The 285,841-nt window shown below is 40.3% G+C and overlaps 2 protein-coding genes and 1 long non-coding RNA gene across 25 annotated transcripts; 1 reads left to right on the top strand and 2 right to left on the bottom strand.

The window, feature by feature from the left end:
• Positions 1-8,234: 8,234 nt before the first annotated feature.
• Positions 8,235-71,616, bottom strand: MYO5C (myosin VC). Of its 2 annotated transcripts, XM_038419909.2 has the most exons (41): positions 71,476-71,597; positions 61,276-61,386; positions 59,680-59,845; positions 59,233-59,377; positions 58,591-58,747; positions 57,296-57,439; positions 55,228-55,309; positions 54,179-54,286; positions 53,517-53,623; positions 52,062-52,327; positions 51,018-51,099; positions 50,666-50,806; positions 49,457-49,582; positions 47,954-48,037; positions 46,914-47,048; positions 45,892-45,989; positions 44,184-44,270; positions 43,990-44,101; positions 42,221-42,432; positions 40,791-40,956; positions 40,265-40,411; positions 39,201-39,365; positions 38,883-38,976; positions 38,232-38,295; positions 36,044-36,224; positions 35,086-35,179; positions 33,813-33,876; positions 33,618-33,698; positions 32,378-32,558; positions 30,064-30,157; positions 29,043-29,103; positions 22,278-22,446; positions 20,442-20,529; positions 19,846-19,944; positions 17,962-18,116; positions 16,635-16,724; positions 14,953-15,103; positions 13,347-13,629; positions 12,096-12,270; positions 11,425-11,505; positions 8,235-11,187 (listed from the first exon to the last, which is right to left on the bottom strand). In XM_038419909.2, the coding sequence occupies exons 1-41, from the start codon at positions 71,500-71,502 to the stop codon at positions 11,035-11,037; spliced, it is 5,226 nt and encodes a 1,741-aa protein (XP_038275837.1). In that variant the 5' UTR covers positions 71,503-71,597; the 3' UTR covers positions 8,235-11,034. The 2 variants fall into 2 exon arrangements, with proteins under 2 accessions (XP_038275837.1, XP_043350610.1); XM_043494675.1 differs by lacking the exon at positions 8,235-11,187 and having other exon boundaries at positions 11,240-11,505; positions 71,476-71,616.
• Positions 71,617-76,449: 4,833 nt separating this feature from the next.
• Positions 76,450-280,140, bottom strand: MYO5A (myosin VA). Of its 20 annotated transcripts, none has more exons than XM_043494658.1 (43): positions 279,655-280,140; positions 199,306-199,416; positions 197,719-197,890; positions 190,603-190,747; positions 168,669-168,825; positions 162,631-162,774; positions 161,334-161,415; positions 159,370-159,477; positions 158,681-158,787; positions 155,227-155,492; positions 154,264-154,345; positions 147,302-147,442; positions 146,327-146,452; positions 143,421-143,504; positions 141,113-141,115; positions 138,253-138,414; positions 136,011-136,108; positions 135,643-135,729; positions 135,440-135,548; positions 130,586-130,797; positions 129,485-129,641; positions 126,545-126,784; positions 125,703-125,951; positions 124,589-124,682; positions 123,266-123,414; positions 122,119-122,232; positions 118,651-118,797; positions 117,653-117,709; positions 116,677-116,904; positions 114,923-114,931; positions 113,014-113,114; positions 112,309-112,389; positions 110,084-110,282; positions 108,140-108,214; positions 102,467-102,560; positions 94,151-94,297; positions 93,529-93,683; positions 91,973-92,062; positions 88,453-88,603; positions 87,398-87,680; positions 86,286-86,460; positions 84,824-84,904; positions 76,450-79,912 (listed from the first exon to the last, which is right to left on the bottom strand). In XM_043494658.1, the coding sequence occupies exons 1-43, from the start codon at positions 279,679-279,681 to the stop codon at positions 79,760-79,762; spliced, it is 5,652 nt and encodes a 1,883-aa protein (XP_043350593.1). In that variant the 5' UTR covers positions 279,682-280,140; the 3' UTR covers positions 76,450-79,759. The 20 variants fall into 20 exon arrangements, with proteins under 20 accessions (XP_043350593.1, XP_043350594.1, XP_043350597.1 ...); XM_043494659.1 differs by having other exon boundaries at positions 118,651-118,794; positions 279,655-280,139; XM_043494662.1 differs by lacking the exon at positions 114,923-114,931.
• On the top strand, positions 153,579-183,668 carry LOC122456218. 3 transcript variants are annotated; one of them, XR_006274962.1, is made up of 4 exons: positions 153,579-153,680; positions 162,524-162,660; positions 181,439-181,613; positions 183,612-183,668. It is a non-coding gene; the product is annotated as an uncharacterized LOC122456218 (long non-coding RNA). The 3 variants fall into 3 exon arrangements; XR_006274963.1 differs by lacking the exon at positions 181,439-181,613 and having other exon boundaries at positions 183,612-183,645; XR_006274961.1 differs by lacking the exon at positions 183,612-183,668 and having other exon boundaries at positions 181,439-181,669.
• Positions 280,141-285,841: the final 5,701 nt, after the last annotated feature.

The raw sequence follows: 285,841 nt of genomic DNA, 5'->3' as shown, positions 1-285,841 counted from the left end.
TAGTACTTTGGAAATAGTTTCAGGACCAACCCACTTCCTAATTTGTACCTACTCACTGGAGAATCCAGTACTTTTAAAGTGATACCAAGGGAACATAAGCATCATTACTAATAAGCAAGACAGCAACAGGAAGGTGCTGTTTTGGCATCTGACTAATTAAACCTGCTTATATGAAATTCAAGAATGTGACTATTTTTTGACCTGAGGAGCCAATAGGGGGAGGGTTGGGAGAATCAATTCCATTTAACAAAGGAATTTGCTCTATGACAGATGGCCAGGTTTTGAATGCCAAGGTACATCAAATCCTGGGCCCACTGAAGTCCCTGGAAGTTGTGGTACTGAGTTCTATAGGAACAGAGCTAAATCTGGAGTGTAAATCAGTGCTGCTGAGATATTGCTTGCATTTCAGGATAGTACAATAATGCCAAATCAGTGCCACATCCTGCCTGCCTTACTCACTGAATAAGTAGATCTTTGTGTACAGAAATTAAAGCCCATGTCCTGTAAATAACTGAGCGTCTCCTAGGAGGAGCTGAAAGTCAGCACTGAAGGTATCAAAGTCATTGGAAGCTGGAGTGCTCAGCACCGTTCAAGGTCAGTCCCAAAGTGCATATTACAGATCCCAGCTTGATTACACTTGGACTACTCATGTGAATAAAAGTTGCAGGATTGGGCCCAGAGGATGTTGGGTCCTGATGTGGATAGGAGAAAAGAGGCTATCTGCGTGGTACTCCCCAAAATGAGCAAGTGGATGGGGATGGGCAGAATTCTCTAGACCCAAGATGTAGGGGGAGCATGCTGTATCTTGTACAGGATTGATCCAGCACACACTCCCATCCAGGGGGAAAAGCGAGTTTCAGCATTATGTCTCACAGGGGTGGGAAGTGGAAACGCAGCTCAAGCTACTAAGTACAATGGTTTCAGAGTAGCAGCTGTGTTAGTCTGTATCCGCAAAAAGAAAAGGAGAACTTGTGGCACCTTAGAGACTAACAAATTTATTTGAGCGTAATCTTTCATGAGCTACAGCTCACTCACTTCTTTCATGAATTGGAACTAGAAGAGAAATTTAAGTGACCTAGCCAAACACTGCGCTATTAATACTTGGGCTGTCATTAACTAACCCTGCAAAAATAACAGGTTAGAGCAGATCTATTCTGGACATGCTCCAGATCTGGATGATAAATATAGAGGAGAACATACAGTTGAGTCACAGTTTTCAAAAATGCCACACGAATTTTCTCATTTAGTAAATAATGTCTAAATCAAGGCAGTTTGTTTCGTCCTTCCCATAAAACCCATATCTGCTAGAGGCAATATGTTTTTAACATTAACAAATAATAGATTAGTAATTAATTATTCAATAAAATAATGAATATTAAGGAAGTCATTAGCCTATGTTTGCAGAATTCATTCTGCTATAGGAGTGTTTAATCTGAAATGGGGAAAGCAGCAGTTAAAGTGCCACAGCCCCTTTAGCTTGGAATCTAAGTTCAGAATGCTTTCAGATTGATTTCAAAGCACACGGGGCATTTGCCATGAGAGCTCCTAAAGTCAAATGGAGTTTAAAAGGGACCTGGATAGTTTTATAGACAAGAACAATACCAAACCCAGTCTTTAAGCTTATCTTCAATATTACACAGTTGACCAAGTCCATTATAGGGGGAGGGTTTTATTTGCCTTCCTCAGAAGCATTAGGTAAGGATATTGAACTTGAAGGACCAACTGCCTGATTCAGTATGGTAAATTCTGTGTAGAAAGTATGCTGGCCTAGTAGTTAGAGAAGGAGACTGGGATTGTATTCCTGATTGTTCCACTGATTTTCCATGGTACTTTGAGTAACTCATTTAGCTTCTCTGTGCCTGCGTTACTTAGCTGTAAAATTTAGAGACTGATTGATCCAAAGTTCTCAAAGTACTGTATGAATCCAAGTGACTATATAAGTGCAAAGTACTATTGTTATATTGCCAGAAGAAAACCACTGGAGTTAAGGTTGTATACATATCAGTAACTTAAGGGTATAAACATTACAGGGATGTGGTAAGTATTCCCCAAACTAGCATTATAAGTCCAGGAAATTCAGAGTCAAAGTTAAAGTTAAACGCAAAAGAAATCCAAACAATGATGTCTGGAAGTGCACAGTAAAAGCATCCGAAGAAACTCAGCTTCACTCAGTAGTAATGCCATGCAATAATTATACACTTATGGTTAGTGCTAAGTAGTGTTTATAGCCAGAGAAGATTAAACTGATTTTAAAGACATTAGATTTTTTTCATTTATTTTCCCCTTCACGGTGCCACAACTATTTGGTGTTAAGGTTGTTTGGTGCCTTAACTACTCATTTCCATACTTTACCATTTTTTGCTTTCTTTAACCTTAACTCTGATCTTCCTGGGTTTGTAATGCTTAGTTTGGGGATAATTGCAACATCCTTGTAATGTTTTTACTCTTAAATTAATTATAGCTACTCTCAAACTTAATGCCACTTTAGCAGATTTTTACCTGGGAATTTCCTCATTATTTTTTATTAAATTTGCCATACGTAAACACTAAACAAGAAATGCAAATAGACTATTATCATAGAATATTTTTAATGATTTGAAAATTGTGTCAACACCCTTAAATCTTTTTTATTTTTAATGTTAAGTTTTAGGGCCAGATTCACCAGGCCACTTTGGCTGCTTTACCCCACATTGGAGCAGTGCAGACCAGGCAGAGCATAATGGCCATTTCTCCTCAGCCCTTGGCCTCTACATGTCACTGCTCAGACACATCCCATTTCCCCCGAACTTCTGCCTCCCACATGTCCCTGCTCAGACACACACCCCAGTTTCCCTCCCCCCCGATTTTGCATGCAAGCCACTTCTTATGTTTCTCCTCTTGCCCTTCCTGTTAGTAGATCTTGTAAAATGGATAGTTTTTTAAAATAATTTTTGGATTAATAGTATTTGTTGCTGCTATACTTCATAACCAGAAAGTTTCTTCTTTAGCAGGACTGACAAATCGGGTTTTTTACAGAGAGTTCCATGCCCATCTCTGAGTTAATCATCCTGCTGTCATCTCCTATTGTTCTCAGTGGAAATGAGGCTACAAAGGTACCACCTACAAGATGGCCACCCCTTCCTGCTGTTCCCAGTGAGGTTGAAGCCAAGCTGCCACAATAGAAGTTAGGCCCCATTCCTAGTGAGAACAATGGGAGATGGCAGGAAGGGTGAAAGAAGGCAGTATTTTGTATTGAATTCCCTGCAAAACCCTGCTAAACCAACTCTACCGAAAAAAGAACTATACGGGAAGCTGATGAGTCTGCATTAAAATCATTTGGTGGACTGTAGGAGGAAAAGGTCTGACAAGATGCTAAAAATCTTTAAGGGAACATTTTAAATCAAACTAATTAACTGATTTACTTGTAAATTCTCAGAAAACTCATTCTATACTCAAGGGGCAAGTCCTGTAATTTGGGGAAGGATACACTATAGTCTTCATATGTAGGCATGGTGGAATCCCTGCTTTACATGCAACACTCAACAACGGAACCGTGACTTGTACGTCTATCATGGAATAGTTTGGCCAGCTGCTCACTCTGAATAGTTGTTATGATGAACAATAAGAATGATTAGATACAGAATAATCCTACAAGAGTGAAAAAACAAAAACATGATGCACGACCCCTTTTGGGCATCTTGTGCTCACCATAAATCCCAAAACTAGGTGGGAAAAGAAAGACCTCAGAGATAAAGAGTGATCTAGCATAAAAGCCAGTTGGCCTAATGGACTGAACACATGACTGGGAACCAGGAATTCCAAAATTCTATAATCCTGCATCTACCAGTGACAACACGAGTTCAGGGTAGGAAGCAAAGAAGAATACTTTCTCCAATGAATACTACATGGGGAATTCAGATAGGCAGAATATAATTGCCCAGTATGGAACTTGGCCAGGACACCAGTGTGACAGTATCCTTTTGGTAAGAATAGGGATGTAAACTAGCTCCTTACTGGCCAGCTGTATTCATAGCCTAATTTTTGTGCTTTATCCAGAAGTCAGGACCTTCTGACTGCACAGCTCTTTACTACAATACTGGGAAATTGATTCACAATTAACTCAGAGGGAAGGAAGAGCCACCTATAAATTCTCCGACACCACACAGGTGTTCCTTGTCAGGCCTCCATCCAAGTACTGAACTCACCCACACCTGTCTAGCTTGTGAGAAATGAAATGATCCTTGTACAAAGTGGTATGACTATAGATCATGCAGAAGTTCAGGCAGATTGTGGATCACATTCAGGTTCACTGTGATAGTTTAAGAAAATCATATCTGATGGTCTCTTATGAAACAGCTACTTACAAAACCTCATGGAGTTTCATCCAGTGTTTATTTTTGAAGGCTAATGGGCAAAACTGAGGTCTGATGTAATTCTACTGACCTCAGTGGAGTTGTGCATGGTTACACCAGGGCTGAATTTGGGCCAGCACATTTTACTTGCAGAGTTAGAATGTGTGATCTTTTACCATATATGTGAAAAAGCAGATAGTCACTTACCAAAAGGTTGACTTTGCCCCACACCCTCAGAGTTCCATCAGGTGCTCCCTAACTGTAGCTGAGGACTGGGGCTTTTATTTGGAGTAGAGCAGGGACCCTACCTAGTCTCATGGTTTCATAGCCCACTGTCTAACTGAACATGTCTGAGAATACATCTGACCCCTAATTTACATTTATTTACTTTTGTGTTCTCTCTGGCAAAGGCTGTAACATACCATTTCCACACATAGCGAACAGTAGTTGAGTTGTTCTGATTTGATGTAAGTTGCCCTGAGGGGTTTCTCTTTGGAGCACTTGTCACAAGGACCAAACACAATTGCCAAAAAGGTCTGGTCACACATCTTTGCTGTGGATTGGACCTGAAAGAGACAGAGGAGAAAGGAGGAGTGCATTAAAGTCACATGACAAACCTTTCCCGTATTCTCCCAGTAGCTAATGGATCTTAGACAATATATAGACAGCTGTAGGCTGGATAAGCTCTCAGCGGCTTATCTCTAAAGCTCAAATAAACTGTCACTAGTACATGCCCTGTGGTGTGGATGATATTTTTACGAGGAAACAAACAGCAGCACCCTTTTGTTGTAGTGCATGGAATATTTTTTCTATTTGTAATGTCTTATTCTGGGTTTTGGCTTACACAATGGCAACAGAACCTTAATAATCAAATGACATGCAACAATGGATTAAGCTTCAGAAGGGCCCGGTGTTTACCAAAATTGATTGTTTTTCCACCACATATTTTAAGCAGTCTGTCCTATTCGTGACCATTTTCAAATCTGAAAAGAAGGTCCCGAATGCTCTCAGTAGCTATACAAAATATGAACAACAATGAGATGGGTTGAACAGAAATTGGCATTTCAGAATGCTGGAACATTTTGAACCCATTTTTTGTTTATGGAGCCAGAGTCATTGCTGTGACTGCAGACACTTAAAGAACTTTTCTCACCTTCAATAGAGAGTGAAAAATCACTGCTTTAAAAGGCAGGAAAATGAGACAAATGCATAGAACATTCTCATACAAAATAAGGGGCACTGATTCAATATTCTGTGAAAAAATAATTAAAAAATGTTACACAAATGTGACACAATGAGATTAGTGTTGATTACTATTACAATATTTTACCAGGGCAAAAGTGAAATATGATTAAGAAAGTGAACTCACGTTTTGCTAGTTTCATTTGCATTAAAAAAAAACCTCCTCTTATATTTAGGGCCTGATTCTGCCACTCATGCTCAGATTGAGATGCACTTTTCTCCTGAAGCAATTCCATTCATTTCAATGGGTCTACCAGAAGAGTAAGATATTAACACCCAATGGGTGAAATCCTGGCCCACAGCAGTCAATGGGAGTTTTGCCATTGACTTCACTGGGGCCAGGATTTCACCCAATGTGTGTAAAAAGGGCAGAAATCAGCCCATACATGATCTAAAATGCATGGCATGATGATCTTGCAGTTTGGTCAACTTTGAACCAAATACATGAATTCAAATGGGCTTATTTCCCCCATTTAATGAAAATGGACATCTTGGATGGCATTAAGGGAGGTTCTTAATTTAATAGTTTATGAACACTGGGGCTGATGCTGCAGCCTGTCACTCACAGACGTAGTTTCTCTCATGCAAGTATTCCATTGCCATTAGTGGGACTACTCATGTGAGTAATGGCTCGCAGAATCAACCCCATTGTGATTATATTACTCATTAGACTGGAGACCAAAGGACTGTGGCCAAAATATTCAAACATGGGTGCCTTAAGCTAGACATTTAAATCAAGGTGTCCTGTTATTCCAGGGTGCTGAGCGTTACCAGTCCCCGATGAGGGCAATGGGAGCTGCTGTTGCTAAGCATCTATGATAATTGGGCCACTTTGGGTAGGTGCTCTAACATGGATTTAGCTGCCTAAATGTAGGCACTCAGGTTTGAAAGCGTTGGTTATGTCAGGTTTTGATAGAAAAGCTTTCCCTTCAGGAGTAGTGTAATTCGAAAGTATTTTAACACTACAGTAAAAAATGCTGAACAAAATAAAACCACTGGTGTTAAAGAGACAGATATTACACGCACACAACAAAATTTAATGAAGCAAAAGTTTTGAACATAAAATGGGCAGCATTCATCCTTAGTGAAACTCTCATGAATTCAAGGGGGTTATGCATCAAGGATGAATCAGGCCCAATGCCAATGTTACTTCAATAACTACTATACAATATGCAGTATTGACAACACATGGATGAGAAAAGCTAGTAAAATTCCCAGTTAATTAAGAATTAGTATCAGATATTGGTATCAGGACCTCATCTGATATTTGACATTTTGATAAACTAATTTGCAAATACAGTGTCCTTTGTGATAGTTATTTCCCTACCGTTTAAATAGAGCTGGCTGAAAAGATCCCAACTTCAAACATCCTGCTGCACCATGGCTTGAGATATTTCAGACCTATTATGTCATCAAACACTTGTGGTAGCTGTTTAAAAAGGGTGACCTGGTGAAATACACATTACCAATGTGGTACTTGCAGAGCAGATATTGTATGCTAAATGTTGCAAATGAAGATAGAAAATTACCTACCTTTTCACAGGACAAACACTGGACACTTCAGAAGAGAAGTAAATAAGCTGCGTGTAACTGGATGTGTAGAAGGGCAACCTTAATACTAATAATCTACTTAGAGGGATATTAAAGCTCAGCTTCTAGTTTCCTATTGTACTATCTTAGTTCAGCTAATGTTGGTTTACATTCCAAGGGCTAGAGGTTTTACCCACAAATCTCTGGACAAAACTCCCACTGACATTGATGGGGATTCAGACTAAGAAACAAGGTAAGAGTAGGACCCTACCTTTTAAACACACCAGGTTTTGCCCTCTCTGCTCCATGTAGTTGCCAGTTTTTTAGTTTCCAGATGTTAAAGTTCAAAAGAACTGACTGTGTGAATGGCTGCATAGTATCTTTCCTCCACTACAGATGCCAGGTTGCCAATGTACATTCTCCATATATTTTCCTTCAAACTTGTAATGATAATTAAGGCAAGGAAAGGTGGAGGAGGAATGGGGGAGGAGACCAACTCATTGATATCGGCAGGAGCCTGAAAATTAAAAGGAGCCAGAATTCAAGAAGAATTCCAGAGGACAATGCAACTGTGTAACTACATACAGTAAGCATAAAGAAAAGGAGTACTTGTGGCACCTTAGAGACTAACAAATTTATTAGTCTCTAAGGTGCCACAAGTACTCCTTTTCTTTTTGCGAATACAGACTAACACGGCTGCTACTCTGAATACAGTAAGCATGTAAGTGCTTGAAACTGTATCCACTGAAGCCCCTGGGAGTATTGCCATTCATGCCAACAGGGATGGGGCAGTTTAAGGGCAGAGCATTATTACCCACCACAAGGCTATTATGTTTGCCTTCTCTCCCATTCTTACAAACATAGATCCTTCCTCTGAATAAATCAATCAAGATTTTCTTCTTGTTGTACATAGTGTCAGTTGTTTTTTTCACTCCAAACTCTGGGAGAAATAGTTCAACACCAAATTGCCACATTTCCTCTCTGTACAATGACTGAATACTTTTCACCTACAGATGTATGTGTCTTGAATAGCATATCTGCTATGTGAATATAAGAGTGGGCTAAGATTTTATATGGGCAGAAGTTAGTATATGATATGCATACAGCTTCAGACGCTCTTGATAAAAGTGTAAAAAAAAAGTATGTAGGTTACAGCAACCAAACTAGTTTGTTTCCAAAATAATATTTATTACAGAAATGAATTAGCAACCAGGGACACCACAAATTTCAGATATTGAAATATGCTGTGCTGCAGTCACAGTGATCAATCTAATACCTAAATAGAAACTTAATCGTTTGATACATTACCTACCATACTCACCAAGCCTGATATAATTTCAAGTGACTTCTGTCAAACATTTTAGTACTAAAAGATAAAATATCTTTATTACAAAACTTAAATGATTCCGAAGTGATTTAAAAGATAGTTAACATGTGGAAAATGTTAGCCTACCTACATGCTTAGGATACTGTGTATACTTTTTTGAATAAATGCTTTTAAAAAAAAAAAAAAATATATATATATATATATATATATACACACCATTCTTGTTCTATGTGCTTTTCATATACCACTGTTCATATTAGTAACTATCGGAGGTGGTTCCATTTTAAAATTCACATATGCAGATATGCAAAATTAACAAAGTGCAGAAATACTGTAGCAAAACATTACAAAAATATTTTGTCATTCCCTTCATATGGATAATGTTTAAATTAACTGAATTAAGTTAAAAAGTACTTAAATATATCAATGCAACTCAAACTGGTCCTTGATCAGAGTTCTATGCCTAACTTACTACAGAGTTCACTTCTAATACACGAATACATTCCAATACACTGACTAGTAAAACATCATTATCTGTCTAGGTTTTTATAAGGTCACTCATCATCATGGTGTCTGAGTGCCATTACTTCAATCATTTTTACAGGGTACACTGTTAAATAAATTATTACATATTGTTTATTGTGTGCTGGCTGTGGGTGTGATGCTGCACAGGGCAGAGGAGAGAAGGTCCCTGCCCCCAAGGAGTGTACCATCTAAATGAAATAAATATGAACAAACAGTAAGAAATCAGGTTGCATCTGTGAGCACGGACGTACCAGGTAAGCTGCATTCAGTCACTACTCTCAGAGTAGCGCACATGCACAAGGAACTGGTCAGTGGGTTAGTAGCACAGCTGCAGGCATTGTCGTCTTGCACACTTCTGGCTACCCAGCTTTTCTTCAATGCCTAACCCTTGTCTGAGTTTAGGGTTATTCCCCATCCCGCTCCTCCTCCTCACTAGTCTGGAGCTGGAGAGGAAGATCTACCCCCCCCCACAAAAAAACCCACCTATATCCTCCTTAGTGGCTTCCTCCTCACCTCAGATCCCATCACCCTCTTCCCTTGAAGAAATTTTAAAAACAAAATAACCACCCCTTCACCTCTCCTCAAATTTGTACAAATGCTTTGCAGGTCATCTTAGAGCCATTGCTGCAAACGCTTATTACTGGGTGCAGTCCCACTGACTTATCACCTGTGGTGAACACAACCCTCTGCAATTAGTGCTGGCAGGACTGGGCCCTTGTCTGGCTGTCTAGGTTCTCCTACAGCACCAATCACTGTGGCAAGTGAACATCTCCCAAAGTGATGAGCTCTACAAATAAGATATGTGGGTGTTCCCTTGGTTGAGTTTTAAAGGTGGAATGTGCAGGATGTTCTGCAGAAGCTTGAAATATTCTTTCCATGACATGCAGTCTAGTTATGCTCATATTAAACTCAATTGTTATTTTTCCTAGCTCACCTCTAGACTATTAAATGTCATTGCTCGAGACGCAACAGTCTCTACCAACCTATTTGTATTCTTAGCACCTGATCAACAAAAAACAAAAACAAAAAAAAGGGGAGGGGAGAGTGAATGGGCTCTCTAGGTGTTTTGCAATTACATGACACTAGAGATGGGTCCAAGTCCAACCCTACCTCCATCCCCCTTTGAAGGAACAGAAGTTTAAAATGCAAACCTGGATTTTGATCTCAATTTTACAGTTGGCTTTATCACTGTAATGGGCTGAACCAAAACCCCAGACTTGAATACCCCTGAATTTTGCAAAGGGGAACTGAACTCTTCCTCCAAATTAAGGGTCTCAACCCCATATCTACTTTAAATGGATGCTAATATGGTCTCCTCCGCCTGAACTATAATGTCTGAGTGAGCAAGTCAGCACACATATGAAAAAGCCAGCATGGGTCTGCAGAAGCAATTCTCTTCCTCATACTGACATCAGAGCTGTCCCTAGGGTCAGTGTAGCAATTTGCATTGCCTTTTAAACTACTATAGGAAGACCTTCCATTTTCTATTGCTCCACTCTTCTGCGGGCACAAAACAGTAATTTTATTGTTGTTTGTTGTTAGACTGCCTTCACAGATGGAATAATGCCACAGGAAATCTAACTGGGTGAAGACTGCTGCAAAATAAATACATCATATCAAGCCAGTGAGAGGAACTCCTAGGGAAAACATCTCATGTGAAAGAAAACAGCACCATGAGAGATTATAACATAGTAGTAGTTACCCCATGAGAGAGACTGAGCATGTTGTTCCCTCACTGGCGATCTGTCAAAGAACATGAAGCACCAATACAAATTTGTCTCTAACATAAACTTTCTTCAAAGGACTCCAAAACTGTAAGGTGTATAGCTGCTGGATATAGTATCGCCCTTTGTAAAAATGCAGTGGAAAATGGATAATACTTAGAAAAGAAAGAAGAGGTTTGTAGGCTGGCATATACTTTATTCCTACTGCTGATGTCCTGATTCCAAAGTAGTTTTTAAAAGTATATTTCACAGTAAGCCACTGCACTATATCCCAGTTGCGGGAAAATGAGTCATAAAAGTTTGCTCTTCATTTAGTCTTTGAGGACAGGGTGGAAAATCCTTTTGAATTTTTGTATTACACCCTTGTGAGAAAGCCAAGTTTGAAACTGCTGGGAATTTGTATAATTTCCAAGGCATGTGGAGATGGGGTGTAAGGAAATGTCACTTGAAAGAGATATTTGGTATCTAGCATCAATTGTGGAATATCCTCTCGATTATTGAGCACAGTCTGCAAATAGAACAAAGAGAGATTTCCTGTCAAGAAGATACAAAGTGTTAAAACCCTAAAAGGCTTGCTTTCCCATTATTCTAATGATTTTTTTTTTCTTGTCAGTCCCAAAGGGTACATAAGAGCCTGGTGTTCTGGTTTGAATTTAAAGCCAAGTATGAACATGTACCATTGTAAACAGTGTGCGCAAAATATTGTAACTTGAATGTGTGTGAGAAAATCATTTAAGGCTCTTACCTGGACTTTACGAACAAATGATGGGGACACTCTTTTCTCAAAATCATCTATAGGAGTGTATGAATTGAGGATCTTTACTATCTGCATAAATAATAAAAAGACTTTTAATAATTGTAACCCAGGCAAGAAAAAAGGAACAGTTTGAAAGGAAGACGCATTAAAATTATGCCACCATCCATATCTAACTGACTGTGGGCACCGTAAGCAATTGTACTGTAAGGAGGTAGATTATTAACTGGCAAACTAGTGAGTGGTTCTCTATGTGATAATTGCCTAGGCTCATCCCCAAAAGTATCAGAGAGGAGAAAGGTGATGTGGGGAGATGGTGGAAATGGCTGAACTGATTAAAGGAAACCTATTAAAAAAAAAAAAGAATTTTGTGACAGACAAAGGAAATTATACTGGGGAATAGAGAAGAGGACAAGTCTGGAGCAGGACTCAGACAGAACAAGGCAGATAGGCATCCAAGACAGAAAAGTAGAAAATACAAACAAAGGAATCCGAGAATCAAACATTATAGCTGGGGATGCCTGGGTCAGAGGAGGTGGCCAGGGAGGACCCGCTATAAAAGTGGGATGCTAATTACTCTGTCTGCAGCCAGGATTATTTCACACATGAATTATAAGATTCTGCAATTGGTGCTGCCAACATAAAATGACAGTGTTTATTACCTGCACAGCAGACAGGGATGTACAGCGTTCATATATCTCCTTGGCATCCTCATCTGTGATCTTTTTGACCTGAAGGAGCCAGGCTGCCTGAGAGAGAGGTTCCAAAGTTTCCTTGGCAGAACTGCTCTGCAGATTCTTTTCTTTAAGCCATTCTTCTAAGTAGCTGATATTACATCTGGGGTTAAATAAAAGATAATCATAGAAATGTCAGTTTCCCCTCACAAACTAGTAATAATAAAGCAATCTGCAAATGAATGTCATTAAAGAAACACTGTCAGTTTAAAATTCATGTATATTAAGCAAAAAATATCGTTAAAAACACCCACCTTGGATTATTAAAACTGATAAATTTAAAAATCTGATTCCCCTTTCATCATTTTATTCTGTTCATATTTTGTATTTCACAAACTTTGGACAATAACAGTTTCCTTGTTGTTTATACAAAGGCCCTAATCAGTTTCATACATTAGCAGGATGTGCCAGCATTACATGGGATTCTGTTAAAATATTGCTATTCCTTTAAAAATACACTTTCACAGCATCCATTCACAGGAGATGATAGCAACTTTTGCACAGTCCCAACCAGGGCCAGATTCTCATAATTGATGACCTATAGGTGAAAGCCCCCATCTCCCATTGCCACTTTCCTGGACGATTTAAGGCCTATAAGGTTATTTTATTTCAGCTCTGTCTCCAGACTGTCTAATGGGATGTAACTGAACTATATATCTTTTGCAATGATTTAGGAGCATATTCTTCTCCTGATTCACATAAGGGCAAAAGGAAGAGGAGCCCTCAGCCAAACCCCTGCTGGTCTTACACCTGATTCTTGTCTGATTCAGCACTTCCCCCTCTGCCAATATCCACTCTCCACAGTAAAAACCACTCTAAAATACTTGTGTGTGTAAATTAGCATGGCAAGATCCACAGACATGTTGCAGGCTAAAGGGGACAATAAATGCTCCAGAACTGGGCTTCTGAGTCTCTCTGCCCCTCCAGACTGTACTGTGTGTCCCTCTATTAATATGTTACCTGTAAAGTACACTTGTGATAAGCACTGTATCATGGAGTATGCTAGCACCAGCAAACTAATTCACAGAAAAGTTAAAATCTCCCATTTCAAACCAGAGGGACAAAAATAATCACCACTGAATATTCACAGTGTATCCAATGGCACAAGTGATAGAACTACAGTAAGTAAAAAAATCCCCTCTCTCAAATAACTACACGCTGAATTTTTATTGGCTTTACCTTATCTGCATTCCTTTCCTACAAGAGCACATGTCCTTGCGGAGGAAAAGACTATTAAGGGTGACAGCTCCAATCAGAAAGAAAAGCTGCTTCACTGCCTGCTTTAGAAGCTCTGTGTCCAAGCCATTCTGGCACATGGTGCTATAAAAATAGCTGAGCTGTTGCAGGATGGAGGTCATTGTGTAGGTATCGGTGTCATCTATACTAGAAGAACGTTTACGGAATCCTGTAGGTTTCATGCCAGAAATTCCTTGGAGACTTTCATATTCAAGCATACCTGGCACTGAAAAGGCAACAGGAAATAATTTGTAACAACAACAACAACAACAACAAATAGGGTCCTTTTAATGACGGTAATTTGGTTTTGGGAACCAATATTTTCAAGATGTATCGTTTAAAGTTTTTAAACTGCATTTTCTCATTACTCCCGTAATAAAGGAGGACAGGTGTTTGCATGTGAAAATGGTGTGTGCTTCCAGGCTAGATTTCATCTAGAACCTCATCTTAATGTGGCAGCTCAGTATGGTAGCCCAAAAGGGAGAAGGGAAACACTGTAGATGAAGGAAGCCACTCCTTGCGTCACATCAAACAAGATTAGTGTTGTTAGACCTTTCAGGTAGATCTACACTCATGCTTCTTCGGGTGGTGTCTAGTGTACACTCCTGCATAGCCCCCCAGCAGAAGTATAAACAGCAGTACAGCCAGTGAGGCATGACTTAGGTAAGTAGAGTAAAGACATGCTGGAAGGGTACGGGTATGTATGTGAGTACGTCTCCTACACCATCTCTACTTGTCCAAGCTGTGCCTGCCTGCCTGCACGGCTGTTTTTAGCAGTGTAGTGTCCTGCTGCCTCCCTGCTGCTGGAGCCTCTCTCTGCAGCCTCCCACGCTAAAGCCTTTCACTGATGCCTATAGTGTCCCACTGCAGTGTGGATGCAGCCCGTTTTTCACTGCAGCAAGTAGCTACATGTACTCTACATGGTGACACCAGTGGTGTGTAATATAGACATAGCCTTGGTGTGAGGTAATTTGGGAAAAACTAAAACAAAAACTACTGTCACACTATCATGAATAATTGAAAAACACAAAGGAAAAAAGCCACTGTAAAATGTCTAGTGAAAACAGCAATACAGAAATGGAATACCCTGCTGCTGAATAGCTTGCCTTCAGCTTGGCTGGTTAGAAATAGAGGGGGTGGGGAAGGGAAGGATGGAAGTAGAAGCAGAAACATGTTATGCAATATTTCCTAACTGAAGCCCCTCTTTTTAGGAAAATAAAATCAATCAGCCCCCTCCCCTTCAGACCTGTCACATGTTGCTAAACGCTCAATTTATACATTGTCCACAGCTGCCTTAGCTAGCCCTTTGTGCTCCGGGGCAGTGCCCCACACGGAGAAACACTACTGCAAGGGGGGCGGAAATGCAAACTTCTGGTGACTGTACAGTCAATGTAAACAGATGTATAGATATATACTCACATACATATATAGGTGTATGCACAACAGGGCATAGTTCACCCCTAATCTTTTGTCTCTGTATAAGATTTATTCAAATACCTTAGACGTTACTAGTGCATTTATTTTCATTGGTTATTTTCTTCCTTCTTACCTATCATTGGCTGAATGTTATTCTCCATTACAAGAATGAGTTGGTGATAGATACGAATGGCCAAGTCACTAAGAATTTGTCTGTATTCTGAAAGATCAAAATGCTTCAAACAGTTCATATTCTGACGTGGAGTATTTTGCTTCATGAATTCCTGAAAGATAGTAAATGTAAATGTATCAACATGACAATGCTGTTAATGCCATCATTATCAATAGATCTGAACAGTGCTACACATGAACTGGATTAGTGAGTTCTGTGTGTATGTACTCTCAAAATGGGTCAAACGTACTGCTGTCTTGAGACGCTGCTACTACCCATGGATTTCATCAACATCAATATACACATTTTTTCTATTTAGTGCTCATTCGGTGTCTAATAAAAAAACGCAGTGTAGCCAAAGGGAAGACTCACATTGACTTCAGTGGGCATTGAATCAGGTGCTAGATCATTTACATGAAAAGCATCAGATATTTTTTACAGGAAAATCACTCTCTTGTTTAAACTATATGAGAGAAAAATTAAAATGTGCCTCTTCAATCTTTTATGGTTTCAAGTGCTCTCATTTTTGTACTTTGTAAAAAGCCAAGTTTCTGATATGACTATTAATCTGGCAGAGTTTTCAGTCTCTCAGAAACAGGGTTATTAATAGGTTCCAACTGCTGACAGAAAACATCATCAGCTCAGGATTTTTAAAGCTGACCCAAAGTCCCACATCTGAGTTTTGTATCTCTGTAATGAGAAGAAAAATCCAGGATTGAAATGCTCCCAAGCTTGGCGTTTTGAAATGCAAACTCTCTCAAAGTTTGGAATGGTCAGACTTGCATTTGGTTCATTACAGATATGAATTAAAGCTGAAAACTTGGATCCAAACCCAGAACCATGTTTTGGGTTCAAACACGCCTCCAATTCTGCAGTTAAATTGTGAAAGAATTGCATTACATTGCCTTGACTTGAGTTCAATCAAAGGCCTTTCTGATCAAAATTTGCTATTATCACTATAACCACCAGGGAGAGTATTGCAGCTTGCAGAGGACACAGAAGTTCTTAAGTTAGGGTTGAGTGAAAGGTGTTTTCCCCTTGTAGGGATTCATGAGAATACTGTCTTTTAATTTCAGACCATATGGGTTTCTATTCCACATTCATCAAGTATCACTGAGTTTTGGGTTTAAAGAACCAAAAACAAGCAACGAAATTCAGCTTCATCTGGTTTAAGATGAAACTGACTATTTTACTACCATGTGTCTTTGATTTCATTTGGAGTTGTAACTTTACTTATTAATCAAATGGTAACAATGTCTGCCTGAAGCAGTAACAACTGAGTGAAAGAAAAGGTGAAAGTTATTTTTAAATACAACTAGTTGAGCTCCTGAGGTCCTGTTCAAATTAAACAGAAGAAGATCAAACTAAGCAGCAAATGGATTAAATGGCACCCAAAGTATGTAACCGTTTCTTCCTTCTTGCTTTAACAACTGTTTACTGTTAGCGTTTAAAACATCTTCCTAAACTCCTTTGGACAAGCTGTCTATTCCATTGGATCACCTCTAAGCCAGAAATCACTAGTGCAGAAGGATACGAATTTCATGCCCTTTTGGTGAGATGGTTCCATCTGATGATCCCTGCCCCATTTAGTTATAAAATTCAGTGAAATTATGTAAAACATGAAGTGATGAAATTATTCCTACCTCTTCCCCGCTGTATTGTTTCAAACAGTTAAGAAAATGATACGTATTGGAGAGCCAAAAGGACATCATCTCAAAATCTTCAGCGTGTTCCTAAACAATGACATATAAAACAACCTTTTTAAACAACATGATCCTTTAAAGTTTAATTTATTATTGAAACTTATGACCAACACAGAGTTAATGTAGTAGCATCAGGCTACAGTGAAAGGAGCAAATAGTATTTGTAAAGTGCTATCTATACAAAGTGTGCCCATGTCTATAATGGCCTTAAAACCTTTGTTTGTATATTATTTAAATGCAGTTGTACAATGGGTTGGCTAGACAGTGTGTATGGCGGCTCCAAAAATTACTGGAAGTCTTACTGCAAAAGGACTGAACACTGTATATACAACTGACATGAAATTATACTTAAGTATTGCTTTGAAAGTCAGCTGTTGGGCCTATCTAAGTTACAGCTGTGTTTAAACATGGTTCTTGGTAGCAAGGTGCTGACATGCTTTCTCTGCCCAGTGTAAGGGATGAATTGGGTTATAAAATTGTTTACAAACTTGAGTTGTAGGTTCTATCTATATTACGGTTAAACTGCAAAAAACATGTTTCACTTCCATCTGTGTCACAAAACAGAACTGTGCTTTTTGCTTTACTGGGTCACTAGACCACAACATAATATCCAGATACTGCCATGGTGGAATTTGTAGTGCAGATGGGACCACAGACAGAGGGTCCTAGCTTATAGTATGGTTTTGTAAGTTGGTTTACAACATGGTTTTCTAGGATTCAGATCTATTAGTGCCATGCTAGCAAGAACTGTGTTTAAACACGATTATATTGTTGGAACTGTAGTGGCAATAGCACTCTAGATTCCACACAATGTAGTCTTGTAACAAATACACTCTTCAAACCTCATTTCTGTCCTAAAAGAAGCCCAGTATCACATGTTTGGCAATACCTCATGCAACAAACTCTTACTATGGCTGAAAAAGTAAAACTTACTTATTTAGCTACTAACTTTTAGATGTACTGTATTGGATGTTATGTCTCAGTTCTGAAAGCTTCTTGGGAGAGGGCAATCTTTATGTACTGTCCTGTATGTACTGTACTAGCACAATAGGCCCTTCACCCCTGGCTGGGATTTGTAGGTGCTACTGCAGTGCAACTACCAAACCACTGTCACCATCTATGATATTCTTAACTCCGGAGGACCAGTGGATGACAAATATCAACATTTTCCCATGTATAATTGTGCAGGTTGTAAGTCTATAGATGCATGTACAATGAAACCAATAAAATAGTAGAATAAAGCAAAATATGCAAGAAATATTCCTACCTTAATAACTTGTTTGATACCATTAGTGGTTATACTCATGAAAGATTTCAGCATGTCACCATCATTCACATAATCAGCATATCTCACACACATGAACAGGATGTAAGCTGGTAGGCCCGGAATCATATTCACTACCACTCCACGTGGCTTTAGATCTGAGCAAAGCAGAGTCAAAGCGGGTGTTCATTACACATAGCAGTTACAAAGGTAATATCACCATCTAGTCTTTCTTAAATAGGTAAAAGGCACTGGATTAATTTCTAACCACGTTCTTGATTAATTGATTGCGGATGAATTCTCTTTTCCTGTACAATTACTAGAGCAGGTCAGGAAACTGCCATCAGAACGATTTCCCAGTGCCGAATTCGCCATCTGCAAAATTTAGATTTTCAGTCAGAAAATCATTCCCAGCACCATGGCTCATCCACTCTGTGGCAGTCCAGGTTTTCAGTCTCCCGGGCAACCCACCAGGTGGGCTGCCTCCAAGCTGAGCTCCCTGCCTCACCCACAGCTCTTCTGGCCAGCTCCTGGGAGCTGGTGCTCCATAAACTCCCAGCTTCCCACCGTGGGGGAGATGAGGCGCACTGGCAGTGGCCAGGTGGGCTGCAGAGGAGCCGGGTATGCCCAAGGAGCACTGGCTCCCTGGCACACAGTTAGGCAAGGGAGGCAGGGAGATGGCTGGAAAGCAGGACTTTTAGAGAAATTCCATTTCAGTTCTTCTCAAAATGTCCCCTCTCATAGAAAATTTCACAGGTCCAACTTATTGTTCTGAATCAGAATGGATTTTTTCCAGAAGCACGAAATTTTCTGCAGGACAGAAATTTTGGTTCTTGCTCAGCTCCAATAATTACAACACAATACATTTCCATTTAGCATTCCTCATAGAAATATATTAAAAAAAAAAGTTTTGCAGATAGGTAGGAAATATTGTAACAAGTTTATAAAGTACAGTACGTCTTGTTCAAGTAGAAAGGAATGGTAATACATGAAGGTGGAGTTGAGCAGAGGAAAAGAAAGCGCTTAACTGAAGTAATAGAGAGGATATAAGTTTTCTTGTACATTAATTAATGGGGGTCAGGGAGCGCATTGAAAATGAGTAGAGTTTACTGTTAATCACGAGCTAAAGCAAGAAAAAAAATGGTTTGATGATGAGATTTAGTGAGTGGAAACAACTCAGTGGAAAGAAAAGAATTCCAAATGGAAGGAGAAACATAAATGAAATTTCAACCACTAGTGAAGGAGTTGGCAAGGGGGAAAAAAAAAAGAGGAGACCATGACCCAGAGATGCTATGCCTAGATATTATGGTGACTGGTGCCAAATAAATACCCTAGATAGATAAGAAGAGCAAGTGGGTAGAAGACTGTATGAGAGTCCAAAGAGGAGACACAACCCTGAGTCATAAAGCAAGAACAGTCCAATTGAAACATTCTGTATCCCTGAAGTTTTGAGAGCAGGGGCTTGTGATTTCAGCAGAGGGGTACAGACAACTTCTAGCAAAGTTCTAGAGATAATGACTTACAGAAGAGGTAGACCAGGAAAGAGAATTAAACTCAGGTCCTGCAGTACTCAAGATTTCAGAAGTTTCAAGTTTCAAGTTTCAGAATTGAACAAATAAGAATCTAGACAGTAGAGTCAGAGATATGAGACAAATGAGTTTTCACCAGATAAAATACTTCTGTCTTTGAAACACTTTGAATCAGCAGTAATAGAAAGTAATAGTATGGTGACCCTAAGAGTAAAGTGAGAGAGAAGAGAGATAAAGAGATCAAAGTTGACAATGAGTATACAAATGAAATTATCAAATCTTGGACCTTGGATTTTGTTTAACATGCTATATCGAATATAATTAAATGTGGCTGGAATTCAAAGTGTAACTGAAGTACCAAGGATGAGATTTTTAATAATTCTTGCTTCGTCTTCCTTTACGTACTCCATCATTCCAATATACTCTTTAGGCACAGCTGGCACATGTGTTTCATTGGCTGTCAAAAGTAAATGTACTCTTACTCACAGGCTAATGTAATGTTAACATGTTAAAAATAAACTATGAGAGACATACAGATCTTACTGCCAAAAACATACTGTAGCTCCTGTTTGCAATCATCATCTCAATTTATGGCTCAAATCTTATCAGTCAATTCCTGCTCAGATTACTCATGAGTAGTCTATTCCTGTGGGACTACTTGCACTAAACAAGTGAGGCTCTGGCTACCCATCCCAATATTAGTCAGGTTTTCAACCTTTAAAACAACTTTTAGAGTGAAAACTAATTCTGTGAAAAAAAAAAGTGTACACACATATACACACATTTATAAAATGGGCTGAAAAACAGGGCAAATATTTATGAAATTGTTTCTAAAGCTTTCCCATCTTTTGTTGTTGAAAAATTGAATTTCCCACCTTCTGATCCTCTCTCTCTCACCCCCCCCACCGTATTACACATTCAAAACTATTTTAAACTTTAAAAAATAAGTCCTACCTTTTTCAATAGTCTTGGTAAGAGTCTTGATCTGATCCTGCAATTTTTTTATTACTCTGTCTTTCATGTCTAACTCTTCTTCAAGATCCTACAATAATCAAATAAAGATGGAGAGTGAATTTATAGCTACCTGCATTTTTTAAAATATTGCCTTTGATTGGTATATGCAAGTCCTACTCCATTTATGGATATCAAAAATTACTGTTACATCCTGGACAAAAATTCAGGATCATGACTGGAAGAAAAAAGTCAAGTAACAAGTCAATAGATCTCTGCTTCTACCTCCACAGAGAGCAATAAAACTGAGATCTGGAGCAATGCTGCAAAGGGGTACATCCTTACCGGCACTGCTGATGAACCAATCACTCAGACAGCATGTGCAGAAATTTGCTCAGTAGCTGGTCTCACATAGGTCAATATTTATCTGGCTCGCTAACTTCATTTCCCTTTTAGAATATTGGGTCCCAATTCTGCAAAGACTTATGTATGTACTTAATTTTCAGATTGTGAGTAGTCCCACAATCTGACTGTGAGTAGTCCCAGTGAGTAGCTGAATATAAGCTTGATCCCACAATCCCTCTGTCCTCAAAATCAATGAGAATTCCAAGCAGAGGCTTGAGAAATGGGGTAACATGGCTCTCACCTCCTAGCATAATATTTAATTGCACTATGCCTTTAAATCATTTGCTCGATTGGGCTAGACTGTAACTTTAAACTAGTACCTGCAGGTTGGACGGTTTAGGAAGTGTTGCACTTCAATGGGAGATTATGGAGGCACTATGTCTTAAGCAAACAAACTATATCTGAGAGAGCACAGAGGAAGCACACACAACAATGGCCTGTGTGCTTTCTTCCTCCTACTGGCCCCAATTTGGGGCAGCAGGGAATAAAGCCATGGAAAGGTCCCTCTCCAGCTGGGATTTCCACTGCTACTGTTAGCTCTACAGTTCCTCATTCTCTGCATGCCAGGAGCACAAGGACTGAAACTCTGCCTAGGCCAGTATAGAGATGCCAGGGAGATGGACCTTTGCACCCTCTCCTTGTGCAGCTGCACTCAGCTGGGAAATGTTTAGCGCAGGGGTGGGCAAACCACAGCCCGTGGGCCAGATCCAGCCCCTCAAAACTTTGGACCCAGTCCATGGGATTGACCCCCGTGGTGCCGCAGGCCCCGTGCTGTTCTCAGAAGCAGCCAGCACCACGACCCTGGGGCTCTGGGGATAGTGGGGGGGAAGGGCTCCATGTGTTGTCCTTGTCTCCAGGCACCACCCCCTGCAGTCCCCATTGGCCGGGAACGGGGAACCGCGGCCAATGGGAGCTTTGGGGGAGATACCTGGAGGCATGGCAAGGGCAGTGCACTGAGCCCTGTGCGCCCTCCCCCCAGGGACATGGTTCCAGCCACTTCCCAGAGTGGAGTGGCGCAGTGCGGGGCCAGGGCAGGCATGCAGGGAGCCTGCCCTGGCCCTGGTGCGCGCTGCTGGTCCGGAGCCCAAACTCCTCCTGCACCCTGCACCCCAACTCCCTGCCTGCACCATGCACCCCTCCTGCACCCCAACTCGCTGCCCTGAGCCCCCTGCTGCACCCTGCATCCCCGTCGCACCTCAACCCCCTTCCCTGAGCTCCCTCCTGCACTCTGCACCCCTACCTCCTCCCCTGCCCCCCGTCATACACCCCACACCCCTCCTCTGAGCCTGTTCCTGCACACTGCACCCCCTCCCACACCCCAACCCTCTGCCCTGGCCCTGCATACAATTTCCCCACCCAGATGTCGCTCTTGGCCCATAAAGTTTGCCCACCCCTGGTTTAGCACTTACTTTGTAATCTAATATCATTCCTCACCATGTTTTCCAGAGTAAGATGAAATGCCTCCTGCTTTATCTTGCTCTTTACTTCATTCTCAATTTCATGTTGCTCCTTTAGGCGATTGTTTGCCTCCTGAATTTCTTGGATTGTGGCAATCTGCTTCTCTTCTTCTTTTGTGTGTATTTTAGTCTGGTCTTCCAGTGTCCTAGAAATCACAAAAAGTTTGTTCCTTTCTTCTTCTTCTTTCCACAAAGCAAAATATTGCTTCAAGATGGGTTACACGTTCTGTCTTTTTGAGGCACCTCTTGAGTTGGCAGAAGCAATTTCCCACCTTATCGTTACATCACCCCAGTAATAAGTAAATACAGTGCCAGTCCCTATAAGGTTTTAAGTGCGTCTACTCAGCCTGTGGCATTAAATCCACATTTCTCAAAGAGATGTAACATAGGGCTGTCAATTAACTGCCGTTAAGGGGTGCGATGAACACACAGCACAATGAATGGGTTACTTTTTTTTATTCACAGCAGGGCAGCCTCAGCTGCTCTGGAGTGAGCCCAGTAACGCAAGCCGCCACCGCAGGGCGGGTGGGCAAGCGGAAAGAGAAGCGGCTGCGGAAACACATGGCTCTCATGCAGGCTCCAGCAGAAAAAGTAAAGTGAAAACAGCTCCACGTCACTTGCAGCTGGGGCTGCTCCTCTCCCCCGCTCGTGCCACCTGCAGCTGGAGCTGATCCCTCCCCCCCCCCAGCTGAGACTGATCCCCGCCCCTCGCCAGCTCTGTGCTGCCCAGGGGTCGGCTCTGAAGCCTGAGCCCTATTGCTCCTGGTCGGTCCCCCACTCCCAGGACCAACCCCCCCACATCGTGCCCCATTTCCGGGGGTACCCCATGGAGAACATGGGCCTGGCGAGCTCAGCCTCTCCACCCCTGCAGTATGACGAGTCCCTGAGGTAAAACCCACTCTCCCTTGCAAACAAGGGCTCGCTCAGCGGAAGGGAGCCCACCTAGCTCCGGAAAAGGAGGCAGGCCTGGCGAGCCTAGTACCAGAACCCAGCCTTCCAGAAGCAGCAGCAGCAGCAAGACACCTCCCTCACCCTCCTCCTGCACAAGCTATTGCTTGTTCCTCCCCATTGTCACCCCCTGTCCTCCCCAAGCCTCCTCCCGCGCAAGTCCTTGCTTACTTCCCCCCTCCCCTGTCCTCCCCCAACACTGAATGCAGATTTCTAAGATGAAACTCTCTTCGGACAGGAGGTGAACCTGATGAGCTCAGAAACCCACTCCAACATGAGTAGCATCAATAATTCACCTTTCTCCTGCACAACTCACACCCCTCTCATCTCCAGAGTACTGAGATACAGATAGATAGATAGATATATAAAAAAAACAACCAACCAAAAAAACCTTACCCCTTCAATAAGCCAAGACTCCTCTAAAAGGACACACACAAAATAGTATACAAAAGGCTAACCCAGCAGCAGCAGGCGAAAAAAAGCCGCCCGCACTATTCACTCCCCTACTGACTGTTAATCCTGAGGTAAAATCTTTCCATATCCATGGCAAGGACTCTTGTGAACAGGACACAAATATATTGATTATATAGAAGAATGTATTGAACATTGACACAGTTCTACTGTGCTTTCATGATCTGGAGTGATTAAATATCAGAAAAAGGTAATGGAGCAAAGCAGCTACAGTTCAGGAATTCTGAATGGGAAGTTTATGTTTAAAATACTTCCAGATGGTGCTTTAGCTAAAAAGACAGTTAGTTGTAGCTATTGCACGGCTGAGTCCCAGTACCACAGAAGCACTTCAAGTCTGCAGTACCACCTACGTTCTAAGCATGCTTTTGCCTCCGGCTCTTGTGGTATAGATAACACACCACCTGCAAACAAATCCAGCCAGCCGTGACAAAGTACAATTACAGAGTTTCAGGATCACTACAAGCCCACGGATCAAACAAAGTTCAACACCTTAACCAATGCTATTGCAAAGTGGATAGCTATGGACTGCAGACCACTCAACACTGTAAATGACAGAGGGCTAAGAGATATTATTCAAATTGCATTTTCCAATCAATCATACACCTTGCCCTCCCGAGGAATCATTGCATCACAGATAAGTGACCTATATGATAACAAGAAGACTACAAAGTCGGAGTTCTGAAAAATGCACTGGCTGTTACTTTCACTGGTGATCACTGGACATCCTTGAGCAATCACAGAGATCTTGGTGTCATGGCACACCTTATTGATAGGACATGGACACTGCAGTCGTTTGCTGTAACAGTAACTCGTACTGAAGAGAGACATTATGCTGACGCATGTGCAGAGAGTTTCATGGATGTTGCAAAAGAATGGAATATTCAAGAAAAGGTAACAGCAATTAGTACTGACAGTGCACGTAACACGGTAGCAGTAGCCAGTCACTTGCCTTTTGAACACGACTTGCATTGCTCACAGTGTGCAGCGATCCATTATAGTAGTGCTCAGCGATGGTGGTTTTGAAAACATGCTAGCAAAATGTAGAAAACTTGTAGGCCATTTCAAACACAGTCCAGCTAACAGTACAGAGCTATGAATACAACAAGCTTCAAATGGACAGAAACAAGTGTGACGTTGTACTCTGTATGATTTTATGAAAGTATGCTGATGAGTGTGAATATAATATAACTAAAATATGCTTAGTGCAAAAGGTCTTATAATCTACTGAGCATGGTCATCCTATTTGTATCTGTAACTAGAAATATAACAAAGAGGTCCTATTGTAATTATGCAAAGAGTGGGCCATTAATGGTGGTTTGGAATCTTGATGGCTCCCATCAACCAGGACAATTGACTGTGAATGGCTCTGTTTGCAGACAGGCCTTCCTGTGAGTCAGGCTGGGAGGAATGAAGGCTTGGGATCTCACAGGACATGTGATCATATCACCTGAACCAGTGGCATAGCCAGATGGAGAAACGAGAGGGAGCAGAAATAAAAAAATAAAAGGCACCACCCACTAGTACTCACCCGGTGGCGGTCCGGGTCCTGAACTGGAATCCATCTTTAACCTGGTGTTTTTCCATTGAGAAGGAGGGGTGGGAACCCAGAGGGACAAAGGATTCCCACCTTATGCAAAAGATATATAAGTGGGTGGAACAGACCAAAGAGGAGCCATCATGAGGAATCCTCTAGCTATCACCTGAGCTGAACAAGGGCTGTACCAAGGGAGAGGATTGTGCCCAGACTCACAAGGTGTCCAGTCTGTGAAATAAACTTATGGAAACATCTCTAAGGGTTAGATTTTATCTGTATTCAGTTTTATTACTGTACTAGACTTAGACTTGTGTGTTTTATTTTATTTTGCCTGGTAATTCACTTTTTTCTGACTGTGACTACTTGGAATCACTTAAATCCTACTTTCTGTATTTAATAAAATCACTTTTTACTTATTAATTAACCGAGAGTATGTATTAATACCTGGGGGTGTGGGGGGGCAAACAGCTATGCATATCTCTGTCAGTGTTATAGAGGGAGAATAATTTATGAATTTACTCTGTATATGCTTTATACAGGGTAAAACAGATTTATTTAGGATTTGGACCCCATTGGGAGTTGGGCATCTGAGTGTTAAAGATAGGAACACTTCTGTACGCTGCCTTCAGTTAAACCTACAGCTGTTAGGGGATGCGGTTCAGACCTGGGTCTGGGTTTGTAGCAGCCTAGGGGATCTGGCTCAAACCAGGCAGGGCACTGAAGTCCTAAGCTGACAGGGCAGGAAAGCAGGAGCAGAAATAGTCTTGGCACATCAGTTGGCATCCTCCAAAGGGGTTTCTGTGATCCAACCCGTCACAACAAGAACCTCTTGTGCAAGATATTTCAACTAGGGCCGTCAAGCGATTAAAAAAATTTGTCACAATTAATCGCACTCTTAATAATAGAATACCATTTATTTAAATATTTTTGGATGTTTTCTACATTTTCAAATATACTGATTTCAGTTACAACACAGAATACAAAATGTACAGTACTCACTATTTATTTTTGATTACAAATATTTTCACCGTAAAAAATGAAAGAAATTGTATTTTTCAATTCATCTAATACAAGTACTGTAGTGCAATCTCTTTATCATGAAAGTTGAACTTGCAAATCTAGAATTATGTACAAAAAAAACTGCATTCGAAAATAAAACAATGTAAAACTGTAGCACTACAAGTTCACTCAGTCCTACCTCAGCCAATTGCTCAGACAAACAAGTTTTGTTACAATTTGCAGGAGATAATGCGGTCCACTTCTTTTTCATAATGTCACCTGAAGTGAGAACAGGTGTTTGCATGGCATCACAGGCATTTGTAGCCGGCATCCAAAAGATATTTATGTGCCAGATGTACTAAAGATTCACATGTCCCTTCATGCTTCAACCATCATTCCATGGGACATGTGTCCATGTTGATGATGGGTTTTGCTTGATAACAATCCAAAGCAGAGAGGACCAATACATGTTCATTTTTGCATTTGAGTCAGATACCACCAGCAGAAGGTTGATTTTCTTTTTTTTTTTTTTGGTGCTTTGGGTTCTGTAGTTTCTGTATCGGAGTGTTGCTCTTTTAAGACTTTTGAAAGGATGCTCCACACCCCGTTCCAATCAGATTTTTGAAGGCGCTTCAGAGTCTTAAACCTTGGGTCGGGTGCTGTAGCTATTTTTAGAAATCTCACATTGGTACCTTCTTTAGGTTTTGTCAAATCTGCTGTGAAAGTGTCCTTAAAATGAACATGTGCTGAGTCATCATCCGAGACTGATATAACATGAAATAGATGGCAGAATGCGGGTAGAACAGAACAGGAGACGTACAGTTCTCCCCCAAGGAGTTCAATCACAAAATTTAATTAATGCACTTTTTTTAATGAGCATCATCAGCATGGAAACATGTCCTCTAGAAGGGTGGCCGAAGCATGAAGGGGCATATGAATGTTTGGCATATCTGGCATGTAAATACCTTGCAACGCCAGCTACAAAAGTGCCATGCGAACCCGTTCTCACTTTCATGTGACATTGTAAATAAGAAGCAGGCAGCAGAATCTCCTGTAAAATGTAAATAAAATTTGTTTGTCTTAGCGATTGGCTGAACAAGTAGGAGGACTGAGTGGACTTGTAGGCTCTAAAGTTTTACATTCTTTTATTAAGTGCAGTTATGTAACAAAAAAAAAATCTACATTTGTAAGTTACACTTTCACAATAAAGAGATTGCACTACAGTATTTGTAAGAGGTAAACTGAAAAATACTATTTCTTTTATCATTTTTATAGTGCAAATATTTGTAATAAATAATAATAATATAAGTTGAGCACTGTACACTTTGTATTCTGTATTGTAATAGAAATCAATATATTTGAAAGGGTAAAAAAATCCCAAAATATTTAATAAATTTCAGTTGGTATTCTATTGTTTAAGAATGCAATTAATCGCCATTAATTTTTTTTGAGTTAATTGTGTGAATTAACTAACGAATCGACAGCCTTAATTTAAACCAGATGGAACTCCACACTGGCTATGATTTAGCGCCTGCTTTGCAACAAAGCCGCTATCACATCCACATTAGCTCTTCAAAAGCACTATCAGTGCCAACAGATGATGAAAAACTGCAAAAGCTAGAATCTCTACTTGAGCCCTGCAGGTTTGTGATTGAACTCCTTGGGGGGTAATTGTATGTCTCCTGTTCCGTGGTTTTATCCGCATTCTGCCATATATTCCACATTATGGCAGTCTCTAATGGCCACCCAGCATATGTTGTTCGATTTAAGAATACTTTCACAACAGATTTTACAAAATGCAAAGATGGTACCAGTCTGAGATTTCTAAAAATAGCTACAGCACTAGATCCAAGATTTAAGAATCTGAAATGCCTTCCAAAATCTGAGAGGGATGAGGTGTGGCGCATGCTGTCAGAAGTCTTAAAAGAGCAACACTCCAATGCAGAAACTATAGAACCCAAACCACCAAAAAAGAAAATCAACCTTCTGCTGGTGACATCTGACTCAGATGATGAAAATGACATGCATCGGTCCCCACTGCTTTGGATCGTTATCGAGCAGAACCAGCCATCAGCATGGACGTATGTCCTCTAGAATGGTGGTCGAAGCATGAAAGGGCATATGCATCTTTAGCACATCTGGCATGTAAATATCTTGCTATGCCGGCTACAACAATGCCCTGCGAATGCCTGTTTTCTCTTTCAAGTGACATTGTAAACAAGAAGCGGGTAGCATTATCTCCCACAATTGTAAACAAGCTTGTTTGCTGAGTGATTGGCTGAAAAAGAAGTAGGACCAGAGGTGAAAGTAAGCACCTGTGGGCTTGTTTTAAAGGCCCCGCCTCTTCCAGTTGAGGCCACGTCCCCGCTCAGGACTCTGGCGTACTGGTAAGTCCTTTAAGTTACTTTCACCCCTGAGTAGGACTGAGTGGACTTGTAGGCTCTAAAGTTTTACATTGTTTTATTGTTAAGTGCAGTTATTCTTTTTTTACATAATTCTACATTTGTATGTCCAACTTTCATGATAAAGAGATTGCAATACAGTACTTCAATGAGGTGAACTGAAGTTTCTTTTTTTATAGTGCAAATGTTTGTAATAAATATATGTAAAGTAAGCATTGTACACTTTGTGTTCTGTGTTGTAACTGAAATCAAAATATTTGTAATTGTAGAAAACATCCAAAAATATTTCAACAAATGGTATTCTATTGTTAACAGTGCGATTAATCTTGATTAATTTTTTTTAATTGCTTGACACCCTAATTTAAAATAATAAAATAATAATATTTACCTCCTTTGACCTTCCTCTGACAGACTGTGATGCACCTGATTAGGCATGTCTTCCATTTTTCCTGTGATGATTAAAAAAAAAAAATCCAACAACAAAAGAAGCACAAACAAAAAACAACCAACCAACCACTTACCTCCCCTCCAAGTTTGCTGATTGATCTAGGCTGAAATTTAGTTAATATTTTCTTACACATAATAACCTCTTCCTATTTCCTGTAACAATATTGGATTACAAGGCAAATACTGTATCAAAAAAGTCCTTTGCTTACACAGCAACTGTTTAATAATAGGTCCAGTATGCAATGGGAGCTGAGTGTCCATAAAAGGCACACGATCAGACACCAGCTGGTAAATACATGTAGTATCAGAGCAATTTACAAGGTACATGTCATGTAATTAAATGTTTAAATAACTGACTATTTCCCCCTTCTGATGATTACATGATATAGGGACTTTTGGAACTCCTTCAGTAATTACAATTTGCAATAAAGTTTCATATAAAATGAAAACATTGTTGAGGAACCAAGTGTTTATAAACAAGAGAAAATCTTTCATTGCTATGGGCCACATCCTGACGGCCAGGATTTTCAGATTTACTCAGTCCAGACTCCCACTAAATTCAATGGGAGCTTTGCATGCATAAGAAATCCAGACTTGGCCCACAGTAATGGCATGGAACGTAGTAAATAAACCCCAGCCATGGGAAAGATTCTCTCATGCACCAGAACTCTATTCAGTGCCGGAGAGCCATGGAGAGATGTGGACCAGCTGCAGATCTGACACAATTTAGAGCTGCTGTCAAGCAATTCTAAGTTACGCCAGAGGCATGGAATCTATAAATGACCCACATCATTGGAGGAGTGACAGCAGTGTTCCACTTTGCCCTCTCCCATCAAAATACCACCCCCTCCATGCTGGAAGGGGAGAGGAAAGAGTCCTGCCAGTGGCACCGATGTGCTAGTAGGCGGTCCCCTAGGCTCCCTGTACTTGTTTGCAAGACAGGCCCCACGTTGGCTTTTTACCTTTCGTCTTGGCAGCTTGTTCTTGAAGGCGTTGTTCAAGATCCATCTTTTGCTTTTGAAGTTCAGAAATCTGCTGTTTAAAGTCTGGGATCATCTTTATAAAGAGGGAAAAAAACACTTGAATAATTTAGTCTCTCAATATTTTACCTAAAGTTTAAACAGCTGAATTAGTTTAAAGAAAACTAATGTCATGATTTTCATTTTTCCAGTTCAATTTATTTTTAGAAAGTATCTCTTATATAATATATTACAAAACACTTCAGAAAGAAATGATATTATAGGCTCTCTTTTTGAAATGCTTTTTCATCTCAGTAACTTCAAATTAAATTTTGAAAATATTTCTCCTACTGACTCTTACTTTTTTCCCAACCAAAGGAAATAACATTATACACTACAGAATGCACTTCCTTCTTGGAAATGTATATTCCATTTGTATCAATATCAGTATGGTGCAGGGTGGTAGCAGTTTCATCTCTTAGTCAGAAGATTTTGTATTGCTCAAGTGTTAAAGTGTTGGACTTATAACAAATGCTTGTAATTACTGGCTGCTTTATGTGAATAACCGCCCTTTGGTGGATGGAACATCAGACTGCTCAAACTTATGGAGCAGCAGGTTTTAACTTTTTTTTATTTTGCAGACCCCTAAAAAATTTCAAATGGAAGTGCGGACCTCTTTGGAAAGTCTTGCCCAGTCTGTGGGTCCCCTGGGGTCAGTGGACCAGAGGTTGAAAACCACTGCTATGGTAGATATAAGAATAAATGCCTGTTGACAGATTATCCTTAAGTTTACATGCTAGAGGACGCAATTTTGGGAGGTGAAGGTCCTGGTTCTATCCACATGCCATATGTGTGCAAAATAGCTGGCAATCCTGATGATCTGTATGCATCCAACTACAGGACATCATTATGACTGGCACCCAATTATTGGATCTGAACTCTTTAAAACTGCAGAATGTTGAGCTTTGCTTAACTGGGACTGGTTGACTGCTTACCCAGGTGGTTGTTACAATGAAAGAAACACCATCTTTCAGAAAAAGCAGTAAAATAAGTTTCCTTTTGTCTGTTCCAAGTGGTTGGTACTTTTCAAAACCAGTAGAGGGATTAACCCAAGTGTTATGCCATCTTTCCATGTATGAATTTTAAAAAAAAAAACCTCGTGTTCTAAAGATGAATGTTTGTATGAGCTATTGCTGTATGGTTAATGGTGGCTGTTTGCCTACAATGACACTGTAGCATGAATGTCTGACTCCTAGCTATATCAGTTTGAAACACTGTACTTCCAGCATGCAACATATTGTGTAATTCTGATTCTAGTTTGTGTTGCTCTGGAAAGGGTTATTTTTTCATTAAGAAACTCTCTTTATTAAGCTATGACATCTACCAATGAGAAAGATAAACACATACCATCAGTCAAACAACAGCGGTCTTATTTGATTTTCAGACCAGTTGTTTAAATTATGGATGTACTGAAATGGCTAAATATGATAACTTCCTGATCAATGCTAAAGTTCTGGTATTGTTTTTCTAGCTAATTCTCTATTCAAATGACTTAAAAGCTTAGAAATAGATGTTTGTTTTCCGGAATAGCTGTCCAGTGTAAAACTCCATATTTGCACAAATTATTACTGTAATTTGAAACAAAAAAATCCCATAAGAATAGCAAGGAAGAGCATATAGTATGTCCAGCATAATACTTGTATGAGCCTATCTATGTCCATCATGACAATATTTTGAATAGAACAAAATCCTTTATAAAATCATAAGTCTTAGTCACATGGGCATACAAAGGGTTAAAATACAATCTAAGCTCACACTGTGATTTGTCTGTTTTCTTAGGAAAGTATCAACCACCTGAGCCACATTCTGCTTTCAGGTGCATGAACATGCAGCTCCTGCTGAATCAGTTTGTAAAATGGGTATTTTAACATTTGACGATTACGACAAAAATGCACATTGAGGGCATTTCTCAGCCCAGGTTTACACAGCAGTAAGGGGCTAAGAGAGAGTAGCTCCACATGGCGAACAAACTGGCTGTAGACCAGGCCAACCAAGTCTGTCACCTCTCCTGATGATGTCCTCATGTATGGCAGTTTGTTGGGCATCACCACAGCCTTTACTCCAGTGTGGGCATAGAGGCTGTGTATTTTGACATGGCTACATCACTGAGGTCCATCGAGATTAATGGAAGGGCCTGCAGAAATACTGAGGGTTTCATGTCACAAATACACTTGGGGCAGGATTCTGTCCCAAGGTAATACGAGAAAAGGTTCTGTCCGATAAGATAGTTCTAACCTCTGCAGTACTTGAACCTTACCATGTTTTCCGATGTTAGTCTACTAACTTCAAGTCGGATGCTGTCATTTATGTCATTTTCCTCCCTAAACAGCTTTTGTAAATGGATAATTTCTTGACTAAGATGTTCAACTTTAAAGTTCAAAGCTTCAATCTCCTTTTCATAGTTTTCTTTCTGAGACTGGAATTGGCTTTCCAACACTCTGTTAAAAAACAAAATTTGGAAGCTACAGACAGTGTATGACTTTGCCAGCAATATGCCTTCTCCCAGGGTCAAGACAAAACCAATGGGAAAACAAGGCATAGAGCTGAAACAACTCCAGAACCTCAACACCCCAGGAATTCAGACCAATTATGAGCTTCCAGAACACACACATTTTGTTTCTTATGACAAGGGTTCAATCTAAATAGTTTTCAATTTCATGTTATAATTTATGACTATACAGTTCAAAGCTATTCAGTTATCTCATCTTTCCTGATATGCATGCAATGTATTGTTTATGTCTGTAAACAGAGTTTTCATTTAACAACCTCAGAACCTTTAAAGAAACACCACCATGTGCAGACATGTAAATAAGAGAAAGTAACTATGTCAGGTGGATTAAGGACCTTGTAAAATACACAACGTCCAAATTATGTGCAGTGTGGTTTTAGCCCAAACTAAATGGATCTCACTAGTAACACTGGTTCTTAAAGGCTTCTAAGTCAAAATTATTTCCTTTTTCTAGCTGTATAGTACTAAACAAAAGCTATTTGACTGGTTTAAAAAAAGCTTAGAGAAAGTTTTCTTGTACACAATATATTCACCAAGACTGTCCAAGCTTTTTTGTTCCTTTCAGTCCATGTCTCTCCACTCAAAGATTGGGTCGCTCATCAAAAATTAAGATTTATGGAGATTAGTCTCATGAATCCCCATAGAAAGTTCTCTAGCTATTAAAAAATACCCATATGTTTCTAATGTTTGCATTATTAAAATACCACCATCCTTACTTAATGTTTATAATGAATACAACTTGCAGGATTGGGCATGAGTTTTATTTATTCATGCATTTATTCATGCATTTGTCCCATTGACTTCATAACAATGCGATTTGCTGGCTTGAACCCTAAACTATTCTGCTATTAGGCAATGTTTGTTCACTTGTTACATGATGCTTGCAGTATGATACTGTAAGACCAGTTTCCTTATTACTGCCCCTTACAGTTTATCCTATGAATCTCAGGCCAGAATTACGAACATTACATTACATAATTAAACTAACCTTGTGGCTTTTTTCAGGCCCTCATAAGCAAACCAAAGTTCTCCATCTTCATTTAAATGTTCCAAATCTTCTGTGGACAGCCTAAAATACAAGGCAAGACAATATAAAATGTGTATGGATGAAGAAATTAAATATCTTAAAAGTATGATTGTTTTAAATTTTTAAAAAGCCTAGAAAAAAATTTATATATTTTACCTGCTTCTTACATCCTCAACATCATAGCTCTCAATAAATTGTTTCGCAACTTCTGACACCTTTTCTGAAAATAAACATTATGTAAAGAATGAATTTTCTCCTTAAATTTTCAGATTATATACATCATACAAATAATCACATCAGCCTCTTTCTAAGCAGCCAACTTCTTTGCTGGTGGATGATGCACATACTTAAATTTAACTAAGGAGTGCAATCCAGAGACTTTGTTCTATCTCTTTATGGATATCTAGGAAGGTACAAGTGCCAAGGATGCTGTCTATCATTTGCACTTGATATGAAAGTTATGTCCTTTCCTTCTGAATTTGGATCTTGCTGGAGTTATCTACACCTTAGCTATTTAATGCTTTGATTAACGCAAGATGATTTACACAGGAGCTACACCGTCAAGATATTAGGTACTGCAGCGAGTGCAGAAAATGGCAGCACTCTTGTTAAGCAACATTTCTCACAGTCTCCAGTTCAGCATTTCTCACAGACTCTGGTGAAGCACATGCCAAACTTTAAGAATGCAAGCAATCCCTTTGATTACTCATGGGCTTTAGGCATGTTCCTTGCTGAATGAGTGCTAGAGAGCATATTGTATCCATGCTCTGTGAGTTGTACTAGCTACTTATTCATTTCTGAGTTAAATTCAAGGTATTACTTTTGATCTGTAAATGGGTTGAGTGCTGGCTGGCTGAGAGACCAACTCCTCTGTCATGTGATCCCAATGCAAGGGCAATCATCTGAGACATCTGAATTAATAACACTGTTGTTTAAATGAGAGAGGACTGAGTGTTCTTGGTGAGGAGTCCCTGGTGTTGGTATTCATTCAGCACGCAGCAATACTCACCTGTTTTCCCTCAGGCTTTTTCTGGTGGAAGATAATGTGGCTGATGGGATGGATTTCATTCTGGGTTTGGGCAAGGGGGTTTAGTTGGTTTGTTTTTTTAATGTCTATCTGAGAAGTTTTGACCTCTGAGTGTTTTTGCCTTTTGTAATATATCTAGAAAAAACGACACAACTAAACATATAACCGTGGTTTGAGCATTGGCCTGCTAAACCCAGGGTTGTGAGTTCAATCCTTGAGGGGGCCATTTAGGGATCTGGGGCAAAAATTGGGGATTGGTCCTGCTTTGAGCAGGGGGTTGGACTTGATGACCTCCTGAGGTCCCTTCCAACCCTGATATTCTGTGATTCTATACAAGTTTAATCAATTACAACAGAATCGTAAATGTCTGTAAATGCTCTGAATTACATAGTTGTCAATTACCTCTCATTTCTCGCTTCTGGGATCGGACCTGCTTTTCCACATCCATTTTCTGTGTCTGAAGCAGTTCAATTTCCTTTTGCAATTCAGGTATCATCTGAATTGGACAATTTTTTCAGAATGAGATGGAGTCCAATGAGATAAAAATGAATGACTAAGATGGGCCAAATATTGACTAAGTTGTAAACAGTATTATAATTAACAACGGTTTGATCAACATGCCCCAAGATTTAAAATGTGTTCTGTTTAAATCAGTCTAGTAAGATGTCTCAAATATTCTCCTATATGAGAGAACCTAATAGTAAGATTCTGACACAGCATATATAGTTTATGCTACAATATTTGACTCAAAGGAAGAATATTTTGCTGTTTTTAAACACACACAAACAGGTTCTGTTTACAAAAGGGAATAAATAATATTTAGGAAATGTCCTCCTACTGAATTAGTACCTTCTTCCAAAAGTTGATTCACATATTTTAATGGACAAATGTTTAAGGCCCAATTCAGTCCTCCAATATTTTTGCACAGTTCTCATTGGCTACATTTTAAGTTGTGCTTATTCTGAGGGCAGAATTAGGTTACAAATATTCCTTTCATCAGGACAATAGATACAGGGTTTTTTTGGTTTTGTTTTTAGTTGGCAGTAGGTTTGTGAGAAGTATAATTTTCAGATTTTACACTCAAATAAATGTACTAACCAGCTGTCATTTATGAAAATGAGAGTAATTTTGTGTCTGTCTGGTTTTTCCATGTGTATTGAAGCCAACGGTAAATATACACTATTGCCTCAACCAGATTTTTCTAACCACAGCTTGCTTTAAAATGTACTGTACTCAAACAAAAAAACAGAAAAGATGGACTATCAATAAAGCACTGAAATTCTCTATTTGCAGTATATAGGGAAAAAACTAAAATAAACTAGACCATCCTGGTTTTGTTTACTTAAACTACTCCTCCTACCTTTGCCTGTTTTTTAAGTTGTCCTACTTCCAGTTTTAAGCCATCCTGAATGATATGTTCTTCCTGAATTTGATCTTGCAGCTTAATTTTCTCTTCTTTGAGAGTCTTAATTTCTCCCTTTAATGACTCAATCTCTTTTTCATAGTCTTGCTTCTCATTTTGGAACTTTTTCTCACGTATTCTGCAAGGAATCAGAAAGAAAGCACTTTTTAAAAACCCATCTCCAGGTGAAAAAGTGTTTTATTCTGTCTTTTCATTTGATTTTCAGTTTTGGAGACCGAAGGCTATGGGTACGTCTACACTTGAAACTATTGGAATATTCTGCTGCCCATGTCACTGAAGCTTCAATTCCATTTTTAGGGCGCTAGCTCATTCAAAGCTAGCACGCATATGTCTATGCGAGTCAAAAATTACACCTCCAGTTCATATATAAATATATCCATTGAAACAGGACCAGCTGGAATGACAGACAAGGTGCACCCTTCAACTGAAAAAAGCATAAAATGTATAAGGAGTAAAAAATACTAGGTGGGACTGAAAACAGAGGGGAAATACTGTCAACTATTAATATCACTTACTGACTTAATAGCCAGGAATGGAAAAAACCAAACCTTTTAATTTACAGAAAGTTAAAGGTATCTAAGAATAATGAGACATATTCTCCCTTGTATGTGTCACAAAAGACAGTTGGTGCAATCCTCCACCACAACTTGGGCATGAGAAAATGAGGGATGGGTGGGGCAGGTAAATGAGATGGGTGAGATTTCCAAAAGTGCGCAGTGTCAGCCTAACTTTGCTCTGAATGACTTCAGTGGGAGCGGAGTTAGGCCAATGCTGAGCATTTCTGAAAATCCCAGCCTAGCTTCTCAGAATCATCTGCAACATTGATGAGAGGATGACAGGAATGTGCCTAGGCCTCCCTACATCCACCTGCCTATGGGGACTGAGGTAGAGGGCTCAGAGGTGGAACAACCCCTATGTCTAAGGGAAAGTCTACACTGCAAAAAGCAGTGAGTTTCAGAGCCCAGGTCAACTGACTTGGGCTTATGTTATGGAACTAAAAATAGCAGTGTAGACATTCCCACTTGGGCTGAAGCACGGGCCCTGAAACCTTGTGACAGAGGAGGATCTCACTGCTGCAGGCTTTTTTTCCTGTGTAGACGTACCCCCAGCCAGTAATACAGCGCAAGTGTCCTCGCCTTTCCTGCTAGCTCCCTGTGAGACCCAGCTGGTGGAGACAGTCTTCACTCAGACCTTGTCTACACTACATGGGAAATTCGATCTAAGCTACGCAATTTGAGTTACTTGAATAGAGTAACTCAAATCGACGTAGCTTAGATCTACTTACCGCGGGGTCTGCACTATGCAATGTTGATGGGAGACTCTCTCACCTGAGAAGGACACAGGGTTTCCAACTTTTGGAGGTTGAGTAACCACATTTCCCTGTATTTTAAGGGATGTCTCTTATTTAGTGCCTAATGTTCTACAAATCATATACATTTAAGGAGCTACTGTGAAGCATCTTATCAGATAAAAGGTACGTTTTCAAGCAACAATCATACAAAGGGTCATAACATGTGGACAAACTATGTGGTTTTGTGACACAAATGGAAACACTTTGGGTAGTGAGGGTCCGTGCCTTACAACTAAGCTTTGCCCTGTATTTTCAAGCAAATGCCCTTTATTCTTTGAAATGTTGGTGGTCAGAGAGAGAGAGAAACAGTAACTGGAAGAGCTGGCTGTGGGCATGACATTGTCCGATTTCCCTAAGTCAACCCCCTTTTCTGTCTTTTTTCCTCTAAGTCACAGAAAATCTGCTTGGTGTCACCATTAGCCTATTCCCAGACACTGTGGATTGCAGTGCATTTCCAAAGGCACCATTATGATCAGAATCTCCTCTCAGGTCTCAAAAATATGCCTGAGAACTAAAACAAAAAATTGTAAAAGAAAATTGATCAAAGGAAACCATACAATTTCCCAGGCACATGACTGATGTCTTTAACCTTCCCTCTGTTGACATGTTTTAGTTTCCTATTCGAATATATAACCCAATAGCCATGGAGAATGGAACGATTTTTGTATTTATGTATGCATAATACATTTTCAGAAAGAGGAAAAAAAGGCAGAGAGAGAGAGAGAGAGAGTAAGAAAAATGTAGTTTTAAAACAACTAAACTTAAATTCCATACATTCTTTGTCTTTCTTCTTGTTGTACATTGGTAAACAATTGTTTTGTGAGGTCATCCATTTTGTCTGTGGGGAAAAAATTATATTTGAAGGCTCTTCATATAACAGTGAACATTTAGAGTAAATTAAAAATTAAGAGCATGAACATGAGTTTTTGTTTTAATAAGCAATTCTTTGGATAGTTTAGTTTAGAATTAACATATCACATGTAACCACATTAATCCTGAGATGCAGAACCACAGCATAAGCAAGTTCTGACAAATCAACATGCTATGAGTTCTAAAATGTAATTACAGATTTTGATTCCAGTGCTAACCTTTCAAGAGAACTTGGATTTTTAAGAGCAATATATTAAAAGAATCAAGCAAAGAGAAGAGTTTTGAAGGGAATTCTATGAGCTCCCTCAGAGACAAGAGGCAAGGGAGAGAGGAAAGCTTCTGTTCCTACATAGACAGACTCTAGAATAAAGAGCCTGGGCACTACATGCCCTAAATAGAGCATTTCAGAGATGAGTAACTAAAGGCCAGATGTCCAGCTACAGTAAACAGACTTCAACAGAGCTATGCCTATTTACACCCACTGAGGAGCTGGCTCTATCACTTTTCTCCACTGCAGCTTTGTAAAGCTGCCCTACATCTGCTTTCTTATTGTACCTTTCATTTCCTCGGTTTCCTCTTGGAGCTTCTGTTCTAAGAATGTTTTTTGTTCTTGCAGTTCTGCATTCTGTTTCTCAAGTTTTGAGAGTTTCTGCAAACATAAGAAGTTAATAAAAGACAAATTAAAAACGAACAAAAAATATCTTTCCTTTAAACTGTAAGCCCTGGGTTTCAATTAAACTGCAGACTTTGTTAGAAGTTGCAGATGCTTAGCAACCCTCAGGATCAGGCACTACATAAACCCATTGTCACAGTAACTAAAAGATTAATAAATTATCTTATATTGTGAACACCACCAGGAACAGGAAGATTAACCTGTTCAGCGTCCTCCTTATATTTCTTTCCTTTTTCCTCAGAGGTTCTCTTTTGTGTTGCTAATTTTTCAAGCTCTAATTCAAGTTTCTGGATTGAATCTAGGTCATTCGCATGAGTCGAAGCCAGGTGAGTCAGCCTCTCCAGTAAGCCATGATTTTCTTTGTTCTAAAATGAGTAAACATAAGTTAAAATGAAACCAAATTAAAGTTTTGTTCCATTCTATTTAGTAACTTATATTAGTATAATACACACATTTCCCCTCCCAAAACACTTGCAACAGGTTCTGCTCTATTCCTCCATCAGTTACCAAAGCCCAACTTTTGTGTCTTCATTGGAAATCTCTAATAATTTAATATTTGTTCTCTCATTTTTTAAAAACTAGATTCGGACACTGTATTAGTAAAGAATGACCTCCAGGAACAGAATCAAGTAATACTTGGACAACAAAAACAATTTATTACCTAACCTTGCCTCAGTTATGAGAAAATAGCTAATCTACTGCCTGACCCCTCCCCTTGCTCATTCATGTTCACGACAACCAGGGAAATTCTGTCTGAAAATGGGGTTAAAGCCATATTATAAAACCAGTTTGGCTAATATGGCTCTCAAAAAATTGTCCCTGAAAGAAAACCGGGCTAGAACCCACAAAACAGCAAATGCATCTAAACAGAATTGCAGCTAATATGGTTCTGATCCCAGTGTGGACAGGATCAAAGAGAAGTGACTGAACAATTGCAGCACACATAGGAACTGCCACACCGGATCTAACCACTGGTCTTCTAGTCCAGAATCCCATCGTTAAGAGGGGTCAGTACCAAATGCTTCAAAAAGTACAAGGAAGCCCCGTAATGAACAAATATAGAATAGTGTGCCTGCATAGGAAGACAATTTGAGTTTGTTTTATGCCCTTATCAGGGTCCATATCCCTTATGCAAATTTTTTGTGTCTAATGAACTGCAGATATTATTAGCATAAATGTCTAATTCACATGTGACTGACTCACAATAAAACAAATGCATTGAAAGAAAATTAATACAGAACATGAATGGATTCTTGTCATCTACCTGGTCTTCTAGTTTCTTCTGCAGTCGCTGAACTCTGTACGAAAGCTGGATATTCAACACAAATCGCCGAATATTCTGAAATCTGCGTCTTGCAAGCCAAGCACGGGCATGTTTCTGAAGGATTACAGCCTTGTGTTCCTTGAGCATCTTTAAAACAAGAGAGCAACAAACTCCTACAATTATCTGGTGGATCAACCAACATCTGATTAGATGTTCTATGATTCTATCTACAGGGATAAACAACAGTGTTAGGATTTTAACATTTAAAATAGAAACATATTCAAATAGCACATCCAAACCATTGGAATAATCAAAGAACACCACCTCCAACATTTTAAAAATTGTAAAGTGAATGTGCAATAGATCCTGCTTGAAATTATGAGGTAATAAACTAGAATATTTCATCCACATGCTGAAGTATTCAAGAGTACCTCATTTCAGAGATACAGCATTAAGCATCAATAGAATTTGCCTCCGTCATTTTCCCAAACACTGGGATCTTGGTCAAATTCTTAAATGGCTGTACCTTTTGGAATTTCTTCCTTGCTAGAAATCCTCGCACATAAGCTTGGATTGTTATAGCAGCCACACTGATGAGCTGGCAAAGTTTACGGACAATATATCCCCGACAGTACTTCTGAATAACTATAGCAGCCCATGCTTGCTTTAGAGCTGTAGCAGTGATAGCTTGCCTTAATTAAAAAGAAAATAAAGTTATTTTTAATTGATATTAGACTCCTTGTGCTCATCCTCTCAAGTCCCAAAGGTTGGACCCAAAAGAAATAATAGGATACGGGTAGGATGACTATCATTATGTGGAACCAATACTTTTAACTAAATTACATACCTATAGTCCCAGTTTCATGAGTTAACATTTGTAATGCAAGTAATTTAAAATGCTAAAAGTGAGGTCACAGCAGATGGAGATGAAATTGGGTCTAAAATTACAGGTGTTCCCTACTCTAGGGTAGATTCACATTAAGTAGCATTTTAATTTGGACTATTCCTTTTTGAAAACAAATCTAATATACAGAGCCAAATTGTGACTCAAGTGCCAAGTGGGCACAGAGCCCTGTTGCCTGGTCAGGCTCAGCCCACAAGTGCAGAGCGCTAATCAAATCCTGGGGGGAGGGGAGGGCAGGGAAGCCCCTCTGAGGAGCATCTGTGGTGTTTCTAGTACTCCAGTTTCCTTCACAGCCACATACAGAATTGGGTTCAGTGGGGAGTGACATCTCGGGCGGCTGTATTCCTCCCGCTATCCTGTTAAGGAGCTGGTCCCCCTCACCGTGTGCAGCTGGGGAAAAAAAAAAAATCAGTAAGGGAGACTGTGAAGGGGTCAGGCTGCTGCACTGGTGCTGGATGACTGCTCTTAAATGCAGTGGGTAACCATGGAACAGAGCCCATTGCCCTGAAGACACCTTCCTCCCTGACCAATCTCAGCAGAGGTTGCAGAAGAACAGCCCAGATCTTTCCAACCCCACACAGTTGTCTTTGACACCTCCCATTTCCAGCCATAGCTCTCCCTGACAGCATGTTCTGTGTGGGTTTTTTGCAGCCCCAGGGTTTCAAAACCTTTCATGGTTCCTGCACACAGGAGGGTGTGGGGCATCAAGGGAACAGGAAGCCTGACCGTTCTAGGTTTCTGAAGTGGATCAGTTACTTTGGACCCACTAGTAAGCCACTCAGCATCAGTCAGGGAGCTTCCTTATGTGCTATTTAGGGGTACCTAGACCTTCAGAGACATGACCACAGCATCTGAAATTTGACAGAGTACTTCCTGAATATCTATAAAACAACTCAGGCATTTTCAGTTCCATAAATACATTGAACAGCCAAGTGGTAACTTGGATTACAATTTTAAACTCTCCCCCATATTTACACTTGCATGTAAATGCCAGGCATGAGTCTGAGCTCTTTACACGTGCCCTCATAGCAAACTGATTTATTATGAAATACCGTACAGTCCGCTGTCCACGGAAGTACTGCTGTATTATAACAGCTGCTTGTTTTATACGGAGAAATTTCTTCCGTTGATGCCAGCTTCGAATGTTCTTTTGGATCACGATGCACGCTTTTCTCAGTTTATCTGACCGCAGTTTTTCTAAATAAGCAACCTGCCCTGCTCTAAAGAAAATTTTTGTTCTCCCAAACTGATACTGGTTAGGATCCTGCAAAAGAAAACGATAGGTTTATTTATAATCTGCAATCTTCTTTTCCTTTTTGGGGGGCAGTGGGACAGGCATTAATAACTGTAGCCTAGCTATGCCAAAACGTCAGAAACACAGTTAATGACAACCAGCCTCCCTACAGATTTGGGGAAATATTTGAGCTCTGTGCTCACTCCATAATTTTTCTGCTTCAAGAATTAGGGATCTAAATGCTAAAAGAGACTGAGGAATTTGCATAAGGTCAGTTTTATATAATTTATAGTCACACAGCACTTTTCATACAATTACATCTCAAAGCACTTTACAAACTATGGCCAAAATTCTCCTCCCAGTTACACCATTAACTGACTCTGGGTGTAACTGAAGGCAGCTTCTGGCCCTGTGTATTTATACTTCAGCTGAAGTTCAGTCACCTCTAAGCTGAAGGACTACAAGTAACTGGTGTAATGTGAATACACATCACACAGGAATGATGGAAGAGAGGGAAGAAAATATTTTCAGTGAGGGATAGCCTTGATGCAAAACGTGACATGGGATCCTTAATGTTTAGAGCAAGTAGGCTTCTTTTGGAAGTCTTAAGAAGACACATACAGTAAACCGCAAGGAACTCAATTATCTACTTCAAGAGGATGGAAGGCTGAGATGAACTTGCTAGGATTAAAGCTTTGGCTTCAGAGAGTTTGACTGCAAGATAACACATTATTAGAACAGCACTGCCCTTTACTGTATTCCACTTAGCATGCATGTGGCACTTTCTTTTCATTGACCCAAAATGCTTTACAAAGCTAGGTAAAGTATCATTATACCCCTTCTACAGATGAGGAATCAGAGGTGCAGAGAGGTTAAGTAATTTGCTCACTCTGAATCAGTGGCTGGTGAAAAAGAACAAAGGCCCTGTGCTCAACCCACTACACCACAGCTGATTAAATGACCTACCTAATAATAAAATAAATAATATTTAAATCATCATTCATATTTAAAGAGTACATATTTTTGTGAATTGGATCCTTTGTATTTATAATTAAAGCTGCGAGTTTGCCACAGAGTTCACGGATGCCATGACTTTCTGGGACCTCCGTGACTTCTGCAGCTGCAGGTGTGGCTGACCCCAGGGGCACATAAGCAGCTGGCCCCAGCCGCAGCAGCTGCTTCTGGGGTGGCCCTGGGGCCAACTGCTCAGGCAGCCCTAGGCAGCTGGCCCCAGGGCCACTCAAGCAGTGCCCAGGGCGGCTGGCCCGGGAGAGTGGCCCCGGAGGCTGTCGGAGCAGTGTTCCCCAGGGTCCTCGGAGCAGCGGCTGGCCAGGGGAAGTCTTCCCCTGCCACCAGGGCAGGGGCCAGCCGTTGGCCCCCAGGTTCTCACCAAAGCAGCGGCGCCCTAGGGCCGCAGGAGCAGCTAAGGTTTAGTCAGGGGTATTTTTAGTATAAGTCATGGACAGGTCATGGGTCATGAATTTTTGTTTACTGCCCGTGACCTGTCCATGACTTTTACTAAAAATACCCATGACTAAATCGTAGCCTTATTTATAACGGATGACAGCACAGAGCAGAAATGCTAACCTGGATTAGACTCTGCAAAACAGTCTTGCAAATCTTTTTCTTGTCACTTAAAGATAGTTCATGCTGCGTCATGAGAATGCTGTACCGGCTGAAAAATTCCATGTAGGTCCACCTATAAAACGAAAAATTGGTGAATGTAAATTATTTCAGCAGATCTAAATATATGTATTCAAGAAAAAGGAATAGTCACGTACCTGGATGGATAGCTCTGTGAGCTAATTCGAATAGTTTCCAAAACACCACATGCTCGCAGTTGTTGCACCACCCTTTTTGAGTCAAACCTAAGGGAACAGAACTTGTACATTATTTTCTTCCAGTTTTTATATGCCATGTTTATAACCATTATACTTCTTGCAAAGATTAGTACCTGTATGCTTAATTGGAGAGATCACAGTTTAGTATAGAGGTTCTTTACCAGCAAAACAAAATTGAAGGTGTTAAATATTTCTGAATTATATAATAATGTCCCACACACACACACCCACACCCACTCTCTCTCTCTCACACACATATATAAACAAACACACATACACACACCTCTACCTTTTATATTAAGGGCCTAGTCCTGCAAACTCTACTGAGTATAGAATTTAGTACCCACTGATCAAGTGTTTGCAAGATCTGGCCATACAACAATGTATTTCATTTCTAGGATTTCTGGTATCAGAATTTATTCATAAAAATGGTATTTAGTAGAATGAATACTACTTTGATAATATTTAGATCAAATGAAGAAATATAAACCATTTTGTATTTCTATTCATGCCTGAAGCACTCAGGGTCCCAAGGGAGTTTTCAGGATCTCTTATGTCTGACCCAAATTCTTTATATAGAAAAAAACATGGAAATTGAACTTCAGGGCTTCCTCCCAAAAGACAAATGAGCGATACATTTATTTTTCTCTTACATAGGCTTTGTTCCCTTCAGTGCTAAATTGGAAAATGTATATCATCAAATGGCACAGAATCAGACAGTATTCTCAATATATAACATACATACTGGTAAATTCTCACTAGCAACTTTTTATTAAAGTGTGTTATATTGTCAAAGCCTATTTAAGCACTCTTTAGAATGCCAGTTCCTGAACAACAGATCTTTGTGGCTGTGTAATATGGTACCACGAAGGCAGACTTAGAGTGCGTATCTCCCTTGTCAATGCATGTATCTGTCAGCACTATTAACAGACACCACACCTCTGAGCCAAGAGATTTTCCTGTATCTCTGCACGTGAAACTCATTAATGGTTGCATGCTTGTCATGATTAAAGTCGACTCCAATTTAAAAGCTATTGGTAGCAGTGCTGGCTATCAGAATTCTGAAACATTTGACATACACATAACATTAAGAATGCTTTTCTTATTCACAACTATTTCAGAGCGTGTTGTAAGTATTTTAGGAAGAAGGCAAACATTTTGGATGTGATTGACACTGCACATAGAAACATTCAAAGAAAAGAGCTAACACCTTTATAAATATTTTTGTTAAAAGGGTAGGTAGTATGAAGTAGCGACTTTTCCTCCCAGAAACCCAACTATACTAATCCACATCATAGAAGATCAAACACACTCATACAAACTATCTACCCACTTAAAACTAAAATGGTCAGCATTCCCTCCAAAAATGTTATTGCAAATAAACAAAAAAAATAAATCATGGCTTGAAACCTTTTAACTCAACAGAAAATTTTCTAGTGTCTTAATAACTATGATCAGGTGAATCGTGTAGAATTAATTGTTTATATAAAAATATTAAATTGTTTTATTTTAGTAATCTTTACAGAAATAAAATACATTCTGTATGTAAACTTCAGCTAATAACACTTTACTGATACTTGGCTAATCTGAAAAATAAGAACATATATTCAGTCTTAACATAGTATTTCAACAGCACTAGTGTACTCACTCAAATGGTAACTTCTCATCATTTGGCTTTATGCATCGTACATAGTGAGGAGTGGTTGCATTAAGTGTTTCCATAAGTAAATACAAAGAACTGCGGAACTAGAAAATATTAAGGTAACAATTTAGCTAATTTAACATTCCTATCAAAGTAATACATCTTTGACTTTTGATTCCGAGTTAGCCTCTAGCTGGAAACTGTGACAAAAATATAGACAGCAGTCCTCTCAGAGTTCTGATAATTAAAATGTTGGCACTATTTACCGTGAACGTTTTCACACACAAATACACAAACACACCCACTTGCACACAAAACTGGGATACTAGTAGCTGGGGCTATCCCTTGCTGTACAGCACACTAGACATCCTAGAATAATGTTTCTAAATACCATAGTACCAGATACGCACTTATGAATAAATCTGGATCTCATGCCCCCAAGTACAAATACCTGAATGCTGCACTTCACCAATATTTTCTACTTCATAGAATCATAGACCCATATGGTTAGAAGGGACTGTAAGGGTCATCTAGTCTAGCCCCCTGCCAAGATGCAGGATTTGTTGTGTCTAAAAAGTGCTGTTTTAGGAGGAATATTGAAGAATCATGGCCACCCCCTCTTGGCTGATGTTGGGAACTGAACTGGAAACCTCTAGGGCAGGGGTTCTCAAACTTGATTGCACCGCGACCCCCTTCCAACAACAAAAATTACTACAAGACCGCAGGAGGAGGGAATGAAGCCTGAGCACCGCCGCTCTGGGTGGGTGGGGCCAAAGCCAAAGGGCTTGAAGCCCCAGGCGGGATGAGGGTGGGGCTGTAACCTGAGCCCTGCTGCCCTGGGGCGTCAGCTTTGGCCCCGGGCGGTGGGGCTTGGGACTTTGGCCTGAGATCCCAGAAAGTCTAAGCCAGCCCCGACGACTCCATTAAAATGGGATCGTGACCCACTTTGGGGGCTCGACCCATGGTTTGAGAACTGCTGCTCTAGAGTTAAAAACATGAGTCTTTAGAGCTTGAGCTAAACTCTATACCTTATTGCCAACCGTCGTCCGGAACTGTTTCTTAGGTGGCTTGACCGCTGTTTTTGCAGATTTGACTGTTATAGTTGACCGGAAGGGTGAAATGGGCACTTGATGGTCTTGAAAAAAGTTTGCACACAGATGAAACTAAAAGCGTAAAAGAAAGGATCACAGTTAATACTGAGAGTAATTGTAATAATACTTTAATATAAGAATTCTAATAATGGATGTACAGGACAGAACAGACATTGTTAGTCTCAGATTGGGCCAAATCTTGTAGCTTTTGAGACTGGATCCTTTGATTTAACTAGCAATTGCTGCTGGACTTCATTTCACTGAAAGACCTGAAGCCTGCAATTAGACCTGCACGGAGCCTCACTGATGTCAGTGGAATTGTTTGGGGGGTACAGGGATACACCTGCGTGGACATGATTACATGACTCGGTTAAATTCAGACTATTCATGTTATTTTAAAAAGGTTATTTAAACCTAAAAATTTGTTTTTCTTTGTCATCTTAAGTTAGATTCTTAACAATAGGGCTGCATAGTCAAGAGAAATAGGCCAAAAAGTGATAAAGCGCTCTCTTGTTTTCACCTTACATCTGCTTGAAAGTCAATGCAATTCTTTCTATGCCTTTCCATTATTTTTTGTCTCCTTTTAAAAATAATCAGTGCTAACAGACATGATAAGCTATGTAACAGATAAGTTTGCATACACCTCAAGAAAAAAAGCAGTTTTAATAAAGAGATTTCAGTTTCAAGCTTCAAAAAGTTATTTCTGAAGAACATTATAAAAATACTTAAAATATTAACTTGCAGGGTAACTATACAAAAAATAAAAGTCTAAACAGTGTTCTTTTAACTTGCAGTGTCGCTTTGAAATTAAAAGTATACAGTTTGGAATTATTTTAGATCCACTGTAAGAGTTTTAAGGAAAAGCATTCTTAATTTAATAACATTAGATCAAAGTATTTTCATCTTAATCTTTATTCATATTCCACAAGAATTCTGGCATCTCTAGTAGAATAATCAGCCATGATGAATTTACTAACCTTGCTGTTTTTCAAGATGTCAATCAATACTTCATACACTGTATCTCTGTTTTTTTCCAGAAATCCTTCAGATTTGTACTCTACCTGTGCAAAAAAGTGAAATTAGTAATCATAGTGGCAACAACATGAAAAATTAATGAAAAGAAATTCCTTTACCCCTGGGTGGTGGCACTGGGTGCAAATGGGCTGGTCTCAGAGACCTGGTCCAATATTTTTATTATTCCTAACCACTATAGGTAAAATTCTGCCTTTATCAGTTGCATTGTGCCAGATGTATAACCTGCAATTGTAAGAGCTGGGCAAACTGGCTCAATATGCAGCCAGTTGCATTTTTCTTCTGTTTTGATTAGGAACTACATACAGCCCCAGCTACCACATTCAGCAGCCTGCAATGTTCTTGATTGTTAGCAGAGGAACAGCTCCTTGACAGCTGACCACCTTCTCTTAAGGGCATCATGCACATTGAGGTTGGACAGTCCTTCTAATGATCTCATCTCATTTATCCATTGCCTTCTGTTACTCATTTCCCCTGACTTAAGCTCTAAGTGGCCCCTGAAACTGAAAACTAAGTTTCAAAATGTAAATAAAATAAAGATACTAATAAAACCTGATGGTACTAACTGAATGTGTGTCAGTTGGAACCCTGACTATTTTGCTCGTATGTTGTATGCTTTTTCTGCATCCTTAGTCTGAAGTTTTTGGTCTTTTACTCACAAACAAACGATTGTGGGTTCTTTGAGACAGGGACTTCATCTTCCTATCTGTTTGTACAGCACACTGTGGGCCCATAGCTAAGGCTACATTTTTGTCATGGGTTTTTCAGTAAAAGTCACAGACAGGTCACGGGCGGTAAACAAAAATTCACAGCTCGGGACATGTCCATGACTTTTACTATATACCCCTAACTAAAACCTGGGCGGGGGCCATGGGTACTCTGTGGGGGCAAGTCTCAGGGTGCCGTGTGCTGGGGGTGGTGGGCCAGGACCCCTGCTGGTGCTGGAGGGGGAGAGACCAGGCTCCCTACCCAGCGCCATGTGTCTGCAGCTCCGATGGAGAGAGAAGGCCAGGGGGCTCCGCAGGCTGCTCCCGCCACAAGTGCCGGCTCCGCAGCTCCCATTGGCCGGGAACTGCAGCCAAGGGAAGCGGCGGGAGCAGGGCCTGCAGACACGGAGCCCTCTGGCCCATTGGCCTAGGAGCTGCAGAGATATGCCGGTGGGAACCAGGGAGCCCCCGATGTAAGCCCTGCCCCGCACCTCAGTCCCTTGACCCAGCCCCTGAGCCAGCACCAGCCACTGCAGAAGTCATGGAATCTGTGACTTCCATGACCTCCATGACAGACACGCAGCCAATAAATATATAATAAAACAACAACAACATATATTGAATATAGCTTATAAAGATAGCACATGTACAATTCCATTTACATTTTAATAGATTTTTTTCCTTCCTGAATGTTATGTTGGTTGAAAAATGGTGAAATAATACAGTAAAATATACACCTACCTTATCAGCAAAGTGCTGGATGATAAAAGACGTGTTTGACATTTTGGGTTTTTGAAAGAATGGGTTCTTGTTGTTATAATTATTATATAGTTTTTGAAGCCAATTTTCATCAGTCCCCTGAGGTAACTATAAAAAAAACAAGCTGTGAGGCTGTTTAATAAAATACTGTTGGAATGTTAACAATGAGGAAGCTACTTACTACCAATAAATGCTATTCAAGCAACAGACATACAATGTGTTGTGATGATAAATAGCATCTGAGTTTTAATCTCTTTCAGAATAGCCAGAAATCCCCTGGGGAAAACCATTTTAAGAAGAAACAGGGTCTTATAAAGCAGCCAAGGTACATAACCTGAGAAAGTTCTGTAGGCAGCCATGAATCTGCCATGAACGCTGCTCCTTGTTCTGAAAGGGCAGTGGCAACATAATTCCAAATGAGGCATAATTTAGCTGCCCAAGTGATCTATGGCAATCAGGCCAAGAGAATGGTATTGGATGAATCACTGGGCTTGATCAGTAACTTTTTACCATCCTATGCATGGTATGGATTCTGAAAATCAGGTCATAAGTGACTTGCCAAGGTCACACAGAATCACTCTGGATTCTCTTTCCCACGCCTCTCCTTTACCTCTAAGGCTATCCTTTCCCTTTTAGAGGAAGGGCCTCTAGAGGTACGTGGCAGAAGGGAAGGAAAAATGGAGTCAGAAGTGGGCAAAGAAAAAAGGAGAGGAATAGTGAGAAGAGAAGCCTAGATGATGCACAGGGAGCTGAAGGGTGTGTAGAAGGAGAAGAGGGCAGAGATGTAGGACTGGAACAGTCAGGGAGTGCTTGAAAGTGAGGAAAGGAAGCTTGAATTTTATGCAGAATAAGAAAATAAATTAACAAGAGAGCAAATGGTTTTAAACTAAAATAATCAAATAGCGATTCTTTACAACTTTAAGGAGTACCTGTGGCACCTTAGAGACTAACTAAGGTGCCACAAGTACTCCTTTTCTTTTTGCGAATACAGACTAACACGGCTGCTACTGTGAAACCTTTACAACTTTAGAAGACTACAAAGATTCAGAGAATGATTACTGCATCAGCAAGGTGCTCATCTTCTTAATTTAAAAGGAATCAGAATATGGTTTAAACCACAAATTCTGCCTGAAACATAACTTACAGAAATGTTTTCATACCAGTTCATATGTATAACAATTTAAAAATTACCAAGCACTCTTCATCTAGCAGCTCTAAAATGCCCATTTTAGCTTCAATAAGGTCAATGACTGGTTGGTTGTCATAAAAGTCTATTAGAGTCCATGGAATGTCTTCCTTCATGTATTCCTCTTGTTCAAGTTTAAAGACATGCTATTAATGAAAAATGTCAGCATTATGAAAAGCACATGTTAATAACTCAGGAACAAAATATAGGCATTTGGAAAATAGAGGTAAAGTAAAATATTTGTGTAATATGCAGTAAAGTATAGATCTGAAGAAAATCTCTTTTTTAAGTATTGCTAATCTTTATTATAAAGACACCAATCAACACATACAACTGCAGCAAAATATATAAACATACCTGGTTAAATTGTTGTTGCAGTTTTTCATTAGCATAATTGATGCAAAACTGTTCAAAACTGTTCACATCAAAAGTTTCAAATCTGAAATACATTTTAAAAATTAGGGGCAGATATTATTAGATAGGAGAAAAAAAAATTCACGATCACTTAAAAGTGAGTGCTAATGTCCCGATGGGATTTTGAGAGAAAACAGCTGCTTATAAGGAAATTACTTCCTAAACTTTCAGTTTCTTAGCAGAGTAGATGGTGAGGCATGGCTTAACTGAGTAGAGTGTCCTACATGCCTGAACCCTATGCAATAGGCCCTACACAGCTCTCTACATGCCCAAGCAGAGCCTCCCATGCCTACACTGCTATTTTTAGCAGTATTGTGTCCCACTGCCAGAGCCTTTCCCCTCCACAGTGAAAGACTCCAGCAGCAGCGAAAGTCTCCTCTCTTCACGGCTTCCCTCTTCCAGAACCTTTCCCTGCTACTTCCCACTGCTGGAAACGTTCACTGCCTCATATGGCTACACACTGCAGTGAGAGTGGACACAGCCTGCCTTTCAACACAGTATGTAGCTACGTGTACTATACACACCGCTGCAACTGAAGACAAGGTCTTAGACTTAATGACCAAAACCCTGGTGTGCAATGGGGGTGCTCTGTGTTGCAACGGTGGGACAAAGCAACCCTAAAGTTAACGTATCCAGCCATCAGAGGAGCATCATCCCATCTCAAAGTGACAATACAACTTTAAATTGATTTCCCCAAATTTACTTCTGATAAGGTGCATATCGAAGATCAATGTCCTAAGATGTACTAAATCCAAGATCAGTTGTCACCTTGAGACACAGATATTAATATCCATCAAAATAAGAAGTTGCCATTGCCCTTCATGCAAAAGATTTTATGGCGCAGAAGACTGCATCCTTTTGATTAAATGGATGCCAATTCATTGTAGGAAATGCATCATATTTCCCAGATATGTAGGAATAAGAACTGGAAAACAGAGGAGAGTTGTATCATCTGAAAATAATTTTTTTCACCAGAGATAATCTTACCCATAAATGTCCAAAACACCAATAAAAGTGTGCTGCTTTCCAGAAAAATGCAAAGCTTTGTTAATTCTTTCCACAATGAAGTCAAACAGGTGAGAATAGATCTTCTTTGCCAAAGCATCCCTTGCATTAAGAGCTTGGAGTTTTGTCATAGGCTTTATTACAGTCTCTGAGGTAGTGATAATTTTTCGGTGGCACAACCATTGTGCCACTTTGTCATTGTCTAAATCCAGAAGTTCACAGAATATATTGAGATGTTTATCCTCCAGCTTTAAAGAAGAAAAATAAACATTACTAGATCTTATGAAAAGTTTTAACTAATGAATTATTACTAAGACTAAGATTTTGTCATGGGTATTTTTAGTAAAAGTCATGGACAGGTCGCAGACAATAAAACAAAAATTCATAGAAGCCCATGACCTGTCCCTGACTTTTACTAAAAATACCCTGGGGGTGAGGGGGAGGAAAGAGGGACAAACAGAACCCTGCTAGGGCTTGCAGCTGCTCCAGCCCCGCTGCTGATCCTGAAGGCCAGGAACCGCTGCTCTGGTGGCCCTGGGACTGGCCGCCAGTCAGCTGTTTTCCAGCAGCCCTGGGACTGACAGCTACTCCAGCCCTGCCCCAGAAGACATCATAGAGGTCCCAGAAAGTTACGGAATCCCTGACAGAATCATAGCCTTAATTACTGCTTAAAATGTCTGGGTGAAAACCTGGCTCTATTGAACTCAATGCGAGTCCTTGCCACTAACTTCACTGCGGTTGGGATTTCAGCCTATGATTGTTGGTTTGGTTTGGTTTAATTGGTTTTTAATAACACAGGCACTTCTTACACAGGCAAAATTCCTGTTGATGTCAATAGACATTTTTCTAGAATAAGCATCGCTGAAGAGGACCATTTATACAACCAGGGATGGACCAATTAAACTGCATCTCATATGGGCTAGGGACAGCATAGGTGGCTTTAACCTGTCTTATGGTTTCCCTGACCTTGGGATCACCAAATGATGGTGTGGTCCTATGGCACAAATCTGAATGGCCTTGAGGCTGATCTGTTTTGCAGAGGCTGCAAACAGCTCCAAGAGATCATTCTAGCAGCTGCAGATCAGCTGGATGCGGGCACCTTCCCTTTGTTCAGCCCCTTTGTGCCATAAGTGAGGAAGGGGAGTGGCATAAACACCACCAGTTGAGGATTCTGCTGGGCAGGAGGAATCCTAAAGTGGCCTTAGTTTGCCAGGTTTAGGGCTGCTTTATGCACCCAAAAATTGAGACCAAGTATTTTACAAAGAGACTTGGCAAAGAATGCTCACAAGGTAGATTGTCCCAAGACAGCCTGTAACATGGAGATAGAGGAAGGACGTGACAGGTAGCTGGGGAAGATACGAAAGGATTGGCAATAACCCACCAAATAAAGAAAACTAAATATAATTATTCAAATATTTGAATGAGCGAATGTCTTACACTGACTGAAGATTTTTCATCACCGACAGCCGTCATTTGCACATTGCCTAAGTGTAGGATGGCTGCCAGTATTTTAAAAACATCCATCTGCAAATCCTCCTTCAGACCTTAAAAAAAAATCCCTACTCATTTGAAATACTCAAAGCAATAAAAACATCCATTAATAAAAAGCATGCTCTAGGAATACTTGCAATGCTATATATAATCATTAGCGATTCTATAAGGACTTGGTGAAGACACTGCTGGTTGCTGTGCAGAGCTATAGCTCTGCCTACTCTCTGCCCTCCCCATCCCCAGAGAAGTAATTAGGGACAAATCCCTGTACTTTCCTGATTGGTGCAGGGACAGTTCCACTTTGCCCTTCAATAGATCACACAAGAGAGTAGGAAGACTCCTTACTTCCTTTCCTCCACAGCATGCCAGCCTGAGGCCAAGTGAGACTCTAGCTCTAAGTAATTTATACCACTAACAATGAAGACCAATTGCTAATAGCTAGTTAATGCTGCCAAGTCCCATTAAAGCAAATAGAAAAACAGCAATTCCACAGGTAACTACTACACATTCTCCCTAGTTTTTATCAAAACTTATTTGTCATTGGTCATTTCAGAGCCAAGCTCGCTTTGCTAGTTTATCAATATGTGTTGCCAAGGATTCTCATTTACCTAGTAGAGTGAACGTCTTCTGGGTCTCCATCATATCTGCTCTGTCATCGACTCCTTCAATAACAGTGTTGCCGCCCATTCTTGTATAATTAAATTCTTCTGCATGCCCTATAGATGGAAAGTAAAACTTATAACAATTAACGTACTTGGTAGTGGTAGAGAGTCTTTCATCAATAGGCCAGTAGCTATGAATGAAAATGGAATGAAAGCTGTTACCATCTGATAGTTCTTCTAAAATGAGCTCATGGTCTTCGTGTACTTCTGAAATAAACAGGAATCCACATAGCAAAACCAGTACAACTGATACTAACCGACACCCCTTTTGGAAATCTAACAGAGGGCTAAGGATTGATTGGTAGGGAGACGAACCCTCTTGAGGCTGGTCCTCCAGATTGCAATTTAAGCTCACATGGAGCTTGTACCATGTCGCTGCTCTTTGGACAAATAAAGAAGCCTTCACTCCCCAGGACTGTCAATATGGCATCCTTCACAAGCATATTCACTAAATAAAGTGTTAAGAGTATGATTTTCAAAGACACCTAAGGACCGGATCCTACACCTCTAAAGTTAATAGAAGCTTTGCCACTGACTACAGTAAGAAGGTTCAAACCCTAGGCAACTTAGAGTATGTCGACACTGCGATAAAAAACCTGTGGCACCAAGTCTCAGAACCTGGGTCAGCTGTCTCAGGTTCGCAGGGGTAGGGCTGTGGGGCTAAAAATTGCAGTGTTATGTTCAGGCTCAGACTGGAGCCTGGGCCCTGAGACCTGCTCCTCCCGTGAAGTCTCAGGCTCCAGCCTGAGCCAAAATGTCTACACTGCAATTTTTTAGCCCTGGAGTAGGAGGCTCATGAGCCCGAGACAGCTGACATAGGCCAGCCACGGTCATGCCACGGGACTTTTATTGCAGTGTAGACATACATGCTGGCCCACAGGTCCCACTGAAAGTCAGTAAGATTTGTGCTCTCAGAGACTTAGGACTCTTAAAAATCCTACCCTTAAAATGTAACACTGCAAAGGTGAAGAACAGATTACTTTCTTGAGACATACCCAATTTAAGGTGCTTAAATTCTGGTTGCAGAGCAGAAGCACACAGCTGGTAGAATATGTGGTAATTTCGTTCATTCTCTGACTGCAAATGAAAGAAAAGGAAACCATTATACTGGAGAAAGAAAAATAAACACGGAAAACATGTGGCATTTGACTATAATTGTAGAAGAGTGAATGATTACCCAAGTGTAAATTCTATTGCAATCTAGTTTGAGTCAAACATTGCCTATGCTAAAATGGATATGCTTTTAGAATTCAGCAAGTACCTTGGCTGTGACAAAACCAAGTGCACTTCCTCTGCAAACCCGCATGTCAGTGTGCAGAGTTCTTTGCCAAAACTGTTACTTTAATAATTGATTCAGGTAAAAAACTAACAAGGGCTGGCAAATATAGCAATGAGCGCTGCTTCCTTTGGGAGTGCTAACTGAAACATTATTCACAGAAAGTGGAAAGCTCTCAAGACTATTTTTTATAACCATCTGTTGGGTACAGAGGTAGCTGTTCTCAGTACCTGAGAAGTTATAAAAACACAACTACAAGCAAGTAGTAAAATGTTTTGTTTTGTGTGTGTGGTTTTTTTAAACAAAAACAACCAACCACCAGATATTTTCCATGCTATTTTAGCGCCATCATTTCACAATACCCTAATGACTGACATAATTAGCCCCTGAACTTGCAAACACAAACACAAATTTAACTTTACATATATGAGAGTAAAGTGAAGTATATTCATAAGTGTTTGCAGGATTAGAGCCTTAGAAAAATAGGTTAAATAAGATTCCACAATGCTACAATTTTTGCACCTCAAAGTTTAGTGTTAACGACAACCTGTTTTGTCAATTTAACCTTAAAAGGATTTCACCTATTATGTGTTACTGAAAAAGCTTTACGTTTCCAATGTGCTTCTATTAACACTGGCTTTATTAGGGCAATTAAAAAAATCCATCTGATCATTTAAGGTATCTAAAATTAATGAGATCGTTGATCACTTATATCTAACTTCTATTATAAGAGAAGAATTTCAGTTGATTATGCCACCCCAAACAAACACTATGCCTTCCCAAAGTGAGAAGAGGAAATTTTGCTAACCAAGTTGCCAAAATCTCACTTTGGATGGAAGTTTTCTAATACTGTTGTAGCTTGGATAGTGCCTAAGTTTGTCAATCGCTCAAACTATTCAGTTTGAAGAGCACTCTATCTAAGTACTTAGATAACCCATCACCATACCACCTGAGAAGGTTCAAAGTATTTACTTTCATCTTCCACTTAAACCTGTCCAAACAAGTGACATAATCTAGCCAAGCCTCCAGTGTGACAACTTGAAATTTGAGAATGAAGCAACACAGGTTTTGCTAGGGGAAAATAAGTTACATTCTGGTTTGCTGTACCATCTAAACTACTTGAAAAACAGGAATAATGTAAATTTCAGTTAAGTAAACTTGCAGGGAATTTTTGCCCTTATCAAATTCCTTAGCTTCATCTCCATTGTGTATTCCAATATCATCACCATTATTTCTTAAATAATGCAAATAAAACACACAACTCATGCACACTCATTCCTTCTCCCCCCAGAGTCTGCTCTATACCACAATCTGAAATACTGAATTTCAGAATCTACACAAGCCACCTAGTAAGTTCTCATTTTTATGCCACTATTAGGAATGACTCTAAAATAAGCTCCATTGCCCAGAGAGGCCAATGTACCACACAGAGCAGCCGATCCCACAACTCCTCCTCCTTCTACCTTGGCCCTGCCTTCATCTTGGCCGCACAGAGCAGACTTCTATTTTTGTGGCTTGGAGAGGAGAAAAACAACAACGTGATGATATTGGTGGGAACACAATGTCTCACTGCCTTTCTGCTCTCCTCCCTATGGTGTAAGCAGAGAAGGAATATATATCCCTAAATAACATTGGTCTCCTATTCCAAACAAAGGTACACTCTAAGATTAATACAAATTATGCAAAACTTCACCTACCGCTTTTAGTATAATGTTAACAAAGTTAAGAGAGAGTTGTACAACAGTGATTTCACTGAAGTTGGCTTTTTTAAACTTTATTTCACTTACTTGAAAGACAACTCTGGATTTCTCAAGCAGGTACGTCCTCATGTTGGCTCCAATGATTTGGTGTATCTGATCAAAACTGATTTCAGTGTACTTCCCGAACCGACTGCTATTATCGTTGCGTGTTGTTTTCGCATTGCCTACAGCCTATGAACATGGTGAACCTCTTTAATGCCCACTTTGTGTCAACAGAATCAATCATGCTGTCCAGTTTTCAAATGTGAACATCTAAAGAAGAGTAACTCTCTCAAAATATGACTTGGGCACATAAAACTTTGGGCATTTATGCATCTAAGGATCAATTCAAACATCCAGAAATGGGATTTGGATGTTCTATTATGAGGCCCAAGTCTGGAAATTGCTTGTCTAGAGACTCTGAGCCTAAAGTAACATGCATATATTAAACACAATTCTATACAAACTAAGCACTAACATAAATAAGTCTCCTTTGTGGATGGGTTCTCAACCTTTTTCTACCCACAACTATAAAACCACCCACTTTTCTCCTGTAACCATATACCCAAGAATCTTTCCTGCTGGTGCAGACAAAATAATAAAACAACCCGCCCACTTAGTGCAATATACAAAAATTTGTTTATTTTTCAAAAGTTTTTTGTGATGCTGTGTGTGTGTGTCAATTTGAAAATTTACATTTCAAATATACATAAAAAGATAAAGGCAAACGTTTTCAAGTTTGGGTTCCAAAATATAGAACCTAAATAAAGTGGCCTGATTTTCAGAGGTATTGAGATTCTAATCTCACTCAGAAATTGGAGAGAGATGTGGGTGCTCAGAGCTTCTGAAAAATCAGACCTGTGATTTGGATGACTTAATATGGATTTCCATCTGCCATCACCTAGACTGAGTTCAAGATCACCTACAATTATCCATTAATGCCCACGTTAGATAGTGTTGTTGCTGAGTTATTACAGATGGTTGCAGTTAGAAAAGAAGGAATTTTTTTTTAAAAGGTGGTTAAAGGAGAAGATGGTGAGATGAAAAATGTGACAGCACAAAACTGCAATAAAACAATAAGTATAGCCCACTGGATACAGTTATATACATTATACTCAATACTTCACATAAGCAAGAAAATGAAACATATTTGTGACACAGAAAAAAGTGCACATATATGTAGCAGAGCATGTCACAGGATTGGGCTCTTAATATGTATACAGTTTACTAAGAGTTACTGAATACCTGGAATGCTCATTGACTTCTACCATAGGAGCTCAGCAACTTTCAGGATTCAGCCTTTAATGAGTATAAAGTCCCTTTACTTTCATCTTTAAATTTACCTCTGTTATTGGGTTGGATGCCAGTACTTTATCCTCCACGTGCGCATTGCTGTTTGACTTACTGACTGTGGCAAAGTATCTCATAGCATATCTAGCAGACACAGTTTTTCCAGCTCCTGATTCTCCACTGACGATAACAGACTGATTCATGTTGTTTCTAAAACAGAATGATAAGAAGGAGATTTTAAATATCTTGCTGGTCTATATATATATATACACACACACACACACACACACACACACATATGCATGGGATAAATGTTATCGTGACCAGCACCACTGCCAGCTTCCATCTTCTCCTTGGTCTTTTGGCTTCTCCTGTTTTGTTTGTCCCTTGCAGGCTGTAGTCAACACAAATCACTGAGCTAGGACCACCTTTGTCCTTTCCCCGTGAGAGGTATTAAGAAGGGAGTGTAAATTCCAGAAACTCTTTACCCCTCAGCACCTCTCCTCAGAGGTTACAAGGTTCTCTTCTCTTTGAGGATGGGCTGCATGAAATTATCCAGATAAAAGGAATCTTAGCTGCTTGGACATTTACAAAACAAAATTCAATTACTATTATTTTGTTACATTATTTGCCATCAGATTTTTAAATTATGTTTTAGAAGAAACAAGTGTTAAACAAATGAAAACAGACAATACCTTGCCATTTGTTTGTAAGCCTCTTCCGCTACAGCAAATATATGTGGATCCATATCCCCCATGTTCTGCCCACTATATGCATGGATAATGGCATCCCCATATATTGGCAACTGTTTATAGGGGTTCATTGCAACCAAAATGATTCCTATGAAAAAATACACAGTACAAAATCAGATGCATCATCCCATTTTCTACAATACCTAGCAAAAGGTAAGATTTTGAAACTAGGAACCACAAGATATTCATATCTGAACTAACCACTACGCAAGAGCCTGATCACTGAAGCAGTGCTTACTCATGCATAAATCACCCTGGCTTCAAAAAAACTTAATTAACAGATTTCAGGAAAACATAATTCTGATCCTATTGTACTTTCAGCAGCAAGAATTGAAACTTTTTAAAATTTTTTGTTTGTTTACCTGAAACCCTAGGTTTGTCTTTACGTACCACTATAAGTGTAGATAAGTTTTGACTCCACAAAACGAACTCTAAGATTGTGTAGAACAGCAGGTTCATGGAGATAGCTAAGTGCTGTGAGATCATTTTCACCAACAAGTATGTCAGGATTTCGTAGAGGTGGCAAAGGTGCTGGATCAACAGGGTATTTCAATTCCTGACAATACAAATTACATGAAACGCACGCGTAAATACATATTGAACTTTTTGGCCACCTTTGTCCGAACTGTTGCATGGATGATGGATCAGCGCCTGATCTTGCATTTCATGAACATCAGTTAACTTCCAATGACATCCATGGTCATTTTAGTGTACAATGAATGCAAGATGGGGCCCCTCAATGTCTCATAAAAAAAAAGGCTTATTTTCTCTCTCTCTCTAATATATTGTACTGAAACATACCAAGTGTTTTTTACATGAAGCCTCTTCAATCAATAAAGAGAATGAGAGGTTTAAATTAGACAAACTCTGCAGTAGTTTAAATGCAATTTAGGGAGCAAGAGTGTAGCTGGAGTGTCCTTTTGCCCAGGTGTCCCAGGTGCTGGAATGGCCTATGGTCTTACAGGCAGCTGGTCTTAAGTTAGCGTCTAAAGACAGCTCTAACTTATCACAAACCTTTGACTAGATTGGGAACATAAAGATGAGATAAAGTTACCTTTTCGTTCCCCACAAGTCCTAGAAAATCTGGGCCCTAATCTTCAAAGCCCTCTGTGGGATTGACCCAAATAACCCACGGAAGCCCCTTGTTCTATATGATCCTGTCCTTGTATAACAGCTACAGTCTATTTGAACAATAGAACTGTCATCCTGAAGAGTGACATGTGTGCGCAGGAGAGGCAACTGGCCAATGATTGTGGAATGTGTTTCCCAAAGAGCTCAGAATAACCCTGGACCTCACTGCCCTTTGAAAAAAATGTAACCCTCCACTTTTCTGACCTTCATTTCCTTCAATAACTCTGCTTTTATCACATTTTTTAAAAAGAAGTCCTTATAAAATGGGAAAAGGAAAGAGAAACACAGTAATCTTTTTGTGTTCACATAAACAAATTTGTAAGCTGCACAGATACCAAGGTGATGGGTGCAGTATAACAACTTACAAAGAGCTTCACTCCCATCTCTGTCCTTGCACCTCAGACAATCAGAGAAATGTACAATAACTCATTCTCAGGCTAGGGAAGTGTTCACAATGTATTTTGGAAAAAAGTAGTGTCACAAATTAGAGGATCATAATAGTGTGGTTCTACTGTATATGTACGATAAATCATATACTAAAGCAATGAGTTTACAAAAAAAATTATGGACAAGCTCCTCAGCGAACTCCATAATTGGCATAGCTCCATTTTCCCTTCTCAGTGCAATAGGGCATACACGGACAAGCACTGGATGGTAAAATTAAGCTCTTTACATTTTGTTAGGGGATTGCTACTTACTGTATAGTTTTAAATGGCTAGAAAATCCTAAGATTGCAAGAAAATCAAGAACATGTTACTGGCCACAGTCAGAAACAGCATACTGGATTACATGGACCAGTGATCTGATTCAGCCTCTCATTAAAAATTGAAATAACTATGTGTATTTTTTCCTCACAGTTCCATCTTCTAATAGTAGGTGAAGCACATGGTCTCCTGTTTTGTAGTTCTTTGTGATTTCAGCAGACTGCCAAACTTCTTCATTATCAGGGATCCAAACCCTGTTGTACTACAACAGAAGAATAAAAGATAAGCATTAACTCTGATGCTATTTAAGGAACAGACTATCTTAAACATACATTTGCCAGATTTCTTTTGAATGTGATCTAATGGTTAAAATACAGGGCTGGGAGGCAGGACTCCAAGGTTTTATTCCTGGTTCTACTATGGATTTACTGTGTTGCCATAGGCAAATGCCTTGTGCTTTAATTATATTTGTAAAAGAGGTATACAGTGTAACCTCAATTATCCAAATATCTCAGTGGTGCTGGCTCAACAGAGTTTCAAGTAAGCAGGAACAGATAGCAGGAAGCAGATCATTCTCAGTTAAGGACACTGAAAAGAGAGTAAAATCATGCTTTAGCAGAAGCTCTGATTCTAAGAAGGAACCACAAGTATCTCTGCTATAAGTATGTAAGTATTACACAAGTCCAGGAGTCTTATTCTGTAGGATTTACATGATCACTTCCTTAAAACAACGTAAGGGGAGATTTAATTTAGGAAACATTTTGCAAAAGAAAATACCTATACAGTTACTTTTCTTTTTATATGATTAAAGAACAAGCTCCACAGAATAATCTCTCCAGTCCCTGAAGACAGACTTCAAAGCCTGCTGGCTAGTTTCCCTATTTATAGCCAGCCAGCTAGCTCCCATAAGGCCAGCTGGTTCAGCAGGAATCTTTCACACTTTAGGCATTTTAGCTCAGCCCCAGAGTTAAAGCACTCTGCCCTAAAAGCACCTTATGCTTGATGTGCACTGCTGAAATAGATGTCTTTATTTGTTTAAAGAACTGAACAAAATTCTTTGTAGAAGAGTTGTGAAACAATGTTTATTGAAGTGTTCGGAGCGCCTCAAAAGTAATACTGCTACTTAGGTGCAAAGTATTACCAACATATAACAACTTGCTGTGATACCTGTAGATCTTAAATATGCTTTAGTCATGAGACTAAGGGCTAAGCAGAGCAGATGTTCCTGTATAAACACTCGCTTAAAAGTATAAAACTCAAGTTATACAACAAAAGTAGGAGTGTGTCCAGCTGCCATCAGTAGAGTATATACCGTCTTTCTCTCTCCAGCGCGCTACACTACTGTATTTATTAGAGAATTTCATTTAGAAACAATGCCGTTCTACATTTATAATAATATCCACTGCCACTTTAAATAATTATCAAAGACATGATTATCTCTGTTGTTTATATTGGAGTTTGCTGTGGCACAGACCATCTGTTCTTCCTGTGAAGTCATAATGCTTTGTTTATGGCATCATAGTCATCTCCATAGCAACAGACTGATGTTAACCACAACAGCATTATGACTTCACTGAAAGCACAAGCAAAACTAGCAACAGACTAAGGTGAGAAAATTCTTATCTGAAGTACTCATCTCTCTGACAGCAGTCAGGGAACAGAAATTATGTAGAAGTCCTTTTGTACCAATGATCTCCCTGTACAACTTTGCTTCTGTGTGACTCTCTCTTTACAGCACTACTGCTGATTCATTTAAACTAAGAGGCATTCTGTTACCTGATTACTGCCACTAAATCGGATGTGTGAAACCAGACAAGAGTTGAAACTAACCACTGACAAAACAACCAAATCTCTACTTCTATTCTTCGTGTGACATAAGAAATACAGGTTTCAGAGTAGCAGCCATGTTAGTCTGTATTCGCAAAAAAAAAAGCAGTACTTGTGGCACCTTAGAGACTAACAAATTTATTAGAGCATAAGCTTTCGTGAGCTACAGCTCACTTCATTGGATGCATTACGATGCATCCGATGAAGTGAGCTGTAGCTCACGAAAGCTTATGCTCTAATAAATTTGTTAGTCTCTAAGGTGCCATAAGAAATACAGTATCATGATAGTAATCTACACTTCCACAATGTCTTCTAGCCAAGGATCCTGAAGCACTTTACAAACACTAAACCCCAAAAAGAATGAAGCCTCAAAATATGTCTATGGGGTAGGGATCATCGTGTCCATTTTACAGATGGGATAACTGAGGCACAGAGAGATGAAGTAACTAGCCTATGATCTCTCAAAAGGTATGTGGCAGTGGCAAAAATAGGATCTTGGGGCCCTATTTTCCTGCCACAGGATAAAACTCCCATTGAAGTCAACAGAAGCTCCTATATTTATGTCCTGCAGCAGATTGGTCTCCTGTTTCCTAGTGCTGTGCTTTGCCTTTAAAGACCACCCATCCTCCTCCCCACATTAAAAAAAAGAGAAATAATATCAGGATAACCCTTTATTTTAATAGGCCACCATAGAGGACTATCAGACTTCACTAGGGGAAACCAATGCAAATGCTGAAAATCAATACTACTGAATGAATTTGAACAGCACTGATTAACGGCTTTGACATTCTGAATGCAGACTGGCTATTGTAGTGCAGGGGAAAATTTACCCAAACTAAGTATATCATCAACATGAAAGCCTGAAAAATTACCAATTATAAAAAAAAACCCAGGGTTCTTGCTATAATTTTCTGAACCAAACAAGCAACTTATTAGTGAAGCATAACAAAAAGGACATGCCAAAGTTTGAAATGCTGATTACATTTGAAATCATTCATTCCTAATTGCTAAACTTTCCTTTTCAAACTTTTGTATTCAGTAATTGAGCACTGACTAGATTTTACCCATTACAGAAAAAAATCCTATAGCAAAGAGAACTTTAAAGATCGGCTTTACAGTTTCATAGATTAGAATTCAGATCTTACACCTTAATGGAGTACTCATTTCAGAGTAGCAGCCATGTTAGTCTGTATTCGCAAAAAGAAAAGGAGTACTTGTGGCACCTTAGAGACTAACAAATTTATGTGATCATAAGCTTTCGTGAGCTACAGTTCACTTCATCGGATGCATCCGATGAAGTGAACTGTAGCTCACGAAAGCTTATGATCACATAAATTTGTTAGTCTCTAAGGTGCCACAAGTACTCCTTTTCTTTTTATGGAGTACTCATGTAATGGAATTTTTTTTTGCACTTTAGAAACTTGCTGGTTGTAACATTGAGAACACAGTACGATTTTGTATGGGTAATACTTCCTGCAAGTATTATTGTGCATAACAAGATAGGATGCATTCACGTTATGCATCAGACTAACATTCCAGAAATGATTAATAGATTCCAAGGCCTCAAGGGACCATTGTGATGATTTAGTGTGACCTCCTGTATAAAACAAGCCACAGAACTTCCCCAAAACAATTCCTAGAGTAGATCTTTTAGAAAAACATCCAAATTTTATTTTCAAATTGTCAGTGATAGAGAATCCACGACAAGCCTTGCTACATTGTTCCAATGGTTAATTTTCAGTTAAAAATGTATACCTTATTTTCAGTCTGAATTTGTCTAGCTTCAACTTCCAGTCAATGGCTTGCGTTCTACCTTTGTCTGCTAGTTTGAAAAACCTATTATCAAATATTTGTTCTCCATGTAGGTTCTTATAGACTGTACTCAAGTCACCCCTTAACCTTTTCTTTGTTAAGATAAACAGATTGAGCTCCTTGAGCCTATCACTATAAGACATGTTTTCTAATCCTTTAATCATTCTGGTGGCTGTTCTCTGAATCCTCTCCAATTTATCAATATCCTTCTTTTTTACAGCTGCCTTCACTTCCCCTCTAAAACAGGCTAGTTTTTTAACCACTAATATAGACTTCTTCCTCAGTTGTGAGATTGTGGCATTTTGGGCATCTAGAAGGGTGTTCTTAAACAATTCCCAATCATCACTCACATATTTTTGGTTAAATTCTTCCTACCAGGTGATTTGGCTCATAATTGTTTTCAACTTTGCGAAAATGGCCCTTTTAAAGAAAAAAGTTTCTATATACTATATATATATATATATATATATATTACTGATCTAGATTTTAATCTATTTGCACATTATAAATGTTATCAAGTCATGATCCCTTGTAGCACAGCTACCATTAATTTTTAGTTCAGTAATCACTACCTCTTTATTTGTCAATATGATACGGAGACCAAAATAGTAGCAATGATTTTGAAATTCTCAGCTCTAGCACTTATAGCAAAAACACACTCTACAAAATGAAATAATGCCATGGCTGACAATCTTGTTAAGATCCACTGTCAGGGTTTACTTCCAGAAAATTTCAGGCCTCCCTCATGCCCCAATGGTTTCTTATACCAACTCTTTCCTTAAAGACCCCTCTCTGCCCACCCCCTTAATATAACAGTAAATAAAACCATAATAAATAATGGATCTTCTGTTAAAAAATATGCTGAAATCTCTTCCATTTTGTGGTGCAGATTAAGACCATTTGTTGGTTTTCCCTTACCTTTCTTTCTTAAAATCTTGAGGCGGGGGTTCCAAATCTTTTTCCATACTGTGTACTATATCTTAATAGAGAGAGTTTGTTCTTCCAATTTGTTATGACTTAACATGCCTATGACAACTGCTGCAACTGCTTACGTGGAAAAGCAACATTAATAAAGTATTTAGGCTGGTATTTGCAAAGGTGTCTAAGGGAGTTAGGACCCCAATTCCTATTGAATTTTAGTGGGATCTAGATCCTAACTCCTTTAGGCTCATTCGAAAATCCCAGCCACAATGCACATTTCCATGTCTTTAATGTGATAAGTATTTTTTCCTTTGAGAAAAGAAGAAAAAGGACAGAAAACATCACTGTCAACCTTTGGTCTTCACTTCATCGTCCCTTGGACCTGCTCTGCTTCATCCCCTGTGCCTCTTTGGACAGACTATCCAGAAGAGAAACATGTGCACCGAAACAATCATCATATTATTTTTTGTTCTTGTTTTTTAAACAGTTGTTCACAAAGACCCTGAAGTGAAATCCTGGCCTCACTGAAATCAGTGGCAAAACTCGCATTGACCTTCATAGAACCAAGACTTCACCCAGATACTTTTTTCCTCCTGCTACTCTGGATATAGTGCTTAGCTGCCTTATTCCCACTTCCCCATGCCATTTGTCTCCTACTGTCAGTGGGTTCCAGTCCCTGTTTTCTCTCCTCCTCCTTTGTAGCAGTGATCCCTAGGAGAGCCATGTAGGCTGAATCCTTATTTCCAAGCTACTTTAGAGACATCCAAGCTTTCAAAAGACCACTAATGAGAATATTCTCTAAAAGGTGACCTGGAAAGGATTTTAGAAAAATGGTTTTGTACCAATTTTGCTTCTACGTGATATATAAAAAACATGTCTGAATCCTCCCCTTTTTCAAGTCATCTTTCCAGGACTCAGGAATAGCTGGTAAGAGACCATATGCGGTGCAGGCACTTCTCGGAAAGCATTATCTTTTTCTCCAGAATCACAATTTTAATTTAAAAAAAAGGTAACTGTCTAGCTTATATGCTGCCAAAGAAAACCTCAATAATGTGAATTGAGTGTAAATGAAGCAGAGGTAAGTCTGCAGAGAACCTGGAAAAATAGTTCTGTGAGGTGCCCCATTCATCTCAGTGAAGTGTTAACTCAGATGTCCAGGGATTATCATTTGAGAGAGAGAGAGAGGGGGTCACATATCTGCTTCTTTTCATGCCACTAATGAGATGGTGTTTGGGAGATACTACTACTGACTTCTTTTCCTCTAATCAGGTGGTGTCCCAGGAGCCTACCAGAATCTATGGACATATTCAATCCCTTCCAAGGGGGAGCAAGCTCAAGGAGCCTCATGGAACCTACCATATTTTGAATATCTGCATAATCTTGTGAGTAGCATCTTATTTTGGTGACTTGCATGGGCAGAGTTTATTTTGTGGGTGAAGCTCAGAAAAGTATCACCACCTTTTCCCCCAGCATCTAACCCCTGACAACCATCATTAAGAAACTTGATGATACCACACATAACATTTGGTGAACACCCTTCAAACTTTCAATGCCCTTCATGAGTCCATTTGATGATGCCCACAAAATAAGGAATATTTTGCATATTATTAAGAAGATCTGCAAAGTCACAGAAGTCTTTCTTGATCAACTACAAACCACAGTAGTGAAAATATTTTTGCCTAAGCGATTAAAGATAACCCCCAAATCAAATTACTGACACATTTTATACCCAAATAAAAGGTGTTATGTAATAAGATATACGAAGAAGAAATTTTAACTAGTTCCTTGTCTTGAAATACTAGGCTAGACTTTCACTTTTATCGTTGCCACATACGTTGATTTCATGGGTATTTAAGATACTGTATACATATTTACATATGCTAAAAGAGCATTTTAATAAATATTATTCTAATCAGACCAATAATATTATAATCAAACAGCCTAGCCCAGATGGAGTGTGACTGTATGTGAGAAACTAAACTATGCTTATGTAAAGAACAAAAAAAGCATGTGACCAAAGTATTCTTCAGAAAGGAACCTGCAGTTCCAGGTGCCTCCATGGGTAACTGTAATCTGCCAGCTTAAGGTCGGTTTAATTGAACCCTACCTTACAAGTAAACACAGAGAGTTTACTTATTCTCCTTTAAAGTTACACCCAGTCTTCCCCGCCTGCATGACACTATGCTGGATTCAAGAATAGATTGTGTTCTTTTAGGTTCTCAAAAAGAATTTTAGCCACTCAGAAAGAATTACTTATGTGCAAGTAATAAGAGGAATGAATATAGTCAGTCCAGAGATCTAGAGGTAAACTTGTAATGACATTATGTATTATAGCAGAACAGAGATATTTGATTATAAGTTAATAATATACGGACACAGTGTTTACCGTGGTTATTTAAAGAAAAAAGTTAAACGGACAAATTATTTACCATGACATTATAGTGACTGGGGAAAAACAGAAAGTAAATTATAAAAACAAAAAATTCAGTTTACATTTTGAAGAATAAATTTCCCCTTTAGCTTCATGAATGACCAATTATATTCAAAGTTTACCCCAAAGATGAGAGCTGATATTCTGTATTTCAAGGTACTTATTTCAGAATTGCCTGAATGGCTAGTTTAGCTTGTTGGGACTTCTGTATAAATAATACCTTGTACTCCCCCAAATATAACAATATCAAAAGTTTCAAATAAAAGTACTCTTCCAGGATACCCACTTAGGAATTTTAAAGCCTACTTAGATTACTTCAATTCATGTATATAATATCTGAAACATGAGAGAGCTTTTAAAAATAATCTGAGGAACAAACTGCATACCCTTGGAATGAACTGCACTAATTTGAACAAACAAATTAAAACATACACAACATACATATATGAGTGTCTGTGGCCAATGTGCCTTTAACCCAAAGATGCCCTACCCATAGTAAGCAATAGTAAATCCGTAATTCTTCTTCTCTTCTATACTGAAGCAAGAAGAGATGAAATACTCTTCAGAAACTTTAGCTCCCCAAATAGCCCCCTCAAGGATTGAACTCACAACCCGGGGTTTAGCAGGCCAATGCTCAAACCACTGAGCTATCCCTATTACCTTTTCTTTTTCAAATTACATAAAAATGTTAATTGCATTCTTATGTGTCCTACAGAGCTGTATACTGATATTACCCTTATCCTGCTCCTTAGATGCTGATTGTATTTTGTCTCATTAGTCATGTTGTTAAAATTTTCTGTACATGTCTGGCTGTCACACTTTTTACTGTATAACTATATGTTCATAGTCAGAATACCAATTCATGTATACTATTTTTGAAAATAACAAATACAAGTACGATCATTTTGTACAAATTGTGCCAGATTGTGTCTTGGTCTTGGATATAGCTAAATGTTTTAGATATGTCTAAAGAGGCACTTCTTCTACCAGGCCCCAATATACTGAACCACACCAGAGGGCGAAGGGAATGAGAGATTGATTTAATATTCTAAGTTAAAACTTCCATGGGTTTCCTAGTGCATCTTGTCTTATCCATGGCTGTTGGCCTTATTTTGCAAATACTTATGCGCATGCTTTACTAAATGGACTACGCACATGCTTAAAGTTAAGCACATACTTAAGCATTTGTAGGAGTGAGTGAGCTGTAGCTCATGAAAGCTTATGCTCAAATAAATTTATTAGTCTCTAAGGTGCCACAAGTACTCCTTTTCTTTTTATGGGGATGTTTTTTAGATTAAGATTTTTGAGATAGATTTCTTTCTTTAGATCTTTTATAGCGCTGACTGCGTATTCAGAGCTGAATAATAAAAAAAAAGTGTCACCAAATATTAAGCCTTATTTTTTTTTCTGACCTTAACAATGTAACAAATAAATAAACATGGTTTAAGTAAAAATTTCCTCAGCGCCTGATAAAGCCAGGTTAAAAACCTATTTAGAGGCACTGAGTGGAAAATAACCAAAAATTCAAAAATAATGTATGTTCTGTTCTCTCAATATTTAAAAGCCTCCCCACTAGCTTACTGAAATTAATTACAAATACATTTAGTTATGGAATAGCTGTTCAGTATAATGTATTAAACACAATTTATGAGGAAAAAGTAATCAATATGTAATGATCTAGGGAAGCCACATCCTGTTTCGTTTAAAATGATGGGAATCTAGAGTAATTCTGTTGACTGCAATGGAGTTACTCAGTGTTCACACCAGCCTAAATGAGGGTACAGCTCTGTATTAGGAACAGAGAATTTTCCATACAGGATCAGATAGATAGTTAGCCCCTTAAAACTAGTCTCCTGGCTGGCCCACTATCACCATAATATCCCCAATGATGTACTTGTCTGTGGCTTGTGCAGTGGTAGCCAGGAAGCTGCACCCAAGGATTCCTCCAAACAAGGGGAATCCCTCATACAACTGGATCCGCTGGATTTATGTTCTGCTTTCTGTCTCTAGGGCAAAGCAAACTCACTGGACTTGAGAACTGGCCCCACAGCATGCAAACTGTGAAGTGATCATAACGGTAATAAATACTTTGCACTTGCAGTGCACTTTTCCCTAGATCTAAAGGTGGATAATGCTTATGGATGGGGAAAGGGTGGAGGTATAGGGAAGTGGAGTGACTTGCCAAACCTCATTTCACTATCAGGATCTGGGAACGGAAGCCAGGTTTCATGATTCACAACAGCATTTCACTTCTGTTTCATTATTATTGCCTAGCTGAAGCTCTATATAATTGTGTAAATGTTTGGTTTATTTAGCAAAGCAATTCTGCAGGCAGTCAGACTTGAAGAATCATCCAGGCAGGATAATGAGTGCCTGTCTAAGTGATACTGTGTTATTTTAGTTTAATAAATAACCTATAGAAATAACAGAAACCTGCAGTTTACTAGCCCTGTTCAGTCCCAGGATAATGGTAAATAATAGCTAGTTATTAAAACCAGTCTCTTGGGTGAAAATCATGATTGGAAAAATCATGATATTTTCCTATAACTGGTTTTTTTTTTCTTTTTTCTTTTCAAATCTCAACAGCCTACCACAAATTCAGGGCAACTCTCACCATATCAGGTGCTTTTCTTAATGCCCCAGTTCCTGGAGTCCTGTGATCATGTAAGAAGCCTAGCTTTCATTTAAACGAGTGAGACATTCTAGATCCACTGAAGTCAATGGAAAAACTCCCATGGACTTTGAAAGGGCCAGGATTCCCCCCCCCCGCCCCCAACTTTTGCAGCTGTCATAGTTGCAGAGAAAACCTAGCAGATGTGAAGCCTAGAGCACAAAGAACGGAAGGCAGCTCCAAAGACCCCAAAAAGGTGTGTGTGGGGGGGTTCTTTTAATCTCGTGGTTTTGGGGGGGCTCGACTCCCGGTTTCTGAGGCACTGGGGCTGGCAAGGCTGTGCATTTACTCTCCGGCCCCATACTTTGGAGGCAAAGTATAACCTGAGTCAGGGGTGCAGGAACAATTTGTAGGGGGGGGGGGGGCTGATGGAAACCACGTGTCCGGTGGTTGTTATTAGTACGTCACGCCAGGGGGGGCGGCAGCACCCCCAGCCCCACGGAGCCGAGTTCGGGACCAGGGAGCCTCTGGGGCTGCCCTGTGCCCCAAGCTGGGGGCGCGGCGGGTCTCCCGGGCCAGGCCCAGACACGTTCCCCAGCGGCCGTTCCCAGAGCGGCGGGGCCCCTGCCCTGAGCGCGGCCGCGGCACCGCCCTCCCCAGCCCGCGGGGGCTCCGGGGGCAGCAGGGCCCCGCGCTGGAGGGACGCCGCGGCCCCCCCGGCCTCGCTCGCGCGCGCCCGCCCGGCTCACCTGCGTGTAGAGCTCGGCCAGCGCCATGGGGCCGCCGCTCCGCGCCTCGGGGAAGCAGCCGGCTCGCTCCGCAGCGGGCGGCTCCCGGGCGGGCCGAGGGGCGGCGCCGCGCCAGGTGTGTCCCGCTCCAGCCCCTCCTGAGCCGACACCCGCCCTGCCGCTGGGCCCCCGGGGGCTTCAGCCCCCCCCGGGCAAAGACCAATCCGGCTTCAGCCCCCCTCGAACAGAGACAATCCGGCTTCATCCCCCCCCGAACAGAGACAATCCGGCTTCATTCCCCCCCCGGGGCTTCATCCCCCCCCGAACAGAGACAATCCGGCTTCATACCCCCCCGGGCAGAGACCAATCCGGCATCAGCCCCCCCCCCGGGGGCTTCAGCCCCCCCCGAACAGAGACCAATCCGGCTTCATTCCCCCCCCGGGGGCTTCATCTCCCCCCGAACAGAGACAATCCGGCTTCATACCCCCCCGGGCAGAGACCAATCCGGCATCAGCCCCCCCCGAACAGAGACAATCCGGCATCAGCCCCCCCCCGGGGGCTTCATACCCCCCCGAACAGAGACCAATCCGGCTTCATTCCCCCCCCCGGGGGCTTCATCCCCCCCCGAACAGAGACCAATCCGGCATCAGCCCCCCCCGGGGGCTTCAGCCCCCCCCGAACAGAGACCAATCCGGCTTCATTCCCCCCCCGGGGGCTTCATCCCCCCCCGAACAGAGACCAATCCGGCTTCATTCCCCCCCCGGGGGCTTCATCCCCCCCCGAACAGAGACAATCCGGCATCAGCCCCCCCCGAACAGAGACCAATCCGGCTTCATTCCCCCCCCGGGGGCTTCATCCCCCCCCGAACAGAGACAATCCGGCTTCATACCCCCCCGGGCAGAGACCAATCCGGCATCAGCCCCCCCCGAACAGAGACAATCCGGCATCAGCCCCCCCCCGGGGGCTTCATACCCCCCCGAACAGAGACCAATCCGGCTTCATTCCCCCCCCGGGGGCTTCATCCCCCCCGAACAGAGACCAATCCGGCTTCAGCCCCCCCCGAACAGAGACCAATCCGGCTTCATTCCCCCCCCGGGGGCTTCATCCCCCCCCGAACAGAGACAATCCGGCTTCATACCCCCCCGGGCAGAGACCAATCCGGCATCAGCCCCCCCCGAACAGAGACAATCCGGCATCAGCCCCCCCCCGGGGGCTTCATACCCCCCCGAACAGAGACCAATCCGGCTTCATTCCCCCCCCGGGGCTTCAGCCCCCCCCGAACAGAGACCAATCCAGCTTCATTCCCCCCCGGGGGCTTCATCCCCCCCCGAACAGAGACAATCCGGCTTCATTCCCCCCCGGGGCTTCATCCCCCCCCGAACAGAGACCAATCCGGCTTCATCCCCCCTGGGCAGAGACCAATCCGGCTTCATCCCCCCCCGAACAGAGACAATCCGGCATCAGCCCCCCCCCGGGGGCTTCATACCCCCCCGAACAGAGACTAATCCGGCTTCATTCCCCCCCCCCGGGGGGCTTCATCTTCCCCCGAACAGAGACCAATCCGGCTTCACTCCCCACCCCCCCGGACAGAGACCCCCTCCCCCGGCGGAGACGTTTCCCCCACCACCCACCGGGGACGTGCCTCCGAGCAGGGCTAGAGCACGGGGCGGGGACCGAGGGCGCAGTGTAGCTGCGTCCTGGAGCCTAGGACCGCTTGTGAACGTTGTTTTAACGTGGGCTGACCTCGAGCGTCCCATGCTTTAGCTCAAACGGTGGGTAAACGTGGTGGCCCTAAACTTGGCTGGAAAGCCAGCCGTGCCAGAGCTTGTCCACACAGTTGCTCCCGAGATGTTCAAGCCTTATTTTGCCCACCCATGGCTGATCAAACACCGCTGTAGCTAGGGCACTGTCTACTCTGCTTTGCTGGAACTGAGGCAAATTCGCAGTCTGTGGCCGTAGCTGCAGTGGTGTGTGTCCCAAAGATGGACAAGGAAAGCAGCAATTTGCACCAATAGCTTACCCTACTTTCCAGCAACGGGAACAAATAGCGGCTCTTTCTATCAGTACTAAGGGGTGCACTGGTGCAGCTATAGCAGTGGCTGTAATTGGGGCAAATCCCCAGTCTAGACATGGCCAAATATGGTTCTGTATTTAACAGAGCTACAGCTTACAGGGTTCCCTAAAGGAGGAGAGCAGTCTCCTCCCTGACATTTTTTTAAGACATGCAGCTGTATTAAAGAAGCTCTGAATATGTCATTTTCCATGGTATTGGCTTGGAAATTAGTGAGTTTATACACATTTTCCATCATGTTGTTTGATGGTTCTTTACATCTACTAACGTATACAGTCTGCTCAAAGGAGGCTTCAGAGTAGCACCTGTGTTAGTCTGTATTTGCAAAAAGAAAAGGAGTACTTGTGGCACCTTAGAGACTAACATTTATTTGAGCATAAGCTTTCAATGCATCTGATGAAGTAAGCTGTAGCTCCCAAAAGCTTATGCTTAAATAAATTTGTTAGTCTCTAAGGTGCCACAAGTACTCCTTTTCTTTTTTTCAAAGGAGGCTGGCTCAGTCTGCCATAGCTATAGGCAAAGGGCTCTGGGCTGAGAGTCTGGTAATTGGGGAATTTTCTTTTCTAATTTTGTTGGCAATTAAATGGTGTATTAACCCACCCCTGGTATATAGAATCCAGTGTCCTTAATTTGGACTGAAAACATTTATCAATGACTACATTTTGTGAAGCCAAATGGTTGAAGGGGGAGATTTTCTAAAGCAGAAATGAGCATTAGATATTTATCGCTCTTCAGTGGTATTGAAAATCTCCCTCAAAATGAAGAAATATAACACATACTTCAATCTAGTGTTAAAAAATAAAAATAAATCCAATTATTAAATGTAGCTGTTGTGTGCAGTTTTTACAGTAACTTACCCTCTTGATTTTTATAATTATTGTACACAGTAGTGTTGTACCTCAAAAGATATCTATTGGAACAAGTGGAACAGTTTCTCTTGGGTAAATGTTTATTAGTAAAATATAAATGATATAATTTACTGAAGATGACCAAGGAAACCATTCCTGAGTAAATAAGTGATAACAATAGAAATGTAACTTCGTTAATTGCATTCTTTATAAAATTACATTTGGATTTTTCCTTACATTTTATTAAACCAACAAGAGAATTAAATATACAAAAGCCCAAATTTAAATATTAAGGTTGTGACAAATTAATAAAAGCTCAAAATAGCTCATTATAGCTAACTATAAGGATGTTGGTGTGATCCAGGTGCCAGCTGGCAGATGGCATAAGAGGTGCATAGGGGGTTTACGGGTATCCCCTGGGGTTGGTATATGCATAATAATTTATCAAAGGGTGGCATGGAAGGTCTCTACCAATAGCCAGTAGCTTACCGGTCATCACAGTCTTTGCAAAATGTATATGTGAATGTTAGTTAAGGAGATATGCATCTATCCTGAAAACTATGGTTTTAAGGTATGTAAGTTAAGACAGGTTACTAAAAGGTGATAGATCAGAGGTAGGCAACCTGTGGCACGTGAGCTGATTTTCAGTGGCACTCACGCTGCCCGGCCGCCAGTCCGGGGGGGCTCTGCATTTTAATTTAATTTTAAATTAAGCTTCTTAAACATTTAAAAAACCTTATTCACTTTACATACAACAATAGTTTAGTTATATATTATAGACTTATAGAAAGAAACCTTCTAAAAACATTAAAATGTATTACTGGCACGTGAAACCTTAAATTAGAGTGAATAAATGAAGACTCGGCACACCACTTCTGAAAGGTTGCCAACCCCTGTAATGGATTCTGTTCAGATGGGGGAAGTAAACGCTTCTTTCTCTAGCTGGTCATTGTGTGGCTCACAATGGAGCCACCAAATAATTAAGATTACAAAATTGACATGAGATTGCAAAATCTATAGAAAGAAACACAGCAGGAGGGGGCCTGGTTTATGAATAAAGATCAAACCACTATTTTGATGTATATGGGATTTCAAGGTGAGACCTACTATTCTTCACTTCAGAGACAAACTTGTTTTGTGAAAAAGGGATCACAGCCTATCTGGCTGAGAAACGGTGGTGAGCAACATGAGATATGACAGTAATTAGTTAAGTGAGTATGTTCTAGAATGCGTATTATGATTTTATTTTACATACAACCATTTGTTTCCAATACTTTGACTTGCTACTTCTTGAATCACTCTATGTTGTTAAATAAACTTTTACTTGTTTTTGCTATAAACATATCTAAGTGGTGTGTGTTAAGCAGAGTGATGATCCTGAGGTGAAAGTGGTAAGCTGGTGTGTACTGTTCTTTGGGAGCAGCAGATTCTGTGAATTCAGTGAGCATCCAGTAGATCAGGGCCTGGTCAGTCCTGGGAGACACTCGGGGGGCTTGAGGCTTGGAGTGAGCCTATCACTAACCTGTATAGATAGAGCTGGGCCTGTGTAGTCCTGGAGGGGAGTGCTTATGTAGCTGGGTTTGGGGAGCTGACCCTTGGCAGGCACCGACCAACAAGGCTTCCTCGGTATCCGCCCTCAGTATTCCCAGGAGTGTCACAGTTGGTCGGATACACTAAGTTCTTCATGATATTAAGATAAAGTTCCACTAAAAACACCATCTGGTTTTAGAGCTCCCAGGGCACAGAAGCCTGTGTTTTTGTTTAAATTTGCAACCTTAATTTTCTTTTCTGTTCATTAGTATAATTTGTTTTCCATGCACTTTGAAACAGAAGCATGTTAACATACTGACAGAATTGCTTTCTGTACAACAAAAGACACATACAGTATAGATGTATTTACAGAAAAAGGTTCTGTCAGTATGAATCTGTTTGTGTGCACGCGCATGTATGACATCTTGGACCTGAACCAACTACCCTTTCAAGTCAATAGAAAGGCTCCTGGTGGCTTCCATGGGGTTGGATTGGGCCTCATTTGAATATATCTGTTGTTTAAATATTCACAAAAAAACTAAAACAACAGCTGTAGAGTTGGTTTTTATTTGGACATTTTTCAGTGACAGCTAATAGGATACAGTGTTTATGATGCACACGTTTACTAAATACAACATCAGACACTACAACATTTCAAAGCATATGTCATTCTGAATTGTTTCGGTTTTCATCCATGTACTGTGGTGATATAGGTGAAAACCTGTTTAAAGGCTTTTATTTATCAGATGAATTATCAGCATCTTAAAAAACAAAAGTAATTCTCTCAGAATTCTTGTATGATATTTTGAAATGTGTTCAGTTTTAAATCCTAAATGATATAGACCTTCAGCTTTCAAATGCTGGTGTTTCCAGATATGGAACAACTGTTAACGGATTAAAAAAAAATCAACTTTTCAAAGATGACATTTACCATATCTTTCTATTCTGATCAAGTAGACTAGATTAATCACATTTAATAAAGCAAAATTCTTCAAACACTTTCCATCTCAGATTAAAGCCTGGGTAGCAATTTGTTAAAATTTGGATAGAAGATTATGTTGCAAAAGGCAGAGCAAAATAATCACTGGACTAAAAATATACCAAACTCAATGAGGTAATTATTGTGCAACATCTTTAGAATGGTTAAGTATGTCAAAAGGGACATTGACAAATTAATAATTTCCAGCATCCAACAGAATCTACTATATCAATAGATAATAAATTAAAATATAAAAGTTATGTCCACATTAAAAGAGCATAACCATGATTCAAAGGAAAAAAATAAGTTGTTAAAAGATGTTTATATTTGTTTTCATGGTTATTTAAAGAGACCTTAAACCTAAAGTGAAAAATATTTTATATAATAAATCAAGACTAATATTCTTACTTCTGAAAAGTGCATGTAAAATACTGTTATGTAAAATTCTAGATGATTTACCAAGTACACATCTATTTCAACTTAGAAATATTTTCCTTTAAAACATGTCAAGCAGCATACACTTTTAATGTGATATAAATGTAACACTACTCAAACCACTGAGTTTAAGGATAATACCTATAAACAACTTATTACTACTTTGTTAAGGAAACAAGACACAATAAGGCTTTATACAGGTAAACAAATTTTAAAAACAAAAATATATTTTAAACATAAATTTTCATAACTATGTGTTTAAGTAGTAGATTCATCTACAGTATGAATATACTGTTGTGCCAGTTTTATTTAAACAGGAGGAGAAAAGTTTCTAGTTTTCTAAATGTTTTCACCTATTTCCTGCTCTTATGCTATTACTGGATATCAGAGCTTTTTCATGACATATTAACAAGTGCAGTACTTCCTGAAACTTTGAAAGATTAGTACACTCCACTATATTATATTACACTGTGTTTGGAGCCAACTCATATTATCCTTGGCGTCAGAGATAAAGTAACAAACATATTTGAATGAAGTGCTTTTGGTTTACTTTGCATATGAAAATAATTTAAATAATTTAACAAAGATCATCCAAATTAAAGACGCAATGCTTACTTGTAGGTACCTGAACGTATCAGTAGTGAGCTCTAAAACACAAAAAATGGGCACACACTTCTGAAAATAAAAAGGCATGAGCATTTCAAAATGGTACTGACAAAGATCAAGCTTTCTTTATTATACATTTTATCAGTCACCATATATAAGGTGCATGTATACATCTCAAATAAAACATAACTGAAATGTATTGGTCTGCTCAGCTAGCAAAATGATTTTGTAGGTTTGCAGGCAAACTGACTAGTATCAGAACATTCTAAAAGTATACCTCTAGAATATTTTTCTATTCTTGTAAAGAAATAAATGTTCATGCTAAGTTGCCAATTTGCACGATACGTTAAAATATTGCACTCTACAATTTAGTAATGTGCAACTTTTACATATGTATATTTGAACCATACATCATTCAGAAATGGAGTGTTGACCAAGGCCTCTGACTTAATTATCATACATTTTAAAATATAAATTCCACACTGGAGCAGATCTGAGGAGTGAAAGAGGGAATATTCTTTCTGATTGAAAGTGGAGACGCCAAAACAACTATAATTTCTCATTGTGCATTCTGGATCTTACAGAACACTTTATAGATTTTTTTTAAATTATTTTTCTAGCATGAAGTAACCTTTTTGTTAAATAGGTTCATTGAACTATATGCATAGATTCACAAACTGCACAATTTTAAATACTCCCTTCCCAGTCAATGTTTGTTGTACGTTTACAGAAGCCAATATATAGGCTAATGAAGGTATTGGCCTACTCAAGGAATTTCCCCTTTCTTTCTAGGTATTTGAGAATACATCTTAAAAAGTGTGGCAAAAACATAAAATGGATGATATTGAAAAAATACAATGCCATTTCCTTGGACTAAAATTGGACAAAGGAGAAACCCTGACCAACTACAAAATATGAAATAATTATAATAATCATTACTGACTTTTGTTCATTTTGTCACAAGACGAATATTTTTGTACCCTATCTTTAAAGAAAACTGTCATGTAACTTCCAGTGTGCTACTTGTGCTTAGTTACCATTTTTCCTTTCCAGGTGATATTTGTTGACATTTGCATAAATCCAGTTAAAAGAATGGATTGCATTGGACTGTAAACAAAATTGATAAGAAAAAGTGAAGTCTCTTATTTTAGTGCCTAATAAAGGATACTATCATACATTTTAAAAAACACAATACTCAGCAGCAGTTTAATATGCTTAGTAAATCACAGTACTAATAAATGAACACCTATGTTATACCGCATAGTAAGCCAAAAGACTTTAAAACTTCATAATTTATGTTATACTGAAATAAGGAAGCTGTTTAACAAATTATTTTATATATTGCCAGTTTGCTATGTTTAAATTGTCAAAAACTCTAATGGAGAAACAGATTCCTACATGACTATGTATTCTACTACAAAAAGCCTTACTTCTAGTCCTCCACTTATAGTACCATGTCTGTCCTTATTGGTCCCTGCCTATGAGCAGATTGTGTATGTATTTTAATGTACACTATTTAAATATGTTACTAAAGATCTAAAAATGTCTCTAGGCAGCTGAAGACAACTTTTGCCCTAGCCCTATATTCATACTCTGGAAACATAACGATTAGTAATGTGTGTCTACATGAAAATAATGACCTATACAAATGCACATCTTTCTACGAGCCTTCCAGTTGTTGTACAGTTATGTTGATTTCCAGCTACCCATACTAAAAATCTGGGCACATGCAGTATTGTCCCTTCAAAAACGTATTTTCAGTGGCTCACTATGTTTTAATGGATTCAGATTTCAGGCAACAGACTCATTGTCAATAGCTGACAGTGCATCCTTGGTTCAGACACGTGAGATGAATGCTAGGCCCAAGCTGGCTGGAATTTGAATGGTTTCTAATGCAAGAGAGGATGGATTAAATGGAAAAGTAACAGGAAAGATGTGTTTAGCATCCATTAGCAGCTGAGGAGAGTCTTTCCTGTCTCGTAAACGCATCTGTAAAAGATAAGAAATTGGTTGTGTTAATACTTCATCTTGCAGCAAAGGCAGATCAAAAATAATCACGTTGGATTTGAGTTGCTTAGTATCATGCTTTTTTGTAAATAAAAGTGGAGCTTATAATCAGTTATACTTGATTTTCAGGTTTCAGAGTAGCAGCCGTGTTAGTCTGTATCTGCAAAAAGAAAAGGAGGACTTGTGGCACCTTAGAGACTAACAAATTTATTTGAGCATAAGCTTTCGTGAGCTACAGTTATCATTACTTTGTGGGCTTTAAACATTCTCTTGAGAAAAATTATTAAAAAGAAAACATGAGTTTTTGTAAAACATAATAATTTTTTGAGCTTGTCATACTAAATATTTGACTACTGATCAGTGCAAAATATATACATATATATTTGGTAGATCTGGACCCTTTGTAACAGTTATGCACATAAACCAGAGCTGCCCCTGAGCAGCTTTGGATCTGCATGTCTTTTCTTCATAACAAATCTGAAGAAACATTTAGATTTTCTGCAGAGGGTAGGGGACCTTTCTGGCATATGTTAACTGTACCTCTTCGGTGAGTATGCAGAATGATTAATTTGTTTTTTTTTACAGTAACTCCTCACTTAATGTTGTCCCAGTTAACGTTGTTTCATTGTCACGTTGCTGATCAATTCGGGAACAGGCTCATTTAAAGTTGCACAATGCTCCCTTATAACGTTGTTTGGCAGCTGCCTGTTTTGTTCACTGCTTGCAGGAAGAGCAGCCGCTGGAGCTAGTTGAGGGGGCTTGGAACCAGGGTGGGCCAGCAGCCCCACATCATCTCCCCCTCGTTCCCTGTGTGGCAGCCACCAAGCAGGCTGTCAATTGCCGGGCAGTTCAGCTGTCCCTCCCCCCACTGCCATATGCTGCTCCTGCCCTCTGCCTTGGAGCTGCTCCCGGGAGCCTCCTGCTTGCTGTTCAGGGGCAGGAGGAGAAGTGCTAATGTCAGGATGTCCCCCTCCCACTGCTCCTCCCCCCCCATCTCCATAGAGCCGGAGGGGAGAAGGGGGGACAAGACACGACAGGGCTCAGGACCGAGGGAGCTTGCAGATCTATTTAAAAAGGCAGTGTCCTTAGAGTGGGATCAGCGTACTTAAAGGGACAATGCGCGTCTCACACACATGGTGTTTGACACACACACCCACCCACCCACCCACCCACCCTCATATGTGTCTCTAAAAGAAAAGAAGTACTTGTGGCACCTTAGAGACTAACAAATTTATTTGAGCATAAGCTTTCATGAGCTACAGCTCACTTCATCGGATGCATTTGGTGGAAAATACAGTGGGGAAATTTATATACACACACAGAGAACATGAAACAATGGGTTTTATCATACACACTGTAAGGAGAGTGACTGTCCAGTTTGGCCAATGTACATGGCAGAGGAGCATTGCTGGCACATGATGGCATATATCACATTGGTAGATGCGCAGGTGAACGAGCCTCTGATAGTGTGGCTGATGTGATTAGGCCCTATGATGGTATCCCCTGAATAGATATGTGGACAGAGTTGGCAACGGGCTTTGTTGCAAGGATAGGTTCCTGGGTTAGTGGTTCTGTTGTGTGGTGTGTGGTTGCTGGTGAGTATTTGCTTCAGGTTGGGGGACTGTCTGTAAGCAAGGACTGGCCTGTCTCCCAAGATCTGTGAGAGTGATGGGTCGTCCTTCAGGATAGGTTGTAGATCCTTGATGATGCGTTGGAGAGGTTTTAGTTGGGGGCTGAAGGTGATGGCTAGTGGCGTTCTGTTATTTTCTTTGTTGGGCCTGTCCTGTAGTAGGTGACTTCTGGGTACTCTTCTGGCTCTGTCAATCTGTTTCTTCACTTCAGCAGGTGGGTACTGTAGTTGTAAGAATGCATGATAGAGATCTTGTAGGTGTTTGTCTCTGTCTGAGGGGTTGGAGCAAATGCGGTTATATCGTAGAGCTTGGCTGTAGACAATGGATCATGTGGTATGATCTGGATGAAAGCTAGAGGCATGTAGGTAGGAATAGTGGTCAGTAGGTTTCCGATATAGGGTGGTGTTTATGTGACCATCGCTTATTAGCACCGTAGTGTCCAGGAAGTGGATCTCTTGTGTGGACTGGTCCAGGCTGAGATTGATGGTGGGATGGAAATTGTTGAAATCATGGTGGAATTCCTCAAGGGCTTCTTTTCCATGGGTCCAGATGATGAAGATGTCATCTATGTAGCGCAAGTAGAGTAGGGGCATTAGGGGACAAGAGCTGAGGAAGCGTTGTTCTAAGTCAGCCATAAAAATGTTGGCATACTGTGGGGCCATGTGGGTACCCATGGCAGTGCCGCTGATTTGAAGGTATACATTGTCCCCAAATGTGAAATAGTTATGGGTGAGGACAAAGTCACAAAGTTCAGCCACCAGGTTAGCCGTGACATTATCGGGGATACTGTTCCTGATGGCTTGTAGTCCATCTTTGTGTGGAATGTTGGTGTAGAGGGCTTCTACATCCATAGTGGCTAGGATGGTGTTTTTAGGAAGATCACCAACGGATTGTAGTTTCCTCAGGAAGTCAGTGGTGTCTCGAAGATAGCTGGGAGTACTGGTAACGTAGGGCCTAAGGAGGGAATCTACATAGCCAGACAATCCTGCTGTCAGGGTGCCAATGCCTGAGATGATGGGGCATCCAGGATTTCCAGGTTTATGGATCTTGGGTAGCAGATAGAACACCCCAGGTTGGGTTCCAGGAGTGTGTCTGTGCGGATTTGTTCTTGTGCTTTTTCAGGGAGTTTCTTGAGCAAATGCTGTAGTTTCTTTTGGTAACTCTCAGTGGGATCAGAGGGTAATGGCTTGTAGAAAGTGGTGTTGGAAAGCTGCCTAGTAGCCCCTTGTTCATATTCCAACCTATTCATGATGACGACAGCACCTCCTTTGTCAGCCTTTTTGATTATGATGTCAGAGTTGTTTCTGAGGCTATGAGTGGCATTGTGTTCTGCATGGCTGAGGTTATGGGGCAAGTGATGCTGCTTTTCCACAATTTCAGCCTGTGCACGTTGGCGGAAGCACTCTATGTAGAAGTCCAGTCTGCTGTTTCCTACCTTGCTTGTCACCATGAAAGGTTTTCCTCCTTCCCCCCCCGCTGCTGGTGATGGCTCTTCTTAAGTGATCACTCTCCTTACAGTGTGTATGATAAAACCCATTGTTTCATGTTCTCTGTGTGTGTATATAAATCTCCCCACTGTATTTTCCACCAAATGCATCCGATGAAGTGAGCTGTAGCTCACGAAAGCTTATGCTCAAATAAATTTGTTAGTCTCTAAGGTGCCACGAGTACTCCTTTTCTTTTTGCCAATACAGACTAACTACTCTGAAACCTGTCATATGTGTCTCTGTCTCTCTCTGCCATGCTGTGTCTCCTACCTCCATTTGTGCTGCCTTGTAGAGTGTGAGGCTACATTAACAACAACGTGTTAAACCTTGAGGGCTCAGCCAAGTGCTAGTTCATCATTTAGCAGTAAGGCATCCCCTGGGAAATATCCCACCCTCTGACTCCACCACCTCAATCAAGCTTCACAATCATCATTGCTGTATACAGTATTAAATTGTTTGTTTAAAACTTATACTGTGTATACATGTGTGTGTATATATATATATACACACACATACACACATAAAATATAGTCTTTTGTCTGGTGAAAAAAATTTCCCTGGAATCTAACCCCTGCTATTTACATAATTCTTATGGGGAAATTGGATTCGCTTAAAATCATTTTGCTTAAAATAGCATTTTTCAGGAACATAACTACAACGTTAAGTGAGGAGTTACTGTATCTTGTCAATCTCCCTTATCAATCTTATTGTTCCCCTAATAGATACCAGGAAAGGCAACTTTTAAAAATAATTTTTAAGAATTAATTAACTACACAGTATTCCTCTGAATTTTCAAAATGTTTAATTCTCATCATATTTTTCAAATTAGAAGAGCTGAATTGAGAACTTCTGATATGTATGGCTCAGTTTTCAAAGTAGTCTCAAATTGATCTCTCGTGTGAAAAAAAATTTGAATGAATGGGTTTGGTGTGTACAAATTTCATCACTTGCATTTACAAATGTTAATACTTGAAAAGTGGGTATAGTGGAGTGTGCACAAAAAGAGATACAGAGATAGAAAAATTATGGCATCTTCTGAAAATCAGGTACCTAGAATTCATTTTAAAAATAAATAGTGATAGAAAGTTAAAGTCTACATTAGTTTAAATCTGCAAATCGTAGCAGAAATTGTGACAGCCTACAATAAACGTACCGTATATACTCATTCATTAGCCCGTTTGTTTATAAGCTGACCCCCCAAGATGGATAAGTAAAAATAGTAAAAACTGTATGACACTTTCATAAACTGACCCTATATTTCAGGGGTTGGCAAACTCTGGCTCCCGGCCCGTCAGGGTAAGCCGCTGGTGGGTCAGGACGTTTTGTTTACCTGGAGAGTTCACAGGCATGGAGCCCCTCAGTTCCCATATCCCACAGCTCCCATTGGCTGGGAACGGCGAACCGCGGCCACAGGGAACTGAGGGGCTCCATACCTTCAGACGCTCCAGGTAAACAAAACGACAATGTATTAGAAATTCAATTCAATGATTTCATAGAGTTTAAAATAATCAAATTTTGGTGTAGATCTGTTTATAAGCAGACGCCCGTTCTTTGATGTGCCACTTTTTTACCAAAAATATTCGGCTTATGAATAAGTATATACGGTAAATGTCTTGGTATCACATCTGTATTACAGAAGAAGAAAAGAAAATGTAGTTGACAAGCCTGCTTTACTTTGAATATTGCACTGTACTTTATGACAACACCTTGTTTGGCTCACTGATGTGTTCCTGTAGACATAACTCAACAATATGTGGGGCAAAAAACCGTCTTACCTGTATCGTACGTATAAATGATATTGAGACCCTTTCTTCAAACTCATTAACTGGAGTATACAAATTCAAAACTTTTACAATCTGTGAAGAAAAACAACAGTTCTTGGTTTCAGTCTATTGTTGAATTAAATATATAGGCATCCTATTCTTAATGTTTAAAAATATCTTTCTAAATTAGTTGTTTACAAGTGCTGGTTTTTTCAAATCAATGCATTTGAAATTTTCTTACTCATTTAAGAAATTGTTATATGCTATAATAAATTAAGGCACATATTTAAAATAAACAAGCCTTTTACATTTTTTTTATGTGAAAATATATAGCTGTACAATATTATTAAACAGCTGATCCTGGCACACTTACAAATTCTACTTTTTCCATGACAGCTACACGAAATTGATCAGCTAATACCAGCACAGGAGGAGATTAGAGTTGACGATTGTTTTTAAAATGTAAGGTTTAGTGCTCGCTCGCTCTCTCCATCCTTCATACATCACTTGTGTTCTTAGATTGTGTGTCCTTTGGGGCAGGGACTATTGCCTTGACACATGTGTGGGCAGTGCCTACCACACTGTGGAAATTAGCAGAAGACACTCAATCAGCAGCAATAATATCTTACATCCACTGAAGTCAGTGGAAGTGTTGCTACTTCCTTTACCTGAATTTGGTCCTACATTTCGGACCCTATCCTGTTCCCATCAAAGACTGTAGTAAAATTTCCACTGATTTTAAATGGAACAAGTTAGAGCCCTAAATGCAGGATGAAGACCCCAAACCAAGAAAAAGACAGACATCAGTAAGGGGAACATCAAATGATACAGAATAAATTTCTTTAGCTCAAGTAAAAATATCTGTACTTTTTTCATGATCCCATTTTTTTAAATAAAATTTGAAACTTCTGAAATTGGAACTTTTTCTTAAAGTGCAAAAGCAACAGGGGTTTCTACATTTCTGATGCAGGGATTGGGATTGGGATTGGGCTGGCACGTAGTAGTATGGTACACAGGCATCTCTTATTCTTGGAGTCAAAGGCCAGGCCTACACGGATTTTGTACAGATATAACTATTTTGGTCACCTGTAGTGTTTTTTCAGTTGAACTAACTATACTGGTACAACCCCGAGTACGGATGCAAAAGGAGCTTTATGCCAGTATAGCTTATTTCCCTTAGCTATACTAGTATATTGCACTTTCCCCCACCTATAAGTGCATCCACATTAGGGGGATTGTGCCATTTTAACTATACTGGTAAAGTTAAAGCAATACAACCTGGAACTTATTTTGTGCACAGTCCTTGGGAGTGGACCCACTATTCCATTCGACCTCTGTTTTCATTATGCTCATTTACAACAACATGAGCAGAAATACCCAATCTCTGTAAGATGGAAGCACATGCAGACCTAGAAAAAACACAGTTTAGAGGTGTGCATAAATGTAACAGCTGTCAGGATAAGGGCTGGATTACCTGAGCAGTAGTTAGAGCATTGCACATTGAACAAATGGCTTCTGCGTCTTCATCCGTCTTCTTTTTCACCTGCAACAACTGTGCAGCCTGAATGAGAGGCTCCAGTGTTTCTTTGGCCCCACTATTCATCAAATTTTTGTCACGCAGCCATTCTTCAAGCTGACTCACATTGTACCTGTTAAAAGAGGAAACCGCCCAAGAATGTTTTCATTCCTACTGTTCAAGTCTGACCAAATATCAAGAGCTTTAGATTTTCTGTTTAATTAATGCCCATATTTTGTTTTTGTGGGTATTTCCCTTACACAATACCTAGTTATAATTTCCGTAAAGTTTATTTCCATAGCAGCTCCCTTCAATTGATTTTCCTGAGGACTTTTTAATAACCCTATGCTGTGTCATTAGAAGCCTTCACACCCTGAGTTCCAAAGAATATTTGAAAATAATGGCCACTCTCTATCTACCCCTTCTCCTCCTTGTTTGGCTCTGTTCGGATGTACGGCCTAACTCTGTTCCCCATATTCATCTCAATGGGACTACTCTGTGCAGTTAAGACAAGCAGGATTTCACCCTTGTATATTAGGTTGAGATTTTCAAAGCTTCTTAGGAGATGAATATGATAACACTATACAAACACAATATACTGGGCAACAGACACCAAAAATGAATAAAATGTGTCCCATACTGGGAAAAAGAGGAACGACAATAGATCTGAACACATCATGTGTCCACTGAGCCACAAACTGACAAGGTTAAGCAATGAGGAACATTTGCTACACCTCCCCATACTCGGCAGTAGCTGGTGTTGCCCATCTGGGCTGAGCCTTACTTGCAGATAAAAGGGAATTAATTTTGTTTCCCCTCAACTCCATCCTACAGAAGCTTTGTTTGTGGAACCAGGATTTAGCCCTAAATTAAATAATGACTTCCTGGTGAGATATTAAGTGCAAGAAACCCTCAAAACCAGCATAAAGGAGTCCGGCACACTTCTCTCTTAAATGGAATGCTTAAATACAGCTATTATTCAAAACAATTATCTGAGCATAACAAATCCTTTCTTACAGCCAACAGTACATTTAAGAGGCAAGTGAAAATACTATGGAGCACTCTCTCACCGTATCTGCATCCCTTTGCTCCAGGAGCACATGTCCTTGCGCAGGAGGAGATTATTCAGGGTTACTGCTCCAGTGATGTAGAACGTTTGCTTGACAACTTGCTTGATCAACTCTGGATCCATACCATGCTGACACATTACAGAGTGGAATGTGTTCAGCTGTCGAATGATAGAGTCCAGCGTGTAGGTCCCTTCATCAGCAATACTGGACGTTCTCTTTCGCAGCCCTGGTGGCTTTACCCCTGAGACACCTTGAATAGTTTCATGCTCCAGCATTCCTGAAACTGCATTTGATTGACAACATTATTACTATAGCTGAAAAATGCCCAAATGTATACACATTTTTACAAAACAATAGTAATTAATATTTATATACAAGTAGTAGACTGAGCTTTCTATTGGCCACCATTCTATACCATTCCAGCTCTTTTCTAATTGCCCCCACTAATTTTTGCAGAATCGAAGTTAAGTTTCCATTACAATTTTAAAAAGAGCCTAGTCCATAGGGTTGTAAAGAAAGCCTGAATGTGGCTCAATATAGTACTGTTTTCCTGAGTCTTCAATTAGATAAGTAATAGCTCCAGTGGAGCTAAGAGCTGCTCCATTCATCTAAATGATGTGTTGACTCTGCAGCCAAGTGAAAATTTAAATGTCAATATTGTCTTAAGGGAAGATACATGAATTTAATGGGCTTTGCTTAGAGATCTAGAATAAATCATTTTCATTTTAAAAAAATGTGAATTTAAATATCAACATTGTTAACTATTTCACTGCTGATAATATTATTACTTCATTACAAACATTTATAAGGTACATCCAGCTATTCTGTCATAGTGTGGGGGGGAGTAGCAACAGAGTTATGCTTTCATTCTCTCTCCCTGATCTCTGCTTATAATAGTCATTTATAAACAGAATACTAGTAGGGTGCTTTAATATAAATATACCATTTAAGGGCAAATACAAGAGATCATATACTACCACCATTCTCATTGAGTAGGAAGAAATTTATTTTGATTAATATAGCTGGAAAGTTAGAGGAATTTAATTTTGCCTTACCAATCATTGGCTGCAGAATATTCTCTAACACTCTGACCAGCTGCTGGTAGATCTGAATAGCCAAGTCACTCAATACCTGTCTGTATTCAGCCAAGTCAAAATTGGTGAGGCAGTGTTCATTCTGACGAGGCGTGTTGTGCTTCATAAATCCCTGAATTCACAAGACAATGGAAGCAAATGCTTCAATGTACAAAATAGCATGTATATTTTTTCTTACTGTAGGCAAGTAATACTCCTTTGCAAATTCATTCCCATTCTCCCGCTTACATCCCCAAAACATTTCATTTAAAAGTTGGTTCTATTGCAGCTAATGCTTGGATTTGCATTTTGGATATGGATCAAACTATTTCTATCATAGGTTGAGCTTGCCTTTATTATATTCACTGCTTTGCATTATATTCAGCATTAATGCAAGGAAGCTACAGCCATTAGCTTCAGCAAGTTAGCATAAGGCTTGAGGCCTCTGAACTTTGAACAGATAAACTTTAAACAGAAAAATGACTCAACAGAAACTCCAAGTATCAGGGAGCTAAAAATAGAGTGTTTTAGGGGAATTTCTGACCACAGGAACATGACCCGACCATATGTATGAATTGACATACATAACAGGTACATAAGCTACATCTACAAATAACTAACCACAAGACGAAAGGAGTACTTGTGGCACCTTAGAGACTAACAAATTTATTTGAGCTCATGAAAGCTTATGCTCAAATAAATATTAGTCTCTAAGGTGCCACAAGTACTCCTTTTCTTTTTGCGAATATAGACTAACACGGCTGCTACTCTGTAAACACAAGAGGGCCATGGTAACAAATGGACATATATGATAATAAACTGAGATCATTGATATGTTAACCTATAGGAAAAGGACACTCCAACATTAGTAAGGTGAGGAAATACAAATAAGGAAAAGGGGAAAAACCCTTGCATCACTCTTAGCCCTGGTCTACACTGGGGGAGGGCAGAGACAACCTAAGATACGCAACTTCAGCTACCTGAATTGCGTAGCTGAAGTCGGCGTATCTTAGGTCAACTTACCTGGCCATGAAGATGGCGGCGAGTTGACTGCTGCCGCTCCACCATCGACTCCACTTCCGCCTCTTGCGAGCTGGAGTTCTGGAGTTGACGGGGAGCGCATTCAGGGATCAATTTATCATATCTAGACGAGACGCGATAAATCGATCCCCAATAGATAGATCACTACCCGCTGATCCAGCGGGTAGTGAAGACCTGCCCTTAGGGGCAGTAGGAGAAGGGGATGTAGTCCTTGGGATGGTGATGAGGGGAAAGGTGATGGTGATGAGGAACATGATGGCTAACAGTTCAGGCTGTTCTACAAGGGATGGTGTGAGTAGATGGATGTGCAGATGTGTATTCTGTAGTATCTCTTTCTACCTTACTGAGTTGGGGTGTTTGTGACTGTGTAAATGTATTTATAAACTATTTGTAAATATACTGAAGACTTCCAGTAGTGAGTGTAGCAACTGTGCACATTGGGGTTTTCAACTATATAATAATTTGAATAATACTGGGCCTGGTCTTGAGACAAGAACCTGTCAACCCTCGAAGTGATAACTCAGGATTCGTAAGTAATCAATATAATTAATACAGAATCTGTAGATCAGGCTACACTGCCTTGAAACTTCAAGAATCTGAAGCATTTACTGAAGTTACAAATAAACCACTACTTCTCCCCCAGTATTTCTAGCTGCACAGATAGTCTTTCTAGGCCTTTAAAGAATTGTATGAATAGAAAGGCGCATTTAAAGACCTTTAAGGCTACATCCACACTGCACACCTCTTGCAGTACTGTGCAGGATAGCTACACATTGCAATGAAAAGCAGACTGCATCCACACCACAGCGTGTCAGTGAAAGGCTCTGGCATGAGGGAAGCAGCAGGGAGCTTCCGGAACCCTGCCCTGCTGCTTCCTCACACTGGAGCCGTGCCCCACTGCCATAGTCTTTTTACTGTGGTGGGGAAAGGCTCTGGCAGTGGGAGACTACACTGCTAAAAACAGAGCAGTGTAGACAGGAGAAGCACTGCTTGGGCATGTAAGGTACATATCCAGAGGCTTCAGGAATGACTTTGCTTGCCTAAGGAGTGACTCACTGTCTACACTGCTATTTAGACCCACGCTAGGGGGGAGTGTAACGTGTACTCTACATCAGTGCTTCTCAAGCTATCTGATGTGGGGGACCAGCAATTTTTTTTTCCAACGTGCGTGCAGACCGGCAGCCGATGGCTCGCGGACCGGCACCGGTCTGCGGACCACCACTTTGAGTAGCACTGCTCTACATACAGTGTGTACCCTAAATATCTTTTTTTAATATTCAGATAACTATAATTTTGCCACCATCATAACACCTTTCATCTTGAAGGATTACAGAGCACATTAGAAAATTAAATTGATATAAACACTACACTGAGGCATCACTTCATGCAGCATTGAAATATAGCCACTTCTGGAGTGAGATGTGACAAGCTTAGAGCAAGGCAGCACAATTATTCCTTTTCTTTTCTAAACAGAGATACAGGCCAGATTCTCTCTCATGATCAATCTCCAATCAGTGCAGGAGAGGGGTGGGTGGAAAGTGTCATATCTTCTCATTTTTTGGGCTGGTCTGTGCCCTGCTGCGCATTTGTAAAGCCTCAGAGTTGCACCAATGTACACTACTGGTGCATAGTCATATACCAGTGGAGGCTCAGCATAGCTGAGTGGAGCTCCTTCCCACATCCTGCATGGCAGTGGGCAGCGTCTGGTGCAGGATACACTTCTGCCAGGTTTGCGGCAGGTGAGAGATCCCACCCTCCAATTTTATCTTGGGGAATTCTCCGTTGGATGGTTATGGAGAGAATCCCTCCTATAATATCTAATTAAATTTGCAGGAAGGAATTGGATGGGTAACTATGTTCTACGTTACTTGAAATGTGTTCAGGACACCATGGCTAATGGGCTAACATCCTTATTTTTACAAATAGTGCCACGCATCTCCAGCTAAAACCTTAATTTTGTATATAATCTGAAAGATGGCACTTCCAGCATGATGCCCTCTAGCACCATGCTGGGACACTGGTTCACTATGGACTTGCAATGCCATCTACTAACTTACCATCACCTATTCCAAAGCCCCTAGGTGTTTCTTAGAGATTCTGCCTAACTTTGAGATTTGATGGGAACACAGATTGATACCACTGGCATGATGACACTATGCAAGCCTATCTGGTCTGTAAGCCCCTTACTATACCAGTCTTCTATCTTTCTTGGTTGAAGATCATCAATTATTTTGAACAGTCAAACGCTGTGAAAACATTGTGAACTTACTTGGCACTATCAAATGTGCCTCTTTTGTGAACCATGCCATATCTGAACCCACCTTTGAAGTTGAATGGTTAGTGCACATTAACTGTTGCACCTATTTTCATTTTGCATTTTAAGAAAACAATAAATTTAGGGGAAAGGTCTAATATGAATCATATGATAAAAATAAAAAAACAGAACAGGAGTGGCACTTGCCTCTTCTCCACTATACTGCTTTAAACAGTGCAAAAATCGGCAGGTGTTAGATAGCCAGAAGGAGACCGTTTCAAAGTCGTCACCTCTTTTCTGAAGACAAAAACAAAGACATTTGAGTTTGGATTCAAAAGAAAAATTGAAAAAGAAAACGTTAGAAACTAAAACAGAAAAAAAAATAATACACTATACATGTTAAAATAATTAAAAATAATAAAACAGTATACACACTTCTGGTAGTTGTATAGACTTACCAGTATACTAATGTTGATGTATGACAGCTTTTTGTACACTGTCATAACATTATTTGAAAGGCAAGTGTTTACTTAAAACAGTGAAATTCATTTTTACCCTCTCTTAGAAGTTTCAAAATATTATTTTTCAAACCAATTTTTTCTTTTCCAATTTTACAGGCATTTCCCCCATCCTGTGAACTGAGCTGAAATCTAGGTGATTGTGTTTGTTACTGCACTTTCTCTTACCAGTACTCACTGTGCTACAGTATGACTGGTTTCAGCAAACCGCAACACTTAGGATAAAGATGTACAGCAGGGGGAGCAAAAACATAACTTAGAATTTGGAGTTCTTTCACTACCACTTTGTAACAATTTTAATAAACGTGACATGTCAACTTAACAAGAAAAAACAAAGCCACAGGCTTGCTTTGAACCTAGAAACTGGTTTCTGAACAATTAAATCTGAAGCACTTTTCAGAACGTGCAGTAACTGATATAACTAGACACATTGTTCTCCCAAGACTATTAATATATTGTCTTAAGTACTGTATCTGAATTCCTGCACAACTGGTGTTTACTATAGCTTTTCCAGAAGGTGTGCATTGCTTAAATGCTTTTCAGTCATGGTAGCTGTTTTGTTTAATGACTGAAAAATGCCCTAAAATGACAAAAATTACATAGGGGAATCTATTTAAGAATATTAATGTTCACTGGCCTCAACCTTTCTACCAGCTCACAGAACAGTCCTTAGAATTACACATAACCACCTGGGAATCTCCCAACCAAAACAGCAACGGGAGTATATGGGTTAACAGCGTGGCATTATGAAGAGGACTGGAAGGGTTCGATAAAGAACGAGTTGTGCATGTGACTATGTGCACAAAAGTATACATGCAGGGGTGGAGGGCAGGATGAAAGCTGTTTAGGATCAAACAAGAGTTAATATAAATTCTAATGTTCTATTGAGTCAAACTGTCTATACTATATTGTGAAATATATTGTGAAGTATAGTATAGTATAGTTGGGGGTTGGACTAGATGACCTTCTGGGGTCCCTTCCAACCCTGATATTCTATGATTCTATGAAACTAATTCTGTATAACTCTAGCTATGATCTGGGGAAGATAACAGCATTTTTGTGATGGGCAGTTATCTGTGGGAATGACTTACTAACCAGTAACTAAGAGCCAAATCGGTGAAAAATCGGTGAAAGCCTTTTTTCTATTCTTTAAAACAAAAGCAAAAGTAAATTAAAAATTAAAGTAAAGTAAAAGCAAAAGTAGATTTCAAGTTGCATTTTCATAAAGGACATGAAACAACTAACCTTCAATACTTTTTTGATGCCATTAATAGTGGAAGTCAGCAATGACCTCACTTTTTGATCATCATTAAGGTAATCAGCATGGCGGACACACATGAATAATATATATGCTGGTAGTCCTGGGATCAGGTTGACTGCTACACCACGTGGTTTCAGATCTGGGGAAAACCACACAGACACACACACACACACACACACACACACACAGAACTTTACATCAAATCTAAACTCGTCAGATGGTATAATGTGCAGTATAGCTGCAGATCCTCAGTTAATTACCATAGTTCTGGCCAATGAATACCAATGGCATTTATTTTACAAATAGTGTTATTTTTCTGACAAAGCTATTGGATCAGAAAAAAATATTTACCAGTTAAATTTTTTATGGAGAATTACAAAAGGCATTGCCAATATTTGATATACTAAGCAAGAAGAAGGATAACATTACAATAAAGATGTATACAGTTGTGTTAGTGCATTGGAAAAGTCTCACCTTCCTTCAAAATATTAGGTAAACTGGACATTGCCAAATCTAAGATACTAAGCTACCCAGATCAGTTATCTGATCTGATAAGGCAAATCCCAAGTTCCTATATTGTTTATTGCAAATAAGGAAAATATTTACCTAAAATAAGATTCTTGACCAGTTTTGGCTCATCATCCTTCTTATATTCTAACATTCCCTGGAAGTCCTTTTCTTTCCGTGGAATATTAACTGGACGTATGGGTTCATCAATGATTTGCCCAGGCGAAATGTTTTCCATCTGGCCCACTTTAAGAGGGAGAGAAAAAAAATCTGAGAAAATATTTTCCAATGCAAGCTTTACACGACAGCAGAAATACCTATGCTCTTACTCAAGAACTCTAACATTTGTCATCAAGGAGTGTTCTTATTTGATTTAGCCTAACACCTCCCAGTACAACTCCCATTGTACTAAGAGACTTAATTCCTGATAAACATATTATAGGAATACATCCTCTCTTTGATGAAAAGTGTAAGTGTGTGAGTAACTCCCATTAATATATGTTAACCTCCCTGTCAGTGCTCCCAATGTAGTGATGAGAAAAAGACCTTTCAGGCTGTTTTTAGAAATTCAAAGCAATTAATTAGTTTTGATTTGCTGGATTTCACATCAACAAAAGTTTAAGAACCAGAAATAGCATTAGTCACATACTGGATTATACTGCAGCAGTCACCATTATCTGTAGAGCAAAATGTTAGCATTCTTAAAGGTATGTCTTTGTTACACTAAGTGAGAGATGGCGTTTGAAAACTATTTCAGACCAACCCCTTTCTACACTAGTTTGTTTGGCTAATTGGCACAGACAAGGACAAATAAATTTCATAATCATTTTCACAAATTATGCTTGAACCTAAGCATACCCTGAAGGGGAGTTTGTGAAAATGATGTTGAATGTGGTGTGGCTCTATTTACAACAGTAACCCAACGGTGTTCAAATTCTGTTTAAAAGCAAACCACTTTTAAACTTTGTTTTGAAATGATTTCATTAGCTTAGAATCAGACTGTTAACCCATGACCAACTTGGTTTGCATGAAATGCATTATTCCTTTCATCAATCCAACCTTCCGTTTGAATCCTAGTGCTCATGAAAAAGAAGGGTTATTTACTTTGCATCTAACTGGAATTTTTTGAGCTGTTAATACCCATCTGTATTCCACTGCGAGCCTGAGATAGAAGATTTTTACTAGCAGTGACATAGGTCCGTGCCTGTGCACTTCTTCTCCTTGGCCTCTTAACTGAGGGTATAAGGGTCAGTGGAGGCCTCTCCACTTCCTTCTCTACCATGAATCATACATGAAGGATCCAAAGCAGAGGGGAAGGAGGGTGGGTAGTTGAATACAGATAGGGACCACACATCTCAAAGAACTCCAATTACTATATATGGTAAAATAACCTCTCTTTCTTCTCTGAGTGCTGGTCCCTATGTGTATTTCACAGTGGGTCACTGACAAGCAGTATTCATTTAAGGGGAGGGTGTAAGGATTTGTGTGGTATCGATGACTGAAGGACCGCTGAACCAAAGGATGCATCAGTTGCAGAAGCTTGCATTGTGACATAATGTCTAATGAAGCCAGAACCTTCAGCTAGAACCCCATGTTCCCATTTTACAGATGTCAACAAGCTGAATTTCTTGGAGAGGCTACTGGAGCTTCCTTAGCTCTGCTGTAGGTCCCCACACCTTGCAGAGGAGGGATATCTTCTAATTTGTAATCCAGCAGAATGCAGCCTAAAATCCACCTAGAAAGTCTCTGAGAAGAGATCGCTTTTCCCTTCATTCGTTCTGTCAGGGAAAAGAACATCCTAGAAGATTTCCTAAAAGATTTTGTTTTCTATAGGTAGAACTCCAAAGCCCATCATGCAGCCAACAAATGTATGGAAGCTTATCCTCACTGGAGATGTGGCTTCAGGAAGGCAACATGGAAGTGGATTGTTTGATTCAGATGGAACTCAGAGATTACTCTGGGGGTAAATTTTGGGTAGTTTTAGCAAAACCTTATCCTTATGGAAAATTGTATATATTAACAATGAGAGAACAGGACTATATTAACAATGAGAGAACCAAATTAAATCCCGTGTTGGAGCAGGTCTTGTTACCACTGAGAAGATTCTGACTAGATCTTTTAGAAAATGTACAGACACTGGATGGGTGAAAATAGAGTGACTGTCAGTTGGAGGATAACAGGCACTAAGAGCAGCCAAGTGTACCCACAGGGAGCGAAGGCAAAGACCTGAGGATTTCAAGGAAAGCACAGCCCAAAATATTAGGATGTCTGATTCTTCTGGGGACATCTGGCGATGCAGAGCTCAAATGGAAAACCTCTTCCACTTAGATGAGAAGCATTTTCTGGTAGATTCCTTTATGCTGTTGTTAAGGATGGTTTGGATATCTGTTCTAGGTTCAATGTTCATCCAGATGCCATGCCATGAAGTGGAGGGAGTTCAGATTAGAATGTTGGACCCTGCTGTGTCCTGGAGCAAGAGGTTTGGGATGGATAGGATATTGATGGGTGATGAGCAACATCTAAAAGAGTTTGGGAAGCCAAAACTGCCTGAGCCATCTAAGAATGAGAATGACCACTGCTCTGTCCTGCTGGATCTTCCTCAGAACTAGATGTTACAGTGTATTGGGTGAGGAAAGCATTCATTAAATGCTTTGACCAAAGGTGAAGAAGCACTTTTCCACAAGAGTCCTAACTTTGAGCACTCCTGGAGCAGTACATCTTGCATTTCCTGTTCCCTTGGGATACAAACGGGCCCCAAGACAGACACCCCCACTACTGGAATATGCTGTGCACCAGAAAATCATGTAGTTCCCATTCATGACCCTTGGAGTAGTGCCTGCGCAGGCTGTCTGCCAGTGTTTTGTGTATTCCCAGGATACACACGCTGTTGATAGGGTAATCTGGTGACGAACACATCTACTCCACCGATTGACAGCCTCTACAGCAAAGGGGCCGAGGTGGGGTGGTGAGTGGCAGATCTTGCTCCCTTGTGCTTGCTGATATAGAACACTTGTCACATTGTCTGACATCACTTGAATATGCTGGGATTGTCTGAGCAGTACAAGTATGAGCAGAATCTTCTGCAGGCCTCTCACACCGCTCTCAGTTCTAGGAGGTTTCTGTGCATCCCGGATGCCCGAAGAGTCCAAGTCCCTTGTACTGTGTACTCATCTAGATGGATGCTCCATCCTAACAGGGAGACGGCGGTGATCAATATTTTCTCAGGGATGGGAGAAGTGAAGAGAACTTCCATGCACACTTGCTCTCCCACCAATCTAGAGAGTCCAGCACTCTGAGAGGAAGTGTGACCAACTTGTCCATATTGTGTCTGCTTGGCATGTACAGTGTCTGAACCCAAGCCAGTAGGCAATGAAGGCGAAGTCTCACAAAAGGATGTTACATCGGTACAGGATTCCATGTGACCCAGGAAGATCTTCTGTCTGCGAGCTTATGTCTGCATGCTCACTGTGAGTTTTGAGATCAGATTCTCTATTGATTGGAATCTGTCCTGAGGGAGGCAAGCCCTGTTCCTGACAGAGTCCAGAGATACTTCAGTGAATTCTATGGGAGCTAAAACAGACTTTTCCGTGTTCACACAGAGTCCCAATGATGCTAGAAGACTGAGCAGGGATGAGGTTGCTGTCAGTACCTCTTAATTAGATTTCTCCATCAACAGTCAATATTCTAGGCAGGGAAAAACTGATGATCTGTGGTGATGGAAATGGGCCACCACAACTGAAAGCAACATTGTAAATACCCAGGGTGCTGTTGTTAATCCAAAGGGAAGCACCCTATATCAATAATGGTTTGAACCTAGAACAAACTTGAGGAATCTCTTGCATGAGGGGTGGATGTCTGTCTATATGAAAATAGGCATCCTCCACATCAAGAGTTGGGAACCAGTCCTTTCTGTTTAGTGACAGAATTATTGACATCAGGGTAACCATCCTGAACCTTAATCTGTAGATGAAAGCATTGAGCTGTTGGAGATCTAAGATGGAACTCCATCCTCTCTTTTTAGGAATAAGGAAATATTTCAAGTAAAACCCCTTTCCCTGATGTTGAGGGGATACTGGCTCTATGGGCCCCCCCACTGAAGGAAGGAGGTCTACCTCTTCAGTGAGTATCCTCTTGTGAGAATGGTCCATGAAGAGGGATGGGGAATGGAACTCTATGATGTAGCAAAAATAAATGATGTCGAGAACCCATTTATCTGTTATCATTTGCCAGGTATGCGAAAGACAAACTAGGTGGTTGCCAAATTGAATAATGAGGTCTGAAGTCAAAGGACATGGCATCTGGATTGGTTCACAGCTCTCAAATATCCCATCAAAGGTACTTCTTAAAAGGCAGCTGTGATTGGAAGGAGAATAAAGGAGGAGCATTATGTTTGCTCTGCTGCATCCTCTGCCAATTTTGCGGGAGTTCACAGCCCCTCTGGTGGTAGAACGGTTGTGCTGCTGGTCTAGGCTTGTGAGGCTGTCTATGATATTTCCTCTTTGGTGGTGGTGTGTATATCCCCAGGGACAGGAGGATTGCCCTGGAGTCTTTCAACAAGAGTGCAATGACTCATCTATTTTCTGACTGAATAAGTTGTTCCCATCAAAAGGCAAATCCTCCTCTGTACATTGAACGTCCCTGAGGAATCCCAAGGAATGAAGCTAGGGCTCCGAATACATGATGATAGCCATCACCATCAATTAGGAGGCTTGTTGGCCTGCACCTATTGCAACTTGGAGAGATGATCTGGCAATCAATCTACCCTCTCCAATAAGGGCTTGAAACAGTGCTCTATCCTCTTGTGGGAGCTTATCCATGAACTCTGGAAATTTTGAGTAATGGACAAAATCATACTTAGAAATTACCACTTAGTAATTGCCTGTTTGGAATTGCAAGGTGGTTAAGTAAACACCTTCCCACTGAGGAGGTCCAAAAATTTAGCCTCCTTATCTGAAGGAGCGTACCTTGATTAATGTTGCCTGCTCTTTTCAGTGGCAGTTTGTACAACTAAAGAGTTTTGGGCTGAATGCATATCTTCTCCCTTGGATGGCACTAAGTATTTCTTTTCCCTATCTTAGGAGTAGGGGCACATACTGCTGGTTTATGTCAGATGACTCTGCACTCTATAAAACATCAAGGAGTTTCTGAGGTGTCTCTTGGATTTCCTCTACAGGAATCTGGAGTGTATCAGCAACCCTCCTTAACAAGTCCTGAAACTGCCTGTTAGTTATCTGGTGGAGAAGGTGAGCCTGGGTCCACACTGAAGCCAGTGAGAGGCATCAAATATTGGCTGAGGAGGACCCCCTGACATAGGGTACAATCAGTCCCAAGGAGGGTACCTGTCTTGTGGGGTTTCCAGGGGGACCAGGAGATTCTGGATCTTCTATCTAGGCTAACATCCTGTCTTGACAGAGATGATGTCAGTCCCTCATTCGCCTGAGGAGGAAAATGTAGGCTCCAACTCTAAGAGTGGTGTCATCAGTACCATGGATGTTGAAATGCCACAACTGGTAGATAGGATAGGAGAGTAACTTTTCCTTTTGTACCATCCCTGGACTGATGGTGTCAAGATCTCCCCTGTAAGGACCAGCTCTGATAAGATGGGAGATTGCAGACACAGAAGGATAATATCCTCTGGAGTAGTATATGCATCCTGGTAATCAGGGGATGAGGACTGTTCTCCTTGTGCTCCATGGCAGCCAGTGCAGAAGCCCATAGAAGTCAAAGCCTCTTTATGAGAATGCAACACTATGATCATTGCAAGGGGCTCTTAGTACTTCTCCTTGGTTGGTATCAATGACCATCCTGACCTTTGCTCTTGGTTTTTCTCTCCCTGGTCAGTACCAATGATGGTCCCACTCTTGTTGATAGTGCTGGTATCGAGGCATCTTTGCTCTTTGGAGCCTGCAAATCAGTACAGTGGCCATGATGAGATCCTGAGCCTTTTGGACCAGGTGCAAGGTCTTACCCAACTTAGATGATGTTGGGAAACAAGCCCTCCTCTTAGAAGTGGGATTTTATTCTTGCCTTCTGAGAAGGTTTCCTATGAGGAGTTGTCTTTGGCTCTGTCTGCCCCTATATCAGAGGTTGTAGTGCTAGGAGGTGTGCTTCTCAACGCTTCTGCCAGATCAGACTAGGTCCTCGGAGCACGATCCATCAGAAATGTTTTAAGTCTACATTCCAGCACCTGCCAGCTGGGAAAGGATCTTTAGATGTCACACTTTGAAGAGATGTGCACTTTTCCGAGGCAGTAGGCATTTCTGATGGTTCTTGTCGCTGATTGGGAAAGACTCAGGGCAGGAGATATAGTTCTTGAAACCTGAGATCCTAGGCATAATATCTTCCACATACACTCCCGGATTTTAACTAACAAACACAAAAACTATTAAACTATCTCAGTAAATTTAAAAAATATTTTAAATATTCAGGTTAGACACTGAAGAATCAACTTGGTAGACACTGGAGGGTTCTGCCTCAGACCATGCCACAGCAGAAAGGAACTGGGGAGGCAGTTAGTCCATCACCCCACTGCACCCCTTATGCCCTTGGCTTATAGCATGAGAAGGTGCTGAGCACAGGTGCGGACCAATAGACATTGCATCCAGTCTCAGGTGCACGTAGCTCATGCATAACCACAGTGCAATACACAGAGGGATGAGCACTCAAAGAAGAAGAACTGGTTTGTCTGTGAACCTGTCTCTGACAAACAAAGAAGCGATTCATGCAGAATTTTTGAGGGATAAGTGCCAGGAAGTAATTATAAACCAACATCCTCTTCCGCTTTACAGTGCTATTAATCACGTGTAGCAATAAAAAAAACCCACTTCTAGTTGTCTTTCTCAACATCACACACTCAGGGTTACCAGATTTGAGATCCTAAACTGATACTCACTTTGACATAAATAAAAATAACTTTGGTTTATATTTCTGAAAACTCACATTCAATTATGACCATCAACATTAAAAGAAAACCAGAAAGCAGAAAAACAAAGATTCTCTGCATGTCTCTGTTAGTGCTAGGGAAGCTCACCTTTCAAAATAAAGTGGGACATTTATATTTACGACGCTCCTCCTCAGAAATATTTTCCTCTTGGCAAAAAACTACATATTATGTTGGGTAAATAGAGAACACAAACTGTGCGGTGTTTTGCAATCAACCTGGTCTTTCCTTTCAGCGAAACATCCATCCATTTTTCCCTCTTCATCTTATACTATGTAGCCAATTAGTTCATTTATTGTTATGGTCAACTCATATGCTATTTCATATCTAATGTATGTATGCCAAATAGATTTAAATTGTAGGATTATAGAAACATAAGATTCACGGGTATTTAGGATAAGTGTATTTTAGGTATATATGTAAAGCATGGCTAGAACACAAGGCCCACTAGCTGAGAACTGTAAGATTTTAACTTAGCCATACTAGGCCTTAGGCTTAAGAACACTTGACATGAGTGGGTGACCTATGACTAACCCAATGCCAGTAAGGTTACAAGATTACTGAAAAGAATGGGACAATAGGTTATATTATGGGAAACATGTTGTAATGTACCCATCTAGACTGCAAGGCACCTAATTGTAACATCATGGTATGTCCTGCTTTGACTGCAGGTTACCATGGATCCTGTTGTGCATAGATGTTAACGAGAATAAGGGGAACTAAGATGACTACCTATGTAAAATGGGGCACCCCAATATTCATGGGGTATAGAAGTACAGATAAGGAAAAGAGGGTTGAACCCTCATGCATATGTATAAGGTATTAGGTGCGGTCAGAACAACAATATAAAATACGTTCCCTGGTTGGGTAAAAGTGCCAAGACCCTTGGAAGACCGCATTAGGATGACCCCAGCAGGAACCACTCACCGCTCTCGATGGCTACCTGTTGAGAGATCCACCCAACTCTATGAAATCTTTGCGTATGTGAGTATGGATGTGGGACTGGTCAGTGCATGGATTCTCTCTGGTTGCGTAAATTGGTATGTAGTATGACTTAAAATACAAACAAGATTTTTTTTTTTTTACTTTTAAACTTTGTTTGTTGTTACTGTCCTCATTCTTCATGTGTTCTTAGAGCCTCCAAATCTCTATCCTATTTATCTTTAATCTGTAGCAACAGGAGCAGGACTCATTGTAATTTACCACAGAACTATCAATTTATTCAATTTAAAATAAAGGCTACAATCAATATTAACTATTACTTTAGAAGACATCATTATAGAGGATCACACACTGCCTTCAATATGCACACAGACCTCTCAGTAGATCTTCAGTTTCTATGCTAAAATAACTGGCTTACGCTGCTTAAGACTCATTGCCTTACTAAAAAATGACATACAAATATTTGGTGCCAAAGAGTTCAACAGGAGTTGGAACAAGTCTCTCTCTCTCACACACATAAACATTATAAATACCTTCAAGTTCACCAATCTTTTTAGCAAACACTTTCAGCTGCTTTTTCAGCTTGCGAACTGTCTTGTCCTGCTTTTCAAGCTGCTCCATTAAATCCTGTACATTAAAATAAGAGATAAGATTCAGGTACTAGACAAATGTTACTACATGTGAAACAGACAAGACGAACACTATTAGTGTTACAAAAGGGATTGTGAGAAAAGCTGAAAGGAAATGCCACCATCTGGCTGAAATTTTCAAGCCTGTACACTGCCTAAAATTCAAGCCAAACATTATCAAACATATTGTCAAGCTGCAGCGTGATGGAGACAGAACTCTTATGCAGATATATTTTGCGGATGCCAACATATCCTGGTCAGTGATTATGGTGAGTGGAAGAGACTGTATGACAACACATCTATTCAAGGCTTACCATTACACTGCTAACCTCAACTTCTGCACCCTCTATTCCTGCTCTCAGGCCTGCCTTTAGCCTCACAAAATGGAATAGGTTTGTTGTTTTTGTTTTTTTTTCCCAAAGGGGGGGGAAGTACAAGACTCAAATTCAGCTTTATAAAACACATGATATTTGTTGTAACCCTCATGCTTTCTCTCTGCCATATCACCATCTGTCTGCTGTCATCACATTTACTTAGACTGTAAGCTCATGGGGCAGGGACCATTTTTTTGACAATGGGGTCCAAGTCCATGACTAGCTCATAAGCACAATCACTATACAAATAATAAATAGTAATAATAATACACTCACTGTGCTATCTCTTATTTAAGGAATGACTATACGGAGAGTTAGTACGCAGCAAGCTGGGGCATAAATCTACAGGATACTAGCTGCCATATCCTAAGTTGCTGTATGGACCCTGCTACTGAGCACTAAAAGTTCACAGTACGCTTTGACTTCCTGCTGTTTGAAGCTATGGAACTTTTAGTGCTAGCAGAGTTCCCATGGTGATTTAGTGATCATCAGGCTAGTGCACTGTAGATTTACACTGCACTTGCTGTGCACTAACTTGCTGTCTAGACAAGCCCTTAGACAGCAAGTGCTTCGGAAAAAGGACATGCCATCTTGTAATTTTGTAATGCACATTGTTTCAGAGTAGCAGCCGTGTTAGTCTGTATTCGCAAAAAGAAAAGGAGTACCGGTGGCACCTTAGAGACTAACAAATTTATTAGAGCATAAGCTTTCGTGAGCTACAGCTCACTTCATTGGATGCATGTGGTGGAAAAAACAGAGGAGAGATTTATATACACACACACACAGAGAACATGAAACAATGGGTTTATCATACACACTGTAAGGAGAGTGATCACTTAAGATAAGCCATCACCAGCAGCAGGGGGGGGGAAGGAGGAAAACCTTTCATGGTGACAAGCAAGGTAGGCTAATTCCAGCAGTTAACAAGAATATCAGAGGAACAGTGGGGGGTGGGGTGGGAGGGAGAAATACCATGGGGAAATAGTTTTACTTTGTGTAATGACTCATCCATTCCCAGTCTCTATTCAAGCCTAAGTTAATTGTATCCAGTTTGCAAATTAATTCCAATTCAGCAGTCTCTCGTTGGAGTCTGTTTTTGAAGCTTTTTTGTTGAAGGATAGCCACTCTTAGGTCTGTGATCGAGTGACCAGAGAGATTGAAGTGTTCTCCAACTGGTTTTTGAATGTTATAATTCTTGACGTCTGATTTGTGTCCATTCATTCTTTTACGTAGAGACTGTCCAGTTTGGCCAATGTACATGGCAGAGGGGCATTGCTGGCACATGATGGCATATATCACATTGGTAGATGCGCAGGTGAACGAGCCTCTGATAGTGTGGCTGATGTGATTAGGCCCTATGATGGTATCCCCTGAATAGATATGTGGACAGAGTTGGCAACGGGCTTTGTTGCAAGGATAGGTTCCTGGGTTAGTGGTTCTGTTGTGTGGTGTGTGGTTGCTGGTGAGTATTTGCTTCAGATTGGGGGGCTGTCTGTAAGCAAGGACTGGTCTGTCTCCCAAGATCTGTGAGAGTGATGGGTCGTCCTTCAGGATAGGTTGTAGATCCTTGATGATGCGTTGGAGAGGTTTTAGTTGGGGGCTGAAGGTGATGGCTAGTGGCGTTCTGTTGTTTTCTTTGTTGGGCCTGTCCTGTAGTAGGTGACTTCTGGGTACTCTTCTGGCTCTGTCAATCTGTTTCTTCACTTCAGCAGGTGGGTATTGTAGTTGTAGGAATGCATGATAGAGATCTTGTAGGTGTTTGTCTCTGTCTGAGGGGTTGGAGCAAATGCGGTTATATCGTAGCGCTTGGCTGTAGACAATGGATCGAGTGGTATGATCTGGATTTGTTCTTGTGCTTTTTCAGGGAGTTTCTTGAGCAAATGCTGTAGTTTCTTTTGGTAACTCTCAGTGGGATCAGAGGGTAATGGCTTGTAGAAAGTAGAACAAATCCGCACAGACACACCCCTGGAGCCCCGACCTGGGGTATTCTATCTGCTACCCAAGATTATAAACCTGGAAATCCTGGACGCCCCATCATCTCAGGCATTGGCACCCTGACAGCAGGATTGTCTGGCTATGTAGACTCCCTCCTCAGGCCCTTCGTTACCAGCACTCCCAGCTATCTTCGAGACACCACTGACTTCCTGAGGAAACTACAGTCCATTGGTGATCTTCCTAAAAACACCATCCTAGCCACTATGGATGTAGAAGCCCTCTACACCAACATTCCACACAAAGATGGACTACAAACCGTCAGGAACAGTATCCCCGATACTGTCACGGCTAACCTGGTGGCTGAACTTTGTGACTTTGTCCTGACCCATAACTATTTCACATTTGGGGACAATGTATACCTTCAAATCAGCGGCACTGCGATGGGTACCCGCATGACCCCACAGTATGCCAACATTTTTATGGCTGACTTAGAACAACGCTTCCTCAGCTCTCGTCCCCTAAAGCCCCTACTCTACTTGCGCTACATTGATGACATCTTCATCATCTGGACCCATGGAAAAGAAGCTCTTGAGGAATTCCACCATTATTTCAACAATTTCCATCCCACCATCAACCTCAGCCTGGACCAGTCCACACAAGAGATCCACTTCCTGGACACTACGGTGCTAATAAGCGATGGTCACATAAACACCACCCTATATCGGAAACCTACTGACCGCTATTCCTACCTACATGCCTCTAGCTTTCATCCAGATCATACCACTCGATCCATTGTCTACAGCCAAGCGCAACGATATAACCGCATTTGCTCCAACCCCTCAGACAGAGACAAACACCTACAAGATCTCTATCATGCATTCCTACAACTACAATACCCACCTGCTGAAGTGAAGAAACAGATTGACAGAGCCAGAAGAGTACCCAGAAGTCACCTACTACAGGACAGGCCCAACAAAGAAAACAACAGAACGCCACTAGCCATCACCTTCAGCCCCCAACTAAAACCTCTCCAACGCATCATCAAGAATCTACAACCTATCCTGAAGGATGACCCATCACTCTCACAGATCTTGGGAGACAAACCAGTCCTTGCTTACACACAGCCCCCCAATCTGAAGCAAATACTCACCAGCAACCACACACCACACAACAGAACCACTAACCCAGGAACCTATCCTTGCAACAAAGCCCGTTGCCAACTCTGTCCACATATCTATTCAGGGGATACCATCATAGGGCCTAATCACATCAGCCACACTATCAGAGGCTCGTTCACCTGCGCATCTACCAATGTGATATATGCCATCATGTGCCAGCAATGCTCCTCTGCCATGTACATTGGCCAAACTGGACAGTCTCTACGTAAAAGAATGAATGGACACAAATCAGACGTCAAGAATTATAACATTCAAAAACCAGTTGGAGAACACTTCAATCTCTCTGGTCACTCGATCACAGACCTAAGAGTGGCTATCCTTCAACAAAAAAGCTTCAAAAACAGACTCCAACGAGAGACTGCTGAATTGGAATTAATTTGCAAACTGGATACAATTAACTTAGGCTTGAATAGAGACTGGGAATGGATGAGTCATTACACAAAGTAAAACTATTTCCCCATGGTATTTCTCCCTCCCACCCCACCCCCCACTGTTCCTCTGATATTCTTGTTAACTGCTGGAATTAGCCTACCTTGCTTGTCACCATGAAAGGTTTTCCTCCTTTCCCCCCCCTGCTGCTGGTGATGGCTTATCTTAAGTGATCACTCTCCTTACAGTGTGTATGATAAACCCATTGTTTCATGTTCTCTGCGTGTGTGTATATAAATCTCTCCTCTGTTTTTTCCACCACATACATCCGATGAAATGAGCTGTAGCTCACGAAAGCTTATGCTCTAATAAATTTGTTAGTCTCTAAGGTGCCACAAGTACTCCTTTTCTTTTTGTAATGCACATTGCGGCGCTGATTAAAAAAATCAATACAAATTTTAAAATAATTTGTGGAAAGCCTTTGAAGATTACATTAACACAGAAAAACTCAAACGCCATTTCAGATTAAGGGTTTGAAAGCATTTGAAAAAAAAACGACACTCAATAAATCTTGGTTCTTTTTTATTCTGATGGGAATATGAGGCAGAGGTAGCAGGTACATTCTGAACCAGAAGCACCCATCAGAGATGCTATAATTCTCTAAATATTGTGGAAAATATTAACAGGTCTTTCACAATTGGTGGGAAGCAGGTATAAAACTAGCCTTGATATTTGCGCCCCAAAGAGTTTACCATCTAAAATGTGATGAAACTGCAGGAGTCAGGTTAAAGGTCTGTTAGCCAATAGGACAGAGCGGCATTTCATATTCAAAGCAGTGGATAAAATAGTTAACAAAAAATTCCCATTGACTCCCTTATCTCCAGATATCGTATTTCTTTTATTAAAATTAAAGAAAGATGTGTGTCTAAATCCACTAGACTGCTTTCAAAAGCTCAACCAAGGGATTTGATTTCTGCACCACAACAAACAACAAAAAAAGACACTTTTATAGTTAGTCTATATAAAATAAGTAGTTGTGAGCCTCTCACTCATTTGGAAACCCATAAATGAATTTCTATTTTCCTGTTTTTACCTTTGTTTTTGCTCTTTGTAAAAATCTTAATTAAAAAACATAAACAGAGTAAGTATTCAATAGAGTATTTTGATTCCACCACCTTTATCACAAGTTGATTCCACAGTTTCATAGAAGGATCCAAATGCTACAATCATTCACTAACATGAATAACTGTGAGTAGTCCTATTAACAAACACTGGCTTCAATAGGACTATTCATTTTAGTAGGCATTATATATAGCAGTGAGTCTCTGCAGGACCAACTTGCAATTTTCCTGAATCAGATTTTAATATTTCACCTTTAAAATTTTTAGCAAAGAGAAAATTTGGAAACTAAGTATTTTAGCATCACAAGCTTTATGTTCAGGATGCCAATTTTGATCCTAAAATGTAATTTTGTATTCAAAATTAGGCTGCTTTGATCACGCTACAAGACTCAGATTAGTAACAAACTGTGTCAAAAAGAGACATTAAGATTACACAAATGACACTAAAAAGACTGACAACAAAAGCTGTGGGGGGAAAATTGACATTGTGAAGCTCTCTGTAGAGGATTTCCTTGGAAAGAGGAAAAGGCAGCCAGCTTGCTCTTCAGTTAGTGCTCCACAAGTAGCAAACAAAACAACAGAGAAACATGATCTACATACAATCATCCGTTTGTAAAGTGAAATCCGACAGGACTGATACTTCATGGGGTCATCTGCATATAACTCCTCATAAAACTGAAAAAATAGGTACAGATTTTTTTTTCTCCTCCCTTTGAGACCCTAATATTTCAGCAAACACTGTATAAACCAAATCAGGTTAAAACAAGATTAAGAAGCTAATTTTTTTTTTTTTGGCTAGGCTAGGTTTTATGTCCTGCTGCTGTTCCCTCCATCTGCCCATAGACAATGTTTAATTTAGATGATTTGACATTAGTGCTAGTTATTAGAGAGTCAATTCTTATGAATGTCACTAATAATATAACAGTGAGAGTAGCAGCCGTGTTAGTCTGTATTCGCAAAAAGAAAAGGAGTACCCGTGGCACCTCTAAGGTGCCACGGGTACTCCTTTTCTTATAACAGTGAGAGTAAGAGTAGATGAGAACCTATGTCAGAAGGTTATAAACCTCACTAACACTACTGACTATGATAGTAGTGAACATTGAGATCCTTAGTTCACATCAAGGAATGCTGCTAATTCTTTCCCACTTTACCCAACAGGTAGTAGAAAAGAAGAAGAATGCAGTCAACCTGGCATTCTGTAACAGCAGAAGCAGATTCCTAAAGAATGAGTCTAAATGTGGCAAGTAATATTCCCTTCTTTGGATGTGAAAAGGAAATTCCTCTGGGATGGAATTATGTGACTATGTGTTGGCTTGAGAGGCTAGAATCCATTGAGTAGCAATCTCTAAAAGGTAGCTAGATACCAAAATACAGACTAAGGATCTGAAAGGAGGAGCTATACAGACAGAAAAGCTTTTTTATCATTTAATTTTTCCAGTGGGGTAAGGTTATTTCTGGGATAAATTAGTAAAAAGCCTTCAATCATAAACTTACTTCCAAGACCACTATCTTCAGCCCATCACCTTCTGTCAAAATCTCAGACACTACAAATATAACCCTATATTAAGAATGGCTTTGATATACTGAAATGGGAAAGAACATCTCTCACTTTGTTTAGAATAGGGGGCCACCGGTGTCAGAGCACAGGTAGGAAAACTTCCTTTCTTCTTAAAAGCAACACAACTCAGTTTGCTACGTAAAGTACATTACAGGAGGAAGATTTTTGGGTAATGAGTGACAATGTGCCAGCAATATGTCAGTATGGGGCTCCCAGAGAAAATTCCCCTATTAATCTGCTATGAACCCTGTATGCCAGGAAGTATGTGCTTGAAGAGAAGAGGGTGACAGGCCAGGGAATCTGTTCTTTTTTCATTCATACAAAAATGCTGTCAAATAACCAAGGAGGGAGTTAAAACCATTTGGCCGAGAGACTTCCTGAAAATGTTTGTTCCTCCAACATAAACTGAACAAACAGAGAATATAGTGCCTTGTTTGACCTATGTAATTTGAGATAGTGGAAATGAGGAAGATAGAGACTTTCTAAGGCACTTAGGAGTTTATCTTCCCCCAGAGTTTTTCTAAAAACACCTGACACTTTGTGTAATTTTGTGCATTCCAGGGCAAATACTTTGCAGAAGTTTACATATAAACTCCAGGGATAACAGTTTCCTATTAGAGATGATTTACAGTATTTAGAAAGGGGGCGGGGGCATCAGATGTCAGATAATTAGCCCAATCCTCCTTTCAATTTGGTGGTGGAACTGTAACAGGGGATTTAAAAAGTTACCTCCAGCACAGTGCTGGTAATGAAAATCATACCAGAGAAATTTCCTCTTTCATATGATGGGGCTGAAATGTTATACCCCCAACAGCATGAATTTTGTCATTTCATCTATTATAGTATTACCCTACCTGCAAAAATCTACTGCAAACATGCAATTAACCTTGGTAGTTTCCCACTTGAAAACTGGTGGGAGTATATGTGTCTCTGTATCTCTCTCTCTACATCTCCTAGCATTTACATTGCAGTAGTATCTCCCTTACCAAGTTTTCATTAGTCAGACGGGTGATCTCATGCTGTAGACTGGCCTCAATCCGAGCTTCTGGGGGCAGCTGCAAGTTCTGTGCTAAAAGCTGCTGCTGGCGGTTATTCTCCTCCTTCAGACTCTGAATCTCACCCCGGAGAGCTTCCAGCTCATTGTCGTGACTCTTTTTCTGGGACTGAAGCTGAGATTCTAGGAGCCTACAAAAACCCAGCAAGATTTGAGCGAGACACTTAGCATTAACATTCCAAACTCTCACCAGGAGTCTAAAGCTTTAGTTGCTGTGCAGATATTTAGCTGCTGACTTGCAAGGAAAAATGAAAAATGCAGAGTACTCTTTAAACCCTTAAATATGCCTTCTGATTAAATTATCAAACAATGGGAGACAGCACAGTAATGCTGATACTGCTTTGCATTTTCTCTGTGTTTGAGCAAGTACTATTTACTAGTAGTACTGAAAACATGCCATAACATGTAACATATCCATAAATCTCTTTTGTCTGGTGATGTTTCTACGGGGGCCAAGAACATTTTCCAAATTTAAATAGATAAAATAAGATTTTAAAGATGCTTGGTTTAAAATAGGGCCCATATGGTATTAACAGAGAAATCTTTTTCCAGGTTAACTCTGTTCAGTAAGAAACCAAAACATTCAACTGCAAATAAACACAAATCAGCCTGATTCAATATTTAAGCATGCATTAAACAATTTAATAGAGGACTATTACGTGTGCTAGAAATGTGAGCTAGGGAATGGTGCACACGATTAGGACCCAATAATTTAGGTTTTAATCCTGGCTCTACCTCTGACTCACTTTTTGATCTTGGGCAAATCACTTATGTCTCAAATTCTCCAAATGTGAAATGGGGAGAGTACCTAGTTGCTTACTTCAAATGAGTGCTGTGTGAATGAATTCATATTTGTAGGGCAGTATAAGGCTAAATCTACCCTACACACCACTAGCGGCTGCTGAAAGGCAGGTGCAATGTAGATGTACTCTTTGAGTGCTATGACTCACTCTCTGGGGTATGTACACACAGGAAATCACATTAATAGTGACATTGGCACTATCAGAAACACTTTCAGGGTTTAAATATGAATAAGGCAGACAAGTTAGCTGGTAGCTACATTGAACAAGCATGTGAAGGCAAACAGTCATTTACCTTACAAAAAGCTCTCTGCCTCTTGCTCTAACGCTTGTTGACTATATAGCGTTAGGACAAGAAACAAAAGATGCAAAATGACCACTCTCCATCCCTCTCTGCATTACATTCGCTATTCTAAGTTAATGCTTAGCAGACTTACAAAAGAAGATTAGGTTTAGGATTTGTTAGCATAAGGAAAGGAAAGACATTACAGTAGTTAATAGCATTCATTACTAAGTATCTGTTTTGATAGCTACTGTTCTGTAAATGTATACAGATTAAAAACAATGCAAAACTAATGGGTTATCACAAATGGAAGACTATGGACATATTACAAAAATTCTGAAAGATGAACACATACTATGAATGAGTGACCATATTCGCTTACAAGATGCTATGTGCACTTGGCCAATTAGATGCCCAACTAGCAGTTTGCCCACACTTTTTCAGGTGTTGCAGGGACTGTACACATACTTTTGCACATTACCCAATCATCTGAAAAATTCTTTCTATCTTTGAAAGATACATTTTGAATGGGCACTTCTTTTAGCATTGCCCTCTCCAAGATGATTGTGTACCATTACTTATCCTCAGACAAAATAAGAAAAACAACAAGAAAAACTTTAAAAGAAAAAAAGTACACAGAAGCTATTTAAATAATAGGTTTAAAAATCAATTAAATCACTGTACTTCTTCAAACTGAAAAACAATATGGCAAAACATTTCTAGACACAACATGAAGGTAAACAAGTAACATATAGTTACAAAGTCTCTTTCATTTCAGTTGTAGAACTGTTGGTGTTTTATATTGTCCATTTCTGTTCAGTGTACACATTTTGTATTGGATCATATTTTCATTGTTACAGCCATCTTAAGTTTTTAATGGCATGCCTTGGTAGATAGAAAGTTTCACAGACCAGGCTTTGGGTATTTCTTCTACTCTTTGTAGAAAATGATTATGATCAATTATTTCTGAACTATTAGTGCATAAGAAACATTGCAGCTAAAGCAATTCCATAGCAGGAGGCACAGTTAGTAAGAAGAGAGAATGCAAAATGAAGAAAACCCCATTCTGGTAACCTGTTGGTTTGTTTTAACCCTTCATAAACCAGCCATAGTTCTCCATCCTCATTCAGCATATGATAGTCCTGAAGAGATTGTCTTCCAAGCAAAATGTTTAAAAAATGCAAAACACAAAAGGGATACATGATGATGACGATAATGAGAGGACACATTAACAAGGTAAGTAAATGTTAAATTACAGTTATGAAAGGAAGATACGAGACACAACATTTTAATCTATACAGCTCTAAAGCTGCTTAGTAAAACATTGACAAACTTGATTGCACAGTTTCATTAACTGAGCAATTCTGTTCTGAATGCTAAAGAACAGTGTCGCTTACTGCATTTCATACTATTACAAAACATGCGTAATTATAAATTGCTATGACAAGTGCTAGTGAAATGTTACCAGAGACAAGAGGAATGGCACACACACAAAAAGAAGGGTAATCATACAAAGGTAATTTTAGCACCAGTGTCAGTTACAGGCATGGACAATGGAAACCCCAGGAAGCTTGATTTTGCATTTATATCTTAGTATTTAGAATATGAATTTGAATTTTGAAAATAGCAATCTTACCCAGCAAAATAATGAAACCCTAAATACATATACATTTAGGGAATTTAGTCTCATCTTGATGCAACTCGAAGTATGGTACAGCATAAGTGAGACAAAAGTGGGTTCAAAGTTATTATGATAAGCAAAATAAATACAAAACATACCTGTTTGTTTCCTTTAGCCCAATATATGCCTGTGCTATTTCTCCTTTGTCTTTCATCTTCTGTACATCCTCCAAGAGAATTGTAGCATCTGTCATAGTATTCTGTGGAGAAAAAACAGTTCCAGGGTAAGGTTTAACACTTCCAAATTAATAAAGGGCTAGATTTTGCAACCTTTACTCAAGTTGAATAGCACCTTACTCCTTGTGTAACCCCCACTGAAATGAACAGTTCTGCTTGGGAAAGAAAGAGTAACAGAATCTTTCAATCAAGTACATTGCCTCTACCTGCCATACAGACAAAGTATCTTTTAAAATGTACCCCTCACAACACATTGAAATATCTCTATCTCTAACTCTATCTACGAAGTGTGTGTGTATGCCTATACCTCCCTTTCCTCATCTGCCCACCATCTAAAAGGAACAACATAAACCTCATGAAACAGTGAATTCACATTTTATTTTGAATTCTCGTGAACTGTCATCTTTTAATTTTTTTAATATACGCAACAAATTTTTCAAAAGATGTATTCAATTCACAAATACATTTTATTGCTGTTTATGATTCATAAATGGTAACATTAACCCTGTCATATTTGGAACCTTGCAAATAATTTCCATTTCCACCTTTACACAGTTTTAAAGGTTATTTTGGAAAGTTGGCAGTAATGTACACTGGCAAATTCTGCAAGTAAAAGATAATCATCACCTGATTTGTTCAACACAGAGTTCAATGTGCATAGTTCAATTTTTGCTGCTGCATTTTCCCTTTTTCTTCACTTCAGCTTAGTAAGATTTTTATCTGATTTCTCCAACCTCATATGCCAAGTTGTTTTTAATTTTACGTCATTTTACGTGGATGATAATGTAGTGAAGCTGCATGGTTTTAATGGATATCAGAACCTAAAGCCTGACATTTCTGTTTCACTCTCACAATAATTAAATTTCTGAGCAAGACTACTACTAAGTATTTCAGACTTAGCCTGCACAGGAAGATTTGCGCCTTATAGCATGAGAAGTGACAAAGCACATGAGCTCCTTGTCAGCCGACAGTAACCTTTTCCAACTGCAAAACCATACATGTAAGAAATTATTTTAACAACTATGATGTTATTCTACATTTTTGAAGTAAAACTCATAATTCTGACAACCCAATTAAGCTTCAACACACTGTACATGCATATTCTGATCTTTGTGTTGATGAAATAAATATTATTTACTCTCAGATCTCCAGGGTTGCCATGAATGGTATAGTTATAGTAATATATGAATGAAAGGCCTTCATTACAAACAAAATGTATGGAATATAACTATGTTCTTCTCAGCTCTGTGTGTTGTACCTCTCACCCAAAACTTCTAATCCAATAACTTTCGGCCTTTCCTGTCAAACATTTTTAGATTGTAGTGCTCTGGATTAAGTCATGCGTATGTTACCTTTGACACGTTACAACACTAAAAATACTAAAAAGCAATGTAATTTTTCACATCACAGACTCTTATGTGCAATTTACAGTTACCTAATTGTAATGTTACCATCTCTAAAGAGGGATCTGATTCCCAGTTTCCCCTGGAACTGTGCTGCTCTTGCTCCCCAAACACCTCTGATAAAATACATTTATTCAACTGACTGAATAAATTTCAGGGTTTTTAAATTTAATCTTTAAATTACCATAACCTGCCAGTATCATCTTAGCTCTAAATTGTTATTATGCTTGTTTTAAAGAACTTGCACATTAATTTTTTTCTTATTCCCTTAGGGAATGAGAAAAGATCTCTGCAAAGTGTGAGGACTAAACTTCAAATACATCAAAGTTATTTGTGAATTAGTGAAGTGATAGCTCAAACATGTTTCATATTTGATGATGTTCTTAGCCTGTAAGAAATCTGGCTTACAGCAGTGAAAAAATATTTACCTTATCCTCCTGGCAAACAAATCGGCAAGCAAGAAGGAAGAGAAACAAGTAATCAGCAAATTCTGTTCCTGCCATAGCTGTCCAAACTAACAATCAAAAATTATCTGCAAACTTATCATTGTCCATCCCATTGGTCACCTTTTTATTTCCCTTGTACTCATACAAGTGTGAAGACAACACCTGCATCTTCTTGTTAGGAACAATTTATTCTAGAATTTATTTACAATATTTAAAATATTCCACTAACAGGTTTTGTTCCCTTTATAACTAATTATGTTAAAAGTTAAGACATGCACAGCCACCTGTATCACAGACTTTCAGTATATTTAAAAACATCTCTTTACAGTAGCAGGGGGAAAAGGTAACACCCATACTCAGTTCCTGGTGGGTTTACCAAACTCTGGATGGCTTAGTTCTCCAATCCAATTATCATATCTACCTGTTTGGTGTTATCTGAAAAATCCTAATGTTTTTAGGTTAAAGAGATATTACTTTGAAGTTGAGTCTTGCTTTTGAAACTGTGAAAGATCCTAAATATCTCATCATTAGAACTACAGTTTTATTCTCCTTGAAGGTATGTACTTTGATGGTACCTACTGCTCTTGTTAAGATAACATGGTAACTTAACCATTCAGCTGGAATATGCACAACATTGTAAATTATCCTTTTGACCCTTTCTTGCAACTTGGAAACAAAGAAGGGTGATCATTTATTCCCAGACTTAGATCTGGAGGAAACATTTCCTGCTACCTCCTACTGAACTATGAGCTGGGGGAATATAGGATTTCTGGGAACTATGGTAAGTTTGCCAACTGACCTAAATATTCATAAAGGGCTAGTGCCACTAGAGCTGAATCGCAGTTGACAGTGATTTTTGCCTTGCTAGCAGAGTAACTAATTTAAATAATGGGAGGTGCTCTGAGTTTTTTGCAACAGAAATACAGCACAAATCCAATCAATACTCTTCAATTATTTTTGCTGCCAACTTCTAAATACATCCAGGGTTTAACACTTTGTCTGAATAAAGTTAACAATTTAGCATGCATTTAGCAGTCAAGGGAAAGAAATATTGTTGGCAGTTAAACCAAACTCTATTGGTATGTCTACACGATCCGCCAGATCGTCAGGCAGCAATCGATCCAGCAGGGATCAATTTATTGTGTCTAGTCTAGAAGCAATAAATCAGTCCCCGAGTGCTGTCCCGTCGATTCCTGTACTCCACTGTGGCGAGAGGTGCAGGCAGAGTCGACAGGGAAGCAGCAGCAGTTGACTCACCACGGTGAAGACACCACGGTAAGTAGATCTAAGTATGTCGACTTCAGCTACGTTATTCACATAGCTGAAGTTGCATAACTTAGATTGACTGCCCTCCCAAGCCCCCCGTAGAGACCAGGGTTAAGTTACATTCTTCGTCACTTTCTCATGTAAACAATCATCTTCTGAAGATCTTGGCTAAATGTCAATAAATCAGCCCTGGTCTGACTAACTAGAGATATGTTAAGGAAAAAAATTGGCTTGTAGGCCAGAAATCGGTTTAGTTAATGGAATCTCCCACTTTGGCCTATTCTAATTTTGTGTTCTTATAACAACCCCTGCTCACCCCTAGAAAAGCTTTAAAAGACCATGTGTAGATTGGGGAGAGAAACTGATCCGGCTCACATAAGAAAATCATCACAACACTCCCAGGTAAAAAGTAGTAGCTTAATGTTGCAATTTAACTTTATTTCCCAGGACATCTGCAGGCTGTTACTTACCTTGGGCTGAATAGCCTCCTTCTGACTCACCAGCTGAGACCTCAGGATGAGGACTTCTTCCTTGCGTACCTCCAGTTCCTCACTTACTGAGGTCAGCTGATCCAGGAGGACTCTGTAGGCAGGGGCACCAGGAGCAGTCACCTCTGGAGAGCTCTTCTCCAAAAGGGCCTTCCGCAGCTCATTCAGCTCATTCTTCAGCTTCTTGTTCTCAGATTCAAGTTCTTGACGCTGCAAAGAAAAAGGACATCCCCATCACTTAGCAGAACCCCTTCTACTCCTCCACAACAGTTACATAGAATTACGAACCACAGGACAGAAGTGTTAAAACTATGGGGAAATCTCTCCCGTTTTCCTCATCTCTTAGCCATAGGGAACAGTGCCTAGAAGGATTTCACTAACTGGTCTACCCTTTGTCTGAAGAACAAAAAAATACCCACGCGCTGGCCCCTATAAAGGCTCAACTGAAAAATGTCCATTAATCTCTTCCTCCTCTACTCTTCCCTTGACACACAATTTTTAAAGAATTTCTATTAGACCCAAGCCAGCTTGTGCCTAGCAGGGGTATTAAGATTCTGCATTGTGCAGAAGATGCTAGCAGCATGTGACTCTCTCAAACAAACTATGGTACTGGGACATGATCACCTGTTGGGTATGATCCATAGTATGCAACAATATCAGCAAAGCCATAGGCTAGGTTCATTGGTGTATTTATTATACAAAGCAGTTTAACCAGCTGCAGGGAAGTCCTGTGTGTAAGGAGCAATTCCAGTAGCGTAGTCCCCTGCCATGCCTTCCTACAGCTCACAGTGAACAATTATGCAATAAAATGTCTATTGAGGGGGTTCTTCCTGATTCTTTCTCCAATTGACTTACATCCTGAAGCAGGAAAGATAGTACTTACTATCCTAGCTAGTGTAACTGGTGATAACATTCTTACTAATCCTTTAAATACCAGAAGCCTCCTATCCAGAATTACCTTGAGTGACTCATATTCTAGCTCTGCGCCTCTCACAGGGGGCCCTTCCACCTCCTCCTAGGAAAGAACACAGACAAAAGTAAAAATAAATTCCATCCTTCATCTGTTACTAACAGGAGTCAAGGCAGAAAAACAAAAATGTGCATTTTGCAGTCATGATGGGAGTTAAAGCTATCCTTCCTGGGAAACTGAATACAGTGTATTTAGCCCTATACCTCTGAGTATTTTGTGTGGTATGTTTACATTGCCTTGTTTCATTTACTTATTGTGCTTATCAAAGATAAATAGAATCAGGGGCAAATTGGTAAAGTTATTTGAATAGGGACAGAAGATCTACTCTAAATACTAAATGCAAAGAGGCTCAAGAAATCCATCAACAGAAGGGAAATGAGAAACAGTTGCCAAAATAGGACTCATATTTCTCAAAGTATTTCAAGAATATAAATCAGAGGCAAGCCTAAAAAAACCCCCCAGATCTGAACAATCATAATCTTCGGATCTGGATTCAGATCCAAACTCTTTGGCTTGATTCTTCCTGTAAGGTAAATACTGAAGAGAACGAGGAATTGTTTAAGTAGAGTGTTAAGTGTCAGAACGCTTAATATAAGTGTCACAATTTTCAAAGGCATGGATTACTCTCAGCTCCCATCGAGTTTAATAGTGGGTTCCTTAATAATAAACCAAATAAACTTTGAAATAAACCAAAATCAGCCCAGAAAAAAACTTGAAAGCTTGTCTCTCTCACCAAAAGTAGTTGGTGCAATAAAAGATATTACCTCACCCTTGTCTTTCAAAGATCCGCCCACTTATTTTAAATGCCACAACGTGGATTTAGGAGACTGAATTTAGGTACTCAGGCGTGTAACTTTTGGTCAAACAAAGTAAGTACTAATGGAACAGATGATTTTATAGAAACCATTCAGCAGGTCAGATTGTCTATATGTTAGTAAGGTGGGAACAACACAAGGTCCTCATGTGACTGGCTAGATGCACTCTACCCTGGTCTTTGTGCGGAGAGCCTGTTCCTCCTTTCTGTCCAGTTCATCCTGCAAGGATTGCTTTTCCTGCTCCAGCTCTGTAACCCGTTTCTGCAGCTTGAGGAACAGAGACATGTCCAACGGTTCCTTTTTCTCACTTGGCTCCTGTTTGAGGAAGAACACAGCGGAATCAAGAAGGGTCACCATTCCATGTCAGGCGCAAAGGGTATTGTGAGAAGAGAGAAGAGAAAGACTGGAGAAACAGGATGATTAGGGGCATATACATGTTACTTGATTCTGAGAGCTGCATATTGGCATCCATAATGTATCACTAACCTTCAAAAGGTTATTTTAAAAAGAACTGACTAGTATAAAAGGTATCTAGCCTAGAGCTTTAAAGGCAGAAAGAACTAGATACTAACTCTAAGGCATAAAGTCTAATTAATCATACCTCTTTTTCTTACTTGTTTGGAGGGGAGACAGGAGAAAAGAAATAAGTTTGTGGTTAGATTCACTATGAAACAAACTAACTACAGGCAAGCATTTCCTAATTTTTAAACTATTATTGTTAGGTTCTTTAGTTAAAAGCAATATATTGCATAATTTCTTTATTTGGACCCACCATTAAGCAACCCAATAAACTGGGGTGTGAAATATAAAAATGACCAGAAGGAAGTGATTTGGGTACATTCAGAAGTTTCCTGCCCTTTTTCTTGTACTACTGTAGCTGCACTGTACACACTTGGATTAATCAACTAGCCTTCTTTTGGTATCTTGGTGTAAAGGCCATCATGTGTAATTCAAAGCTGTAATGGAACTTGTTGGAGGCAAATATTTTATAGCTTATCATGTTTCAATGAAGACTAAGCAGTTACTGTGGAGTGTGCCCTAATTCTTTAAAGCCTAGAAAGGATTAGAAAAGATACAACTATGCACTTACAAAGCAAGCAAAGAATTTATAACATTTTAGTATATAATGGTCAAAAACTACAAAAACCTCCAGATACAAATTCCATAGAAGTTGAGGGTGTTTAAAAGTGGGGTTCTGGCTTGAAATTATCTCTACTTTTTTGGATACTGTTTACTATTGTCAGCCTTTATGTTTAACCAGGCCTTCATTTTTAATAGGTTAAATTAATGAAGATTTAATCTCTCTATCTGCTGAAGCATGCACACAGTCATGTGTGGATTACTTTATTCATTAACATTCAAAAGAACAAAATTGCTGTGACACATGATTTTGGAAAAAATAAAAAAGCAGTTAAATAAGGCTGCAGCCAATGTGAGAAAAAACATTTGGATCTCATGAGAAATGCTATTACATGACACTACACAGGAGTTTCCGTCTATCCATAAAGATGAGGTACCACTAGGCCAGTGTCCTGCTAAGGAAATTATCCCATGAAACAATGGGGTGTAAATTAGCTGTTACCACTCAAGAAAGAGATCCTGGAGTCATTGTGGATAGTTCTCTGAAAACATCCCCTCAATGTGCAGCAACAGTAAAAAAAAGTGAACAAAAACCTTAGGAACCTTTAGGAAAGGAATAGATAGCAAAACAGAAAATATCATGCCACTATATAAATCCATGGTACGTCCACAGCTTGAATACTGCATGCAGTTCTGGGCACCCATATCCATATCTCCAAAAAGAAATATTAAAATTGGAAAAAGTGCAGAAACGGGCAACAAATGATTAGGGGTCTGGAGCAGCTTCCATATGAGGAGAGATTAAAAAGATTGGGGATCTTCAGCTTAAAAAAAAGATGACTAAGGGGGGGTATATGAGAGAGGCCTATAAAATCATGAATTGTGTGGAGAAAGTGAATAAGCAAGTGTTATTTACCCCTTCACAGAACACAAGAACCAGGGGTCACCCAATGAAATAAATAGGTAGCAGGTTTAAAACAAACAAAAGGAAGTACTTCTTCACACAAGGCACAGTTAACTTGTGGAACTCATTACCAGAGGATATTGTGAAGGCCAAAAGTATAACTGGGTTCAAAAAAAGAATTAGATAAGTTCATGGAGGATAGGTCCATCAATAGCTATTAGCCAATATGGTCTGGGATGCAACCCCATTCTCTGGGTGGCCCTAAACCTCCAACTGCCAGAAGACAGGACTAGATGACAGGGGATGGATCACTCAATAACTGCCCTGTTCTGTTCACTCGTTTTGAAGCATCCTACATTGGCCACTGTCAGAAGACTAGATGGACCACTGGTCTAACCCAGTATGGCCATTCTTATGAAAAATGGAAGTAGAAATACATGATATCTAGAGGATCTGCATAAGCTATAACTTGATTTCAACAGTTTGTCTAAGGAGGAATTGCAGGAACAATAATGGCAATCAGTAAAACTCAACTATGGAGACACCTGCCAGAGCTGAACTCTGTCCCTCTAAATCACCATTATTCAGTAGGTGAGGAAGGAGTGACATGCTGTATAACCACCCACAATCAAGAGTGAAATCAGAAGTCTAAAAGAAAAGTGTCCCCAGCTTGAGTAGAAAACGCTGTCCATCTCTTGACTGGCATAGTACATGCCAGCTCAGGAATCTGATGGCTCTTTGGCATGTTTGTAGTCATATCAAAAGAAGTTTCTGTGTATGGGCTTTTTTTCAAATCTTGAGATATGTTAAGAAAGACTTGTAGATACACGTGAATTTACACCATAATTAGTACTATCTGCTTATAGCAGTAGAAAAGCTGACTAATAATTCTGGAAAAATTCCAAATAATCCAGGATTCAAATGAATGCATACTTAAGGTTACAGTAATGAGGCACCTTTCAAGTTTTCTTCCTCTGTATCGCATAGAAAAAAAAATTCAACATGATGTTCTCCTCACAGAGTGAAATTCACCCCAGTGAAAAAGGCCCATATATACAGCCTTTTAATGTGGGCATTAAGTGATGCATAGAACTTTGAGTGGCCAGTCTCCATTGAAGTGAATTTCACTAATAAAGTGCATGAGAATTGCACGGCATTTTGTGATACTGGTGCAACAGTTTTGTAAGTCTGAGTAGTAATCAGCTATGAAATTTGTAGCTACCTTCCTATTTCGGCACAGCTATTGAGAGAATAATTAGCTACTTGTACCTCTCTGAACTTTTAAATATATAGTATAGAAGTTGCTTTTTAGTCAGCCCCAAGCTGTTTTTGAGTGCCCACTTTTGAGCAAGCAACTGACTGTGCCTTCAAAAGTTGCCGGGCGACTGTGTCACGTGTAAATCAGGCAGCTGTATGACCAACTACCCTATATTCCTTTATTGTAATTTAAAGAAAATTAAAAATATATTTTTACTTAAATCTTTTTATGTAGGATTACTGAGATACAACTATATACTGAGCCATTCATAAAGAAAATGGGATATGGTGGACTAAAGCATTAGATTCTTGATACTAAGATTTGCCAGTCACAAAGAAAAGATAGGCATAGATTTGCTAGTGATTAGTGAAAAGTACTGGAGTTTCTCTAACATTACCTCCATTCTCAGTGGTAAATCTTCTGTCTCTGTAATCTCAGAGCTAAACGTATATTCAGATTCATTGCTACTATGTGTGGAATCCGTTCTTTTGTGCCCAGGCTTGGGGATGCTCTGAAGAGCAAATAAAATAAGTCAGTACCAGCATTATAGTCACTTGCCCATAACCCAGTGGCTTAGCTTCTAATGCTCTGAGTTACTCCACAGCAAACATAACTTTGGGGAAAGATTTGAGATACTGGTTCCTCTATGCCATCTGGGCCCCGAAAAGAAGTTTAAAAATGGGTAAAACAGGGGATTTCAACCTTTTTCTTTCTGAGCTTCCCGCCCACCCCCCAATATACTATAAAAACTCCAGGGCCAAGGGGGGGGCCCTCAGGGCTCCTGGATTTCAACCTTTTTCTTTCTGAGCTTCCTGCCCACCCCCCAATATACTACAAAAACTTCAGGACCCAGTTGGGGGGGGGGGAGGCTCAGGGCTCCTGGATTCAGCCACTGGGTGTGTGTGTGTGTGGGGGGGGGGGCTCAGGGATTCAGCTGCAGTGGGGACTTGGGGCTCTGGACTTCAGCCACTGGGCAGGTTTGGGGGGGTGTGCTGAGCTCCAGGTGGGGGTGCTCCAGGCTTTTGCCCCGCGGGGCACCAGGGCTCTGGGCGGGGGAGGGAGGGAGCTGAGGGCTTCAGCCCTGTGCGAGAGAACCGCAGCTCAGGGCTTTAGATCCAGGGGGAGCACCAGGGCTCGGGGCTCCCCACGGTTCCACTCCCAGTTTCAGCCCATGGGGGTCGCCGAGGCTCTAGCTCTCGGGGAAGCGCTGGAGCTCAGGGCTTCCCATGGCTTAGTGCCCGGTTCCAGCCCCACGCTTCAGCCTCGGGGTCCTGAGGCCCCTTGAAACCAAGTCACAGCCTTTCAGGGGCCACAGACCCCTACTTCAGAACTGCTGGGTTAGACAACATGAAGTGTTTTGGTGGAGCAAAAGCCATCATATTTAAGAGCTAATGTTTAAGGAGCAAATTCTGCTCTGGCGCACAGGCAAATAATTCCCATGCACAGATCTGTGAACAAAATCTGACCCTACATTATTTCACCAAAATTTGCTAAAATACTGTCCACAAACAGGACACAGTTTTGCTATCTTTGAAATCACTTACCACCATCAGATTCACCTCATCCCTGAGATCGTCATAGCGCTCCTCTAAGCGACTGAACTCATTCAGAAGATTCTGATATCTTAACCTTTCATCATTCAGATCTAGCTCCAGCTGTTTCGTTTCCTCAACGAGCTTCTTCTCCATGGTCTCTGTCACCAAACAGATGATACCAAGGTGTGAACAAGATGAATCTTGGGAACCTATTTAATCTGTGATGTCCATATTCCACAGGTACAGTATAAAGCAAGACACTATGCACAAGTATGCAAAGAACACAGATACTGTACAAACTATGCTGTTTAAAAACAAAACAAACCTGTAATATTTATGCCATTGCAGGAGAGTGCTGCATCAAAGACAAAAAGGACTAGGGTTCACTTCCGTAAAGTCTTCTCCATTGTCTGTCACCTAACAATTTGGGGTGGCAGCAGTAAAATTGTTTATCCTAGTCTGCTTTTGTACTTATTAGTCTAGTATCTGCAGATGGCATCTCCATTTGTATATATCTTCAATGTAAAACAAGGGTAGTCTTGGCTCTTCCGCATCTTTCTCCGGTTATGATTAGGTGCTCATCACAAAGTCACTTACTAAGATGCAACAATACATCTGTTATTTGTTTGAGTGCTATTAGAAAAATAAGCGTTGGTCTGTGTGTGGTTTTCTCTGATGCTCTGGATAATGCAGGGACCAAAGTGAACTGTGCAATCTGGTGCTGGACAAGAGTTTAGAAAGCAACAGACAACCCAACAAAGATGGTGATGTGTGTCTCTTTGTTTGACTGCAATAGTTTTCTCCAAATAGAAATGAATTTTTTTTTCAGAGACAAGGTTCAGAAGCAATCATCAAAAATCATAAGCCCTGTGCCAGCTCTGTACAGACACAGAGCCCAGTTTACAGAGCCCAGCTGCCTCAACTTGAGTGTGCATATACCACATTTATGCATTTAAAAAGAATTTAAGTGTATAATTACTCACTTTGTATGTCAAATATCAGGCTGCACATCCAAGTATGGAATTTGCATTCACAATTTAGTAGACCACTTTTGATCATTTGACCCCAATGGGTTAATTATATTTATTAACAGTCAGAACTAGTTTACTTTTTTTAAAGAATATAGATTTGGGCATTCTTAACACTCAAACTATCAACAGTTGTATAGTACATGTGGTCCTATATTACAGTTGTAAATTACATTCTAAAGGGAAATGTAGTTAATAAACCACAGCAGATTAACCAGATCTGAGTGCCAATGCCTGGATAGAGAGAGTTGCTTTTCAAAGGAAGAAACAAACCAAAAAAGAAAGTGAAGTGAATGGAACTGACCCGTCATCTCCTTGGCCTGATCCTGGATGCGACGATTCAGCTCCTCCTTTTCCTTTTTCAGTAATGTGTTTTGCTCTTTTAGTTCTGATAACAACTGTAAAAACAACAAAATGTTTGGCTCAGGATAAGGATTGCAGTCACAGGAATGTGTTTAATCTGTGCACCTAAAGCTCTGAAGGATCCGATTCCGCTGCATCCTTGTAGTAAGAGATCAAAAATTCGATGTTTTTAACTGTCTTTCAGAAAATAAGATCAGTGAGTTAAAGTTCCACCTTCACTTCTTAATTCACATCCCAATCGCACCCTCTCCTGCATGCATCACACACTGAATTTCTGATCAGATGAGGCCAATGAACACAAGAGCCCAGAGTGTTTAACCTGGGACGCCATTTAAATTGTATTGCATCAAAAGACACATAGATTAGAAATAAATTCAATGATTCTGCCCTATGCCTCTTAAGATTTGATGGCGGTGTGATCCAAGAGCTTGTCTACAAACAAAAGTTGTACTGCTTTAACCATACCGGTATAGCTAAAGAGGTACATACCCTTTACCAGCATAAGGCACCTTTATACCAGCATATCTGTATTCACATTAGGAGTTGTGTTAATAATTGTATCGCTAGTAAATGCTTCCTCTAACATACATATTAATACCAGTACAAAAACTGTGTTTGCAGACCAGGCCTATAGACATTTACAAGACTGCTCTATGGAAACTCTTTCTTTAGCAAAGGACCCAAAAATTTGAACAAATTTAAGTGTAAAATTGTTTGTTTTATTTTATTGTTTTGAAGTAACATGTTTTCAGTTTTGATAGAGGCTGAGTGCCACACAAAGTTCCAAAAATGTATAGGTGGGGAAGTAACAGAATCATTGTTCTTGGGGGACACATTCAGCTTGAGGTCAGATCAATTCACTATGTTTCTAGTTTTGAAAAATGCTCCAATCAGCAAGCTTCCTGTACTACTCCATATGCTGTACTCACCCAAGAACAACAAAAGAAAAAGGATAATTTTAGTAACTGTGAATTTCTATGATCTCAGGAACAGCAAACCAATGGGGTTTTAGAGACAGGCTGTTTCTAAAACTTTGGTATTTTAGAAGTTCCCACCTGCTCTGTTTCCTGTTTGTATTTATCTGCCCATTCCTCAATCGTCTTCTTCTCAGATTGTGTTTGGTGCAGCTCCTTTCGAAGCTTGGTGATCTCCTCTTGGAGCACATGCACACGATTGGTGGCGTTCTTAGCCTCCTCCTCACTCATGCGAAATCTTTCCACGTCACTCCGCAGCTTCTCAGTCTCTGTGTTGTACGTGGTTTCCAGGCTAGTTAGTTTCTCCAGCAAGGATTTGTAGTCTTTATGCTTTACAAAACACAATGAAGACATATGTGCATTTAGAATAGCTTTGTTTTAATCAGAATGTTAGTGCTGGTGAAAGGTGCTATATTGACAGACTGAATCACTCTATTTATCCACAGAACACTTGATGCTTGGCCAGGAAGATAGCTGCATCCAAACCTTCATGTCCCAGGTTAAAATCAGACAAAGCCCATGCATGCCCAGCAATTTGTTTTCCATTCAACACCCTGAAAAAAGTGTATCGTGACAGGGGATAGATCACCAGATAATTACCTGTTATGTTCATTCCCTCTGGGCACCTGGCATTGGCCACTGTCAGATACTGGACAAGATGGACCTTTGGTCTGACCCAGTATGGCCATTCTTACGTATGGAAATGGTATGGAATGGTTCATTATCTACTGATTCACATCTAGACTGATCCACTCTCCCCTCTATGGAAAGGGATATTTCTCCTGACTAAAGAAGAAAACTGATTCTTTTTAAAGAAAAATTCTGCTCCCAATAATTACTGTATTTTTCCAACAATTGCCCATGCTTCAAATATTGAGGCAGATGATGAGAGACTTCTGACCGTTCACTCTTGGGGCATTTACCTGCTCATCAACTTTACGCTGCAGCTGCATGATCTTGTTCTCCATCCCAATATTGAGCTTCTTGTACCGTTCCACAGAGCGTGCCTCTATCTTCAGCTTCTTCAGCTCCCTCTTGGCCATCATACGCCTGTAGCAGCATTGCAGGTAGACAATTGCCTTCAAGCTCCTACAGTAGCGTACACGAGCCAGCCAGCCCCGCATGTGTTTCTGAATAATAATGGCCTTGTGCTCTCGAAGCATCTACGTTTAAAAACAAAACCATTAGATGAAAAAGCCACACACTGTATTTTACAAAATTAGCAACATTCTGCAAGGAGACATATATAGGTAACAACTAGAGACACATCCATTTGAAAAGAGAAACTGCAGGTGAAAGGCAGCAGGAGAGGACCAGGGAATCAGTATAAATAAATAAAATAAATTAACCTAAGGAGCAAGAGAAGAAGATGGGGAAAGAAATGAGAGAAAGCTAAAATGAAGGGAAAGAGATAGAAGGAAGGAACTGGGAACATTTGTATTGATGTGAGATCCCTGTTAATTACAAGAATATAGAACACCTATAGACAAAACAACAAATCCATCCCTAGAGTTCTAGGGTTGACTAGATCTTGCTCTTACTATACCCTTTTATTATAAGGCCATTTGAAGTCATTGGTACATGGACAGATAGGTAAATTCAGCAACTTATTGTTTCGTCTCACTACATATCTTCCAAATATATACACATATACAAGAACCTCCTCTGCATTTCAATAGTTGGTAGTAGCTTATGAAGTTGAATTCCAATTTCCATTCTTTCCCCCCGCCTTTTTTTTCTTTAGTTATTCCTAACTTGTAGAAACTTTTTTTTAATGCTTTCTCATGCTTCCTGTTTGGCTAAAGATCAAACAAAATTTATGCAGCTTTTTTGAAGTTCTGCAAACATTAAAGGAATGCTTTCCTCCCTATTTATTCCAATCAGAAATTTTGCACCCTCCTAATTCCAGAACAGCTGATAGTAGAAATTTCAAAACATGGCTTGACAGTCTTAATTAAAATATAAAAACAATTCAGGTTTAATGAAAAAATGGGTTAGAATTTAAATTATCTGTGTTTTAGCGACCAATCTTTCACATTCAAACAAATTTTCTATTTACTTTTGGACAGCTGAATTAAGGATGCTTTAGTGATTTCCAGGGTCTGGAGGTCCTAAATTCCAGAGGATGAGAGAGTTTCGCTCTAAAGAGTTAGAACAAAAGGGTTTAGCTTCTACAGGGTAATGTGTGTGTCATACATTATGGACCAAAGTGATCTGTAAGGAGAGCTTGTTGATTAGTCACAGGAAGACAACTACACAATCTATAATCCCAGGACTGCAAACAAAGCCTCTGTTTCTTCCTGCAGTCATCCCAGGATCATAGGCCTTAATAAAATTCCTCCTTCATATCAATGCATCTGTCCTACATTTATCATTTGTTCCATCTGTGATGGGAGGATTTTATAATAGGTAATTTCTAATTGCAATTACTAAGGAGAATAATTAACTATTATTGCAGAACCATTGTTAGATAGATAAGTTTGACTGGCCCCCCTTATGTTGACTTCAGAAGTAATTTGCCATATCTACTACAAGGGAATGTGACAGGGTTATAAAATGTTGTTGTACAATAGAAAAGGAAGTGTGTATAAGAGTCACTCAGCCAATTTCAGGAATCTAGAATGGTTGACTCATCTGTTCTGCATGTCCTGGGGACGGCTTTTAGCCTATATGTTGATGCGATGTACCTGTCAGTTTTATGAGGAAGCTCATTATTTTCTGAAGTTAATGTATATTTGAAAAACATCTGTCAGGCTATTAAGAGACTCAATGTTTTAATATTGTTATGTGTATTGGTCATATAAAACCTGGATTACAGTGCTCAGAATGCTAGCAGAAATAAAACAAATAATAATAATGCACACCACAAAATACAAGGATGTGTAACATGGCTGAGTGCAGGGGGAGAAATCTTACTTTTCTGGCATTTCTGGCTGTTCATCGTTCGTTGGCACAACATCACATCACATCAATGTTATGTTAGATTGATATACTGTATATGTGTGGGTGTATGTATGTGTGCACCTACACACAAGCATGTATGCATACTTGTAAATTTTTTTTTAGTACAAATCTAAAAATGTCCAGAAATTCATTCAATCCAATTTTTTTGATCAACAGAAAACAAACATTTCAAACACAAGCACTGGCAGGCTTTTATGCTTACATCTACTAACTTGAGAAGAAGTACAACTCTGTAGGACAATTTCTCAGTGAATGATGAGTTGACCTTTGAAAAACTCAATGCAAAACAATCTTTACAGGTAGAATTGCTGTGCAAAATGTTGTCTAGCTCACAAAATCCCAATGTATCAGTAATTCTGCTTCTAGCCCTATAACATTTAAAAGCAAAGCCTAATTTCTAAAATGAGGGCAGTTAATTTTTCTTTAAACATAGTCACTTAACATCATATCATCATAATTAGGACAGAACTCTATCAACCTCCCACCAAACTGAGATCAGCACAGGTAAATGAAAAAAGTGAAAAACAAAAAGAGAGCCAAGGCTTTAATCTTTTATTCTATCAGACAACAGCTCACTAATATCAAAATTAGCATCCTCAATCATCTTTTAGAGTTTGTCAGAATCACAGAAATTAGGGGTTAAGAAGAGCTACTAAATCATCTGGTCCATGTGTGCATGCAATATTCATTTGGACTCATAATGACTAGATGTCTGATCATTGTATCGTATTATTCATATTTTCAAGTACTTTATTTCAGGCCGTGCAGTGGCACTGAGGGTGTGCATTAAGGTCTGACAATTTGAACACAAACATTTTAGAGCGCCATGGAAACACTGCAGTCTGGGCTAACCCAGAGGTGCTTGGAAACAGCAATAATGAAACACTGGGTTTTCTTACCCTCTGGTATTTGTTCCTGGCTATGTAACCTCGTAAAAGTGACTGAAGAACAATAGTGGTAGCTCGCATGAGATGGTATCTTTTGCGAACCACATACATGCGCTGGAACTTCTGAAGTATGATGGCAGCCCTGGTTCTTCGCAAGAACTTGGCATAGCTGGCAAAGAAAAATGGTGGAAATGGAATTTACATCTATTATTTATAAGCCCTGAATAACATTTTCCCAGTCCTTTACCCTCTTTCTTAAGAGCTACGTTTTCTACATATTCTACTCTAGATTATTTTTAGTACTGTCAATGGTACAATGTTTGCTTACTACTATACAGCACAGCAGCACAGAAAAATTAAAAAATTAACCCTTAAAAGCCCCAGATAGAGTTTACTCATCCTCAGAAAATTGCACTGGGGAACTGACACGCTCTTCTCAGTTTCTCATCACCTTCCCTCATTCTTTAAGGCAGCTTCCATTAATCAACTTTCCCTAACTCATTCCCCAACAGAAACAGGTCCACCCTTAATTCTTATTCCTTCAGCAAGACCACTGAAAAGCATCCCGACTCAATTCCTTTCCTTTTCCCTCCCACCTCACTTCTGTATCTGCCTGCTTCCCTGCTCCAGCTAGTTTCCTCATCACCCACATCAGCCATTCTACTCCTAGCTGGCCTGTTTCCCCTTCGTTGCATCCTGGCCTGAGGGATAGGTTCTCCACCACTGGAAAGAGAGGCCACATTAGAAGGGCAGTGGAAAGTTAACAAGGTTTTGTGGCAGGAAAAGGGCAGGTCAGGATTCAGTCTAAGCAAGAGTCCTGCCTCACCCCACCTGCACACTGATTTCCTCACTCTATTTTTCCTCTATTTTAACAAATAGAGAACATGGACTGCTCCTAGGTGTTATCCAGCTGGGAAATAGCTTCTTCTTTCTGAAGGTCAAAACAAGCAGGTACTGCTCTTAGAGGAATGCATAGTCTAGTCTATTTTCTTCATTACACTAAAAAATTAATTCCTAGTGATCAGCACAAGGAGACAGGTCTCACAGTTAAATGACCTAGTTAGAGGAATGTGAACTGATGTAAGAGCAAGTGTCCCCAAGTGTGCTACTTACCATCGTGCTTGGTACCCTCTGACATATCTCTGAATGGTGATGGCTGCTTTCCTCATGCGCAGGTACTTCTTTCGCATCAGCCACCCTCGGATTGTCTTCTGGATGCGGATGCAGGCAACTCTCAGCTTATCTGCTCTTATTTTTTCCAGATAGGCTACTTGACCAGCCCGAAAAAATATTTTTGTCTTACCAAACTGGTACTTATCCTTGTCCTATTTTCAGATGAAATATATGATCAGCAACAAAATTAAACAATAGTGGATAAAAAAAGAAGACACAAAGGCTGAATTGAAAGCAGAGTCAGTGAAGAGGTAAAACTACCCATTTAGTATTTCAGTGAAATCTATACTTACATTAGGTAAGGAAGCAGGATTTTTTTTTACCCTATTATGTTCTGTGCATAAATTTGTAGAATTAGCAGGGTTAGGGAATTGGAATCTTAAGGAATAATATATATGTGAGGATTGGTTACAACTTTATTCTAACAGCAAATATTTTCTGAACCAGAAAAAAAAGTTGTTATTTTTTTTTAAATGTGTCTAAAATTGAAGACTGAGATTTCCTCTGCCAAATACAGCTTATATTTAAGGCACTTTGTTTTCGGTTTTTATTGAAAAATCCTTGCGTTTAACAAAAGCTATTCTTTTTTTTTTTTAAACTGATTTTTACCCAAACTTTGGACCACTCAGGCACATGAAAATACCAATTGTTAAGAAAATCAATACATTACATTTGTGAGATGTGTATGTTAATAATAAATTTGTCTAAGTGTAAATGTAAGACTGTTAAATAAGATAATATAGAAGGAGACACACTCACATGTATGCATGTGCATACATGTAGGTACAGTTAATGTACAGTTCATGAAATAAACCATAGCTTTAAAAAAACCACTGCTTTTAATTTTTAATACTCTCACTTTTTTCTGTCCTCCCATCCCCCAATATTAAACCCAGTATTTATCCAAAAAACTGGAAAGTGAAGTTTTACAACAATTTTCATCCACTTTGTAATAAACACCAATACACATCTAGGAAATTTTAAACAAAATATAAACCAAACATGAAGGACATTGTTAATATTCAGGCTACAAGGATCAGAATGGTTGGTATTTCTCATAAAACTGAGGAGAAACACTAGTGAAACTGATGAGACGAGGAAAAAAATCAGTAATTGAAATGAAAATTAAAATAACTATTTTTAAATTGATATCTGACCTTCCTCAACAGTCAGTCTTAAGCTATATTACAGAGTACAAATGTTTTAGAAAGGATTTGAAAAAATGACTTGATATCTATTAGCCCAAGAACCAAGCCTACTAGCCCAGGGGAAATATCTGTGCCCCAACCCTCATGTACAATTGTATGGAATAAAACTAACAAGGCATAATGGACAGAGCAAGTCGAGATGATTGCAGAACACTTGGGGGGCGAAGAAGGAAGGTTTGGGAGGGGCTGTGGTGGAAAAACAAGATGAAATCGTTTGTGTGTACTTTGACTTGACAGGTAAAGCAATAACCTCAACTATTTAATAGGTACTATTGATTATTATTTGATGTCGGTATGCAAGCACTGGCAGACAAGCTGAAAGCTCCAGCTGCTCCTATTGCTTTGAATGCTTTTAGTAACACACAAGAAAAGGAATCTACTCACATGACAGGGAGAACATATGCACACAAGTGCATTTAAATGGAATCTTGAAAAAATAAACTGCATTCTATGCTTGTTGGTATAATACAATTGACTGATACTTACGCTGCCCCTCAGCAAGCTAGGTGGCTTTCTGATTTTAATTTCCATGGCAAGTCATCTGTGTGCTTTTACTTTTCCTCACCTATACCTTGCATTGAGTCATGATTAATCACCTTCTGGTTGAGAAATAAATGGGATCCTGTTTTGGAGCCTGTCTGTGCTATGCATTAACCCTTTGTATACTGGCTAATCCCCAGGAACCCCAGTAATTTCTTGTGTAACTCTAATGATTTTTTGTTTGTTTTATACCCAGATGATTTAAGTAATAGCTAATTCTTAAAGTTAAGGGGAGCCAGCAGCTGGTGCTGTACTGGAAGATGGGGAGCTGTTCACTCTTGGAAGCAGGACAATACTCTTAGTCCTGCCTTTCCTGTGCTGGAAAATCTCCTTCTCCTGCTGTTTATTTTCACCACTGCTCCCCTAGGCTGGAAACTGGCTACATGCATGAGAGCTGTCAGGGAGCTTGCACAGAGCATCTCTGTGTAGGAGAGCAAGGGCACGGAGACAGCTGAGAGGTGGTACGGCAGTGGCAGGATCTCACTGTGCTAAGTGGAATTAAGGAATCATAGGAGTGGAAGGGAATTTGAGAGGTCATCTAGTCCAGCCCCATGCCCTCAGGGCAGGACTAAGTATTATCTAGACCATCCCTGACAGGTGTTTGTCTAAGCTTCTCTTAAAAATCTCCAATTATGGAGATTCCCTAGAAATTTATTCCAGTGCTTAACTAACCTGGCAGTTAGGCAGTTTTTCCTAATGTCCAACCTAAACCACCCTTGCTGCAATTTAAGCCCATTGCTTGTCCTATCCTCAGAGGTTAAGGAGAACGATTTTTCTCCCTCCTCCTTGTAACAACCTTTTATGTACTTGAAAACTGTTAAGGAGATGGACGGGTTTTTGTTTGGACCAGGAAAGAGAGACTCCTGCATGAATCCTCAGGATGATTATACCCTCAAGATTAATACAACTTGCTGTTAAATTAAGTGAGGCAGTCCCTCCATCCACCAAGGCTTAAAATTGTTGTCTTCCCAGTCTCTGCTAGACCAGAGAACCAAATCCCCACTACACACACAGCAACACTGGAGTGACTTACACTCACTGAAGCAACATCCCGTTTTTGACACTAAAAAGAATGGTTGATCCTTAATAGCAGCCAAGGCCTGATGCTTCCAAAGCTTCAAAAAGAAAAGTGAGTGTCACCAAATCCAGCAAACAATATAACACTCAGAGAGACTATGATTTTCCTAAACTAGTGTTGGCTGCTGTTTGAAATCCCTATCAACTAATAATAACTTATGACTATTTTCAAATTTGTAGAGGGGGAGCAACACATTTTCAAAAACTATCTGTATAATTCAGGATTCTGATCAATATTTATATTAGGGCTTTCAAACGATTAAAAAAATTAATCACGACTAATCACACTGTTAAACAATAATAGAATACCATTTATTTAAATATTTTTGGATGTTTTCTACATTTTCAAAAATATTGATTTCAAGTATAACACAGAATACAAAGTCTACAATGCTCACTTTATATTTATTTTTGATTACAAGTATTGACATTGTAAAAAAACAGAAGAAATAATATTTTTCAATTCACCTAATACAAGTACTATAGTGCAATCTCTTTATCATGAAAGTTGAACTTACAAATGTAGAATTCTGTAAAAAAAACTGCATTCAAAAATAAAACAATGTAAAATTTTAGAGACTGCAAGTCCACTCAGTCCTACTTCTTGTTCAGCCAATCGCTCAGACAAACAAGTTTGTTTACATTTGCAGGAGATAATGCTACCCACTTCTTGTTTACAAGGTCATCTGAAAGTGAGAACAGGCATTCTCATGGCACTGTTGTAGCTGGCGTCGCAAGATATTTATGTGCCAGATACACTAAAGATTCATATGTCCCTTCATGCTTCAACCACCATTCCAGGGGACATGTGTCCATGCTGATGACGGGTTCTGCTCGATAACAGTCCAAAGCAGTGTGGACTGACGCATGTTCATTTTCATTATCTGAGTCACATGCCACCACCAGAAAGCTGATTTTCTTTTTTGGTGGTTCGGGTTCTGTAGTTTCCGCATCAGAGTATTGCTCTTTTAAGAATTCTGAATGCATGCTCCACACCTTGTCCATCTCAGATTTTGGAAGGCACTTCAGATTCTTAAACCTTGGGTCAAGTTCTGTAGCTATCTTTAGAAATCTCACATTGGTACCTTCTTTGCGTTTTGCGAAATCTGCAGTGATAATGTTCTTAAAATGAACAAAGTGTGCTGGCTCATCATCCAGACTGCTATAACATGAAATATATGGCAGAATGCAGGTAAAACAGAGCAGGGGACATACAATTATCCCCCAAGGAGTTCAGTCACAAATGTAATTAACAAATTTTTTTTTTAAATGAGCATCATTAGCATGGAAGCATGTCCTCTGGAATGGTGGCTGAAGCATGAAGAGGTGTATGAATGTTTACCATATCTGGCATGTAAACACCTTGCAATGCCAGCTACAAAAGTGCCATGCAAATGCCTGTTCTCACTTTCCGGTGACATTGCAAATAAGAAGAGGCAGCATTATCTCCTGTAAATGTAAACAAACTTGTTTGTCTTAGCGATTGGCTGAACAAGAAGTAGCACTAAGTGGACTTGTAGGCTCTGAAGTTTTACATTGTTTTGCTTTTGAGTGTAGTTATTTAACTCCCTCCAAAAAATCTATATTTGTATTGTTTTGTTTAATGGGTGCAGTTATGTATCAAACAAACAGAATCTACATTTGTAAGTTGCACTTTCACAGCAAAGAGATTGCACTACAGTACTTGTATGAGGTGAACTGAAAAATACTATTTCTTTTGTTTATCATTTTTACAGTGCAAATATTTGTAATCAAAATAATATACACATTGATTTCAATTATAACACAGAATACAATATATATGAAAATGTAGAAAAACATCCAAAATATGTAATAAATTTCAATTGGTATTCTATTGTTTAACAGTGCAATTAAAATCATGATTAATTTTTTTGAGTTAATCGCGTGCATTAACTATGATTAATTGATAGCCCTAATTTATAGGTTTTAAAAGCTACAATTCTACTACCAGAATCAGCTTCTCCAACAAATTTTTGCATGTCTGTTTTCTGTCACAAAGGACATCTTTTTGCTTCATCAGGACACGGTAGCGGCTGAAGAACTCTTGATACGTCCACCTGTACCAAGAAACAGAAAGGGTATTAGCCACACAATGGAAAACTCTCACAATGAAAATGCCTCTTCTGAAAATCTGAGAAACGGCAAACCTACCTTGAGGGGAAGCCAGCTGCACTGATCCGGATAGTTTCCAGAACACCACAAGCTCTGAGCTGCTGAACTGCCCGCTTTTCATCAAACCTATATATATAAAAAAAAAAAATCTGTCAAATGGCAGACTTTCTAAGTGAAGCTCTAGCCAAGTTTTGTATGAGAACCCAAGTTCAGAAATGGTGACAACATAAGAAATGCAAACTAGTAGATTTCAGTCAAAGAAGTTGTCATGAGTACTGATTCTTCAGTACTGATTCAGTACCAAACATCTGCTATTATTATGTGTATCCCACTGCTTTCAGGATACACTATTCTGCTGTCGAGTGATGTATACTATGTTCTCAGAGACCATTTATGAACCAACGTACGTGAATGGAAACTTGAAATCATTGGGCTTAATGCAACGCACGTAGTGTGGAGTTGTAGCATTAAGGGTTTCCATCAGCAGATGAAGAGAGTTCCGAAACTGTAAAAAAGAAAAAGAAAAAAAAAGAACAAAAAGTAAATCAGAATATGATGAAACTCAGTCTTGTTTGAAATGACCTCAAAGGGGAACTTTTTTTATTAGATAAAAGAGGTTGTCTTGAAAAATCCAGCATAAAGACAAATTTCAATAGAGCAGTTTGGTTATGTGCTGCCCCAGTGTATGCATCCAAACTATAAATTCTGGTGGTTCTTGGAAGCAATTCATATACACTGCAACACTCTTGTGCAATCAACAGTAATCATATCGCCATAAGATACACAAATGCTTGAGTTGAAGTGCAACCACACAAGCTGCAGGAGCTGGAAGACAGCTATTTTGAATATCGAACTACATTCTATTTTGTGGGCAATGACATATCCAAATGTGAGGTTAAATATTAACAACGGAAATACATTCTGTATTGAACCTTTACCTGGGCAGCATAAATTCTAGCACCCAAATCTGCATGTTGTGTCTGAAATCAGCAACAATCTGAACAGACATGTTAAAATATCACAAAAGACACTTTTTCCCAGCTGGTTTAAAATCAGTCCAGATGAAAGACATGTAAAACAGATTTCTACCAGAGGAAAGATCTGTAGAAACTGATAGGTGGTTGGTGACTGTTCACTTTTTTGGAGGTTTGCCAGCCTGTTTCAACTTTTTCAGTCCTAGGGTCTTATTGGATCCATCACTAGTCCTGGATTCCCAAGAAACACAGTGGCTTTGAATCATCTCTGACTGGCTCAGGGGCTGCCGCCCTGCCTTTCTAATAAGGACCTTGTCACAGTTTCCCATGCTTATATAGGCACCATACACCAGTATCTAGATTATCACTTGGTGTGGTACACCTGAAAAGCTGGACCTACAGGAACAGGCTTTACCTGGAACTATCCCTGAAGGCCACTCAGATTTTCAGCCAATGCAGAATGTGGTTATTCACTAGTACAGTGGTGGAGGTTGACAAGCATATAAACCTGGGTTCCAAACAATGAACAGGGCTCCTGTTTGTTCCTGTGTGCAATTCGAGGTGCTGTCAATCATCTATAAAACACTAACTGAGGACCGACAGTGCCAACAAATCACTTTTTGTCCTGTGCTCTACTCCTGGCAGTTATTAGATCCCCAGTAGGTTAGTGGCCAGACTTTCTCAGGGCAGGGTCCCACTCTGAAACAGAGTTTGCCAAAGCCTAAATTTGGCAAGTTTTAAGTCATAGTGCAAGACATCTGTTTAATCCGGCTTTGTAATTGTCAATAAGTGGAAAGTGATGGGGCAGGAGATTTGCTTTATGGTCATGCTGATTGGCATATTTATTTTTTAATTTTGATATATACATCTAGATATTTTAGGGTAAGGACTTTATACTTTCGGGGCAGATTTTTAGAGGTGCTGAACACCCACTGTCTTCAAGTGAAGTTGGTGGGAGCTCAGAACCCTTGGAAAATCAGGGTAACCAGGGATCAGATTTTCACAGGAGCTGAGCATCCAACATGCTAAGCTCTTTTAAAAACATGGTCACTTAGTTTGGGCGTTGAGTTCTTTTGAAAAAACTCGCCCTAACTGTGTGTTTTATCTGGCCCTAACACTGTACACAGTCCAAATTGTAAGCTATAAGCAATCCTAAAGGTTACTATCAGAGTTAGATGAGCAAGTCCTCTTTAAGAGCAGCCATCCTATATTGCTGTGTACAATAAACTGTTGCTTTCTTACATGGCCATGCAAGGCTGGGAGAGAAGGTCTTCATGAAAGTATCATACGTGAACATGAGGTACTCCACCCACAAAAAAATTAAAGCAATATACATGCTCAAACATGGCCTACTTCTCTTACATGTATTGCATAGTTTTTGCTGAAGATTTCTATCAATATTCTAGCAATCCTGGTATCCGATCCTTAATCAAAGTCCTACTGCCCATTTGTTGGCAATGCCTGATGGAAGCTAAAGATTCCACAACACTTAAAAAGAAAAAGGTAGTGGGATGAGCCGAACCTATTGCTGAGAGCCATGATGGTGGCCTTTCCGTCTGAACCAACACTCCTGAGCAGTGACCACAAAAACCGCTGCACAGTATGAGACCAATAAGACACTAGAAGGGGAGGGGAAAAGATTATTCTAATGGAAATAGTCACTGGTTCAACTCACCTGATGTCCCACAGTTTTCTTATGTTCCTTGCTTGCTTGGCCTGGTCTGGCCTTGGCGGGTTTTACAGCAGTGCGAGACAGAAGCATGCGGCCTGAAGAGGTTGCTGAGGTGGGACTAAGGGCCTTCTCTTCATCCTGAAACAACTCTGACAGCATCTTAAACTGGTGGAGAAGTAGGAAAAACAAGTTACCTCTCAGAATCAGGAGGTGAGTATTCTAGAAGGGAAGAAGTACTGTCTAAGGGTCATGCAGGGGTCTGAGAATGAGGATGCCGGGTTCTTTTTCCTAGCTTTGAGTGGCTGTGTGACCGTGACACAATGAACAAACCATTTAATCTAGAAATGGGTATAATTGTACTAGTCTGCCTCAGATAGGTTTTAGACTTAACTGATAATTTATAGTGCTGCTTAAGATCCTCCGATGGAAATAGCAGAGTACTGATGCTGAAGTACAAAGAATGAATGGTATTATCTTCTATAAGAATCTAAGATGGTTAGAATCCTAGCTCATTATCTGTAAGCAGTTTTCTTTTCTTTTGGTGGGGGAGGGGGGAGATGGGACAGAGTAAGCAAGAGCAACATGAGGTGTGCAAGCCTGTGCTGATTTAATGATAAAATTGTTTGTATTTGTGGATGTCTTGGCATCAAATTCTGGCATGACTTGAGTCTTGTGCATAGAGCCAGCAATAGCTTCACAGCTCAGCCAGTCTGTGACACTGTCACAGGTTAGCAATCCCTTTAAGGATAATTGGGCTCTGGCACATCAGCCATCCCCCCCCCTTGCTTCCCCCAGCTGGTCCTGATTAGCTGGGTGATTTCATTAAAAGGGCTGAGAACTCAGTTTGAGTGTGGAACCACAGACAGTAGATAGGCTTCCATGGAAGGCTCTGAGTGATGGCCTACAGGAGACTATGGTGACTCCAGGGAAGGAGCCTGGAAGTCAGGGCTCTATTCCAGAGACAGAGACTGAAAAGTAACCCAGAAGGGACTGGGGAATGAGCCCGGGACAGACTGAAAGGAGCCCAAGTGGGGAGAAAGTACTTTGTGTTTGAACTTGTTACCTTGAAGTGGGACTGGACTCAGAGTAACCCAGATGAAGGGGCTGAGCCATCAGAATCTCAGGGACAGACAAAACCTGGGTGAGGGGAAATGGAGGCAGGCAGCACCAGCAGTGCCACACTTGCCCAGCAGGCCTGCCCTGTGACACACTGCTACAGATGTTTTCTCAGTGTAGAAATGCTGCTGTATAGGACAGCTTGGATGCTAGAAGAGAACATCAAGAAAGCCTCCTCTGACATTCCAGTAGTGCGTCAGGCTCCTCTCTAGCTGAGAAAGGAGACTGAATGGCCCAAAAGGCTCCATAGAGTACTCCGGTCTAATAGCTTTAAAATACACCCATCAGCTAGAAAGAGGATGGATTTATCCGGCTGAAGATCCATTCTATCTGGCAATCAACAAGAATGGTGAAAGAACCTGCACAGTCTTTCCAAGCAACCTCTGGGACCCAGCTCTGGTCTCCTTCCCTCCCTCACAGCAACTGTAAATGACAATGACCACAAAATGTAACTCTGCTATAATAGCAACCTGAAACAATAGTAACTATACAGGTAACTACAGATAATGCTTCCAGGTAGATAATGTGTAGCACCTCAGAAACATTGCCAGAATAAGGAAACCTGAGCCCTTCTACCTATAAATGAATAATCTTTAAACTAGAATGTGTTCTCTTATTCCCAAGAAATAGGAACATTACATTTTTAGTAACATAAAACAATTAGCTAAGTATGGCTGACAAGGAACGATCACTAGTTGCCTTATCAAATTTGATGAGTGTGCACCATGATCAATGAAACAGTCCGTGCAACTGTACCAGAGTGATGCAATCTGCTAGCCCAACATTCATGCCATTTCTATAGCATCATGTGTTTTAAAAAGGACGCAGCTGCCCAGGGCAATATAAAGTTACAATATGGGGGCCAGAAGAAATCTGAAATTCTTGAACTAATAGAAAAAGATTAATATCAACTGCCTAGATATCTAAAAGACATATCCAAGCCATTTCATACAAACTGTGTGGGTCTATATCAGTTAAGTAAGGAAGCCAATTGTGATTTGAATTTTAATAAGCTTCATCCAGATGAGTAGGCTACTGGCATTAACACAAAAGAGTGCGTCCTTCCTTGGCTCTGCATTGCTGATGGGCAGTGTTTCTAAGGAATCAAATATATGAGGCTCATCATCCCCCTCAGGTGAAGGTCTAAGTGTAAAAATGTTCAACTTAATTTAAAAGTCACCATTTTCTAAGGCATCATCTGCTATTGTGTGTGGAAACGGGGGCAAAACATGGCAATTCTTTACCATTGGAACTGAAGGATCATACTAAAGATTGTACATATAAATAGGGCACTACTGAGGGAGTCTTCATTGTTTTTTCCTGGCTCAGCACCTCTCTCGGTTTCACAGGGCACTGGCAGTACTCAAAGAGAAACAAAAACCACAGATCAAAGGGCAGACAAGTCATGTGTAGGAAACAAGCAAGCATTTTTCATTTCACGTGAATTTTTCAGATGATCTCACAGACATGCTGCTAATACATGCCAGCAGCAAGCATGAAAACTGAGAACTCTCATATATTACATGCACTGGAATAAAACATGCTCGAATAAGTGCCATGGACTAATTTCTAGAGCAGGCTAACGTTTCAAGTTGTGCATTACGTAGCCCTTCTAGGGAAGCATGCTTGCTGTGCACTTTGAATAGACCAAACTTTCTCCGCAACATCATAAATCTCTAGAAGCTGTAATGATGCAGAAGTAAGCAATTATTAGAATTATAAGTAATACACTAGATTTTAGGTTTACCTTCTGTTGAATATGTATGGCGAACCCAGAAAACAACAGCAACAACAACAAAAAAAGTAGATTAAAATCAGGAATTAAACCAGAAAATCAAAAGCTACTGTGAAGAGTTACTAATAATTAAGGCTGCCTGAAAAACTTCCAAAGAAACATTTTTCTACTGGATAATGGGGTTTCCACCAAAAGCTAAAGTTTCTGTGGGGAAAAAACTGATTTTGGTGGAATTTCCATTGGGAAAATCAAAACATTTCATTTCAGGTGGGACTGGATCAAGCTGACATTAATTTCTGCATCTGCCTGAGCTGGCACCATGCTTTATGGGAGTTATAGGTCCAGATCCCTCATGCCCCCATTCTTCTCTGTGGATCATGCTCCCCAGCCAGACTAGATCCCCATGATGCCTGACAGTCTCTTTCTGTGGCTGATGCACTGTGGCTGGGCAGCAGTGCCAAGAGGGGAGAATAGGGGCATGACGGATCCACAACCACAACTCCCAGGAGGCACCACAGCAGCTCATGTGGTCACAGAGGTTAACATCGACCTGAAATGAAACATTGCTGAACAGAAAATGTTTGTAACTTCTCATTCCATAAAAAGTTTAGATATTTCAACTTGGTATGCCAATTCAGGATGTAAACAAATGACACAATACTGGAATTTCCCATGGGATAGCTATCAGCTGCATTAATGATTGTATGGGTATTATTCCAACCTGTCTGGAGCTCTACAGCTAGCAAATCCCCAATAGCTGCCATCAGGAAGTACATTTTGTACTTACATTTTCATTTCAGAAGAGAAATAGCTAGCATTCCTACCATTAAGAGAAAGTAGCTCTTCTCCAACAGTGAGCATGTCACACATTATACCTTGGTGTAATATTTTAAAGTTTTTAAATGGGATAGTCCCATGGAGTTTAAAAATAAAGAACACCTTCAAGGATCAGCCAATGTACATTTTCCCGCTTTACTGGGTTCTCATTTTGATTTGGCTTTTGGAACAGGTACATAGGGGCAACCTGGCTTTCTTGTATACACCTCTACCCCGATATAACACGGTCTGATATAACGCGAATCCGAATATAACGCAGTAAAGCAGCACTCTGGGGGGTGGGACTGTGCGCTCTGGTGGATCAGCGCATCAGCATGTCGGTCTCCCACACGCTGCTCTGAGCGGCGTGTTAGGGGTGCTGGTCTGGGACCGAGGGGTTGGATAATAGGGGGAGGGGAACAGGGTTGATTCAGACATGCAGGGGCAACGCGGCGGGGCTTGGCCAGGCTGCGGTGTCCCAGGGGGCAGCTCATGGCTGGAAGTTCATGCCCCAGCCCAGGTGCCTGCGGCCAGAGGGGGCAGGTCTGTGCTCCGGCCCTGGCTCCGCGCCTCCCGTGCCCCGGCCAGGGGGTGCTGCGCGCTCTGCCAAGCTGGGCAGTTTTGCCGCTGCCGCCGCTTCACTCAGCTCCTGCCTCCCTCCCACGCCCCGGCCGGGGGTGCTGCGCACTCCGCCGGGCTGGGCAGTTTTGCTGCTGCCACCACTTCGCTCGGCTCCTGTCTCCCTCCTGCGCCCCTACCTGAGACCCTCTACCCCTACTAACAAAAATGATTTAGTTCGCAAGTTTACAAACATTTTTATCTTAAAGGAATAAAAATATCTTTCCTAGTAAAATTTCAAAGCGCATTATGTCTTTGTACACTCTAATCCCACTACCCCGATATAACGCGGTTTCACCTATAACACGGTAAGTTTTTTTGGCTCCTGAGGACCGCGTTATATCGGCGTAAAGGTGTAGTTGTTTACGTTTAATTGGTCTGGACAGACAAGAAAATTCTGTTTTCACAAAACATTTAAAAATCAAAAGGTGTGCAGTTTACAAGGGAACAATCAAGCCTATTCTGATCCATCAAGATCCCTTGATATCTTCCAAAAAGCCTAAGCAAATTTACAGTGAAAATTTATTGAAAATTCATGTAAGGCTAAAAATAAAAAAATATTGCAAGCAGCAAATCAGCAAACATACCAAGCCAATTTCTAATTTGTGGTTTTCGAAACCAATTTTCCAATCCCATTCCATTAAAATCTATGGCTAAATACAGACAGACTTCAATGGGAGTGAGATCATGCCCCATAGCTTTCTAAATACGTACAAACAACTAAATAAATAGAAACTATACCCAAGTGGAGAGGGCCATTTAGACTTGGGAGTGGGGAGGGAGGACGGGACAACTTTAGTTTCTAACGCTTATATAAAAAAAAGCTGACCTTTAACTCAACATCCCATGTCAGGGGGAAAAAAAAAAATCAATCCTCAACACTAACCTTACTTGATTTTAGGACCTTGATTTGTTCTTCATAAACTGTGTCTTTGTTCTTTTCCAGAAAACCTTCACATTGATATTCCACCTAAAAACACAAAAAAGTGATTTTTTTCTACAAAAACTCATTAGGAGTTCATTTATGCAGGATTCACAAGCTGTAACCTGTGAAATTAAAAAGTTTACTATTCATGTTGTTTAAAATATCAGTCATTGAATACATGCTTGCATGACAAACACTGCTTGTAAGAAAGGTTACTTTCTAATAAAAAACGGCACTTTAAACCACAACATATGCATAACTGCTGTAATTGTATTAAACAAGACAAAGTGCACATGTGCAGAGATGCCTTTGCTGAGACAGTGTGATTGAGTGGTTATGGAGACTAAGAGCCAGAATCTGGGCTGAGCCACTTCACCTCCTTGTGCTTCAGTTAACATAGCTGTAAAATTAGATAAAAGCCAGACCTCGCTGAGAAATAGATAACCCATCTCATGAGATAGGTAAAACTGGTCACACTGCTACAGTCAGCTGCACAAAGATCTTCATCTACATTCAAATAGGCAGCTGTCTTCAATAGTAATTGAAGGTATATATTCAAAAGACAACAGACTCTATAAATGATAATGATCCCCACTTCTTAATTCAATTTTCTATCACAGGAAGATTGACTCTCTTGGACTCAAAGAAAGGCCACAGGCCTCAAACTAAAACTGATCAGAGACGTCTTACCTGACTTAAGAATGGGGGAAAAGAAAACCAATTGCCCCAAATCCACATAATAGGTATTTTAAAAATACAGAGATAGTAAGAGATATTTATTTATGTGCCTCTCTCAAACTAACCCCAGGAAGACAGGGGTTGCATCAGCAGTGGTCTAAATGTTCACTGAAAAAGAATGACCTCTTTAGTAGGACTGGGATCAAGAATTGGAGATGAATGCCCTCTTTCAAAAAGGAACTTCACTGGTTTTGTCTCTCCAAGCTACATGTCTATGGATGGAGCATCTGCCCACAGTCCTCTTCTCTTCATTAAGAACTTCGCCATACCCATTTTGTAACACACTGGCATCAAAACTATTCCCATAGCTGTGGCAAAAATAAATCCCCAAATTCCTCTACATAAAACAATGCTCTCAATGCTCATTAGCCATTATGGAACAAACTCTGATCAAGTCGCTACAATATTTATTAAGGTGAACTTCACCTCTGTGCACAGGGTCCACACAAAAACCATCTACCATTTAAGCCCTATTTTGAATTTCACCCTAACTTTATAACATTAAAATGAACCTTCCCAGCTGAAAAAAATACCACTAAAGGGAGGCAAAAAGCTCTATGAATTCCTTCAGGGAACAACCAAGTTTACAAACCTTGCCAGCTAAGGCCCATATTATGATTCTCCCCCCCCCACCCACCGCACTGTTCGAAAATGTTTGTATATGTTAACTTGTACATATATGAAAGACTAAATGACTTAACATTGGTAATTCCTCAGTCTTACATGTGCTTATGACTGCCACTGCCTGGGACTTCCCCAACCCAAACTATACTATTCAGTATAGAGTTCAAACATATTTTAAACAGGTTTGGACATTAGGAAAAAACTTCCTGTCAGGGTAGTTAAGCACAGGAATAAATTGCCTAGGGAGGTTGTGGAACCTCCATCATGGAGATTTTTAAGAGCAGGTTAGACAAACATCTGTCAGGGATGGTCTAGATAATACTTAGTCCTGCCATGAATCCAGGCTCAATGCATTTTACAGTATGTAAAGAGTTTAATGCTTTATCTTTTTGCTCTTTCATGATTTCCAGCAGAGAAATGGCTCATGCAGCAAGCATAAGCATTCTCTTAACTATTTGCTATTATCAAGGACATGGTGGAGAACAGAGGCAAAGCAGAGTCTCACCTTTTCCAGGCATAAATTCAAGTACATGAGAGGAAACAAAGTAAGCTCAAGTAAAGACCACAAATCCTCCTGATTCTGACATGATGATGTTATTCTTGAGCACATGTTGAACTACCAATATAGCCACATAGCTCCTATAAATATTATAAATGAAAATTCTTTTGAGTTGTATGAGAACAAAATCCTCACCCAGCCTTCTTCAATATAGCGTCGTTTTAACCCAGAATTTAACTCCTTCACATGAAGATTCAAATTTTTCTTTCAAAATTTTTTTTTCTTTTAGTTAATTTTCTAGGCTGCTCAGTAAATTTAAGCACCTGGTAAGAACCAGTCTAGCAACATACATGCCAACCTACTTTGTCTTCCAGGTCATTAAACAGAGCTGCTTTCACTCACCAGGTGAAAAAAAAAGAAAAGCACATGTTGCTCCAGTGACAAGAAGAGAGGTGTGTTTGACTCTCTTTGTTGTCAGCACATTGAAATGACAGCAGAATGAGTTTGTGTTATGGTGACTGTTCAGCTGAGCAGATATTGACATAAACATGCAGTAGAAATACACAATAGGAGAACTGGTGTTGTAATATTACATTGTGGTATGTAAACAAATTAAGGTGTAATCTTTTAGAGGAAGGATGGTCTGCAGTTAAAGCATGGAACTAGGAATTGGGAGATCTTTTTCGTCTTCTCATCTCTGCCACACATTTGCTCTGTGACCCTGTGCAAGTCACATCTCCTTTCTGCTTTAGTTTCCCATCTGAAAGATGGGGATAATAATATCTACATCGCAGAGGGGTATTCTGAGACTTCAAGCATGCTGACATCCTTAGCTATAAAAGCATAAAGTGGTTTTCAAGGACGTGCTGCATTCAGAGCCAGAAGTTACTGCTAGTAATTGTGGCTTATACTGAACACCTTAAATAATTCTCACTTTGACACAGAAGTAATATAGATCTGTACACAGAGTTATGTGCAACTATTGCAAAGGAAAAAAAATCCTTACCTTGTCAGCAAAGTGTTGTATGATAAAAGCTTTGTTTGACATACGTGGTTTTTCGAAGAGTGCACATTTATTCAAATGTGTATTATACAATTTCTGGGCCCAAGAGTCATCTGATCCTTTAGGCATCTACATAAGAGAATATAAAACACCATTTGCACCATCTTGTGGACTTTTTAGAAGTGAATAATACCAGAAAGATGGTTCTGTGATAATGGGGGACAACACTTTGCATTTTACTTCAAACTTAAGCCCTCTGCTAAACTGAAGATGAAAAGCCAGTAACTAATTATGGGTCTGACGCTACAAGCAGTTATCACTTAGCATGCTGTTTATTACTGCAGGTAGCACCACTGGGACGACCCTCAGCAATGTTTCTGGGAGCAGGCTCTACCCACGTTACAGACACTCTAAATAGAATAGGGGGAAAGAAAAAAAGAGAAGGTAGAGAATACATTCTATCAACAGTGTTTCAGTGCACTATATCTGGAAGCAAAAAGTCATGTATTATACACAAGACATCTTATTAAAGACAGGCTTACCAGGTCAGAGCATATCCGTTATTATTAGTTGTTTGTAATGACTCAGCAAGGAGAAGCCCCAAGTCACTGTACACACATGTAATAAAAAGAGAGTCCCTGCTCCAAACAGTTCATAATCTTAGCATATGATAAAAGACAACAGGTGGAGACCAAAAAGAATGATGGGAGGGTCACAATAGTCAAGACACAAGATGATTAGAGCCTGGACGGGAGCTATAGATATGTGGATTTAGAGGAAAGGCCGGATTATGCTTGTCTTTTGTTCTCCAGTAGTTGCCAAATCTCTTCTTAACTGCTCCAGATAACTTTAAAATCAGAGCATCAAAACAATCATTAAGTGTAGGTGACTTTATTCCCATAAACACTGCAAAATGATAACAGAAACAGGAGACCAGTGTATCTTGCAGTATAGAAGTCAAGTCATTTGAACACGTACCTTACATTCCTCATCTAGCAGATCCAAGATGCCCAATTTGGCCTCTATGAGATTAATACAAGGCTGATTGTCATAGAAATCGATCAAGGTCCATGGAATTTGTTCCTTCATATATTCCTCTTGTTCCAGCTTAAAGACATGCTATGCAGAAAAAAAAAATCTGTGAATGAAAATTCAGGCCAAATACACTGCCTTCTGTTAACTTGTTTTCTTCATGGTACATTAAACCTAGCCATTCAGTGACATAAAAGTTAAAGCTGAGCCAAACCATTTAATAAACAAGTGGAAGAAAGGCAAATTAACTCCTTTCTCCTGGCCTATGCAGACCAAATTAAAACATTCTTTAAGAGCAAAACCTGTTTTTTTCCTTACTCACTCCTAAAAAGAATCTATTATAGTGCAATCTGTGAACGTGTGTGTGTGTGTGTGTGTGTGTGTGTGTGTGTGTGTGAGAGAGAGAGAGAGAGAGAGAGAGAGAGAGAGAGAGAGATACAAACACATATATTTGCTTCTTCCACACTGTGCCAGATGTCTTTGAAAACAAATAAGATACTCAAGTACAGGGACAGCAGTTCTGATAGGTAAATTAATGTCCCACAAAATATTCATAATGAAAGCTGAAATTCTTGAAATTTGAGATTTTCAAATTGTCACGGTTTTATTAAAATTGCCCTATTTCGCACAAAAAACCCTAATAATTTTTTGCATGTTTTCTAGTGAGAAACTATTTTGAGATTCATTTGTTCTCAAATGGTGTTATGTTCAAACTTAAAAAATTTAACAGATTTTTTTTGCAAAAAGACAGAAAGACATTTCATGTATCTCAGTGTAAGAAACCCATTTTGCAAAACTTTGTGGAACAAGTTAAATTTTGCTATAGTAAATTCACAATTTTATTTTAGAGATTATTTCATAGAAGATATAATAAAAAAATTACACAGCCCTAACAGAATGTGCACAGAAAGCAAAGTGAAAGTTTTAGAACAAAAATCCCAATAGTAAATATTACACATGCAAACTTTGGTCAATCTACAGTCATTCTTTTTAAAATAAACAAATCTTGTGGAAATTTTTTGTTTGTTTTACTCAGTTTAAATTATATTTTTATCCCAACTAAATTGTAATACATATAATTAGAGCTGGGTGAAATTTTTTTTGGTGAATAGAAATTTTGCGAAAAATGCATTTTGGGGGCTCCAGAACTATTTGCAAATTCAAGTCAAATTTGACAAATACTTTCATTTGGGGAAAAAATGAAAAAACTTTAACACTCCATTTTGAAATGTTTTGTTTCAACTTTTCATTACAAACCGCATTATATTTTCACATTTAGCCAAAAGAAAAAAAAACACCAAAAATTAGTTTTTTTGTTTTGAAATTGCCCAAAAATGTTTCAGTTGATTATAAACAAATTTTTTTAGTTTGTTGATTTGACAAAAAATGTGTTTTGGTTTAAAATCAAACCTCTCCCACCCTGGATTTTTTGGTTTGGCCCCCAAATGGAAAAATTCATTATTTGCTCAGCTCTCTATATAATTGCTCTGACTCACAAAAAGACAAATTCTGAATATATTCTAATAAATATCATCATTTGTGACACTATTTAGGAGACATGTAATTTTAGTCTAGATAAAGACACACAACACCCTCAAGGTTATCTTTGACTGCCCTCTTAATTCAATGTAGAAGTCTATCAGTGCATTGTAGATCTCCAGCACACACCAATAAGAAAGCAGAAAACTATCCTGACAAAGTAGTTCATCCTTTTTATTTCATTAGCTTAAGCCTTACACAATGCCCTTAAATATAGACACTCCTTAGAAGCAGATCATAGGAGCTACATTTTAGGCACTTAACACTGACATTATATGGTAAGATAATTCCTCACTGGAAACTGAATGATCTATATAGAGTAACCAGATGTCCCGTTTTAAAAAGGACAGTCCCGTATTTAAGTCCTCCTGCAAGTGTCTCAACTTTTTCTTAAAAATGGGCAAATTGTCCCATATTTTCTGTCTCCCCCACATCAGTACTGGCGGGTCCTGCTAAGTGTGGCCAGATCCCTGCTCACCAGCTACTTGCTTACCAGCGGTGAGTGGAGGGGTTCATTGGCCAATAATTGAGTTGGGTGTGCAAGGCTTGTGGTGGGGAAGATGCAGTGCATGGGGCTGGCTGCTCTCCATGCTGGTCGGTCAGCGCAGCCCCCTGCTGTGTGCCGGCTTTTGGACAGCAGGGCCTGCCCCCCATCCCGTTTCCAGCTGGCATTGGCTGCGTGTTGCGGTGGCTGGTGTGTGTGGACAGGCGCCAGCTGATTACATGTTACCTCTGCTGCCCACTCATCAGCCCTTTATGTGCTCCCCTTCACACTGTGCTCTCCCTGCTTTGTCCTTACCCTCCTCCCCCGAGCACATCCCACTCCCAACGCTGTGCGGAGAACCAGCCCCTGGACGGAGCGCTCAGCTCACCAACAGTCTAGCTGGGCAGGCTCCTTCCTTCCCCCACTGCCTCTGAAGCCCGGGAAAGCCCAAGACCCTGTGGCCCAGGGCGTTGGCCAGGAGGAGCTAAGCTCTGCGTGAGACAAAGCCCTGCACAGCGCTAGAACGAGGAAGCCTTTCCACCCCCCTCAGCTAAGCTCTGGAGTGGCAGGGGGTGGGGGAAGCAATTTCCAGACTGTTCTCGCCCTGACCCTGCAGGCTTCACAGCAGCCCCCCAGGCAGGGGCTTAGCACCCTCTTCACCCACCCCACCCCACCCCCAGCCCTGGGTCCTATCCCCAGGGAGCGCACGGCTGTTCTGTCCCCTAGGCACCCACCCCTGCTGAGCCACCTCTCTGGTTCAGTTTCCTGAAGCCCCTGCAGTCAGGTTCCCTGGGCTCTGATGCATAATGCATCCTTAGGGCTTAACCCTCCCTTCCTGTGCTGTAGCCAGGGGACAGGAGGCGCTGAGTTATGTCAGTGGTCAGCAGCAGCCTGGAGGTGTTAGCTGCCTTTCTACATTGTGCGGGCAGGAAGGGACAAGCTGCTTCCAGCCACGGGGGAGTGAGGGGGTGGGGGTGGGGAAAGATGAACTCTGCAAAGAAAGGGCCAGGTCATCACCCCACCCCCTTGCCGCTAGAAGCAGCTCCCATCCCATCCCTCCTGCATAGTGGCAAAAGGCTGCTGCTGGCCACGTTCTGATGTGAACCTAGCAGAAATCTGGGGAGAGGGGGCACGTGATGCTGCATGCCCCCTCTCCAGGTGTTGCTTCTGGTCAGGTACCAGGAGAGACTGGTCTGTCCCAGAGCCCAGCCAGGCATAGAAAGCAGAAAGCACCGAGCAAGGAGGGTGAAGGTTGGGTCGGTTGGTCACCCCCTGTGAGAGAGAGGCGTACAGGAGGGTGTGTGTGTCACCTCTCCCCATGTGAACCCTAAAGCCTTAAAGATAAGAAGGTAAATAAAAGAATCCAACTACACAGTATTTCTTTTTAACACAGGCTCAGTCGACTTAATGTTAATTTGAACGTTTGTACTGCATAGTTCTGATCGATTGCAGTTGAATACAAGTAATTTTACCAGGTGTCCAGTATTCAGCATAGGGAAATATGGTCACCCTAATGATCTAGTTTTATTGAGGAAACACATACTTGTTATTCAAACCCTAAATGTAAAAACAATCATTTTACTTTAAAAGAATTAGCAATCATCTGGTGAAAAAATCTCTCTATTAACAACAGCTCAATTTACCACCTGAGTGTCAAGTTCCAGTCACATTGGGACTTGTTTCTGATTCTACAATGCCTTTTAACTTGAATTTTACTCACCTTTCTGGACCCAATTTTGCCCCAAAATACACCAATGCATTTCCCACTTACCCAATGGGAGATGCATGTGAGTACCTGAGGGTAGAACTGAATCCTTTCAAGGAATGTATAAATTAATTTTTCAAATCTAAAAATGTAAGAAGTCAAAGTATGCAGATGGTTATGGTAGAACTAGCCAGGTTTGAGAATATGATTCTGTTGATGGCTCAGTGTTGATCTTTCCTGAGTACTGATTCACAGTAGCATAAAATGATGACTAACTGCAGGTGCACAACAGGACAAAATTGTGGCCAATTGCTAAATGCAAAACCCCTTTTATTGAAGAAGTAGTCAGGCTGAATTTGTGCCATGTTCTCACCTATAGATATACAGTTAAGTTCTGTATTTGCTAAAATACTGATATACCCAAAAAGAAAAGGAGTACTTGTGGCACGTTAGAGACTAACAAATTTATTTGAGCTTTTGTGAGCTACAGCTCACTTCATTGGATGCATTCAGAAAACTTATGCTCAAATAAATTTGTTAGTCTCTAAGGTGCCACAAGTACTCCTTTTCTTTTTGCGAATACAGACTAACACGGCTGCTACTCTGAAACCTGATATACCCAGGCAACCTATTTGTAAACATTTGGTAGTGCCACATTTTAATTTTTCTTTTAATTTCATGAGGTTTCCTGATTCCATAAAGTTCTATTTTCTTACACAACTGCACAGCAGTTGCCAATTTCACTTTCCACAACTTCTGGGTGGGGGCAAGGGATAGCTCAGTGGTTTGAGCATTGGCCTGCTAAACCCAGGGTTGCGAGTTCAATCCTTGAGGGGACCATTTAGGGATCTGGGGCAAAAATTGGGGATTGGTCCTGATTTGAGCAGGGCATTGGACTAGATGACCTCCTGAGGTCTCTTCCAACCCTGATATTCTATGATTCCCTACAGCCCCTAAGGCAAAGGACATACTAGGAAAGGGAGTGAGTAGCCAAACTGTGATGTACTGTAGTATCCCCAGTTGACTATGAGAACCATAATCACCCAACCAGTTCTGAACAACCCCCAGGACCCGTGATGGCCCCCAATTTGTGCTGCATCCAATCTAAACTGGATGCAGGAGAAACTCTGGTCCTCTGGGTGCAGGGAACAAACACTGGTTTGGTAACCTCTTGGAGCTCATTATGGGGCACAGTAGCAGCCATAGAAAAGACCATCCATTCTTTCAGCCTTTCAGTGGGTGCAAGGTTTGCTGCTGCCATGTAAGGAAGGAAATAGAATAAAGGTGAAAGTAGTCTGTGTCACAAGAATAACTCCTTGGGATCCCCCTCAGTGACAGAATCTTTGCTATAAGGATGAGAAACCTTTGAAATACCTTAAAAGCAGGGCATAGAGGAAAACCTTGGGAAGCTGTGACCCTCTGTAGCAATGGCATCAGCAACACTACAATAATATTGTGGACATTTTGAAGTGGGAATATTCATCTTCATTTCTGATAGATAGTTCACTTGCGAGTGCTCAGTAATTTGTGTGGCTGGGACATGTACTCATGGCATAGGATCCAGCTTCCCAGAACACAAGCACTTTTGAGGTACATTTGCATTTTGACTCTAATGGAATCTAGCAATGCTGCTGACATTTAGGACTTGGCATAAATCACTCGGTTCATCTTTATGCAGATAAAATACATAATTACAAACTATAACTCTGGCTAAGGATATAGGGTTGTTATCTGTTAAAATTGAGTGCTTTCTGAAGAAGGAAGAATAAAGAGACACTTCTCACCCTGCTGACTCTAATCAATGTTAGGAAGTGGCAGTACTCTTAAAAATCATGCCAATATACACCATAAACCAAGAAAATTAAAGTGGCAGATTTCCAGAAGTGAATGCCTGCTCGATGCAACCACTGAAGAGGTTTGCATTGGAAGATATACAGATATGACTGGCTCCCCACTCATCTGCATAGTATTCTTATTAACAAGCAGTCTCAGCATCTTAATTGCAGAGCAAAGCTTATGTTGTCTTAAAACTATTACTATGATAAGAATTTAAAATATCCCCAGAGTAGCTGTTATTTAGTCAGTGTTTCCCAACCGGTGTGCCATCAGGCCCGAACAGGTGAGCTGCGTAATTTTTTGAAAAACTATATGTGAGAACAAAAAACCCCTTCCCTTGTATTTTAATTAGTGTCAGAGCTGGATCACATTCTGTACTTTTGCTCTCTGGGATGACGCCCCTTTCAAATATTATGCATGCATCACATTCCATTCCCCAAGGCGAGATTAAGATAGCAAATTTGAATCCTGCAGAGTGGGGGAGGGGGAAAAGAAGGAGGAAGCCACCTTCTGATTGGCTGTCTGTCTCATTGCCCCCCCTCCTCCAGGGGCAGAGCAACCAATCAGAGCTCAATCTCCCTCTTCTTCCCGTCCCTTCCAGTGAGTAATACGTTGGCTCCTATGTCCCTCCCTCCCCTGCATCTGCCAGCTGGGGCGGGGGAGAGAGCCCCTGGAGCTTCCCCTCCAGCCTGGAACATGACTGGGAACCCCACTGCAGCCCCCCAGGATTGGGAGAGGGACGAACCCCAGGAGAAGCAGAGGTGAGGCAGGGGGATTGAACTGGGGGAGGGTGGGAGGTGGGGAAGCTGGGGATACTGAACTGGTGGGATGGGGGAGCTGGGAGATGGCAGAACTGGTGAGGCAGAATTGGTGTGAGGTTGGGCCCGGGGAGCTAGGGAGGCAGAACTGGTAGGGTCTGGGTGGCGATGGAGCAGAACTGGGGCCTTGTTTGTGTAAAATATGTGAGTCAACTGAAAATACTTGTCACAGACTGTACAATACAGTTAATGATGTTAGACTCTAACATCATTAACTGCATTATACAGATGGTGAATAATAAAGGGCTGTAAACAGCTTAAACCAAGGCAATAAGAGGGCGAGTTCATTTGGAGACAATATGTTGATGTGCCTCAAAATAATTAAAGATATCAAGGTGTGCCACGGCAGAGAAAAGGTTGGGAACCACTGCTCTTGATTCTCCTCCCATTCCACTCTAAGCCCCACATCTAAGACAGCTGGTTGTTATTTTGAAGGAATTCATCTCAGACACTGGGGATCTAATTAGTAGAACAGATTTTGGAGAAAGGAAGTGGAGGGAAGAGGTGCCAATAATTTCTTATTTACCATATTGAACTGTTGCTGCAGTTTTTCATTGGCATAGTTTATACAAAACTGTTCAAAGCTGTTTATCTCAAATGTCTCGAACCTGCAAAACCAAGACATTCAAAGTTACTACCACAATGTAAAGATGTAATAAATGATTCTGTAATTTTAAATCATCTCATCATATTTACAAAGAACAATCAGTGGCATTGAGTATAAACATGACACAACAAAGTGACAGGACAGATAGGGCAATGACATCCCAGTGCCAGGAACAATTCTGAGACCCTTTCTCCTTGCAAAAGGAGTGTCAATGTGGTGATGCTCATGGTTCCTGGAGAGCATGTTAGCCATTCTTGCTTCCATAGTGCCCAATCTACAGAGCAGCCTTGGAAGAGAATGTACATTCAACTCTCCAGGACAGAGGGAAAAGTGCTACCGCAGCTGCTGCAAAAAAACAAGAAAAAAAAGAGACTAAAAGAGAGCCCAGAAAGGAGATGAGCAACAGTGCAAACTCATGCAAAGGGGAACAACCGGATGCCATTTATTAAACCATCAGCAGAAAAGTGGAAGATATATGAAGCAAAATGAAATATGGCATATTCTCCATACTATTGGTTTTAAAAACAAACTTTAACCCAAATATTTGGACTAAACTAATATTTGGATCAATATGAAAGTCTAAGAACAAGCATATCTATATATTGTAATTTTTCCCCATTGTGATACGTGAATGAGCTACCAATGGCAAGCTTGCTAAAGTCCAAGATTCAACTATGAATGCCTAATCTGAAAGCCAGGACACAGGTCCTAGGTGGTGTGTCAAAACCATCACCTAATAACTCACTACTGCCTTTTTAATCAGAGTAACTAGTCATCATTTTTTCATGGTTTTCACCACACACCAATACATGTGCTAAAGAAATTGACAGCAACTCATAGGCTACCCTCTTGCAGTAAGATACTTATGCACAGAAGACTCACCCATAAATGTCCAATACGCCAATGAAAGAATGCTGCTTTACAGTAGAATGCAGAGCTTTGTTCACATGATCAACAATCCAGTTAAAGAGTTTAGCGTAGATATGTTTGGCAAGAGCATCCCTGGCATTGATGGCCTGCAGTTTGGAAATTGGTTTGATGTAGGTCTCAGAGGCAGTAGCAAGCTTCCGATGGCAAAGCCAGTGGGACATCTCTTGGTACTCCACACCCATGAGGTCACAGAAAATGGTGAGGGGTTCATGTTTGGGCTAAAATAAAAATAATCTCCTTAGGTCTTTAAAACAATATTACCAATATCGCACATTTAATGTCAGTGGATTTTTCTGTTATGAAGTAATCTAACATTCAGCTGCAACAATTATGTTTTCACGCCTCTTCCTTTCTCTGAATCTATTTACCGACTTGTGTCTCGCACTCAGATACTTTAGTAAATTAGTGTAATCACAGATATAGCAACATAATTTCTTCTAAGTGCGTGTTTATGGGTTGATCCCCATGCAGAGTATTCACAACCTGAACAAAGAAATGAGCTACAAAAGTTTTCATGTGGTGACTAATTTTTGGAGTTATTATTTACTGAGCTAAAACAATCATAAACTCTGATTTGACATAGAAACCAGAGAATCTTTACAGCGCATATGTATTTACCCCTATTTGACAGTATTTATATATAGTATCTGAGAGTGCATGCTTCAATTGCACAAACTGGATGAAATCAAAAAGAGGAGGGGTGTGTGGCTGGGTGTGTTTAGGAGGAAGAAGTATAAAATATAGGAGCAGTAATCTGGGCAACATTCTCATACACTCATATATAACCGTGCTAGTGAGAGATCAATGAAGTTCTATCAAAGTCAAAAGTCAAGTATTAGCAGAGGCAAAAAAGGTAGGGCTTTAGAAATCTGGTCTCAGATATAAACATCAAAAAAGGTTTTTCCCCACTGAATTCTGGGGAGAAATATAAAACAGTCAAGCACATTAAAAAGATGTAATTTAACTCTCACATTGAATTGTATACCTGAGACAGTCAGATTTTCTGCCATAAGAATAAAACACTGAATTGATCACCCATACTTCTATATTGCAGCAACTCAGTCAAGTGCTGCTCATGGGCTTGGGAACCCCACACCTAATCATTACAAGTAAACCATCACCTTATATATCAAATAATAGTACAGATCTTTCCCATTAATAAAAAATTTCCCTAGCCTCACCACTTTCAGGTTCACTGATCACACCAGTGTAGCTCAATAGTCAGCTGACAAGAAACAGGACCCAAGGGATTTGAATAGGACCAAAGGGATTTCTTCTCCTACAGACAACTGGTCACTTAAGGCCAATAACATAATGATCTCTTAGTTTTATTTTCCAACCTTCAGCCCCTGCCTCTTCCTTCTTTTTGAAGTGTTTGTGGCACACTATACTTTTACAGCATCGAATTCCAGTTAACTAAGGATGTGTTTCAGTTTGCCGATAATAACTCTAACTGTATTGGAACAACAAGATGACAAAATAGTAACAAAATAACCAAGCTATAACAATGGGAAGATCCTTGTTTACAAGCTACACCCAGACTAATTACGTCTTTAATTCATCTACATCCAAAACCGCATCCGCACTTGCTTCCAACTGGCATTTCTTCCTGAAATCGGTGATTTAAAACATGTCAAGACTGAAAGGAGGCGTAATCAGAGTCACCATAGTTCTTAAAGCTCCATATATCATAATGACAATAGAGTCTTTTACACAACAAAGTCATTCAGTACCTCAATAATAAACATGCTCCTTTGCTGCTTTTTTCAAGGTTTAAAGGTTCAACATACAATTTAGTTGCAATACAGCAATGGTCATCATAGTAAGTTTCAGTTCTGCCAATGCAAAGATGATTTTGTTACTTGGACAGGCTTTCAGCAGCTCGATTTCTGGTGCTGCTGCTCTTTCTTCAGAGACTTAAAATAGGGTCAAAAATCTAAGAAATACTGCACGCGTCCTGACATTAACAAAAGGGTAAATATTTATGTTCTGCTTTGACATAATGGGCCAAATTCTAGGCAGAGATCTCTAACGACATTAGCAGAATGTCATGCCACTGACCATAGAAGGGGTAGCCTGTGTCCCTCCTAAGTTTCCTACTTAGAAGCACTACTTGATGCATTGTTTCCAAGAAGAGCCCATTTAAAGACACAACATGGGGTCAGCCCTGTTGATGGCTGCTGTGGAACTGTACCAGTTAGATTCAGAATGTGGTGTCAAAGCAAGTAGACTCATCAGCTATGCCCTGACACAGAACATGCTGTCATACATCCCAGACTACTAACATGGGCACTTGAGCACTGACAGCAAGCACAAACGAGGAAGGGAGAAACTGGAATTGCTGCAGCTTGGAGAGCAGGAGAAGGAAAATAAACGCTGCCTAGCTCGTTAATAAAAATTCAGGGCCTGATAAGAAAAAAAGTTTCTATCATTTGTGAGCCCAAGGAAAGCACACACAAGAGCAAGACAAATCAGCCCCTCTTTTGTTTCCCATTGTCAGGAGACATGTTTGTCACCTGCAGGAAGCCTTTGTGGGACAGAGATAAATGGGACTATCCTCAATGACCAGAGAAAGGAGCTACACTCAGTGTACACCATATAGACACTTTGCTGCTTGCTTCGAGAATGGTAAGAGACGAAAGGTTCCTGCAGCAGTGACCAGCAAAACCCTGGAGCCATTAACTTGCTGAACCTTCTCTCCCCTCTGTATAGTATGGTCTGCTGTGGACAGCCCAGTAAGATGGCGTAATTTGTGAAATGTTCGCTTTGTGGATATTTGGATCAAACTAGAGTTAGAATTCCAGCAAAAATCCTTGACACATCACGGGACCATTTGTAGTGGGAGTACAGACACTCACCCACCCTCTCAGGACTTCTAAGCTAGCATGTCTGGAAGAGTTTCCTAGAAAAGACCATTTGTGACTTCAGCAGGGAGTCAAGAGAGCCTCAGAAATAATATGACAGGTTTCAGAGTAGCAGTCGTGTTAGTCTGTATTCGCAAAAAGAAAAGGAGTACTTGTGGCACCTTAGAGACTAACAAATTTATTAGAGCATAAGCTTTCGTGAGCTACAGCTCAATGCATCCGATGAAGTGAGCTGTAGCTCACGAAAGCTTATGCTCTAATAAATTTGTTAGTCTCTAAGGTGCCACAAGTACTCCTTTTCTTTTTGAGAAATAATATGGAGAGCCTTTGACAGGGATCTAGGAAGGGAAGAGCAGAATCCATCTGTGAAGAGCAACAAGAAAAGTCATTCCAATCTAGAAATAAAAAAAAAGTTGCTTGTATTTTTGTACTGGCCCTACTTTGCATGGGGGCCTCTACAAACAAACAAGACACCCAACCAAAAAACACAGAAGTGTCACAATAGAGTGTCACTATATCCTTTAAACTCATTTACAACTTACAGGGATCGTGCAGCTGTCAGCATCCCGAGAGGTAAACCCCACATTGCCCAGGTGAAGGAGCCCAGCGAGGATTCGAAAGATTCCCATCTGGTAGGAATCATTAATCCCTGAAAAAGAATGAATAAAATGCCCTGAGTGAAGAGTGAAGGAAAGACCAAAAAGAGACCCAGCTGATGAAAAGAAGGGTCCAATATTTGTAAACAGGAATGATAAAATCTGCTGGAATTTTGTGGGAAATTGCCACCACCTCTCATCTTTCAATTGTGTGAAGAGTTCTGCAGAGAAAATGCTATTAGAAAATGATACTTGGCCCTCCTATTACTATATTTTACCACATGACATTATAATCAGATGCAAGAAAGTTTCTCTTTAGCAAACTACTAAATATTTTAATGAACTGCCTGTATTGCTGCTTAGACAAAGTTTTACAAAATCCTCAAAATCTTATATACCGCACCATGGGAATCCAGCATTTATTATTGCTTTAAGAATGTTGTTTCTTCCCTGCACTAAAAATCTGATGATATTGTACTTTAAAAGTATCTGAATCCCAAAAGGTTATCGAAGTCTCTCTCTCTATTTTAAATACAATACAGAAAGAATGAACTAAAATATAGACTATATAAAAACAGCTTTGATTTCAAAGTCTGAACTAGGTCCATGTTTCTCCAGCATAATAGCAGAATTACCTAGCAAAGTGCAGGCCTGTCTGGTGTGTACCATTTCATTAGCATCATCAATGCCGTCAATCACTGGACTACCCCCTTGCTTCGTATAGTGAAAGTAATTTGCATTCCCTACAAGAAAGAACAATAATTTTTACACACACTAAAATAGAAATCACAAAACTGCAAACTCTCTGTGTTAAACTATGTAACAGGTAAAGCTCTCTTGAGCTTCTTAACCTGAACGGCAGAACCCATGGTTTGAAATATATTTCAGTATATTTGAATCATTGACTCCTCTGGGCCATCTGCATTAGTGAACTGCTCTCTTTCAGGTTTAATGCTGCATCTAAATGTTTATAAAGCCACTTGCTCCTGCAATAGGTTTGCTGTGTCCATACTAATCAGCACAGTCTCTGGAAGTGAGTGCTGCAGAGTCTGTTGTATTGATCTCAAGGTAAAAAAAGGTTGAAGATGTTATAAACTCTTTCACTGTCCCATCAATTGTCACAACAGTCCATACACAGCATGTCTTCAGACCATGACATACATGTGCATTGAAACAATTATCCTTCTAGTCTCAACCAACCACCCAAGAATAGGTGCACAGTTGACAGTAGGGTTCTAATGTTATGGTGCACATGTATTTTAAAATTGATTGTGCATGTAGTTTTTCCATTGCCTTGGTTTCTAGGCTCAATGGTGTAGTCCAGAGTATGTTTGTAGTTGGTTCTGTCTGAGGACTGATGCGTTCACACTATGCTAAGCCCTCCAACTGACTGTGGGCATAGCACCTGGCATCCACTCCAGTGAGTGCTGCAACTTCTTGAGGCGATTGTGCTCAAGGATGCTGTGTGTGTAGTTTTGTTAAAGATTTTAGTGTATTTGAAAATATTAAAGACAATAACAATTTCCATCTTTCTCCTGTTTTTGCCCTTGTCATCTAGTAAGGGCTGGGAAAGGGGTCCTCTGGATCACTTCTTTAGCCAGAACAGATCAGTTCCCTCCTGCAACATTTACGGCAGTTGTCCCCTCTGGGGCTGTTCAGTGCCCCACAAGGGAGAGGGGAAAAGGGGAGAAAATAAAATAGCTTTAAAACATTAATGATTATAAAATATATGTTTCTAATGCTATAAAACTAATTTTAAAAAACAAACAAAACTTCTGTTGCATGATTTTATACATTCTGCTTATTATTTGTGAGGGATACCAGGAAATCAGCTGAGCAGAAATCATCCACCTCTCCATCTCAACAACCATCTTATCTGCTGTTGGGCCTGCCAGCTGGGTGGAAATCTGAGTACGCTGAAGGGGAAAATGCATTGTAGGATGAAGCAGTGGGACTGGCTATCCCATAGCACCTACAGTGCCTGTGCTTTCATCTACAGCAGCACCAAAATGATTTGAATTGAACTGGTATAGTGAAGGCATTCCCAAGACTTGCTCAGAGCTGGACCAATCACATTGGTTATTAGTTAACACTTATGACACACTAAAAGTAAATAAGTGTGGACACAAAGTGTTGTACAAGCTTTCCAGACACTTATGTTGATACTGAAAACTTCAAAGATTCTCGGGGGAGATGGAGCAACAGAAAAAGACCTATTAGGTTACATAGCCCAACCCTGGGCCAAGACAGGACTATTACAGTTATGGTTCTGTGTCTTGACTAAGTCAGTTTTAAATGAGTCAAGAGATAGGAGGTGCATCACTGCCCCTGAGAAAATATTCTACACTCTAATTCATATCTATGTACTGTACTGATGCTTGTCATTAGTGTGTATTAGCTTACACAGACTATATAAATCTGCAAGTTTGCTTTTTTAGAAATAAAATATCTATTTACTTCTTTTTGTTATCATAAGCAGCTCAGTATTAATAAGAATTTAAAAAACAGTGATTCTTCTTTTAGATCCATCACTCGGAGAGCTTAGAGATAATACTTTGTACATTCTGACTGCACAGTACACTGGATGTGAATTTCATACCTAATCGCAGTGTTTTAAATTCAGGTAATGCTGCAGAGGCACAGAGCTGGTAGAAAATGTGATAATTTCTCTCCTCTTCTGCCTTTAAGAAAAAAAGAAGCAATTACATTTCAGAATTTAACAACTGACAGAAATATCTGTCAGAACGACAGAACTTCTAGATTTAATATATTCTATAGCAATTAGGAACTCAGAGAAAGCTACAATAAAAATGAAAAAAGTAAATCAACCTCTATCATTTGTTTCTTGGTTAATCCACTTCCAACAGCAATATTTATGCAGAAAAATTAAAGCTGCAGGATTTCACTTTTTGGGTTTGTGACTACTATTAAAACACAGACATCCCATTTTGTGGGTGTGTAAAGTGGTCATACTTAACTTTATAATTGTGAAGATAACTAAATAACATTGCCTCACAGTTTTCAGATTCTAGTGAAAGGAACGCTGAAAGAAAGTTATTTGCACTCATGATGCCCAAACTTTGTGTGCCAATACCATCATTATAAACTAAGATACTCTTAGCTTTAGAACTTCAAAAGAAAGTCTTCTCTTGGGCTGAACCACAGCATTATTTACAAAATGCTACAGTGTTCTTCAATAATAGCCCAAACAATGCAGTGGCACTATTGTAAACTGTTATTTATTATCTCTATTACAGTAGAGTTTAAGAATCCCAATTAATGATCAAGGCCCCATTGGATTAGACAGAAACATAACAAAGATAACAGTTCTATCCCCAGGATCTCACAGTCTGCATGACAGACAGGACAAAACAGGTGGACAAAAACAGGCAAAGGGGATAGGGATGGGTTGGGAGGATGAGGTAATAAAGCAAACAACGTTAGCAGAAAAACAGAAGTCACAGATTGTCATAATCAATGCCAGATGGGAGTGATTTGTACGTATCATGACAGAGGTCAGTTTTAAAGGAGGGATTTAAAAGAGGATAAGGTGGCAGCTTTATGAATATCAACAGAGATTTTCCCCATGCGTGCACAGTTTTTGTTGTGTTTTGAGACACAACTATAAAATATTGTAGCACGCGTACTTTGATGTCCGCTATTATGTTGAAGATATTTAACCCTTAGATATACAGTATATTCTTATTCTGATGTATATAGATTTACAAGCATAATTGATTAATATGCCTAAAAGCTATCTCTCGCTTCTCTCTTGGTGTTATATTACAGCTGCAAGACACTGGAGGCCCCTTAGAAATGAGAGATGCCTCACACTAGCTGGCAATAGGATTTTTGATATAATCACATAAACACACACAATAAGAGGATTGTATTACCTGAAATACCACTCTTGATTTTTCTAAGAGGTAAGTTCTCATGTTAGCACCAATGATTCGGTACCTCTTATCAAAACCAATTTCAATGTACTTCCCAAAACGGCTGCTGTTGTCATTCCTTGTGGTTTTGGCATTTCCGATGGACTAGGGGAAAAATACATACAGGTTTAATAGCTCATGGAAATTCTCTTACATGTCTGTTCTCCTACATGGCTCACAACTATGTTTCCAAAATTAGCAAGAACTTAATAGTGAATTCTTCTGTCTTACCAGGGAAGCAACTTCCTAGGTTATAGAAAACTTATAGCAGGGCTATTCCATTAACACTAATGTATAGGGGGTAACCAGACATCCTGATAAAATCGGAACTGTCCCAATTTTTAGTTCTTTGTCCTGCGTCCCGACCGATGCATGGTCGGGATGCCATTTGTCCTGATATTGCGGCTTTGGCTGCTCTGGCAGTTTTTTTGTTTGTTTTTTGCTTCAGCAACTCGGCTCCGGCCGCTTTTGTTTTTTGTGTTTTTTTTTTTTTTTTGCTTCCCCCATGTGTCCTGATATTTTGTCCATTTCATCTGGTCACCCTACTAATATATGGAGTTGGCCAACACAATAATGCCTTCACCTTCACAGTTGGATTTTCCAACTCAAAAAATAATCCTGATAACCCTCCAAAGATTTGGAATGTTTTTAGTTGAATAAAATTTAGAAAATGTGCATTATCACAAAGCCTTTTAAAGGGCTTATGAAGACCATAAGTGAAAAAAATATGTATAGCATCTCTAACTTTGGCCATTATTGCAGTTCTGCCTAAAATAACCCTATGACCGAGCCAACAACCTATATTTTGCATAGTTAATAATATATAATAAATAATCTATAATCAGTTACACTTCCAAAAATTAGTGTCCCAGACATGCTCTTACAGCATATTTACTTTGTGGGTGAATTCCACGTACTAGGACTAGTTAGCACTCAGAGAACAAACCGCAGGAATAGGTTCCACATTCCAGAATATAATATATGCAATACTCCTAAGGATCAAAGAAAGGTTTAATAAAAAAATACACTATTTCTTGGATAGTACAGGACATTTTGTGAATCTTTATAAATCCTCAAATTACAATTTCACTCTTCAAAGACTACTACTTCTTGGACTATTTGTGCAAAAGAGAATTATGTGAAGTAGGTTTGTAGGATCGGGCCTCTGGTTTATAAAGATGTATTTCCTCACTGGGGTTGTCTTTGTCTTCTCCAAATGCCTGAGCTCACTTTAAAGAGCCATTTACTTATTCAGAAATACATCTAAATTATAGATGCTCCTGGTCATGCATGTGCTTGGGTAGGGTGCTGAGTAGGATGATGATGTGTGTGTGTGTGTGTGTGTGTGTGTGTGTGTGTGTGTGTGTGTGTGTGTGTGTAAAATCATCTTAGCTGACAGGTGATCTTTTTTTCAGAAAGTTTTGAGCATGTGGAAAACTAGGTTTATAAGAAACTGATTTTCAACCTTAACTACAGCAGTCACTCCTAGTAAAGTGCTATTATACACACAGAGAGATAATATTGCATAGATCAACAGTCAGATCAGACAAGCTGGGCAGTTTTAATTCTTCAGAAAGAAGTGTATCAAACAAAGACAAACAGAGTAATATCATCTGGCATCTACACTGAGTCATGATATATGGAAGCACCTCCATATGCATTGTCATGTTTCTGTTATACTGTTAAGAAATTTTTAGATAGCTATGATGGAGTAACAGACAATTTCCAAGATGTATTGTGATTCTGTTTTGTGGTAATGGGGTTAAATCTGATTACTAGAAGAGACAAAAGGTAATAGCAATAGTCATTTTGCAAATAAAATAATAATTTGTCATGATCTAAAATCACTGGGCTCTTTTTACGAGGAGAAGATTAAGGTTCTTTAGGAAGTGAAACCAATAGTCAGAGGGATATCTATCTTATTCAGTAGTGAATCAGCCAACAACTAGTGGCATGACACATAGCTGACTGTGGCTTGTGGCACTTATTGCTTGGTCAGGACCTGAGGTAGGGGAGGTATAGCTGGTCCATAGTTGCCCATCTCAAAATCTCAAGTCATATCACAATATAACGTGAAGAGAGAAGGTGGAAGGATGGGCACAAGGGCAGTGTTTTGCAGTGTGTGACTCCATCTCAGACAGCATGCATAGGAGGCCTGAAGTTATTGATGGTTCTGGGTCCAGAATAGTCTTATTCCATCTCTGACTTTTATTACAACCTTATTGCTTTCACAATTAACAGCTTCACTGTTGTAAGACAAGAGGGGAATTCTTAATAGAGTGTCAATTCATCTAAATGAAATGTTGAGATGTATAATTCAGATTATGCTGAGACAGAGGCAAGCACTTTCTTCTTTCCCATACAAACCAAGTACCTTACTCATTATGCAGCAGTTAACCATTTAGAAATTACTAGGGTCACCTACTTTTAGCAAAGGTCTGTGCAGAAAGATCATGTGGAGTAATTACCTTTAGACAGCATATCATTCTTCTGAAATTTTATTGCATTTAAGATGAAAAGTATGTAATAATGGCAGGATGAAATATAATACTCAACTATATCATAACTATGGAATGTAAAGCTACAGTACAGGTATGTCCTACTCTTCTGATTCACGTAGCCATTCTGTAGAAGCTTTGTACTGAAATAAGAAGTGGTGAAAACAAGAAAAACCGTGACCAAATAGCAACTGTTGAACTGTTTTAGGTTTTGAACTCTGCAAGCAACAGACCAAAACTTACTGAGCACTAGCAGATGTACTGCACAGTAACCAGGAGCTAGGAGTTCTAGAAAGGAGTATGCAGTTATAGCGGTAGCACACACAGATGACCAAATGGATGTCTATGTGGTTATTTGCATTTGCAGTTACCACAAAGGTTACAAGTAATACAAATAATAATATTAGCAGCAAATAATGCACATCTTCACAATTCTAAAAATCTGGCCGTGATTGACATTTAGGGTTATGAGCATTCAAATGATTAAAAATTGCTGCTATTGTAACATGTGTTGCTGCTTTGTGAATAATTATGTATTACTATTATTTTATCAAGAAAACTATTACTGCTCTGCAGTGTCCGCTTATCCCTCAGAAATAATTAATTCCTCCTTCGTGTACTCTAATGCCCTACGGTTTTATATGTATAAAATTTGTACTTCAAAAACAGACATTTTTAAAAAAATAATTTTAAAAAGTCATTAGAACCATAAATATAGTAGTGACCAGAGTAAGTTTTAGAACCACACCTTTTACTTATACTGTAAATGAATGATAATAGTTCTTTCAGAACTGTGTCGTTATATAAATAGTACATATTTTAAAAAGTCAGTAATTACATATTTACAGAGGATTATAGTTATTGATTACAAAATAATAAGCATTTAAAAAATCACTAGCAATGCACATTATTTAATTGATCAGGTGTCATTATGGAGTACTTAGTAAATAAAAGCAAAAAAGGACAGTGTCAGAAGTATTTTGTCATGAATAATTATAGTTGCCAAAGCTCGTTGCTTAGAATGCCAGTTTAGAAACATGAAAATAAAATAGCATTCCGGTTCCGATTTACTACCTTTTCATTTGGCAACTGCTGACTTCTTTCCTGTTTCAAATTAACCATACAATTAGGAATTAATTTTTTTTGCCAGTTCTGCAACCGCAGAATTCAAAATGCTGTTTTTGCTACTCTGTATCCTACTTAAATGCAACTGCAGATTAAAAAAAAAATCCAAACCACATTCCCAGCAATGGCATAATAGATTTAAAAACTCAGAAGTTGCCTGGAGTCTAGAGGACATCCTCCACCCAACTGTAATAGTTTTAAAAGTAAGTCAAATTTCATTCTGCACAGGTTTGACTCTATTCTTTACAGATTAGAAAGTCAAAAACAAAGCACTGTAATTTTTATTTTTATATACAATAATTAAAGATGGAGAGTCACATTTTAGTCTTCACTTTAAATTTCATTGCTTTGGAAATTAAGTCACACACTTAATTAGTGGTCAGTTTGATTTTATTTTTTTTTTTGGAAGAGGATTGCTTGGTTTAAGTTTTTAGCCCAAGTAAAATAGCAAAATACCTCAGGTGACCCATCAGTAATTTCTTCGTATTTCAATCTAAATTGTGCAAACAGAATGCTTGTACACAGTGAAAACCACAAGAGGTCTCTCACCTCTGCTGCCATTTCTTACTCCCCTTCATGATTGGCTCCCTTCCCACATGCACTACTCTCCTAGATTCATGAAACCCCTAAACATTGTTGGGTTAGATCCTGGATTGTGTTAGCCTATAGTTCAACCCTTTGAAGTAAGGTTGTCAATATGATACAAACACACACATGCACCAGAGGCATGAAACTGGTTAAAATTATTCTCATTCTCTATGAATGATTAAGCCTGGGCTAATTCCGTCCTGTTCTATTTCAAAATGCATTTCCATTTCTACCTCAGTGAGTGACTCAATCAAGACAGATTATAAAACTCCCAGAGCAAATCTGTGTTCTTTAAGTCATTATAAGAATAGCAATCAATTGGAACAGAGTGCAGTTGGTATCCCCAAAAAGTTGGTGTATTAAGCCGCAAGACTTTGCTTTGAAATGCCACACAGCACTGCAAACCAGGCAGAATTACCTTATTAGAGAATACATCAAAACCACATGTGCCACAGTTGTGCTAGGGCAGTTATAGCGCCATCTGTGCTTTTGGGGAGTCAAGAAGTGCTTGAGCAAGGAGGAAAGAAGGAATAAAAAAAGTTTATTTTAAAAAAATACTGGAAAAAGAAAAAAGGTGGCATCATTTGCATCAGAGTTAGTGATTTTTCTGTAATTTCACATATTTTAACCGTGAGCCTATGAGGAATCATATTTGTTTGAAAAACACATACTACTTCAACATCTTCACTCTATACCACATGAATACTAAGTATCCACTGAGTCATCAATTGCTCTAAGCATGGAGTTCCACTTTCTTAAGGCATACAGATCACGTACACGTTTTCTGCAGTTATTTCTCTTAAGGAATTCCCCTGATATTTTTTTTTCCCCATGTTTCATTGTAGTTCCTTTACTGACCAATACTTCAGCTATAATTTGAAACTACAGGACAATTTTGCTGGCAAAATAAGAAATAAAGCTAAATGGGAACACAGAGAGGATGATCATTAAGAACTGTTTCTGCTAAATCATAAGATCTTGTTTTTCAAGTTGTCCTCTCATCTGTCTGTAGAACAGTTATCCTGCAGCAACAGGGAAATTATATGTTTGTCTCACAATATATTGTCAGCACTCTTGCCTCTGTGCCAAAAGAACATGGGGTTGAAGTCCAGCCTAGTTAGTTAGTGGGGCACTGGTTCAGGGAAGGGGATTATCCTCAACATTATAACAAGATCTAAGTATTGCAAAGTGATTTTTTTTCTATTATATGTTATCATCACAAGAATCAGTGCTTCATGCAGGTATAGATAGATTTTTTTCACTCTGTCTTCCCAACAAGAGTTATAATCCATAAAACTGAACTTTTCCAATATACACCAAATCTTTTCCAAGTAAAGCAAAATGGAGTAGAATATAACACTATATTACACTTGAAGGGCATCATTTAAAGATTCTATGGAAAAAAAATATGGGTGTTAAACCTTCTGTGGATTTTACGTATGCCTCCGCTTTCTCCTTCACATTCATTTAGTTAGTAGTCTGAAAAATCAGTGTTACATAGCTACTTTTCTGTACTGAATTTGTCACATCCTCTCTCCTCCCCACCTCCTCCTGAACAGTGCACAAAAAGACATCTCAATTTAGAGCCCTTTCTGGGAAAGAGAGAGAAGAAATGATATTATGGCAATCCTTATAAATTTTATCTTCACTCCTATGTTTGAATACCTTAAAAAAATCACTTGCATTTCTGTTCACTGAGTGTTTGTAGTAGCTACCAATAGTAGGAGCTACCAACAGTAGCAGCAGAAAGTAAGCATATAGGATAAGACAGTGCATCCGCTCTCTTACCTCCATGATAGGATTAGAAGCCAGTACTTTCTCTTCAACATTAGCTTCACTGGCAGAACCACTTACAGTGGCAAAGTATCTCATGGCATACTTAGCAGAGACTGTCTTTCCTGCTCCAGATTCCCCACTTACAATGATTGACTGATTCCGTTCATCTCTGAAACACAAAAACATGGTAATTACCAGCAGTTTGCTAAAGTAGACCTATGTTTTGTGTATCTAACTTGGCAACAACCCTTTCACCATATATGGTAACAGTACATATAAAGTGCATGCACATGGTTAAAACAAAGCTGTTGATGAACTAGCTTCTTGTTGGGCTAACTGGTGCTTGGCCAAGATGGGAATTCAGAATCAACACGGCCATTTCAGTCTGCTTTGACATTAGATTTCCTTCAAAGTACTTGACTCTGTAAATTAACTTGATCTTCATCCTGTTTATCTCAATAACATATTGTGGCACCTTCTTTTTGAGATTCCCAAAGTGCTTTACCAAAGCTGGGTAACGATTACTGCCCCCATTTTACATCAGGGAAATGAGTAGCATATTCAGAAACAAAAGGACGGTCTCCTAACCCCTGTTCTTCTTATGTAACCATAAGCCAATTCTTCTTATGTAACCATAAGCCTGTAACCCTATTCCCTGCATTTGTTCTAGACATTAGAGTTTTGAACAGTCTTGCTTGATTATTTAACAGCAGCTCTAGAGCTAAAAGGTTCCCTTTGTTGTAAGGCAATTTCTTCTCATTTTTTTAAAATCTCCATATGTTACCAATTTTTCTCCCTTCCAAAGCGAGCCTTGCCCATAGCCTCTGGTTTGAGAAGCTCTACATCTAACAAACATGTAGCTTTGCCTGTGAAAACCACTGTTTAAAAAGATCCAAACCTTTTAAAGTGTTGTAACAATAAAAAGTATATATTACTTCTACAAAGCTTTATATTTCCAAAGTAATGGACAAACTATAGCTAATAAGGTTTCAGACAGATATCCCTGTAAGTTAGATAAGTATTATCTCTAATTTACAAATGGGAAAACTGAGAAAGAAAGGATAGATGATTTGCCCAAGAATGTATTGAGAATCATTCACAGAGCTAGAATTCAGGAGTTCTTTGCTCCCATGTCCTCAAACTCAATCCCCCAGGCCAGGATGTATAATAACTCTAAATGAAAGACCAGGCACGCATATGTTCAGATGGAATATTTACAGCCTCCAGCTGCCTGCCAAAATCACCAGTGAATGCATGCTGAGATGGCATGAAAGAATATATATTTCATCTATCAGTTTAATTAAAAAACAATCAAAATGATTCTTATTTAAGCAGTCTGACAATATGCAGGAGATCTGAGGTTATACTTGTGAGGCTTTAGTGAAAAAACAAAAAAACAGAGATCATAACAACCATGGTGACTACCGTACTAAATTAATAGACCATGTTATTTCTCTCCATCTTTTATCTGTCTCCAAAAATATCCCCAAAAAGCCTGATAAGAACATAGCTCTAGTGCATTTCGTGCAGCACAGAGTTGTATACTAAAAGGACTATTTTCATCACACCTTTGAGAGAGACAAGGCCTGATTTATACTGAATACAGTTAGTGGTAAAGCAGGTTGGCCACATCCTGGCAAAATGAAGCCAAAACTAAAGCAACAATCATTTAAATAAATAAGAAAAGGTTAACAAGGTAAAAACAAACCTTTGTGTGTATGTGTGTGTTCTTAAACTCTGGCTTATTAAAGTGTTAAGCATGAATGAATACAACAACGTTGTCATATTAAGCTGACAGACTCAGAGGGAAAAGTCACAACAAAGTTTAACCACTCACCTTAACATCTGATAATAGGTAGTACAGGCCTATTGCTTGAGATGTTGCACCTGTCCAAATCCAATGAAAAAGAGCTTCTCCTGGCTACAGTTGCCCATCCTCAAAAATCCTCCTTCAGTGCAGAAGGCAATTTCCCCAAAGAAGATGCCAGGGAAATGTGGTTTGACTAGTTATTCCTACCCGCTTAGCAGCCACCAACCTGTTAGGATGCTTCCATTCTAACGAACAAAAAATATAGTGCACCCACTCCAGTCTGGGTGAATAAGGGAGGCAGCATTATGGGGCTTCCTGTGGCAAAAAAAATCAAGAGTTTGCACCAGGAGAAGGAGGGAGAAAGACACTTACTCTTTTCCTCATTCCCCCATCAGAAACAGAGGCGTAACCAGTGGCTGTATGCATAGGAGGAAGAGACTGTCTCTCTGCTTATTAGGGGATGGTATGAGATGAACTGATTACCGAGGATGAAAAAGGAAAAGTAGAAAGAAGGCTGTAGTAGTTCTTGAAAGACTTGCAAGTGGCCCAACCCAAAATACAATGGTCTGGGCTCTCTCTCACACAGACAATTCTGTCAAAATGGGCCAAAATGCAGAACAGCTTGTAGCCTTTTATTCCTCCAGTACTCCGCAGTATGGAAAGAACAATGTCTCACTGTTCTTAGAACATGAAATTTATGGTGCAACCTCAGCAGCCGGAGAACTCAGGAGATGTGCAATGAGATAACAAGCCTTTCATTTCTCTGTCACCAGCTTTGATCCAGACAAGGCCTATAGCGATCAAGAGTCATTATCATCTGCAGGTTGTTGAGTGACATACAAGAAATTTCAGTCTGGTTCCTAGAGGACCGGAGCTCCCATCAAAAACCACCACTAGCTGTACCTATACCATGCCCATCTTAATTAGCAGCCTGGATGACAGTCAAAGAGGCCAAAGACTGAACATCTATCAAGGCTCAGCTGCCTTGTTATCCCTTGATGAAAGAGGGAGGGCAGGATTCAGGATGATTGGCAGGGCATCAGGGAAACTCATACTGCTACTGCCTGTGCAGGACAAATTGTCTGGATAAACAGAGGACTTCAGTTCCAACTGCCAACCTAGCACCTTTCTTCAGGACTAAGTTCACTTACCACCCCAAGAAAGACATGTTGAACTATTACATATAAATCTTTTATGAACTTTAACTCTCAGGAATGGGATTAGGTGTCCACATGTCAAGCCTTGGCACCAGATCTATCTATATTCTACATACATACATACACACACACTTGCAAAACTATAATCTCAGATAATCTGGATTTATAACAGAAGTCCTGACAGAACATTAACTCTAGTTCCAGGAATGGAACACCATAATAAAAATGTCTCATTCTGTTCCTTATGTTTCCCAGGGCTAGCACAAACTGACATGAGAAGCCTATTTGAGCTCAATCTGCTTCTCTTACTACAAGGAGTGTTTAACTATAGACTAATTATATACCGAAAAGTGCTGAAATATAGCGTTTAATATGAAGATATCATTTAAAGAGCACCTTACAAATGATTATTTAATTATGATATCATGGTCTTTTCTGTTAATGAAGCAACAGTGGCAAAGGTCTAAAATGTTATTGGAAATCTGGAATAACAATGTTAACATCTACAAAAACAATGAGAAGTCTGGTGGCACCTTAAAGACTAACAGATTTATTTGGGCATAAGCTTTGGTGGGTAAAAACCCCACTTCTTCAGATGCATGGAGACATCTGAGAGATCAAAAGAAGTCTCAGTTATGCTCCACTATTAGCTTTGAAGAGGAACAGTTTCCTTAGTGTCGCAGCATGTGGAGAATAGAGAAGTTTCACTTTTAAGAAAAAATACAATAGGTGCCATTAAACCTGCCCAGGATTATTATTATTATTATTACATTTTAAATTGTCTCCTGGATTTCAGACTCTAAACTGATACACAAATCAGCTCTGAGTGTTCCACCTCTTTTTTCTTCCTCCTACCCTAGCAGTTTTATCCTCAGGACAGAGATTTGTTACATCATCCAGAATAGATCTAAATATGGCTCAAATATGGCTTAAATGGTTTTAAAGTCCTTGACAGGTACCATTTACAAGAACTATTTCAGCCAAACATTAAAATGTTTAGAGAAAAATAATATGCTTCTTTATCTCTCCACAGTAGCAACTCATATTACTTTAAAAAGAGGAGGAAGATGGGAAGGATAAGCATGGCCAAATCAGGCTTAGTTCAAAATAAGTCATTAGTTTCTCTAATTTTTCATCGTCAGTAATCCGGGTAAAAGGATGGACAAGCAGACTTTGTGCCTGGACTGGTAAATTTTAATGACAATTTTACAAAGCTTCTAATTAAACAGCACAAGTCTCTATTTATTGTATGACTGAGATCAGACATTGTGAACAGAACTGAATAGAATTCAGGATACCTCCATAACAATGATGACAAGCAACATATATGAGGAATCTTATTATCAGAGTGTCAAACGGAAAAGTAGATCAGCACTCTCCCTTCGTCCCTGGAAGCTTGAGTTCACAACGTACTTCCCAATAGACATTTATCAGCTTTACAAAACCACTGCACAATCTGATGCTAAATACCTTTTCTGCTTACCTGAAGCCCAACAGCAAAACAGGAGTGCTACAGTATGGCTTAAAATGTAATATATGGAGAAAATATTTTTGTAATATACAAATGAAATTGCACTGGGCAAGAGATGAGAAAGTGGCTTGTAGGAAACAATCCTGCTTTGGCAGGGAGATGGAGTGGATAGTCTAATGGCTTTCCCCCCTTAAATAAGATTATTAATAATAGTGACTACTACACCTGGGTTTCTAAAATTCACTAAAATCTAAGGGTAAGATTTTCAAATGCACTAAGCGTTGAAGTAATTCTGCTTCCTTTTAAGTCAATGCTAAAGCAGCAGCTACCTATAGCCTAATTGGCTTGGACACAGAAATACATCACAGTATGGAGCTTTGTTCAACAGAATATCACACTTCAGTGGGACAGGCAGATTGTGCTATTTTGCATTTTAAGGATGTAATTTTAGAAAGTACTATAGCCTGGGAAAAGAAAGGGAGTATAGGATTACTGACAGCAATCTCCATGCTCAGACATATGTATATATAATATACTCCCTCCCAGTCCCAGTTGCCAGCACTGCTATCAGACATTTAAACTTACACACACACACACACACACACACACACACACACACACAGAGAGAAACACAAGAGTTTAACAAATTCACATTCTAGATTTGCTGTGAGGTATTTTGAGGTTTGCTGGTGAGTATGTTTTATGCCTTTTATTTTACTGATTCAAAATATCTAGAGCGGATATTCAAAAACAAAACCTGAGAGCCCACAGATCCTGAATGCCCAATGCAAAGACAAACCGGACTAGGAATAAAAATATTTAGAGTTTATTTCATAGTTTATGACCCTTTCAGAAAATGCTGTGAACAATTAATGTGTCTTGGCCAGAATCATGGAAACTGTGCATGCAAATGCTCACTTGGACCATTTGCATGCACAACTGTAATAGTATGCACATTTTATGTGAACCCTTCTCTACAAATATTAAAAATATTAACTAGTTAATCCTCACTACCATCCTGGAAGGAAGGTGTTAACAATCCTATTTTACAAATGGAAAAACTGAGACCACAGCAAACCACAGGCAACAATGAAATTACAGCTGCAGAGTTCTTGATTTCCAACCCCCTTTTTATTCCTGTAGACCACAAAATCTCCTGGCTCTGGCTCCCAAACTGAATGAATTTTCAAATTAAGAAGTAGATGCTTTATAGTATGGAAACCAACATTTCCAAAACAAACAGTTTGAATGTTTTAGGATAGTCAAGATGTATAGAATGAAATGGCACTAAAGTGGCCCAATGAATATATACCTCCTGTCTGCTAAATACATACCAAAAGAAAGTCCTCCAAATTTTTGAACTAGCTGCACTCAAATGCTAAATAGCTACTTGTCAGTGGTTATTTCAGTGGGACCTAGAGAAGCACAGAGCTGTCTTCTTTTTATCCATTTCAACCAAGCACAGTTTTTATCCATGTGATCAATAAAGCACAGTTTGTTTTTTCCCTGGCTGATGGCTAGGCTACATCACTTCATCCTGACCTTAAGGTTCATGGCCGTAAAACAAACAACAAAATAAATGAAATAGTTATTACGTTCTTGAAAAAAATATGTAGGTAGAATAGAATTTGAGATTTTGATATCACTTATAAACCTACAGCTGGCCTAGTGCTTGACTACTTGAAAGACCTCCTCTCTCCTCATGCCATACTATAACAGATGAGATCAGCAGAGGGGCTTCAGGGGAAGCTGCCTCAGGATGAAAGGAGAGATGATTGGCTAGCAGGGCACATTGAATGAGGAGTGCTTAGGAACTTGCTTCCCCTTTGGTCCAAAACAGCCCGAGTCTTTTGATCTGGAGGGCTCTTTTTTAATGGAGGCTTTTGGAGAAGGATATTTTGGTTTTTATTAATTTCATATTTTTAATTTATGGAGGCTTTTGAAGCTGTTTGAAGAGTAATACTTAAGGGATTATTTTCTTCTCTCATCTCCTGTGCTGAAAGATTTAATGAGTCTTCCACCATATTTTGAAGGGATCACCATTGGCTTCTTGTTTTCATATTTTATGGTGTTTACATCACTGGTAAGGGCACCAACAGAATGGAACAGGCTTCTAGTTCTTAAACAAACAGAGAGTAAATAGTTGTTGGAGGGTCTGAATCTGCAGTCCTTGAACACTCGAAATTCCCAATGCCTTCAGTACAAGATCAGGCCCATAGGTAGCTTTTAGTTCATCAATTACAGTTTCGCCTCTTCCTCTTACTGCAGATTCTGTGCTGCAAGTCTGTGGTAGAGAAATACTTACTAACCTGAAATTGCTTTGGACATTCTAACAGTGAGTTTTAATTTATCAAAGAACTCTTGAAAGCTAGCCTGATGCAAGCTCACAAAGGAGACAGCCTGTGACTCAGAGGAACCTTTGGGATAGATTCTCCTTTAAACACATACAAATAATTCCCATTAACATCAGTGAGAGTCATGCCTATGACGGGCAGAACAGGAACCTGTTTGATTCCTCAGTGATGTGTCAGCCTACAGTTGAATTATAGCAGCGGGTAAACAAATCCAAGAAAATAACATATGCCAGCACATTTTGATAATTTTTTTTAAAATGATAAAAAGTCAAATTAATGTCAATTTTGGAACTCTAGCACATTTCAAGTCTTGCTCTGTCAGGTCCAATTATATCCATATGATTTAATGCACAGAAACATTAACACCATTTAAATGAGACACATTTGCTCACCTCTTACATTGTTAAAACACAGGCACAGATTTCAAAACTGAGCATGCACAAATACATGCACATAGTATGTGCAACTGCCTGATGTGTGGATATGACCAATCAGATGTCTGCCCTTATCCTGCTAGTACCACGGTACGACATAGTTCTAAAAGAAGCTGTCGTATTTTTTGGAATCAATCTGTCAACATCCCCAGTTAATACAAGCAGCATACTCAATGACAGCACATAACCATAATAAAGAAACTGTTTATAGCATTGGGCACCTATAGTCATGAATGCTTAGATATCTTCTTTTTCTCTTACATGTACCTATAAAGTGCCTTATCAAGCTGAGTAACCAAAGATCAGTTTTCAGAGTAGCAGCCATGTTTGTCTGTATTCGCAAAAAGAAAAGGAGTACTTGTGGCACCTTAGAGACTAACAAATTTATTTGAGCATAAGCTTTCGTGAGCTACATGCATCCGATGAAGTGAGCTGTAGCTCATGAAAGCTTATGCTCAAATAAATTTGTTAGTCTCTAAGGTACCACAAATACTCCTTTTCTTTTTTTGAAGATCAGTTATGTCCCATGAGGTTGCTCTAAAAAGCTCTGCTCCTGTGGAATATAGGAGCATCAGCCACAAGAAAATCAGGTTTGAACAATGACTTGAAAATGAAAAGCACTGTGTAAGTACTAAGTATTATAATAATAATTCCATTAATTGTTTAAAATAATTTTCTTAAATAACTTGCAAACTTAGTGAAAATGCTAAAATGGATATTAAAATATAGCTAGTCACTGAAGTTTTGCTGAAGAAGTGAGGAGGCAAAAGGAGAATATTTATAACTACCCTCTTCTCCCTCAAAAAACTTAAGATTAACACACAAATATGTTCAGAGGTTGGAGTGGAATACCTACTGAGTTATTTGCTTCTTTGCCATTTGATATTTCTTCAGAAGATCCTGATACTTCTGAGCTAATTTATGTGTTTGTCTCTCTCTCTCTCAAATCATCAAGGGCCAAATGCATCCTTGGTGTAACACTACTAATTCCAGTGGCCTTACATCTGTGATGAACTCTACCCATCATGATTTCCAACTGACAGAGTTTTAAACAAGAAGTTATTTACTGAGGCTCAATATAGTCACAAAACTGATTTTATTGATATAAAAAAATCTCAGTCAACTCTGGTATCTTCAAATGCTTGTATAATTACATAAACCCTAACAAAGTATTTTAATAACATCTTTCCTGCTTCCATATAAAGTGTTAATTTAGGGTCTCTCTTTGGAATAAAATAGCCAGGTAAAAGCTTTCAAACTCCTTTCATGGGAAATCTGAGTCCTTTTCCCCACTGCAATGTGGCAGAGCTGTCCAAGTAGTTAATATCAATAGCAAATTAAAAATTCTCCATAATATTGAATTTTTTCTGACCTTCACACAAAGCAATTTATTAAATTTACAGTGGGCGACAAAAAAGCGTTGCTTGGGTTGAATGTACTGTTATCCTCAGGAGGAGTGCACTGAAGACATTCAAAAAAGGATCTAGGAGAGAGACCGTAACTTTGCAGGAATGTGGCACCTCTACCTTCTTGTTTCCTCCTTCCCCCATGCCCCCAAAATAGGCAGTATCTCAAAAGAGACCAGTTCTCCACATCTGACTTGCTGCATTAATTAGAACAAGATGGATTTTTTAATCTTTGTATTTTGCAGGGTTACTACCCCCCACCCCGCAAACAATATCCTGGATTAAATACGAACGTCCTTATTGAAGCATAACTGCCACTAAAATCAGCAGGAGTTATGCTGAATTAAGGACTTTAGGATTAGCTCCCTTCTATTTATCTACATTTGGTTTTACAGTAATTTTCTAATAAAATGTTTTAAAAAGTAAAACGGTCTTTAATTGGTTACATACTTCATCTGCAGGGATTTGAGATTTTACACAATGTTCATATGACCAGGGCACTTTCCACTGAACAGAAAAGTCTGGTTGTAGAAGAATGCAGGGTTGATGTTAAAGAATAGGAAGAGTGATCAGGGACTTGAGTAAGACAATGGCATAAGATGTTCAGGAGGCTAAAGAGCACCTATGTATTACTGAGAGAATGGAATAACAAAAACATGTTGTTTATACCCTGCTTAATGAGGCATCAGACTACATGGATTAGTGTGTTGGCCTGTACACCTTCTCACTATAGGCATAATCCAAGGGCAACTGAAGTCCAAAGGATTCTTTCCCATTGACTTCAGTGGGTGCTAGATAGAGAAAAGGAGGACATGCCAACAGTTCAGAAAAAGCTGTTACCTTATACGTTGCAGTATGTAAAGACTGGTGGAAGTTTAGTTTTGCAGTGTCATTAATAAATAAAGGATTGACGTTTTAAAGCCACACACAACTGGCAAGGGGTGCAAACCATGTCTACCCCATTACACCTGCAAAATTTTGCATTTGTGCATCACTTTGGAAACTGTATATGCAACTTCTTGTTTTCTCTGCTGTGTATTTTTGTAGGTGCAAATGAGGCTGTACACATGTAGCGCTGCTCACCCATTGTGAAGGTCTTTGGAAACTGAGCCCATACTATGCAGCAGGCAGTGTGAGGCTGTTAAAGCCATTTTAAAAATTGGCAACTATGCAAGCCAGAAATTGCTTTTCAAGTAGAAGTAATGTAACTGTTTCTTTAAAAAAAGAGCAATTTTCTAAAGCTCTTAGACCAAACGAAAACAGTACCAGATTAAAATGTTCCTTTTCTAAATTTGTTCAGCATTCCAGTGATTTATCACACTGGGTATAAGGAACAAGATTATGTCCTTTGTTAATCTTGTGAACATAGTATTTTGATAACAATTCTCTTCAAGCACTAAGTTAGTTCATTATCCTCTGGCTTTCTGGATTTGGCTCCCTAGTCTCCTTAATGCCAAAATATTCCCCATCTCTTTGGCCTCATCTCTCCTTATTTTCCAATTCACCAAATATATTCCTCAAAGAGCAGACTTACTTACTCCCTCCTCATCTTGCCTCTTGAGGAAGGCGGCCAGGTCCTTCCCCTGGGCTGCCACCATTATCTGCAAAAGGCTCCCCTGTAGCTAGCTGATTCCCCCACAAATACTATTTCAAAACTCACCTCTTATCCACAGCCCAAGACTCCTATCCCACTCTAACAAACATATTCTTACTCCTTATGTCTCTTAGTTTTCTGACAGTCATTCTCCCCCAAACTTGACCATAATCACCTCCTTCACTTCTGAGCCACATCTTTGAATTCTATTCACATCTCTGCAGTGATGAATAATTCACTTGTATTTGCACGTACAGAAGGGTGTGGTGTAATGTGGATAATTACTCTTTCAGCCCTGAAAGGCTGTTGTGAGGATTAATTAGCTAATGTTTGTAAGACACTTTGAAGGTGTACACGCTATGTAAGCTCTAAGTATTATTAGTAGAGACTATGTTGCTTTGAAGCATTCACTGGCATTTTTGTATGAACAACATTATGAATAAAGAATTAGTGCAAACCGCCATGTATGCCTTTACATATCACAAAACTTGTGCCACTACTCCTGTTACAGAGCTAACATGCTGCATTTCCACAGCCTGGTCTATTCTCTCTGCCCTGAATACCATCTTGACTATCCATCTCCAGCATGCCCTGACCTGAAGTACTCTTCCCTTCACAGAAGCAATGCATCAGGTTCTCCCCACTGCTGACATGTGTTTTACTTTACCCTGAGTCATGACAACAGGTCCTGTATTACCAGCCAGAAGACAATTTTCCCCCTAACTATAATAGAACCTCAGAGTTACGAACACCACAGTTATGAACTGATTGTCAACCGCACACCCCATTTGGAACTGGAAGTACACAATCAGGCAGCAGAGATGACAAAAAAAAAAAAGCAAATACTGTACAGTACAGTATTAAATATAAATTACTTTAAAAAAAAGGTAAAAAAAGTAAGTTAAAAAAACTGTTTCTGTGCCTGTTTCATTTAAAGTAAGATGGTTAAAAACAGCATTTTTCTTCTGCATAGTAAAGCTTCAAAGCTGTATTAAGTAAATGTTCAGTTGTAAAAACTTTTGAAAGAACTATAACATTTTGTTCAGAACAGGAACATTTCAAAGTTATGAACAACCTCCATTCCCAAGGTGTTTGTAACTCTGAGGTTCCGCTGTACTTCATGCTTAACAAGCATGAGATGCAAGTTAGACAAAATATGCCTCAGTTTCACTATTGTAAAAAATGGCCATTATTATACTGGCCTACTTCAGAGGGATGTATGTGTTGGGATTATCTAGAGCAGTGGTCGCCAAAGTGGGGTGCACGCACCCCAGGGGGTGAGCAAGACCATCCCTGGGGGGGAAAACAGCAGGAGGAGCGCTGCTGGCACAGCGGAGCAACGCTCCTGGACCTTTGATTCTTTGGCGGCATGCCAGAGACAGCTCAGCTCTCCCAGCTCCATCTTTGGCAGCATGCCAGTGGTAGCTCTTTTTTTTTTTTTTTGTGCTTCCCTAGAGCTGGCCCTGGGGGTGCGCGATCCAAAAAGTTTGGAGACCACTGATCTAGAGAATGTCTGTAAAATGCTTTGCCAGACATAAAGCCCTTTGTATGCATTAAATATTACACCATGTCTGGGCTTAGGACACCAAACCCCTGTTGGGTGACCTTGGGCAAGTCACTTCTTCTCGTGCCTTGGTTTCCCCCTCTGTAATATGGGGATAATGATGCTGACCTCATTTGTAAAGTGTTTGCAATCTACAGATTAAAACCACTACGTAAGACCTAGGTATTATTAACTCATCACTCCAGATTTTATGCTCCAGAAACAGACTTACTGAGAATTCAGCTATGCTCTTTTCAGTACAAAAGACTGAAGCTCCTTAAGTCGGTGTCAACCTTCCGTGACTGCGCAACAGCGACTTGGTAAAAGCTTTAAGGAACAACCTTGAAAACAGCATGTACAGTTTCTAAACAAACAAGACATATTAACAGCAAATCACATAGCTTACAATTTTAATTGGGTCCCAGAAGTGCAGCTCTAGAATGTAAAAATGCCAAGAGGTGAAACTATAATTGATTAATTGTAGTTTTTCTGGACATACTGAACACATACAAATGGAGAAACTGCAGTCAGCATCGGCTCCAAAATCATGACAGATTGCACTCTGGACGGGTACAAAGATGACCCAGCAAAATGAAACCGATTTCCCTAGGGATTAGTTGGTTGAGGTCACTGCTGCAACAGGCTGCTAAAGCTTATTGCACAGAAATCAGCAGGACAGCTCATATGAACTCCAGGCTCCAACTATAACCACATTTAACCCTTTCACTGCCTGCAGACAATCATTAGTCCAAACAAGCAGGACAAAAGACTAGATGTCAATTATGACATATTATAGCTGCACCCTGAAGACACAACAGTCAGCAAGCAGAGAGTCCCAGTATGGGGGCGGGGGGCTACACGTCCTTCATAATTCACAAATACACTTATCTTCAGCAGGAAAGTACATTTTCCTTTTTAATTCTAATTTTATCAATACAACCCTAAACTAAATTACTCCAGTGAGATACTGCAAATTCATATAACTCCATCATCGTTCTGTTCTGTTTGTACAGCACCCAGGACAATGGAGTCCTGGTCCATGAATGGGCAGAGCCTCTGTATGCGCACAAGTGTGAAGAGCTGCTTTACCTGGCCTCCCCTAAACACCCTGCAGGGGAGAGTGGTCCATCCACCAAAGAGATATTGTGACATGGTCATCAGTCCTTCTCCACAAGAAGATGACAGTAGGTAGGGACATTGGGAAATTGTCAGAAAAGTATCTTGCACAGAGCCTGCAGGATAGAGGGAACCATGTGGGGACAAAAGAATCTGTAAGATGGTGGGGTCTCCCCAGTCCAATAGTCTCCCCAGGTATATTTCCACATTCTGAACTCTCCAAGATTCTGCAATCACGACATTCATATGTAATTTTTCCATGTTGAGGCTGGTCTACCATCTTTATTATGATGAGATCAGTTTGCTGTGTGCTCAGATATGTAGTTTGACTATGTTAATACTATGGATTGCAATTTACTCCCTGTTGTGGTCATATCGTGTGCAGGTTATAAAAATCAGTCATGGTTTGGGGACACTATTCTGAACAGGGTGGCATGTCAGCTGCCACTTCATAACAATAATGCCCTCTGCACATTCTAACTCCTCCAAATTCTGGTTAAGAGGGAGAAGCCACCTCCATTTGAGAGCTTTCTGCATCTCCAGAGTCTGTGGAAGGAGGATGAGCTTGCAACAGTTGAACCAGTAGCTGAGACAAAGGAGGTGTCCATTACTGGTGAAACAGAACAGGAAATGGCAGAATCCACTACCTCCATGTTAACCCCAGCATACTGAATTTTGGCGAGATGGCCCTGTCTCTCCCAATAAGCAGCCAGAGCTCTCAAAAGTGGCCATGGTCCTCTAGTTCACTAATCATCGAGGTCACTGCTTGCTTCTATTGTGTAGAAAGATCAAGCTGCTGTTTCTACTCTTCTTACCTCTTACTGCTACTAAACGTGTCTGCACATAAACTAAAGGGAAGCCTTAAATATTTGATAAAGATCTCCTTGTATATACCTGTCTATCCAGATTATGTATTAATATGATCCCTATTACCATAGTATCAGAACATCTTGCAGTCTTCAGTGTATTCATCCTCACATACCCCTATAAGATATCACTTCCCTATTACTCACATTTTGCAAATTGGGAACTGAGCACAGAGACACTGACTGCCCAAAGTCACACACAAGATCTGTGGAGGAATAGGAAATTGAACCATGAACTCCGTGAACTAGCACCCTAACTACTGGACTATCCTGCCTCTTCCTTCTCCTTTTTTAGTCTATGAAGTGCTACTTCCATCTCCACCTAATCTGATGAATATCTGTCTATACATTACAAATGCATGTGATTGTTCATATGTTTTTCTACCCCTCTGCTAATTGTCCATGAGCCAAAATTTCGAAAGGTGGTTGCCAAGATACCTCTGTGCAATGTTTTGAAGGTAAAAGAAGATTTTGTGAAACAATTTTGGCACTTTGCAACAAGTGAAATTTCAAAGAGTCAAAAAACATTAATTGACTCAGTTTTCCTTAGCCTACTTTCCAATACTGCCAAAGTACAGATATATTTAGATGTATTTAGGAGAAGCTGACATTAAAAACAATTTAATTTAAAAAAAATTCTATTCACCTCAGATTCTGTCAAATCATTATTATTTTTAATACAAAATTATTTGGCAGTGTCCCTTTTGACTCTGGGATTTCTTGAATTTTATAGGGTTCTCATCATTATGTAATTCTATTTCCAACTGAATCTCCTCTGCATGGTTCTGCTACAGAACCAGCAGGCAAGTACTTTTATTTAAATTGAAAATGGTGATTTCAACATCCGGGAGCCACTCTAAGCCTGGATGAGAATGCACCGTGATTATCCTAAATATATACATGTAATGTGCTCCCATTACACAGTTCAGAAAAGAATAGAATCAACTAAAACCTCTAGTTTTATATTATACTGATAGGAATCTGAAAATAATAAGTCTCGTGTTATTGAAGTTCACAATCATCCCCATATTCTCTTCTTCCAGACCATATAATTAAACACAGAGACATCATAAACTGTAAAGAAAGAGGGAAAGGGAAGAGGAGTTGTACTTGTTGAGGTTTACAGCTTTATTATGCTGATTTTGGAATGCCTCCAAAAAAGGTTTACTATTTTACTGAAATATTTTGTAAATTGGAGTATCAGCAGGTTGTACTTAGAGAAAAGGCAACAGAGAACCCGCCTGGAAGATACAGCACTGTAATTCCTTACAGGACTGCTTTCTTGGGCAAGTACAGCATTTGCAATTTAAAAAATCAATGTTTGCCAACTTATGTGACGTAGTTACCACAGTTATTTTCTATAGGAGTAAGACTGAAATAGGACAACTTGTGTTAACATTTGGGAAATGCTGACTCTTACACCGCTTAGCATTGTAGTTCCAAAAAAAGAGGTCAAAACATGCAAGGATCCAAATGCTAATTATGTGATTTATGTTTCCAAGACAAAGACGAGTGTGTCAATGGCCATTTGCTTCTTTTTCTACTGCACATCTTACTAAAACGTCTGGCCAAAATCTGTTTAAACTTGTTCAGATGAAGCATTTGACGTATGAGGAATGAGAGAGAGAGTGAGCATGCAAGACACACACACACAACCTGGCAATGGTTACGATATAAAACCTAAAACGTATAGAATAGAAAGAGAAGGCTCAAGGGAAAATTCATGCTCATTGTCCAATGTAAAATTACCAGTATAAGGACCTATCAGGCAAATCTATTCACATGAGTAAGAATTATTCATGCAAGTTGTCACAAGAGGAGCTCCACAGAACTCAGTGGGCCATACCGTTCCCTTCCACATTAAAACCCGGAGTGGGGGCTTCTACAGAAAGAAAATTCTGCAAGGAATCATTTGTTGAGATTCCCCAACACCACCCTGTCAGGAGAATGGTTTGTCCCGCAGCAAAACAGTCATGGGTCTCACCCCCAAAATCTGGCAGATCCCAGGGAGCTGTGGGATGCCTGGATCATCTGGGCTGAGGTCCTGAGCCTCTGGAGTGGGAGCCCCTCTCCAGTGGGGCTTCGTGGTATTGTGACTCCATTGGAGTATCTCTAACCGACACATTCTCCTGGCCACAGCTGCCTCCAGGATGCTATACATAAGATTCAGAAGGCTGGAAAGGAGCTGATATGTTCTCTTTCAGCCTGTTTGATCCTCTCTTGGCTTCCCCCAGGATAGACTCCCAGACTGGGCTCTACCAGATCAAGGTGGGAGAGGGTGGGATCAATGCCCTAGAGGCAGCTGAACCCCCTTTTCACATGGAAGAGAAGATCTGGGCAAAGACCCCTCCATGAGTGTACTGGAGGCAGGGGGGGAAGAGTGCAATCCATCCCAGTGAAATTACTTGGAAGTAGAGATTTACAGGATTGGGCCCATATGCGCAAAAGTGATCTAAAACAGAGATCTCAACCACACTGCACTGGCCAGATCCGTCCCACAGAAGATAGTTATGTGACCTGCACAGCATAGTCAGATTCTGCAGAACCTGAGGTGTTTCTGTTTAAAAAAAAAAATTAGCCCTCATTTTTGCAAAAACAACTTTTCAAATCTGAACTGAGTGTAGAACGATGCAGTGTCATCTGTCTGAGTCTGCAGACAGCCTGAAACAATTACTATGAGGTGTGAATTTTCCCACCTGCCAGTAATTTCATTGGGTTGGTAGCCCTGAAGTCTAATGACATTTTAAATGTAAGCATTAACTATTTCATTGTTTATTTTAGCAGTGGAGTGGGGAATAGTCAGAGTGAGGATCTGGTAGCTGTGGCAGGAAGGGAGATGCAGAAAGAAAAAGAGACACAGACAGAAAAGAGGGAACAAGAGAAAAGAAAATGGGCAAGTAAAAGAAACAAAAGGCCAATTTCTACCCTTGACATTTCAAAAACATCCACTTAACAACAGTTAACTCCACTGTGGAGGAGTCTTAAATGCATATACCAGCTCATGGACTATCACTAAAATTGAAATTCAGAACTCTCTACAAAGTAAGATTGATATCCTTGATCTAAAACATACCTAGATTTGTTGCTTTATATAAACTGATGCTGTGAGCAGCTGAATGTCAGTCAATGCCCACTGAAGCTAGGAGTGAGGCTTATGGACTGTAGTAATACTAACATTCAGCCTTTACTTAGCACCTTACTTTTTCAAAGCACAGTGCAAACATTTAATTAATGGTCAATGTTAACTTATAACCAACCACTTTCAATGGAACTGTCCACACTTCCAGGAAACCATAGACTGGTCATCTAATTATGAAAGAGAGTTTTCTCGTCAATCATCTACATTGGGGGGAAATAATCAAGCTGGCAAAAACAAAGTCTAAAATATTAATATATAAATTATTAAAGTAGCTCCAAGGTGCAAATATTAAGATATGCCCACTGAATTTCAGGTATAAAAGAGTATCATGACTAGTTATGCTAGAGACCATTTAAATATATAGTATCAGGAAGTCACAGGGAATAAATAAATAAAAATGATGGGAAAACATGACCTTCCAAGAGAATTCAACAAGGCCTACCATAAAACACTAAGATTATTGCCCTAAATATAGCAGTCATATGAATATTTAATCACTAATGAAGAATGAAATGATCAAATCTTTAAGGAAACGAACAAATGAATATAAACTGGCCATCAGCAAGTTTAGGCTTGAAATTAGATGAAGGTTTCTAATCATCAGATGAGAGAAGGTCTGGAACAGCCTTCCTAGGGGAGCAGGGCTTCAAGACAGAACTTGATAAGTTTATGAAGGGGATGGTATGGAGGATAATGCCTACAATGGCACGTAGCTGATCTGTGATTGCAAGCAGCAAATATCTCCAACGACGAGTGATGGAACACTAGATGGGAGAGCTCTGAGTTACTTCAGAGAATTCTTTCCCAAGTGTCTGGCTGGTGGGTCTGCCCACATACTCAGGGTCTAATTGATTGCCATATTAGGGGTCGGGAAGGAATTTTCCCCTGGGTCATATTGGCAGGGACTCTGGGGGTTTTGCATCTTCCTCTGTAGTATGGGTCATGGGTCACCTGCAGGTTTAAAGTAGTGCAAATGGTGCATTTTCTGTAACTTGAAGTCTTTAAATCATGATTTGAGAATTTCAGTAACTCAGCCAGAGATTATGGATCTATTATAGGAGTGGGTGGGTAAGGTTCTGTGGCCTGCAATGTGTAGGATGTCAGACTAGATGGTCATGATGGTCCCTTCTGGCCTTAAAGCCTATGATGACTTAACCTATTTTTAAAAAAAAATCCAACCGACAAATTGCAATTTTAATATGTATTATGGATTTTAGCCTCATTAATTAAAGAATGCAAATAAAAGTGAGATTAAAGCAGTAATGACCCAGAGAGAAGCCACAAAGAGGAGGATAATATGCATCATCATAAAAAAATTAATAATAGTAAAGGATAAGAACTTGGACATAGAGACAATATAGAATACATTAGGCACATTAAATAAACAGTCAAGGGCAAATGGAAGAAAAGATAAGTAGTACAAAATGGAGAAAGGAAAAAAGCACTTTAGAATATAGGCATAATATGTAAACAAGTAGCTCACTACTTCAGTGCAGAGAAATTCTGTATAGTTATTTAATGAATGGGGTGCTGAAATACTCACTTATAATTCCAACGTATGCTTAAATTACACTTTAAATGACAGTATCTTTTATAAATAATTCACAAAGGAATAAATTTGTTATAACATTCTTTAGGCACACAAACAAATGATTTCAGTTTATTAGTGCTAAATATTTTAAAATATCATTTCCACGTGTTTAACATTTCATAACCCATTCTAAAAGAAATTCGTTATTATTCAAGAATTTGGAACTACTGAAATATTGCTGGAGGAAGGATGGTGTTGGGTTAAGGCACAAGACTGGAGGTCACACTGCCATAGACTGGGTGACCTTGGGCAAGTCACTTATTGCCTGGTTGTCTCAGTTCCCCTTCTGCGTAACAGAAATAAATTACCACCTCACAGACATTTACAAGGGTTAATTCATTAATGTCTGTAAAGCAATGAGCCCCCCAGATGGAAGCAGCTATAAGTGAAAATATGATTGCTATTTCATCCACACCAAATTCTATACACGCCTCTTTAGTCGAAGCCAAGTTCTTCAAATATACATAGCAATCTAGATGTCAGGTACCTTATGTAGCTCACTCATAGACTGCTACTGTCTTGAAATACCCAACATACAGACTGCTGTGAAAAAGATATACACGTGTTGGATTAAAATTTAAATAAATGTTGATTTTGATATGGAACAGCAGAGTTCAGAGCAGGCCCTAGGCTGAGCCTGACCGTTAGAAAGAGATATGTTTCCCAGCTAACACACCACGGCTACACTAATTGAAATAAATGCCTCTCTGTAAAATTACAAGGTTGGTGCTAATTGTACCAGCACAACCCTAGACAAAGAGTCTGTTCTAAGAAGTGATAAGAACTTTGTAAAAACAACTGTCCTCCGGAACACAACAATAAGATTTGTTGGCTCTCACCCTTGGTACTCTCTATCTTGCTTGTTTTCTTTTGCTGTGTAGCAAGTAGTATGGACAGATCTATTGAGGCCTGTCATGCCCCAGTAATTGTAGAAGGGCTATGTTAAAGGAAGGATAGGTAATAAAATAGAGATGTAATAAGAAATATGTTAAAGTGAAATAGAGGATGAATGCAAATGTATGTTTGGCTCGAATGGGTGATAAAATGTTAGAAATGCCGGCTTGAGAATTACAATCCCATTATCACTTGACTAAAGAATGTATGGAGTGAAATGACCAGGTGACCCCGAGGGCAAACCGGAATCTACACTCCACCCCCAAGCACCCCAAGGGCGAAGAGGGGAATGAAGAACCAAAGAACAAAACAACACTGAGCTGTCATGGACGTACTATTTGCTGATTAAACATTACTTCAAACATGGGATTGATTGATTATGTGATTGATTATCACTTCAAACATAAAAACAGCGTGATGAAGCAGATTCCATAGACTGGTATAAGAGTGAATTCCTATAAAAACAGAATCTAAAAACTGAGAACTTTGAGTCTGGTTCTCCAACCACCCTCCAGGAGCATCGGATGTGCATCTGACAAGACTTGGCTCCATCTTCGTGTCCAGGCTACCTGGCCAGTGACTTGGCATGAGCAACTCCTAGGCTGGTAACTATAACAACTTTGCAGAACTTGTGTGTGTATATGGTGTGTGTGAGTGAATGAAATCTTATAGCTATAACTGATTGCTTACTCTGATTCTTCCTGTATTCACAATAAATGTGGCATTTTGCCTTATCCCCTTTAATAAGATGCTGCCGGTTTTTATTTTATTGGTATAACATAATTGGTGGAGAATGCGGGCAATGTTATATTATCCGATGCTCCTGGAGGATGGTTGCAGAATCAGACTCAAAGTTCTCAGTTTTTAGGTTCTGTTTTTATAGGAATTCACTCCTCTACTAGTCTATGGAATTTGCTTCATCATGCTGTTTTTACGTTTGAAGTGATATTCAATCACTGTTCCCTCATTTGAAGTGATGTTTAATCAGCAGATGGTACATCTGTGACAGCTTGGCGTTATTTTGTTCTTTGGTTCTTCGTTCCCCTCTTCGTCCTTGGGGTGCTTGGAGGTGGAGTGTAGATTCCAAGCCAAGTTCTTGAAATATACACAGCAATCTAGATGTTGGGTACCTTATGTAGCTCACTCATAGACTGCTACTGTCTTGAAATACCCGACATACAGACTGCTGTGAAAAAGGTATACATGTACATACATAGAATCATAGAATCATAGAATATCAGGGTTGGAAGGGACCTCAGGAGATCATCTAGTCCAACCCCCTGCTCAAAGCAGGACCAATCCCCAATTTTTGCCCCAAATGGCCCCCTCAGGGATTGAACTCACAACCCTGGGTTTAGCAAGCTAATGCTCAAACCACTGAGCTATCCCTCCCCCCTATGGTATACATAGCAGTCTATATGTCAGGTATTTCAAGACAGAAGCAGTCTATGAACATGCTACATCAACACTTATTGCACCATGCTCTACTATTCTTTTGAAATGGGTCTATTATGTGGTCAACATGCAACTCAGTGTTTTCACATAGAGGATTCACCAGGCTTCTGCCCTTTAAGCATATTATTCTCTCCTTTTCCCTTACACATTCTTAACTGGGCATGCAGTTAAACTAAGGTGTCCATCTCATCACTTTCACTCCATCTGCGCTCTGCTTCATTCCCAGAGGGTACTGCATAATTGCCACACCAGAATGAAAAACTCAGCCATCTTGTTTACTGGCTATATGTCTTGAAGGACAAGGATGTCAAAAACTTCTATCTATAACAATAGGGCATGAGGATCAATTTTATTAACTGTACATGAACAAACACCCTTTCAAAAAACTGAAATATTTCAAATTCTCAGGTTGGCATGACCTTGAGAGAGGCAGGCTGGATTTCACAGCCCACTTTCCTAGGTTGAACAATCCGTTTTCAAAGAACACTTAAAGTACGAATTCATTCTCTTGCAGTAATGGCATCATTACAGTATTTTAATTTCATGTATCTGTACTCTTCAGACACTATGTAATTTTCTTTTGCCCCTTAAAATACTGGATGATGAGTTATTTTCCAAACCCGAATTGTACAGCTCTGGCTTCACTGATATGGGTAAGAGACAGTTCTTCAAAGTCTGGGTATTGTTAAGATTACCCATAGATTAACCATCTTTTCTGTTGGGGTTATACGTAAATACTGTAAAATATTTGCATTCTTAAAGCACAATTGTTCCCTAAAAATAGTTAGTGGTCCAAAAATAGCCCTCTATTACTTATTAGTCTGAAACATTGTCCCTTACAGATCTGATCAAATTTTAAACCTAAATTCTAAACAGTTCCAATGGATCCTTCCCATTACCTATCAAATGAGTACTGTCTGTGAGAGACAAAACTTTTTTTTATTGTTTTGCTAATTTCATGGGTTTATTAGGTTTTGAAATTTAATAAAACAGTGGAGCAAACAGACTTAACACCTTCTACTAAGTACAAATAAAAGCAGAATCAAGTCCACTGACTGGGAACTTAAGATCTCATTTCTATGGGAAACACAGAATTCAAAGGTTGTTTTCACAAACCGGGCCATCTGTTTATACGCTTCTTCAGCCACAGCAAAGATGTGTGGATCCATATCCCCCATATTCTGACCACTGTATGCATTGATGATATCTTCGCCATAGATAGGTAGCTGCTCATAAGGATTTATGGCTACCAAGACGATACCTACAAAAGAAATGGAACAAAAGCTATTAATAATGGCTGATTTGGAAATGTAAAAGTGTTAAAAGCCAGGGGTATGTTGTTCTAATCTTTCTTAAATGTTTAGCTTGGAGGAGAATAAAGACCTGATCTGAAGCCCATTGAAGTAAGTGGAAAGACAATATTTTGATGGGTTTTGGATTAGGTACTAAATTTGAATCCTGAAAGTTTGAACACAGTTTACTTTCTTGCTTGTAAGAAAATCACCAGGGAGAACTTTTACCCTTTCCCCATTTTTAAAGTTTTGGGTTTGAAGAATGAAACGTTGCTTGAATTTAGAGTAAGTCAGCCTGACATTGATTGATGATGAACAGCCAGCTCTACCCAGTAACAAGATCAGTGAGGACTGTACTTCACATCTTTTATTATAAATCATGGCCTCTGATTTGCTCAGTTACAATTTTTGGGATCTAACAGAAAGGCTCTGAAATAAAATAGTGCCCACTTCTCCCATAGTAGCTTAATGATGTCAGACATGTCAACCATTTGTGCATGATGTTATGGCATCACATGCCAATATTATACATTTTTAGTATAAGAGAACTAGTATTAGAAATTTTGGTATAAATATTTCTAATAAACAATGGCCTGATTTTGAATAGTGGCCTCCAACAAGTGCTCAGAAATAAATGTACGGGTACTGCATAGAGCTGGCACACCTAGGCTCCTGACTGAACTTTGAAATCAAATAGTTAGATATTTAAAAGTGCTATAACACACTCCCACAATTATTTCAGACCAAGTTGAAAGTCAGGCCAATATTTTTAACTTACTATATCTCCCACTTCAAGTCTCTCATGACTGCGACGTAGGGAAGCAGTTGCCAAGTGGACAGAAAGAATTTGTAATCCAAGCTGTGGCCATCTAATAAGCACACCAGGGATCATTCTATGAAAGACAACTTGAATGAAGATATCTACCTCATTCCCCCATACCAGATATTTCTATAGCAGTGTCATATCTAAATATACTCAGAAATCAACCTTCTCTTTTTCTATAAAGCACTAAAAGTCTGTAATTCAGGGAAAGAAACAAGACACTGTGCAGGCCTAAATATTATGACTGAGACATAAAGTAAGTGGAACATTTTTCTTGGAATAGCAAAGAAAAGGCATCTGATGCTCCAAATATCATCCCAGTTTTACAGATGACTAAATCATGTCATATATTCACAGATCAAGCAAACAACAAAATAAAAATACAGACAAGCTTTCTAATGAGCAAATACCTTTCAGAAAAGGATTGGAAGGATTCTCTTCTGGTCCTTTAGATATATTACATGTTATACATCAAGACATAACTATGTAATCTGTGATACAAAGACCTCAGTGTTTTTCCATCAGCCATGACTTCACTGGGATGACTCAGGAACTAGAACTTAAAGTCTCTATTATTTCTTTTAAAAAAAGGATGCGAAGCCCTTATGATTTAATGAAGAGTCAAGAACGAACACATGCACACTAACCACCCGCAAGTTAAGGGAATTTTTTTAGGCGCCAATTTTACAAATCCTGCAACTGAAAATATGGACAGCTAATAAAAAGTTAGATAGAAGGAAATAACTGGATCATATTCTAGTCCCCATCACAGGTGTACCAAACAATTTGTAGTCTGAGTTTGACTGAAGCCCAGAAATGGAATAGCAGAGGTGTTACAGACCAGTATTAAGGTACACTGGCAGAGCTGGGTAGGAGCACAGGAATGGAACAGTCCAGGTGCTACAAATCAGGATTAAGGTGCACTGGCAGATCTTTGTGCAAAAGGATGAACAATGCCTGCCCAGAACATGCTAGGCTTCTCAGCAAAGCCAGATTCACCCACACAAAATTAAAAATAAGTAAGACTACAGTTAAGCTAGTTGCACAATGAAGAGGCTGGGACCAGGATCTGATGCAAGAGATTAATATAGCTGAACTGCTCAGTAATAGTGATCATAATGTTATTAAATGCAACATCCTTGTAAAGGGAAAAATACCAAAGAAACCCACCACAGTAGCATTTAACTTCAAAAAAAAAAAGAACTACACAAAAGTGAGGAAGTTAGTTAACTGGAAATTAAAAGGAACAGCCAAAGAGTGAAAAACCTGCATGGAAACTTTTTAAAACCACCATAATAGAAACTCAAATGAAATGTGTAACCCAAATTAAAAAAAACAGCAGGAGAACCAAAAAAATGCCACCATGGCTAAACAAAAGACTAAAAGAGATGGTTAGAGACAAAAAGGCATCCTTTAAAAATTGGAAATCAAATCCTACTGAGGAAAATATAAAGGAACATGAACTCTGGCAAGTCAAGGGTAAAAGTATAATTAGGCAGATCAAAAAAGAATATGAAGAGCAACTAGCAAAAGTGTGAAAAACTAATAGCAATTTTTTTTAAGTACATCGGAAGCAGGAAGCCAGACAAACAATCAGTGGTACCACTGGACAATGGAAGTGGTAAAGGTGCACTCAAGCAAAACAAGGCCATTGTGGATAAGCTAAATGAATTCTTTGCATCAGACTTCTCTGCAGAGGATGTGAGGGAGATTCCCACACCTGAGCCATTCTTTTTAGGTAACAAATCTGAAGAACCATCCTTGATTGAGGTGTCAATAAAGGAGGTTATAGAACAAACTGATAAATTAAACTAATACATCACCAGGACCAGATAGCATTCACCCAAGAGTTCTGAAGGAACTCAAATATGAAATTGCAGAACTAACCACTAGGGTAGGTAACCTATTACTTAAATCCACCTCTGTACCAGATAACTGGAGGTTAACTAACATAACGCCATTTTTTTAAAAAACAGGCTCCAGAGTTGATCCTGGCAATTACAGGTCAGTAAACCTAATTTCAGTACCAGGCAAATAGGTTGAAACTATAGTAAAGAATAGTATTATCAGACACACAGATGAACATGATGCATTGGGGAAGAGTCAACATGGCTTTTGTAAACGGAAATTGTGCCTCACCAATCTATTAGAATTCTTTAAGGTTGTCAACAAGCTTGTGGACAAAGGTGACCCAGGGGACACAGTATACTTGAACTTTCAGAAGGCCTTTACAAGGTCCCTCACCAAAGGCTCTTAAGCAAAGCAGACAGTCATGGGGCAAGAGGGAAGGTTCTCCCATGGATCAGTAACTGGTTAAAAGATAGGGGGAAAAGGGTAGGAATAAATGGTCAGTTTTCACAGTGGAGAGACATAAATAATTGTGTCCCCCAAGGAACTGTACTGGGACCAGTACTGTTCAACATATTCATAAATGACCTTGAAAAAGGGAGAAACAGAGAGGTGGCAAATTTTGTAGACAGTACAAAATTATTCAAGATAGTTAAGTCCAAAGCAAATTGTGAAGAGTTACAAGAGATCTCACAAAACAGAGTGACTTGGCAACAAAATGGCAGAAGAAATTCAATGTTGATAAATGCAAAGTAATGAGCATTGGAAAAACATAATCCCAGCTATATACACAAAATGATAGGGTCTAAATTAGCTGTTACCACTCAAGAAAGACCTTGGGGTCATTCTGGATAGTTCTCTGAAAACATCCACTCAACAGGCAGCAGCAGTCATAAAAGCTAACAAAATGTTAGGAACCATTAGGAAAGGGATAGATAATAAGACAGAAAATATCATAGTGCCACTACATAAATCCATGGAAAGTCCACATTTTGAGTATTGCATTTAGTTCTGGTTGCCCCATCTCAAAAAAGATGGATTTGAATTGGAAAAGGTACAGAAAAGGGCAACAAAATTATTAGGAGTATTGAACAGCTTCCACACAAGGAGAGATTGAAAAGACTGGGACTATTCTGTTTAGAAAAGAGATGACTCAGGGGTGACATGAGAGAGGTCTATAAAATCATGAATGGTGTGGAGAAAGTAAATAAGGAAGTGTTATTTACCCCTTCACAGAACACAAGAACCAGGAGTCACCCAAGGAAATTAAAAAGGAGTACTTGTGGCACCTTAGAGACTAACAAATTTATTAGAGCATAAGCTTTCGTGAGCTACAGCTCACTTCATCAAATGCATCCGATGAAGTGAGCTGTAGCTCACGAAAGCTTATGCTCTAATAAATTTGTTAGTCTCTAAGGTGCCACAAGTACTCCTTTTCTTTTTGCGAATACAGACTAACACGGCTGCTACTCTGAAACCAAGGAAATTAATAGACATCAGGTTTAAAACAAACACAAGGAAGTACTTCTTCATGCAGTGCACAGTTAATCTGTGGAATTTATTGCCAGGGGATGTTGTGAAGGCCAAAAGTATAACTGGGTTCAAAAAAAGAATTAGATAAGTTCATGAAGGATAGGTCCATCAATAGCTATTAGCCAGGGTGGTCAGGGACGCAACCCCATTCTCTGGGTGTCCCTAAACCTCTGACTGCCAAAAGCTGGGACTGGAAGACAGAAGATTGATCACTCAGTAATTGCCCAGTTCTGTTCATTCTTTCTGAAGCATGTGGCACTGGCTACTGTTAAAGACAGGACACTGGGCTAGATGGAGCATTGGTCTGATGCAGTATGGCCATTCTTATGTTCTTAGGAGCAAACTCATGTCTCACTGATGATGGATGAACTCCAATATGGTGTATTGGAGAAGAAGAGTGTCAGCTGCTTGTTAGCTACTGAAGCACCTCCCATAAACTGCTCTCAAAAATATCTCGCTTGTCTAATAGGAGGCTGTTTGCCACCTCTTGCAAACTGAAGGAAAGCACAGTGATTACAACACTGTGAAAATACATAGGAGAGTAATGGTACAAGCATGTTAGCCTCAATAGCTCATTGACACTGGCATTGGTGGAACTGGCAAAGAGACTTACAAACAAACAATAGTGCAGGTTTGCTTCAGAACAGAAAGAAAAAAGTTCCAATTTCTAATCTGAATCAATAAATTACTAGTGCTAACAAACAAAAATGCCAAGGGCTGAAGCTATTTTAGCTGATCCTAGTCCGAGGTAACCTTTTGACTTTATATTTTCCTCCACAGGAAAAAAAAAAAAAGTAGGGCTGTCAAGCGATTAAAAAAATTAATCACGATTAATCACACTGTTAAACAATAATAGACTACCATTTAAATATTTTTGGATGTTTTCTACATTTTCAAATATATTGATTTCAATTACAACACAGAATACAAAGTGTACAGTGCTCACTTTATATTTATTTTTGAGGGCATTTTCACGACAAAGAGATTATACTAGAGTATTTGTATGAGGTGAATTGAAAATATTTCTTTTATCATTTTTACAGTGCAAATATTTATGATAAAATTAATACACATTTTGATTTCAATTACAACACAATATATACAAAAATGTAGAAAAACATCCAAAATATTTAATAAATTTCAATTGATATTCTATTGCTTAACAGTGTGATTAAAACTGCGATTAATCATGATTAATTTTTTTGCGTTAATTGTGCGAGTTCACTGTGATTAATTGACAGCCCTAATAAAAAGCTTTACCCTTCAGAGGATTTCTCAAAAGAACTGGTTGAGGGTAATGTTTTTCACATCAGATTTAAATAAAACATGTTGTTCCCTATGAAATTTATCATACAAAAAATAGCTACAATAAATGGTCTTTGTTGAGTCTCCTTCCTTCTCACTTCTTCCAGAGATGTGGGATCTTTAGTATTCCTTGAGAATTTCTGTCCTTTCCTTCTTACTCTTGCCATTTACACACTCGGCTGCTATTAACAGTTTCCCGAAAAAAACTCCATATATAAAATGGCTGCAATGGAGGACCCAACTACTTATAGTCATTGATCCATTTTTAAACTTCCTATACAAGTGACTCCACAGACTATTTATACCCCTTGCACTTATTAAGCAATAATCAACATAAGCATCCTTACGCTGCCTCAAGTATAAAGACTCTAAGCCTAACAACTGACTCAAGCCGTAGAAACATTTTGGGACAGTCACTCTCTTCACTAGCAATGCTTTGTCACTGGATTCCCCCAGCTAAATGAGCAATAAGATTCTCTGCTCATTTCAGAGATTAATAAATCATGTGGCTGTTGTTCCCATCAATTTATACAACTGCTAATAAATACATAATAATGCACTGAACTTCATATAAATTGTCTAAGTTTATGGTTATGATTTGAAATGACTAATGATTTCTTACTTTGAGAAACACAATTACATATCTAGCAACAAACAGGAATAGTTTTTTGCAACTTGAAATATACTAGATATCTTCCTTCCCTAGTTTCAGACATCTAGGAGAGGAGTTTGCCTTCAACACTGATAAACATGTAGAAAAAATTTCTTAAAACCACTCAGACTCGTGGAGCTAATCAACAAGACACTACAGATTTTATGCAACTTCAAAACAATCCCATCCTGCTTTTGGCTATGCTGGGAAAAATAATCTCATTGAGCTAAAACAACAGCCACTTGTCCAGACTTTAATATACTGAATCACTTTATTTCAGAACAGATTCAGAAGACAAATAATATCCCTCATGGAAAAGCCCTAGACAATTGAATAAAGAATTATATATACTTTCTACAGAATTTTTAAGCCAACCTATAAAATACCATAGCAGGACATAATTCACTAATAAATTTTACTGGTTTTAAGAATAATTTCTATGGAATGTTTTTGGTTCCATCCTGTCATATACCCACAGTATCAGTGCTACTTCCTTAACTTGGATCAGTCTCTTGAGGGAACCCCTTCAGTGTGCCTGACTCCAAGGGGTGTCTTCATACTTGCAGGGCCTACCTGATGTAGGTAGTAATGTGTTGTATCTACACAGGCCTTTCTTACTAAAGGATCCCCAAAGTGCCTCATAATTAATGAAAACAGGACTTTATTTAAAATCAGAGACCTATCAATAACCAACCTTCTTTTTTCCTACCCATGGCAATTTCAATATTTTTTTTTTTGGTCCCTTGCAATAGTATAAAGGAAACGGGTTATGTCCTTACCGCAATAGGTATAAATGAGTTTTGAATCTATAAAGCGAACTTTGAGGTTGTGTAGAACAGCAGGTTCATGGAGATAACTGAGTGCTGTGAGATCATTTTCACCAACAAGTATGTCAGGGTTTCGTAAGGGAGGCAGTTCCTTGGTCTTTGGATCAAGGCAATATTCTAAATCCTGAAAATTAAATATACACATATTACATGAAAAGAAGTATTTTAAAATTTTCCATCTTTGGCTTATCTGTCCACTTCGTCTCACCAACCATTTTCCTTTCATAATCATTCCCTGAATGAGTTTAACTTGTCTTGTGCATTCCTACGTGCTGCTTTCTGCTTGTAATGCTTCCTCCAGTAACTTAACTGAAAATATCCAACTAGGATTTCTTACACAGAGCAGGACCTTAAAGGTTAACTTTTTAAAATAAAATCCTTTACCTTGTTGCTAACAACAATTTAGATTCAACTAAAACTACATTAATTTTAAAAATCCAATTTAATTTTTAATAATTTATGCTGTTTATTTTTTTCCTTTCAAGCAGAATGGACTGAGAAAATAGTTTACTTTGCTTCAGTCAGTTTTACTATCTTGTTGTCATGCAATACAATGTGAGAATGCTGGGACAGCAACACTAACAAGAATATTGAAATCCAACTTTTTTAAAAAAATATACAAATACAGAGTTCTCTCTATATACAAAGAGACATACCAACTATAACTCTAACAATACACTAACCTTCCTGACAATGACACCTTTTTCCAATGCAATTTGATTTTATTGACATATGCAACTCCATTCTGCAAGTGTGACATACAAGTGAGCAGCACCTTCAGAAAGAGCAAGTGGAAATTTCTGAGTCCTTCCAGATTGGGAAGGTAGTTTTCAGTTTTCATCTATATTGTTATATGAAAGTCTTAAAGGATCATATGACATTTGGAAAAAAACACGGAAAAACATCCTATTTAGATACAATTCTATTTGTGTATTCTGTTAATGTTATTTAACTACTGTAGGCATCTTCATGCAAGCTAAATCTATATTGCTTTGTGCAGGGAAGTAGGGAAGACAAATTAAAACAAACATTTTCTGTAGATGTTCAGTTTCTAAAAGCAGATCTTACTACTGGTGTATTGGCCACTGTAACTTAGATGAAACATCCCTCTTCAATACATTTAAATTTCTTTAACAAAAATAATCCAATGCTTAATAGAAAGATAAGAGCTTCTAGAAATCATAATTTCTATATGTAGAAAGTTTCCTCTCTTCTTGTGATAGCATCTCCACAGCAGCTAGCTGGGATGTCAAACAAGATGATGACTTCAGTTACAGAATTAGCAGAAGATAAAGATACAATAAAATATGAGGGAAGGATAGGACAGGTGGAGTGTAAAAAAAATCAAGTGAGAATAAATGTTGTGCATTTCAATTATATAATTCCTGTCATGTACAAAGGCTCAAAGACTCTGAGCCCAAATGACTGCACATATGTTAATATGGCCTCATTTTGAAATATTGACCTTTCATACTAGTATACAATGGCCTGCAACCAATATCAAGGGCTGTAGGCCTAAGGACAACCATGTAACCTTACCTTTCCCTCTTCGAGTCGAAGCTGGATGACTTTATCTCCTTCTTTATAATCTTTGAGAAGTTCTGCTGACTTCCAGACTTCCTCTGGATCAGGGATCCAAACCCTAGCATGCTGCAATACAAAATCAACAAGCAAAAGATCAGTGATTTCTCATGATTTATAGTAAAATTAACACACACAGCATCAAAAGCCTTATTCCTATATATTTGGACAACATCTGAACCTTCAAATAATGGCTATCACCATAAACTAAAATGTTTATCATTAATATAATGGCTGTTCTAATCTGAGAAAGACATACATACAAACTGAATTTTATTTCCTATTCACAAAGGACATCAAAGCCTGCATTTCCAATAAAAAATAACTTCAGCAAGATGTAAGCTCAATTCTGAAAGTCCAGACAAGATAAATATGTTTTTAACAACCAAGAATTTATTTTCTAATAGATTTAATTCAAACAATTTGTGAATTGGACAATTTCACCTGTATGCAACTAGGACTAAGACTAGAATATAGCAAAATTGTACTATTTGTAAAATACTCATCTGTATCTCTGTGGTAAATTCTAGCAGAGTAACATAAGCTACAGCTTTAAAAGCCACTACCCATTTTCCTTTGTTGCTACTGCATTTGTTAGCTAATTTAAAACAGGCGATCTCAAAAGTATTAAAAGAATGCTCTCCTCTAAACAAGAATGAATGGACTTTAATCTATGTTAATATTCTGTCTTTCAGACTTTAAAAATACTAAATGTCCCAAACTTAACAGTTTTCCTCCTGCTCCCGTAGAAGGGATCAAAATCAGATGCAAGCCACACAATGACTATTCCTTTCAGGTGTGCATCAGTGAGGGGACAATTCCAACCATAGCATTTAATTAGTATCACTAAAAGCATAAAGAAGAAGCTGCAACTTTTTCAAATAATTAAGTCACAGACTGATAACCTTCTGATTCATCCACTTCTAACTGACAATTAATTGTACCAGTGATTCTCAGGGTTTATACTTAGCTTTGGATCATACAAGCTTCCCCACCAGGTCAGACCATTCCCATTTCTTAGCTCCAATATTGCACAAAATGAAATGGCTCAGAGGATGATAAAAAAACCAATAATACACCTTGTTCATTAGTGTACTTGATAGAAAGAGCCTTCCTAGCAGGAGATTTGGTACCCATATTATCTTTTTCAAAGGCTTTAAAGCCAGAAGGCACCATTATAATCATCTAAGTCTGGCCTCCTGCAGGACACAAAACAAATAATATCAAAAAAGAATCACTCAGTAATTCTTGCAACAAGCCCATACCTTGTGGTTGAGCTAGAGCCTATTTTTAGAAAGACATCCAATCTTGATTTTAAAACTTCAAGGGATGGAGAATCAACCACATCCCTTGGTAAATTGTTCCAATGAGACAATAGTGGTCAGCATGATAGACAGTGGTCTGATTCTTTGTTTCTAGGTGTATGACCTTGCATTTAGCTTATAGTAAAAAGCATGTTGTTTAAAGGAGCCTAGCTTATAAGCAATCCTGATTACTCTATAGCACTGAACTTGTCCCTATAATTAAGGCTGCAAATTTGTCACGGAAGTCACGGATTCTGTGACCTCCATGACTTCTGCAGCGGACGGTGTGCCTGGCTCAGGGGCAGCTCAGGCAGACCCTGCATCAGTCATACTGGCTGCTGCTGGGGAAGTCTCAGGCCACCCCTCCACCCCCCGCAGCAGAGTTTGGGTGTGAGGGGGGTAGGAGGTTTGGACACAGGACAGGGTGAGGCAGGCTCTGGGCGGCTCTTACCTGGAGGGCTCCCCAGAAGCGGCAACATCCCCCTCGCTCAGCTCCTAGGCGGAGGTGTGGCCAGGCAGCTCTGCGTGCTGCCTCCGCCTGCAGGCACCGCCCCTGCAGCTCCTATTAGCCACGTCTCCTGGCCAATGGGAGCTGCGAAGCCAGCGCTCTGGGCGGAGGCAGCACACAGAGCTGCCTGGTAATGCATCCTCCTAGGAGCTGATTATGGAGGATGTTGCCACTTGCAGGGAGCCCCCCAGAGCCCACCTCACCGCATCCCCCCGCCCCCTCCCACAAGCAAACTCTGCTGCTGCTGGTGGGGGGGAGGCGCAGAGCCAGATAGGGAGCTTATCAGCTCCGCCGACCCCCTCCCTCCCAGCACCAGTGGGGTCCTGGGTCATGCACCACCACCCACACCCCACCAACACCAGTGGGGGTCCCAGGCTGTCCTCCCCCAGCACCAACGATGCCCCGGGCAGACCCTGCCCAAGTTTTAGACAGGGGTGTATAGTAAAAGTCATAGACAGGTCATGGGCTGTGAATTTTTGTTTACTGCCTGTGACCTGTCGATGACTTTTACTAAAAATACCTGTGACTAAAACGTAGCCTTATCTATAAGCAATTAATACTCCATCAATGTTCGTAACATCTGCAAATTTTCATCAGCAATGACTACATTTTTCCCCAAACATTGATAAATATATCAGAACTGGTCCAACAACTGTCCCTGATGGCGCCTACTAGAAACTCCCTCACCCCGCACTGAATGATAACTCCCCCTTTATAAATTACTTTGAGATCAACTATTAGCCAGTTGTTAGTCCATTTAACGTGTGCTACAATGATTTTGTATTCTGCTCTTTTTTTAATGAGAATGTCATGCAGGACTCAGTCAAATGCCTTACAGTAGGCAAATTATATGGTGTCAACACAATTATCGTTATCTAGAACTGGCCAGAATCCAGAATTCTCATTGTGCTGGCAATTCTAAAATTTAAAAAAACAAAAAATTTATGACACATACCAAAAATCAGAATTTCAAAATGTCCTGCAGAACAAAATTCCAATATTTTGGAAAAATTGAAACGCTTCATTTAATTTCCTTTTGATAAGGCTGAAATAGTTTTGTTCTTATCTATAGGGCAAACTGATTTTTATTATTCAACTTTTATAATATTAAAATTTATAATAAAATAATGTCAAGGTCACTTTTATATAATGTATTATGTGTCAGCTGGGCAGCCTTTCTGGCCAGGTAGCTAGGGAGTCTGCCCACCTGCCAAATAGCCTTCCTGGTTGCCTATGGACATTTTGATCCCGTTAAATCCACATTTTCTGATGAAAAACTGTTCTGTTTGAAAATTTTAAACCAGTTCTGTTTTTAATCAAATAAACATGTGATATCATCAAAAAAGAATCCCAAATTTGAGGAGACCTATTTTCCATAAAATCACATTGCTTTTCACGTTGTCCAGCTGCATTTTCTATTCTTCAAATATTTAGTTAGGCCAAAATCTTATGAAATGTATGCAGTCACATCAACTATTGTGAAAATACATTATTCTGAACTGGAGAAGAAAAATCTGAAGAAAGCATCCCCTCACATTTAAATTGCTTACTAGTTAAACCATTCCTGAAATAGCTGTGTCTGACTAATCAGAAAAGTGTAGACTATACAAAGACAAAAGATTTCTCTGATAACTGGATTGTGACAACCAATTGGATCACTTTTCTGTACTAGTTTCAAATGGTTAAGCTGTATATCGACTCAGTATTATAAAGATGTTCACAGCCACAATAACTACTGCACTTTTTAGTGTATATGAGTACATAGTGAAAAGAAAAGGAGTACTTGTGGCACCTTAGAGACTAACAAAATTATTAGAGCATAAGCTTTCGTGAGCTACAGCTCACTTCATCGGATGCATTTGAAGTGAGCTGTAGCTCACGAAAGCTTATGCTCTAATAATTTTGTTAGTCTCTAAGGTGCCACAAGTACTCCTTTTCTTTTTGCAAATACAGACTAACACGGCTGCTACTCTGAAACCTATGAGTACATAGTGACTTTCAGTGGAGATTAACTGCCTGTCATTTATACCTTTGAAAATCTCCCCCTAGATCAGGTGCAGCAACATTTTGCTCTACCAGATGCTACACTGGCAACTTGTCAGAAGCGTAAGGGCTGCACCGCACACTTGGCATAAAATAGAGCAGATTTCACCCACTAATTCTTAATAATTGAGAGGCATGATCTCGGAATCAATCCATAGTGCTGCATGCTAAGAAAAGTAGTTTCCACAGGCTACACCTGTGTATTAAAGATGATGACTGGTTCAGGGGCAAGAGGTCCCATGGGCACCCCCTCTGCACAAGGCTGAAGAAGTGCCACTTTAAAAGTTAGTCAAGTCAGGAGATATTGAGCCCTTTAGATTAGCCTTCCAGTGCAATCTTCCTATTCTATCCCATGTGTGGAATACTGCAGCTCATACAGGACATTTTCTGTGACCTGGTTGGAGGCAAACAGCACTTGAATAAATATTTAATCTGGGAAAGGGAGTGATTTACTAAAGAGTTACTTGCCCACATTCCAAAGTCAATGGATGGAACTCTTAGTCAATGTAAAACTGATCTCCAAACAGGCATGTGTCAATTTTTTTCATTCAGATTAAATAAAAATATGAAGCCTATTAACTTTTCTTCAGTATTTATCTACTGTAGGAATACATTTTCTGCATTAAAAAAAACCACATTCCAATTAGACAATGGAGAAAAAAGTAGGGTTAATTTCTAAGAAAAAGCTTGATCAGCAATAGGTTTAAAACAGACAGTCCTTTCGCTACACTGCATCATAGAAATCTTCTTTGATCTATAGCCCAATATGGTTTAACTGGGTTAAAAGCTGGAGGGATTTAACTGACATTTCCACACTGTTAGAGTCTATCTTTGAGATCTGTTGGAAATAGCATGTGTTTATGGAGGGGAAATTATCCATTTTTTTAAACACTGTTTTGATATGGTTAGGCAGTGTGCAGGCCCACAATATTGGCTCTAGTGGTGAGTATGTGGGGAAGCTTTATAAAAGTATTAATAAAAATGTTTTCAATTCATTTTTACAAGTTTGAGAATGGATGTTTTGATGTTTGGATTTAAACATTTAATCATTTAAACATTCATACATACAAAAGAGACAGACTATACAGGGGAGAATAGCAGACCTTCACTGAGGAGAGCATTTATAATATTACTTAGCAAGAAAAGTGCTATAGGCTTGCTTCACTCTAGACTACATGAAGAAGAGTTTTCTGATGCAGACAAGGTGTTGTATTAATTGTGTTACAGTCTTAATTCCATGTTAATAAAATGGCATGGAGTTCTCTGTAACAGGCTTCTGATGTTGAGAGTCAGCCTCCAAATACACATTTCTGAGCCAATATGAAATTGGCACGTTTAATCTATTCAAAAGAATAGAAACTGTACCATTTTTTACTGTCTGACTACATAGGGAAGGAGAAAGCAGAACATAAATCACCATGGAAACTGGGTTGCCCATGCCAGCTGAGTCTTCCACATGAGATAAGCTCAAGGATATATTAAAGTCTGGCTAAGAGAATAATGCTGTAGCTTTCTAATCTATGATTTGATCATTGTTGTTTATACTGAAAGCCTCGCCACAGAAAATACCTTGGTAAAAGACGCAGAAGCGGGGTCGAGGGGGGAACAAGAGAAAGAGAGATGTCCCTACTTATAAATATCAAATAATTTCATAATATTTCGGCTTTGTCAAATTAGCAGAACTGTTTTGCTAACTGATTTCCAGGGCATTCTTTATCATAAACAGCATCATTTTATATTAAACCCTCATGGTCATCCTGGATTTTGACAGGGTCCAATCCTAGAGCAGACCACACAAAACTATCACTAACTTAAATAGGTGCTGTGTGCTACAGAATCAGGACACCCTAGTGTTCTCTCTCCAAGTCAGTGTCTTAGTTTTGTGTCCTTTATTATCATTTCTCATAATTATCCCTTTAAATTTTCTAAGGTATAAAATGAGTAACTGGACCAATGAGTAACTGAGCTACAGTAGCTTTGAGAAATATATTGACAGCTATACCATGTGATTTGCCTTCCAGTATTAATAAATTATGCCAGACAGTGTGCATGTCCTGATTTTCCAGTGGAAACATCAGGCCCTGTAGAAAATTTACTGAATAATACCTAGCACTTTTTATATCTTCAAAGCCCTTCACAGACACTGTAATGATTTTTCAGAGTTTGATAAACATACAGTCTTGTAAGTGAAACGATGGAATTATCTTTTTATAATTAATAGTATGTTTGATGGAAACAGCATTACTTATTCCATAGAGACTGTCATCATCCTTGTGAAGAGAGACTCTATTTCTTATTGACTTCAACTGAAAATGTGTTCCCCCAAGTTTTAGCCTAATACTATTTCACAAGCTCTGAACTCTAATTCAACAGAAAATAAGTTTAATGCAGACAATCAGCAATAGGTGTATATATGTGTCACTATTCAGCTCAAAGAGTTAGGGAGACGCAAGACTTTGACAGCACTGTATACAGTTAGTGGTAAAATCTTCATTAATATAAGATTGGATGATAATAAAGCTTTAGAGTCATTGACTTTTATATTATCTTTCTCTCAGGGTACCAGCAATATCCAGGCTAGAGTAATGGAAACCACTGAATTGGTCAGAACTGTGCCAAGGCAACAACTTGTTTAAAGACAAAGGTGGAAAGACAGGAAGATTTCCAAGATGTCCTAGTAGCGGAAAGTGGCCAACAGGTAGGTCATAACCCTGATAGTGATGATACTCAATCAAGAAAGCCATCTCAAGTTCTTCATTATCAAAGTAAGTCTTGGAGACTAAAGCTGGTCAGGGAAAAAAGGAATGATGAAGGCAGCTGGTCTATATACACTGTCTCAACAGTTCAGGGTGGATCTGCTCCATTAGAATGAAGTCCTCAGTAAGATAACAATACTTGAAAGCTTAAATATGCATAACATGTAGTACCCAGTATACTTTTAATTATTACTAATTCCTTGTTATTGGTGGCACCAACAATGTGCTAGATGCTGTACAGACACAAACAGAATGCATGGCCCCGGTTCTACATTGCTTCACACCATTCTTCAACTAAAGAGGCTGTTAGGAAAGAAGCAAACTTTACTTATGTCCAATCACTTGTATCTGTGAACGGGGATCAACCTGGTTACAATTTTCTCCAAATGAGTCTAAAGAAAGAGCGGAAAACACCAGAAAGGGAAGTACCTAAAGTATCTTCTGGAGAGTCAATAGAGAACGTTTCCAGTAACAGTTGAGGACCTTGTATTAGGGGGCTAGTTTTGTTGTAACATTTGGGATCTTTTCTTCTTAAAAATGCAAATCTTGTTTGGTGAGACTAAGATCGAACAACAATTTGTGAAATCACTAACTCACTTATCTAGAAATGGCAACCCCAAATGGCCAACTCCTCAAATATGAGAATCACTCTGCTGCTTCTTTCCCCCTCTGTTCTGTATCTGGCTAGTATGCCTAGCTGTCTAGACTCAAGTAATAAGTAATAAGTCTCAAGTAATTTTTCTTCAAACCTTGGGACAAGTTGATCTGAAGAGCCAAGTCCTTCTACATCCTTCCATTACTTGCCCACAAATGCTTAAAATGAAAAATCAAACCCAACCTGCAAGTCTTCACTGACCCTCTGAATGGAAACACACTCCTCCAACGAATTATAGTGGGCATGAAATCCCAGCCTAAAGATAGAATTAAAATTAAACAGAGAATTGGATAATGGAGAATAAGGAGCAACTGGACTTCAGTGAAGTTGTGCCTGCTTATGCTATCAGTGCACTTGCTCCATAGTCTCTCTGAAACATTACATTAATAAAAGTTCAATATGAATTTCTAAATCACTACGGAAAAGTATTGAAATGGAAAACTGCAAGAGGATGACCACACAGGTTTAACTATACCCTTCACTAACTCCTTAGTATTTGCTTTATTTCCCAGAGAGATACCTAGTTAATATTTTTTTAGTCCTTTTAAAGTATGTTATAGGTTCGAAACTGCTGCAATTTTGCTCATTCTAATGGACCACTAGCAAACACACACACACACGTACACCCAGAAAGATGCAATTACAGAAATTACCTAGACAACAAGTTCCAGTGATGCACTAGTTGCATGGTTTAAATGGAGTTTTTATCCAAAACACACTTAGTCAATGATACGAACAACAAAAACCATTCAAATCAGATATCTTTAGGTAGAGCCCTGGTAACCCAAACTGTGTTTTACTAGCCAGTGTTTTTGAATGGTCGGAAACGTATCTTTGGATGCTATGCCCACAGTTCATCAGTACATACCTGATGGGGAATTCCTGAGCAGCAGTTTTATTATGAATTACTGAAAGTCAAAATAGAATAAAAATCTGCAGACATATCAGTAAAATGAGTACAGTTCAACTCCCAGCAAACCTCTAATCCTGAGAGGTGCTCTCTGAAATTTTTTATCCTCTGCCAGATTCCTGGTGAAAACGGTTGGGTGTAACTGATCAAGTTTGAAAAGCTCGTCCTGCGCTGGGATCTTAAAGTATGATTGCACTTTAGATGGCTGTTAAAAAGCAGTTTACCTTTAGTTTCTGAGAATTCACAAGTTAAAACTAAGGCCTGGTCTACACTACATGGTTAGGTCGACATAAGCTGCCTTGCATCAACCTAGCTGTGGAAGTGTCCTCACTTAAATTTGGCTCCTGCCACCAACTTAAGTGCCTCTCTAAGCCGAATTAGTAACACCACCTCCCTGAGCAGAATAGACACTGCGTTGCTTACATCGACTGTTGTTGGCTTTCAGGAGCCATCCAGCTATGCCCCATGTTGACAATACAATCAATACAAGTGTTCCTGGTGAGAACGCACACCGCTAACACAAGTATGCACACACACAAGTGATTGAATAACTTCAGTGGCTGTATGCTGACATAAATTAGGTCGACATAGGTCATGTCTACACTACAAAATTAAGTCTGAATTGGGGTGGGGAGGGCGGAATGGACAACTGCCACAAAGCAGAATAAGAAACCATTCACAGAACAAGTAGAACAATTCTTATGAACAAATTAGCTTGCATTTAGATGGATCACTGAAGAACCACAAAGAATGATTAAATACAAGCATATGGAATCGTTTACTAGGCTTGATTCAGTCTCTGGACTTTTCTGCAGGGTCAGTAGAATCATGTAAAGAAATACCTGGCATAGAATCACATAGAACTAAATTTTCCAGGAGTTTATATGATCACTTCAAGCAAGTACAGCTATTTCCATTGTGTTGATAAGAGGCAGTAACTAATGCTATCCAAATAGTGACTCTAAAGAGGTGGAGGCAGAACAATGGATGGAGAGACTCTAGAGCTTCCTTTTCCACCTACAAATCAAAAAACTCACACAACTGCACAACTGGAATTCTGTGTCATTAAAAACTACCACAAGATTCTCTCAGGCACTTTTTCATACCTCATGATCTTATCCGAGGTCACATGAAATCAGCAGACTACAATAATTATCAATCCACTCAGATCATACGACTCACAAAGCCTCCGTTTTGAGCCATTAACCACTTGAGGTATTTTGCATTGCTAACAGATAGAAATTAGAAATAAAAACCAAACGTTATAAATATAAATCATAATTCAGCATGAGTATTTAAAGGTTTGCTTCTTCTATTGTACACACAGTATTACTGCAGAAGGAACATAGCCTATTTCATACTTAGTTGACCAGCTCAATGCCTTCTTTTGGTGCGGGATAAAAGTAAAAGCAGACACCTCCACTGCTACAATGATCAACACTTACCCCATCCCAAAACCCACCTTTCAAAATCCAAGAGTCCTCTGCATGCCAATCACCATATGTGGTATAATGCATCCAGCACAGTAAATGCCCCAACAACTATGTAGGTGAAACCAAACAATGACTATGCTCTTTAATAAACTCAGAGGAAAATGATAAAAGACACCATATCAAACATGGGTGAACATTTTCCACAAAACGATCACTCCACAGCTGACCTCTTAGTCCTCATCCTCCAAGAAAACTTGCATAATACTTTCAAAAGATGAGCGTGGGAGCTTAAATTAATAACCTTGTTAGACATTAAAAATCATGGTCTTAATAAAGACACTTGATTTATGACTTATTACAACAATCTGTAACCCACTAACCCCCCTTTCTGTCCAACAACTACAGAGGTGATAACATGCCACTTCACTTTGAATGGTCTCTTAGCATATGCGAGAAACAAAGTGGGTGAGGTAATATCTTTTATTGGACCAACTTCTGTTGGTGAATGAGACTGGCTTTCTAGCTACACAGAGCTCTTCTTCAAACAGTGGAAACTCAGACTCATGGATGCACACATCTTACAATATGTGTTAACTGCTTATGCCAAACAATCTATTCCACCTTGTATTTAGCTCTGACATTTCCCTGACCTGAAGAAGAGCTCTGTGTAAACTTGAGAGCTTGTCTTTTTCACCAACAGATGCTGGTCCAACAACAGATATTACCTCACCTTGTCTCTCTACAGTCTTAAAGTCAGCTGTGACCACTGATATATGGTGAACGGTGTTATCATACTTGGCATGACCATTGTTATAAGATGATGCTGTTCCAGTCATTTAAGTTTATTAGTTTAGCTGTCACCAGTTATGGAGCAAGCTAAAGCCCAGCTCATACTGAATCTCAAGTCCAAGCCATGTGATGCGTATGAATGGGGCTGAGCCATCTGATATGTTAACTTATTAATCTTTGAGGAACATGGCAAAGAAGGCAGTAGTGCTCAGCTAAGAGATTAATTCTTGGGCCTGAATATGAAAACTGGATCCTCTGTCAGTAGAATGGGGTTAGTGAGAGAGATTATCTGGTTTTATGGGCAATTAATGGAATGCTCTTGTAATGGGGTGGCACCCACCTCTCATGAGCGCCCCTTGGCCGAGTGCATGTGCCTGGACACTCTCTCTCTCTCTGGTTGAGGTAGATCTTCAGTGACTCAACCCTCTGGCTAAGTTACACTCAGTCGGTATATAAAAAAGGATCACAAACCCCTTCTGGGGTATACAGTCCAATAGGGGCCTATCCCAGTACCCCTCCATTGGTCTTTCTCTTCCTGCAACCCTCTCTCAGGCCTTAGGTTCTTTATTAGTCCAACAAGGTCTATCTCAGTACCCCTCAGATGGTGTTGGCCTGCAGCCCTCCCAGGCTCAAGTCCTTAAACAGTCCAATAGGGGCCTATCCCACTACCACTCCTCCGTTGGTCTGCAGCCCTCCCTGGGCTCAGTCCTTAATCAGTCCTGCACCTCCTTCTGGGCTAGCCTTCAAATAATCCCTCAACTCTGGTACGGTGCCGTGCCCCCAGGGTTTCTTCCCTGGAGACTCTTTGCCCTTTCTGTCCCCAACTCTCCAGTTGGCTCACTTAACAGTTAAGATCCCCTTCTGGGGTTTATCACTGTTCAATATTTAGGCCACTTCCCTAGTGCCTAATGGGGGAGGGGAAACCCAAGCTTGCCCACTACTCCAGGTCCCAGCCCAGGAACCCTATGAATAGCAGCTGCTGCTGCGTCCCCTTTAAGTCCACTACCGCTGCTACTGTTCCTTGGGCCATTTCCCTGCAGCCCCTTCACCTTCACCAACACTTCATTCTTACTGTAGGGCTGAAGTCTTGTACTCAGTCCCAATGGCCAGCCAAGAGCCCCTTCTTGCTTCCCCAGTCCCTGCTAGCAATTAGGGGGTTCTTCTTGCTTCCCTCCCAGCAGCCAGCCAGGAGTTCCTTCTTGCTCCCCTGGTCCCTGCAAGCAACTGTTCTGTCCGAGATCCTGCAGGTCCAGCAAAGAGCACGATCTTCACTCCTCTGGTTCCAGGCAGCAACTAAACTTACTCTAGCCCTGCAGCTCTTTTTATACTAGCCTGCTGGACCCTGATTGGCTGCTTCCTTGCAACCTCTCTCCAATTGGCTGCATCCCATACAGCTGCTCTAAGCAGCCTGGAAGACCTCTACTGCTCCATTCTGGGACAGGTGTAGTAAGACCACAAGGCCTTCAGATAACTAGAAGAAGTTGCAGAGAGTGATTTAATCTTTTTAGGCATCAGCCTGAATTATTTTTCGGGATTCTGACCCCATAAAAATACAAGCACACTTCAGATGCAAAATAAAAATGGACTTCATTACAGACTAGGTGAGACACCACCAGAGTTAGCAATGGGAATGAGAGATATTGAAAGTAGTTGAAAATTTTCAGAAAAGCCAGGAGATGGATTTAGTCATGGCAAAAATAAAACAAGTCCAGGACATTTCTGTAGTAAGGCAGGACTCTTAAGGAAGCAAAGCAGGTAAGATTATTGCCAAATAAAACAATAATACAAATTCTAACAGAAATTATTCTCACTGCACATCATATATAAATCAATGTTTAAAAACTAATCTGATTCTAAATATCAGAACTTAAATTACACTAGATACAATATATGGAAACAAGACACCTCATACTTCTTTTTAACCCCCCATCCCCCTTCTTTTTTTTTTTTCTTTTTTTGTAGAAAGTGTGATTTTCCCTGTCAGGGTTCTCTCCTCACTCTGAACTCTGGGGTACAGATGTGGGGACCTGCATGAAGGACCCCCTAAGCTTATTTCTACCAGCTTAGGTTAAAAACTTCCCCAAGGCACAATCCTTCCTTGTCCTTTGATGGGTACTGCTCCTACCACCAAGTGAGTTAGACAAAGATTCAGGAAAAGGACCACTTGGAGTTCCTGTTTCCCTAAAATATCCCCCCAAACCCCTTCCTGGGGAGGCTTGAGAATAATCTACCAACCAAATAGGTGAACAAGGTGAGCACAGACCAGCCCCTTGGGTTTTTAGGACACTAAAACCCAATCAGGTTCTTAAAAACAGAACTTTATTATAAAAACAAAATAAAAGAAGCACCTCTATAAAGTCAGGATGGAAGGTAATTTTACAGGATAATCAGATTCAAAACACAGAGGCTTCCCCTCTAGGCAAAACTTCAAAGTTACAAAAAACAGGGATAAACCTCCCTCTTAGCACAGGAAAAATTCACAAGCTAAAACAAAAGATACTCTAACGCATTTCCTTGCTATTACTTACTATTTCTGTAAGTTTAGATGTATCATTCAGTAGGATCTAGATTAGTTGCTTGGTCTCTCTCTTTGTCTCTGGAGAGAACACCAAGCCCAAAACAAAAACCTTCCCCCACAGATTTGAAAGCATCTTCTCCCCTTATTGGTCCTTTTGGTCAGATGCCAACCAGGTTATCTGAGCTTCTTAACCCTTTACAAGTAAAGGAGGGATTTTATGCTACCCTTAGCTGTAGGTTTATGACAGTCCCTATCATATGTGGTTTTCACATGCATGCAGCACCAGTAAATATCTGGGGGAGGGACCAGACTTTCTTTCAAGAGTGCTCCAAATTGCGGTTCCAAGGGAAAGGAATGCATGGGAACACCCAGACTGCCTTTGTGACAATCCTGAATGTGGCAACTATATTCAAAATTACTTTTATCCTCAACAAAGAATAAGTTAAAATGGTATGACAAAGACATATTTACCTCTTGGTGTCGGAACGGAATGAAAGGGGAAACATCTTTATTCATAGTGTGATGTTTAGTGACATTCCCTTGAACACTGTGGGTTCATTAACCACTTAAAATCAAGAGACTTAAATGTTTCTGTGGAAAAAGAAACATCCAGAATATTGACATCTCCCTCCATCCTATCCCAAAAAGAAAAGAAAGAAAGAAATTTCACCAACTACTCTTTTATCTTCCTCTTCTAAACTTAGTGACAATCTGCAAGAGAGGAGTGTTGCTGAGTAACTTAGGCCCTGTCTACACTGGCAAGTTCCTACACACTAAAGCAGCTTTTTGCGTTGTAACTCCCAAGGTGTACACACTGCCAAGCCACTTAGTGCGCAGAAACTGTGCAGTTGCAGTGCTGTAAAAAGTTCACCCCAAGAGGCTTTCTGCGCAGGGGTACAGTGCCATGGTACCAGTGTAGACACCCTGATCAATTACAGCGCTGCGACTGGCCTCTGGGAGGTGTCCCACAATGCCGGTTCTCGCCTCTCTGGCAATCAATTTGAACCCTACTGCCCTGCCCTCAGGTGACAAACCATCATCCCCACTCTTAAATTTCTTGGGCACTTTGGAAGTCCCTTTCCTGTTTGCTCAGTGACACGTGCAGTGGTCTCAGCGCATCTTTCCAGGTGACCAGGACTGCTCCAGGCACCAGGTGATCCCCCACTTGGAGCAATGCCGAGCTGCTGGACTTCATCAGCATTTAGGGAGAGGAGGCTGTCTAGTCCCAGCTGCACTCCAGACGCAGGAATTATACCACCTATGGATAGATAGGTCATGACCATGACTGGGACACACTGCAGTGCAGGCTCAAAGTGAAGGAGCTGCGGAACGCCTACCACAAGGTACAGGAGGCAAACCGCTGCTTTGGTGCTGCACCCACGAGCTGCTGGTTCTACAAAGAGCTGGACGCGATACTTGGTGGCGACCCCACCTCCATTGTGAGGACCACTGTGAATACTTGGATGGCTCACATGTCATTCGAGAGTGGATCAAGCCAAAACGAAGCCACGGAGCGGCTCTTAAACATATGGAGCACCAAGTGGACATGCTCCAGGAGATACTAGCACTGCAAACCGATCAGCTCCGCGCCCGCCCTCCCCTGCAGCTACTGTTGCAAAACTCTTTCCCATGCGCGCCCCCCAGACACCGCCAACACATTCTTATCAACCTCCTGGCTCCAGTCTGTACCCACTGCATTCCATTCCTGCCTTGTTGAAGTCCAGCCTTGTGGACTCCCAGTACCCACTGAAATCAACACACATCCCTCTGCAGTTTAATCTTGCTCAAGTACAGTACCTGCTGCACTGTACTCCAAAGGAGAAGGTTGGATATGGTACCTGGACACACACAAATCTTTAACTGTCTCAGAACCCCACCTCCTTCTGGGACCCTCCCTTCCCTCATGCCCCTCAGTGCTGATGTGTTTTTTTTTGTTTGTCTCTCTCCTCCGGTGGTTGTTTTTTAATAAAAGAATTGTCTTGGTTTGAAAGAAATCTTTATTCCATTAATTGAAAGCAAACAGAGCTCTGCAAAGCAACAGGCAGTTTTCTTACACCTTCATAGTGCACCAATCACAATCACCTCTTAGCATTACCAGCACTGCACTCCCGAGCATAGCACCAAATATTAGTAGCTTTAAGCTTCAAACTGCTGCCTCAAGGTATCCCTGATCCTTATGGCACCGTGCTGCATCCCTCTAATAGCCCTGGACTCTGGCTGTTCAAATTCAACCTCCAGGTGCTGAGCCTCAGGTCCAGCCCTGAGTGAAGCTGTCACCCTTCCCTTCACAAATATTATGGAGTTTACAACACTCAGCTACAAGCATAGGAATATTATCATCAGCCAGGTCCAGCCTCCGATGTAGGCAGCACCAGCAGGCCTTTAAACAGCCAAAAGCACACTCAACAGTCATTCTGCACTTGCTCAGCCTGTTGTTAAACTGCTCCTTGCAACTGTCAAGGAGACCCTTATATGGCTTCATATAAGGGTCTCCTTGACAGTTAAAGCCACAGCATTAACGGGTAGGCGGGGTCTCCCAGGATCACAATGGACATTTTGACTTCCTCTACAGTGATCTTCTGGTCAGGGAAGAAAGTCTCTGCTTGCACCTTCCTGAACAGGCCAGTGTTCCGAAAGATGCGAGCATCATGCACCTTTCCGCACCAGCCTGCGTTAATGTTCGTGAAATGCCCATAGTGATCCACAAGCACCTGGAGAACCATTGAGAAATACCCCTTCCGATTAATGTATTCGGTGGCTAGGTGGTCTGGTGTCAGAATTGGAATGTGTGTGCCATCTATCACCCCTCCACAGTTAAGAAAGCCCATTTGTGCAAAGCCATCCACAAGTCACGCACGTTGCCCAGAGTCATGGTCTTTTGGAGCAGAATGCGATTAATAGAATCATAGAATATCAGGGTTGGAAGGGACCCCAGAAGGTCATCTAGTCCAACCCCCTGCTCAAAGCAGGACCAAGTCCCAGTTAAATCATCCTAGCCAGGGCTTTGTCAAGCCTGACCTTAAAAACCTCTAAGGAAGGAGATTCTACCACCTCCCTAGGTAACGCATTCCAGTGTTTCACCACCCTCTTAGTGAAAAAGTTTTTCCTAATATCCAATCTAAACCTCCCCCATTGCAACTTGAGACCATTACTCCTCGTTCTGTCATCTGCTACCATTGAGAACAGTCTAGAGCCATCCTCTTTGAAACCCCCTTTCAGGTAGTTGAAAGCAGCTATCAAATCCCCCCTCATTCTTCTCTTCTGCAGACTAAACAATCCCAGCTCCCTCAGCCTCTCCTCATAAGTCATGTGCTCTAGACCCCTAATCATTTTTGTTGCCCTTCGCTGTACTCTTTCCAATTTATCCACATCCTTCTTGTAGTGTGGGGCCCAAAACTGGACACAGTACTCCAGATGAGGCCTCACCAGTGTCGAATAGAGGGGAACGATCACGTCCCTCGATCTGCTCGCTATGCCCCTACTTATACATCCCAAAATGCCATTGGCCTTCTTGGCAACAAGGGCACACTGCTGACTCATATCCAGCTTCTCGTCCACTGTCACCCCTAGGTCCTTTTCCGCAGAACTGCTGCCGAGCCATTCGGTCCCTAGTCTGTAGCGGTGCATTGGATTCTTCCATCCTAAGTGCAGGACCCTGCACTTATCCTTATTGAACCTCATTAGATTTCTTTTGGCCCAATCTTGCAATTTGTCTAGGTCCTTCTGTATCCTATCCCTCCCCTCCAGCGTATCTACCACTCCTCCCAGTTTAGTATCATCCGCAAATTTGCTGAGAGTGCAATCCACACCATCCTCCAGATCATTTATGAAGATATTGAACAAAACGGGCCCCAGGACCGACCCCTGGGGCACTCCACTTGACACCGGCTGCCAACTAGACATGGAGCCATTGATCACTACCCGTTGAGCCCGACAATCTAGCCAGCTTTCTACCCACCTTATAGTGCATTCATCCAGCCCATACTTCCTTAACTTGCTGACAAGAATGCTGTGGGAGACCGTGTCAAAAGCTTTGCTAAAGTCAAGAAACAATACATCCACTGCTTTCCCTTCATCCACAGAACCAGTAATCTCATCATAAAAGGCGATTAGATTAGTCAGGCATGACCTTCCCTTGGTGAATCCATGCTGACTGTTCCTGATCACTTTCCTCTCCTCTAAGTGCTTCAGGATTGATTCTTTGAGGACCTGCTCCATGATTTTTCCAGGGACTGAGGTGAGGCTGACCGGCCTGTAGTTCCCAGGATCCTCCTTCTTCCCTTTTTTAAAGATGGGCACTACATTAGCCTTTTTCCAGTCATCCGGGACTTCCCCCGTTCGCCACGAGTTTTCAAAGATAATGGCCAAGGGCTCTGCAATCACAGCCGCCAATTCCCTCAGCACTCTCGGATGCAATTCGTCCGGCCCCATGGACTTGTGCACGTCCAGCTTTTCTAAATAGTCCCTAACCACCTCTATCTCTACAGAGGGCTGGCCATCTCTTCCCCATTTTGTGATGCCCAGCACAGCAGTCTGGGAGCTGACCTTGTTAGTGAAAACAGAGGCAAAAAAAGCATTGAGTACATTAGCTTTTTCCACATCCTCTGTCACTAGCTTGCCTCCCTCATTCAGTAAGGGGCCCACACTTTCCTTGGCTTTCTTCTGTCAACACGAGTCCAACAGTCGACTTTCCCACTCCAAACTGGTTAGCGAACAATTGGTAACAGTCTGGAGTAGCCAGCTTCCACAGTGCAATTGCCACATGCTTCTCCAACGACAGGGCAGTTCTCATTCTCATGTCCTTGCGCCCTAGAGCTGAGGCAAGCTCATCACACAGGCCCATGAATGTGGCTTTCCTCATCCAAAAATTCTGCAGCTACCGCTCATCAACCTAGACATGCATCACGATGTGATCCCACTGCTCAGTGCTTGTTTTCCAAGCCCAAAAACGGCATTCCACAGTGGTCAGCATCTCCGTGAATGCCACAAGCAATCTCATGTCGTAGCTACTACACAGGATGAGATCAATGTCGAACTCCTCTTGCCTTTGTAGTTTAAGGAATAACTCCACTGCCATTCGTAACGTGTTAGTGAGAGCGAGCAGCATATTGGTCAATAGTGCCGGATCCATTCCTGCAGACCGAAGAGGCAGAGCACGCAATACACAAACTGTTGGAAGAAGGCGCCAAATGCGACGGAAGCACAGGGATTGCTGGGATAAGAAGCAATGCATCACTGCGCATTGGGACAGAACCCAGGATGCCCTCCACCTTCCCACAACTCTTAGCGGCAGAAAAGGAAGAGATGCTCTGGGGGATAGCTGCCCAAAATGCACCGATCGCTCTGAATGCCGTTGCAAGTGTGAACATGCTATTGTGCAGGCAGCTGACAGTGTGAAAACACAACAGTGGTTTCCCTTCAGTGCTCTCTGACCGGCACTGTAACTGCCAGCGCTGTAACTTTGCCAGTGTAGACATACCCTTAGACAGGGAATATGCTTTCAGCTCAAATGGTATGCCATGCCAAAGACAGGAGTAAGGAATGTTACCTGATAAAAGAAAAACCCAATAGGGTTTTGCATAATAGTGATGCTCTTCTCCACAGGTTGTAACAAGAAACTTGTTAAATTGCCCTGAGATTTTGATAACATTCCAGTCTGGTTGCTACAGAAAGATTCTTTGGCTACTTCCTTTTTATCCTAATCTTTGCTAATTACTTTGACATTTAATAAAGACATAGTAATCTAACAAAGGGCAGTCTTTCTCTAAATTGTAACCAGGAGCAGTAACTTTTTAATATCAAAAACAAATGTCTCCTTGAGACTCCATCTCCATTTTATGGGATTAGCTGAATTTTAGTGGTGTGATATCTTGATGTGCATACAGTCATAGAACAGACTGCAACTGTTCACTCCCCCATGATGACTAACATAGTCTCTTTATAAGGATGGACCTGACTCTATAATGGAATGGATTATGTATAGGCAACATACTCCAAGTGAACATGAACCTGTTTTTTTGTTTTGTGTTAAATTTTGCTAAACATAAAGATAATTCAGCTTTACTGTTCTAATCGGGATACTGATGTTTCTCCACTCAACAAGAGATGATCCGAACACAATACTGTGAACCAAGTGCAAAAGAAAAAATTAAATGGAAGGCAAACCACTTTAGTGGTAAATAACGAAGAGGACAGGTGACTGGTACAGAGCAATTCAGATGGTTTGGTAAACTAGATGCACGCAAACAATAAGCATTTTAACATGGCTAAATGTAAATGAATGTGTCTGAGAACAAAGAATGTAGGCCACACTTACAGGATGGGGAACTCTGTCTTGGGAAGCAGTGACTGAAAAACATTTGGGACTCTTATGGTGGATAATCAGCTAACATGAGCTTCCAGGGTCACACTTTGGCCACAAGAACTAATGCAATCCTTGGATGCATAAACAGGGAAATCTTGAATAGAATTAAAGAGAATATTTTACCTCTGTATTTGGTTCAGGCACAACCACTGCTGGAACAATGTGTCCAGTTCTGATGCATACAGTTCAAGAAGGATGTTGATAAATTGGGTTCAGAGAAGAGCCACAAGCAGGGCTGTCCCGGGGGCAGTGGGGGGGGAGGTGGCAGGTGGAAGTGATGTCACTTCTAGGACTGTTCACACCAGGGGCAGGTAAGGAAAGCTGGGGGGGTGGTGCCTCCCCAAGCAGCCAGGTGTGGCCCCACCCACATTCTGCCCCCCCCGGACACTGCTTTGGCCTCATCCCCACCCCCACCCCAACCCTCTGCCCCAGCCCTGAGCCCCCCTCCCCACTCCAAACTCCCCTAGCCCCAGCCCCACCCGCACCACCTCCATACTGGTGCACGTAACAAAATTCATTCCGCACATGGACGTAAAAAATTAGAGGGAACACTGGCTGTGATCCCCAGTCTGGCTGTGAGTTTCATAAGTTGATGATATTCAAGCAGTTATTTTAGCCAAGGCTGCCAAAGTTGACAGTTTATTCTTGATCCAGACACTAACAATATGCTTTCTTCCCAGCCTACCAAAAAAAGGCAGTTCTTACATTTTGGTATCATTTATCATAAATTTTTCATATTGAATCCAAATAAGTTGTGTATTTTTTGATGCATCATTTAAAAAAATAAAGTTGTTTCTTCTCAGTTGTCAGAGGTGTAGCAAACTATTCTGCTATTGATAGCTGAAGATCTCCCTTGGGGGTCACAGCATAAAACTCCCTCCTGCTGCAAGCAGATTACTTTAACGTGAGCTACATGGAAAAAATCATTACCAAGAAGCAGGTCAACTAGGTGGTGTTCCATTATGCCCACAGTCAAAACACTTTTCAAACCTTTCCACGGCACATGGAGTTTAGCTAGGAGAATGAGGAATCTGCTTTTGCCCATTCCCACAATCTCTGCCATTTGGCCAAGTAATATGCTGACCTTTGGGATAACACTCTGATTAACCAGAGAGATCTGGGCCCCTGTATCCCTCTACCCCAAGCATTCTCTGCCATTAATTATGGCAACCTTAACATACTCCATATCTGGTTCTGCAGAGGCTAATCTCATAAAACCAATATGATAAGTTCTAATCAACCTGGGGGGTTTGTGTGTTGAGGACAGCACAACTAACATGAGCTATTGGTTGCCTGCTTCCTCCTAGCGCAGGGCATTTATTCCTCAGGTGATCAGTGGAATTACACTTATAGCACCTTTTGGGGTCTTCTTTTTTTACAGGGGGTTTGGGATGAGAGTTAGAGGAATGGTTTTGGGGAGGTGAGTGCTCGGCCTCCCAGCCACCCTCCTTGCAAGAGATAAAAGGGGATCCTCTCTTCCACCAGCTTTAAACTCCTGTTTTGGTGGTTTGCTTTCAATAGATGCCTGGGTCTGTTCAAAGGCATCAGCTAGAGACGCCATCTCATCCACAGACATTACATTTTTGTCCCTTAGACACTGCTTTACATCAGCCTTACATATGCCTAGGAAATGCTCTTCAGCAACAAAATCCAACATTCCCTCAAAGCTTGTAACACCTTTGCCCCTCACCCATTTTCCTATCAAATCTTTCATTTTGTTCGCATATTCCCCATTACTCATACCAATATCCCTTTTAAGATTCCTAAATGTAACTATGTATGTTTCAGGGATAATCTGAAACCTTTATAAAACAGTGTTTTAAAATTTACCATAATCTAAAGCATCCTCTATGGGCATTTCGTTGAATACACTTAGAGATTTACCAGTTAATTTGCAATCAGGGTAGGAACTCTCTTGACATCAGGAATTTCATTCACTGCACACAGTCTTTCAAAGGTAGTCAGATATTCAGCAATATCATCGGTCTCCTGTACACAGGACATAATTGGTCCCAATTGTGGATTTTTGGAGTGATGGGAATTGCTGGGGTCGGTGGGTTCTTGCTCTGCTTCTCTAGCAGGTCCAGTTGGTGTTTTCGCTCGCTCTCTCTTTTTTCCCCGCTCTCTCTTTCCCTTGTAATTCTAGCCTCAACCACCTTGTCTCTCTAATATGCTGAGACCAGTACAGCTACAACAGCACTGCAAACTAACTTAGAATATGTTTTAACTACTTCTGCTAAACAACCTGTTCCCATTTGTATTTAGTTGTGACACTCTAAATGTCTTTCCCAGACCCGAAGAAGAGCTCTGTGTAGAGCAAAAGCTGGTCTCTTTTATCAACAGAAGTCAGTCCAGTAAAAGATATTACCTCACTCACCTTGTGGGTTGTCTCTCTAACATCATGGGACCAACATGGCTACAACACTACTGCAAACAACAAATATATAAACCACGCACAGCTAAACTAAGTCTCGTAACAGTTACAGAGCTAAGAAAAACAGTAAAGAAGTACTTGTGGCACCTTAGAGACTAACAAATTTATTAGAGCATAAGCTTTCGTGAGCTACAGCTCACTTCATCAGATGTAGCTCACGAAAGCTTATGCTCTAATAAATTTGTTAGTCTCTAAGGTGCCACAAGTACTCCTTTTCTTTTTGCGAAGACAGACTAACACGGCTGCTACTCTGAAAGAAAAATAGTGTCAGCCATTGAATTAAGAAGCTGCAAAATACTCCTACATACGGATTTTCTCAGTTAAATAAAATTCACTCGAATATATTGAGCTTTGCAGGATTGACACAAGTCTGCATATTTAGTAAGATATGAGGTTTCCGGATAGTCACAATAAAACAAAGTACCAAACTAATGTGCAAACATGGAATCTGGTGGGAACACAAAGACATTACAGAAAACACAGCCCAGAACAGAGTCCTATGGGGCTCCCTTATGATCTTGAATATGATTATTAATAGGAACATGAAAATCATGTTACAAATTAGTACTGAGAAGATGAGTCATTTGTTGCTTGTTTACCACCAATATCAGAAAATGCCACCAAATGCTTCAATCATTTGAAAAGGTCTCAAGGCTTATTCAATGTTATTAAACAGATGACAAACGTATAGATAAAGCTAACATAACCTCAGAACTGTTTAGACCTGAAGAGAATTAGCTCAGTGCTGTGATACCTAAAACTGAACTGCAATGTATCATCTAAATAGGGTTCAAAGTGACAGGACTGAAACCTGCAAAACACTTTCAAAAGATGAGCCTGGGAACTTAAATTCACAACTTTGTTAGACGGTAACAATCACGGACTGAATAGAAACACTGGATTTATGGCATTTAATAACAATCTGTAACCCACTAACAACCCTCCCTCCCCCAACACCTTCCTCCCCCTTTCCTCCCTATGACTGGAGAGGTGTTAACGGGACACTTCATCTTGAATGGTCTCTTGAAATATGCCTTAACTACTTATGCTAAACAATCTGTTCAACCTTGTATTTAGCAATGACACTGTTTCCGAGACCTGAAGAAGAGTTCTGAGTAAGCTTGAAAGCTTGTCTCTCTCACCAACAGAAGTTGGTCCAATAAAAAAATATTACCTCACCCACCTTGTTTCTCTGTATTTCAATAACATTTTCCAAATCTTTTGAATAGTGTGTGACCTGAATTATTTGCAAAACAACACATAAAAGTTATACTCTACACACAAAGTACCACTAATAAGTCATGTAATGAAAAGAGATACAGGGGCCATGAAATTAACAAACCATATGACGAACACAACATAGGAAGCAACTGTATATTTATTTTTAAACTTCAAAGTCGCTGCAAAGAGGAACTTTAAAAATAACAGTTGGAATCAGAAAGTTGAGGCCTGCAGTATTGTCACGTGGCTCACTCTCTAGGCACAACAATCTTCAAAGTGCAGCAGGGAACTTTTATACATGGGACCAGGGTCCATATGGACAGTTAGTGTTTGACGTGTTAGTCTGAGGTAGATTTACACCCTAGCTAGGTATGTACTAACTGTTCATCTAGACAAGCACTAAATAATTTAGAAATGAAAACATATTGGAACTACCGGAGAATAACTGTAAACTCCACAGAAAGAGCACCGGTGCTAGAACTTTGAACACAGAAGCCTGAAATCATCTCAAATTGGGCAGCAATTGCAGTGCTTGGCAGTAAAGGAACAGGAGAAAACAAAGTGTTTCTCCGGTTTATATTTCACAAAATGAATAGCTCTGAAAGAAGCATCATGCCAGGAACCCGTGTTCTCAGCAATACTACAAACACTGCTGAGATAGGATATGTAAGCTCCTGCCACCAGCAGAGAGCAAGAGGAAGCTGGCAGTAATCAAGGTTGGAATTTTCCTGCGCTGAGGTTCCATTCATGCATATGGTAGGATTTGCTTTCCTGTTGCTAGATGGTGACAACTGGCTTATACAGTATTATTCTGCAAGGTGGTATCATAGTCTTCTTCCCCACCCCCACAGCTATTCATAAGAGAACATCATCTTTTACCTTTCCAAGAATCAGCACCCCTCCTCAAAGCTGTAGCACAGGAAGTGATCACTTCAGAAAATTCTTATCCTGTATTAACTTATTGATCTTAGCAGAGGAGATTGCCAGTGTACCTACATGCCATTTAGTTTGTGTATATTTAGGGCCTGAGTATGCTAACTCTAATTACCACAGACAGTGGTTATTATGGGACATACCCATTGTAAGAGTCAGTAGGACTACACATCCTAATAAATTCTGGAGCCAGAAGTAAGCAACTGTTGCAGGACCAGGCCCTTATTGCCTCTGTTTTGAACACAGATTATATATTCATCATCTCCCCCGTCCTGTTCACAAAAAACATTTGAAACAAGATAACTAATTCTAAAACCATACAAGGTTCTTTTTGTACCTCCGTCTACAAAATATGTTATTAAATTCGTGCTTTTGTTCGTGGGGGAAAAAGAGGCATGATAATTTACTTGAAACATAACAAGAACAAATTAAAATTAAGGGTTCCTGACTTCAGACCAAAAGTCAATACTAGAGATGGGTTGAGCCACAAAGTTAGTCTCTGCATGCAAATCTGAACTTTACTGAAGTTAAGAAGTCGCTTGGGATCCAGTGATTTGGGTTAGCATATTAGAAAGATGATGGACACCTGCAAATTTCAGATCCAGAGCTTAAAATCTTTCCCAATATTTGAAAGTGTTTGGATTTGACCCATCTCTATTCATTACCATCTGCAGATTGTTCAGTGACTAAATGAAATAAGTTGATGGCTTCTGTACAATTCCTAGAGGACAAGGAGAACATAAAGAGGAAAGAAACAAAAGGGAATGGGAGGCTGGGATGAGAAAGAAGAGCAACCATTTTAAATTAAATTTTAAATTGGAACCTTTACAAAATTAAAAGAAAGAATCCTTTGATAATTTTACACAACTGAACTTTACAACAGCCTCTTTGAATATACAGAGTGTGTTCATTTCCAGAACCTCTAGGTGGGGTCAGTACATATGGTCATTTTGACCCGTTTCTTTAATCAGGAAATTTCATATTTTAAAAAATAATATAGTAATGAACTCTAACAACTATTCTGAAAATCCAAACACACAGAAGAGTCACCTACTATAAGACAGGCCCAACAAAGAAAGTAACAGAACACCACTAGCCGTCACCTACAGCCCCCAACTAAAACCTCTCCAGCGCATCAAGGATCTACAACCTATCCCGTCACCCTCACAGACTTTGGGAGACAGGCCAGTCCTTGCTTACAGACAGCCCCCCAACCTGAAGCAAATACTCATCAGCAACTAAACACCACACAACAAAAACACCAACCCAGGAACCAAATCCTGCTACAAATGCGGGTGTCAACTCTGTCCACATATCTATTCAAGGGACACCATCATAGGATCTAATCACATCAGCCACACCATCAAGGGCTCGTTCACCTGCACATCTACCAATGAGATATATGCCATCATGTGCCAGCAATGCCCCTCTGCCATGTACATTGGCCAAACCGGACAGTCTCTATTCAAAAGAATAAATGGACACAAATCTGACATCAGTAATCATAACATTCAAAAACCAGTAGGAGAACACTTCAATCTCTCTGGCCACTCAACAACAGACCTAAAAGTGGCAATTCTTCAACAAAAAAACTTCAAAAACAGACTCCAACATGAAGCTGCAGAACTGGAATTAATTTGCAAACTGTATGCCATCAGATTAGGCCTGAAGAGAGACTGAGAGTAGTTGCATCATTACAAAACCTAAACTTAATTTCCCCAATACTAATTTCTCCCTACTGTTACTCACACCTTCTTGTCAACTGTCTGTAATGGTCCACTCTCTTACCACTTCAAAAGTTATTTTTCCTCCCTTGGTATACTGCTGGTAATTGATTTATCTCATTAGACTGACCTCACACTTGGTAAAGGAACCCCCATCCTTTCATGTATTTATACCTGCTCCTGTATTTTCACTCCATACATCTGATGAAGTGGGTTCTAACCCATGAAAGCTTATGCCGAAATAAATTTGTGGGTCTCTACGGTGCCACAAAGACTCCTAATTTTTTTTAGAAGAGAAAATGGAGCTTCAGACTGATTTAACAGAGGCTCTCCAAAACAGGCTAAGGAATGCGTTAAAAACTTCAGGAATTAGACTCTAAAAATAAAGTCAATTCAAGTTCAGTCAAGATAAATATAAAATATAGAATGGTCACTTTGTTATGATTGCTGATGCTTTCAGAAAATATAATTTCATCAGATAAAGACATATGCCTCAGTCAACACACAAACTGATTTAACTTATTGGCACATGACACAAATATTACATTTCATTAGTACAGGAGTGAAAATCTCAGCCAATAGGAAGACATTAGTTCATGAGATTTTGACAAATTACACATTAAGCAGTAATAGCCACAACAATTAGATTTAGAAGTTCCCCAAGTTACACTGGGTTGTACACATCTAGCATGGAATCCTGTAGCATTTATTACCAAAAATTTATTTCATATTTGCCTGATTGTATCCTACTGCAGTACTTGAAATGATCACAAATTGGAAGCACAGGTTTCTGCCGGGTCTTAGGCCTTGTCTACACTACGAAATTAGGTCGAATTCATAGAAGTCGGTTTTGTAGAAAGCATTTTTATACAGTCAATTGTGTGTGTCCCCACACAAATGCTCTAAGTGCATGTAGTCGGTGGAGTGCGTCCACAGTACCGAGGCAACCGTCGACTTCCGGAGCATTGCACTGTGGGTAGCTATCCCACAGTTCCCACAGTCTCCGCCACCCATTTGAATTGGGTAGAAATCCCAATGCCTGATGGGGCTAAAACATTGTGGTGGGCGGTTCTGGGTACAAACCGTCAGACACCCCTTTCCTCCCTCCCTCCATGAAAGCAACAGCAGACAATTGTTTTGCGCCTTTTTTCCTGGGTTACCCGAGCAGACACCATACCACAGCAAGCATGGAGCCCGCTCAGCTCACCATCACCGTATGTCTCATGGGTGCTGGCAGATGCAGTACTGCATTGCTACACAGCAGCAGCTTATTGCCTTTTGGCAGCAGACAGTGCAGTATGACTGATAGCCATTGTCAACGTATTCCAGGGTGCTCTTTTAACCGACCTCCATGAGGTCAGGGGTGCCTGGGCAAACATGGGAGTGACTCAGCCAGGTCATTACCCTTTTAAGTTTCGTCTCATGGCAATTCAGTCCTACTGGCAGTCCTACTGCACCATCTTTTAATGAGCAGCCAGGGGACGACGATGGCCAGCAGTCATACTGCACCATCTTCTGCCGAGCACCCAGGAGATGACGATGGCTAGTGGTCATACTGCACAGTCTGCTGCCAGCAAGATGTATAAAGATAGATGAAGTGGATCAAAACAAGAAATAGACCAGATTTGTTTTGTATTCATTTTCTCCTCCCTCCCTCCCTCCCTCCATGAAATCAACGGCCTGCTAAACCCAGTTTTGAGTTCTATCCTTGAGGTTTTGAGTTCTATCCTTGAGGGGGCCATTCTGTTTCTTGCAAAGCCACCCCCTTTGTTGATTTTAATTCCCTGTAAGCCAACTCTGTAAGCCATGTGGTCGGTTGCCCCTCCCTCCGTCAGAGCAACGGGAAACAATCGTTTCGAGCCCTTTTCCCTGGATTGCCCGAGCAGGAGCAGACGCCATAGCACAGCAAGTATGGAGCCCATTCAGCTCACCGCAGCAGTTATGACCATTGTAAACACCTCGCGCATTATCATGCAGTTTATGCAGAACCAGCACCTGAAAAACCAGGCGAGGAGGCGACAGAAGCGTGGTGATGAGGACATGAACACACTTTTCTCTAAAACTGTGTTCCCCTACAATTTGGAGATCATGGTGTTAATGGGGCAGGCTCATGCCATGGAACGCTGATTCTGGGCCTGGGAAACAAGCACAAACTGGTAGGATCGCATAGCGTTGCAGGTCTGAGATGATTCCCAGTGGCTCCGAAACTTTCGAATGCGTAAAAGGGCACTTTCATGGAACTTTGTGACTTGCTTTCCCCCTGCCCTGAAGTGCAAGAATACCAAGATGAGAGCAGCCCTCACAGTTCACAAGCGAGTGACAATAGCCCTATGGAAGCTTGCAACACCAGATAGCTACCGGTCAGTGGGTAATCAATTCGGAGTGGGCAAATCTACTGTGGGGGTTGCTGTGGTGAAAGTAGTCATCGCAATCATTGAGCTGCTTCTTTCAAAGGTAATAACTATGGGAAATGTGCAGGTCATACTAGATGGCTTTGCTGCAATGGGATTCCCTAACTGTGGTGGGGCTATAGATGGAACACATATCCCTATCTTGGGACTGGACCACCAGGGCAGCCAGTACATAAACCACAAGGGGTACTTTTCAATGGTGCTGCAAGCACTGGTGGATCACAAGGGACGTTTCACCAACATCAACATGGGATGGCCGGGAAAGGTTCATGACGCTCGTGTCTTCAGGAACTCTGGCTGCAGGAAGGGATTTACTTCCCAGAACAGAAAATAACTGTTGGGGATGTTGAAATGCCTATAGTTACCCTTAATGCCCTGGTTCATGAAGCCGTACATAGGCACCCTGAACAGTAGTCAGGAGCTGTTCAACTATAGGCTGAGCAAGTGCAGAATGGTAGTAGAGCATGCATTTGGACGTTTAAAGGGTCGCTGGCGCAGTTTACTGACTCGGTCAGACCTCAGCGATACCAATATTCCCATTGTTATTGCTGCTTGCTGGGTGCTCCACAATCTCTGTGAGAGTAAGGGGGAGACGTTTATGGCGGGGTGAGAGGTTGATGCAAATTGCCTGGCCGCTGAATACGCGCAGCCAGACACCAGGGCGGTTAGAAGAGCACAACAGGAAGCGGTGCACATCAGAGAAGCTTTGAAAACCGGTTTCATGACTGGTCAGGGTACTGAGTGACACTTCTGTTTGTTTCTCCTTGATGAAAACCTGCCCCTTGATTGCCTCTAAATTCCCTCTAAGCCACGTGCCCTCCCCACTTCGATCACAGCTTTCTTGCAAAGGCAATAAAGTCACTATCATTTAAACTACATGTATTCTTTATTAATTAATTATAAAAATAGGTAGATAAGTCACAAGGTAGCTTGGGTGGTGTGTGGGAGGAGGGTAGGAAGGAAGGAAAAGGCCACTTTAAAACTTGTTGAATGCCAGCCTTCCGTTGCTTGGGCTGTCCACTGGGGTGGAGTGGTTGGGTGTCCGGAGCCTTCCCCCGCACGTTCTTGGGTGTCTGGATGAGGAGGCTATGGAACTTGGGGAGGACGGAGGGTGGTTAAGCAGGGGCTGCAGTGGCAGTCTGTGATCCTGCTGCCATTCATGAACCTCCATCAGACGCCAGAACATGTCCGTTTGATCCCGCAGTAGCCCCAGGGTTTCCTCATGTCTCCTCTGATCTTCCTGCCGCCACCTCTCCTCACTTTCATCGGCCACCGTCCTGTACTCTGCTATTGTGTCCCTCCACATAGCTCTGTCAGTGCCGGACGACTGCTTGAGCTCAGAAAACATTTCATCGCGGGTGCGTTTTTTTCGCCGCCTTGTCTGTGATAGCCTCTGGGATGGAGGAGGGAGGCTTGAAACATTTGCAGCTGCTGGAGGAAAAAAAGGGAGTGAAGATACATTTTACAGAACAATGGCTATACTCTTTCACGGTGAACAACACTATTCACATTACATAGACGTGATTTTGATACAAGGTGGCATTTTGTATCTTATATTGAGTGCCTGTGGCTTTGGTGTTAGAGATCATACACGCAGGGCCGGGAAACAGAATTCGGCTTGCAGGCAGCCATGGTAAGCCATAGTCTTTCAGCTTCTGCAACTTTCATAACAGTAGTGCCCTCCTTTCCCATACCAAGCAAAGCCCGTTGCGATGGCCATTTAGTACTGCGGTTTTCCTGTTAACGTGCAGCAGCAGAAACCAAATTAACCCCCTCCCCCCATCCAATTCTCGGGGATGGTCACTTTTCCCCTCCCGTTTCCCCCCCCCCCCCCCCCCCCGCCTGGCTGGTATCAGGGAAGATCCTGCTAGCCAAACGTGAATAGCTCAGCACCAATGCCGCCTGCCCCGTGTGTGGCTAACTACAGGGAGGGTTTCTTTTCAGCCACAGGCAAATAGCCCAGTAGGAACGGTCACCTCTGAATGTCCATTGAATTAAATTCCCCTATTTCAACCAGGTTACCATGAACAATATCACTCTCCTGAAGATAACACAGAGAGATAAAGAACGGATGTTGATTGAATGCCACCAAACACCGGGACCATACGCTGACAGCCTTTGTCATGCAATGATACCAGATTACTTGCTACTAGCATGGCGTGGTAAAGTGTCCTACCATGGACGACGGAATAAGGCTGCTCTCCGCAGAAACCTTCTGCAAAGGCTTTTAGAGTATCTCCAGGAGAGCTTCATGGAGAAGTCCCTGGAGGATTTCCGCTCCATCCCCAGACACATTAACAGACTTTTCCAGTAGCAGTACTGGCCACAAATGCATCCCAAGTCCTCAGGGCTACTTAATCATTAAAAAAGGCTTGCTTTTATAACATGTATTATATTAAAAAATGTACACTCACCAGAGGCCCCTTCTCTGGCTTCGTTGGGTTGGGAGGGTATTTCAGTCAGGGTGATAAAAAGATCCTGGCTATTGGGGAGAAGGTTTGCTATGTGCTTTCCCCAAGCTCATCCTCCTCCTCCTCCTCATCTTTCCCATCTGCAAAATCCTCAGGCATGGCGGAGAGTACTCCATCATCGGAGTCCACAGACGGGGTGGAGTAGTGGTGGCGGCCCTAGAATTGCATGCAGCGCAGCGTAGAAGCGGCATGTCTGGGGCTCTGTCCCGGAGCATACGTTTGATTCTTTGATTTTCTGGTATGCTTGTCTGAGCTCCTTAAGTGTCACACGGCACTGTGTTGCGTCCCTGATGTAGCCTCTGTCCCCCATGGCCTCTGAGATTTTTTTGAAATGTTTTGGCATTTCGTCTTTTGGAACGCAGTTCTGATAGCACGGATTCCTCTCCTCATACAGTGATCAGATCCAGTACCTCCCGTTCGGTCCATGCTGGAGCTCTTTTTCAATTCTGGGACTGCATGGTTACCTGTGCTGATGAGCTCGCTTGGCCAAACAGGAAATGAGCTTCAAAAGTTCCCAGGGCTTTTCCTGTACACCTGGCCAGTGCATCCAGAGTGCTGTCCAGAGCGGTCACAATGGTGCACTGTGGGATAGCTCCCGGAGGCCAATACCTTCGAATTGCGTCCACACTAACCCTAATTCGAAACGGCGACATCGATTTCAGCGCTAATCCCCTCGTTGGGGAGTAGTAAAGAAATCTGTTTTAAGAGCCCTTTATGTCGAAAAAATGGCTTTGTTGTGTGGACGGGTGCAGGGTTAATTCGGATTTAACGCTGCTAAATCTGACAAACTCATAGTGTAGACCAGGCCTTAGACTTATTATATACTTTAAATGAGCAGTCTATATGATGGCAAATAAATCACTAGGCTTTAGAGACATTCCATTGCTTAACAGGGAGGATTCACTGCTCAACAAGAAGATGGAATGAGTCAGTTTTATACTACTTTTAGGCATTTAAGATATATATGTTTTTTATATCTCAGTAGGTGAGCTCATCTAACGTATTATAAATATTTACTCTCAGCTATCATATTTGATATCATTCCAATCAACATTCTTGTCAGTGTCAACTCAACACCAGGGTTATCTGGTGGGAAATCCTGGTTCCACTGTCTGTGAGTTTTGCGATTGACTTCAAACAATAGGACCAGGATTTCACTACTGCCATATGTGCATCATTTAAAATCTAAAGCTCCATAAGTCAAGTAGCATAATTTAAGCAGTATGCCACTGATCAGATCTACTGAGTTTGTATTTAATACCATGTTCAGCAGAGAGTCTGAGAACTTAGAAGCAGAAGGAATAACTCACTGGCAGTTAATATGGGCACTGGAATTAAAAGCTGTCAATAAAGGAACAAATAGCTAGAGATAAAGAAAATAATTTGTTTGTATCTTCTTCCTAAACAATGTTGATTGTACACAGCAGAACAACTGTGTGAGGGGTGCACACGTACTTGTTACTAGATATCAGAAGTTATTTTACGTATCGCTCAGCAGGATGATCGCTTGGAGTTTCTAAGAATTTCAAGAATGAGAACATGGCTGCAGTTATTCCTGCCAACTGGAATTTTTGGGTGGGAAAGCAAAATATTCTGGTAAAATGCAAAGACCTAGCTTAACTAGTTATTTAGATTTAAGCCTTGAGTCAAGATCAGGCAGCTCCCTAGACATTCAGTACAGTAGCTCTGAACTTAAGTGAAAAGAAAAGGAGTATTTGTGGCACCTTAGAGACTAACAAATCTATTGGAGCATAAGCTTTTGTGAGCTACAGCTCACTTCACTGGATGCATACAATGAAGTGAGCTGTAGCTCACGAAAACTTATGCTCCAAAAAATTTGTTAGTCTCTAAGGTGCCACAAGTACTCCTTTTCTTTTTGCAAATACAGACTAACACGGCTGCTTCTCTGAAACCTGAATTTAAGGGCTGACACAGACATCCCACCTTACTGAAAAAATCAATGCCATAAAGTGAAGTGCCTTAATGGATTGGGCTATTGCATCAGTTGACAACACAGGCTACAGAGTTACCTGGTGCAGCCACATACGCAGAATTCTCTTCCTTTTCCCACTTTAAGGTGTCTAAAAAGAGTGCAATAACACTCCTGCAGCACTGCATTTCAAAAGATGCTACAACCGCAGAGAAGTTTATAGACTCAATTAAAATGTCTGCTGACCTGCACAGGCAAGATGATATTATTATCGATATTACGGTATCACATAGTGGCCCCAGTCATAATCTGGGGCTCACTCTGCAGGGTGATGAACAAACACAGATGAAGAGACTCGTGCCCCGAGAGAGTTTATGCCATTTTTACTCATCCTTTATGTAGGCAGAAACTCTTCATAAATGCACAATATTCATCTGATGCATTAATCCCAGTGACAGGGAGTACAGGAGTCCTACCCATGCACCGGCACAGAGAGAGTTAACTCCCTGCTCCACACTCTCATGCCGCACACAAGATAACAAACCATGTCTGGTGGCTGAGGGTCCAATTTCCCCCAACAGCTCTGTGGACATATGGAGAAATCAAGCACTGCTTCCTCCCAGGACTACAGGACTCCATTTTATTGCTAACCAAGCTGAGCTCTTGTTGCAGGTTGGCCAACTCTCGGCTTACACCTAGCCTCTCATTTTAAAAGAAAAGGGACAAATTTGGGAGTGGAAAAATTAAGAAAACATAAATTTTCTAACATTTACTAGCATTTACCCTAGTCATAGTCATAAAATATCAGTGAGGTAAAAGTGTGCTTCACACTGCTTGTAGGACGCTACTTCTGTATAGCGTTCACTTTCAAAAGTCAGATATCTCCATCATGATGCCTGCAAATTAAATTGATAAAAATCTAACAACAGCTTTTGACCAACATTTTGCAGGCTAGCTCTATCACTGAAAAATAATCCAACAAACCAGACTCTGATATGAATTTTCCTAATTAGCTACAGAAAGGGCATGTTTTTTAAAAAATGGATGATTTAATGCTCTTTTACGTAATTGTCCAATATTAGAGCAGATGTGGAGAAGCTGCAATTTGGTACAAGTCCAGATTCAGACTGATTCAAATCTTCCTCCTCCATAAACACAGCCACACTAGACAGCTGGGCAAAGAGAAAACCTGACAGAGGAGCAAAAACACTCTCTGCCATTTTCTGAGCAGCATCTATTTATAAATTCATTTAGGGCACCAGGAAAATATAAATAGAATCTCCATTCCTCTGCATAACAAGGGCTCTTCTGCATGGGCCTTTGGAGAAAGGAGCTTCCCACAGCTGTGCCCTCATAACATTATTTTTCGTTTCAAAAGCAGGTCTCTATTTGTATTGCTTTCCTATCCCTGTTGTCTCTGTGACTCAGAATGTCAGCTGTTGACAAGGGAAGGATTCTATTTATAACTTCATCACTGTTCAATCCATGTTTCTGAGGCCATGAAAATGCCAGCATCCCATCTCTGCCCAAAAATGAAGTGATTTACACAGGTTCTTTCCACTTTCTCTGTTAAAGCAACTTCAGTGATGCAAATACAATAGTTATATTCTACAGAAAGCCTGAGATTCGTGATCACCACCAAGAACTAGTCTAAAAAGCTGTCCAAAGGGATCAATTTCACTTTTACCTTTAGGAGTACTAAGAAATAATAAATCACTGGAGAATATAGATGTGTTACCAGAAAGGAGACAAACACACAAGTGATATAGATTACAAAGTAAAGTTAAAGGCAAAAATCACCCCTACCTTTGACCCTAGTTGCACATATTGTTGTTGTTGTTTTTAATAAACGTTTTCCTCAATCACCTCTTCACCAGCTATGTCAGAGTCACTAAACAAGCAACCAAAATGAGATTCATCATGCTAATATAGAAAACACTTTCAATAGGTCTTATTTTTACAGAGTTTTCCAACTTCATTTTGTCTTATTTCCAATATCTCACTTGGATGGGGAGGTACATAAACCTATTAAACAATGAATTTGTAAGCACATGTAGGAAAGTAGGGTTATAAGAAACAGACAGCCCAGTTATTTGTCAAGAACAAATCATGCTAAATCAATCTACTTTCCTTCCTTGAAAAGGTTAATAGCCTGGTGGCTACAGGGAAGCAGTAAATGTGATATATCTTCATTTTAGTAAGGCTTTTGAGACAGTCCCATATGACATTCTCATAAGCAAACTAGGGAAATGTGGTCTAGATGAAATTACTGTAAGGTGGGTGCACACCTGATTGAAAGACCATGCTCTAAGAGTAGCTATCAATGGTTCACTGTCAAAGTGGGTGGAGGTATCAAAGTGGGTGGGGTCCCCGCAGGGGTCAGGCCTGAATCTGGTACTAATTAATATTTTCATTAATTACTTGGATAATGGAGAAGACAGTATGACTATAAAATTTGCAGATGACATCAAACTTGGAAGGGGTTGCAAGCACTTTGGAGGACAGGATTAGAATTCAAAAGGACATTGACAAATTGGAGAATTGGTCTGAGGTTCAACAAGATGAAATTCAATAAAGACAAGTGCAGAGTACTTCACCTAGGGAGGAAAAATCAAATGCACAACTACTAATTGGGGAATAATTGGCTAGGATAGCAGTATTGCTGAAAAGGATCTTGGGGTTATAGTGGATCACAAACTCAATATGAGTCAACAATATGATGCAGCTAATATCATGCTGGGGTGTATTAACAAGAGTATCAAATGTAAGACACAGGAGCCAATTGCCCCACTCTTCTCGACACTACTGAAGCCTCAGATGGAGTACTGTGTCCAGTTCTGGGTACTACACTTTAGGAAAGATGTGGACAAACGGGAGAGTCCAGAAGATAGCAACAAAAATGATAAAAGCTTTAGAAAATCTGTTCTATGAGGAAAGGTTAAAAAACTGGGCAAGTTTAGTTTTGAAAATTGAAGACTGAGGGAGGACCCGATAATCTTCAAATATACTGAAGGCAGTTATAAAGACAACGGTGATAAAATTGTGCTCCATGTCCACTGAAGGTAGGACAAGAAGTAATTAGCATAATTTGCAGCAAGGGAGATTTAGGTTAGATATTAGGGAAAAAATTTTAACTATAGGGGAAGTTAAGCTCTGGAATAGGCTTCCAACAGAGGTTGTGGAATCCCCATCATTGGAGGTTTTTTAAGAACAGATTGGACAAACACCTGTCAGGAATGACAGGTAGTAGCAGCTGTTTTAGTCTGTATCCGCAAAAAGAAAAGGAGTACTTGTGGCACCTTAGAGACTAACAAATTTATTTGAGCATAAGCTTTCATGAGCTACAGCTCACTTCATCGGATGCATTATGCTCAAATAAAATTGTTAGTCTCTAAGATGCCACAAGTACTCCTTTTCTGTCAGGAATGGTAGGTTATCTTTGTCCTGCAGCACCATACTGTAGACGCTTCTTACATTGACAGAAGGGTTTTTCCCATCGATTTAGATAATCCATCTCTCTGAGAGGAGGCAGCTAGGTCAACAGAAGAGCAGTGTGTGGCTATCAACTTTGATTGTCTCTCAACTGCCAACCCACTGCCACGGGACGATGGACTCTCTGCACAGAAGCCTGGTTGAAGGAAGGGCCTGGAATTTCCCAGCTGGAGAACATGGGGAAAAAAGGGACACAGAATGTATTTAGGGAGGGGCTTCTCTGAGCAAGGGGGCCAACCGCTGCCACATGCCAGAAGACCATGCTGGGAAGAGGTAGAAGGCAGGAGGGACTCTGCCTTGTCTGAAATGCTGACCAGCCCTCGGACTCACAACAAGTGTGAGAGCAGACTCAACGGGTGCATCTCAGGACTGTATTACGTTGCAAAGATCTGTAACTCTAGTGCTTTCTTAACAGTAAAAGTGACTGTGGTTAAAAAATTCCTTTGCTAACCCTGTATTTCTTGCTTGCCTGCCACATTTTCCCAGAAGGGATTAATCGATAAGCTCTGAGTGCCCACAGTGAGGTGGAATTCAGAGGGAAAGTGCACATGCAACTGGGGGGCTTGGAAAGGCTGAGGTACTGATTTCAGGGTCTAACAGAACTCGCTTGGAGAGCCCCACATTCCAAGGAAGGGAGGAAGATATGAGGTCTGCCACTGCAAGTGTGCCTTGGGGCATACAACTAGGAAGTGACCTTTGCTCTGCACAGAGCCAGGTAGCTTAAGAGCACATGGAATCCATCGATTGCATCCATTTAAAACAAACAAGTTTCCTTCCAGAGGGGACTCAGACAGGTTGCGACAGTCCCAACTTGAGAGGCATTTGAACAAGAAGTTCCCGAGATAGAGCCTGCTTAAAATCTCCCAGTTCTTCTAACTTTTTTGGTCCACACTTGGGGCTCAAACTGTGATTCCGATCTTCCCCAAACTGATATCAGAATTTATCTCAGCTAGTGCACAGCACCCACTGCCCCTTTGGAGAAGTTATATTTCCAAAGTCATTGAGGGTAAAGTTTGCAGGTCCAAACTGCAGGAGCTAAACTGTGCCTAGAAGAGTGAAATGTGTACGTCCAGCAAGGTCAGGGCTTTGTGGAATCCAAAAGATATGTAGGCAGTCTGTTGTCCCAGTACTGGGTGACTCAAGGTGACATGCTCCGAGTTCGAGCCCTAGCCTTTGGCAGCACATGAATTGTTCTCTGCCAGCATTCTACAGGAAGTTTTGGCCCAAGACCAACATTTTCGCTTTAAGAGTGATACTTTAAAGTGCTCTAAAATCCACACGCAGACTTCTCCCCATGCCTCTACTGCTCCTACAAAGAAATGAAACCATCACCCTTCACAGTTCCTCCTCATGGACATGTGTTTGTCTAACTTGTTCTTAAAAACCTCCTAGGATGAGGATTCTACAACCTCCCTTGGTAACCTGTTCCAGTGCATAACTATCCTTATAGTTAGAAAGCATTTTCTAATATCTAATCTATATTCCTCTTGCAGAGTATGCTATCCCTGTCTCCCCTGCAAAAAAAGTCCCCACTGATTCTATGCTAGTTCTTGCACTGTACCTGCATTCTCTCCTCAACCCATTGGTTCCATTGTGATATCCATGTATTTGTGGAGAAGTGGAGTGACGAGGTAAAACTGTGCTGTGCTGGTCTAGCAGAGTGATGGGAGAGGAGGAGATGATGCAAGGACAGTGAAGCTTCTTAATTCTTTGGTTGAGGTAATCATTGCCAAGGAACCAGAGACAGCGGAGGTGGTGAACTGGGTTGTGGTATGCTGAGAATTTTTTTTCCCTAAACAAGGAAATTAAATGTCCGAAAACTTTGACGACAAAAAATCAATTTGAGCTATATTCATTCCTATGAAAATCAGGAAATGAAAAGTTAAGGCATCACAAGCTTAATCTTCTGAACTTAAAACTTCAGACTTCAACTCAGATTGCAAGTCGGTCTATCCAACAGCAGAATAAAGAAAAACAGGAATCTCATGACATATCTAGATTTACCGGTGATCCACACTACTGCAATCAATGCAGCGGGGGGTCGATTTAGCGAGTCTAGTGAACAGCTGCTAAATCGACCGCAGAGCGCTCTCCCGTCGACTCCAGTACTCCATGGAACAAGAAGAGTAAGGTAAGTCAACGGGAGAGCATCTTTGTAGACACCGCAGTAAGTCCACCTAAGCTACGTCGACTCCAGCTATGTTATTCACGTAGCTGGAGTAGCGTAACTTAGGTCAGCTTGCCCTGGAAGTGTAGACAAGGGTTATGTCATGAAACCACAAGTCACACCAATACTGCAATGTGAAGGGAGATTACTGTTGAAGATATATGAACCACCTACCCAGTCTACACAGCAGATGAGACCCCCCTGCTGCTGGTGATGGCTTATCTTAAGTGATCACTCTCCTTACAGGGTGTATGATAAACCCATTGTTTCATGTTCTCTGTGTGTGTATATAAATCTCTCCTCTGTTTTTTCCACCAAATGCATCCGATGAAGTGAGCTGTAGCTCACGAAAGCTTATGCTCTAATAAATTTGTTAGTCTCTAAGGTGCCACAAGTACTCCTTTTCTTTTTGCGAATACAGACTAACACGGCTGCTACTCTGAAACCTGACCTTGAGAGAATTAGAGATAATCTTTACACAAGGATGAATTGTCAAATTTTCTCCCAGTAGTGTCAGTACATAAGGATTTTCACCTAAAAGAGGTACAGAGGGCTTCTTGTGCTAAAAGTTATTGTGGCCAACGTAGCTATTCCCTACAATATCATATTATATTGTGACAGTCATAGAACTTAATACTAGATCATGTTCCAAACATTGAGCATTTAATGTAGGATATTTTTTTACACTTCAAAACTCAAGTGCCACAAAGTCTCAATAGAATTTAGCAGCTTTACCCACCAGTATCAAAATAATTTAGTGAGGAAAATATTTTCCCCTTCCTGACAACCAAATATCCACATTCTACAATTTTCAGTGACCACTGCAGGTTTTCAGACATCAACTGGCAATATAGCACCAGCAGACTTTTTGCGGTTAGTTCTTCTGTAGTATACAAATTAAGCCAACGTGTGCGAAATTTGGCTGTTTATTAACACATGGCTTGTTTCTATGTGGCTGAAACCCTGGACAGCAATTAGGCAAAAGCCTTCAAATATTTATGTAGTACTTAGCTTTAAGCACTTGAGAAGTCCCACTGAACTCAAGGGGACTGCTTGGATCAGAGCCTAGGTCTGCACATGCTGATATGATCAAAAGAAAACCCCCTTATATATACCTGATTCGACACCTAAGTACACAATAACTTAAGTTGGTAATATTTTTCAAAAAGCAAAAGCACTCTCTTGAAATCAGAAATTGTCCACTTCAACAAAAGGCAAAGTTAGCTACAGCATAAATAACTCTCATCAAGACTGGGACTTTAAATACATGCTTTCCACAAAAACTTGCAGGATATTACCCCTAGCTACCATCAAATTCCAACATAGCTGCCCTAGACTACCAATACAGCAAAAGCTGTCCCCTGCACAGGTAACTGTGCCATATTACTGTGCCATCAGTGATTTTGGCTTGCAACAGACGTTTGAATGTTTCTGAACTCTTAGAAAAACTAGTATTTATGAAACAATCTTTTCTTATACCAGCACATTCAGAGCTGCATCAAATACATACAGTGTCTAGCACACTGGGGTTCCAGCTAACATTGGATATTGCCGTTGTAACGGTTTCGCTTTTAAACACCTGAGATTCATGAACATTTCAGTACAAGCTCAGTAATAACTTTCCCCATAAAAAAATCCTATGTTATGTTTAATTTACCTGATCTTCTGTTTAATATTTTTACTTGGTTTGTGATCAGTCATTACCTCAGATCATACTTTAGCCATCAAAACTTAGTTCACCAGAATAACTTCTAAACAGTCACGCCCAGCAGTGGCATCTAAAGGCAGCTAACCTAAAGGATAAAGACGTATTTCATGGGTTCTCTTCATTTGCTTTACCATCTCATAAACACAGTCAATGTCAGTCAGCACCCTCTGTTAAAAATCCTTTATTCTGCTCATAACTTGTGATGCCAGTAGCAGCACACATGCTTTAAAACCACATTGGTATCTGAAGGAAATCACATGCAACAAATTGTTTACCATATATTGAATCTGAGAGACTCTTTCTCATGGAACTTACTCAGCTAAGGATATGTCATCGATTACATGAAAAGAAAATATGCCTTCAGGTACTTTCTTTGTAAGTCATGTATTTGAAATCCAGAAATTCTGGACAACATATCAATATCTGAAACTTATCTATTTTAGCAAATTAACTGAGACGTCATCAGACTGGAATTCTAGCACAGATTCATGCATTTTCATGTTGTTACAGCTTGGATTTTTTTTTCCATTTAAATGCAAAATTAATATGAAGTTTAGCTAAGGCCCCTTGCTTTCTGTGATGTTGTAGAACTCAAACCCCATAGCAGAAATGTAGCTCCTAGTACAATGGGGTCCTGGTCCATGACTAGAGCTCCTAGGCATTACAATAATACAAATTAATAATAATAATAGAAACTAGAAGCTGCATGCTGTCTCTTATTTTAACATAGGAAATTATTTAAAATCACCTTCCCTGTAAAAATTGTCAAGTTACAGTTAAGGTCACTCACTGCACTTCCTATCAGCTCAATCACTATAAAAGCAGGCAATCACAAACTGATGAGGGGCAAGCAGGGAGAGATAATGAGCTAAGGCACCTGGGTGGAGAGGGAAGCAAGGCTGGAAAGGAATTTCACTATAGCAAATCTACGATTCTTCTCCTGACACACTAGGCTCAGTAACGGCTACAATTTGGGACACTATCCTGGATGGTGAAGAGAAAAGCCTTGCTGCAGCAATCTGGTTGTGGCTTGCAGCCCCTTTCCCAGTAAGCCATAGCACATCTGCTGGGTAGAGAAGGCAGGGAAACACTAGTGCTTTCTTGCTGCTGCCTTCTCCTCCTGCCACCATAACCCTGTTTCTCCAGGCACACACAGTCACTAACTCCCACTTCCCCATCACATCCTTATTAACCCCATATGTCCTCCCGTAACATCTCCACTCCTTCACCAATGCTCCCTGGTCTCCCAATAGGGTGGTGAGTCAAAGAGGTATTTTTGGCAGAATGGGAAAACAGAAATAGTTGGTGGAATTTGATAGTTCCATCAGCTTGTCTTTGTGGAGCTAAATGAGTTTGGGATGACAGAGGACAATAACTCATTTTGTATTTAAGTTGAACATTTGAACTGTGTCGTACACCCGTGACGTTATTGACAGAATCTGTAACCGTACGGATCACTATTGCAACCACTGTTATATATTGAAGCAAATATTGTACAAAGGTTGTAGTGTAAGGTGTCTATGGAAAGGTTATAATCTGCTAATTATGATTATGCTATCTGTATGTGTGTATCATTTGCGTAGTTAAAGTTATGAATATTTGCTATGTACTTGTATATCAACGTGTTTTGATTCCGAAGTAGCCTTAATAAAGCATTTGGTCAGCTTCTTGAAAAAGGAATGTGCAAATTAAGTGCCCAGTCAAGAAACACTTAACTGACAATGGATCTTGGAAGACTCCAATCCATATAAAAAGTCTTCCTGGGAACTTACAAGGTAGCATGTGAGCAATGTCTGCCACCTGTAAAGAACTGAATCATGCATGGACATGTGACTTGCCCATGTCACTCCAGATTCCACTTTGCTGTAGTTTTCCACGGTAAGAATAAAGAGGTGTTTCTACACCTGGAAGAAACTATAAAAGGTAGCTGCCTCATTTCCATCTGTCTTCAATCCTGCTTCATACCTCTGGAGGGACTTTGCTACAAACTGAAGCTTTGAACAAAGGACTGAATGACCCATCTCAGCTGTGGATGTACTCCAGAGACTTGATATGAACTTGCAATTTATTCCATCATTGCTACAAGTCTGAACCAAGAACTTTCCCATTACTGGATGTAATTGATTCCATTTAACCAATTCTAGCTCTCATCTATATCTTTTTCCTTTTATGAATAAACCTTTAGATTTTAGATTCTAAAGGATTAGCAACAGCGTGATTTGTGGGTAAGATCTGATTTGTATACAGACCTGGGTCCGGGGTTGGTCCTTTGGGGCATTGATTTTAATAATCATTTGTCCCCATAACGAGTGGCACTGGTGGGGATACTGGGAAACTGGAGTGTCTAAGGGAATTGCTTGTGTGACTTATGGTTAGTCAGAGGGTAAAATCAAAGTCTTCTCTGTTTGGCTGGTTTGGTTTCCCTTAATAGTAAAGGAACCCCAGTTTTGGACTATAACTGCCGTCCTTTAAGCAATTTGTCCTGAATTGGCACTCTCAGTTGGGTCCCGTCAGAACCGGCATCGTTACAACACCCAAGATGTTATAATATGTGGGTGAAGTTTGGAGTTTGTAGGGACTGTGGTTCCATAGTCAAATAAATTATGGAAAATCCAATTCTCCTTAAAAGTGAGATTAAATTCAATCTTTTTAAAAAGTGAATTGCAGGAATTTTAATCCTGCTAAGTGCAAATCTTACATTACACCTGACAGAATTCTACGCCGATGCGGGGGCAGAGAATTCATATGGTCCACATATTTCTTTGCCCCACACACAGAAAAACGCAAAAGAAACCTGTAGGGGGATACGCATCTCTTCCCTGGCAGCCCAGACAGCCTGTCTGTTACAGCGTGCCTGGACCAGCTTCTGAGATGCAAATCACTGCAGGGGTAAGGGGACTCCGCGTGGAAGCCTGCAGGGGAGATGTTGATCACCTTTGGGGGTGGGGCGGGCCAACAAAGGAGAGAGACTACTGCGGCTGGAGGAGCATGAAGGAGGGTGGGTCTTTTTCTTATGCAGGAGGAAGGCTCTGTCCCTGAGGCAGAAGTGTAGCAGCCTGCCTGGCAAGTAAAATGTAACTTATTGAGAACCGAAAAAACAAACACTTAATTAAATATTAGTATCATGTTACTGAAAATTGTTTGTTTTTAAGTTAAAGAAAATAGCTTTTGTAAAAAAAAAAAACCCCAGAGTTTGTTAATGTTGCTGGTTAATTGATCTCATTCTCTGAGGCAGAAATATAGCAACCTGTCAGCATAGAAACATTCGCAAAAAGAAAAGGAGTACTTGTGGCACCTTAGAGACTAACAAATTTATTAGAGCATAAGCTTTCGTGAGCTACAGCTCACTTCATCGGATGAAGTGAGCTGTAGCTCATGAAAGCTTATACTCCAATAAATTTGTTAGTCTCTAAGGTGCCACAAGTACTCCTTTTCTTTTTGCGAATACAGACTAACACGGCTGCTACTCTGAAACCATAGAAACATTGTTAATTATTCTATTGTTCGTTAACTATTCCCATTCTCAGTCTATTCCCCCAGGAGCATAAAAACCTGTAGAAATGTTAAGGCCCCTACATTGCCAGGGTGATGTAAAATCTTATAAATGACAGGTTTCAGAGTAGCAGCCGTGTTAGTCTGTATTCACAAAAAGAAAAGGAGTATTTGTGGCACCTTAGAGACTAACAAATTTATTAGAGCATAAGCTTTCGTGAGCTACAGCTCACTTCATCGGATGCATTTGGTGGAAAAAACAGAGGAGAGATTTATATACACACACAGAGAACATGAAACAATGGGTTTATCATACACACTGTAAGGAGAGTGATCACTTAAGATAAGCCATCACCAGCAGCAGGGGGGGAAAGGAGGAAAACCTTTCATGGTGACAAGCAAGGTAGGCTAATTCCAGCAGTTAACAAGAATATCAGAGGAACAGTGGGGGGTGGGGTGGGAGGGAGAAATACCATGGGGAAATAGTTTTACTTTGTGTAATGACTCATCCATTCCCAGTGGCCTAATCACATCAGCCACACTATCAGAGGCTCGTTCACCTGCGCATCTACCAATGTGATATATGCCATCATGTGCCAGCAATGCCCCTCTGCCATGTACATTGGCCAAACTGGACAGTCTCTACGTAAAAGAATGAATGGACACAAATCAGACGTCAAGAATTATAACATTCAAAAACCAGTTGGAGAACACTTCAATCTCTCTGGTCACTCGATCACAGACCTAAGAGTGGCTATCCTTCAATAAAAAAGCTTCAAAAACAGACTCCAACGAGAGACTGCTGAATTGGAATTAATTTGCAAACTGGATACAATTAACTTAGGCTTGAATAGAGACTGGGAATGGATGAGTCATTACACAAAGTAAAACTATTTCCCCATGACAGGTTTCAGAGTAGCAGCCGTGTTAGTCTGTATTTGCAAAAAGAAAAGGAGTACTTGTGGCACCTTAGAGACTAACAAATTTATTAGAGCATAAGCTTTCGTGAGCTACAGCTCACTTCATCGGATGCATTTGGTGGAAAAAACAGAGGGGAGATTGATATACACACACAGAGAACATGAAACAATGGGTTTATCATACACACTGTAAGGAGAGTGATCACTTAAGCCTACCTTGCTTGTCACCATGAAAGGTTTTCCTCCTTCTCTCCCCCCCCCCCCCCCCCCCCGCTGCTGGTGATGGCTTATCTTAAGTGATCACTCTCCTTACAGTGTGTATGATAAACCCATTGTTTCATGTTCTCTGTGTGTGTATATAAATCTCTCCTCTGTTTTTTCCACCAAATGCATCCGATGAAGTGAGCTGTAGCTCACGAAAGCTTATGCTCTAATAAATTTGTTAGTCTCTAAGGTGCCACAAGTACTCCTTTTCTTTTTATAAATGACAATAAGGGAATCAGCTAGGAAGATCTATGCACTTTTTCACTTTTTTCCTGTGCCAAAGTGGCATAATGGGGTTAGATTTTTACTTACCCATTAATAACAGTAACAAAAAATCAACTTTTGAGGGCAAATAAAACATTTAACAAGCAGTCAATAAAATGTGAGGACAATCAGAACCAAGCACTTCCCAAAATACCCGACTAGGTCCAGGACAATGGATATTATTATTAGGACAATAGCAAAACTGTATGACTTTCATGTGTGAAAGTCTGAGCAATTTAAAATGACATTCTAATTTTTTTTTCCTGTTTGGTATTCTTTATTGTAATTTAAATAAAAATCCAGGATTATAACTGGAATGCAGTATTAGTTACCAAGTATTTGCAAAAAGAAAAGGAGTACTTGTGGCACCTTAGAGACTAACAAATTTATTAGAGCATAAGCTTTCGTGAGCTACAGCTCACTTCATCGGATGCCACAAGTACTCCTTTTCTTTTTGCGAATACAGACTAACACGGCTGCTACTCTGAAACCTTACCAAGTATTTGTAACTTAACTTTCATGTGTTTAGGAAATCCTGAATAGTTAGTGACTTTTTTCTGTATTGTAGTTTAAATAACTTACCAAAGCAATTGAAACTGGTGTGATTATATTGCATTATTTTGACAAGTAAAATTTGCAGAATTTTTAATTTTTTGGTGCAAAATGCAGGGTACTTAATGCAGCCCTAACTGTGAGGCCAGTAGCATGCTTTCATAATGTACCAATTCTTGCCTGACAGATTAAAATGTGTATAATATCTTCTAAAGGAAAGTGACTCAGAGCCACATAACTGACTAGACACACCTTTAAAAGGTACATCAGGCATGACATCAACAGTGATAAATGAAAACATGAAAAGGAAATCACAGTTCTAAACAAAGGAGAGAACTAAATTAAGAAATCAATACCACATCTGAAAGAACCTTTAAGACACAGGGATATTCAAAGCAATCAAAGTGAAGCAATAGCAAAAAAATGGTTGGACAAGTGGAGAAAATGAGAAATGGAAAAGTCGCCATAGTCCATACTGAGGCACCATCTCCACAATAACTGAGTCAAGGGTCTCTGTTGCCACACTGTTGCCATATGACTACATTACACTTTAAAAACAAAATCAAAAACATATGGTATTAGTTCTGACCTATTGGTGCAGCAGCAATGCACTGAATTACTATGCACTATACACAGCTTCTGATTATATAGGGTTATTGGACAGTTCTTTATCCTTTTTATTCTGAAAACTGAGTCAGAGCCATCTCCATCATAGTGGTGTATGCAGAAGGAGTTTGGCTCAACACTTATATATACACCTATTAAAATTGGAGGAGATACCATCCACAGGATAAGATCAGAGTCTTCATCTCTGCAGATGACATTTTAATCACCATTTATAATCACTACTCTGATTATACCCACTCAAAATCATAATGATTTTTCCTGAAGAATTTCAGGATGAATGAAGTAAACTGATAACTCCTTCTTTTCTGAATGAGTTGTTTAAATTTAATTTAGAAAAGTTCAGATGCTGTAACATGTTGGGAGGGCAGACAACATCTTGCAGTTTTGTGCCATACACACATTGCTCTTTAGGAAAAGAAAACAAAAAAACAAACAAAATATAAATTTTAAGGGTCTCCATCAGCTAGTTGAAGTAAAAATGCAAGGGTTTCAGTAAATAAAATACAGAATTATACAATATTAATAAAAATATTTCAATTTAAGTTCAATTGAAACAGTTCTGTTTGCACTTAAATATTTCCTTTCAATGTTTCCAAATCAAATAGTGCAGCATTGCATTAGTGCATGAGAATCAGAATGTGACAATTCCTACTTTGTTGTCAAAGCAAGGACAAGTACTATAAGCAATATAAATGGTTATTGGCAAATTAGATATTTAGATATTTTTAAATTGTAATAATGTAAGATGTTATTAGTAACAGGTAAATATATTTAAATTTTTACTTTGTCACATTACCCCTATAGGATTTTGTATCTAGTATACAGTAACCCATTCCCATTTTTAAAAACTAAACTTAATACATTATACCTGTCATAAATATAAAGGGAAGGGTAAACACCTTTAAATCCCTCCTGGCCAGAGGAAAAACCCTTTCACTTGTAAAGGGTTAAGAAGCTAAGACAACCCCGCTGGCACCTGACCAAAATGACCAATGAGGAGACAAGATACTTTCAAAGCTGGAGGAGGGGGAACAAAGGATTCTCTCTGTCTGTGTTATCTTTTGCCAGGACCAGAGCAGGAATGAAGGTCAGAACTCCTGTAAAAGTTAATAAGCAATCTAGTTAGAGATGCGTTAGATTCTGTTTTGTTTAAAAGGCTGATCAAATAAGTTGTGCTGAATGGAATGTATATTCCTGTTTTTGTGTCTTTTTGTAACTTAAGGTTTTGCCTAGAGGGATTCTCTATATTTTGAATCTGATTACCCTGGAAGGTATTTACCATCCTGATTTTACAGAGGTGATTCTTTTACTTTTTCTTTAATTAAAATTCTTCTTTTAAGAACCAGATTGCTTTTTCATTCTTCTTAAGATCCAAGGGTTTGGATCTGTGTTTACCTATGCAAATTGGTGAGGATTTTTATCAAGCCTTCCCCAGGGAAGGGGATGTAGGGCTTGTGGGGATTTTTGGGGGGGAAGACGTTTCCAAGTGGGCTCTTTCCCTGTTATATTTGTTAGATGCTTGGCGGTGGCAGCAATAAAGTCCAGGGACAAAAGGTAAAATAGTTTGTACCTTGGGGAAGTTTTAACCTAAGCTGGTAAAAATAAGCTTAGGGGGTTTTTCATGCAGGTCCCCACATCTGTACCCTAGAGTTCAGAGTGGGGAAGGAACCTTGACAATACCTATGAAGAAAAAGCTATTTCAGAGTATATAGCTGTAAATGGAGATCAGACCAATTTACCTAAGTATAAATTATACCACGCCATAGAACCTCAATTCGATTTGACATTTAAACCATAAACTAGTTTGGGGAATGAGATTCAAGTTAAACATTAGCATTTCTATCTAAGTGATTTAACTCTCCCTTCAATGTAATACTCATATAATTTGGAAAAGTGTCAAGCAATAAGTTTAGTGTGAATTAGGGGTCAAGAGATTTGTATCAAGGAAAGCTTTTGCATTTGGAATAACTCCAAATTGGCAAAGGAAGGATCATGGGTCAGAAGAGTTTCTATGAAGGATGGTAATTAGAGTTATACCAAAAATATGAGTGGCTTGGTCAGCATTTGATTAGATTATTCCTTGTGTATTCATCTAAGAAACATAGTAAGGTTATTTAAAGTGTGATGCATACGCTAGACACCCTCACAGAAAACTTATCTGCCGTAGTTTCAGTGCCCCGACAGAAGAAATGTACAGGATCATATGCATAGTAACTGGTACAATTAAATTTCAGTCTATACCACTGCAATGGAGACTTACCCAATTACATACTAGTGACCTTGGAAAATAGTGAAGTACAAGTTTGCCATAGAATACAACCAAAGGCTACATGACCTGAAGATAGGTTAGAGGAAGTGTGGAATAGCAGAAACCAGTGGGGATGAAGAGAGCTCACAAGGGGAGTAAAAAAACTACATGTATACCTTGTATATTAGGCTAATTAGGTATGCTGCACTAATGGGAGAAGTACCAGAAAAGGGAGATACCATTTTAAATTGTACTGATATTTCACTATGTTACAACTGAATCTGTAGAAAAATTCCATAAATACTCCAGTTTTCATAGAATATCAGGTTGGAAGGGACCTAAGGAGGTCATCTAGTCCAACCCCCTGCTCAAAGCAGGACCAGTCCCCAATTTTTGCCCCAGATCCCTAAATGGCCCCCTCAAGGATTGAACTCACAACACTGGGTTTATCAGGCCAATGCTCAAACCACTGAGCTATAGAAATAGGTAAACATGTTAGGGTTATACATAAAATAGGGTTAGCTTTTTGAGTAGGTTCATTTTAAGATCCAAAGAAGTTAGTTCTAAAAAAGTGAAAAGAAACAACTTTTAAAAAAAATATCAATAGATCACAAACCACTTACGAGTTTATATGTTTATACTTAAACATTAAAAATAACGCCACCAGTCCAAATCCAGAGTCCTCGGAGAACTGGACTCTGATATTCACATCAAAAGAAGTACCAAAATAACTGGTATAAACAGGCAACATGGATGGCACTCTCAGCAAATAGACCAAGGAATGAATGGGCATGAGATTGAATTACCTTCTTTACCTCTAGAAATGCTCTCTTCATATCTAGATTAGTCATACTACAGAGCAGTATTAAGAAACTTGCATGGCCACTGACTTGCTGTACCTGCACTGTAGATATGCAGATAACTTCAATGTCCAAGACTACCAATCAGACACCATTCACAGGCGCTAAAAAGTCACACGAATTAGAAAAATTTATTTCAAGTCAAAATTAACTCTTGCAATGTTCTTTTGAATCCTCAACTCAGGTCTTGCCAGGTGAAAGAGAAGCAGATCTTCACACACCTCTCTCACCTGCCTTTAGGGTGACCAGATGTCCTGATTTTATAGGGACGGTCCCAATATATGGGGCTTTGTCTTATATAGGCGCCTATTATCCTCCACCCCCATCCCAATTTTTCATACTTGCTATCTGGTCACCCTACCTACCTTGAGGACTAAGACCTGAGTTGAGGACTATGTTAAGCACGAAATGACCTCCCAAACACTGAAGCCTTGTGTTTCTCTTCTCTGCTTTAGTTGTTAGCAGTGTCATTAATTCTTGCAGGGAAAATACAGAATCTCCAAATCAGGTCTTGGTATGAAAGTGCGAGGAGTTGATTTAAAACCTTTTTTAAATGTAAAAATTAAATTGATTCCTCCCCAAAACTATCACCCTCAACTTCTCGAATTCTATTATGGACTTAGGCTCTTAAACAGATTCCTCTCCCCCTCCAAAAACAGCTTTCAAGTTCACCTATAAGGGAAAGGCCAAGATAACTGAACTGACTCACTCTGCAAACAGCTATGAGCCAACGTCCTGCTTACAGATCCTTCCAGATTTGGTGGGGGGGGGGGAAAGGAGAGGGGGAAGGAGAGGAAGGAGAACCTAGACAGTGGTGAATGCATCTGTCAGTTAATCCTTGGTCCATAGATATAGAAAGTGGAAATCTCTTCTTTTGTATCAGCGTTACTGATTTAGCACTGAGCCATCTGCAGTGCTGTAATGGGATTAGTTGGCACTTCTAGCATTTAACAAGGCAGGAAGAGAAAATAAAGGGTTATACTGATCTCTATCATGCATTCCTACAACTACAATACTCACCTGCTGAAGTGAAGAAACAGATTGACAGAGCCAGAAGAGTACCCAGAAGTCACCTACTACAGGACAGGCCTAACAAAGAAAATAACAGAACGCCACTAGCCATCACCTTTAGCCCCCAACTAAAACCTCTCCAACGCATCATCAAGGATCTACAACCTATCCTGAAGGACGACCCATCATTCTCACAGATCTTGGGAGACAGGCCAGTCCTTGCTTACAGACAGCCCCCCAATCTGAAGCAAATACTCACCAGCAACCACACACCACACAACAGAACCACTAACCCAGGAACCTATCCTTGCAACAAAGCCTGTTGCCAACTCTGTCCACATATCTATTCAGGGGATACCATCATAGGGTCTAATCTCATCAATCACACTATCAGAGGCTCGTTCACCTGCGCATCTACCAATGTGATATATGCCATCATGTGCCAGTAATGCCTCTCTGTCATATACATTGGCCAAACTGGACAGTCTCTACGTAAAAGAATGAATGGACACAAATCAGACGTCAAGAATTAAAACATTCAAAAACCAGTTGGAGAACACTTCAATCTCTCTGGTCACTCGATTACAGACCTAAGAGTGGCTATCCTTCAACAAAAAAGCTTCAAAAACAGACTCCAACGAGAGACTGCTGAATTGGAATTAATTTGCAAACTGGATACAATTAACTTAGGCTTGAATAGAGACTGGGAATGGATGAGTCATTACACAAAGTAAAACTATTTCCCCATGTTATTTCTCCCCCCACCCCACCCCCCACTGTTCCTCAGATATTCTTGTTAACTGCTGGAATTAGCCTACCTTGCTTGTCACCATGAAAGGTTTTCCTCCTTCCCCCCCTCCCCCCCTGCTGCTGGTGATGGCTTATCTTAAGTGATCACTCTCCTTACAGTGTGTATGATAAACCCATTGTTTCATGTTCTCTGTGCGTGTATATAAATCTCCCCTCTGTTTTTTCCACCAAATGCATCCGATGAAGTGAGCTGTAGCTCACGAAAGCTTATGCTCTAATAAATTTGTTAGTCTCTAAGGTGCCACAAGTACTGCTTTTCTTTTTGCAAATACAGACTAACACGGCTGCTACTCTGAAAATTGATCAGACAGCTATACTGGGCCAGAATTAGAATTGAGATATTGAAGCTATTCAAGGAAAGGATGTGATCTTGGGGCAGTAACTGATAACCTATTCTGCAGAGTTATTAGAGGCTAAATCCATTAATGTTTGTAAAGCACCTGGAATATGGAAAACTGATAAATGGTTTGTTAGGCTAAAAAAAAAAAAAAGAGAGAGAGAGAGAGAGACAGAGAGAGAGAATGTACAAATGTAAAGAGAAACAGTTTGTTACATTAGGGTAACCTTATAGTTAGAAACCAAGAAATAGATTGCACCTTCCCAAATGTTTGGTTTTTGTTTTTTTTTTTTACAAACTTGGGAGTAAATCCTGAGGGATTCCCTCATTTTTTACTCAGAGAAAACTTTCATTACAGTAAAATCTGTCATAAAACACAAACGTATGTGTATAGTATTATGCACAATAGATTACTGAAGTCTAATGCAAGATCAGCAGTGCAGCAAATGCTGGCTATTAAATTACTTTAACTTGAGAGGTGATCCTGAGCAAAGTTGCTGTTGGGCTTCTGAGAAGAGCAGTGAACCTTTAAAAATAAGAAACACGTAACTTTTTGCCACACATTTGAGCTCAATTACAGCAACTAACAGATAGGTGACTGTGCCTTATTATTCTGAGACATACTAAATTCTGAGTCTGGAAGAACAGCCTGACTAGATTTTCATAAAACACATGCTAGCGCACGCTCTGCTCATCTCAGCTCATTAACTTGGTAATCCCCAGAACTAAGTTTTAAAAAATGAGGTCAGAGGACAAGGAAAGACACACATCACCCATACCTTGGCCTGAGCCCCAGCATATTGAGGATCTCCCCATTGTTCTTTGCACCCTCAGTGGTACGTTCCTTCTGCCCCCAGCTACTAATTCCTTAAATATTATACCATTTATTCTAGCTGCCAATTTTTAACCTGGTTTATTTTAATCAGATGACCCATTTGCACTGGCATGTAAAAATAAGTGTAGGACAAAGACCGATTCAGTCTCACTGCCTTTCACCTGAGATACGTAGACCCTGTGTACATGGAGACTTGAAACTGGATTTGCATCTTGTGATAGGGTGTAGGGGCTTCTACTGAATACCAACAAGCAGTGTTAAATCCCCACATAGATATCCCACACAAGTACAGGGTAGAGAAGTGAAGCAGGGTGGGAGCTGACAGCCCAGCCATGCACTCTGAGAAACATCAGGCAACCTTATAAAAGCTGCTTCCTGGTAGAGTAAGGAGCTGCTTTTACAGGGTTACCTAAAGGAAACTTGTGGAGGCAGAGCTCCCCGCCTATTTGCTGGAGGACTTTTTCCATGTATACCTTTGTTCTGTTTAAAACATCTTGGTTTGTCTCCTATGATCTTATGAGCTCCACGCCTTGATAAAGCCCTGAGGACCAAAATGCACTTAGTTATACACTTTGTTGCTGCACCTGGAAGCACACTCCACTAGCTGACTGCACCTTGTTTAGCTAAATTTCAGTGTTAATGAGTGGAGTTACTCCAGTTTACACCAGCATAAACTGGAATGAGATTCTAGCCCACAGAGTCTTAGAGGGTCTTATAAATTAGGAAGAGTAGCAACAATCCTCAGAGCTTCACACCTGCATTAGAAGTGACAAAAAAAAAAAAATGTATGCATCTGTTGGATTCCCGATGCACTTCTTTCAGTGCCATATTTCAATAAATGATTCTATTCCTTTCCCTCACAAATATTGTATATTCAGCTACTACCACAAAGTCAATATTGCTTTGCCTTCCAATATCTAAGATTGCTGTGGCATGAATCCCATTAACACATGATAAAAAACAATATTATACACTGACATTCAATTCAACATGTGCTTAGGTCTCTTTTTGAAAAACTATAAGAGATTTAAAAAGAAACAGACAAAAAAAAAAAAAAAGAGACCCTGTCCCTAACAATGAAGCTATCATCTGACATGTTTGGAAGAATTTTGTTTATATTACCAGTCTGGATCAGTATAAATCAAAACTAAATTTACATTAAGCCTTGGTACAAACATAAAGAAACTGTATATCCATATCAAAAGGTTTCAACTATATTAAAACTAAGAGCATGAAACAAGGCAACATATTACACTTACTTTAATGTACATACAGTCTAAACCATTTACCATCACCCAGTACCTCTGGTGGTACAAACTTCCAGCATCTTGAGAGTCAGTCATAGTTTCCTTTACATGTGAAACAGATTTATCCTGAGTGAAGAATACTTCCACATTGTTTGCACTTGGTCTGCAGGAACACCTAGGCCAGCCCCAGCTTCTCTCTCACCTCTGCAGCATAACGATTAAAGTCATCTTCTTTTAAAACTATGCATTAATAACCCAGGAAAATCTGCAAGGATAACGTGTGACAAGCCACGCTGGGGCAATGAATTCCCTCATTGTTAAAGTGATTCACAATATTTTAGCTTATTTCTCCAGCGGCACAAAGAGCGAGTGTGTTTTCATTTAAGTCGCTAGAAATAATGGCAGAACCCCACTGTCTTGTGATAATCAAATGGAGAAACTGAAAAACATAAGTAATTCCAGTAGCAATGAATGATTTATTTGTCTTATCCGCTTTCAATAAGGACCCCATATTCAAATCTCTCAAATCTTACAGCAAATACAGATGTTGCATTTTTCCCTGTTTAAAACTACCACTTTAAAAACTCACGGTTTTCATTTAACTACATTGAAAACACGGATAACGTAGGGACCTTCACATGGCAAGATAACTGTAGTCATATTTTTCCCCTCACCTGTTCCACTGAAGACTAAAGCAAGGTATGAGATATACAATAGCATTGCTTTCATTTTGCATTTAATTTTGTAATCCAGATCATCATCAGACTAGGAGAATAAGTAGTTTGGAAAAGTCTCTGTTGTACAAATTGTGTTTATGCCATTCATCTCCCCATCTCTCAATAACTAAGCTAACTCCATAAGCCAATTATCCTGTTAATTATTTGTGGCAGTCTTTGTTCCAGCTATATTAATGAATGTGCCAGCCGTAGGTCTAGCCTCCTATTTCATGGGAGGTTAAACTGAAGGTGAGAGACTTGATAAGCAACCTGGGAGAAATAAGGAAGGTGTTAAAAAAATTCATCAAAAACACTTTTACCAAACAGCTTGATGGTAACACACTTGAATATATTACTGCAATTACACTTGGATTAGACCTGTTCTGGACCATATCTGTCCCCTCATTCTCAAGCCTATATAAGGAGTGTACAATGCGAGTCCTGCAACCCAGAAGCATATACAATTCAACATGTGGCCACATAGATTTTTTAATAAAGAGGGGCAGCCTGAGAAGACTCTGCTCCCACCTCATAAGCAACTATAATGGATCACAACCCACATTATAAGGGAGGGCAAATGCAAGTCAAGTGCTGTACTCAACTCCTCTCAAGTTACCAATGAACCCTATAGCTGAGCCAAGATTGAGCTTCCCTACTCTTATACCTTTGCCTTTTATGCTTCAGTCCTTCCAACATTTGCTACCATTGGCAGGCAGAGATAGCATTTCAGTAGTTAGTGATGGCGGCTGTTTGCAATGCAACTCTATAGTGCTTTCCCCCCAAGGGTAACAAAGCACTTTAGAAGCATTAATTAAGCTTCAGAATATCCCCCTGAGATATATATTACTGCACCCCATTTACAGATAGGAAAAAGAGAAACAGAGAGATGAAATTACTTGCCCAAGGTCACACAGCAAGTTAGCTGAGAACAGAATTCATGAGGAGTCTTGACTACTAAGCTCCTAATTTAACCACTAGATAGTGCTCCTATTTTCTCATTGATACATGGCTCTTTGGACTTATGATACTGTCTTGTTTCCTCCACTAATAAACTTGAAGGAGCTGTAGCTGTAGCCAAAGCACCAAGACTTGATTACTATTACCACAGAACTTCTCTTGGATTGTCTTTATTTCTCTATTTAATTTGGGCCAGTACGTAAAACCTGCATCATTGGCCAACCATATGGTATGTTCCTGGAGCTCCTACTAGCTGCCCTGCCCATGCCTAGGAATTAGCCAAATTTATCCTCTCCAGAACCAGCTTTACAATGTGTGGGTCCTCAGATAGGAATTCACGTTTAGAATTTGCAGTCCATAGGCATACAGTAGAGCCAAATCCTTAGACCTTGCTGGCAATATGAAAACCTGGCCTAATGTTTGTGTGTGAGATAGTGCATTTAGTGCAATTACAGTACAAAAACACTCCTCTTGTTGACTACTGGACCCTAAGCAGTCACCTGCCTTATTTGAGCCTCAGGCCATCTCTGATCCTCTCATTTTCAAATTTTCCTCACACAGATATGGCAAGAAACAGCAACAAAACTAAATGATGGTGTCAAATGAGAACACACAAAGATTAGATATTTTTCCAATTGGAAGACTTTGGAAAAAAAATAGGTGACAGGTTGCTCCTGTCCTCAAGCATGTAGTAACTAGATGCTTCAAGCTCTGCATGCTTTTGTGTTTGCAAGTAATTGAGTCATTCAGTGTCTCACAAAGTCCTCATTCATAGTGTGTGCCACACAAGGCTGCTGCCTGCACTCAGAGTGCAATTCAAAGAGTGGTCTGTGTTATTATAAGTAGCTGAGCCAATTAATGATGTGATTGACACAACAGGCTGTCTGGAAAATCGGACACCACACTGCAAAATGAACTGGTTTTGCTATAAATATTAAAACACTTTTAAATAGAGCCTTTCCTGGCAGCAGCAGCAGCAATGTATTTACACACATGCTACTCACCATTAAGGATTTATCAAGGAAACACCCTAGGATTCATTTTCATTTGTTTTCCATGTAAATTATGCCTGGGGAATTGGGACCATAAAGTTATCCCCCTAAAATTAAAAAGAATACAAATTAAGGCCTTAATCCTTATACACACCGAGTGGTATATTGCTTACTACTGTAAAACCAAGGGGATTACTCGCAGTAAGTAGCAAACACTGTCCCATAGTGAGTGTCCGTGGGACTGGATCTGAGGTAACCTCCAACTTTTCTCAAACATGTAAACAGAAAAAGTAAAGTAAAGAAGTCCTGGAGTTCATGGTCTGCCCCTCCCAAGCATGCACATAAGATAAAACACTAACTAATCAGGAGAGTTCCTGATTTCCGGAAGCTTCCAAGGATCACAGTGAAACTGGTTCAAATACTGCTGTTACCTCCATTCACACACAGGAAAGAGTCCCAAGATACCAAAAGTCAGGGATTAAGGGAGGTCTGGGAGGGAACAAAACACACCCCAGAATCCATGACTTCTGTACAAAACATACATCTCCTGACTACACCATTGGCGGACCAGCCAGAGCACCTCCTCGGCCACATTTTGCTTCTCAAAGTGAACTGCCTATACAATTCTATTAACATTAGGTTTTGCAAATTAAAAAGAGCACACACCCTAAACTAAGTTCCAGCACTGTCCCTTTAAAACAGTTATTAAATGACTGGCACCTCTTAAGTTCACCGAAGAAGCTACCACAGAAGCTACCAAGAAGCTACCATAGCCATCCCTGTGGGGGTAGCCTTTTCTTCAATTGTCAGTTATGCACTATTTCCCACACACAGGGAAAATCATGCTGTCTACATTCAACATTACTGTCACCTTTGACTTTCTGTGGAAGTCAACTGTACTAACACATAAAGCTGGTGAAATATATTTGAGGAACCAGACCTCAAATATATTTGAGGAACCAGACCACCACATATGGGAATACTGTTTTAATATTGTGAACCACTGCTTGGATTCAAGCAGTTCAGTGTGTAATTTTTAATAGCAAAGGTGATTCAATGGCACATTAGAGATATACATGGAGACAGATGGTATTAGTAAGACACATGGCTACAGTTAGAGATTTGCAGTCCTCCTGAAGAGACCCTGAAAACCAGGTAGGTTTGCCTGATTTGCTTCCCCCATGCCTCAGCGCTTAGCATGGAGCATTTTGTGGTAAAAGGAGCAATATTGACTCTTATTCACACTTACTTGTGTAGGGCCCAGTAACTCATCAAGTAGAAAAGTTATGATTTATCTAGCTAAAAAAATACTAATTATCTAATCCCATCCGGTGCACATTGCAGCGTCACTTCAGCAGAAACACACAATAACTTTCAGAGTAGCAGCCATGTTAGTCTGTATCCGCAAAAAGAACAGGAAGTGCTGTTGTGCACCTACTGGGGGGTAGGGAAATTCAAATACCTCACGGGAATGCAGAAAGTAATAGTCCGATCTCATCATGACCCCCTGCGGCAGTTAAATATGCATACTATCTTACAGGGACCAGTGAGTGGGCAGCGTATTGCCAAATGGTTGCTGCCTCTACAGGCAGAAAACATTAAAGCAGAAGTGTTAAAGGAACCCATAGTCTGGGTAGCTGGATTACACCTGGCAGGCACCCCACACCAATGTGAAGGTAAAACCCAAAATAAGGTGTTTTGGGCGGCTAACCCCAATCAGGTAAAGGAGGGGACACTGGTATGGTTTTTGTATGGAAGTTGTAGGTATCAAGGGGGACGGAAAACTGCAGACTTGGCTGTTGTGGGAATCAGAGGAAATGAGACAGTCAGCACCATTGGTTTCTCACGAGAAGCAAAGTCAGCTCAGGAGGCAGAACTGGTAGCCTTGCTAACAGCTTTAAATGAAGTGGATCCCAAATTTGAGCCAGAATGTTGAGTGGTGGTAGATTCAGATTATGTGTTTCATGGTGCCACATTAATACTGAGATGGTGGGCAGATAATCATTTCAGGGCAACAGATGGCTCCGCAATCAAGCATGCTAACTGGTGGAAGCGAGTGGAGGAGCTCAGTCACTGTTTTTCACGGATCAATGTGGTAAAGGTACACAAAACAGGACCCCTAAAGCAAAGGAAATAATCTGGCCGATGTAGAGGCCAAGCGGGCTGCAACGGAGGCACCCCCATGACCCTGGGAGCCAGAAGAGAGTGTGCTTGTAGCGGTGTTAACAAAAAATGGGGTGCATACAGATCAGGGAGGGCGAATTCGAGAGTTGCAAGAATCTGATCCAGGACTGGAAGACATCATGAAACTTGGGGACAGGCATGTGCCAAAGGTGGAACTAATGGAAGGAATTTGGTGTGTCTTAGGCCTGGTCTACACTATGAGGTTATGTCGGATTTAGTAGTGTTAAATCCGAATTAACCCTGCACCCATCCACACAACAAAGACATTTTTTCGACATAAAGGGCTCTTAAAACCGATTTCTTTATTCCTCCCCAATGAGGGGAATAGCGCTGAAATCGACATCGCTGTTTCGAATTAGGGTTAGTGTGGATGCAATTCGAAGGTATTGGCCTCCGGGAGCTATCCCACAGTGCACCATTGTGACCACTCTGGACAGCACTCTGAACTCGGATACACTGGCATGTACAGGAAAAGCCCTGGGAACTTTTGAATCTCATTTCCTGTTTGGCCAAGCGAGCTCATCAGCACAGGTGACCATGCAGTCCCAGAATCTGTTTATGGAGGAGATGGTATGATGGGATAATGTGATTTTGCTAAGTAATTGATCTTTAAATATTCAGGGTAAATAGGACTAATCCCCTGAGATGGCATATTAGATGGATGGGATCTGAGTTACCCAGGAAAGAATTTTCTGTAGTATCTGGCTGGTGAATCTTGCCCATATGCTCAGGGTTTAGCTGATCGCCATATTTGGGGTCGAGAAGGAATTTTCCTCCAGGACAGATTGGAGAGGCCCTGGAGGTTTTTCGCCTTCCTCTGTAGCATGGGGCATGGGTCACTTGAGGGAGGCTTCTCTGATCCTTGAAGTCTTTAAACCACGATTTGAGAACTTCAATAGCTCAGACATAGGTGAGGTTTTTCGTAGGAGTGGGTGGGTGAGATTCTGTGGCCTGCGCTGTGCAGGAGGTCGGACTAGATGATCAGAATGGTCCCTTCTGACCTTAGTATCTATGAATCGAAAGAGAGCTCCAGCATGGACCGAATGGGAAAATCAAAGAATCAAATGGACGCTCCGGGACAGAGCCCCAGATATGCCGCTTCTACGCTGAGTTGCATGCAATTCTAGGGGGGGCTGCCACCACTACTCCGCCCATCCGTGGACTCCGATGATGGGGTACATTCCGCCATGCCTGAGGATTTTGCAGATGGGGAAGACGAGGAGAAGGAGGACGAGCTTGGGGAGAGCATACAGCACACCATTCTCCCCAATAGCCAGGATCTTTTTATCACCCTGACTGAAATATCCTCCCAACCCAACGAAGCCAGAGAAGGGACCTCTGGTGAGTGTACCTTTTCAAATATAATACATGTTATAAAAGCAAGCCTTTTTTAATGATTAAGTAGCCCTGAGGACTTGGGATGCATTTGTGGCCAGTACTGCTACTGGAAAAGTCTGTTAACGTGTCTGGGGATGGAGCGGAAATCCTCCAGGGACATCTCCATGAAGCTCTCCTGGAGGTACTCTAAAAGCCTTTGCAGGAGAGCAGTCTTATTCCATCCTCCATGGTAGGACACTTTACCACGCCATGCGATTAGCAAGTAATCTGGTATCATTGCATGACAAAGGCTGTAAGCGTATGGTCCCAGTGTTTGGTGGCATTCAAGCAACATCCGTTCTTTATCTCTCTGTGTTATCCTCAGGAGAGTGATATCGTTCATGGTAACCTGGTTGAAATAGGGGAATTTAATTCAGGGGACATTCAGAGGTGACCGTTCCTACTGGGCTATTTGCCTGTGGCTGAAAGTTAGCCACACACGGGGCAGGGGGCATTGGTGCTGAGCTGTTCACGTTTGGCTAGCAGGATCTTCCCTGATACCAGCCAGGCGGGGGGGGGGGGGAAAGGGGAGGGGAAAAGTGACCATCCCCGAGAACTGGATGGGGGGAGGGGGTTAATTTGGTTTCTGCTGCTGCACGTTAACAGGAATACTGCAGCAGTAAGTGGTCAATTCAACAGGCTTTGCTTGGTGTGGGAAAGGAGAGCACTGCTGTTATGAAGGTTGCAGAAGCTGAAAGACTATGGCTTACCATGGCTGCCTGCAAGCCGAATTCTGTTGCCTGTACCTGCATGTGTGATCTCTAACACCAAAGCCGCAGGCACTCAATATAAGATGCAAAATGCAACCTTGTACCAAAATCACATGTGCTATGTAATGTGAATAGTGTTGTTCACCGTGAAAGAGTATAGCCATTGTTCTGTAAAATGTATCTTTTTAAATACTTCACTCCCTTTTTTTCCTCCAGCAGCTGCAAATGTTTCAAGCCTCCCTCCTCCATCCCAGAGGCTATCTCAGATAAGGCGGCGAAAAAAACGCACCCGTGATGAAATGCTCTCTGAGCTCATGCAGTCGTCCGGCACTGACAGAGCTATGTGGAGGGACACAATAGCAGAGTACAGGATGCTGGCCGATGAACGCGAGGAGAGGTGGCGGCAGGAAGATCAGAGGAGACATGAGGAAACCCTGGGGCTACTGCGGGATCAAACGGACATGCTCCGGCGTCTGGTGGAGGTTCATGAATGGCAGCACGATCACAGACTGCCACTGCAGCCCCTGCTTAACTGCCCTCCCCAAGTTCCATAGCCTCCTCACCCAGATGCCCAAGAACGTGCGGGGGGAAGGCTCCGGGTACCCAACCACTCCACTCCAGTGGACAGCCCAAGCAACGGAAGGCTGGCATTCAACAAGTTTTAAAGTGGCCTTTTCCTTCCCTCCTACCCTCCTCCCACACCCCACCCAGGCTACCTTGTGAGTTATCTCCCTATTTTTATAATCAATTAATAAAGAATACATGTTTTTAAATGATAAAAAATGATTATTTCCTTTGCAAGAAAGCTGTGATCGAAGGCGGGAGGGCGGGTCGCTTACAGGGAATTAGAGTCAACCAAGGGGATGGGTTTTCATCAAGGACAAACAAACAGAAGTGTCACACAGTACCCTGACCAGTCATGAAACTGGTTTTCAAAGCTTCTCTGATGTGCACCGCTTCCTGCTGTGCTCTTCTAACTGCCCTGGTGTCTGGCTGCGTGTATTCAGCAGCCAGGCAATTTGCATCAACCTCCCACCCCGCCATAAACGTCTCCCTGTTGTCTCACAGAGATTGCAGAGCACACAACGAACAGCAATAACAATAGGAATATTGGTTTTGCTGAGGTCTGAGTGAGTCAGTAAACTGCGCCAGCGACCCTTACACATCCAAATGCATGTTCTACCACCATTTTGCACTTGCTCAGCCTATAGTTGAACAGCTCCTGACTACTGTCCAGGATGCCTGTGTACGGCTTCGTGAACCAAGGCAGTAAGGGGTGGGCTGGGTCCCCATGGATACTATAGGCATTTCAACATCCCCAACAGTTATTTTCTGGTCTGGGAAGTAAATAACTTCCTGCAGCTGTTTAAACAAACCAGAGTTCCTGAAGACACGAGCGTCATGAATCTTTCCCGGCCATCCCATGTTGATGTTGGTGAAACATCCCTTGTGATCCACCAGTGCTTGCAGCACCATTGAAAAGTTCCCCTTGTGGATTATGTACTGGCTGCCCTGGTGGTCCAGTCCCAAGATAGGGATATGTGTTCCATCTATAGCCCCACCACAGTTAGGGAATCCCATTGCAGCAAAGCCATCTAGTATGACCTGCACATTTCTCAGAGTTATTACCTTTGACAGAAGCAGCTCAATGATTGCATTGGCTACTTGCATCACAGCAACCCCCACAGTAGATGCAAGTAGCAACCCCCACTCCAAATTGATTACCTACTGACTGGTAGCTGTCTGCCATTGCAAGCTTCCACAGGGCTATTGCCACTAACTTGTGAACGGTGAGGGCTACTCTCATCTTGGTATTCTTGTGCTTCAGGGCAGGGGAAAGCAAGTCACAAAGTTCCATAAAAGTGCTCTTACGCATGCGAAAGTTTCGGAGCCACTGGGAGTCATCTCAGACCTGAAACACTATGCGGTCCCACCACTCTGTGCTTGTTTCCCAGGCCCAGAATCAGTGTTTCACAGCATGAGCCTGCCCCATTAACACCATGATCTCCAAATTGTGGGGGAACGCAGTTTTAGAGAAAAGTGTGTTCATGTCCTCATCACCACGCTTCTGTCGCCTCCTCGCCTGGTTTTTCAGGTGCTGGTTCTGCATAAACTGCATGATAATGCGCGAGGTGTTTACAATGGTCATAACTGCTGCGGTGAGCTGAACGGGCTCCATACTTGCTGTGCTATGGCGTCTGCTCCTGCTCGGGCAATCCAGGGAAAAGGGCGCAAAACGATTGTTTCCCGTTGCTCTGACGGAGGGAGGGGCGACCGACCACATGGCTTACAGGGAATTAAAATCAACAAAGGGGGTGGCTTTGCAAGAAACAGAATGGCCCCCTCAAGGATAGAACTCAAAACCTCAAGGATAGAACTCAAAACTGGGTTTAGCAGGCCGTTGATTTCATGGAGGGAGGGAGGGAGGGAGGGAGGGAGGAGAAAATGAATACAAAACAAATCTGGTCTATTTCTTGTTTTGATCCACTTCATCTATCTTTATACATCTTGCTGGCAGCAGACTGTGCAGTATGACCACTAGCCATCGTCATCTCCTGGGTGCTCGGCAGAAGATGGTGCAGTATGACTGCTGGCCATCGTCGTCCCCTGGCTGCTCATTAAAAGATGGTGCAGTAGGACTGCCAGTAGGACTGAATTGCCATGAGACGAAACTTAAAAGGGTAATGACCTGGCTGAGTCACTCCCATGTTGCCCAGGCACCCCTGACCTCATGGAGGTCGGTTAAAAGAGCACCCTGGAATACGTTGACAATGGCTATCAGTCATACTGCACTGTCTGCTGCCAAAAGGCAATAAGCTGCTGCTGTGTAGCAATGCAGTACTGCATCTGCCAGCACCCATGAGACATACGGTGATGGTGAGCTGAGCGGGCTCCATGCTTGCTGTGGTATGGTGTCTGCTCGGGTAACCTAGGAAAAAGGCGCAAAACAATTGTCTGCTGTTGCTTTCATGGAGGGAGGGAGGAAAGGGGTGTCTGACGGTTTGTACCCAGAACCGCCCACCACAATGTTTTAGCCCCATCAGGCATTGGGATTTCTACCCAATTCAAATGGGCAGCGGAGACTGTGGGAACTGTGGGATAGCTACCCACAGTGCAATGTTCCAGAAGTTGACAGTTGCCTCGGTACTGTGGACGCACTGCACTGACTACATGCACTTAGAGCATTTGTGTGGGGACACACACAATTGACTGTATAAAAACCCTTTCTACAAAACTGACTTCTATAAATTTGACGTAATTTTGTAGTGTAGACAAGGCCTTAACAACTAAGGGACCAGTAATGCTGTGCCGGATGGCTTTCTTAAGCTGGGTGCATGGGAGCTTGGCAGGGGACACCCCGGGTTTGAGGAGGCACTGGGAACTTTAAAAAGGTTGTGCTGGTGGCCAGGAATGGCAGCTGATTTAAAAAAATCACATCTGGAATGTTGTTTGGACAGTGCCAGGCACAGCCCACCTCACAAGGTGCTAAGGGGAGAATTAATGAGCAAGCCCCAAGGGGACCGTGGGAAAGAATACAAATTGACTACACAGGACCCCTACCACCAGATCACATGAAAAACCAATTCATGTTGGTGATTGTGGATGCTTTCAGCAGGTGGGTGAAAGCTTTCCCAACAAAGTATCAAACTGCCCAGATAATTGCTGAAATACTGGTAAATGAGGTATTTACTCGCTGGGGGGTGCCAAAGGTGATTGACTCAGACCAAGAAGCTGCTTTCCAGTCAGATCTGTTAGGAGAGCTATCAGCCCTCACTGGAATCACACAGTTGTTCCATATTGCTTATCACCCACAGGCTGTGGGGCAGGTGGAAAGCATGAACCGCACTAGTAAAAGCGAGCTAAGAAAGGGAGTGGAAATGGGAGGAAAAAACTGGTCACAGTTACTGCCCTGTGTCTTAATGAGAATAAGGGCCTGAGAATCGAAAGGCACAGGATTTTCTCCATATGGATCTCTCATGGGAAGGCCCATAGAACGGTGGGAAAAATCTACTTTCCCCAGTACCTGGGGAAGTCACTACACAGGGCTTAACACAAGAATGGATTTTAACTATAATCAAACATGTAAAACAAGTACAGCAGGCGGTGGCCTGGTGAGACAAGCAAGGAGCAGCAAGAGTCAAAGTATGGTATGACCTGCCCGGGGAGCGTGATCTACCCATGGTGGGAGATCTAGTGATGTACAAAATTCCAGGTCAACACCATCCATTTCCAGCTCCTAAATGGAAGGGCCCCTATCTTGTCCTTGACCAATTAGGGCCCAGTCTGCTATTATTGGGTACAGTGAATGGAGGACAGGAATGGGTTACGTGCACGCAAATAAAAAGGTACAAACAGAGGATTGGGAAAGGGGATGTGTAAATTTTGTTATGTGTGTATTACAGGTTAATTCGAAAAGGATGAAAATTCCGTGGCCCTTCATGGAACAATTACTAGTGCTAATCACAATTGTCACATTTACTAATTCTATTCAGATCCCACGATGTGAAGTGTCAAAAGGAGGAAACACATGGATGGCTACACATGTAGCCTGTGGTAATAAAGCTAATGAAGACTATGAGAATCTCCCCATAGAACGATGTACCACTAATACTCCAACAGGAATTTGGCAGTGTCAGTATATGGTTTATGGATTAGATGGGGGAATCCCAACCAGGTGGAGAAGATCAAATTTATCAGGAAATATTGCATGGTACTCCCTGGGTGCTGCCATGATTAATGATAGTGGAAAACACAGTTACCCAGCTGTGTGGTTTGTTACAGACGGTCCAAAGAATATAACCCTCCCGTCTCCTGGAGCAAATGAACTCTCTTAGGAAAATAGGGCCCCACATTTAGGGTGTGATGTTACCATATGTAACCACAATGGTACTTCCATGGAAGATAATCCCCGAAGGTGTGATTGTTATGTACATATTACATTGGGTGTAAAATCCCCTTTGGGACGCTGGGTGTATGAAAACCATTTTACAGAATATAACCCTACAGTTGATATGGATGCCAAGTTGGAAGAATCCAAATTTAAAATGGCCACAGCCTGAAGCAGAGAATATTCCCCGATAAGCAAATGTATGGGAGCTATTGTGAGAGCAGGTGCAGCAAGCACTTTTTAACATGTCCCTTCACTCTATTACAGGGGTAGGACGCTCCAAGAAATGGTGAGTGGACCAAATTCATCCTAATTGTAGTTTGTACATAAAAGGATTGAAACAACAATTAAATTGGTGGGTGAGGGGACACACCTGGAATCATTGTCAGAAAAGGGGATTGTGGGCAGTGGGGAACATTATGCTGGGCACACGGAATCTGGGGGATGAGTGGGTAACCAAACGATTAGTAAGCCAAAATGTGAGATTTCAACAACAAGTTAATGAATTAATAGCACACCAACTATCGGAAGTTGCCACAGGGTGGAAGACAGCAGTAGAGGTAAACTTGCAGCTAGCTCATTGGGCAGGTGACCTGGTGACATGGGTGGGGGATGGCTTCAGAAGACTAACATGGGGAGAAGTGTGTTTAGGTATTCAAAATGCTCAGTTAATAATGTTAATGGATATTAAGAGAGAGGCTTGGTCAGAACAACGGCCTTCGGTATTAAATGGGGAGGCTAGCCCATATTTATCCACAATTGCAAAAACATACCATCTACCTGGAAAATAACATTCCCCACTTGTGGGGAGAGTTCTTGTGTAATTGTTACTATGATACCATCAGAAGGAAATGCAAATAAGGTGGTCTCCTTGAACTCTATGGGAGTAACTAGGGAAGGGGGAGTGCTTTGGGAGCCACGAGAAAATAGATTGGGGGGGCTGAGGTGGAATGGGGTAAATTGGACTGTCATCACATTAAGCAGTTGTATATCCAGAGGAGGAATATGGATGTGCCCTTCTCCTATGACTATGGAGGACCAGGATCAATGGCCTATTGCAAAAGGGGGGCATTTAGGGGTAATGTATATGGGGTACAGTGTATTCTGTTGGGAATGTATGCAATCCTGCAATATAATACTAGGAGGCAAAATCCTTCCAGTGGATGACCAAATTATGAACTTCTATACACTGCCACCTGGACTATAGTGCATAAATGGATCAGTGGACTTAATCATTGTAAACAATCGAACCAGCACCTACTACACCATGCCGTACCAAGTAGTTGAATTGGTTTGGACAATACCAAATTTCACTGTGGCTATTCAATGGAGACACAGTATGGACAAAAGTACACAAAGATTAAAAGAGCAACTTGCTGCAAGTGCCAACAGTTGGACACACTTACAATATACACTACAGGATGGCGCTGACAAAATTTTAGCCTTATCAAAGGAGGAGAAGCAGTGTTTTTGGTGGTGGCCAGGATGTTGGACCATACTGCAGTGGTCAGGACTCTTGGTATTGCTGTGGATTATCATAGCAGCTGGTGTATTGTTAACTATATTTGTGTTACACTGCACACGGAAACGATCAAGGGGGGGCACAACCCCCTAGAGAACAGCCACTAATTATAACCTGTAAGTAATGTAGTAAGCCCTCCCGCCCAGTGTACTAGACAACTCAGACCCAACCTTCTCGGGCCCACTATGGGAAGTCTGGAACACTAATTGGAATAGGTGTAGTATGCCCATACGAGAGAAAGTGCAGGGCATGGTACTACACAAGGGGCAGTGGGACAGATGGAGCATCGACACCTTCCACCTTGATGCCTGGCCTTCTCAGGAAGTGTGTTGCCATATGTCCTATGCTTTTCCAGGGATACCTGGGCAGAAGAATCCCAAAAGAAAAAAAAAAGGGGTGGAGTGTTAGAATATCGATATTCAGGCCGGCCTGTAAAGGCCTATACTTTAAGAATTTTGGTATATGTTTATTATTTAGCTAGTAATAGAGGTATACAAGAAAGAATCTGTTTAAGGGCCCTCTCTCACTGTGACAGTCTGAGGCCCTGTTCTTAGGCCAATGACTTTGGCTAAGCAGCAGAGGCAGCCATAAGCTGGGAAGCGAACGGTCACATCCGCACATTCCAAACTAGTCAATACGCGGCTGTTAGGAAGGTGATCCGATCTATCATCTCCAGAGAAAGGAAAGAGCCTAGAAGATGGAAAAGGAAATTTAGTCTGGTAAGAACTCACTTATCAACAGACAGCTGGAAAACTCTTATGTCTTTATAGATGTAGTTGGGAAATCCTCACTTCTGTATTGTTTTGTCATTATATTATTTATTTGCATGGTCTCTGTCTGGTTCTGTGATTGTTTCTGTCTGCTGTATAATTAATTTTGCTGGGTGTAAACTAATTAAGGGATATATAAGGGTGGGATATAATTGGTTAGCTAATCATGTTACAATATGTTAGGATTGGTTAGGTAAATTTCAGTAGAACGATTAGTTAAGGTATAGCTAAGAATATTACTATATAAATTAGGGGCAAACAGGAAGTAAGTTGGGATTCGAAAATAAGGAAAAAGGAACTTGGATTTAATCTTGCTGGAAGTTCACCCCAATAAACATCGAATTGTTTGCACCTTCGGACTTCGGGTATTGTTACTCTCTGTTCCATTCTATGCATCCAATGAAGTGGGCTGTAGCCCACAAAAGCTTATGCTCTAATAAATTTGTTAGTCTCTAAGGTGCCACAAGTACTCCTGTTCTTTTTACATGACAACCTGTGTGTTTCTAAATACACAGACATTAAAAACAATGAGGAATCCTTTGGCACCTTAGAGACACATTATTATTTTGCAAGGATTTCTGGTGATGCTTGGTGGAAAATGGAACCCACCACACTCCATTAATACTATTAAAGGGTAATTTTTTTAATATTATGGATGAGGAATTAGATCAGGGCTCAGCAAGTTTGGCATGCGGCCCGCCAGGGTAAGCCCCCTGGCGGGCCGGGCTGGTTTGTTTACCTGCCGCATCTGCAGGTTCGGCCGATCACGGCTCCCACTGGCCACAGTTCACCGCTCCAGGCCAATGGGGGCTGCAGGAAGTGGCGCGGGCCGAGGGATGTGCTGGCAACGGCTTCCCGCAGCCCCCATTGGCCTGGAGCAATGAACTGTGGCCAGTGGGAGCCGCAATCGGCCAAACCTGAGGATGTGGCAGGTAAACAAACTGGCCTGGCCCGCCAGGGGGCTTACCCTGCAGGCCGTGGGCCAAAGGTTGCCGATCCCTGAATTAGATATACAAAACCAATTATTAATAGGGGCTTCATGCTTAATCCCCAGATGTGACCAAGGAAATTTACCCTCCCCCAAGATTAAGTCTGAAGCAGCAATGAATAATTTCCTTTTACTCTACAGAGCTGCTTTAAAAAAAAGCAGCTTCCAATGATGCTGCAGTTCTTCGGTTTGCATTAGGTTTGCATAATACATCCTCTCAAAGCCTATTTGTGGAATGAGAAGAAGCTTTCACAAACGGATTGCTACCTCCCAGACCGCACAGAGTTCTGCCCATGATGATATCATTTCCTCCCTGGAACAAACTCAGTGTTAAAATGAACACTTCTGACTTAAGAGGTCTTAGTTTAATACTCTTTCTGGTCTTCCAGCACAGGATGCAACTTCATACTTACACATATACTAATAAAAAAGACTAACAAATCTTGCTTATAGGGCTTCAAATTTTCTATTAACAAGAATGGCAAAATGCTGACATATATAACAGATATAAATTGCTTTTACAAAGCTGAGACTTTTTCAGTTTAATTGGCCACAAATGTAACATCCAACCATAGAAAAAGATTACAAGAGAGAATGCATAATGAATGAATTATTTAGGGCATAACCATACATGGATATACAAGAGGTAATGCTATACTAAGTGCCTTTATTTTGAAGGCAACAGCAATAAAATCGACTGCTCAGAATTTTGCATAGCACTTACCCATAATGTTTTTATTACTTCTATTTTAACAATACAGCAGTCTCTTAAGCAGAAATGAAGCTAAAATATTTCCTCTTCAGTTTGCAATTAATTTTTGGCAAGAAGACAAGAACATAAGATATGTTTAGAAAATACACAATAAAAGACACCTTGCCATCTTACTCATATATTTGCTTAAATCAACATCAATAGTATTTGTTTAATCTCCCTAATAACCTCACTATTCAAAGATGCAGTGATCCTACACAGAAAAGAGCTTGAATACTAAGTATCTCTCTCTTCCTGGTCCAAGAAGCACACTGCACAATTTGTATGTCAAAATGAATGACTACCACCACTCTATAACTCAGCAATACAACTCTGTTAGAAAACTTTTTTCCTGAGAACGATGGGTTGTTGTTTAATTTTTAGAAAGCTCCTAAACAACATAAAGTGATTCATAGCAGCAAAATGAATGTCTTTTTAATTTAGCCAGCTAAACGAATTTCTCCAGGCTTAAAGCAAACAAAACATTATCACTTTTTTTTTAAAAAGTGAGCAAATTTTCAGATCACCTTTCACTATTATGCTATTTGTTTGCTATTTTACATTTGTCTTATCTTGAACCATTAAAATATACTAACTAAATAGTTTCTAGTCATTTTTACTTTCATAGACTCAGCACACTAGTATAGTGTGTTTGGGTTGGAAACATTGAAAGGGGATCTTTGTTTATTTTAACTAAGGCCCTGCCCCTGCCCAGACAACTGTAGTGGCAGACCCAGAGCCAGCACTGACCCCCACTGAAACAATGGAGTTCTTGAAGTACCAAGGTCTGCTCATGCAGTTATCAATACAGAATAAGGGCCTAATGTTTCTTTTTTAACTCATAAAAACATTTTTATTGATCTTGGGAAATTATTTTTTTACAAATACTACATACAGGGTGAAATTTCAACAAGCAAAGAGAGTTCTGGACCCAAAGCAAATCATTCCACAAAGACAAATGAGGTAAGTGCACACAATGAAAAGAGCCAAGTAACATAATATGCACTACAACAAAGAACTTTGAATTGAAACAAACAAGTTACTTCCTTTACTATACAGTTTCCCAAATACAACTAGAAGTGAAGGCATATCAGATACTGCTTGCAAAACCCAAAACTGAGAAGCTCCAAAGAGAAGCTGACAAGAGTTTAAGGTCAAACATTGCGTGCAGACTCACATGATCTAAAACTGAAGCTATCTACGGAAAGACCCAATATAACTTCCACTGAAATCAATGGGAGGCTTTTCATTTACTTTAATAGAACTGGATTGGATCCGAGGTCAGCAGCATTAGCTACTTCAAAGCTACTTCTGGAAAGGGAGGTAAGAGAAACAAGAAGTCCTAAAAAGGCAACACTAAATACTCTGAGAAAACAAAGGTTCTATCTTAGAATATCTTTTTCTCTGCCTTTATTAATAACCTAGTCATGGGTGGTTACAAACAACACAAACACACAAATGTTCTGCAAACACAGTCCACAAAGTAAAAAAACAGTTTTCTTGTTATGTGAGTGTGAAGATGTACACAAGTAACTGTACAGATAAGGAAGTGTCTCAATCATACCAAAAAGGAAAAAAGAAAAAAAAGGGTAGAAGAAAGGGGACAAAAAAAAGTTACTAATGTAAGCTCTTCATTTCAGCTTTAAAAGAAAAGGAGCAGAAGACCGTTTCTAACCTGCTTTGTGAATTTCCATATGTAAAAACTAATTTTTTGTGACGTTTTATAGATATTCACAAATTTGGCACAAAGAAAATTTCTAAAAACACCTGGAGCAATGCTGACATCCAACACTGAAAATGTTTTTTCTGTTGATGGAGATGAGGTCAAATGAGTTCTACATCCATGACAAAGTGTGCTCGCTTGTCTGCTACTTCAAGCAAGCATAAACCTTGATTATCTCAACTGATGTAAAATCCATCATTGCCCTTATTGACTCTTAGGATATGTCTACATAGCAAATAAAAAAACCCTGGCTGGTCTGGGTCAGTTGCTTGGGCGCACAGGCTGAAGAGCTGAAAAATCACTGTTTAACATGTTCAGGCTTGAGCTGGAGCCTGAGCTCTGGGAACCTATGAGGGTGGAGGGTCCCAGAGCCTGGACTCCAGCCTGAGACTGAATGTCTACACTGCAATTTTTAAGCCCTGCAGCCTGAGCCCAAGTCAGCTGATCCAGGCCAGCTGCAGCCATGACACAGATTTTTTATCTCTGTGTAGATGTACCCTTAAGGGCCAGCACCAGTGCAGCTACACCAATTTCTGGCACCAATTGCTGAATCAGGGCAATTCCTGAGTCTAGATAAGGCCAAAATGAGAATCCTTTCACTTGTAAAGGTGTATTATGCCTTAAATGACGTCCCCCCCGCCCCAAAGTAAAATGTCAAAGAACCAACATTTCCACAATTCATTTACAGCAGAATACTACTTCTATGTCATTGATGGATTTCTGATTGCACCAAAGATCATGTACAAAGATCATGTACACATTAAACCTCTTAAAAAAAAAAAAAAAACAACCACCACACCCATCAATGGTACCCAGGAAACGGTTTTTAAACCGAATAGGGCCTCCAGAGGGAAGATTAAAGCAGAATTTGCAGTTGAAACCTCACTGGTGCAGAAATACAAAACATGGCATAGATCAAACATTCACACTTAACAAGTTATCATTTTCTTGTTTTACAGTCACTCAAACAAATCCAAAGTTGTTGATAACTACAAAAGCATATAGTAATGTCTATACAGGTCAGAGTGTTTAAACAAACCCAACATGTGGATAAGCAAAGTAGATTTTTCAACGGAAGCGATCACAAGATGAATGGAAGCTTAACTTTGCACAGTGGAATTACCCCCATAAGATTCTGTAACTTAATATGATAACTTGTGATACTCATCATAGTATTCTAGCTTTGCTGCAAACAGATACGAATTTGCAAACAATTGTTTTTATGGTGTGTTTTGCAGGGAAGTGGGAGCCACTGACGGTCTAAAATATGAAGATATAATTTAGAAATATGACCCAGGGTCAGCATGAGTGGGGGAAAAAAGGTAGATGGTGTCTGGTAAGACTTGCTTAGGTTAGGAAAATAGTAGTTACTACATCCTATTTCAAGACATTAGATGTGGCCTAACCAGTCGTCTAGAATAGTATTTCATGTTGCCATGAAAGAGATCCAAGCCTGAAAGCATCGGTCCTCATTCTGCAGGTGAACTGTGCTTTGGCATATCTTAAAATGTAGTAGTGTAGAACTTTGCTCAACCACCCTTCACTGATCTGCAATCTCCATAATTTGCATATAAAAACAGTGGTCCCTCCCAACTTCCCAATGAAGATTTAAAGAGACACAGACAACATTTTCAAACAGCCACACTGCCAGTCAATTTTTGTATCCACTAGTGTAACAAGTAACCCTTAAGACTACTGTAACTGAAAAAAGTCAAAGAAAACACTCTCTCCACACTTCTTTTCTTTGTGCATTTATTTAACACCATTTACAAACAATTTCAGTCTCTCTATCTGTATAGTCAATCTTACTACATGACACCCTGAAACTCTGTTCTTATTGTAGTCATCACTGATTATCACTACAAAAGGTTTCCCCCCCCCCCCCCCCGCTCTCCTGCTGGTAATAGCTCACCTTAAGTGATCACTCTCGTTATAGTGTGTATGGTAACACCCATTGTTTCATGTTTTCTATGTATATAAATCTCCCCACTGTATTTTCCATTGAATGCATCCAATGAAGTGAGCTGTAGCTCACGAAAGTTTATGCTCAAATAAATTTGTTAGTCTCCAAGGTGCCACAAGTACTCCTTTTCTTTTTGCAAATACAGACTAACACAGCTGCTACTCGGAAACCAGGAATTTCCTGTGCATCAGTAGGATCACAACACACTTTATGGGAAAGATCTCCTGACCTGTGCCCTTTTGACTGAGAATCCCAAGCAGGAGAGACTCAATTGCTTCACCAACTGTTTAGAGTCTGAGGACGGTTTCACCTCTTTGGGAATATCATATAGATCATCCCAAACAAAAGACTTCAACCACTTGGTTTGTAGTAAAGTGAGATTAAGAATATAAAAAGATAAAATTAAAACAAAAAAGATTATATGCATAACATCTCTCTTATACTTGGCAAGAGTTGTCCAATTCACATTTTGTTACACTGAAGGAGCAATGACTGACATTTAAAAGACAATCTTTCTGGTCAACTTGTCCTTTTCTCACCATCACCGTTCCCTGTGAGACAGCCTTTTCTTGAAGGCAGTGGTCATCCTTCTTCCCCCTCTTCCTTGACTTAAAGCACCGCAATATTCTTCACATTTCTTTTTTATATCCATGCTTTACTACACCAGTGTCTCCACTGAGGAGAATACTAGTCTGTCTCATGTTTCCCTATGTCATTCACCAGTGTAATCACTGGACTGAATTAATGTTTTTCTGTACATCTTTCATAAATTAAGAGTTCCCTTGAAGGTTGGTTCTCAAATCCGCTTTTCATATTACTCAAGTAAGTATTTGGCATTTCAAGGGCTTGGCTGTCTTTTGTTCTCACGAAATGGTCATGCTTAGGCAAGTCAATGGTCTTGGCTGGAGATGTCTACCTGAATCCCCCTTGCTGTCTGGCTTGTAAATGAGTTTAAACAGAAAGTTCATGTAATCCTTCGGGTTCTTTCTTAGTGATAACTCTACATTGTTTGAAATATGGATTACTGACTAATACTGATACAGGTCTTTCACATAGCATCAGGAAAAAAAATTAAAATGGTGTAAACAGAACTCTCAGAATAGGGTTATTTATGTTATAATTTGAAATACATCTGAGGGTCACCCCGTCCCAAAACCACCAAACAAGATTTAATAATAGTCCGTCACAGTGGTGGTATAATTTACTTACTAGGTGAGACCTGGTGGGAGAGAGAGATGTTACATTGTGATAAAAGGTTATTTACTAGTAACCAAAATAATACAACTGGTTGTCAAAAAACAAACAAACCAATAACATGGATTTTATTTAAATTGGAACAAACAACTAGATTCCACCTACCTACAATAACATTAAATAGATGAAGGATATATATAATAAAAAAAACCTTAGAATAATTTGAACATATACACACACTATAGCTTACTACTAAGTTCACCTAACTAAATATAACCCTCTAAATAAAGAAATATATCTATATCTATCTCTGTATGCAAAAGCTATTATCTTATAGGTTGTTAATTATTATTATTAATTATTGTTTTAGTTTACGGTCCCCCTTTTCCCAAATATCTTTCCCAATATCTAATGCCCAAGCCAGTTTTTGAGCCTCAGGCACTTCTTGTGACTTCCTGAAGAGATGGACTTGACTCCATTGATGTTGCCTACAGAGGTGCACATTAGACCTGATCCACAGGATCTGAAGGACCTTTGGCTCTCCTATTCCGGATCTCTGGGACAACATGAATCAAAGATAGGAGACAACTGAAGCCAATGATCAAGAACAAACAGGAACGGACGCTCAAGAACACAACATCAAACATGCACTGACTTAGCCAGCTTTAAACCAAAGAGACCCTCTTCTGCACATCTGGCTGTTCTGCTCAACCTCTGTCTGTCCACTCACTCTCGGTTTCTCTCAGTTTCCTTCCGCCCCTTTGGCTGCCCTCTCGACCTTACTCTCTTTCTTTCCATTTACTCATAGACTCTCTGTTTCTCTCCGCCTAACCATCTCGGGCTCCCCACTGCTTGCCGCTAGCCCTCTTTTCCACCAACTGTCAGTTCCCCTCCCCCAGAGGGGAGAGGCCATCTCCCCTCCATAGAAAAATGACAGTGCAGTCACCCTGAACACACTCTAAATCATATATTTACATACAGGGTTGAATCACTTTACCACATTAACAACAGAAATATGCGATTATAAAACCACAAAAATTGGCAGGGTGATTCAGGTGTACTACCTAAACCATTTTAACTCAATTTTTAAAAAATTGACAAGATTTCATAAGAATGGCCATACTGGGTCAGATCAATGGTCCATCTAGCCTAGTAATCCTGTCTTCCAACAGTGGCCAATTCCAGGTGCTTCAGCAGGAATGAACAGAATAGGGTGACCATCCCTGTCATCAAATCCAAGCTTCTGGCAGTTAGAGGCTTAGGAACCCCAGAGCATGGGGTTGCATCCCGGACCATCTTGGCTAATAGCCATTGAGGGACATATCCTCCATTAATTTATCTAATTATTTTTTGAACCATGTCATACTTTCGGCCTTCACAACCTCCCTTGGCAACGAGTTGCACAGGTTGACTGTGCATTGTGTGGACATGCTTCCTTATGTTTGTTTTAAGCAGGGTGGATTTGATTTAACCAGGAAGACTCAAATTTAATCATGGATTTCTACATAAAAAAATGCATTCTTGTTGGTTGTTATAAACTTAAAACATATCCTTCACAATGCAGAGATAGATGTAGGTTTCATTTTTAGAAGGTACACACTATACATTTTTTAAGTATGTTCCTTTCATCATCTTCAACGCAGCTTCTTCCTGAGAAGGAACACTTCTCATGATGTTGTTTCATTTGAGCAAGCAGGCCTTGCATTTCTTTGTTGCACTGTTTGCATTTTGCACGCATGCCTGTCTTACCCACAGGTAGAGGAGCTTCATTAAAATATTCCCAAACTGGGTCTCTTTTACGGCCTGCTGCCATTATAGGTTTTCCCTTCTAGTGAGAGAATGGTATGGTAGATCTCAAATCAATGAAGGCTACACTCAGAAAGACCTCAAGACTTCTGGAATATGCTGCTCAAACAGTTTCACTTTTGTTTCTACTACCTGTCCCTCCTATCTCACATTTGTCTCTAGACTTCTTCTCCTTGTTCAGATCTATTCCACCCCCCAACAATCTTCTATTCATTGAACTTTTTGAAACTCTGAACTTTTAGAGAGAGGTAAAGGATTGACTCTGAGTACACAAATTTGCAGAGGGACAATAGGGTTGAGGTCTGTTATTTCTCACCTCTATATATTTATTTACTTATTTTAAGCCATTTTTGCTGTTAACAAGTATGTTATCTCTGGAGATACAAATTCACAGTTTGAGAACTGCAAAACTAAGCATCTATGATGGTATCTTCTAGAGTGATCATTGAATCCCATTGGGTAAATAGAAAGATTAACCTAAATAATCTATACAGAAGCCCCTGGAACCCCATAAGATTGGGTCCCTAATCCATGAACTATTGGAACTCATTTACAAAACTTTTCTTAAACATTACATGAATATATTGTCTCATACTATAGATTTAGAATTTATAATCCCTATTCCATGATGAGTTATCTTTGAGTTATAATATATCTTAATTAAAACTATCTTTAGATAGGTTTTTTCCTCAAAAAGCATTTTATCAAAAAAACTGATTTAAATAAAAAAAATCTGATTTTATATCCACCCTGGTTTTAAGCCTGCTACCTATTAATTTCATTGGGTGATGCCTGGTTCTTGTGTTATATGATGGCGTAAATAACAATTTCTCATTCACTTTCTCCACAGCGTTCATGATTTTATAGCTCTCTATCATATCTTGGCTAGGTTGACTTTTTTCTAAACTGAAGAAACCCACTCTTTTTAATCTCTCCTCATACAGAAGATGTTCCATACCCCTATTCGTTTTTGTTGCCTTTCTCTATATATTTTCCAATTCTAATTTCAAATTGACAGTGTCCCTTTCATAGCAGAATATCATAGTAAGGTCTCAAGACTTCATTGTGCATTTTCAAAATACCCTACTATAGAACATTTACTTCTTGTCTCCCAGGGAGAACAAATTACTGTTTTATAATGTCCACAAGTGTGCTAGACAATTCACAGAAAACACATAAAAGCTCATGGCTCAAGTATTTTACAATCAAAACTAATCTATACATGGCTCGAGCCTCAATTTAACAAAATCAGTTCAGGAGACAATTCAGTTAAAATCAGAACAGCCCCTGGTGTGGCCATTCTTATTGCAGATTAAGTCCCTACTATCAATTTTACTTAGGTTGTTAAGTGTGTGGGGGTACATGTGTAAATATTGGGGAGGAGGGCAGGGGTTTGCTCCAATTTAACTACACTGGTTTTTAATTGATTTCTTTAAAACCAGCACTCAAACTGTATGTCTACAAAAGGCCTAAGGATATTTTCCTACAAAGTGAATCATGTAAGCGCGTTTTTACACTCACATAGAGTCCCACAAAAGTCTTTGCCGAATTAATTCACAATAATTTGCCCACACACACTAACACACTTCATGGTTTTGGTATTCTCCATACATATCTGAAATACCAAGTATGATCCTTCCACTGCACTACTGAACCTCTGACACCACATAAGTTACCTAATATTTGGTCCAGCCCTAAAGTAATTCCTGTCCCAAGATACAGAGACTATGCTAAGTCCCTGTGTACCTATGTTAAGTCTCATTCCCATTAGAAGCCCTGAGGAACTGTCCCAAGTGACTGTCCTGAATGTGCTTACCTCTAGTGGAGAGATGTGAAAAGCATATGATTTTAAAGGTGGCAAGAACAGTTTGCGGTCGCAGCATAAAGTGTATCTTCAAAGAGTGAAGGTCATTTTAGTTTGTTATTTTTTAAATCTTCTATTGGGGATTATGCCCAGTCCTTGTTTTATTTTATTAGGTCTTTTTCACCTCTGCCTACTAATGTTTTAAATCCATTGTCTATGTTCATTAATCAAGAATCATGCCAATTTTACTCTGTTGCTGCTATGCTAATGAGGACACCTAAACATTTTAAACTGGGGAATGGGAGAATGGAGAAAACTGAGGTGAGTGTGAAGGGGGAAAAAAGACATTTTCCCTTTTAATCAGTCTGAGAGGGTTTCACATTTATTAGACACCTACAAACCAGAGACAGAAGGGTACGTGTACACTGAAACAAAAGAACCGTGGCAGAGCTGACTCAAGCTTGCGGGGCTCAGGCTGAGAGGCTATAATTGTTGTGTAGATGTTAGGACTTGGGCTGGAGCCTGGACTTTGGGAGCCTGAGCCTTTGTGGGGTCCAGAGCTCTGGCTCCAGACTGAGCCCAAATGTCTATACAGCTATTTTACAGCCTCGCAGCCCAAGCCTGTGAGCCTGAGTCAGGTGACCTGGGCCAACAATGGGTGTTTAATTACTCTGTAGATGTACCTTAAGCCTCCTACCAGGATGTTGTCCCAGGATAACATGGCATTCAGTCCTTTATATCAGCCTCTTATAGTTGTCTAGTGAAATTTTTAAGCACCGCTACAAAGAGTGTGAAGAGTTTGGCTTGCACTGACTATCTTCAAAGCATCGCCCATTATATCTCTGTTTGTGGGTGGATACCACAAACAAGGTAAAAGATTTTAGTCCATCCAAAAAACAAATTTGCTGTTCCATTTCATTCTCCTTCCTTAAGCAAAGAACTAGATTGATCATCAAATATGTTCAAAAGTGACCCCAGATTCAAGATTGGGCGTCTTTCAAAAAGACATGATTTCGCTCAACCAGAAGTTAACGACTTAATGCAGGAATCACTTGGTGAAATCCTATGGCCTGTGTTCTGCAGGAGATCAGATTAGATTACCACATTGGTCCTGGTCACCCTTAAATAAAGTAAACTGGAGCATAGATTTTACCAGCTTTTTTTTTTTTTTTTAAAACATGCTCTCTCTCTCTCTCTCATTCTCTAATTTATTGCTAATATATAACATGTCTATTTCAACAGACCTTAATTTGCAATCTTTCCTGTCATCAAAATCTACATACTGCGTTCGCATTGATCTTTCCAATGCATGAACTGATGAGATACCAAATTACAGGATCTAAAAACATTAGGAGATGATGTCTGCTTGACTAGTGTACCGTACTAAAAAAAGTAGTCTACTGCCTCACTGCTGGCAGTAGTGATTCTGAATCAAATCCAAGAGCCAATATAATCTGAATGTGCAGTGTCACCAAAAAAGTTGATTTTAATCAGTGGTGCTGGAGCCAGGGGTACTGCCACACCCCCTATCTTTAAGTAGTAATAACAAACACCAATACATGTTTTCCATCAGCAGCACTCCCACTATAAAAATTGTTTCAGCACCCCTGATGTTAATACTAGAGGTCTTTCTACCTTGTATGTTTCACAGAAGGTTTTAAGGAATTGTACAGCATTTTTAGAAACTATGATGATAGCTGAACAACACAGACCAATGTAAAATAATAAATAAAAATCATTTAAAAAATAACCATGGCCACATACCTAGAGTACTGATTGTTCATCTATGCTGAAATGGTTGTTCTAATGCGGTTGGTGCTATGTCTGATATGCGAAGGCTATAAGCAGAATTTACGTAAAAAAAATCAGCAATATGAATCTCAGAGCCTGACTTATTGACAATGAAGAGTCAAGGTGACTAATCCCTCTTCCTGTGAAATCCAGGAGGTTTATATCTCTGTCTCTTCACTCCATTAGCATAACCTAACTGTCCACTACCTCCATATCCCTACAGAAGAACAGAAACAGAGGATGAAAATCCATGCATCTCCTAAACTGCAATTCTTTAGCTAGCATGTGGAGTAAAACAAAAGCCATCAGATTATAATGAAGTCAGCGTGACATGCTGAGTCAGCGAAAATATATTAGAAGGTAATTGTTCAAGCAAACATGCAAGGGGGATTATGACTATAAGTCCTAAACAGAGGTGTATCCATATTGGGAAGGAACAAGGTAAGAAGCGGTGGCAGTGTGCATGATAAGGAAATGTCCACAATGCTAGATACACCGATGCTATCCCTTCCTCTTCCTGAGCCCTTTCACTTTCAGGTCAGAAAAGGGGCACAGCAGACCAAGGGGGAAAGATGCTGCTGGAAAGGATCCTCATCGACGCTCACCCCCTAGCTCCGTCACTTCCTGGCTGCCCAGCGCTGCAGAGCCGCTGGCGGGCTGGCCAAGGGGCTGCATGAAGGACAATCACGGCCCCCAGCCAGTCACTGAGATGGGGGGAGCCAGGAGGAAGCGGACAGGCGCGACAGAGCACGAACCGCCCGCTCCCCCCTTCCCCCCAGACCCCCCCCCCCTTCCAGGGGCCGGCCTGCCGCCACCCCTCCCCCCTTTTCATTCATTCATTCATTCATTCATTCCCGAGGCCGGGGCCTTTTTCCCCGCCACCCCCTCCCGGGCCGCAGCCCGCCGGGCAGGTGCGGCCAGCCCGCTCCTTACCTTTGTGTAGAGCTCGGTGGCTGCCATGGCGCTGCCGCCCTCGGCTCCCGGGCGCGGCGCGGCGCGGCGGCCAGGCGCAGCCGCTCCCTGCCCCGCCCTGCCCCCGGCTGGCGGCCCGGGGTGCGGCGCAGCGCGGGGCCCGCGGCGGCTGTGGCGGGGATGCTCAGAGCGCCGGCCCGGCGCGGCTCGCCATGTTGTTAGTTACCTGTCATGCGGGGACGGGGCTCGGGCTGCTCCGCTCTGTGCATTGTGGGTAGGAGGGATGGGACGGGAGCAGCCAGACGGCGGCAGGCGCCCCAGGGGCGGGGGGGCCAAGCCAGGGAGCAGCCCGCTGCGGTACCGGGGAGAGGGCTGTAGGTTGCGAGGAATAAGCTGCGGTAGAAGGAAGAAGCCAGACCTTCAAGCTAAAGGATGAGCAGTAGAAACAAGGATCAGTCTTGATTTAATTTTTCTAATTTTGTCCACAGCTCAGGGTCTCCCCCGCCCTCCTCCGGGGGGGGCGGGAGGGAAATGGCCCCTGCCCACTGTGTCTAAAACATGACCACTCTCTTAGATGTCAGTGCGCCCTCTTTCTCTAGAGCCCTTCCCATCCATCCGTCAGCAAGGGGGGCGGGGGGGGGGCAGGATCAGAACCAGCCCCTCTGACTGCCTAACAACCAGGTTAGAAAGAGGGAGAGACTCCCTCAGTCCAACCTCGCAAGTTGGAGAGGAGCGGCAGACACTGCTACTACCTGGTGGGGAAGAGGCAGGGGGGCAGCCTGGGCTCAGGTAGTGGTGGCTAAAAGGGGAGAACTTAGCCCAAGGCACAAATCCCTGAGCAGAGGGTGTCCAAGTCCCGACCCGGACCCGTAGTGCTGAGGAGACAGAAGGGGCATGGTGGGTCTGAGCCTTTTAAGGAAAATGGGAGAATGAAGATCCAGCCTGTCAGAAAGTTAAGGATGTGTGTTTGGCAGGGCTGGTAGGGGGCAGGGGGAGGAGTGAAGGGCTGGCCCTAGAGGGATCCAGTCCTATTAATGGAACAAAAGAGGTTATCTTGCCTTGGTGGGACAGCCCCGCTGGGGGAAGGCGAGTGTCTAGGAAAGAACAAGGCCCCTTAAGGAAATGTTGTTTAGGCGAGAGTAGAGAAGCACCTGTATCCGTCTGCACATGGTGGAGCTTGAGCAATTGAGTGAGGGGGGGAAAGGGGGGAATTTTCTCAGCAGGTGGTGGAAAGAAGAGGGTTATCTGAGGCTAGTCCCATTTGGGGAGACAAGGTGGTGTATTCACACATATCTAAGACTGTTGAGGGTGGAAGGGCAAGAAAGCAAAGATCAAGTCAGAAAGCCTGCTATGGAAAATAGTTCCAGGCTAGGCTGAAAACAGCACCATGACAAGAAGTTTTGTTACAAAATGAAGCACGCTTCTAGTTTTCCATCTTAATTTAAAATGAAGAGAAGGAACAGGGTACATCTTGGGAGATCCAGTTTTTAGACAGAAAACTAAATTCACACACTTTTTTTTGGTAATGCTCTCACTCTGGCAGAAAGCAAGTGTTTCACTGAAATTAGGCCATAGTTCCCTTTTCAGCTGTCTCCAGCCCCTTGAAGGCAGACTAGGACATTGTACCTTGTTCCCTCACTTCTGGGAAATACTCTGTAGCTTTTCTTCCTTATGCCAATCATGTAGTGAATAAGGACAAAGGGTAGATAACACCCTGACCCTCGATTTTGGCAATCTCTGTTATAGGCCCAAATTCTTAAGAACCTGCATGTACCAAACCTAGGCAAACAAATCCCACCAGACAGGCAGATCCAGATAGGGATATGCACGTCTTTGAAAAACTGAGCAAGAAGAGAAAGCAAAAAATGGCCACACCTGGCCATCATAATATGGACTTGCACCTATGGCTTCCAGTGTGGAAGTCAAGAGAATCATCCCAGCAGTAGTGAAGCCTGTGCACAGCTGCTGTTGCTTTGGAACTAGAGTTCACATTCAGGATGGTCTTGGGAGGGGAGCTGCAGTGCAGTTCACATACTTACTTATTGCTTAATAAATAGTTATTTGGAGTCTCTTCCAGTGTTGGTTATGTTCTTTAGGACTAGAAATGAAACTATACACCTCCCAAGAACATTTTTCTTCCTTTTCCTTTAGAATGCACCACATTGTTCAACATGGCCTGTTATTAAAACACACTCTCTCAGTGCTTTAACCACCACCTTAATGCCTCTGCAAACTTCAAAACACTTAAATCTTTTAAATGGGACCTTTGGAGGGGGTGAATAATTGTGCTTAAAGAGCAATTTTTAGCTGAGAATCTCAAAGCATCATACAGATGTACTGGGTAAGCATTATTAGCCTTGTTTTACAGTGAGGCACAAAATGGTTACAATATGTCAATGTGCTCATAATCACACAGACATTGGCAGTCAAGAATAGAATCAAAGTCTCCTGATTCTCTGTTAGTACTCTAACCACTAGCAGAGGTATGGAAGGGAATACAGCTAAGTGAGGGAGAAGAGAGGAAAGACAGCAAAGGGAATTAAGGAAAAAGCTGGAGAAAGTACAGAGCCCTATTTAAATCTTCTGTTGGTCAGGGGTGTGAAAAGACACCCCCCTGACTGACATAAGTTTCACCAACAAAAGTGCTGGTATGGACATAGCCTACGTTACATTATGGGCCTGGACTGACACAGTCAACTCTGCCGAAGAAACAAAAAGCAGAGGCTACATCCCTCCCCCCTCCAAAATATTAAAAATTCATCATGAATTCCAAGAATCTGTTCTATAGTCTCTAGTTGTGGGAAATAAGCAAGGACAGCTCCACACACCAGTCATAGTTAAAAGCCTCTGACTACTAACTAAAGGAGAGAGGGGGTTTTACCATAGGAGACAGGCAGTAAGAGACATGCTTTTATATCTCTCTCTCACTCTTTAGGCAGAGAGATAGCCATAGGATGTGTTGAGCAGTCTGTATTAAGTTTTGGGTTTCTGTGAGCTTTCAGAAAATAGACGTTTAAGCTACATCGTGGAATATTCCAGCCTTTTCAAAGCTTGTCTTGATTTTGCTATGTATGTTCTAATAGGAATTTATCACAGTTTTTGATTTTAGGTACTTGGTTTCTATTTAAGCAAAAGTGCCAATAGCTGACAGCATCCCTTTGAGCTTATAGAAATACTATCCTAGAGTTCTGACCAAATCTTCACAAATCCGCTCCATTCTGAAGTGTTGGACATTATTTTCTTAATGTTCGTTTCTCTCAAATCCAGCTAAAAACAGCTATAATGGGAATTTTCTTTCACAATAAAGAGCAGCTTGTATTCTAGACAGGTTAGACTTCTGCCTCCATATTATCAAATTCACTCCACGTCACCAAGATTCTCCACTGGTGGTTATTTCACAAACAGAGGAAGGGTGGGACATCTTAGGAGTATGCAGTAGAAAGGCACAGTAATGACTACAGCTGAACAACTACACAGGAGCAAAGTTTTAAAAGAAACACCAGTTACCTTTAGGCTACATAAAGATTTAAAAACAGGCCACTAAAGCTTGTTTTTATTTGCTACATTATGAAATAGCGATGCATTTAAAAAAACCTGCAAAAAAAACAAATTCACAAGACTCAAGTCTTTCATCCAGCTTCTAGAAAATGGCATTGCAAGTCTCCATGCCAAACTATTTTGCTACTGGGTAAAGTAATATTAAAAATAACTCTTGAAAATATCTGCTTTTAGTTAGGTTGGGACAGAGCCCAAAGCAACGACAGCAACAAAAAATGCTCCATATTCCATTGTAAGCCAGATTCAAAAAAGGAACATACACATTTAAGTTTAGTAGAGGTTTTTTTCAAAAAAATCAACAAACAAATCTCAGTGCATACTGTGAATATGCAACTTTACACAAGGGTGTAGATCAAGACAAAAGTTGTTCCTGGAGTAAGTAACTGAACATATATTTAGTGCTTAGTTTAGCTTTCTGTTGGAAGAATCATGCACCTTTCAACATTCAGGGAGAAGGCTCAAGCTGCGGTCAACAGACATCCTTTGCCAAATGAAAGCCTCAGCTGAAAAACTGCATGGTGGAGCTCTACTTAAATATTAAGTAAAATTGCAGCATGAGTTCACCCTTTTATGGAGTGGATTGTATAGGCTTTTGTACACAACTTTGTTTTCACATCACTTATGGTCTTGGATGCAAGGCTTCCATTCATATTTGGTCTCACCACCTCCAAAGCTGCAATGCCCATCAGACTTCCTTGGTAATCAATACCTTTAGGTATTGAGTAGTTTGCCAATACTAGTACCAGCATTCCTTAATATGATCTTTTCAGCAAAGCTGCAGATGGGGTCGTTGGCACAGATATTTTGGTCTATAAGATCTAAATGAACATAAAAAATGAAGATCAGTACACAGAACTGTCAACTTTGTCCACAGCAATATGGTTGTTTAGGAATTAGGCTAAAACGTTTACATTCACAGGATATGCCATTATTTAGAACTTCAGAGAAATCTGTACTCTGACAGCAGAAGTCTAAGCTGTTTGTTCTCTATGGTTAACTACTCAAAGGGCCTCAGGATTGCACTGACTGTCAACTGGACCAAAGTCACATCTGTTTCAGCAGGGGGGTGAAATTGCAGTACAGTGGAAGAATTTTAAAATTTTGCTGTAAAATAGTCTTACAACTGGAAAGACTTGCACCCTGCCTTTTGTCATTCTCTTTGACCAGTTCACTGACACATCAGAGGTTTCATACCAAAGGCCGCATTTATGTGGGAATATGATTGGTATGAGATGTCCAGTAGCCACAAATACAACCATGAAAGATCAATATTTGTCTTGGTTATCAAGGCACACGATTTGAGTGACAAAATATGAAAATATTTTTGGTTTATGTAGTAAGTGAAAATTGAAGACTGAACATTATATGCCTTTAAAAAGAGGAAGATTGTTTATATTAACAGGTTTGTTTGTTTTTAGAAAAGGGCAATCAACGAGCCATCAAGAGCAATCTACTACGGCATTAGCAGGCATATAGTAAAACAGATTGGTTGAGGAAACAGCTGTCGGCTTCTAAATAAAAAAAAAATACTACCTTTCAGTGAAGTCAGTTGATTTCTCATGCGTGGACGTCAGTCTGCCTTTTGCAAATATTCTGAAAGCCTTCCAAAAGGAAGACACATTAAAACATGGTTTTGGCTTACAGGATTGGTCTTTTCCTATTTAAAGTTACTGGTAAAACTTTGGATATCAAAATTTGGGCGCTAAGGGCCAAGTTTTGAGATAAGGTTACCATCTATTGCAGTGCTATCTTCTAGATGCAAAGTTAATGCCCACAAATCACCTTTGCTCGAAAATGCAAGGCACTGAAACAAGCATTTGTTAAGGAGTTAAAATTTTCAAACAGTAAGTTTTAATTGCCTATGTTAGACAAATAAGCGCCGAATTATAAGCTACATTAAAGTAGTTCTGTAGTCCAACATACTAGAAACTGAGGTCCAGTCATACTTTTAGTGATACAGAAGAGCAAGATTTGGGTTTTAGAAATTCTTCATAAAGATTAAGATATGCAATATGGTTTAGAGACCATGGTAAAGACAAGACAAATTTGCACATCACAATAAAAACTAAGTAGATCAATTTATTATGTATACTATACAACGTGTATGTTTGTCAGAAGCAATTGACATTTCATCACCTTAACTTCTTGAGTGGGTGTAAAGAATATGTCCAACAAAACAGCACTCCTGGGGCCTTTGCACAAACACTGTCCTACCGTACCATGAACAATAAGAGAAGCCTTCAGTGCTATTAGGTTTGGGGACATATCTTTGAAGCTGTTAATTAATCCACTTGCAACTATTTTGAATAAAATGTTGATGCTACTTGATACTGTATAATAAACCTACATGAGTACTACTAGCTAATCACTGCCTATCCTTAAAGGCAAGATAAGAAAGGGACTACCAAGCTACAGTGCAGACAGATCTCTGAAAAAGGTTATTTATCAAATGGCAAAACTCATATTATACATTATATACACAAGTTTGGATAGCTTAGTTATCTTGCTAGAGTAAGGTGAAGGTAGGTGTAGATTAGCAGTCAAGTTTGATCTACTGTGAAGCGATTGGGCTTCATCATTAAGTCTTAATTAAATGTATATATAATCAAACTAGCTGTGCCTGCTGCTGAGGTTTATCAGAAGAAGTTAA

The sequence above is a fragment of the Dermochelys coriacea genome, chromosome 10 (assembly GCF_009764565.3).
Source record: "Dermochelys coriacea isolate rDerCor1 chromosome 10, rDerCor1.pri.v4, whole genome shotgun sequence".
NCBI lineage: Eukaryota > Metazoa > Chordata > Testudines > Dermochelyidae > Dermochelys > Dermochelys coriacea.
The sequence above is the reverse complement of the archived record's forward strand: the minus strand, read 5'-3'. Positions and strand labels throughout refer to the sequence as shown.

Bases quoted from the DNA above. Each gene is read 5' to 3' on its own strand.
- MYO5C (XM_043494675.1), bottom strand. From the start codon at position 71,502: ATGGCGCTGGCCGAGCTCTACACGCAG. The intron at 44,271-45,891 runs GTGAGTACACTA...CTGTTCCCTTAG, and splicing joins GATGAGAAGTTACCATTTGA to GTTTGACTCAAAAAGGGTGG. The intron at 33,877-35,085 runs GTAATTGACAAC...GTTTATTTTCAG, and splicing joins CCAGAAGCGAGAAATGAGAG to AAAAGGTGTCAGAAGTTGCG.
- MYO5A (XM_043494658.1), bottom strand. From the start codon at position 279,681: ATGGCAGCCACCGAGCTCTACACAAAG. The intron at 130,798-135,439 runs GTAGTAGAATTG...ATCTGAAAATAG, and splicing joins TGTTGGAGAAGCTGATTCTG to GACAAGGATAAGTACCAGTT. The intron at 110,283-112,308 runs GTTACCAGAATG...GGGTTTTTGTAG, and splicing joins GGGTTAAAACAAACCAACAG to GCTCCTAGAATCTCAGCTTC.